The following is a 231,222-nucleotide window of genomic DNA, read 5'->3' as shown; positions in this document are numbered from 1 at the left end:
CTGGTTTCTAACACAGCTCGCTCCTGGTGAGGTCGGAGTCCGTCTGGCCTCCTTCCTCGGTGATCGAGGCCCTGTGCTCTCCTGGACGACTTTTCCTCCATCTTCATGGTGCTCTCCAGCCTCTGCCCCTCCCTGCCCCATCCTCAAGGCCCAAAGAATAAGATTTGCCTTGGCCAAGGTAGGGCTTCCCTGGGGGCTCAGCGGGTAAAGAATCCACCTGCAATGCAGGAGACCTGGCTTCAGTTCCCAGGTCGGGAAGATCCCCTGCCAAAGGGAATGGCAACCCACTCCAGTATTCTTGCCTGGAGAATCCCATGGACCGAGGAGCCTGGTGAGCTACAGTCCATGGGATCTCAGAGTCGGAGGCGACTGAGGCCAGTGTAGCCATCCTTGAATAAATCTGCATGACTGGGACAATAATTTAACCTTAATAAAAGTTTAGGGAAAAAATGAAAACCAAATCGTTAAAATTCGTATTTCCTGCCTCTTTCTTTCTCCCCTTATTACTCTGCCCCAAAGGCTTAACCTAAATAAGGAAGAACTTAGGAGTGGTGAAATGTTTGGAAGTGTGCTAGTGTGTCCATGAGTGGGGGATTGCGTTTCAGTGCGCCAGGCCTTGACTTTGTGGTGCACACATAACATGGCCATCCACAGCATGAATGCATGCCTCTGTGTGTGTGTGTGTGTGTGTGTGTGTGTGTGTGTGTACATGTGCACATGCGTATCACTGGCCCCAGAGTCAGGAGGCCTGGACTGTGTTCTCAGCTCCATCACCAGCGTGTGACAAGTGCCCTCCCTTCTCTGGACTTCAGTATCCTGACAGCAGGATGAGGTCTCCATGGTTTTGTTGCTCTGTGAACACTCTAGATGGCTCATGACTAGGCTCCTGTAGATCCTTCCAGGGCCAAGAACAGCCTTTCATTACAAAGTTGGAGTGCACAGGCCAAGAGATTGGGCAGGTCTTCAGAAGCACCCCAGCATCTTAGAGCTGGACGGGACCTTAGGAACCATATCCTGTTTCCATACGGGTCTCCGGGTTCTGTGAGGTCAACGGGAAGTCTTGTTAACAATGCAGATCTTTATCATTTTGCTGCTATCAGAATCAAATGGACCAAATCTGACTCTTGGTCAGGGCCAAGGCCTAGGAACTGCATTTTACCAAGTTTCCCAGGTGATTCTCAGGCAGCTGGTGTCAGGACAGTAGTTGAAGAGTCTCTGCTGTAGTCTGCATCCCTCATCGGACAGACGCCCTGAGCTGGGAAGGGGATGTACCCAGGCATAACAGCAGCTTCGTGTTAGTCCTGTGCCAGGGACGATGGAAACGCTTTACCAGTGTCAACTCTTTTAAACTCCATGACACCCTCAAGGAGATCCTGCGATCCTCCCCATCTACAGATGAGGAAAGGGACCCCCTTGGGAGGTCAAGGAACTTGCCCAGTTCCACTCAGCCAGGAGGTTGGGTCCCAAGGTTCTGGGTGAGTTACTGACCCCAAAACTAGGATCAGACCCAGCCCAGAATGCAGGGCTCATCTGCCAGGAGGTTGATGGGTTTCCAGAGACCAACCTGCTCCTGAAACAAAGCTCACCTCTGCAGGGGCTCATCCCACCCTCTTCTTTTTAATTTTTTCTTTTTTCTAAGTGAACGAAACAGAAACATCAAAAAATACAAGAAGTGAAAAGGAAATATATTTCCGTCACACAGAGGTGACAATGATGTTGATAATGATGACAGATGTGACTCTAGTCCTGACCACAACTGACAGCTGCTGAACACCCCAGCCTTTGCTCTGCACCTTACATGCATTTTCTCATTAAGCCCCTTCAACACCCGAGGAAGTTGAGCACTGTTTACACCTGGATTTGTTTCCTCTGCGGTCAGATACAACATAACTTCGACACATTAACGTTTTAAAGATCTGTTTGTACCATACACTCTTCTTTTTGCCTTGTCACAAAACAAATTGTCATAAGCATCAGCTCAGTTCAGTCATTCAGTTGTGTCCAACTCTTTGCAACCCTGTGGACTGCAGCACGCCTGGCTTCCCTATCCCATCACCAACTCCCGGAGCTTGCTCAAACTCATGTCCATCAAGTTGGTGATGCCATCCAACCATCTCATCCTCCGTCGTCCCCTTCTCCTGCCTTCAGTCTTTCCCAGCACCACGGTCTTTTCCAGTGAGTCATAAGCATCACTTTGTCAAAAAATGTGTTGACCCCGCCTCTCTGAGTCCCCATCTCATATCACACCCACTGCGGTTTGAGGCTGTTTGTGAAGGGTCCAGCACAGTTCTGGACAGAAGGCAGGTGCTCCACATAAAAAGCTCTCTCTTCTGGAGGAGCCTGGTGGGCTACAGTCCATGGGGTCACAAAGAGTCGGACACGACTGAGCGACTTCACTTCACTTCGATGTAGTTACAAGGAAATCTACAGGCCACCCAGGCTGTTTCATGTCAGGTTTGCTTCTGGCCACAAGATGGCGGTATAGCCCCTCAGAATAAGCTGAGGCTGCAGCTGGGAGAACCTCAAACGCTAAGGCTGCCCCCGGAGACTGCCAGGGCCACTTGCACCCACCTGAGTCCCTGCCCTTGCCGCCCACCCCACACCACATGGGAGCCTGTTGGTGACCTAACATTCTCCTTCCCCAGTTTGGAGGGATGTGTCCCAGAAAGGGGAGTCATTTGCTCATTTATTTTTCAACCTTGCTGTGTGCTGACAATGTCCCCCGAATCCAGGGTTCAGGCTTTAAGAGGAGACGTTGTGGTTCACTTGGTTCTCAGTCTCCTCTGTACAAATGGGCTCTAAAAATAGCTCAGACTCACCGGTGACCTGTGAAAACCTGATGCTGTGTAAAGGAAGCCAGACACAGAAGATCACATGTCTTGCATGGTTCCATTTATATGAAATGCCCAGAATAGGCGAATTCATAGAGAAAGAAAGCGGATGAGCGGTTGCCAGGGCTTGGGGGAGGGCGGGATGGGGAGTGACTGCTAATGAGTCTGGGGTTCCCACCTGGGATGATGAAAAGATTCTAGAACTAGATAGTGGTTATTAAGGGCCAAATTGTGTCTCCCTCCCCCCAAAATAAGACCGTAAGTCTGGGACCTGATCCCATAGAACCATGTCCTTAGAAGAAGGGACCCCAGAGGCGATCAGGAGGTGGGGACCAGGCTCCCCTGGCTCCTAAGGGGTGGCCTCAGTGAGCTCACCTGCAGGATCCCTGGACACGTGAATCGGACGCTGACACTGTCTGCCCTCCTCCTTGTGCCTTCAGGACAAAAAAAAATCCTGTGTTCTGAGCGCCAGAGCCGGCCTCACCATCTCCTGAGAACCCTCTAAGCCGCCTGGGCCTGGCCCATGATGTGCTGACAGAGAAGAGAAAGGAATTGTGAAAATCCCGTCTCTCTCACAAAACCCTGGCTTTTGAATCTATTGTCTGACTGCAGGATTCATTCTGCATGCCAGAGTCAAAACAGGACCTGGAGCCTTTTTTCTTCGCTTCCTCTGTGACATTCCTAACCCCACCCCCATCCCCATCCCCACCCAAGGCAGATGGATGTTTTTGATCATCAGGGAGGAAGTTCTCAGAGGCAAAAGAGAAACAAAATGAATAATTTTCCGAATAATATCTTTTAAACATACGTCATGCAAAAGTATAAACGTGGTTTAGTCTGGGGCCAACAGCAGTGCAAAATAATTGTTGTCTATAGACAGACCCTCTCCTGTCCAGCAGAGGCCCAGCTGGCTTCTCCCCTGATGTAAAAAGCCAGTCCTGTCTCCATTTCATTTCAATATTCCTGACCTGAAAATAGGTCTGTTCTTTGGATTCTCTGTTGAACCAGCTAGGACATCTGCCCAGCTCCCTCCCTGATTAACGTGTTAAATAAAATCTTCAGCACGTATTCATTCTCACCTCTCTGTGAGAGGTATGATTTTTCCCTTTTTTTCTCTCTTTTGGAAATTATTTCTGACAGACTTCAGAAAGTAAAGCTTGGTCCAGACATAGACAAAATTTTCTCTTGTGTATTTTGTGCCTGAATTTGGTAGATTTCCAAGCTTAGAGTGTTATTAGTTTGCCAGAGCTGCCAAAACAGTACTGCAGACTGGGCACTCAAACAGCAAAAATTGGTTTTCTCGCAGTTCTAGAGGCTGGGAGGCTGAGATCAAGGGCTTGGTGGGGTTGGTCCCTTCTGAGGCCTCTCCCCTTGGCTTGAAGATGGCCATCTTCTCCCTGGGTCCTCACAAAGTCATTCTTCTGTGCTTATCTTTGTCCTGAATGCCTATTCTTATAAGGACACCAGTCCTATTGGATCAAGGCCCACCCATATGACCTCATTTTACCTTAATCTCCTATATAAAAGCCCTGCCTCCAAATACAGTCACATTCTGAAGTCCTAGAGGTTAGAACTTCAACATGGATTTGGAGGAGAGGGGATCGTAATTCAGCCCATAACATAGAGCAAGAAATAGGACAGGCTGGAGTGCATGGCGCGGAATCGTGCTGGGTGACCCAGCGGAGGGAGCTGGGCCCTTGCCCCCAGGGGCCACAGACAGAAGAGTGCTGAGGTACCCACTCCACTCGTCTGCCTGTGATTCCCAGAGACCACAGCAGCAAGGCCAGTGGCAGACCGGTGCTACTGCTAAAGGAGGTGGGTCATTTTACTTTTGGTCCCTGAGATTCTCCAGTTCCTTGGCTGTAGACCGCTTGACCCTTCAACTGTAGGAAAAAGAGAAATGGGACTATGGGCTTTGAGCACTGATACTGCTTCCCTCCTGCTGACCTGCTGGGGCTGGTTTGGCTTCAGGGTTTCTTTCAAGCAGTCTTGGTCACGAGATCTTTAATCCATCACATGGCAGGTGGATGCCCAACCCACAGAGACGAAGAAACCAAAACGCTTTGATTCATGCAGGGTGGAGCCAGAACCCTGTGTGCTCAGCGCCTCATCCTTCTATGCCCCACCAGCCTTGACCCTGAGGGGGCTCCGTGAGATCCCCAGGGACTCCAAGAAGCACACTGTGGAAACGCCTGCCCATGGGGACACTGCTGGGCGTGCCACCACGTTTCCTGCCTCCTGACCTCTGCAAATCAGCACAGGGTGGTTCCATTACCTCATTAGTTATTAAGACTTGCCTTGCTCCAAGAAGACGATAGAAATACAAATAAATTTCTAAAATATCTAAGGAGACTGAGACAAAGAGAAAATAGAGGCACGAGATATGTGTATATATGTTCAGTTCAGTCGCTCAGTCGTGTCCAACTCTTTGCGACCCCATGAATCACAGCACGCCAGGCCTCCCTGTCCATCACCAACTCCCAGAGTTCACTCAGATTCACATCCATCGAGTCCATGATGCCATCCAGCCATCTCATCCTCTGTCATCCCTTTCTCCTTCTGCCCCCAATCCCTCCCAGCATCAAAGTCTTTTCCAATGAGTCAACTCTTCGCATGAGGTGGCCAAAGTACTGGAGTTTCAGCTTTAGCATCAGTCCTTCCAAAGAAATCCCAGGGCTGATCTCCTTCAGAATGGACTGGTTGGATCTCCTTGCAGTCCAAGGGACTCTCAAGAGTCTTCTCCAACACCACACTTCAAAAGCATCAATTCTTCGGCCCTCAGCCTTCTTCACAGTCCAACTCTCACATCCATACATGACTACTGGAAAAACCATAGCCTTGACGAGATGGACCTTAGTTGGCAAAGTAATGTCTTTGCTTTTGAATATGCTATCTAGGTTAATCATAACTTTTCTTCCAAGGAGTAAGTGTCTTTTAATTTCATGGCTGCAGTCACCATCTGCAGTATATATGTTACATACATAGAAAGTGAAAGTGAAGTCGCTCAGTCGTGTCCAACTCTTTTCGACCCCATGGACTGTAGTCTATCAGGCTCTTCCGTCCATGGGATTTTCCAGGCAAGAGCGCTGGAGTGGGTTGCCATTTCCTTCTCCAGGGGATCTTCCCAACCCAGGAATCGAACTCGGGTCTCCCACATTGTGGGCAGACACTTTACCGTCTGAGCCATCAGGGAAGCAGACATACCTAGAAGTGTATACCATATAGCATAGAATGTATAACATAACGTGTAGTGTATAATGTATATATGTAATATAACAGATAATGTATAATGTTAAGAGGTGTTATGAACTGAATGTTCATGGAAGTGAAAAGTGAAAGTCACTCAGTTGTGTCCAAGTCTTTACAACCCCAAGGACTATACAGTCCATGGAATTCTCCAGGCCAGGATACTAGAGTGGGTAGCCTTTCCTTTCTCCAGGGGATCTTCCCAACCCAGGAATCGAACCCAGGTCTCCGGCTTTGCAGGCGGATTCTTTACCAGCTGAGCCATAAAATACCCCCTCCCAATTCATATAATGAAGCCCTGACACCTAATGTGGTTGTATTTGGGGATGGGGCCTCTAGTGAGTTGATTAAGGCTAAATAAGGTCACAAGGGAGGGGCCCTCATCCAATGGGATTAGCATCCTTATGAGAGAAGAGACAGCAGAGAGCTCTCATCCATGGAAAGGCCATGTAAGGACACATCAAGAAGACAGCCACATCCCACCAAAATTCTTATGCTGAAGTCCTGACCCCCAGGACCTCATATATGACCCTCTTTGGAAATACGGTCATTCAGACATAATCAGTCAATTTAAATCAGATCATACTGGTGTCAGGTAGGCCCTAATCCAATGTGACTGGTATCCTTATAAAAGGAGAAGTTTGTAAACAGACACACAGGAAGAGTGCCATGCGAAGATTACAGTTCTTTTCTTTTTTTTTTAGTATTTATTTATTCATTTGGCTATGCCGCATCTTACTTGCAGCACGTGGGATCTTTAGTTGCAACACTCACAATCTTCACTGTGGCGTGTGGGATCTAGTCCCTGGACTAGGGAGTGAATGCAGGCCCTCTGCATTGGGAGTGCAGAGTCTTAGCCACTGGACCACCAAGGAAATCCTGAAGATTACAGTTCTGCTGCCACAGCTGGGAAGCTAGGAGAGAGATCTGGATTCTTCCTTAGCACCTTCAGAGGGGCCATAGTCCTGCCAATACCTTGCTTTTGACTGTGGTCTCCAGAACTGGGAGGCAATAAATGTCTGTTGTTTAAGCCCCTCAGAGGTACTTCTTTGTTATGACGACCCTTGCAAACTCTCAATATACACACAGTGCTGCGCTGCCAGTTTACACACGTGAGCTTCGCCTTCAGCCATGAGATTCCTGGCGGCCAAAGGAAAGAGGGAATCTGCTACTGGAATCTCAGCATTTCTTATGGGCTAAGAACTGCCGGGGCCAGGACACTCAGCACAATGCCTGGAAGCCAGGCGGTGCTCAAAAATATATGTTACCTGGCATTTTTATTTTTAATTTTTCTTATTTTTAATTTATTAGCCACCAATTTCCTTGAAATCATCACTTTGGGAAGCAATAGACTAGAATCTAAGCTTATCTCCAGCTCTTTGGCTTTAAGGTTTTACAGTCCATTTGCAGTGGTTGGTGTTGGTTTTCATGGCAGACGAAGAGCTGGTGTAGGAATCCACAGGCTGTGGGCTCAGGCCAAACCACAGGGCCGGGCCAGCCAGGTACCAGCAGGGAGGAGCCCTGTCCCCAGGCATGTGCCCAGGCCAGGCCAGAGTGTTTGCCTCTGCTTGCCCGCTCCACCTGCCTCCCCGCACCTGCACTGGTCTACGCATCCCAGCATTCTCTCACTAAGCCGATTTCAGGATCTTCTCAACACCATGTTCTAGGCAAACCAGGCCAACCAGACCAGCTGCACCAAAGAGGAAGGCTGAAATGATCCCAAAGCCCCTGGAGGAGTGAATGTTCTAGAATTCCATCATCTATGTCATGGACGTCCAGACGGTGCTTCTTTAGCCTTTATGCTTTCATTCACGGTCTGGTGGGTCTTAGGGCTGGTCTCCGAGTGTCTGTCTTGCACTAGTTCGTGCCCTCCTCAGAGTGGACATGTGAAAGCACCTCACAGTCCCTGACACCGTCCCCCACTCGCTGTGTACCCGCAGCCCCCAGGCCTCTGAGGGGCACACGCTTTCACAGTGAAACCCACTGCGGTGTTCCCTTCTCTCCTCCAGCCACCCTGCATGATCCCAAGGGGCTTGGAGCATAGTAAGTGCTCAAAAATATTAATACTTCATGATTTCGTCAAATAGAAAACAAACCTGACCTTACACCCATGAGAATAGCTACTACCAAAAAAAAAAAGGACAAACTTTGGCAAGAAGTGAAGAAATTGAAAGCTTTATTCGACGCAGGCAGGACAACCACTAGGGAAAACAGCATGGAGATCCCTCAAAACTTTTTCAATTCATTTAAAAAATTTTAATTAAAAAAAAATTTAAAATCGACCTAGCCAACTCACTTGTGGGTATATATCCAAGAGAATTCAAAGTAGACAAGATATTTTGCACATTCATGCTCATAGCAATGTTACTCACAAGAGCTAAGCAGTATAAATGACCCCAAGAGTCCAACAACAGAAGAATGAATCCATAAAGTGTGGTCTAGATCTTCCTAGGCCATGGGATATTATTCAGCCCTAAACAGGAAGAGGGTTCCGGTATATGTTACAACACGGATGGACATTGAGGACGTTATGCTAAATGAAATTAGCCAGAACGAAAGGACAAACACATTAGGCTTCCACTAGCACAGGTGCTTGGAGGAGACAAGTTCCTAGAGACAGAAGGTAGAATGGTGTCATCAGAGGCTGGGGGAGGGACGACGGGGAGTCGTTTAGTAGGGACAGAGTTTCAGTTTTGCAAGATGAAAAAGTGCCAGCGATCGATGGTGGCTGAGGTTGCACAACGACGTGAGTGTACTTAACGCAACCAAAGCAGATACTTCAAAATGGTTAAGATGGTCAATCTTATGTGTTTTTACTACAATTTTTAAAAAGAGAAGCACATATTTTTTTAAAAAAAATCTGATCTCAGGTAAAAGGAGACTTTTTCAGATAGGATCTTGGCAACAGCAGGAGGGACAATCACACGAGCCAGGCAAGTCGCCCGAGGCCAGGCTGTGTCCTCTCCAGGGAAGTGCCAGCATGCCTGGGAAGAGCCGGGTGGGTGGGCTGGGGTGGAGTGATGGGCAATAGATCAGAAGATGTCTTTCCTGCCACCAGCCCAAGGGTCCTTGGGAAGACGTTGGCAGGCATCATTGCACCCTGGCCCCAGGCCAAGGGCAGCCAGACTTCAGGAGCCCAGGGGGAAGGGAGAATCTTCACGGAGGTTCGGTCAAGTCAGAGGAATGGACATGTCCAGGGGGTCAGTGGGAACAAACCGTTCAGCTATTTTTTTTTTTTTTTGGCCTCACTATCTGGCATGGAGATGGTCAGGGATGGAACCCACGCTCCCTGCACTGGAATCATGGGGTCCTAACCACTAGACCACCAGGGAATTCCTCAGGTAATCGTTCAGGAGCAAAGGATGAGAATTTGGAAGGTCTGACCATGTCACTGGTAAACTGGGGTGGGGAGAGGATCTGTGAGTCGTACCCGAGTCACCTGGGACGACGGCAGGGGCTTTGCAGTGAGCTGCCTCTGCAGAACACAAAAGGGGGAAAGTTTCTGGATGTTCTCTGTTTTCCAGGAGCAGGTAAAATTCAACATCAATTTGCATGGGATGGAAGTGGTCAGCGCTGGGGAGGACCTGCTTTTCTGGCATAGAGCAGACCCTCAATAGACACTTCAGTGAACGAATGAGTGAGTGAGTGGATGAATGAGTTGGTAGAAGGGAGTAAGTGCTGTGGGCTGCTGGGGTCTGGGGAGGCCCCCAGAGAAGGGGAGACCTGAAGCGAGTGTGATAGATGCACAGGAAATTGGTCACCTTGAAAGTGCTAGTCGCTCAGGCGTGTCTGACTCTTTGTGACCCCGTGGACTGTAGCCCACCAGGCTCCTCTGTCCATGGGATTCTCCAGGCAAGGATACTGGAGTGGGTTGCCACACCTTCCTCCAGCAGATCTGCCCAACTCATGGATCGAACCCGGGTCCCCTGCGCTGCAGGCGGACTCTTTACCCTCTGAGCCACAAGGGCAGCCTGGTCACCTTGAGAGTCACAGCAACAAAGCAGTTTTAAGGGACAGGAAGGCAAGACCATGGTTCATTATATATTATACGTGAGGCCCTAGGCAGTTCGGTCAGGAAAACAGAAACCTCCCTGGTTATTTCAAGCAGAAAAGACAAGGAATCGACTGCTTACAGAGCCAGAGGACCAAGCTTCTAGGTCAAAAACCAAGAGCCCTTCCAGAAATGGACACATTTGGCTGAGGTCCAGCTGTCTGCCCAGCGCATTTATTGCCACTGGTACAGGTAGAGCCTCTTTGAGTACAAGACTCATATGATACAGATTAAGAGGCCCAGGCCCCTTGCTGCTGTTGTTCACTAGACCGGATTTCCCAGGCTCAGCTTGCTTGTAATAGAAGCCCAGGCCGGAAAGGAAGATTCCTCTGGATTCCTCACTCCAGTAAGGGGGTGCTGACCTACAGAGCCCTTCCAGGAAAGAGGAAGACAGTGAAACCAGTTTATTGAACAAGAGGCCCCACAAAGGGCAATGGAAGCGAGAATTTGCTTTCTCGTGTTTGCCCCTTTCAGCCTGGTCCCCGGAAGTGGTCCTAGCAGATCCCAGGCTCCCCCCTTCCCCACCCCATCACCCTCTGAGGATGCTCCGTGTGCCATTACCTGGCTGTTAAAGGGCCAGTCCCATCGGCTCTCAAGGCTCCAACCTGACATCTAATTTATAAACTCCATTGCCCCAGGTCTCAGGTGTGGAGCCGTGACCCCAACTTGCCCACTGTTCCTCTCCCCTGTTGCAGGTCTCTGCACCCCAGAAGGCGTGTGCGGCTCCCCCAGCAGGTGTGCTGGGCGTGCTGGAGAGAAGACAGGACAGTGTTCCATAGCTGGCGGAGCTGGAGTTCACTCTCAGCTGTGAAAAGCCCTGGACTGTGGCAGATACCAGGCCTGCAGTGGTTCTGTGCCCACTTGTGTGGCTTCTTCAGAACATGCTCATTCCCGCTGCCTGTCACCGGAACCAATAGCTGCTGGCAACACCTGATGCCTTCTGTGTGCGAGGCCTGGGGGTCAGCTCAGCCATGCCCCGGAAGCCTCCAGATCCTCACCCCTGGACCCTGGAAATGCCACCTTACACAGCAGAAGGGACTTTGCAGGTCTGATTAAGGAACTTTAGATGGGAGCTTAGCCTGGATTTTCTGGATCCATGTCATCAGGAGGGTCTTTATAAGGAGACAGGGAGGTTTGACACAAAAGAAGGAGGCCATGTGATGACAGAAACAGAGAGATTTGAAGCTGCCAGACACACCAGACCCAGCTTGGTGACCGGGACTCAGGTCTCCGGGAGATTACCTTATAGTGGGAGGAGACAAGCAGGAAAACGATTGTCGAGACAGTTTTCAGAGAAGGGTAAATGCTTCGAGGGTCATAGACTGGGGTGGCACGTTACCCACGCTGGAGGGGCCGATGTGGGAGGGAGGCACTTGAATGAGATATCAACATTCCCGGGTCCTGAGCCCCTGCGTGTAAGTCCTCAAGTTCGCCTTAGCTAAATTCAAATGTGAAACGCAGGCGGGGAACAAAGTGCAGGCTTGCCCCAGGGGCCTGGAACACTCATGCAAGGATCCTGAGTGGTTTCTTGCCTTTCCCAGGGTGCTGATGTTCGCTGTCCATCCATTCTTCACTCAGTCATTCAGTAAACAATGGGCTTCCCTTGTGGCTTAGCTGGGAAAGAATCTGCCTGCAGTGCAGGAGACCTGGGTTCAATCCTTTGGTTGGGAAGATCCCCTGGGGGAAGTGAAAGGCTACCCACTCCAGTATTCTGGCCTGGAGAATTCCATGGACTGTATAGTCCATGGGGTCCCAAAGAGTCAGACATGACTGAGCAACTTTCACTCTTTAAACAATTATCTCTTAAACACTCCTCACCCACTCTGATTGTATGCTAGGCATTGCGCTCTCTGTCCCCTTATTCCAGCTCTGTAGCCTCACCCCAGGCCACCTCTCCCACCAGCCACAGGACTGACAGTATCAGCAAAATGCCTGCCTCCCTTCCTAAGTCTGGCTGTACACCTCCCCACCAACACACACCCACTCCCCACAGGAGAGCCCCACCCTCTCAGGGAAGCTTAGTCGCTAGGTGCGTTCCAGGTCCCGCCCCCTGGACTCTGTCTCCCCAGGTCCAGGTTGAGCATTTAGGAACCTGCAGTCATAACCCACTGGATGCCTGCGTCCTCAGTCGCCTCAGTCACGTCTGACTCTGTGACACTATGGACTGTAGTCCGCCAGGCTCCTCTGTCCATGGGATTCTCCAGGCAAGAGTACTAGAGTGGGTTGACATGCCCTCCTCCAGGGGATCTTCCCGACCCAGGGATCAAACCCCAAACCTGCATCTATTATATCCGCCCTGGCGGGTGGGTTCTTTGCCACTAGCGCCACCTAGGAAGCCTGTTGCCAGAGTGCAAATTGGGGAAACGCCTCGTTTCAATCGAGCCTCTCATTATTTGCCTTGCCGCAGGGCTGGGAGGTGGTGGTTAAATGAGATTCTGGTTCAGCAGCAGCTGGGGGAGGGTGGGAGCCTGCCTTCCTCACCGGCCCCCCCGCTGATGCCCACACGGCTGGATCTCAGACCAGTGTTGAGGAGCTAAGGGTTACCAGACTATAGCATTTCACGCTAGAGCCCTTCCAACGTGTGAATAACAGCTCTTTTCTACAGACCCTTCCTGGGAATCTGGGAATGTGCGAAGGGCTTTGCATCAACCCTTCCTTTGATCTAGTAAAAGCCCCCTTTTACAAACATAGGAAACAGGCACAGGAGGTTAGAGACTTGCCAAGTCATGGAGCTGAGTAACGCAAAGCTGGAGCCTGAACCCAGGAGATCTGAGGCCAACTCTAAGGTGGCCAAGGAGAGAGAACATTTCTGGGCAGCTGTGTGCGTCAGGCCTACGCTGTTTGCTTGTCACCGCCTCTGATCCTTACAGAGTCGTGTGGTAGACTTGTGGATGTCCTCAACTTACGAAAAAGGAAACCGAGGCCCGGGGCGGCTTGTAACCAGCCCAGCGCCAGTCCGTGCCAAGTGGCAGGGCTGGGACTGAGCCCAGCCCCTGATGTCCACGCTGGGACCACTCAGGCTGCCCACCCAGGGTAACCTCTGAGCCGAGCACAGAGCTGGAGCTGCTCAGTGACCTGGCCCACGGCCCGCCTGTCACCCCGCCAGCTGTCCCTGCCCAGCTGTAGCCCTGTGCTCCTTTCCTGCGGCTGCTGGGACAAATTCCCACCACTGGCTGGCTTGAAACAACAGTGCTGTATTCTCTTACAGTCCTGGAGGCCAGAAGTCTGAGGTCAAGGTGTCCCAGGGGCCCCTCCGGCTTCTGGTGGCTCCTTGGCTGAGGTCCCATCACAGTCCCTGCCTCTATCGTCACGTGCCTTCTGTGTCCAGGTCTCTGTCTCTTCTCCTCTTAGAAGGGATTGGGTCAGGGCCCAGCCCAGTCAGCATCATCTCCTCCTAACTAATGACGTTGCAAAGACCCTATTACCAAACAATAGGTTCCGAGGATCCAGGTGACCCACCAGGGTTCCTGGCCTTAACTAGAGCCAGACAAGAAGTTCAGGCAAGGCTTTACTGGGGCCCCTGCTGCCATAGGGGGCAGTGAGCACAGCTAACAGGTTCCCTGGCGTGCTGGTTCCAACGCGGGGCGGGTGGCGCTGGCTCCTTATTTGGGGTGAAGGTAGGGGTGGGTCAAGGGGTCGGGCCGAAAGGGTGGCTTAGGTGGTTTGCCCCCGCCTCTGTGGTGTTGTGTGCAGAGAAGGGGATGCACAATACTGTAACTCTGAGTTGGGGGTGGGGAGCCTAATCCAATACCTGGCTCACTACTGTTTTTTCTCCTGACCCCTTGCTTTTGCTCCTGGCTCTTCAGAAGTGACAGTGGGGCTTTTTGGGGGTTTTTTGGTATCTTTTGTCCAGAATCTGCCCCAACTGCTCACGCACACAGATATTTTTAGTCCCATTTTTAGTCTTTGTGTTTAGCTGCTCGAGGAGAGGTGTGTCAGGTGCAAGCATCGTGGCGCTGCGGCAAAGGTCCCCACCTGTCTCGCGGGGAGATGGGAATCCGGGGGACTGTTACTCAATCCAGTACAAGCCCACCATCTGCCCTCAGCCCCAGGCTGCAGCACAGAACCAGGAGACCAGAGAGGCTGGGGGAGCCACTGGCGGTCCCTGCAGTGCCCAGAGCTCCGTCACGTGTGGGGCCAGCTGTGCCTTTCCCATCCTGACAAAACGAGGACTTTTGCTCTGGTTTGGTTTGTTGTCCTTTCTAGAACTTCCCCTCCAGGTCTTTTTCCCCTGCCTGTGGTTGGGAGCTGCCAGGCTGTTGCTGTGTTTGTAAGAGGTCAGAAGCAAAGGATATGGACAAGCGACATGGGGCGGGGGTTGGGGGCGATGGGAGGCAGGGGCAGGACAGGAATGTCACCCACAGGAGGAAATGTCACTAGCTAACAAGCCAGGAAATGCATTCGTCCCCTCTGGGGGTCAAACAAATGCAAACCAACACAGGATACCATTTCTTGCCCTTGAAGTTAGGGAAAGCTTCTTGGGTTTGCTTTTCAATGATAATTGTCAATGCTGGCAATGATGTGTTTGAAGCAGTCACTTTCAAGCAAGGCTTTTAGCCCCTTTTGGAAAGTCATGTGATAGTGCTCCCCAAGAACTGCCAAGAGTCATGCCATTCTATTCAGTGATTCCACTTCTAATCATCTCTCCTAAGGAAATAATCAGAGATGTGGTCAAGTTTTTTGTACCAAGTGTTATTACAATGTTTTTTAAAAATCATGGTTAAAAAAATAAATTGGAAATAGCTTAAATGTCTAACCATAGGGGATTGACTGAGTAAACAATGGCATATCAGCTTGATAGAAAAGTGTTTACAGAACTTGTACTAACTTGGAAGAATGCGATGCTAAGTGAAACAGGATACACAATTGTATATCCACAGGACCACAAATGTGTACAAAATTGTGCAGAAAGAAAGGATTTGATGTGCTTGTGATAATGAACGTCTTCAGGGAGTCTACGAAGAGAGGGAAAAAAAAAGCGAGTTGGCAAGGGGACTGCCTCTGGGACAGAGATGGGCCCTGGGGGAGAGGAGGGAGGTCACAGCCCAGAAATTATCCCCCACGACAAGCAGTGTATGAATGGACATGAGATTTTGAAGCGTTCTGAGCAGGTACCAGCCCACCTCGGCCCCATCTCCCCACTAATCTCCTGCAGCTCCACATCCTTCCATCCTGCACCCCAAAGGCAGAGTGATTTTCCAAAACACAAATCTAGTCAGCTCATTCCCATACCATGAACCCTTCAACAGCTCCCCATTGATTAAAGAATAAATCCAGACCCAAGTTGGAAGGCCAGGTGCTTGCCAATCAGCTCACCCATCTTCCCAGCCTCACCTTTCTCCCCACCAGTCATAAGCCATGCTCTTCCATCCCTCTGTGCATTTGCTCATAGTCTCCCCTCTGCTCCCAATCCACCTCTCTTTCATTTCCTCCTAGTAAACTCCTACACATCCTTCAAAACCCTAAACAGTTGCCACCTCCTCTCTGACCCTTTCTCTGGCTGTCCCCAGGTGAGCTGGAATTTCCCTCCTCTGCTCCCACAGTCTCTGAAGCTCCCAGTTCTCACTTGCTTTTACACTCTAAAGATTCATTTGGCATCCAGTCTCCTCCTCCAGGCTGTGAATTCCTTAAGGGAAAGGGCGGCACTTCTTCATCTAGAATCTTCAGAGCCCAACCGAGGAGCCAGACCACAATAAAGACCCATTGATCATTTGTTGAGTAGTGATTACATGTCATGGCTGACCAAGAAAAAAAGGTTCCAGATGAATTTACTCACTGGAACAACTGTCAGAAATAAGAATTAGGATCCTCATTTAATACCCAGGGAAACTAAGACTTACAGTGCTTAGGGAATTCAGCCAAGACAGCAAGAGGCAGAGCTATCTGAATCCAAGTATCTTGTGTTCTTTCTAAGACACCTGTATCAGTTTTCCTGGGGCTGCTGTAACAAAGTACCACAAACCAGCTGACTTAGAACAACTGAAAGTTGTCCTCCCACAGTTTCCGAGATCGGAAGTCCAAAGTCAAGGTGTCAGCAGCGCCAAGCTCCAGGCTCAGGTATTCCTGCATCGCTCTGGTCTCTGCCTCCATCTGCACGGCCTTGTCTCTGTCTCTCCTCTGGGTGTCTCTTAAAAGGACACCATCATTGGATTTAGGGCCCACCCAGGTAATTCCATCTGCAAAGGCCCTTTTCCCAAAGAAGGTCACATTCCCAGGTTCTAAGGATTAGTGGGGACATGGAAATCTTGGGGAAGAGTCAGCTTTCACTAATTCAATTCAGTTCAGTTCAGTTGCTTAGTCGTATCCGACTCTTTGCGACCCCATGAACTGCAGCATGCCAGGCCTCCCTGTCCATTACCAACTCCTGGAGTTCACCCAAACCCATGTCCATTGAGTCGGTGATGCCATCCAATCATCTCATCCTCTGTTGTCTCCTTCTCCTCCTGCCCCCAATCCCTCCCAGCATCAGAGTCTTTTCCAATGAATCAACTCTTCACATGAGGTGGCCAAAGTACTGCAGCTTCAGCTTCAGCATCATTCCTTCCAATGAATATTCAGGACTGATTTCCTTCAGGATGGATTGGTTGGATCTCCTTGCAGTCCAAGGGACTCTCAAGAGTCTTCTCCAACACCACAGTTCAAAAGCATCAATTCTTCGGCGCTCAGCCTTTTTCACAGTCCACCTCTCATATCCATACATGACTACTGAAAACCATAGCCTTGACTAGATGGACCTTTGTTGACAAAATGATGTCTCTGCTTTGTAATGGGCTTCCCTGGTGGCTCAGAGGTTAAAGCATCTGCCTGCAATGTGGGAGACCTGGGTTCGATCCCTGGGTCGGGATGATCCCCTGGAGAAGGAAATGGCAACCCACTCCAGTACTCTTGCCTGGAGAGTCCCATGGGTGGAGGAGCCAGGTGGGCTACAGTCCACGGGGTCGCAAAGAGTCGGACACAACTGAGCGACTTCACTTTCACTTTCACTTCTGCTTTTTAATATGCTATCTAAGTTGGTCATAACTTTCCTTCCAAGGAGTAAGCATCTTTTAATTTCATGGCTGCAATCACCATCTGCAGTGATTTTGGAGCCCCCCAAAAATAAAGTCTGACACTGTTTCCACTGTTTCCCCATCTATTTCCCATGAAGTGATGGGACCGGATGCCATGATCTTAGTTTTCTGAATGTTGAGCTTTAAGCCAATTTTTTCATGCTCTTCTTTCACTTTCAGCAAGAGGCTCTTTAGTTCCTCTTCACTTTCTGCCATAAGGGTGGTGTCATCTGCATATCTGAAGTTATTGATATTTCTCCCTGCAATCTTGATTCCAGTTTGTGCTTCCTCCAGCCCAGCGTTTCTCATGATGTACTCTGCATAGAAGTTAAATAAGCAGAGTGACAATATACAGCCTTGACGTACTCCTTTTCCTATCTGGAGCCAGTCTGTTGTCCCATGTCCAGTTCTAACTGTTACTTCCTGAACTGCATACAGGTTTCTCAAGAGGCAGGTCAGGTGGTCTGGTATTCCCATCTCTTTCAGAATTTTCCACAGTTTGTTGTGATTATATACACCTATAATGAGTATATTTATGTCTGGTTTTAATTAGTTTCACTTCTACACAAAGGGTTTCATCGTAATCCAGTCAGTGCTGGCTGTACAGCTGCCATGGACCAAGGTTGGTGAAATTCCATAGATGAAGGATGTGGTCCTCATAAAGGGTCCCTACTTAGCAAGGGAGCTGTAATGGGAGAGGGTACAGCTAACTCTCTCTGTAGGCCTGGGGTCGGAGTGGGAGTGCCAGAAAAAAAACTCTTAGGCCCAGTTGAGTGGTTATTTAGGAACAGCCAAGGGACCAGCTTGTCAAGAGCGAAGCATCGTAAGGGACCTGGGATGATCATCCACGAGGTGGGAGTTGGGGTGGGGGTGTCCGGTCAGCCTGTAGTGGAGGAGGCTGAGAGAGGTGCCAGGCAACCCGGCTGGAGATCTGGGCCAGCCTTGGCCATGGAGGGCCCCGGGGGCTGGGGGAGCTGGACTCTGTGAACTGGACGCAGCCTCCCCAAGGCCTCAGCTCCTCCCATACCTGCCCTTCAAGGGCTGCCTGGGTCCGACTCTCTGTGGGGCTCAGCTTTCTCTTGACCTAACTGATGCCCTCAGCTGTGCTGGCTGGTGACATCCTTGGGGCCTCCCCAGAAAAATGACGCTGGGTGCCCCGGCTCCCCTTTACAATGAAGAGAAATGAGTGCTCAGCCCTCAGCATTTTATTACCAAGATTGAAGGGGGGATGTCGCTAAAAGCCTGCCCCAGTGGCCTTGGTTCACACTTGAGCTACTGTGAAGGTCTTCTCTGTTCTTCCCCCTCCAGCCCTCCCTCCCCAGCTTTGTGAATCAGAAAAGACAATCTGTAGAGCCGAAGGGCAAACACATAAATATCCCTCCTTCCCTGCCTTTGGACGAATCCCAAAATGTTCCCTGTGTCTAAACTGAGTCCCTTCCACAAGAGCCACATTCTGTCAGGGTCTCCCTCCCATCCCACACCCCCCCAGAGCTCCTGGGGTCTGTTTGTTCCTGGAAGCCAGAAGCCCCCGGCTCCCACACTCCGTAACTTTGGACCTTGTCCCTCCCCCCATCCCCTCCCATCCCAGACCTGCACAGATCTTTCTAACCTGGACAGGTGTGCTCTGCAGGGCCCCGAGCTCTGACTCTGCCCCTTCCCTTCTGTGGGGCCCCTTGCTCATCTGTGAAATGGGGATAAGAGTCACTTTTACTCCACTGGTTTTTTTTTCATTGAGGTAGGGCTTCCCAGGTGGCTCAGTGGTAAAGAACCTGCCTGCCAGTGTGGGTTCGCTCCCTGAATGGGGAAGATCCCCTGGAGAAGAAAACAGTCAACCCACTCCAGTATTCTTGCCTGGAAAATCCTATGGACAGAGGAGCCTGGCAGAGTACAGTTCATGGGGTCACAAAAGAGTTGGACATGACTCAGCACCTGAGCAGTAACAACAACAAAGTATATTTAGCGTGGAACTGACCATTTTAACCATTTTAAAGGTGTGAGGGACATTCACACTGTTGTGTAACCATCACCACCATCCATCCCTAGAACTTCGTCATCTTCCTAAACTGAAACTCAGTCCCCATTAAACACTCAATCCCCTGCCCTCCCCTGAGCCTCTGGGCCCACCTCTCTGCCTTCTGTCTCTATGAACTTGTCTCTGCTGGACGCCTCATATAAGTGGGATCATGCAGGGTTTGTCCCTTGTGATGGGCTTATTTTATTTCACATAACATCTCTGAGGGTCATCCGTGTTGTAGCCTGTGCCCGATTTTCTCTTTTAAGGCTGAACACCAGTCCATTGCACAGATAGACCCTGGTCTGTTTGTCCATTCATCTGTCGATGTGAGCACGAATGTTTGAGTCAGATCTGTTGAGACTCATATCTGTTGGAGTCTTCACTTTCAATTCTTTTGAGTATACACTGAGAAGTAGAGTTGAAAATATATCCAGAGGTGGGACCGCTGGGTTATATGCTGACTCCGTGTAAATTGTCACGGGACCACCAGAGTGTGTTCCCAGCCATTTTTACCTTCACTGCACAGGGCTTTGTGTGCAGATTGAAAGTGAGAGCAACGCTTAGCAAGAGCCAGAGGCTGAGAAACGTTGACTGTGAGCCCTGCAACCTGCCCTGCCTGTTACCTTCCAGATGTAACAGACAGGGTGGAGCCTTTGGCTCAGCGTGGAGCTGAACTCCTTTACCTGCATCTCAGACCCCCATGGACTGGCCTTCCGCTCCCCCAGCACCACTCTCTCTGGCCCTTCCTAAACCCTGGCTCTAGCAATTGGGACTGGCTGACCAGTTGGGGTGACCTTGACTGGGGCTCCTTGGGTCTTGGAGCCTTGGGTCTTGGTTTGTGTCAGTTCCTTTGCCTGACCCTCCTGCTTTGCCAGTAGCCAATATTCAATTTGTCAATATTCAATTATGGATGTTCATATTCAATATGAATTTGAATGAAATTCATTTGAAATGGAAAATGAATTTGAAATTCATTGAAAATGATTTTGAAATGGCATATTCAAGTCAATTCATAATCAATATTCAATTATGGATATTCAATAATATATCAATTATTCAATCAAAATATTCAATTCAATTTGTCAATATGGATTATGTGCCGCCTCCTCCAGGGAGACTTCCTAGTTGTTCACTGTTATGCCCCGTGGTCTTCTAGTGAATTCCTGAAGGTCCAAGAGATGCAGGATTGATGAAGTAGGTCTCAGACCCTGGCACTAGAGACCCTGGGTATCCTGCTCATCTCTTGATGCTGCCAAAAACTGTGTGGGCACAGGGCTGCATCTGGCCCTTCTGTCTGGAAGCCCTTGATGGGCTGCCTCATGGCGTGAGTCCAGTGAATGAATGAACGGATGAATGACTGAATGAACGCATGCAGCCATGGGCACTTGCTCCAGGCAGAGGTCCCATCCCCATACATGGAGGCTGGGCAGGAAGGCAGCCTGTTGGGGAGGCTTGGAGTGAGGAGTCAGCATTCTGACCTCAGGAAGGTGACCCGCCCTCTCGGAAGCTCACACACACCTACCGAGATCTTGTGGGTATCAGAGGTCATGCATGTGACGTCCTGCCCTGGTGGTGCCCTGAGGAAAGGCCTGGGATCTTGTACCTTGCAGATCTCATAGGGGCAGACCATCCCAGGGGCCACTGCCTGTCTACTTCCAGCACACACAGAGCATGCCTCCCTTACCTAGAGAACATCACCCACGGGGGACAGACAACAAACCCAGAGGCTGTGAAAAACGGGGAAAAATGATCTGGGTCTGAGCCCCCAAACGAATGCCACAGTCTGTGGGCGCTGCTGGGGGAACACAGCTCCCTAGTTCCTCATAAGGAGGACCTTAATTCTGTAGGCCCGGGTATCATGATCTGGTCCAGCCTTCAACAGATGGGGAGTAGTGAGCACTACCATTTTCTGGAGTTTTCATTTTCCCCGAGGCAGGATTCCAAGTTCTTTCACGTTCGTTGCCCATTTAAGCCTTCTTATAACCGCAGGAAGTACATAATTTTCTTAGCATCTCTATTTGACGCACAGAGAGGTCGGTGAACTTGCTCAAGGTCACACAGCTGAGAAGAGCAGAGCTAGGATTTGAACCCAGGCAGGCTGGCTCTAAAACTTACACTTTGACCACTGTGTTCTGGTGAAATAGACGCTAAGGAAGCAGATTTGAGAGCAGCGGGATGTGACAGCTGCAGCTGGAGGACAGAAAAGGTATAAAAAGAAAGTGCAAAAACTCAGAAGGTTGGCGGTATGGGGGTCTTTGGTGGAAGGGCCTAGAAACATGAAATCAGGCAGGGTTACAGCTTCTTCCTCCCCCATCCCCATCCCCGTCCCCCTCTCCTTGCTGCTCAGAAGGCTCCCCTCGCGCTGACAAGGTGGCCTCCAGCCCTGCCCCCCAGGCCCATTCCAGCAGCCCCAGACACTGTCTCTTGCCGTCTCCGTGGCCCGAGTTGGATGCTGCCCAGGGAGCCGGGGTCCCTGCAGCTGTAGGTCAGGGGGTGGGTACGGGTGGGAGGCGGCTACTGGCATCTTGGCATCATCACCAAGCGGGGCTCAGTGGGCCTCAGTGTCCTGTGTTAGAGAGGCCAGGGGAGCTGCAGCTAGTAAGACGGCAGATCTGGGTGCTTGTCTCCTGGGTCCACACCTGCTATCTGGACTCCTCGGCACGAATATCTCAATAAGGAGGATTGCCACCTTCCCTCGGGATGCAGCCTGGAGGCTTTGCCAAGCAAGGCCCATCTTGCCGGGATGCTCTGACACAGACCACTGGTTCTTCGGCCACACTGGGTCGCTGTGAGATCTCAGTCTTCTAAACACGTGCCAAGAGCCTTACCAGCCTTACCAGGGCAACAAGGGTAGTAAACCAGGTTCTTCCTGTGTGTCCCGCATCCTCCCTGAAGTAGACCTATGCAGGGAAACTGGGGTTCAGTCTGTGTGTGCCTGTGGGTTTCGGTCACTCCCTGGGCATTGGGCCCAGAGATTCTAGGGGACACCCTGTTCCCCTGTGCTCCTCGGGGTCTGGCAGGAGCCTCCCCATCCCACAGGGGGTTCCCAGCTCCAGACTGTAGATGTGGAACCTGCCCTGTGCCCCTTCTGGTCTCAGTGCCCCCAAGACCCCAAAGGCACTGGGACTGCAGCACCACCCCACTGGGAGAGGGCACCGGGAAAGGTCGTCATTCCACCTCCTTGCCTCCTGCCATGCTGTGCCCGCCCGTGCAGAAGCCCTCCGGCCCCACTCTCAGGGGCCTGGTTAACCCCTACATCTGCAGGACCGACAGTGCACATCCTCCTCTCTGAAGCATTCCCTGACTCAGCAGTTCACGTGTCCCCAGGTAACACACCAGTGAAACAGACACTGGGGTCCTAGGACTCAGGGGGCATCTCTGCACCCCACCAGCCAGAAACACTGCCTGGAATACACAGGCACTCGATAAGCGCCAGACGAGTGGAGGGTGAAGCCACGGGGTGGGCAAACAGTGGGCTTGGGATCCCCCCTTATCTAGAGTTTGAACCCCAGCTCTGCCACTTGCCAGCCAAGTGGATGTAGATTCGTGGTGTTACCTCTGTGAGCCTCTGTTTTCCCATCTGGGAAATGGGTGCAGTGACCCTTCCTTACGGGTTGGTGGAAGGAGGCATAGAGTAACAGGCATAAAGCGTGAGGCACAGAGCAGAGCTGAGGAAGCGCTGGTCCCCATTCCATGCAGAGAATTGGGGCATTTTGTAATGTCACCTTTCTATACCTCTAAGAAAAATATCACAAAATGAGGAGGCCACTTCGCGAAAGTTCAGAGCAGGGACTCTGACACCAGACTGCCTGGGTCCCTGGGTGGCCACTTATAATCTTAGGCAGATAACTTCTGTGTGCCTACCTCAGTTTGTTTGCAGTAAAAATGGGTCGATGATGGTCCCTCCTCACAGGAGGGTCAGAGGGTCAGATGAACTCATCTTAAATTAGGGGTGGCATGAGCTAAGTTTTGTAGAGCACACAGGACAGCACCTGGTTGAAGGAAGCCCCTCAGAGTGTCAGAGAACCAAGCTTCCTTCCTGGGTCTTTGTGGTCTGGGGTTTGGACCTCACTCTGTGTTTCCCTCTGCAAGGGGAGAAAGACCTCGGTTACTCTTAACAGAGGACCTTTGTTTCGCAGATAGAGTCCGGACACTGATTTTACGTGAAGGCATCCTTTATGGTCTGTGAGGCCGTCACACCATGGGTACCACACAATGGGGAGGACAGATCTGCAGCACTTGAAGCTAGGTCGGCCAGGCCAGCCCATTATGCAGGATTCATGTGATCCTTCTCTAGGAGTGTGGATGTTGAGCAGCTTCGAAGTAAGCTCCTAAATACGGGCTGCAGCCCAGCCCACGTGCCCTGAGCAATCTGAATCTTCTAGCTCTGTACAGTTCCCACCTTCTCCATGACAGTTTTCTCAGACTTCTGTCCACTCACCTTCCGTCCCCCCAACAGAGAAAAGAATCCAGAGGATATGGGTTCGAAAACCACTTTCCCTGCTCACTGCTGTGTGACCTTGACCAAGTTACTTACCCTCTCTGAGAAACTCTCATCTTCCTTAAAGTGGGGATAATGCATCATGCTTTCCATGGAGGAGAACCGAGGGGACTCAGTGAGGTTAGGAAGGAAACGGAACTCAGGTCCTTTCTCTGCTTCATCACCTGGAACCTCTCTTTTCTGAGCCGGCCACCTCTGCCTCCGATTGTGGTTAATTTCATGGGAGCTGAGCACCTCCACTTACAAGTGAGGTCCCCGAGTCAGGATTCAGTGGCCTCCTCCTTGCATCCCTCACACCCAGCCGTGCCTGGGAAATGCTTGCCTCAAGGATGTACCCCCAAGGGACCCACAAACACCTATCAACATGGATCCTCCCATGAGTGGTTTTTAGACATCTTTGTTAAGAAGAAGTGAATGTTTATCTCTCAGCTTGTTTTATGCTGAAAATGTGAGAGGAGTCAGAAAATCCTCCTGGGACCCCATGGCGGAGCTGGGGGAGAAACATGGAGAAGAGTAGGGCCAGGCTAACGGGTGATGTGGGTCTGGGTCTAGGACCACAGCCGTGCAGTGCATGGGGCTGGGTGGGTGTTCCACGAGCACAGCTGGAGCCCGGCAGGGAGGTGGTGACAATGCGGGTTCTAAGCCAGTGCCAGTGCGATGGCTGGGAGCCTGGACACGGCATTCCACACCCGAGGACACTGCTTGTGAGCAGGCTGTGGGCTGAATGGTAGCCTCCATCAAATGTGTCCACATCCCAGTCCCTGGACCCTCTGTTGTCGCTGTTTATTTGCTCAGTCGTGTCTGACTCTTTGTAGCCCCATAGACTGTAGCCCACCAGGCTCCTCTGTCCCTGGGGTTTTCCCGGCCAGAATGCTGGAATCGGTTGCCATGCCCTCCTCCAGGGGATCTTCCCGACCCAGGGATCGAACCCCTGTCTCCTGCACTGGCAGGTGGATTCTGTACCACTGAGCCACCTGGGAAGCCCTCTGAATGCTCCCTTATTTGGCAAAGGCCTTTACAGATGTGATTAATCAAGGACCTCCAGAGGGGATAATCCCGTATTAATGAGGTGGGCCCTGAATCTGACAAGTGTCCATATAGGAGGGAGATTTGAGACTGGAGAAAAAGCCATGTGAGGGAGGGCCAGAGACTGGAGCAATCGGGCCACGAGCCAAGGAAGCCCCCAGACACTGGGAGAGAGAGAACACGCCACACCCCCACCTTGAGTTCAGACTTCTGGCCTCCGGAACTGTGAAAGAATAATAAATTCTGCTGAGTACAGCTGCTGTGTGTGTTCCTGCAGCTTCCAGAAACTAACACATGAGCTTTGTGACTTTGCGGGAATTCCTTAATCTTCTAAATTTCAGCATCTTCGCTTGTAAATAGCACCTAATTTATACAATTTGTAAAGGGTGAACTGAAGTATTGGGCTTCCCTGGTGGCTCAGATGATAAAGAATCTGCTTGCCGAGTGGGAGACCCAGGTTCCATCTCTGGGTTGGGAGGATCCCCTGGAGAAGGAAATGGCAACCCATTCAGTATTGGTGCCTAGAGAATTCCATGGACAGAGGAGCCTAGTGGGTCATGGGGCTACAGTCCATGGGGTCGTAAAGAGTTAGACATGACTGAGCCACTAACACTGATACTGACTGAACTGAAGTATTTAGGTTGAATCATGTTAAATTGCCATTTTTGCAAGTCAGAAATAATTGGATGCTGGCAGTTTTATTTGAGTCAACCCAGTAATCTATGCAAAGCTCTTAGAATAGCATGTGGCCCACAGAAAGTGTGCACAACTACGGAAACAAACTCCCAGGGCCAGGAGAGATGACTCCTCAACTGGGGCTGATAGCTTTCGGTGAAGGGGCATTCACACTGGGCTCTGAGGGATGCATAGGAGCTCATGTGACAGAAAATGGGGATGCTGAGGGTGGGGGAACACGTCAAAAGGTGGGCCAAGAGGGAAAGGGGGCTTTGGTAGGTAATGGTAGGAGACAGAGCAGCTCCCCTAGGGGGAGGGGTACAGGGATGATGTAGGCACCTACTGAATACAGAACCCCCTGTGCCTGCCCAGCCACCAAAGTGGACTCTTCTCCATCCTATCACAGCATGCTGCTGCTAAATCACTTCAGTCGTGTCCGACTCTGTGTGACCCCATAGATGGCAGCCCACTAGGCTCCCCCGTCCCTGGGATTCTCCAGGCAAGAACACTGGAGTGGGTTGCCATTTCCTTCTCCAATGCATGAAAGTGAAAAGTGAAAGTGAAGTTGCTCAGTCGTATCCGACTCTTCGCGACCCCATGGACTGTAGCCTACCAGGCTCCTCTGTCCATGGGATTTTCCAGGGAAGAGAACTGGAGTGGGGTGCCATCGTCTTCTCCATATCACAGCATAACTTTCTTAAAATACCTAAGTGAGCCACATCCCTGCTCACACTTTTCATTGAGGTATGTGACCCTGGGGAAGAAAACTTAAATCTCTTTAGCCTACATAGGAGTTTCCTGTGGTTGCTGTAACAGATAACCCAAGACTGGGAGGCTTAAAATAACAGATATTAATTTTCTTACAGTTCTGGGACTCAGAAGTCCAAAATCATTTTCACTGGGCCGAAATCAAGGTCAATAGGGCCACATCCCATCTAGAAGTTTCCTTGCATTTTCCAGCTTCCGTGGCTGGTCTTCACCGAATGTCTTGGCTGGCATCCCCTTCCTCCATCTTCAAGGCCAGCAGCTTAACATCTTACTTCCTTGTCACGTGGCCTTCTTTCATGTCAAATCTCCTTCAGTGGCTCAGTCAGTGAAGAATCTGCCTGCAATGCGGGAGACCTGGGTTCGATCCCTGGGTGGGGAAGATCCCCTGGAGAAGGGAATGGCAACTCACTCAGTATGCCATGGACAGAGGAGCCTGGCGAGCTATACAGTCCATGGGGTCCTGAAGTGTCCAATTAATTAGAGTTGTTCGGTTAGTCTGAACTACAAACACTAACACTCCCTCTTCAAGAACACCTGTGATTCCATGTACAGTCTGCCTGTATAATTGAGGATAATCTCTCCTATCCCAAGATCGTTGATGTAATCAAATTTGCAAAGTTCCTTTGCCACACAAAGTCACAAGCAGAGGTTCCGGGAACTAAGACCCACATGCCCATGGGGACTGTTATTCAGCCAGCCTGACTGGCATTAGAAGTCCCGCCTTTTGTTTGGCCTCTGATCCTCATCTTCCCGCCTGCTCCACCAAGCCCTGCTCAGACACGCCAGGACCTGCTTCCGCTGAAACAGTCTCCCTGCCCCTCCACAGGGTTCCTCTGTCTGGAGATCTCCGTAGTAACACCCCGTGGTGCTTCCGTCACTGCCCGCCCCCCGGTGCCCCTGGAGGAGTGCCTCTGCACCCATCTCTGGCAGCATCTGAGTCCCAGGCCAGTTCTGGACCAACTCAATGGACATGAGTTGGAGCAAACTCTGGGGGATAGTGAAGGACGGGGAAGCCATCACTTCACAGACCTGGAGTGCGGCAGTTCACGGGGCTGCAGGGTCAGACACGACTGAGCGACAGCGTGGGAGGGGACAGCAGAACAAGCACATCCTGGGAGGACCTGCATGCGATCTCACAGAAAGGAAGGGACAGGTCGGGTGAGAACAGGCGGGGCACTGAGAATGCCCGGAACACAGACACGCCAGGGACTCTCTGCCACCCCGTGAGCTGTAGCACGCGAGGCTCCTCTGTCCTTGGAATTCTCCAGTCAAGGATACTGGGGTGGCTTGCCATTTCCTTCTCCAGGGGATCTTCCCTACCCAGGGAATCGAACCCAGGTCTCCTACATTGTGGGCAGATTCTTTATTGTCTGAGCCACAAGGGAAGCCCCGACTGGGCTCGTACTATTAATACAGCCCAGCCATGTGACAGCCCTCACAGCATCTCCAAGAGGGAGAAACTCTCATCAGAGCTATTCCAAGGATGAGGAAGTTGAGGCACAGGGAGCTTCAATGACTTCCACAAGGTCACGCAGCTGGATCCTTGATCTTGGACTCTAGCTCCCAGAACTGTGAGAATATACATTTCTGTTGTTTAAGCCACTCAGTCTGTAGTGTTCTTGCTATGGCAGCCCAAGCTGACAAGGACACTCCGTGATTCCATTCATACAACCTTCCGGAAAAAGCAAAGCTGTAAGGACAGAGAAGAGACTGGAAGTCACCAAGGGCAGAGGCGGGAGGATTTCACTACGAAGGGATAAACAGAGGGAATTTGTGGGGGAGGGGGGATGATGGAACTATTCTCTGTGCTCTGAGAGTGATGATGATCACATCGCTCCTAGAACTCTGCTGCTGCTGCTGCTGCTAAGTCGCTTCAGTCGTGTCCGACTCTGTGCGACCCCACAGACGGCAGCCCACCAGGCTCCCCCATCCCTGGGATTCTCTACTCCCTCATAAAACAAATTTTTCTGTGTATAAATTTTTATTTTTAAAAAGTTTATGGCATGCTGGATCTTAATTCCCCGACCAGGGGTTGAACCCATGCTCCCTGCAGTGGGTGCATCGTGTCTTAACCAATGGACCACCAGTGAAGTTCTCGTGCATAAATTTTAAAAGAAATAAAAGTTATGCTTTGCTTCACAGACAGAAGGCTGAGCACCGAAGAATTGATGCTTTTGAACTGTGGTGCTGGAGAAGACTTTTGAGAATCCCCTGGACAGCAAGGAAATCCAACCAATCAATCTGAAAGGAAATCAACCCTGGATATTCACTGGAACGACTGATGCTGAAGCTGAAGCTCTAATACTTTGTCTACCTGATTCGAAGAGCTGACTCATTGGAAAAGACCCTGATGCTGGGAAAGATTGCAGGCAGGAGGAGAAGGGAGTGACAGAGGATGAGATGGTTGGGTGGCATCATAGACTCAATAGACATGAATTTGAGCAAATTTCAGGAGATAGTGAAGGACAGGGAATCCTGGTGTGTGAAGAGTTGGACATGGCTAAGCAACTGAACAACAACAATATCACAGATAAAAAGAACCTCTGGCTGCTGTTTGGAGAATGGACTAGGGAGGCAAGAGTTGGAGGAGGTTGGACATCAGACAGCAGTAGTGATGGTGAGGCTGCGGGGCAGCCAGGGAGGAGGGGAGATGCGGTCAGACTAGGGCTGTGTTTGGAGGTAGACGTGACAAGAATTGCTGATGGACTGGCTGGGGACTGGTCAGGAATGGAGCAGAATCAGTGATGACTTCTAGGTGTTGGCTGTGAGTCTGCCTTGGTGGAGAGGATTGGGGGTAGGGTTCCAATGGCAGCCCCAGTGTCATTAGATTGGGTTGGTTCCGGTAGACGCTGCTTTAGTAGTGAACACTGGATTCCAGCTGGAAGCTATGGCCTATGCTCAGAGTTAGCCATGAGTGAAATGATGCTTTATAAGCAATAAATATCCCTGAGCATGTTAAGCATTTCCAAGAGGCTGGTAGGTGTCTCCCTCCGAATCGATCTGGATAAGCCTTACAGCATTCCTCGCTTTCCCTACCTCTCAATGAGTTATTGTAAGTGTCTGTCTTCTTGACCATTTGGGAACTCACAGATTGTCATCCATGCTTCCCACTGACTCAGGATGCTTCTGGGTGAGTCCTCTTATTTAAACCTCATAGCTTGAAAGGAGACTAGAATCCAAACCTTCCTTCCCAGCCCCAAAGTTGTGGTTGAAGTTCAGGGCTTGTCCCCTCACTGGTCCTGCCAGTCCCCCCACCCTGGATCGAGCCATCATCAACTGAAAACTCCTTGGTTTGAAAACATTGTTCCTACAGTCACTGGGGGCTGGCACAGGCCTGCAGGGAACCCCTGTGGGCCTCGGTATCCTCGTCTGTAAAGTGGAGACACTCATAGTCATCCCCTCATGTCTGTGTTAGTTGCTCAGTCATGTCCAACTCTTGCGGCTTCATGGACTCTAGCCTGCCAGGCTCGTCTGTCCATGGTCTCCAGGCAAGAACACTGGTGTGGGTTGCTAGGCCCTTCTCCAGAGGATCTTCCCGATTCAGGGATAGAACCTGGGTCTCCTACACTGCAGGCAGATTCTTTACTGTCTGAGCCACCAGGGAAGCCCTGCATTACCTCGTGGGAGGTAGTGAAAATCAGGAGAATCCAAATGAGACACCAAGGACAGGGCCTGACCCATGATCTGGGCTCAAAATAGGCTAAGATATTCTATTGCTGTGCTCAGACACTCAGTCGTGTCCGACTCTTTGCAACCCCATGGACTGTAGCCCGCCAGGCTCTTCTGTCCCTGGGATTTCCCAGGGAAGAATACAGGACTGCGTTGCCATTTTCTCCTCCAGGGGATCTTCCCGACCCAGGGGATTGAACCCGCATCATCTGCATTCACAGGTGGATTGGAGAATCCCGTGGACAGAGGTGCCTGCTGGGCTATGGTCCATAGGGTTGCAAAGAGTCAGACATAACTGAAGTGACTTAGCATGCACGCACAAGTATCACCTAGGAAGCCCAAGACATGCAATTACCGTCCAGAAAAAAATCATGCTCCTTCCAGCGGACACAGTGTTTTCGAGTTTGCAAAGAGCTGAGTAGATAGCATTTCATTCCCGCTGTGTGGCAAGCCCGTGAAGGCAGATCGCACAGCAGTGTGGCCTCTGATTTGGGGAGCAGGGAGTAGAGCTCTCAGCCCCACGGCAGGGTGCAGGCGGATGGCCAGGGCTCCAGCCTGGAGGCCTGAGATCTTTTCACACTTCTCTGTGGGAGAGACTGGCCAGCTCCTTGGAGACAGAAAGTGGGTCTCTGTGACAGCACTCGGAAAGCAGCGCCTGCACGGACTCACCTCTTTGTTCTTTTTTTTTTTTTTGTATTACTTATTTATCTTTGGCTGCGCTGGGTCTTCGTGGCTGCTTGCGCTTTTCTCTAGCTGCAGCGAGTGGGGGCTGCTCTCCGGCTGTGGTGTGCGGGCTTCTCATTGCGGTCACTTCTCCTGTTGTGGAGTGCAGGCTCTAGGGAGTGTGGGCTTCAGGAGCTGTGGCACGTGGGCTCTGTACTTGTGGTTTCTGGGCGCCAAAGCACAAGCCCAGTCGCTGTGGCACACGGGCTTAGTTGCTCCGTGGCCTGTGGAAGCTTCCCAAATCAGGGATTGAACCTGTGTCCTGCACTGGCAGGTTCCATTGAGCCACGAGGGAAGTGCTCATCTCTGTGTTCTGATACCACGTGCTGGGCCTGGCTCCTAAGCGGAGACCCTCGGTTAGGTGGTTGTTGTTTGTTCTTAACTTTTTAATTCTTTTTAAAAAAATTAATTTATTTTAATTGGAGGCTAATTACTTTACAATATTGTAGTGGCTTTTGCCATACATTGACATGAATCTGCCACAGTGTACATGTGTTCCCCATCCTGAACCCCCTTCCCACCTCCCTTCCCATCCCATCCCTCAGGGTCATCCCAGTGCACCAGCCTTGAGCGCCCTGCCTCATGCATGGAACCTGGACTAGCGATCTATTTCACATATGATAATATACACGATTCAATGCTATTCTCTGTTCTTAATTTTTATTGAAATATAGTTGATTTACCATGTTGTGTTAGTTTCAGCGTACAGCAAAGTGATTCACTTACACACACACACACACACACACACACACACACACACACACACATATTCTTTTCCATTCTAGGTTATTGCAAGATACTGAGTATGCAGTTCCCTGCTCTAGACAGTAGAGTCTCGTTACCTATTTTTTATATAGTAGTTTGTCTATGTTAATCCCAAACTCTTCATTTACCTCTTCCTGCCTCTTTCCCCTTCGGTAACCATAAGTTTGTTTTCTATGTCTGTGAGTCTGTTCTGTTTTAGAAATAATTTCATTTATATCTTTTTTTCACATTCCACATATAAGTGATATCATATGATATTTGCCTTTGTCTGACTTCACTTATTATGACAATCTCTAGGTTCATCCATGCTGATGCAAATGGCATTATCTCATTCCTTATATGGCTGAGTAATATTCCATTGTGTGTACACACACACACACACACACCCATATGTGTATATATATGGGCTTTCCTGGTAGCTCAAACAGTAAAGAATCCACCTGTAATGCAGGATACCTGGGTTTGATCCCTGGGTTGGGAAGATCCCCTGGAGAAGGGCATGGCAACCCACTCCAGTATTCTTGCCTAGAGAATCCCATGGACAGAGGAGCCTGGCGGGCTACAGTCCATGGGGTCACAAAGAGTCAGACACGACTGAGCGACTAAACACACACATGTATATACACACCACATCTTCTTTATCCATTCATCTGTCAATGGACATTTAAATTGCTTCCATGTCTTGGCTACTATAAATACTGCTGCTATGAACACTGGGGTGCAGGTATCTTTTTGAATTAGAGTTTTCTCTGGATATACGCCCAGGAGTGGAATCACCATGGTGGATTTGTTAAGTGAATGAGCAAATGAATGAGGGCTCTGTATGGTGATTGAGTCAGGGGTGTGAACCATGAATACTGAGGGGCCTGCTTCATAACACTTACTCTAAGCCTGGTGAATGCTGAGCCAGCCTTCACAACAATCCACCACCATTAGTCCCATCTTACAGATGAGAAAACTAACACTCAGAGAGCTTAAGCCACCTGCCAACCATCACTAGGCCAGTGAGTGGTCCAGCCAGAGTAAAATTTAGGCCTGACCCGATGCCTGTTATCCTTCCCAAACACCTTCACCCAGGGGTAGGTGATGGGAGAGCATAGACTTTCAAATCAAGGTCCTATTTGCCATATGAATGCAATCGTCCAACTCTTACAAGCTAAAAGCTTATACTACTTATACCAAAATTGCAACCACATCGACCTTTTCAAAGCCTAGGATACTGGTTTCCCAGGGCTGCCCTCAGGAAGGACCATGGACAGAAGTGTCTTCTCGCGGTTCTAGACGGGCTCCAGGTCCGCATTACAGGACTGGCTTTGCTGATGAAATGTGACTAGAGGGATGTGTGTCCCTTCCGAGGAGGCACTTCAAGGGTCGCCATGTGATCTGGGCAGCTCTCTTTCCCCTCTGCTCCAAGATCAGCAAGTCCCTGAGATGGGGTGCTGCTGTTCTGTGGTCTGGGATGCAGGAGATGAAGGACAGGACCACAGAGGCGCGCAGTAGACATGGATGGGAGTGTTCCTGCTGATGCTGCTGGGATCTCAGCGTTCCTTGTTACAGCAGCATGACTTGACCTCAGCTGACGCTACACACTGCAGACGTCATTTTATGAATTTTAGGGTGTTCAGTGTAGCTCTTCACAGAGATGGAGGGAACCCCTCAGTCCTCAGACCCCTGCGATTAAACTCTACTCACTGCAGTGTTCAGGTTTCCCTGGCGGCTCAGATGATTAAGAGTCTACCTGTCAATGCAGGAGACCCAGCTTTGATCCTTGGGTAGGGAAGATCCCCTGGAGAAGGGCACGGCAACCCGCTCCAGTATTCTTTCCTGGAGAATCACCTGGACAGAGAAGCCTGGCGGGCTATAGTTCATGGGGTTGCAAACAATCGGACACGACTAAGCAGCTAACACTTCCGCTTTTCACTTCACTGCAGTGTTCATCTGTTTGTCTTTGACAGTATAACTTGGCAGCTGAATCTCTGAAACACCAAGTGGTGCCCAGGCCTCAGCATTCATCAGGATGCCACTTGCCCCATGGCCCGACAGCAATCAGAGGCTGGCCACTGCAGGCTGGGCTTTGGAAAGAGACCCAAATTCCCGCCTTTGTTCTTCCTACCAACCTGATGGCCAGGAGCCAGTTACCAAATTGACTGGTGGGTGAGTGTGTTAGTCTGCTTGGGCCGCTATCATAAAATTCCATAAACTGGGTGGCTTAAATAATAAAAATTTACTTCTCACAGTTCTGGAGGCCAGGTGTCCCAGATCAAGGTCCAGCAAGATCAGTTTCTGGTGAGGGCTCTGGTCCTGCCTTGCAGGCGGCCGCCTCCTCACTATGTCCTCACGTGGTAGAGAGAAAGAGAGCTCCCTAGGGTCCTTTCCTCTTCTGACAAGGTCACCAGCCCTATAGGATAAGCCCTACCCTTATGACCTCAGTTAAACTTTATCACCTCCTCAAAGGGCCACATTGGGGGTCAGAGCTTCAACATTTGGGGGAGAGAGACATAGCATTCAGTCCATAATGGTGTGGTAGGCTGAGTAAAATCCTTCCGAATCCTTCCATGACCTAATTTCTGGAATCTGTGAATGTCACCTTAAATGGGAAAAGAGACTTTGCAGGTGTGATTAAGTTAAGAGTCTTGAGGTGGGCAGTCGCCCTGAATCATCAAGACGGCCTCATGCAATCATGCTGGTCCAAGCGGGAGAAGATGGGAAGAAGAGAGGAAAAAGTGATGATGGAAGCAGAAACTTCAAGAGATGCTCTGAAGGAGGAGGAAGGGGCCATGAACACAGGAGGCCGTGAAGGTGAAAGAGGCAAGGAAACATTCTCCTCCAGAGCCTCCCAAAAGAACCAGCTCCGCCAACCCGGTGAGGCTGACTTCAGACTTCCGATTTGCAAAACCCTAAGAGGAAGTTTGTATTGTTTTAAGCCAACAAGTCCTTTGTTGGAAGGACTGATGTTGAAGCTGAAACTCCAATACTCTCGCCACCTGATGCAAAGAGCTGACTCACTTGAAAAGACCCTGATGCTGGGAAAGATTGAGGGCAGGAGGAGAAGGGGACCACAGAGGATGAGATGGTTGGATGGCGTCACTGACTCAATGGACATGGGTTTGGGTGGACTCCGGGAGTTGGTGATGGACAGGGAGGCCTGGCGTGTTGCAGTTCATGGGGTTGGACACAACTGAGCGACTGAACTGAACTGAAGCCAATGAGCGTATGATACCTTGTTACAGCAACCACAGAAAACAAATGCAGCTGCTTTGGGTTTGACTGTGACAGAAAATGCCACCTAAGAGTAGCTCAAAGAAGAGAGCTGGGCACAAAGCCTGGAGACAAGTGGGTCAGGGCTGGGGGCAGGGCTCAGCCGCGAGGTCCTTCGAGCGGGTCCCAGCTCCTTTTAGCTCCCTGCTGCACCAACCTGGCCAGGGCCCTTATCTTCGTGGTCCATGGTGACATCCACAAAGCAGGCAGTGAGGGGGGCGGGGGCGGGGGGGAAGGGGCAAAGGCGACAGAGGCAAGGAGTGGGCACCAGCTGTCCCGAGGGAAGGTTACGAGGAGCTTCCACACAACACTTCCTCCGTTTTTTCTTCCTGCCAGGACTTACCTATGGCCCACACCTCACCACGAGGGAGGTGAGACAATTGTTCTTACTCTGAGCAGACACGTGCCTGGAGGGAACTTCCACTGCAACAGAAGCAGGGGAGAATGGGTGTGGGAATGGTCCGCATCTGGCACGCTGAACCTGCCTGTGAGTCAGGAATGCGCTCACCTGAAGGAACAGAAGTCCTGCCCTAATAAGGCTTCAGCAAATTAAGCTTTGCTTTTCCTGGACAACAAGGAGCGTTTGGTTGCTCATGCAGTGCAACCATTGCAAAGATGACCACGCTTTGAGGGTTGGTTTCCATCCTCAGACTTGGAGCCTCATGGACAGAAAATGGCTGCTGTGGCTCCAAACATCATTTTTATGTTTAAGGCAGGAAGAAGGATGAAGAGTACTGCAGTCTGTGTGTCCCTCTTCAGCAGGAAAACGAAAGCTTCTTATAGGCACTCCCAGAAGACTTTGTATAACAGTCATTGGGCAGGACTGGGGTTCATGGCCTCTCTAGCTCCAAAGGGGTGTGGAAAACCAAACAGTCAGCTTTTCAGCATATTAGGCAATAGATCTGGCATGCCAATTGTTATTCCACGCAATTGTCATACCAATTGTTATTATCATTATTGTGCACAGACCTGTATATGCCCAAAGATGTTTACTACAAGTTTTACTTATCACTGTGAAAAATCATAAACATCTCACACGTTCAACGGTATAGTTTGGGTCCTAATCGATGAGTTGATCATTCAGTGTCTGGCCCCGCCACCTGTGTTACTTTATCTGGAAAACAGAAGAAAATATAACTTACTTTTTAGGATTATGGAGAAGAGCAAGGATGGGCACAGAGCTTGTCTGGCACTTAGCTGGTGCTCTGTTGTTGTTCAGTTGCTAAGTCACGTTCGACTCTTTCCTGCCCCATGACTTGCAGTATGCTAGGCTTCCCTGTCCTCCACCATCTCCCGAAGTTTGCTCAAACTCATGTCCATTGACTCAGTGATGTTATCTAATCATCTCATATTCTGCTACCTTCTTCTCCTCCTGCTCTCAATCTTTCCTAGTGTCGGGGTCTTCTCCAAAGAGCTGGTGCTTAGTCAATGGTGCGGAGAAGGCAGTGGCACCCCACTCCAGTACTCTTGCCCAGAAAATCCCATGGATGGAGGAGCCTGGTGGGCTGCAGTCCATGGGGTCGCTAAGAGTCGGACACGACTGAGTGACTTCACTTTCACTTTTCACTTTCATCCATTGGAGAAGGAAATGGCAACCCACTCCAGTGTCCTTGCCTGGAGAATCCCAGGGACGGGGAGCCTGGTGGGCTGCTGTCTATGGGGTCGCACAGAGTTGGACAGGACTGAGGCGACTTAGCAGCAGCAGCAGCAGTCAATGGTAATGTACCCTAACCTCCAGCCCTTCCACCATCTGCCCCAATGGTGAGTGCAGCCATGAAATTAAAGATGCTTGCTCCTTGGAAGAAAAGCTATGACAAACCTAGACAGTTTATTAAAAACCAGAGATATCACTTTGCTGACAAAGGTCCATCTAGTCAAAGCTATAGTTTTTCCAGGAGTCATGTATGGATGTGAGAGTTGGACCATAAATAAAACTGAGCACTGAAGAATTAATGCTTTTGAATTGTGCTGCTGGAGATGACTCTTGAGAGTCCTTTGGACTGCAAGGAGAACAAACCAGTCAATTCTAAAGGAAATTAACCCTGAATATACATTAGACAGTCTGATGCTGAAGCTAAAGCCCAATACATTGGCCACCTGATGCAAAGAACCAACTCTGGAAAAGACCCTGATGCTGGGAGAGACTGAGGGCAGGAGGAGAAGGGGACGACAGAGGATGAGATTGGTTGGATGGCATCACCAACTCAATGGACATGAGTTTGAGCAAACTCCGGGAGATAGTGAACGACAGGGAAGCCTGGCATGCTGCAGTCCATGGGGTAGCAAAGAATCGGACACGGCTGAGTGACTGAACAAAAACAACTCCCAAAATGGAGAAATAATCAGTTTCAATGTTTTAAGCATCTTGTTAGAACCATTTCTGGTGGGTTTAGCTTGTTGATCTCAAGAGAGTGAAACTCCACCCTCCGACTCTCTAAACTCTGGAGGGAGAGGTGCCTGTGTGGCATGGGGCTGCAGGGGTGGATGGCACCCGCTTGGGAGCAAGCTGTGCCTTCCTGTGAGGATGGCTTTCACTCTCCTATCAAGAGGAATAGTGCTGACCTCCCAGGCTGTTGTGAGGTTTCACAGGACAAACTACCCCTGGTTACAGTATCTACAGTCTAGCAAACCCCAAACAAGTGCTAGTCCCCTGCTCCCGACATTAGGCGTTAAAGGAAGCCTGTTGGCCCCAGGCCCTGGGGCATCCTGACGTCCCCAGGCCCTGGGGCATCCTGACATTAGCAGTGGGAACGCTGCAGCACGCTAGGGGCTTCTAATCGAGTTTAAGTATCCCCGGCCTGGCCCATCCAGGGCTCCTGGCTAAAAGGTGACCTAATTATTAACGAAAGCCCCAGAGATGAAAGCTCAGACATAATCCACCCCTGAATGGATTCAGAAGGAGCAGATAATGGGACAATAAAATTAATCTAGTAGAAAAACACAATTAGCTGTATCGTTTATAAATCTCCTCTCCTTCCTCACGGGGTGAAGTGGGGAACAGTGTAGCCTGAGCTGTTCACGGCCCAGGGTCCCGTTTCACTTGGATGGAGGCATCTTTGGCTGGGAAAATATTTCCAATTCACATTCGCAGTGCCTTGTTAGAGGTTTGAAAACAGTCTTCAGAAGCCAGGATGACCCAGAGGACAAAGTCAACGTGACGGTCTGTCATCACTCCCATCCCTTCTCTTGCCTGTTTCAAGTCATTTCAGTACAACTGAAGCTCCGTTTATGGAGAATATACCCACAAGGGGCCCATGCCAGGCATGAGGGCATTAAATGGATGAGCCCCAGCTTCCGTCTCCTCAGGGTTCACGGGAGACACAGACCCACCCCCAGCTCCCCACCCCCACCACCCAGTGTGTGACCTTGGACAGGTACTTCACCTTAGCAAGACTCCGTTTCCGTACAGGTAATGCACAGAAAATGAGGGTGCCTCCTTCCTCCCATGCTAGGAAGGATCAGGTGGACATCAGCAGAGCCCTCGCCCAGGACTGGCCCACAGCAGCCTCAGCAACCGGAAGGCGGGATGACTCCCACGGCGGGAAGTGTCAATTATTGAGCACGTGCTGTGTGCCAGGCACTGGTAGCTGCAGAGACCTAAGGACTCGGCCCTGGACTCTCACGAGGCCCCCTCGTGGTTCAGAGGAGGGAACTGGGGCTTGGAAAGGGAAAATGACCTTAGATCTACAAAGTGAGCAAATCCAGGTTTGAGCCCAGCCCATCAGGCTTGGAAGCCTAAGCTATTTTCTGAAACATTACTCTATGTGGAGGTGGGTTGTGAGTTGAAGTCTGTCCCCCACATTTCATATGTTGGAGCCCGAACCCCCAGTGCCTCAAAATGTGGCTGCATTGGGAGAAAATGCCTTGAAGGAGGTGATTAAGGTAGAATGAGGTCACTAAGGTAGGCCCTGATCCAATGTGACTGGCGTCCTTATAAGAAGGGGAGATTAGGATACAGACACACACAAAGGGAAGCCCATTGAGGATGGAGGGAGGACCACTGAGGATGGAGGGAAGACCACTGAGGATGGAGGGAGGACCATGTGAGGATGGAGGGAGGATCACTGAGGGTGGAGGGAGGATCACTGGGGAAGGAGGGAGGACCACTGAGGATGGAGGGAGACCACTGAGTATGGAGGGAGGACCACGTGAGGACATGGGGAGAAGGTGGGCACCCACAAGCCAAGGAGAGTGGCCTCAGGAGAGACCATCCGTGCCCACATCTCATCCCTGGCTGCAGCCTCCAGGACCGAGAACACAGCGTCTGTTGTTTAAGCCCCAGGCTGTGGTGCTTTGTCCAGTGGCTGAGAGGAAGGAGGGAGTGAGCCTCAACCTGGGGAGTGGGGTCGGGTGGTAGCGGAGCTGCCCCTGGGAAGGCGGTCTCGAAGTTCACTAGGAGGGGCCGGCAAAGGCAGCGCTGCTTCTGGTCCGAAGGCCCAGCATCTGTCGGTCCGTCGGGCCCTTAGGCACAGACTGACTTCCTCAGGAGATTTTCTTCTCTCAACCCAGTTCCATCTCGCCCTGGGAAAGGACCCAACCAGGAGACAGAAGGGCTCCCTCACAGGCCCTCAAGTTCCTCTCATGGGTGTGCAAGATACACACACAAAACACACTCACATGCAAACAGGCATGCACGTGTGTGCATCCCCAGGTATACATGCAAACACACGTGCATACGCACACATGGACACGTGCATGCACATACATACGCATAGATGGGCTCGTGCACAAATAATACACACCTGCACACACAGCCACAGTGTCACAAGCCAGCTGACAGAGTGGTAGAGTGGGTGACTCCTTGGGTTTGAGTCTTGGCCCTGCCTCAGTCTGACATCTGCAAATGGGCTCTAACCACGGTAGCTGCACATACTTCACTGCAAGTACAGTATTTAACTAAGTCAGTGTACAAGGCAATGTATATAAAGTCTTAATACAGTGCCTGTTGTGTAAACGCTTTGAAAGTGTCAGCAATTAACAGCATTGTGCTTGGAATCATTCTGTCCCCACCCCAACTGCTGATTCACCAACCATTTTTTGACCTGAGCATTCCCTCCCTATTTTGAAACGTAATTCACACACCATAAAGTTTGCCATTTTTTTCCTTTTCTTTTCTTCCTTTTTTTTTTTTTTTTTTTTTGCTGCGTGTTATGCAGGATCCTAGTTCCCCAGCCAGGGATCAAACCTGCATCCCCTGCAGTAGAAGCATGGAATTCCAACCACTGGACTGCCAGGGAAGTCCCAAGTTAGCCATTTAAAGTGTACAAGTCACAGGTTTTCAGAATGTCCACAAAGTAGTACAACTACTCAGCTGGTAAAGAATCTGCCTGCAGTGAAGGAGGCCCCGGTTCGATCCCTGGGTCGGGAAGATGCCCTGGAGAAGGATAGGCTGCCCGCTCCAGTGTTCCTGGGCTTTCCTGGCGGCTCAGTCTGTGAAGAATCCGCCTGCAATGCGGGAGACCTGGGTTCCATCCCTAGGTTGGGAAGACCCCCTGGAGGAGGGCATGGCAGCCCACTTCAGTATTCTTGCCTGGAGAATCCCCAGGGACAGAGAGCCTGGTGGGCTACATCCATGGGGTCACAGAGAGTTGGACCTGACTGAGCGACTAAGCACAGCACACAGCACAGAACAATGCGGCTCTCACCACTGCCTAATTTCAGAATATTCTCATCACTGCAGAAAGAAACTCCATTCTGTTAACTGCCACCTTCTATTCTCTCCCCTTCCCCATCCCCAGGCAACCACTAATCTTCCTATGTGAACACTGTCTACCAATGGGACGATACCAATTGGTAAGATACCAATGGGATCATACAATATGTGGGTCTTTGTGACCAATTTCCTTCATTCCACATCATAATATTTTCATCCATGCTGTAGCCTGCCTCAGTGCATCATTCCTTTTCGAGACTGAGTCATATTCCATTCTATGGAGAGACCACCTTTTGTTTACCTGTTCATCAGTTGATGGATGTTTGGGTGGCTTCCACTTTCAGCTTTTATGATTCGTGTTAGAATGAGCATGGGTGTACTCATTTTTGTGTGAGCCTGTGCTGGGTGCATTGCTAGGCCTGGAATTGCTGGACCCTCTGTTCATTCTACATTTAAATTCTGGAGCAACCATCAGGCTGTTTTCCATGGCGGCTGCACCATTCGACATTCCCATCGGCAGTGTAGAGGAGTTTCCATTTCTTCTCAACCTTGTCAACACTTGTTACTGTCTTTTGAAGTAGTAGTAGTTGCTGTTATAGCCAGCCCCCCACCATCTCTGCGTCTCTCTCCATGACCTCGCCCTCATCCCACCTTCACCTTCCCCGCGTGGCCCAGTGTGCCACCGAGGGTTTCTAATAGTAGGGCTGACTGCCAGGACTGTAGTTTTTCCCAGGTGCCCCTGATGAACCTCTGTGTTTGCCTAAGTACCTGCAAAGTCTCCCAAGCTGCCCAGGTCACCCAGCAAATATGTTGGAAAGTGCTCTTTCCTTTGTCTGTTCCTCAGTGTCCCCACGTGTAAAAATGAGGTCTTAGCGTCTCAAACTCTAGTGCCTCCAAGAGCCAAGTAGGCGAGGTAGTGGAGGTGTAAGGAGGAAGGGGGCATGGTGCAGGGGACAGGTGTTATTTGCACACAGCCTGTTTCTGTCCTGTAGGAATGCCTCTATTTTTAGATCCCTCAATTTTCCAAAAGAAAGCAGGAAATCTGAATGTTTTGCAAAATCTCCTGGCTTTCCAATATTTTCAACGAAAGCATTTTTTAAAAGGGCACACAATCAAAACATATCTGTGTATCTAGCCTAGCCCAGCCTGCAGAATTCCAGCTTACAAAGCTGGAAGCAATGATTCTGGAACCTGCGTGTACCTGGGAGTCACCTGGAGGGCTTGTTAAGCCAGAGTCTCTGAGCCAGCATGTCCGGGGGGTGGGGGGAACCCGAATATTTGCACGTGTAACCAGTTCCCAGGTGAGGCCCATGCTGCTGGTCCCAGGACCCCACCTTGGGAATCACAGCTTTGGACTAACGCTAAGTTCCATCCCAGGTCTGAAAGGCAGGTTCAGGATTCTACACCCCACAGTTCAGGGTCTCCCCTCGAGGGGAGGAAGTGCCACGTCGTGGATGGGACTATGGACAGGAGTTAGCAAGCTCCTGTGATGACCACCCGGCAAGGACAGCAGCACAGAGCAGGTACCTCCCTTCTGTCAAGCTTTTGTTGTTCGGTCGATCAGGCATGTCTGACTCTTTGCGACCCCATGGACTGCACCACACCAGGCTTCCCCGTCCATCACCAACTCCCATTGTGGAAGTTCTTCCCTGTGAAATGCTTTGAAAACTCTAAATCAGGGGTCCCCAACCTCCAAGCCAAGGACCAGTATCTCCTGTCAGATCAGCAGTGGTGTTATATTAGAAATGAAGTGTATAATAAATAGGAAACGCTTGAATCATCTCAAAACCACCCCCCTGCCCTGGTCCATGGAAAAAGTGTCTTCCACAAAACCAATCCCTGGTGCCAAAAAAGTTGGGGACTGTTGTTCAAAAGGGCTTTTAAAAAAACTTATATAGTGCTAGTGGTGAAGAACCTGCTTGCAAATGCAGGAGATGTATGAGACCAGGGTTCGATCCCTGGATCGGGAAGATTCCCTGGAGAAGGAAATGGCAACCCACTCCAGTCTTCTTGCCTGGAGAATCCCATGGACAGAGGAGCCGGGCAAGAGTCCACAGAGTCGGACATGAATGAGCGCACACTCCCACAGTCCTGTTTCTCTCTCTTTTTAAAAATTTGTTCTAATAAATTTGGCATTTCAGATATTTTGCTCACAGCAAGTTGGATAGAGATAACGGGGTGAATGGTAAGGAGGGCTACCAGCAGCCCCCTGATGGGGACAGAGGCCACAGAGATGTCAATAATTAGCCCTACACAAGCCCAGGAGCCTGGAGACACCCAGTGTGGGAAGGTTCCTGACTCTGTACCCCCGGTCCAGTTTGTGCAGAAAGCTGACCCCATTCTTCTAGAAGCGGTACGATTCCTTTCAGCATCCTCTGTTTTGGAACACAGGGTAACGTACTATCCACATTAGAGTCACGGTGGTCCAAAATGAGCAAATTTTCAATCTTTAGGAAAACCCACCCCCATTTCCCAGCTGGACCAGAGAAACAGGGGAGCCTGTCTGACATAGAAAGGGTTATAAATTATGGATGTAAAAAAATAAAATCACACCACAGCCAGAAGTCCTAGGTCAGCTCAGAGCCTGGGATCGGCTCTGTGCTAATTTCACTGGGCTGCTACTACCCAGCCTCAGGAAGGGAGAGATTCTGGACAGAACAGCCCCACCAGGTCATAGCTGAGCTGCCTGCAATGCAGCTGAGCCTGGCACTGCGTAATCTCCAGCACTCTGAGGATGCTGTGAATTTTAGACACTCTCCCAGGGACCTGGCTCCACAGAGCGTGGAATGCGTTGCACTCAGCCATCTGTGGGCTTTTTAAAAATTCAATAATTAATTCCAGCATATGGTGGTCTTACTGCTATTAGGATTTGGTCTTTTTGTGGTTCTTTTCTTCGGTAAAGGGCTTTTCTAATCATTTACCAGCTAAATAATTTAATATGAGTTATTGCTACAGGCTGCAAACCTGGCACTTAGCCGGTGCTGGGTGATACGAAAATGCCTCTGAACGGAGCAGGGGAAGAGCTGAATGGAATTATGTGGCCCTGGTAATTTATTCCCCAGGTCCAGCGCAGTACCTTGCTTGACCTCACCATGCCCTCAGTAATTTTGCTTCTGATTTATCCCGGGGCATTCTTGTCATGGGAAGAGTGAACCCAGTTGGGGTGGAGGTGTCTTTGAAGCAGGAAGGGAATCCCGTTCCAGTCCAGGAAGGCGAAACTGAGGCCCAGGCTGGTTGGTGGTTTGCCCAAGGCCATGTTGCTAGGATGACTGCTGGCCAATGAGGAAAGGGAGTGATGGCACGTAGCCTCTGGGCCACAGTGTAGGGTTTCAGATTTAGGGCATTTGTCCTCCCGCATTTTCGGTGCTAAGTGGAAACTGAAGGGGGTTAGGGGAGAGCAGAGATGAGCAGCTGGGCAGGGGCTGGGCCTGGAGCACGGGCGGGCTGCAGTTCCGCCGCGCTCGGTCGCTTCAGTCCTGTCCCACTCTTTGTGACCCCATGGACTGTAGCCCACCAGGCTCCTGTGTCCATGGGGTTCTCCAGGCAAGAAAATACTGGAGTGGGTTGCCATTTCCTTCCTCCTGGAGGAGGAAATGGTAGTTTTAGTGGAGGAAATGGTAGTTTTGGTGGAGAGTCTACATTTTCACTAGGTTCTTCTGAGCTTTGTCTTTTTTAATTTCTTTCAGCTTAGCTTCTCCTAATTTTATTAAATTATTATTATTATTAAAAATTTTACAGCTATACTGCGAGGCATGTGGGATCTTAGTTCCCAGGCCAGGGGTGGAACCCACACCCCATGCAGTGCAAGGGCAGAGCTTTAACCACTGGACCACCAGGGAAATTCTCTGAGCTTGTCTTAATGACCACATCTCGTCTCAGACCCAGTGGTTTTGTCTGAGAGGTGGAATAATATAATTGCACACAGTGGTTTGCAGGGATTGATAGCATTCACTGCCTGTTGGCTCTGGTTGATACAGTCTTTCTACCTATTGTCACAGTTCTTTTATCTGTAAAATGGGTATACTTCGAGACTCAACAACAATGACTGCCCCCACCACTTTGGTGTTGATGCTTTCAAATGGTAGTGCTGGAGAAGACTCTTGTGAGTCCCTTAGACAGCAAGGAGATCTAACCACTCAATTCAAAAGGAAGTCAACCCTGAATACTCCATGGAAGGACTGATGCTGAAGCTGAAGCTCCAATACTTTGGCTTCCTGATGCAAAGAGCTGACTTATTGGAAAAGACCCTGATGACTGGGAAAGACTGAAGGCAGGAAGAGAGGGGGCGACAGAGGATGAGATGGTTGGATGGTATCACTGACTCAATGGACATGAGTTTGAGCAAACTTCTGGAGATGGTGAAGGACAAGGGAGCCTGGAGTGCTGCAGTCCATGGGGGCGCAAAGAGTCAGACATGACTGAGCGATGGAACACATAACAACTTTGGAAATTTTGAGTAGTGAGAAAGAAAAGGATAATGGCACACAGTTCTTCACCCAAGAGGTGGTCAGGGCAGGACATGGGGGTATTTCTGGAGGCTCCAGGAAGGGTCTAGGCAGGAGCAAAAACTTTCTCCATTGCCAATTGTATCATGAGTCAAGACGACTAGAGGTAGCAGGTGGCCTGCTAAATGGGATTGTTTGAAGGGGATTTGTCTGCAAAGGTGTGGCCAAGGTCTGGGGCCCAGAAGGTGTGGTCCAGTAGCCTGAGCCGAGGTTGAGGAGCATGCAGGCAGGGCAGGGGGCGGGGCTCCTCCTGAGTGACCTCCTTTTAGGGACAGGGACACAGGATCCCATTGGTCAGAGTGCAGGATGATGTCTGCAGGATTAGAGAGAGGATGGGATAGTGGGAATGGGTCTGGAGGGAAAAGGGCAGGGGGAGGGGTGCCTAGCACATCCCTGGGGGTGCCCTCTGTGCAGTGGGGTTGCCTGGGAGGTGAAGGGAAGGGATGGGGGCTGGAGTCCGCCTGGCCTGTGAGTTCACTGCCAGGGCTCCCAGGGAAGATGAGCTGCGGAAAGCCCCAGGGACGGGTTCTCCTTCTCGGAGAGGCTGGTGACAGTGTGTGCGACTCCCCCTGGGCCTCGGCTTCCCTGGATGAAAAATGTAAAACCAGGGTGTGGAACTAGAGGATGATTCAACCTCTGAAAAGCCCTTGATCCTAAGTTACAGTGTCACTTGACCTGTATTTCCTCCCCCGTCAGGACTGTGGAGATGCGTGTTCTGAACTTGCTCCCCTCAAAAAGCAACCACAATGGATGTTCTTAGAATGCGCTGCTCCCCGCCCCCCAGCCCCTTATGTGTGGGGGGTAAGGATGGGCGGGGTGGGGGGACGGGGGTTACGGGGAGAGCATAGGGTGATGTGGAGGTGCTGCTGCTCCTCCTTCCCCCTCCCTCCCTGCAAACACAGAAAACCTTGGGGTGGGGGATGGAGGGGTCAGTGCATGTTGTTTTAAGTCCCCTCTGCTAGACAGTGACAGGCCTTGTCCTCAGCATCTTTCTACCTACTGTCCTTGATTTCAGGGTTGGACAGGTTTGAACATTTGAAAGCAGCCTGGGTTGTGCAGACCATAGGAATTTGGAGCTGCCAGCATTTCTTGGAGACAATTGAGTGAGTGAAAGTCACTCAGTCGTGTCTGACTCTTTGCAACCCCACAGACTATACAGTCCATGGAATTCTCCAGGCCAGAATATTGGAGTGGGTAGACTTTCCTGTCTCCAGGGGATCTTCCCATCTCAGGGATCAAACCCAGGTCTCCCACGTTGCAGGTGGATTCTTTACCAGCCTAGCCACCAGGGAAGCTCAACTGGAGGCTCAACCAGGGAAGGCTACTGGAGTGGGTAGCCCATCCCTTCTTCAGAGGATTTTCCCAACCCAAGAATCGAACCGGGGTCTCCTGCATTGTAAGCAGATTCTTTACCAACTGAGCTATCAAGGAAGCCCCAACAGGAAAAAATCAACTTCTGCTGACTTTATGCCCATCAGTCACCCAAAATTGCAATTCTCTGATGGAAAATGCAAAAATTTGCGGGACTCAAGTAGGAAGCATTTTAAAAATCGTATTTTCAGGACTTCCTTGGTGGTCCAGTGGTTAACACTCCATGCTTCCACTGCAGTGGGCATGGGTTCCCTCCTTGGTTCGGGAGTTGAGTTCCCTCATGCCACAAGGTGTGGTGAAAAAATTAAAAAAAATTTTTTAATTAAAAAAATGCAGAATAAAAAAAATTTTTCTTTTCTTATATCCCAAATCAGGATGAAAACAAGAAACCTCTGTGATCACTGCCATCATTTTAGATGAGGACACTGAGGATGGAGGGAATCACTCCCCAGATCGCTGTGTCTTTCTTGCTCACAGCCCCCCAGCCCTGCAGCCCTGCCAAGGCCAAGGACCTCAGGGCCAAAGTGAAGTGGATCTAAGAAACATGTGGGGAAGATCAGGAATTGTTGAGTGGTTCACTAAGGCTATACAGGCAACAACAAACAAACAACCCCCCAACTTTCCCTGGAGACTTCTAAAACCCCAAATACCATAGTTTTGTTTAAAATGTAACAGGTCACCTAATGACTTGGAGCCCCTTTAGTCCTGTTTAGTTTCTACAAGTACAGAGAAAGGAACAAAAGTATCGCTCATTCATTTCTTAACCATTCACAGAGTCCCTAGTGTGTGCCGAGGGCTGGGGACTACAAAGGTGAATGAAACACTGAAACCATCAAAATGACCGTATTTATGATTTTGTCTACACAGCATATATTTTTAAACAAGGTCTGGCATTTTCCAGAAATGAGCATTGGCAGCAGGGTTAAACCTAGGAGGCGGAATGTCTCAATGATGCTACAGGCCAGCCAGCTTTCAGCTTGAATTAGACTGTGACTTTTCTCACGACACACTTGAGCTTGGCTTTACAAACCTGACATTAGGATGTCTGAATCTACTGTGAATGTGAGATGAGTGGGTGCCTATTTCATTTAACATCTGGCTGCTGTGCAGTTGCAGTGTGCCAGGCCTTGTTCTAGGCACGGGGGCTGGAGAAATGAGAAACTGAGTTCTTTTGCAGGATTTGCTCCTATGCTGGGGACCAGGCTGGTATGGGAAGCCAGCCCAGTGAGCCTGGGACTTGCCCCACATTTGCCCAGAGCTCTGTGGCCTGGGACTAGGCATTTACTTCCCTGAGCTGCAAAGAGGCTCATCAGGACCCTGGAAGAGTCTTCTTAGTTATTCTGAGCCCTCATCCTACCCCCTTGACAAGCCTCTACCACCTCTGCCTGGCTCCAGCACACGCTACCAAGTACAGAGACCACCTAATGAGAGGTCAACGCTGTAATAAGAGTCGAAGAAGGCACTGTGGGTTTTTAAAATAATGGCTCATTTGATCCTCACGAGACAGTGATGGAGGGACTATTATTATCCTCCCCGTTTTATAGAGGGGAAACTGAAGCACAGAGAAGTTACACAACTAGTCCAAAGTCACACAGCTAGAAATGGGAGAGACAGGACTGGAAATCAGACTGGCTCAGCCTGCCTCCCGCTGTGGCAGTCTGGGCTCCAACAAAGTGGGACCAAAAAAGTTGCTGAGAGGCTAGAACCTGGGGACAGGGTCTCGAGTGGTGGGGAGCAGTAGCTGGCAGCCCTGTGCCTTATCGTGCCACCAGTCCTGCATTCTAAAGCCCTTTGCCAAAAGGATGCTAAGGTCAGGCCCCCACCTGTGGAAGGTGGGTGGGTTACTGCAGTCACCTGCAAAGTGAAGGGTCTGTCCCTAGAAGGGAACGCAGCCCTAGAAACGTCCCTGAAAAAGTCATCTGGAAAAACCAAATCCTTGTCAAATATCCTGCAAGGCACCAGGAATTATAGACTGTTGGTGTGAGGACGAAACTGGGGTCCCAGAACATGGTGTATTCCACACAGATTTCATTCTGTGTGGACTGTAAAAACACCTTAAATCCATTTGCCTTAAAACCACCAACACAGCGTCACTGATCCCCAGTTCTGTGACTGTGGCCTCTTCAATTGACTCTCTAGCCCAGACCCTGCCCCTCCCAGAAAGCATCTGAGACCCTGAGTTCCCCAATTCCCTGCACCCCTAAAGGCTTGAAGCTTATGGTGGGCTCCATGGTGTTCCCCCCAAACATGTCCAAATCTAACTCTTGGAACCTGCAGATGTTATGTATAGGGCAAATGATGTGATTGAGGATTTTGCAAGAACATTAATTTGGGTCATCCCAGTGGCCCTGAAATCCAGTGACAAGTGCCCTAGGAGGAGACACACACAGGAGGGGAAGGGGCGGTGCGAACGTGGAGGTGAAGACTGGAGGCATGTGGCCATAGGTCAAGAAACGGGGGCCACCAAGAGCTGGCAGGGGCAGAAGAGATTTCCCCCCACAACTTCTGCAGGGAGAGAGGCTGGCTGACACCTTGATGTCAGACCCTGGCCTCTAGAGCTGTGAGACCAAACATTTCTGCTGTTTTGAGCCCCCCAGTTTGGGGTAATTTGTTACAGCAGCCCCAGGAACTGATGCCTGCACCTCCACCCCTACTTGTGAGGCCCTCCGCCCACTCTGCCTTCCCTCCCACTCCCCTCCAGGATTTCACACGTGGTCCACAGTCTCTTGCGCCACCAGCCAACAGAGGACGTGGTCTCTTACTCCCGTGGGCGCTCTGCTCTGTCCAAAGGCCATTTCATTTTCCTCACCTGTCAGCTGCTGATGGGTGGGCTATGTCTTGTGTGCTGCCCTGCCCATGTGTGTGCCCTTCACAGGGCTAGTATGGCCTGCTAGTGCTAAGTCGCTTCAGTCGTCTCTGACTCTTTGCAACCCCATGGACTGTAGCCTGCCAGGTTTCTCCATCCATGGGATTTTTTTCAAGCAAGCACACTGGAGTGGGTTGCCATGCCCTCTTCCAGGGGGTCCTCCCCACCCAGGGATGGAACCTGCGTCTACTATGTCTGCAGCACTGGCAGGTTCTTTACCACTAGTACCACCTGGGAAGCCCTGGGCACCCAACAAAAAACCCACAGAACGAAACTACAGAGACCCAATGACCAGCGCCAGCCAAAATCCTTGACAAAATGAGAAAGCAAGCAAACGCATGGCAACTGTCCACTGCTGTCTCTGGGACAACCATGAGTTCTTGTCTTTGTCCTTCACAGGTGGCAAAGACTTGAAGGGGCTTTCGTCACACGGGGTGCAGGAGGCCCACCCGGCAGCTCCCTGTGTGAGATTCTGACTGGTGTGTGTGTGTGTATGTGTGTGTGTTGGGGTCTGTAAAATGCTGGTACCTAAGATGGGGCAAAGCTATGCCCTTGCTTAAACCCACAAAGTTTCTCATGATCTGTAAGCTTAATCTGCACCTAAACCAGGACCTGAGCAGATTCCCACCACTCTTCCTCACCTGCGGCAGGAGGAAACAAAGTGTCAGGAAGGAGGCTGCCCTGGTTCCATGGAAGACCCTGGACCACACACAGGTGCCTTATTGTGCCACCAGTCCTGCATTCTAAAGCCCTTTGCCAAAAGGATGCTAAGGTCAGGCCCCCAAGGCCAGTGGCAGGGGCCAGTACCTGGGACACCTGCCCCCACCTCCAGGGTCTGCCCAGGGGTATGTGTACGCCAAGAGCCTGGACCCTTTCAGGCTACACTGTGGTCAAAGGCCCACTTGGACCCTGGTGAGGACTTGGAGCCATGTAAGAGGTACCTCATCTGCTGGTACCCTCCAGGGGATTCTGGAACCAAGGTGCCCATGGCCAGGTTCCTAGATTGAGCCGGTGGCTCAAGGCTTGGCAGGCAGTGGCTGCTCCTATTCTAGAGGTAGACTGGGGGCCAGGAGGTTTTGCGGGGCTGGTTTGCAGGCAGCTGATGGAAAACGCTGGGCTTCAGGCCACAGTCAAGCAAAGCAGAAGCAGGCAAAGTGTGTTAAAGTAAGACTTTAGGGAACACCTACTCTGGGTCCTAGCAGGGCCCCAAGCAGGACACAGGGGCCTGGGAAAAGCCCTTTTTTCCTTGAGCCCCCTTCCTCAGCTCCGGGTCTTGCTCCCACACCCCCGCAATTTCTCTCTGGGGAAGTCCTAAAGCCAGGGTTGGTTGGACGTCTGTAAAATGGGGGCCCTAATCTGGGCAGCTGCGACAGTGGCCCCGCTGCGGAGAGGGTGGGCCAACGGATTGGGTTAGAAACCCTCTCTTTCTTTCCAGGACGACCCCTTTCTGCGCCCTGGAGGCTTGAGGCTGAGCTGCCTGGAGCGTCCCGAGCTTTCTCTTCGGATTGGGACCGGAGAAACCCTCCGACACGGCACGCAGCGCTCTCTCTGCCCTGAATTTCCTTCCCTCCAGCTACCCTGGGCGTCCCCCCAAATCCGGGCCCTCTCCCCGGCTCTGGAGAGCGCCCCCCAATTCCTGCACCCCCGAAAACTCCCCCCGCTCCGCACTCCCGCCTCGATTCCCATCCATGCCTCCTTCCACCGGGGACACGCCCTCTCCCGCACCCAGCCACGCACACTAACTGGACGCTCCGGTCTCTGCCGCCCTCTGCCGCCTCCTGGAACCCTCCCCGTCGGCCCCTTCCCCATTCTTCAGGACTCCCAGATCCTGCTCGACTGCAAGGTGGGGGTGGTCGGGGGAGCACCTTTTCCACTACTTTTGGGCACTGCTTCATCCTTAGCATCGCCCCCGGCCCCTCTCTGGCTTCCAATTGCCTCGCGCCCGGGCCGCCGCCCCGGGATTGCGCAGCCCGCACCTCTCTCGGCCGCCCGCCTCCTCCCCATCCCCGGCTTCCAGCCCTGTGGGCGCCCTCCCGCCGCTCGGAGCCTCCCATCCGGGGTGCGATCCCACCCCTCCCCGGTTCCCCCGCCCCCAGGTCCTAGCGATCGCCGGGTCCCCCGGGGAGTGCTCCCCCCTGCGCCCGGCCCGCGCTCCTTTGTGCGGCCGGTGCGCGCGCTGCGTCAAGGCTGCTGCCGCCACACGCACGCACTCACCGCGCTCAATTAACCCCCGGGAGCGGCAGGAAGGGAGGCGGCGAGCGGGAGGAGGGAGCCCAATCGCACGGTGCCCCCGCCCCGGCCCCGCGCGGCGCCGCCTCCGCCATTGCTGCGAGCCGGAGCGGGCGACGCGGAGGCTCGGAGCGCGGCCGGAGCCCAGACCTGCCGGAGCCGGGCGTGGGGTGAGTGCCGGCCGGAGGGACCGCGGGGCGCCCGGGCTGGACCCTCCCGCCCGGGAGCCGGGTCCAGGGCCGCGCATCACCCTTAGGTGGGAGGGCCGGGGGTGGGGGTCCCCGGGCAGGTCTCCGGCGCAGCGGCGCCAAGACCGGGGACGCGTCTAGACCTCGCGGGCAGGGGCGGCGCCCCCTCCCCGGCGGCTGTGCGCCCCTGCACTGGGCGCTTTTGTCCAGCGGGTGGGAGTCCGTAAATACACCGCGCCCGCCCCCCACCCCTAGAGCCGCGACCTCTGCATCCTCACGACCCCTCCCCGGAGACCAGGCGGGGGGCCGGAGAGCTCGCCGACGCCCGGGACAGCGGGTGGGTCCAGCTCGCGGTGACTCCCGCCCGGCCCTCGCTCCGCAGGCTGGCAGCCTCGGGTCTCCCGGAACCATGGTGAAGTTGGGGAACAATTTCGCGGAGAAGGGCACCAAGCAGCAGCTGCTGGAGGATGGCTTCGACACCATCCCCCTGATGACGCCCCTCGATGTCAATCAGCTGCAGTTCCCGCCCCCGGATAAGGTGAGAGGCCCCCCAACCCCGGCACCCCGCACGGCCCGGTGCGCACCCCCAAATCTCGGGTGGCGGCCGAAACAAAAGGATAGCGCCGCGCGTGTGCTGGGGACGGGCTTGGGCGGGGTGGAGGACGCGCCTCGGGGGACAACGTATCCCCGAGGGATTCTGGAGCGGTTGGTCTGCGCCCCCCATCACCCCACCCTCCGCGTCCCGCCTTAGATGACAGCTTCGTGCTGACCCAGGAACTGCGCGGTCCGGGAAAGATCCTTTGATTTTCGTGGGACCCTGATCCGAGAGAGGTCCCTGACCCCTCCGCCGCCGCCAGCCCAGCTCTGCGCCTGCCTGCCACGGGATACCAGGGGCTCTGCTTTGGGGGTGAGCCCAGGAGCGGCTCGGCGGCCCCTCGCGCCTTCCCGGGTGGTGCAGTTTCCGATTCGCCCCTTTGTGGTGGGGAGACCCCTCTCCTTGGCCAGATGGACCCTCCCTGGGGGCATCCTCCTCTCCCCCCGCACAGACACACCGGTGGTAGCTGCGGCAGGATGCGCGCTCCGTCGCCGCCACCTTCCTCTCTTTGTTCCTTTTGTGAAAATCTCCAAATAAGCTGAACACTCGCGCTCCTCAGTGTTAGTGTAACCGGGGACAGCCATTCATCATCCTCTTCTGGAAATGGGATTTGTGTGTGTGCGCTGAATTTAAAGAATCCCCTCTTTTCTTAAATACAGTCTGCAATCGAGTGCTTTCTGTCCGTTAAGAGCAGTCTTTACAAGAGTTAACGCTTAGAAAACGTTTAAAAGCCTAGACAACTCTATCGTGAAACGGAGACCTAAAATTGGGCACTCGCATCCTTTCTGCCGGCCTTGCTGCTCTTTAGAAGTCACCCCAGCCGCCAGGAAGCGCTCTCTCTTCCCTGAAGTGTGCAGGCGTTTCTTGTTTCATTGAATGCCTGGCGGTGTGGTTCTGACTCAGGACTTGTCCTTTATTCCAGCCTGTTGACGATGATGGGTGACAGGGCTCAGGTGGGGATGGGGGGAATATTCCTGCCATGGATCCATCCTCTCTGAAGGATTCCTTTATTCACATGGTGGGCCCTTTGATAGGCTTACTCAGCTCCTCGAGGTGGTTCTGATCCTCCCAACTCTTGTGTTTGGGTAGGTAGGCAGGGGGGCAGGGGCTGGAGGGAGGCTGAAACAAGTGTTTCATTTCAAGGAAAAGGATCAGCTGATCTCACCTGTGCGCTTGGGCCATGTGGGACCACTCTGGGGCATTGATGGTCCAAAAGAGGCTTTGAGGGAGGGGCAGGACTGCCTGAGGCCTTGGCTCCCACCTCCCTTTTGCTGTGCAGGTTAGCACAGCCTGGCGCCACCATCCCCACCTTCCCCTGCTGCCTCAGCCCAGGAGCCATGGCAGCCTGTGCCAGGAACACTGCGTGCCCGGGCAGCACCCCTGTCAGGCCCTTCCCTCCACTCGGCCTCCTCTTGCGTCCTAAGTCTGTTCCATTTTGGAAGCGTCTGGCACACGGTTGGCTTATAGCAGGGAGGAGGTTTCAGACAGGTATGAAGTCTTGACCAACCAATTGGGCCGTCCAGGAGTAGCTTTGTTCTTAAGTCACTCAATTGTGTTCGACTCTTTGTGACCCCTTGGACTGCAGCATGCCAGGCTTCCCTGTCCTTCACTATCTCCCGGAGTTTGCTCAAACTCATGTCCATCGAGTCAGGGATGCCATCCAACCATCTCATCCTCTGCCACCCCTTTCTCCTGCCCTCAATCTTTCCTGAAATCAGGGTCTTTTCCAATGAGTCGGCTCTTTGCATCAGGTGGTCAAAGTATTGAAGTAACCTAGGCTGCTCTGAAAGGTGATGAATCTCCCATCCCTGTGATGCTCCCAGTTGGGGATTCTAGCAGGAAGTGATGGTTGGGCCAGAAGATTTCTAAGGTCCACAGATGAAGAAACCGACTCTCCGGGAGTTTATAGGACATGCCCAAGGTCACTCAACTGATGGCCACCACCCTCCAGGATGTGAAGCTCCAGCAAGACCTCTTGCTCTGCCCTCTTGGAGCTAGACCGTGCTCACATGCGATGTCTCTTAACCCAAGCAGTGGCACCGTGTTGCTCCCAGCCCAGGTTCAGGGAGGTGATGTCACCTGTCCCAGAGGACACGTGTCTGACGGCGGATAGTGCAGATAGGGTTGTCAATGGACTGTGTGCTGCGTGCCGAGGTTCTAGAGGTGCGACAGTGCGGGTAGTCACAGAGCTGGCAGCCGCATCAGGGCCAGTCTCTGCTGACGTGTGTTGAATGTTTATTATGCACCAAGCCCTTGTCTGTGTGGTTTACAGCTTTCACTTCCTTTCGTGTTGCTGACATTAGACAGTAACCACCACTGTTGCCCCATTTTACAGGTGTGGAAATGGAGGCACAGAGAGTAAGGAACTTGCCTGAGGTCAGCCTTGTAGTGGCAGAGGCAGACTGAATCTGGGCCAGTGGGCTACTGAGCAAGTCCCCACTGGGCTGAGGGTCCCAGGGATTCCCTCCTCCTCACAGTAGCCCAACCAGATGGGCCTTGTTCCCATTTCACAGGCCAGGACACTGAGGTTCCAAGTGGTCAAGGGTGTGCTCAGGGTCACGCAGCTAGTCAGGTACAGTTGGGGTTCGAGGATGGCAGGGTTAGGCTCTAGTGCTGCCCTAGAGACGGGTGCCCCTGGACTGGGCACGCAGGCTGTCAGGCTGGGCAGAGGAGAGCTGCATGTAACTGAAGGGAGGGAAGAGGGGGCCAAGGGTGTGCTTACAAGCGATGTGGCCCTTGGATCGGTTTTTCAGTGTCACGAGGCATGAGCCAATTTCTCCCTGAGGCTGGGTCCACTGTCACAGCTCCGTGTGGGATCCCTGCAATCTCCTAAGTCCTTGTTCTGCCCTGGGTCCCAGCATCATGCAAGGCAGTATGTCCCACCCAGTGAAGGGCGCTGCCACCTGGGTGAGGAAGCAGGTTGGTGGCGGGGGGCTGGTCCTCTCCAGTCCAACAGCCACTTCCTGGCTCCTGCTTTGGGGTGGGGGTGGGCGTTTGGGGATTAGAGACTTGTAGCCCCTGGATACTTTGCCGCCTCGTCAAGTGGGGACAGAGAAGGAAACAATCCCAGAAACAGGGTTTGAGGAGGGCAGTAAATGATGCAGAAAGGCTGAGGGTGGAGGCTGCAAGGTTGGGTTAGGGTTCATCTGAAGCTGGTGGGGATGATGGGAACAGGTTTGCCCTGGGCAAAGGCAGAGCAGGTTTCCTGGTTGGAAAAACATCTCCTGCTTCACAGTGGAGAGTGGAAGGGTAACAAGCAAGGAGACCATCTAAGTGGTAAAGAACCTGCTGGTCAACGCAGGAGGGGTAGGAGACATGGGTTCGATCTCTGGGTTGGGAAGATCCCCTGGAGTAGGAAGTGGTCAACCCACTCCAGTATTCTTGCCTGGAGTATCCCATGGACAGGGAGCTACAGTCCACGGGGTTGCAAGGAGTCAAACACAGCTGAAGCAACTGAGCACGCAGAGACAGGGGAGAGAGGAGGATGGTGGGGGTTAGACAGACTCCCCAAAAGTGATTTGCTTGAAGGCTGGTTTCCTGTTCCTTCCTGATCCTGGAGGGACATAGTGCACTTGAATCTTCTCATTTTACCCCTGGCAGCAGATAAAAAATAAATGTATCCTTCCTTCCCACTACCCAGACCATGAAGCTCCGGGCAGTGATCAGTCAGTTCAGTCTCTCAGTCATGTCTGACTCTTTGCGACCCCATGAACTGCAGTGCGCCAGGCTTCCCTGTCCATCACCAACTCCTGGAGCTTGTTCAAACCCATGCCCATCGAGTCGGTGATACCATCCAACCATCTCATCTTCTGTCGTCCCCTTCTCCTCTTGCCTTCAGTCTTTCCCAGCATCAGGGTCTTTCCCAATGAGTCAGTTCTTCTCATCAGGTGGCCAAAGTATTGGAGCTTCAGCTTCAGCATCAGTCCTTCCAATGAATATTCAGGACTGATTTCCTCTAGGATAGACTGGTTGGATCTCCTTGCAGTCCAAGAGATTCTCAAGAGTCTCCTCCAGCACCACAGTGAAGGGAGTTCACTGTGAAGGGAGCACCAGGTATGGAGGCGGGAGCCCCAGATACGGAGGCGGGAGCCCCAGGTGCTGGGGGAGCACTGCATCAGGAGTCTGGGGCCCTGCTGACCCCTAATAGGCCTGCTGCCTATTAGCCTTGGCTTCGGAGCTTAACTTCTGTGACTCTCTGTTGTCATATTTCCCTTCTGGTGCTGCTCTCAGGATTATCAGTGCGTAATTTCTCACTAGTCTTGGCACAGAGGAGAGTTGTAATAAGTGGTGACTGTACTCATTCTTTTTGTGAAATACTTCCTGGCAAAATGGTGACTTTGAACACTAGAGTCCCCCCTGACAACCTGTCCTCTTTGGACAGGTGTGTCAGAATGCATGTGGCCATACTCCTAACTGTTTGCTTCTATTTCCTGAACAAGGTGGTCGTGAAAACTAAGACTGAATATGAACCTGACCGCAAGAAAGGCAAAGTGCGTCCTCCCAAGATAGCAGAGTTCACTGTCAGCATCACCGAGGGCGTCACCGAGAGGTTCAAGGTGAGTGGCCCCGGAGACAGGTGAGATGCTGCTTTTGCCCCCAGGACAGGTCCACTGAGCTCCAGAGATGACCTGTGGAATGATGGGAACAGAATGGGACACTAATATGGGCTGACTCCAGATATGCAAAATTGACCTTGTGGTTTTTAAAATTTCTTCTTTCTTTTATTTTCAGAAAATGATCAGTATTACCAAGTTTTAATAATAGGGACAACCCAGTCCTCAACTTTCTTTTAGACAGAGGTATATATGGCTTCCTGGGTAGCTCAAATAGTAAAGAATCTGCCTGCAATGCGAGACGCCTGGGTTTGATTCTTGAGTCTGGAAGATCCCCTGGAGAATGGAATGGCAACCCACTCTAGTATTCTTGCCTGGAGAATTCCATGGACAGAGAAGCCTGGTTGTCTACAGTCCATAGGGTCACAAAGAATTGGACATGACTGAGCAGCTAACACTTTATAAACAGTAAAATCTTTACCTTAAGTGCAGAAGAGGGGCAAACAATAACAAAAAGACAACCATTGTCCTTAGTTGGTGCAAGACCCAGTCTGAGCCTTTGTGTTGCAGGCTCATCTGAGCATCCCTCTCCAGGGAGTCAATACTCTCCATGTAACCTGGTTTGCAGAAGTTGAGGCACAGGGCAGTCAGGGCCAGGAGTCAGAGGTGGTCCACTCTGGAGCCCTTGTGTTCACACTTCACCTATCACCATCCTTGACAGGTGCAGAGGTGTGGGGCCTGACCAGCTCTGTACACAGTTTGCTGGAAGTGCTCACTTTGGGGAAAGAAACTGCTCCAGACCATTCTTTAGGGAGAGACAGCTACTGAAAGGGTCAGGGTTCCAGCCAAGCCTGGGGACAAAGCCTTCTCCACTGAGTCTGTGTGGCCTCTGAGGGTGGAAGCAGCTGTGATGGTTGAGGAACAAGTTAGGATATTGATATTCTGGAAACTTTGTTTCTTTGGCAAACATGAAAGATGGTAAAATGGAGGCCCTCACCTAGATTCAAAGGAATGATTTAGGAGACATAAGGCATAAGTCACCCAGGCCCTGAAGGGTGGCCTTGACTGGCCACCCTGGTTGTCACCCACGTGGATGTGTGAGCAGTGTCTTTATGCTGGGTGCATAGACACCTGCCCGCCCCCATGCTCTGCAGTTTCCAAAGCCCCTTTGCATAGTGCATCCTGTTCTCTCTCTCTGTCAACCCTGTGAACTGGTTAAGAGATGAAAGTCAACCCCAAAGGAGTGAGCGGCTTTGTGGGGTGATTGGGTATGCCAGGACATAATCTGGCTTTAAGTCCTTCTTCCCATGCCTTGGTGCTGCCGTCCTGGGCTGGAGGAAGACCATCCGGGGGCTTGCCTGAAAACCGCACAGCAGGTCCCATCAGAGTCGCCGTGTCTTTTGTGTCTGTGGGGCTGTTACTGGTGTCAGCTCATCTAACCCTCCTATCAGCCTTCCCAGAGAAGCAAGTACCATTAGTGCTACTCAATTTACAGATGGAGAAGTCGAGGCACAGACAGGCCTGCGTCTGTGGTTTCTGCTGGTGTCCAGGAGGGTGTACAGGTGGAGATGCTCTTCTGGCGGTTCCTGGCTTGGTGGTTCATCTGTGTTGCGAGGTTCATGGGGGACCAGGTCAGACTGACCTAAGGTCACCATCTATCTCCTGCTCTGGCCAGCCGCTTGGTGTGTGCCTCTTCTGGGGCCAGTCGCTCATCCTGTCCTGTCCACACCTGGGGCTCAGCCCTGGCTGAGGCAGAGGTGACCTCATTTTCAAGGTCATGATAACCATCACCATCTGGATCTCTGAGCATGGCTGGGTTTGTTATCCCTGCTTTGAACCCTGCCTCTTCTGGCCCTGCCATTGTGTGTCCCTACAAGGCAGTACGCTTTGTGGCCCTTGAACGGCCATCCCTTCATCTGTGAGTTGCCTGCCGGCTCTGACCCCACGTCTGGGGTCCTTTGCTTGTGCTTTTCCCGGAGGTCCCCAGGTCCCTTATTTAAGGTGTGGATGACGCACCAGAGCCTCCAGGGCTCTCAGCCTTGGCTGGGCCTTTGTGTGGTTACCAGGCTCCGGTTGCCAAGAACCTGGGCCCAGAAGATCGGTGCTATCCCAGGGGGTGGGCTGTGGCGGCAGAGGTCCTGCCTTCTCTGCTCCCACCTCCCAGGGATGTCTAAGAGGTGTTGTCCACAGGTGGTGCTCAGTGGATTTTTTTGCACTGCAGTGGCCTGTTTCCCCAGTTCTATGTGTAAACCAGGCATGTCTGTACACTTAGATTTGTGGTCTTCCTGTGATTCCTGGCCATCCTGAAGGGAGGATCACAGCCCCTTTTGCAGCTGAGGCCGTTGAGTCCCAGGAGGTCACCGGGTGGGGCTGGGGTCCTCCCCACGACTCTCTGCCTCCGAGTCCAATGCCCTTGCATCACCCCTCCTGCCACACACACTACTCTGTGGGCCCCGCTTCCAATTTCTAGGCCCGGTTCCCCTTCTGTCACCTTCCAGTGCCAGCTCAGATATCACCTCTGCCGTGAAGCCTCCCAGGATTAACCTCACCCTCCTTGTAGTTCCACTGCCCTTTTTAATGAGGCAATGACAGCCTCTCACAGTAATGGAGTGCCCCCAGGAGCCAGACTCTGGGTCAGGCTCGTTATGTTTATGATCTCATTTTATACTCAGAAACCTCAGGGGGCAGGCACTGTTATTATCTGCATTTTGCACTCGAGGGGGAATTGAGGTAGAAATCTTGAACCTGAGCAGCCTATTCTTGGCTGTAACACCTGAGGTCCAGGCGGCTTCTCCTGCAGGACACATTTGCAGAGGATGCTCTGAGCCCCAGGTGACCCATGTGCTGCTGGACTGACTCGCTTCTAAGAAGTCTTTTCCTTTGTTGATTCAGAACCCTTCCCAGTGCCTGCCGCCCTGTGGCCTCCGTCCGAACACCAGTCACCCTCCTTTCCAGCAGCCTTCGGATATGGGGGCGCCCGTGTACCTCGAGTCCTCCCCATGTGAGCCTCGAATTTCAGCTTTTTGTGTTGGGGTGCCTTTCCCTGGCCCATGCATCTCTTTGGGTGTGAGGCCTGTGACCTGGTGCCCCAGTGAGTGGGGTGAGTCTGTCCAGTGGGGTGACCCTGCTAATAAGCAAAGGCCCCTTGACCTGAGTTGTTGACCTGGGGGAGGCGGCCGGAGTGTAGTACCCCCGAGCCACTGTCAGGCAGAGTGAAGGTGCGGGGCTCTGGGTGCAGACAGAACTTCCCAGCCCCTCTATGTCAGGCGGGAGAGGAGCTCCCCGATGCCTTCCGTGGTGCTGGACACACAGGGTGACAGCTCCGTAAGTCGGGGTGACAGACCAGGCTGCCGGCCCCAGGTGGCGAAGTTTCCAGGGACCCTGGCTTGTTGGGTACATTTGGTGGTAGCTCCCCAGGAAGCTCCTCTCTGGGCCGGGTACGGGTCTGAGTCCTTTATAGGTGACCACGCAGTCAGCAGGTGACACGCCCAGGGTCCCGCAGTCAGTGTGAAGCGACCTGGCCAGCTTGACCCGGAGGCCTGTGATCCCAACTTGTTCAGCTCAATGACCTGTATCCTGCACACACTTCCTGCTTTTGCTCCCAAACAGGAAGCAGGTGTAGCTGGTTCCCTGCCTGCCTGCCTGCTGTGGGGGTCTGGGTGTGGAATGTAGCCTCCAGGTATGGCCTGGGGCCACCTGTGTTGGAATCACCTGAGGTTTGATTGTAGCAGTGGGACCTTGGACCCTAGGGTATTGTGACAACCTCTCCAGATGATTCTTTTGGGTTCATGACCTTTTGTGGGTGGGGCTGCGTTCTAGCACACGAGCAGGGCAGGCTTAGGAAAGCGGGTGCCTTTTGAAGATGCTGAGGGTTTTAGCCCTTCTAGAATGTTCTCTCGGCCTTTTCCTACCCACTTATGTTTCTCGCATCTCTGAATGCATGCAGACAGTGAGGCGTGCTTCTCTGGTGGGTGGTGTCAGCTGGCTGAGGGCGGGGGGCTCTCTTTTGGAAAATTGGGGTGCATGTGGGCAGCAGAGAGGAGGACCTGCATGCGCCCCCCCTCCCCAATCACCTTGAAGGTCAGTCACGGCTCTCCTGGGACAGAACGTCTTCCTCGTCCTGCTGGTGAGCGGGCAGCTTCCATGTGGCTCCCCAGCCCAGCCGTCTCTTCATTCTTTCCGGCCCCGTGTGTGAAGGGCCAGAATGAAACCATGCCTTTCAGCTGTTGAAGCAACCAGTAAATAACATGGGCCCTTTTTGTCTGTCACTTGTGTAGTTCAGGAGCGGGAGGCCGCTGCTGTAAGCCTCATCTTTATATACCTTTGGATGGCATCCTCGAGACGAGATGTCTTTTTGGATGTTGCTTTATGATTATCACCCAGGGATTAATCTCTTGGCTACGAGGTTGCTAGGCTGGTTGCTAGGTAACCGCTGGCTGGGGAGAGGGTTTTCTGAGGCTCCTCCACATGGGATTGCTGGATGAGCCACCCAGCGGTGGCCCAGAGTCTAGGCTTCCAAAGAGGTTGGTGTCAACAAGGAAAGCGGCCGCTTAATTAATTGGAGGTGTATTTATGCCGAGAATAAACATGGGCCTGAGCTGTTTCTCCAGTGAACTAAACCTAAACACTGTTCTAATTGCGTGGTCCTGCTCACCCATGCAGAGCAGCATGTCATGGTGTTGTGTGGGATTCTGGAGGGGCGGAGGGGCCATAATGAGGCAGATTAAAGGAATATTTCTGCTTGCGACTGCCATGATGGAGAGCTGTTGACACCTCTGACATCCACACGCATTCTACTTGTAAGTTCAGGGTTCGGGTGAACAGGCTGCATCCCAGCCCCTGCTGCTACGTTGCCTTCTGGCCTTTCAGAGATTCCAAGGTCAGCCTGGCCCAGATGGCGCAGGGCTGGGAGAACGTCCTGGGAGGAGAGACTGGATTTGTTTGTATGGGCCCTGGGTGCTGCACTGGAGGGTCCCTTTGCCTTCTGTCCACAAGTGAATCTGTGGGTAGGGACTTCCCTGGTGGTCCAGCAGTTAAGACTCTACACTCCCAAATGCAGGGGGCAATGAGGGGGTGTTGTGTGTGACCAGTTAGATCCTTGGTTTGGGAAATAAGATCCTGCATGCCACACAGTGTGGCCAAAACAAGAGAACAAACCAAATGAATCTGTGGGTGGTTTGTATCTTTTTCTCACATCCTTAATGACCTTGAGCTTCCTGTGCTGTTAGTCAGTCTGTTTTTCCACCCTCTCCAATAATCCCCTGGTGTGTTTCAGGATGCATTTGTTAAATATTTATGAATGGTGACACCGTTTCCTTGGCACTCACCGGTGGGGGCGGTCTACACGAGTTGGCACTGGGGATCCTAGAAATACTTCAGCAGCTTCAGCACCCTGTCACCTCCAACAGAGCGTCAGGTGGGGTTCCCCTACCATGTTTTGCAGTTTCCTGGCCCAGCTGTACAGTGGGGGCTTCACCCAGAATCGAATAATTATGTGGATTGAATCATTTGGGGGTATGTCTGTGTGTTCACTTTGTGTGGGTTACCTAAAATATTTAAGTGCTGTAAATGCTTGGAGATATCAGGATTCATCTTCTGTTTCCAAGATCTTTTCTTTTTTTTTAACTGCATTACTCAGCAGAAAAGCACATTTCTCTACCCACCCCACCCCCTCCCAGCCCCAAGGGTGGGAGGGCAGAGACAGCAGAGAAAGAATGACCCAGCTACCATCGACTCAGTGCTGCCTGCCTGCGCTCTTACTGTCTTGAAGGTTGATCTTCTGTCCTGGTTTTGAAGGTGGGGAATTAAGGTCAGAGAGGACCCCGGCCCAAGGTCAGCCAGCTAACTGGTGGGTAGCAGTAGGATTCAGACCCATGCCCACCTGACACGGAGCCTGCCAAGCTCTGTTTTCCGTTCTGGCAGCTACGTGGGGTTCATGGAATGATTCTGCCCTGCTACAGACTCCCTAGTTCCCACCCTAGTTGAGCAGTGACCTCTGGGAGGCCCCCAGCAAGAGAGGAGACCCCAACCAGAAAGAGCAGGTGGGAACACAGCATATTCAAATGCCCTTCAAGCCCCTCGTCTGTGAAATAGGGTGAACTGCCAGTTCCCAGCTCATGGTGAACATTTAGAGAACTGGTGCAGCGTCCAGGGCCTTGTAAGTTGCGTGGCTGTGTAATTAATCGCCCAGAGTGGGATACTTTCGGGAGTGGCAGTGGGCCCTGTGCATTTGGGATGCTGGGGCAGGAACCGTTGTCAGGACTGTCCCGAGCAGGTCCGGCATATGATCCTCTCCTTATAAATTCCTGATAAAGTTCACCCTGAGGCCCATAGCCTATTTGCTGTCCATTCCTGGCTGTTCTTTCCAGAACACACACCTGGGACCCCTCTGGTCTCTGGGGTAAGGCTGCTCTGGCTTGGGGTTCCCATCTGTCTCTCTAAGGCCCCTGCCATAGTCTGGCCTCCTGTCTCTGCCTCACCCCCCCTCACCTTTTATTTGGAGCAAACTGTGTTGGAAGGACTGATGCTGAAGCTGAAATTCCAATACTTTGGCCACCTGATGTGAAGGGCTGATTCATTAGAAAAGACCCTGATGCTGGGAAAGATTGAAGGCAGGAGGAGAAGGGGATGACAGAGGATGAGATGGTTGGATGGCATCACCGACTTGATGGATATGAGTTTGAGCAAGCTCCAGGAGTTGGTGATGGACAGGAAAGCTTGGCGTGCTGCAGTCCATGGGGTCGCAAAGGACAGGATTGAGCGACTGAACTGATACATAAAATACAATTTACAACTTTAAAGTGTTCAATTTAGTGATATTACATTCACAGTGTTGTCCAACCATCACCACTATCTCCTTTCAGAACATTTTCAGTTGCCTCCAGAGGAGACCCCATACGCACTGGCAGTTACTCCCTGATTCCGTCTGCCCTTAGCTCTAAGCAATCACTCATCTCTTTCCTGTCTCTGTGGATTTTCCTATTCTGGACACTTCATAGAAATGGAATCATAGACTGTGTGGTCCACATTGCGTTTATCTCCTCATCTTATCGATGGGCATCTGTGTCGTTCCCTCCTTTTGGTTAAGTGTGAATAGTACTGGAATGAACATTTGTGTACAAGTCTCTGTTTGAGCACCTGTTTTGCATTCTCTTGGGTTTGTACCCAGGAGTGGAATTGCTGGTTCATGTGTTGAATTTTTGTTTAACATGCTGAGGAGCTGCTGTTTTCCACAGTAGCTGCACCATTTTACATTTTCACCCACAGTGTGCAAGGTTTCATTTTATATCCTCACCAGCAACCATTATTTACTTTTATTGTAGCCATTCTCATAGGTGTGAGGCGGCATTTCCTTGTGGCTTTGGTTTACATTTCCTCATAATGGAGAATGATGTTGAATATCTCTTCCTGTGCCTGTTCGCTATTTGTTTATCTTCTTCGGAGCGATGTCTGTTCAAGTTCTTTTCCATTTTTAATTGGGTTGTTTGTCTTTCTGTTGTTGAGTTGTAAGAGGTTTTTATATATACTCTGGATACTAGGTCCTTACCAGATGTATCAGTTGCAGATATTTTCTACCATTTTGTGGGTCGGTCTCATCATTTTCTTGCTTGTGTTCTTCAATGCACAAAATTTTAAAATTTCAGTCAAGTACAGATTATTTTTGTTGATTGTGCTTTTGGTGTTATATCTAAGACATCATTGCCAAATGCAGGGTCATAAAGATTTACCTCATGTTTCCTTTTAAGAATTTTAAGGCTTTAGCTTTTATATTTAGGTTTTTATTCCATTTCGAATTAGTTTTTTTATATGGTGTGTGGTCAGGGTCCAGCTTGATTCTTTCATGTGCAGACAGCTAGTTGTCCTGATGCCACTTATTGAAGAGACTCTTCTTGCCCCATTAAATGGTCTTGGCACCCTTAGTGAAAAGTCAGTTGACCATGAACACATGATTATAGTTCTGGACTCCTCCATTCTATACCATTGATTTATGTAGCTATTCTTACACTAGTCCCATACTGTTTTGATTACTGTAGCTTTGTAGTATGTTTTGAAATTAGGAAGCCTGAGTCCTCCAGCTTATTCTTTATTTTAAAGATTGTTTTGGCCATTCACAAACCCTTGTAATTTCCATTTCTAAGGAGAAAGTCTGTTGGGATTTTGATAGGGATTGTATTGAGTGTAGGTCAGTCTGGGAAGGATTCTCACCTTAACACTAGTGTCTGTCCATCCGTGGTGTCATTCCATTTATTTGGGTCTTATTTTAATTTCTTTCAGCAGCGTGTTATATAGCCTGCAGTGGACCCATTCTTTCACTTTGTACAATCAGCTGCAGAAATAGAAGTCATACTTGTGATTCACCAACACGAATCACCGGTGTTCTGTGTATCACGCTGCAAGTGACATTGAGATTTCGGGAAGTGTTTAGTCTCATCATTCCTTTGAAATAGTATTGTAAGAGCTTGTTGTTTGATGTATTATATCACAAATCTACATTTTGGCAATGTTTTCATATTAGTATTTCAGTATCCTTGGTTTTCTTTCCTGTGTATCGTGTTTTATGCATTTTTAAGCATGAGTCTGAGGATTGATACGCTCCATGTGACTGCCAGGGGCACAAATGTAATGGAAACCCTGCAGCAGGCTGTTCCCCGCCCCCTGCCGTTCCCATATGCTGTCCCTTAAAGCCACAGCCCACATCAGGGGGTAAGGGCCACCATGGGGGGCATCTGGCAGAGAACACGGGGCGATGAGTGGAACCACGCACAGTAGCTCTAATTTCATCCCACTATCTCCTGCTTTCGAGCTTTCATTGACAGCTGCACAAAAGTGATGTCAATTTAAGGAACATGTAGAATCTGCTCTAACACACACACACACACCACGCACACGTGTAAACTGATGGCAAACATCTGTCCTTCAGGAAGCTGGTGACACCTCCCAGAGCTGTGAGAAACGCTAATTTGGGGTATAATAGAGGGGCAGCCACCTCCTGGAATCCTGCAATACCCAGGATGCATCTGGGCTCCCTCCTCTTGGTATGACGGGCTTCCCAGGTGATAAGGAACCTGCCCGCCAATGCAGGATGCGAGTTTCGATTCCTGGGTTGGGAAGATCCCCTGGAGGAGGGCACAGCCACGCACTCCAGTATTCTTGCCTGGAGAATCCCATGGACAGAGGAGCCTGGTGGGCTACAGTCCATGGGGTTGCAAAGAGTCGGATGCAGCTGAGCGGCTTAGTGTGCACGCACCCTTGGTATGACGCACGGGGTCCTTTGTCACCCAGCCTGTGGCCCCTCTCCTGCAGGACATGTGATGCTGCGGGCACACCAGCTGAACTCGCTGTGTCTGGGGCCTCCGGGCTTTGGCACAACCTCTCTTTCCCTCTGAGAATAACCCTCTTTGCCGAGTTGTCTTTGGTCAGCTCCTTGTCCTTCAAGCCTAGACCCCTCTCCTGGACATCTGCCCTCCTGAGCGTGTCTGCTCCTACCTTTCCCCTCCTGGTTCTCACCCTGCACTATAACGAGTTAACACCACTCTGCAGAGACCAGGGCCGACCCTGCTGGCCAAGCTCACTCCAAGGTGGCCGCTGTCAGGCCTCCCAGAAACATCCGCCAGCCACTGGGGAAGCTGATGACCAAGGAGGGCAGGGTCAGGGCGCCCAAGGTGCTTTTCTACCTTAAAAAAAAAAGTCTTATGATTGCCTTGGACCAAAGATGAATATAATCCAGGCTGGGTGCATTATTGTTTATTCATTATTTTTTATTTTCTGTTTTTTTAAAAAAACAAAAGTTAAAACCATTTTATGGGGTCACTAAAAGCATTGTGGGCCCCAGCACTGGGTTTCTGCACCCGATAAAGTCATCGGCCCTGAAAGAAAGGCCCTGTCTTTGAGGAAACACCCTTCCACCAGCCAAGGGACTCCCTGGCCTCCATCCCTGGCCTGCAGCCCACCCCAGGGAGGACTCCTTGGGTGCTGCCCATCCACCTGGGTCTCAGAGCCACCTGGGGTCCTGCCTCCTTCCCATGCACCATCATTTCTATAGTAAAACCCGGGCAGACAGTGCCTCTACAGGCTGCATTTATGTTCTGTTTGATGTGTAGTCACTCTGGCTTGGCTCCAGGTCCCCAAGGGTTGCCCTGTGACTCCTCACTGGGGGACGGGCCACCTGCACCCGCTCACTCATTGTTCACTGAGTTTGGGAGGCTCCTCTGTCTGCCTGGTGCTTGGGTTTCAGCCTTCCCTGCAGGGGCTCGGTCTGTGGAAGTGGACGGGCTTGAAAGGAGGTGAATTTGTTTCCTGGGGTGGCCATGACAAGGACCGGCAGCTGAGAGGCTGGTAGCCACGCATATCTGGAGGCTAGAAGTCCTGAGTCAGCCCTCCTGGCTGTGCTTCCTCTGGGGCGCAGTCTCCTTGCCTCCGCAGCCCCTGGAGCTGTGCTGCTCACATTCCTTGCCCTTCAGCCCCTTGTCTGTCTCCATAGCCTGCAGCACAGCCTCTCCAGTGTCCCATTGCCTTCTCGTCTGTAGCCTAATCTCTCGGTCTCCCTCTCAGAAGTTCACTTGCCTGTGACTCCACTCCTGGACAGTCCAGGAGAATCTTCTGTCTCAAGATCCTTGACTTGATCCCACCTGCAGAGTCCCTTTGTGCATGTGAAGTGGAAGTGTGAAAGTGCTAGTCACCCCCAGATGTGCCCCTAGAGGAGGGGCCTTCCTTGCCTCTTCTGGGCCTGGGGGGCGGGGACCGGGGCTTGCCAGCCGTCCTTGGCTTGTGGCTGCACCACCTCCATCCTCCGTCTTCACGTGGCCACCTCCCTGAGCGTGTGCCTCTGTGTCCAATGGTCCCCTTTTCACGACCCAGTCATCCCGGATTAGGGCTCACGCAAATGACCTCAATTAATGTAATCACACCTGCAAGGACCCCTATTCTAAATAAGGTCACATTCACAAGTACCTGGCTTAGGGGGGCACAGTTCAGCCTTGACGGGCCCAGCATGTGGGGCTGGCCACGTGCTCTCAAGCCCTTGAGCGCTTACCATCTTGGTAAACCTGTCAAAGCGTGGGGCCTTGTTCCCTGCTTCAGAGGGGAGATGCACAGGGGACCTGCTGTCACGCAGGTGGTGGGTGGCAGAGCCGGGTCCAGTTCTGAGCCAGGTGGGGATCTTCCCGGAGAGGCCCATGGTTCTCTTCTTGGTCAGTGGTGACCACGGGGTGGGCACCATGCCCGAGTAGTGAAATGTGAACTGAGTTGTGAAATGTGAACTGGAGTAGTGAAATGTGAACCTTTATTGCTGCCCCCACCCGCCCCATACAGTGCTTCCCAGGTCTGAGCAGATTCTGGGACCCAGGAGAGGTTCAGGGTTCACAGAGGTGTTGTGGGGGGCGGGGGGGGGGTGCGGAGTGAGACAGCCTATGGGTGTGGGAGGCTTTGCCATGCCCCACGCCTCCTGCTTCCCTTGTAGCTCAGTCAGTAAAGAATCTGCCTGCAGTGCGGGAGACACGGGTTCGATCCCTGGGTTGGGACGATCCCCTGGAGACAGGAATGACAACCCACTCCAGTATTCTTGCCTGGAGAATCCCATGGCCAGAGGAGCCTGGCGGGCTACAGTCCATGGGGTCACAAGAGTTGGACACGACTTAGCGACTGAACCACCACCACGCCCCCTGCTGACGCTCCGGGGATTTATCCCTTTGCCCTCTTCATTGGCTACTCCGGGGACTGTGGTGTTTTCATTTCTAAGTGCTGAGAGCACCTTGGCCATCGAGCCCAGGAATCCTGGGTGAAAGGTCCAGGCGTCCTCTTTCCTCGGAGGAGAGCCCTTAGGAGGTGCTTCCCCACGGCTCCGCGGAGAAGGGGTTATTTTTACACCTAAACAGATGGGCTGCTGTGAACCAGACTCCATGTGGCTTCCAGTCCAAGGGACAGGATTCAGAATGTGTGTCTTTCCAAGACTTATGATCATCATCTTTTTTAAAAAAAAATTGAGATGTAATTGACATAGAGCATATTAGTTTCAAGTGCGCAACAGATTGATTCAATATTTGTGTGTATTGGGAAATGATCACACTCTAAGTCTAGTTAGCATCTGTCACCACGCACAGTGATACATTTTTTCCCTTGTGATGAGAACTTTTAAGAACTCCTGTCTCAGCAACTTTCAGATATGCACCATAGTGTTTTTAACTACAGTCACTGTGCTGTATACCACATCCTCTTGACTTCATTTTGGTTCAGTTCAGTTGCTCAGTTGTGTCCGACTCTTTGTGATCCCATGGACTGCAGCATGCCAGGCTCCCTGTCCATCACCAACTCCCGTAGCTTACTCAAACTCATGTTTATCGAGTCGGTGATGCCATCCAACCATCTCATCCTCTGTCATCCCCTTCTCCTCCTGCTTTCAATCTTTCCCAGCATCAGGGTCTTTTCCAGTGAGTCAGTTCTTCACATCAGGTGGCCAAAGTATTGGAGTTTCAGTTTCAGCATCGGTCCTTCCAATGAATATTCAGGACTGATTTCCTTTAGGATTGACTAGTTTGATCTCCTTGCAGTCCAAGGGACTCTCAAGAGTCTTCTCTAACACCACTGTTCAAAAGCATCAATTCTTGGTTCTCAGCTTTCTTTATGGTCCAACTCCCACATGCATACATGACTACTGGAAAAACCATAGCTTTGACTAGACAGACCTTTCAGCCAAGTAATGTCTCTGCTTTTTAATATGCTGTCTACGTTGACTTATTTATCTTTAATTGGAAGTTTGTATCTTTTGACCTCCTTCACCCAGTTCTCCCACCCCAGCCCCCTGCCTCTGGCACCACCAGTCTGTTCTCTGTATCTTTGAGGTCAGTTTTTTTCCTGTTTGTTTTTTAAGATTCCACACTTAAGTGAGTTCAGAGCACTGTTTGTCTTTCTTGGCTTGACTTATTTCACTTAGCGTAAGGCCCTCAGGGTTTACCCGTGTTGTTGCAGATGGCGAGATTTCCTTCTTTGTGCGGCTGAATTATACTCCGTTGAATTTATATGCCACGTCTTTATCCATTCACCCATCAATGGACACTTCGGTTGCTTCTGGACCTTAGCTATTGTAGACAATGCAGCAGTAGACATGGGTGCAGATGTCTTTCCAAGCAAGTGTCTCCATTGCCCTCAGACAAATACCCAGAAGCAGGATTGCTGGACCATATGGTAGTTCTATTTTTAATTTTTTGAGGACTCTCCATACTTTTTCCATAATGGCTGCACCAGTTGACATTCCCACTAATAGTGTAGGAGAGTTCCCTTTTTCCCATGCCCTTGCCAACCATTATTTCCTGTCTTTTTGAAAATTGCCATTTTAATAGGTGGGCGGTGATATCTCATTGTGATTTTGATTTGCATTTTTCTGACTAGCGATGTTGAGCACTTTCTCATTTACCTGTTGGCCATCTGTATGTCTTCCTTGGAAAAATGCCTATTCAGTTCCTCTACCCATTTTTGTTGGATTGTTTGGCTTTTGGCTCTAGAGTCATATGAGTTTTTATATATTTTGTATATTAGCCCCTTATCAGATACATGATTTACAGATATTTCCTCCCTTTCAGTAGGTTGCTTTTTAGTTTTGTTGATGGTTTCCTTTGCTGCACAGAAGCGTTTTAGTTTGATGTTGTCCCACTTGTTTATTTTTGCCTTTGTTGCTTTTGCTTTGTGGGCCAAATGCAACAAAGCATTACCAAGACCAATGTCAAGGGCTTATCACCTATGATTTTTCCTAAGGAAACTCACGTTCAAGGTTTTAATCCGTCTTGGGTTAATGTTTGTATATAAGGGACTTATCACCTATGCTTTTTTTCCTAAGAAAACTCACGTTCAAGTTTTTAATCCATCTTGGGTTAATGTTTGTATATGGTATTAGGTAGTGGTTGAATTTTATTCTTTTGCTCAAGGCTCTCCAGTTTTTCTTCTTTATTGAAGAGACTGTCCGTCCCCATTTTATATTCCTGGCTCCATTGTCATAAATTAATTGATCATATATGTGTGGGTTTATTTCTGGCCTCTCTTTGCTGTCCATTGGTCTATTTGTTTCTGTGCCAATACCATACTGTTTTGATTACTATAACTTTGTAATATTGTTTGAAACCAGGGAGCATGATACCTCCAGCTTTGTTGTTCTTTCTCAAGATTGCTTTATTTATTTGGAGGCTTTTGTGGTTCCATACAAATTTGAGGATTGTTTGTTCCATTTCTGTGAAAAATGGAATTAGAATTGTGATAGAGATTGTATTGAATCTGTAGGTTTCTTTGGGTAGTGATAGTATGGACATATTAACAATATTAATTCTTCTGATGCATGAGAACAGAATCTTTCCATTTATTTGTATCTTCAGTTTCTTTTATCAGTGTCGTTTTTAGTGTGTAGACCTTTCACCTCCTTTGTTAACTTTATTCTTGGATATTTTATTCTTTGGGATGCAATTATAAGTGGGATTGTTTTCTTAACTCTTCTGATAGTTCATTTACTAGTGTATAGAAATGCAAAAGATTTTTGTATGTTGATTTTTTTATTCTCCAACTTTAATTTGTTGATAACTTCTAACAATTATTTGGAGTCTTTAGGGTTTTCCATAGAAAATTTGTCATCTGAAAATAGCAACAGTTTTACTTCTTCCTTTTTTAACTTGAATGCCTGTTTTTTTTCTTGCCTAATTGCTCTGGCTAGGATTTGTAATACTACGTTGAATAAAATTAGCAAGAGTGGGCATCCTTTTCTGTTACTGATCTTGGAGTTTAAGTTTTCAGTGTTTCACCATTTGAGTATGCTATTAGCTTGGGCTAATCATATTTGGCCTTTATTATGTATGTTCCCTCTATACCCACTTTATTGAGAATTTTTGTCATGAATACATGTTAAATTTTGTCAAATGCTTTTTATGCATCTATTGGGATGGTCATATAATTTTTATCCTTCACTTGGTTAATGTGATATATCACGTCTGTGGATGTCGAACCATCCTTGCAACCATGGGATAAATTCCACTTGATCGTGGTGTATGTAGTTAACGTGTAGTTGAATTCAGTGGGGTGATATGGAGAACAGTCTAACAATGCTTGTTAACCTGTTGTGTGCCATAGACCTTTCGGAATAATTTCAAGTGCTCCAAAAGAGAATATAAAGGGTTACGGAGGACAGTTACTTTAGATACAGCTCTCCCTACGGACAACCCTGCTGTTCTAGACTGTGGGAAGAGCTGCCCTCGCTGCTCCCAGGGGCCGCCAGCAGGTAGCAGAGTCCCAGGCGGGGCAGATTTGGGCGAGCAGTAGCCAGGTGGATGTGGGGAGGAGGGCTCGGGGAGGACTAGGCATCGGGCCTGGGTAGGGGCCTGTGTGTCTGGACTGAGAGCCCAGCTCCGCATCTGCTGGCCGTGGTGGCAGCTGCAGCAGCAGTAGCAAACGCCTCCTTCCAGAGTACCCACTGTGTCCGGTTCTGTCCTCTCATCACTGCACTGAGTCAGTCCTCCACCGTCCCACCAGCCCTGGGTGTGGGTCCTCTCACTGCTATTGGCTGGCAGGAGCCTGGGCCCAGAGGAGCTGGGTGACTTACCCAGGGTCTGGCCGCCCCTCCCGGGCACTGTAGGCAGGCTGGGTTGCCGCTCCTGTTGGAAAGCCCTGCACGTGCTCCACTGCTGCCTCTGCTGACACATGTCCCAGGGCCACTGCGCCCACCTCTTCCCACCTCCTTCATCACCCAGCTCCATGCTCGGCCGCCTCCGCTGTCCCCCTAGGCTGCCCTCCTGAGCCAGGTGGTCTCATCCTTGCCTGTGTGTAGCCGCCACCAGGATCCCCGATGGCACCTTCCCTGTGGCTACTTTGGGTCCTGAGGCAGCCATGGCTCCACCCTGTGTTGGAGGTGGGGACTCGTGGCTGGGGCCCGCATGGCCAGTGGCCAGGGTGGCCGTGTGGGGTGAAGGGAGGGAGCAGTGGATCTGGGCCGGGGACCTGGGCACAGCTCCCGGTCACACCTTCTGACCTGACACACAGTGCTTTTGCACGCCCTTTCTGCCCAGGATGGACGCTCGCCCTGCCCAGTGGCTCCCTGGCCTCCAGGGTGTGCCTTTGAGGCCCAGAGGCAGCATCATTTTGTCCCCCGATCCCTAGACCCTGCAGGAGGGGACGTCTCATCACCTGGCCCAGTCTGCTCAGGGACTGTCACGTGTCCACCTGCAGACATTCCTGGGCCCATCCCGTGGTCTGGCCAAGCTGTACTGGGTGCTCCACAGATGGCGGTGCAAAAAGCCAAGTCCCATGCTTATGGGGACCACCCTCCAGGGAGGGGCAGGCTCTCCCTGAACACTCTTGTCCAGGGTGGAGGTGATGGGGGCCCTGGAGGGTCTGCCCTGCTCAGCTGGTCCCAGCTCAGGGGTGGGGTTGGCATCTGGGACTCAGGGGCATCTGTGAGACAGCTGATTAGCCAGTGACTGGTGCATCACCAGGGTGACTGGCAGTGTCAGAAGGGCAGCTGCACCCACAGCTTCATGGCGTGTCCAGCGTCCCTGAGGCCCAGTCATAGGTGTACCCAGGCTGTCTATACTGGGCCCAGAATACAACAAGTGGCCAGTTTACAAAGAAGGTGATACGTGGATGTGATAAAAAATGAACATGGTACAGAAATTGTCCAGTGTGGAGAGGCTGTGCTGACCTTCATCCCCAGAGGCCTCTTGCGTCCGTGTTCTGTGCCTTCCAGACACAGCGCCTGTGTGCCCTGGCGTGGGCTCGTGTGTGTGCATCTGTGTATATGTGTCTATGTATGTGTCTGTGTGTGTGTCCATGTCTGTGTGCATGTTACTGTGTGTGTGCCCATTTCTGTGTATATGTTATTCTGTGTGTATGTCCATGTCTGTGTGTATGTTACTGTATGTGTATGTTACTCTGTGTCAATGTGTTACTGTGTGTGTCTATGTGTATGTTACTGTGTGTGTGTCTTTTTGTTACTGTGTGTGTATGTGTCTGTGGGCTTCCCTAGTAAAGAGTCCACCTGCAACGCAGGAGATCCTGGTTTGATTCCTGGGTTAGGAAGATCCCCTGGAGAAGGGATAGGCTACCCACTCCAATTTTCTTGGGCTTCCCTGGTGGCTCAGACAGTAAAGAATCCACCTGCAATGCGGGAGACCCGGGTCTGATCCCTGGGTCAGGAAGATCCTCTGGAGGAGGGCATCGCAACCCACTCGAATATTCTTGCCTGGAGGATCCCATGGACAGAGAAGCCTGTTGGGCTACAGTCCATGGGGTTGCAAAGAGCTGGACACAACCGAGTGACTAAGCATAGCACATGTGTATGTTTATTACTGTGTGTGTATATATCTGTGTGTATGTGTCTGTCTGTCTGTTTCTGTGTGTATCTGTTTGTATGTTTCTCTGTATGTATCTCTATACGTGTCCGTATATATGTTTCTCGCTGTGTATCTGTGTGTCTGTATGTATGTTTCTCTCTGTGTGTGTATCTGTGTATGTGTCTGTATGTTTCTCTGTGTCTGTATGTTACTGTGTATATGTCTGTGTTTCTGTGTGTATCTCTGTGTATGTATGTTTCTCTATGTGTCTGTATGTTTCTCTGTGTATGTGTATGTGTGTTTCTATGTGTGTCTCTGTGTACGTATGTTTCTCTGTGTCTGTATGTATGTGTCTGTATGTTTCTGTGTATCTCTGTGTCTGTATGTTTCTCTGTGTCTGTATGTATGTTACTGTGTATGTGTGTATATGTCTGTATGTTTCTGTGTGTATCTCTGTGTATGTATGTTTCTCTATGTGTCTGTATGTTTCTCTGTGTATGTACGTTTCTATGTGTATCTGTGTATCTGTATGTTTCTCTGTGTATCTCTGTGTATGTGTATGTATGTTTCTGTGTGTCTGTGTGTTTCTATGTGTGTCTTTGTGTTTCTGTGTATCTGTGTATGTGTCTGTACGTTTCTCTGTGTCTGTATGTATGTTACTGTGTATGTGTGTATGTGTCTGTAGGTTTCTCTGTGTATCTCTGTGTAGGTATGTTTCTCTATGTGTCTGTATGTTTCTCTGTGTCTGTATATATGTTACTGTGTATGTGTGCATGTGTCTGTATGTTTCTGTGTGTATCTGTGTATGTGTCTGTATGTTTCTCTGTGTATGTGTCTGTATGTTTCTCTGTGTATGTGTATGTATGTTTCTATGTGTGTCTCTGTGTATGTATGTTTCTCTATGTGTCTGTATGTTTCTCTGTGTCTGTATGTTACTGTGTATGTGTCTGTATGTTTCTGTGTGTATCTCTGTGTATGTATGTTTCTCAGTGTCTGTATGTTTCTGTGTGTCTGTATGTATGTTACCGTGTACGTATGTTTCTGTGTCTGTATGTTTCTGTGTGTCTGTATGTTTCTCTATGTGTCTGTATGTTTCTGTGTGTATCTGTGTGTCTGTCTCTCTGTGTATGTGTATGTATGTTTCTATATGTGTCTCTGTGTCTGTATGTTTCTCTGTATGTGTATGTATGTTACTGTGTATGTGTGTATGTGTCTGTTTCTGTGTGTATCTCTGTGTATGTATGTTTCTCTATGTATCTGTATGTTTCTGTGTATGTGTATGTTTCTCTGTGTGTCTCTGTGTCTATAGGTTTCTCTGTGTATGTATGTTTCTGTGTGTGTCTCTGTGTCTGTATGTTGCCATGTGCGTCTGTGTGTGTTATTGTGTGCACACACTACGTCATCAGCGGCCCTAATCCCCTGCCCCCTGCTGCCCACAGGTGTCCGTGCTGGTCCTCTTTGCCCTGGCCTTCCTCACCTGTGTCGTCTTCCTGGTCGTCTACAAGGTGTACAAGTACGACCGCGCCTGCCCTGACGGCTTCGTCCTCAAGGTAAGCCCCCAGCCCCTGGGGCCCCCAGTGTGTTTGCACCTTACCCCCCTGCTTTAGTCGCGGCTCCCAAGGGATGGGCCTAGAGTGGTGGGAGCTCCTGGTGGGGCCCCTGCGGGCAGGGCATGGGGTGCGGTGGGGATGTGGGGTGAGCCTCCTGCCCGGCAGGCCCAGTGCAGCCCCTGGGGGTGTGGTGAGGGAGGGAGGGACACCCGTGGAAGTGGAGGTCCTGGGAGAGGAAGACCTGCACTGCCATGCAGGGGTCGGGAGCCCAGCCCCCCTGAACACGCGTCCCTGCTCTGCCCACCGCAAAACACAGCTGGTCTCTCTTTGGACAGACGATGCTCGCTTTGCTGAGCTGTGTGACGCCTCTTTCTGCGGAGGCTGCATGGAGAAGCAGACGCGGGGGACTGCAGGACTAAAGGGAGAAGAACAAGGGCGGGGCTGGGATGAGGGGACACGCAGGAGGTGGTAACGCGCACTGGCCGCGGGCTTGCTCCCGAGTCCCCCACAGTCGGATCTGGGCCCTGTTTGGTTCTGAACTTCCTGGAGCCAGTATGAGGAAGACCCCGTGGGTTCCAGGACTTGGTGCTGCTGGAATGAGGCAGGACCCGGTACTGAGCAGGGGCTGACCCAGCCTGGTCGCCACCGTCACTGGGCGCCCTTGCTTTGGCCGACGCTAATGTGAGGGCCGCTGGGCTCTTGTATGTGCTCCTCCTCTCACAGCTCCAGAGCTCCTGACATTCTGTGCCCACCATGTGGGAGGTCTGTGAGGGCGCCCTGCAGGTCCCTAGGGAAGGACTCCAGGCTGGCAAAGACCCCCTGCCCCTTCCACCAGCCCCTGTGCACACTCTGGGTGGGGCCCAGGCTGGAGGAGTTGATGGTTTGTTTGTAGGCTCAGAAGATGCTGGGGTTTAAAGGAGGCGGATCCAGAGGGCTGGGGTCCAGCAGGGCAGAGCCAGGTGGGTCGGTGGGGTGGTGGGTAGCTCCCAGGTACCTGCTGGCTGGTCCATACATGGCCCACCTGGTGGGGCAGCCAGCCGTGGCTAGACTGGTGTCAGCCAGAGACCCCCGGGGGATGGGGGAAGTGATGGGACAGTCACTCGGGTGGCTGTGGAGTCTGTGGGTTGGAAGTGAGTGACAGGGGGCCAGTGAGATGGCCCAGGAGGCTAGTAGAGGGGAGCAGGGGAGAGATGGGGGACTGGACAGGTTGGGGTTCTGAGGATGGAGCAGGAGTGACTCTGGGAGGCAGGGGCAGCAGGGCAGGAGGGGAGGACCCAGGGGTCACGGAGGAGCCAGGGTGACATGGGAGCTGTGCCCTGATGGAACCTGGGTGCGCGGAGCACGGCTTCCTGGGGACCAGCGCCCTCGTCCAGGTGGACTGCTCACACATACCTGTGGCCACAGCCCCCCTTGGGGCTTCCTTCTGGCTCATTCTCTGTGACCCCGAGTGCAGAGGAGGGCGGGTCCGAGCTATTTTCTCCATCTTGCATGGCCGGGTTCTGCTAGATTCGCTGGTTCAGGTGGGGTTGGGGAGATGAGGGCCAGTCCGTGGGCTCACCGCAGCACTGGACGGGGCAAGCATGTGCCTGTTTAATAGATACTGTAGGTTGATGCTGGGGCTCAGCTAGCCTTGGGGATTTAGAGCCCCAGGGAGATTGTTCTGGATCTTCATCCGCTGGGACTTGGCAGTCTCCCCTGGCATCTGAGGGGCGGTGTTTTTCCTGGAGAAGGGGAGCCTGGAGGGCCAGGGAGCTGCTGACCTGTTTCCACTGCCCTCGGGCTACGGCTGGAGCAAGGAAGATGGGAGTGTGTCTCCTTCCTTCCTTTCTGTGTGTTCGTGCATGTGATCAAATGCAACCACCCGACAGTTTACAAGGGGCTTTTAACTCAGATCTTTGATGCTCCCAGAAACCCTGTGGGGTAGGTCTCATTAGACCCCATTATACCAACAGGAAATTGAGCTCAGACATGTCCGTGGTACCCAAGGTTACGCCCTGCCCTTCATTCACTCAGTGCATTTGAAGGGCCCCCTTCTGTGTGCGTGGTGGGGTGCTGGGCGTGCTATGGGGCAGATAGGCAGTGCTGGGTGCCTGCCCTTGAGCTCCCGTTCTAGCAGCAAGCCAGCAGACAGATGCCCAGACAATGTGCATGCTGCCAAGAGTTAGGAAACAAGGAATACAGGGTGACTGAGCATCTGTGGCCACCTCTTCCAGTAAGACCACAGAGCTTGTCTGGCAGGGATCTAAATGAGGAGGGGGCATTGGTGCGGACCAGCTGTGGGCAACGCTTGTGCTGGGGGGACAGAGTGGCCTGGGCCCCCGAGGGAAGGGCTGATGGGCACAGGTGCCCAACTTCTGGGATGCATGGAGGGGCGGGGACCAGCCCCTTGCTGAGGCTGGCCCCAAACTGAGGAGTGTCACAGGAGATTTCAAAGGGCAGATGTGCACTGCAGAGGACCCTAGGTTTCTGGCTTTTTTAAAAAAATCATGAAGTCACCGTACGAGCACTATAGAAAGAGGAAGAGATAGGGAAGCTACCTGATAAAGAATTCCGAATAATGATAGTGAAAATGATCTAAAATCTTGAAATCAAAATGGAATCACAGATAAATAACCTGGGGACAAGGGTTGAGAAGATGCAAGAAAGGTTTAACAAGGACCTAGAAGAAATAAAAAAGAGCCAATATATAATGAATAATGCAATAAATGAGATAAAAAACACTCTGGAGGCAACAAATAGTAGAATAATTGAGGCAGAAGATAGGATTAGTGAAGTAGAAGATAGAATTGTAGAAATAAATGAAGCAGAGAGGAAAAAAGAAAAACGAATTAAAAGAAATGAGGACAATCTCAGAGACCTCCAGGACAATACTAAACGCTCCAACATTCAAATCATAGGAGTCCCAGAAGAAGAAGAAAAAAAGAAAGATCATGAGAAAATACTTGAGGAGATAATAGTTGAAAACTTCCCTAAAATGGGGAAGGAAATAATCACCCAAGTCCAAGAAACCCAGAGAGTCCCAAACAGGATAAATCCAAGGAGAAACATCCCAAGACACATATTAATCAAATTAACAAAGATCAAACACAAAGAACAAATATTAAAAGCAGCAAGGGAAAAATAACATAACACACAAGGGGATTCCCATAAGGATAACAGCTGATCTTTCAATAGAAACTCTTCAGGCCAGGAGGGAATGGCAAGACATACTTAAAGTGATGAAAGAAAATAACCTATAGCCCAGATTACTGTACCCAGCAAGGATCTCATTCAAATATGAAGGAGAAATCAAAAGCTTTACAGATAAACATAATGGGAACTGCCCCAGACCCCCATGAGGTATTTACGCTTGGGCGTTCCTTGTACACTTACTCTCAGGGAGCCTCCATGTGAGGTTTAATAGCTGACCAGGGCTGTTGGGACACTTTTCTTGGGCCCTCTCACCCATCTGGTTGTCGTTTCATGTTTAGAGGCTCCGTGACCTCCCCACAGTCACCCCTGACAGACACGTGGCTCTGCTAGGGTCTCTCTGGCCCAAGAGGGCCAGGTCACAGCTTCCTGGGAGCCCTGGCCCCGGCCCCATCCCACTCCCACGTGGCTCCCACGTGCCCCCCAGGGTCTTGCCTGCCACCGGCTCGCCCCCTCCCCGCCCCTATGGCGCCTCCTGAGCATCCCTGTCTTGCCGCCTTGCTGTGTTGGCGGCAGCAGGACCGTCTCATTTTCTTTGGCCTGGGCACCTGGAGAAGCAGGAATACCTTGTCCTGTTTGGAGGCCCATCTCAGCCTGGAACAAAGTCACTCGCTGCCCACCAGGTGCTGGAGACTTCAGAAGGTCGTGCCAGACCCTGTGCTGGTGGCGTGGACAGAGTGGAGGCGAGGTGGCAGTGCAGGTGGGGGCGGAGGGTGGCTGCTGGCTCTCCGGATGGGGGCCAGTTCACCTGCAGCCTGGCCTGGGAGTGAACAAATGGTTCACCCCTGCAAAGCGTCCCTGCTCCAAGACGCCCAGGTGTAGCTGGAGGTCAGGACACCGGTGAGAGGTCAGGGCATCAGAATCTGCCTGTAGGAGACCCAGGTTCGGTCCTTGGGTTGGGAAGGTCCCCTGGAGGAAGGCATGGCAACCCACTCCAGTATGCTCTCCTGGAGAATCCCATGGACGGAGGAGCCTGTACAGTCCATGGAGTTGCAGAGTCAGACACGACTGAGCAACTAATACACACAGTGAGCACAGCTGTTCTGGTAAACTTGTAGGGCTTCCCTGATAACTCAGTTGGTCTAGAATCTGCCTGCAATGCAGGAGACCCCAGTTCGATCCCTGGGTTGGGAAGATCCCCTAGAGAAGGGATAGGCTACCCACTCCAGTATTCCTGGGCTTCCCTTGTGGCTCATCTAGCAAAGAATCTGCCTGCAATGTGGGAGATTTGGGTTCAGTCCCTGGGTTGGGAAGATCCCCTGGAGAAGGGAAAGGCTACTCACTCCACTATTCTGGCCTAGAGAATTCCATGGACCATATAGTCTGTGGGGTCGCAGAGTCAGACACGACTGAGCGATGTTCACTTCACTGCATTCCATCTTCACTAAACCAGCAACAGTGAGTTTCGCATCTCTGAGGCGAGGCAGTAGCTACAGCAGCCGCAGCAGGGAAAACACCCATGGAGCCTGGCTGGGCCTCACAGGGGCCTGGCTGGGGAAGAGGTGGCTGGATCTGCTGTCAGAGTCAACTTATTTACACAGCTCCTCCAGACCCCAGAGCTCTCTAGACCCCCTGCCCCCAACCACGTCCCATCCTTCACCCCCGGCCCTCTTCCCAGACCAGGAGTGATGAAGCTGCAGCTTGGCAGTCGGGGCTGGACCAGGTGTGGTGCCCTCCCTCTGCCGAGAGCCCGTGCCCACCCCTTCTTAGTGTAGGCGGCAGAGCGGAGGCCTTGGGGCAGGCATGGGGATGCAGGCCCGGGCTCGGCAGGTCTGTGGATCCCCAGTGCCTGGCCCAGAACTGGCATGGTGGCTCTGCACCCTATGGGCAGCCTGCACCATGGGAGAGCCCCTGACCCTTGGGCTGACACGCTGCTTTGCAGACACAAGGCTGGTGTCCTCTGTAAGAACCGTTCAACGTGGAGAGGGAGCCCTGGGTCACGCTCGTTCAGGCTTCTAAATGGGCTCAAATGGGAGCCTTTCTAAGACCCGGATGTGGTCCCTTTCCCCCCAAATCACTTGTTGAGCCCTCTATGACTGCTCCTGAGACCAGGCAGTGGTCCTGCACAGTGGGAAGGCCTCCGGGTCCTGAGGGTGGCGTGACCGCCTGGTGCCCAAAGAGGGCCTCGTGAAGGCTGTGGCATTTGCCGGATTCCCGTGGTTCTGGCTGTAGGAGCAGCTCCTCCTGCCAAGCCCTGTAGACAGAGCACCGCCATCCCCACCTCTGAGGAAGCTGCGGGCCCAGCGGGGACCAGGCCAGTGGGCTGCTGGGGCCCGATGAATGCTGGCGGAACGTGAGGCTGCCGAGGGTACAGCCCTGCCCTGGTGCCCCGGGGACCTCGCTGCCTTGTTTCTCATTGTTCTGCCTTTGGGCAGAGTGTTCACCGTCGGTGGCTTTGTGGGTGGAGTCCAGAGTGCTCTGAGCAGAGGCCCTGGGCTGGAGCTGGCTTCTCACCCAGGTGAGTCTTGCTGGCCACATCTATGAAATGGCACTAACGGATCCCAGCTCATGGGGAGATCCTGTGCCCACAGGGTGCTTGGCCGCTTGCTCAGAAGGAACCAGTTTGGTGGCCAGGCCGGGGTCTGGTGATGGGCCTTGGGTCTGTAGGATAGATCCCCCCCCAAGGAACAGCCCCTTAACAGGGAGGCAGAGCTAACCTGCCTTTAGCTTCTGGAGGCTGAGGAAGCCTGCGTTGGGCAGGGACGAGGCTCTCAGAGGAGGTTCCCCTTGTGTGTCCCAGGATGGCGCTCACGTCCACCGGGAGCAGCTGCCACCTGCCATGCAGGGGACCATCGGAGACCCATTGTGGTCTCCACGCTGGGCCCATGCAGGGAGGCACAGGAGCGCTTTGAACAGCTGGAGTCTTGCTGGGTGGGCCCTAGGGGATCCCGCTGGTGCGCTTGCCCGTGAGTTGTTTGAGGTTGAGACGCTACTTCAGGGTTATCTGAGCGCTGGATCCTGCGGGCGGGGCTGGGAATCCAGTTTAAAACTCCCTGGTGACCGTGATGTGGCCGAGTCTGGGACCCCCGTCACTTCACGCTCCCTTCACCATGTGACAAGGAGACGGTGGCGGTGCTGTGATGCTTCTGTCGTTTGGAGACACAGATGGTGTATCCCGCCAGATGGAAGGCTCCTCCCTTGTTAAAGCCGCAGCTGGCAGGCAGTGGGGCTCCAGGAAGACCTCCTGTTCTGTCTTGGGCAGCGCTGCCAGCCCCTGGGGGTGTTGCCCCTTTCCTGGCAGGGACCAGTCTAAGAGGTCAAAGCGGCTGAGAAGAGGCCGCAGGAGCAGTGGAGGGCAGGCAGCTTCCCTGTTGGCTCCCCTTCCAACCTGCCTCTGCCACACCCCTCACACCCATTGGTCAGAAGTTAGTCCCGTGGGGGGACACACCCCTCACATCCCATTGGCCAGAAATTGGTGCTGGGGGCTGGGAAATGTCCTGAGCTGGGCGCTCTGTACCTGCTGAGCTCTGGGAGCCCGCCACCCTTCCTCGAGGGCTTGTGTGTGTGTGTTTGGGGATGGGGGGGTGGGAGGTGGGGGGTGGTGGTGGTAGACTCTGGGTGAGCTGAAGAGAGCCAGGGATTCATGTCTCCACTCCCAGCCTGCCCCGGTTCCGTGGTCGGTAGGGAAGCGCCTCTTCCCTAGAGGACAGCTTCCCCGGGAGAGCCTCCCTCTCAAGTGCCCTGGTGGGATCCCCGTGGCTTCCTGCTGCTCTCTGGTTCTCAGGGTCACACCAGTCCCTCCCGACTCCCTGACCCTTGCCTTCTTCTCCAGGCGTTTGTGTCCTGAGGCTCTTCGCTCTCTGCTGTGGCCACGGGCCTCTTTCCAGCCTGTGTTCCGGGTCTTCCTGCCCCCAGGCCCAGCTCACGTGCCCTCAAGTGTGCCTCCCCCAAACCCCCTGGCCCCAACTGGTTCACAGAAGCCTTTCTTCACTGTTGGATCTGGTGGACATGTCAGAAGTTCCATTGTTTTCTAGATTTAAAATGGGCTTCCCTGATAGCTCAGGTGGTAAAGACTCCACCGGCAATGCAGGAGACCCTGGTTCGATTTAAAATAAATCGCGAGTGTAAGATCTTTAGAGCAGTAGGAAGGACCGCTAAGTCCCCATCACTGTGGCCTTACAGACAGACGCCCCACCTGTTATGATGCCATCAGCACCAGGCGGTCAGCTTAGCATTGAGTCTCCCCCAAACCTAGGGAGGTACTTGGTGACCACGTGTGTTACCTGGAGACTCACGGCCCGCCTCCTGCGTCAGTGTGTGTGTCTCAGGGGGCTGCTTGTCTTGCAGAACACCCAGTGCATCCCAGAAGGCTTGGAGAGCTACTATGCTGAGCAAGACTCCAATGCCCGGGAGAAATTTTACACCGTCATTAACCACTACAACCTGGCCAAGCAGAGTATCACCCGCTCCGTGTCGCCATGGATGTCCGTTCTGTCAGAAGAGAAGCTCTCGGAGCAGGAGACGGAGGCCGCCGAGAAATCCGCTTAGCGAGATGGACAAGTTCCTTAACGGTGTCGCTTGAAGGTAACAAGGGGACTTTGAGGGACATTTCATCAAACATAATTACCGATAATTTATAGAGGTTACTCATGTATGGTGCAACTGCTTCTGTTTGCTAATTGCTGCTTTGCAAATACAACTTGCTGCGGACCATTCACGGGCATAAAGTCAAGTGCATATCAGCATTGCTTAGGGAGCTCTGCCACCACTTTCCATGTTAGGGAATCTTAATTTAGTGACTTTCCTGGGATTTATTGGATGCTGTCAAAAAAAAAAAAATTTACACTGGATATGCAAGGGGTTTGAACTTCAGATAAATAATAATGCATTTTATGGAATTTTTTTTCATTTAAACCACCTTGCTGTTTTGCAAACCCGACTCCACAGCTGTATCTAGAGTGATCCCTGCTGTGCTAAGGGCAAGCTGTACTTCACATTTCTTCCCACCTCCCAGAAGGGTACTCCGATAGGCCAAGAAGCCCATGCCCCATAGTGAGTGGTGGAGGACGGTGGGAAGGAAGCAGAGGCCCCGGGTTGAGAGGGTGGCGGGGGCGGCTGTGCCCTCCTCCCCCGCGCTCACTGCCGAGTGCGCAGGCGCTGCAGCGAGGAGGTGGGTACCTCTCTGTACAGAGGGTGCTGGCCGGGCAGCGGAGCCAGTGTGGCCCCTCAGTACCTGTGAATTGGGTCAGAGCACGTGAGGTGGGGACTCTGGGAGGAGGGGACCCCAGGCTGCAGGCTGCAGATTCCCGTCTCCCTGTAGGTAGTCTGTTCTGTGATGGGCAGAGTAGGAATGAAACCCAACCAGCCCTTTTGTTCATGTCTATTATGAACAAGTTTGCACCAACATGCCCGTGATAGCAGGTTAGTTTTGAAACACTTAGTTGGGTGGGAAAAGTGAAAAGTGTAATTGCTGATATAAGTCAAGGCTATGTTGATTTTTATTTTGTGGGACAGATGTAACTCCTTTGATGTAAGAAATAGGCTGGAAAGGCTGGGAGGGGGTGCTGCAAGTCCAGTTATGACATTTCCATTCACAATCTTTGTAAGACAATTACATTTCAGCCTGAATCTTGACATTAAAAGTATATGTTTACAGAATTACCAGTTAGATAAACCAAGTGTGTAAGATGATTAAATAGAAAGAAAGACATTCACAGACATCTTCTTCCGTGTTATTTGAATGTGTTGTTTCTGGTGGACATGTCAGAAGTTTCACTGTTTGTTTTTTTAGATCAAAAATAAATGACAATAGTGCAAGCTGTGTTGTGAACAAGCATGGTGGTCATGGCCATCTCCGTTCCTGTTCCCTGAAATGTGCTTCCGAAACATACAGTGTATTTTAGTATCAAGGGTGCGTGCAAACAATGACCATGACCTTGGGGCATGGGTGGGCACGTACAGTTGTGGACGTGGTGAGGCTGTGGGGACGCAAAAGAGCAGTAACTGTGCCAGAACTCCTCCTGTGTAGAGAGGATCCATCAGCCAATTCCAGCCCATGTCAACGCGGTGCCAAGGCAACTTTGTTTGTGTTTTCTAGTAGACGTGTACTTTACTGACTGTAAACTCGCTCACATGTAACTTTCGACATTCTCACTCTGTGCAAATAAAGAACACAAGGATCCCTGTGGTGCCCCTGGACTGTCTTGTGCAGAGCCCTTGACCATACCTTGGGGCCCACAAGTACCCGGGACTTTCTGCACAGATGTGGTTGCAGATGCCTCACGCATCTGTACCAGTGGCTCTTCCCGACTCCTGCGGCCTGGGTGGGAGGAGAGGCCCAGGCCCTTCTCTGGACGCAGCTTCTGGGGGGCCCCAGGGGTAGGAAGTCAGGCCTCTCCTGCCTGCCCCCCCCCGCCACAGGAAAAGTGCTGCGAGGAGCCAGGCCCCTGCCCACATTTCTTCCCTGACAGGAGGCAGCTGGCCCACAGTGACATCCTAACCTTGGACCCACCAGTAAGACAGTAAGTGGCTGCGGTTTTATTACTAGTTTTCCAGGGTGAGCTTTTCCTCTGCTCGGGAGTCTGTGCATCAGTTGCTCAGGCACACAGGAAACCACAGGGAGCACAGGTCCTCTGCCCTGAGGAGCTACTGACCGGCGTTCTTCCTGCCAGGGTGGGGCATGGCTGCTGCCTCCTCTGAATCGGACACATTCGTGGAGCAGGAAGCCCACCAGGCCCCCTCCCTGGGGCAGCCCCTACCCCCCAGCAGCCCTATCAGGTGCAGGAACCACCCCCCAGCTCCTCCCCTCTGGCCTCAGGATTGCAGCGCAGACCAGTTTCAGTTCTGTGGTTTTCTTTTTCGTTACTGAATGCTTAAGCCACAGGTCTGGTGTCCCTTCTGTGAGCACACGTCTCAGCCCTGCTCCCGTCAGTGGCTCCGGTGCTGGGCGCCGTCCGCCAGGCCGCTTAGCTGTCATACCAATCGAGGAAGAGCAGGGAGAAGGAGCACATCACCAGGAAGAAGAGCACCCACACCCGGAAGCCGGCGTTGTTCTTGATGGCCTGGGGGAAGAGGGGAGGGGGGTTGGTCTGAAAGGCCCGAGTGTGTCAGCTCGCGCTCCCCCTGCAGGGCTGTGACTGTGAGGGCAGCTCCAGCCTGTGCCTACCTTGCACGGATGGCTTAGTTTTTAAGCAAAACCGCGGGGTTTAAGATCTATTAGAAGACAGACGCAGTGTCTTGCCCTTGCTGGTTAGCCACCATGTGGCGCCTCTGCATGAGTCCCCCAGGAGAAACGGCTCACATCCGCCCAGGGTTAGACCCACACGGGCAGGCTCAGCGTGCGTGTCTGCTACCCTGGCCTGTGTTTCCTGGCAGTGCGATGGCAGTGGTGGCCCAAGAGTGGTCCCACATCAACCCAAACCTGAGGACTGCACCCAGAAAATAAAGTCCACTCGACAGAGTTGACTCTGGTGGTCCCATCAAAGACCAGGGCTCTGGTCCAACAAGCTTCTCCAGTGGCACCCAGCCTGGACTTAGGGAGTGGCCCCTGCACCCTAGAACGGCTCCTCTGCAGGGCAATGAGCAGGCCCTGGGCTGGGCAGGATGAAACGATGGAACTGGTCCATCCACTGCATGGTCCCGTGACCCCGCTGTGTGTGCAGCCCTGACAAGGTGACCACCACCCTGGACTCAGTGCCTCCGAGTCAGACTTGGGGCCTAGAGTACCCACCTCTCTGATGTCTTCATTGCCCTCCTTGATATTTTCAGTTGCTCCAACTACTAACTGGTGAATACTGTCAATCTCGGCTTCCTGTGGAGGACAACAGCAGATAAATATAACTGTCCTCCTTCCCCAAGTGTCTGTCACAGTAGAAACAGCAGCTGCTGCATGCAAAGGGCAGGGGCTTTACACACATGAACCCACACGTTTTCACAGCACCCGGGAGGTAGGCAACACTCACATTTTACCAAAGGGAATCTTCCGGCTCAGAGAAGCTTAGTAACTTTCCCGGAGACACACAGCACCCAAGTGGCAGGACTGGGACTGGACAGGGGCCTGTGCTCCCTCCACCCCCACTTGCCGCCTTCCCGTCCACTCACTGGACAGGAAGGGACAAACATACGAGCTCAATCAGAGAGCGGCTGCCACATGCCAGGGCTTTCAAGGTGCACGTGGCTTTAAAACACACACAGTAGCTTCAAATGGTGCTTTGGTTTGCAAAATTTTAGTCAGAATACTTGGAAAGCTTGTATGTGGGCTCCTGGGCTTACACAGAAGCGTCTGGCTAATAACCCACCCTGCACCCCAACACTACCCTCTAAGGGGTAGGGCTGGCTGTCCTTCCCTCTTCCTCTAGGGGGTGGGTGGGAATGTAAACAAGCTCGGGTTTTAGGGAAACCAGACTGACACGGAACTGGTACTGCAGAGAGGAAAGTGACCTTCAGCCACCTGCTTCCCAACAGTGAGAGCCACACAGTGTAATACCCAAGGGCCAGGGACTACCTTGTTCTCTAACTGCATCTTGGAGACACTCCCACTGGGGGCAGGTGCTCCCATGAGTGTGTTGTGAGAGCCACTTTGCAACACAGATGAGAAACCCCTGACACACTCAACTCTGTTCGTCTTAAAAATCCTGAGAAGCCAGGTGCAGCTCAGTCTGTGCTCTGCAAGCCCCTCCCAGGTCAAGCCCCGCAGCCCTGTGTGTGACGCAGGCTGGGCTTTGCTCCCACCCCACGGGGTGCCCGTCCAGAACTCCAGGACAGCTGCTTCGTGTCCGAGAAGCAGCCCCCTAACCAGAAGCAACTGTGAATGGCAGCCAGTGCTCCTTGGGGGCTGGGCTAAGAAGCAAGACACAATGGTTGTGGAAGTAAGAGCTTCTAGTGCACTCAGCCACTCAAAACCTGAGTGTTTCTCGCTGCACGTAGGCTCCGCCCACTGGTGAAGCTCTGGCTGTGCCAGTGAAACAGGGCATCACCCATGTTGGCCGCAGCCACACCCACAAACAACAACGGTTCCCAGTTCAGTTCGGATCGAGAGCCCAGGGCGGGCCGGGCATGTCCTATTCTCTAGCCGAGAGGGACACGCGTGACCCGGCCCGTCTGCAGAGGGGGAGGGGGCTAGGGAGTACCGCAGGTCATACAGCGAGCAATGGGGAACCAGGTTGGGGCTGGCTGTCTGGCTCTGCTGGGGCTCAGAGAGGGAGACATCTGATTGAGTTGTTTTCTGTGTTGGGTGGCTGAACTGATGACCATTAGGCTTCTAAATGGAGGCTTAACATATATGGACTAGAATAGTCCCTGCAATGTGCTCGTAAAAAGAGCAACTCTTGCGAACCTGAACAACCTCGTGTGCCCAGTCTGCAATGATTTGACTCTGGCTGTGTGGTTTAGGGGACATTTTGTGAGCAGAGTCTCTTAAGTCAAGTGGCCCAGTTTAACACTGGAGAAAAATGATTTGTCTTTCAAACCCTTCCAGTCTGTGGATGCTGAATACAAACGGGAAATTTTACCAGGTGTTTTCTAAAAACTTGGTCAGTTAGTGGCTAGAAGAACTTCCAAACAGTAGGCAGGTGGAAATGTCATGAAAATCCACTTATGAGAACAGTCACACTTGCTGTGAGGATGAGACACCCGAGGTGGCAGGGACCTGGCATCTGTCTGGGAGGGCCGAGCCTGAGCCTGCAGCACTGCTGATTGTAAAGCTACCACCCATCAGGCACTGTGCTAGGCACTTTCCGTGGGTTATGTCTGTGCCTTACGACAACCATACAAAGGCTGCTCCATTTTATAGATGGAAAAATACTGTGGCTCAGAAAGGCTCCCAAGCTTTCCCAAGGGTACCCAGAATCGCAACCTAGCTGCCTCCCCTGCCCACGGGCTCTGCTGCATGGGGCTGGGGCGTATGGAAAGTTGTCCCACAGTCCATGGAATTCTCTAGGCCGGAATACTGGAGTGGTAGCTGTTCCCTTCTCCAGAGGGTCTTCCCAACCCAGGGATTCAACTCCTGCACTGAAGGCGGATTCTTTACCAGCTGAGCCATCAAAGAAGCCCAAGAATATTGGAGTGGGTAGCCTATCCCTTCTCCAGGGGATCTTCCCAACCTAGGAATCGAACTGTGGTCTCCTATCCCTTCTCCAGCAAATCTTCCCAAGCCAGGAATCAAACCCAGGTCTCCTGCACTGAAGGCATATTCTTTACCAGGTAAGCCACAAGGAAACAGTTGCGGAGGCCTGATGACTTCAGGAGAAATGTCCCAAGTTCTGAGTAGATGTCCCTTTAAGTTAAAACTGAAAACATTATTTTTTCTTACTTGCTGTAAAACCTTCTCTGTGAAGATCTCTTGGAGTCTGGAGATTTCAACCACTTTCCCTTCAATTTGCCTTCATTAAAAAAAAAAACAAAACAGATATACATTAACTGTTAGTACCTGGTGATCTTAACAGCAACGTCACACATTTCTAAAGAAGTCGTCTCTTCTAAGTGAAGGCATGGGAGGGAGGGAACACCATGGTGACTCATGGTGGCCTGCTCAGGACGCAGGCTCCGGAGGGCAGAGGCTCACGCTCCTTACTGGTTCCCCTTTAACACCCTTCAGCTTTCTGGGTGTACTGGACGGTTTGGAAGCCCACCCCTACCACTTCATAAGCTGACCCCCGGGAACCCTGACTCCCAAGTCAGTGTGGGGCCAGGAGCACGTGGCTGTACCGAGTAGTTACAAAAGGCAGAGTCTCCTTTAATGCTGAGCCCTGTCCTGGCAACACAGTCACACGTGGTGAGGATTCAGAAGAAAACGCCAGAATACGCTGTCACCCAAAACTCTGTTACCACTCAGCAGGTTAAGAGGAAAGGGTACATTCACCATTCAAACCAACTCTGTGGAAGGGAAACCTCCTTTGATTCCGGCTGAAAATATCCCATCTGGGTTCAGCACCAGAGCATGTGGGCCTCTCCTGGTTGCCTGGGCAGCACGGGTGACCCTGGGGTGGTCTAGCGGGTGTGCGTCTAGAGGTTGAGTTCCCAGCCCAGGAGGAAGCGATGTTCGGTGGGGAGATGACTCCCCCAGACCAGGTGAGGGGAGCAGAGGAGAGGAGAGAAGAGTGAGGAGGGGCCGGGGCGGGAAGAGCACCGTCTTGAAGGACTGGGAGGCCTGCCTATGAGGGCAGAGGCCGCGGAAGAGCCCAGGGCGGCGGTCAGGGGAAACCCTGTACTCAGTCTCCAGGGCTGCGAGGCTGACCCGTCAGGACGCCTCCTTTTGGGAAGTGGCCACGATGCAACATGAGTTTCAGCATGTCTTTCCAGAACACGCCTGGCACTCCCAGGGCAGCAGGCCCGAGCGCTTTCACTGGAGGGCTGGGTGGTGGCCCTATTCGTGTGGGCCATGGCCACGGGCCTTCTGCGTGGCTGATAGCCTGGTCAGGGAGCAGCCAGACCCCAGTGGAGCCCTCTGCAGGGCTTCCCTCTGCCAGCCGTCCCTGTTGCTGCTAAGTCACTTCAGTCGTGTCTGACTCTGTGTGACCCCATTGACGGCAGCCCACCAGGCTCCCCCGTCCCTGGGATTCTCCAGGCAAGAACACTGGAGTGGGTTGCCATTTCCTTCTCCAATGCATGAAAGTGAAAAGTGAAAGTGAAGTCGCTCAGACGTGTCCGACTCTTAGTGACCTCATGGACTGCAGCCTACCAGGCTCCTCCGTCCATGGGATTTTCCAGGCAAGAGTGCTGGAGTGGGGTGCCATTGCCTTCTCTGGGCAGCCGTCCCTATCTACACTTTATTAACCCCTTTCATCTTAGGGTAGCTAGATGCAGACAGTCCCCTCCTGGCAGCCGTCGTGACACGTGCCATCATGACCTCTCAGATGGGGCTGCAGCACCTGGGAGCCTGGTAGTGGCCCACAGAGGGTACCTCACAGCCCCACAAGTTGAGGGGCAGTGAATTCGGGCAGCCTCCTTACAGAGGGCGGGGGCCTGGGGGCAGGGGTAGCTACATTTGGCCCAAGGGCCACATGTGGATGCCTGAGCACCAAACTAAATGAATAAAGTTTCTACTTTCTGGGAAAGTTGTAAACTAGGCCATTTGCTCACCCGGGAACCCCCCACACATACCTCACTTCATCAAACAGGCTGTTCATTTCACCAATCAGGCGCTGATTTTCTTGTTCAAACTGTAAGGAAACACACACATTAAAGATAATGTCACACTGAACTCGAGTCTCAGAGCAACCCAGCCAAAGGCAAGTGTCTAGCACAGCGAGTCTGTGCAGAACTCTCTGATCCGCCCACTGAGAATCACGCTGGAGCCCCTTTCCAGCACGGAGTGAGTCAGCGTTGCTGGAAGACCTTGAGCATTCACGTGAGGATAGCCAGGCTGCAGGAAGAAAATGAAACCCTGCAGTACAGCGGGGCTGCCTGAGGCCAGACTTCTCATCTCACTCGTTTGAACCGCAAGCATACAAGCTGACTTTAATGACTGATGGCGAGCGTGGAGAAGTGTGGGTCATCCCTGTGATGCGTGTACCACGTTGTGTGTGTCTCCACCCTTCTGTGTGACTGTGAGCTGCCTGAGGGTGGGAACCGTACTGGACCCACACACCTGTTCCAGCTGCAGTCACACCTGCAAATGTTCTCTGAGGCACCCCTGTGCCGGGCACTGTGCAGGGAAGAGAAGGGAGCTCTTGGCCTGCAGAGGCTGGAAATGCAGCTGAGGACCAGGCCACCCTGCCCTAGTACAGTAAAAGGGATGAGGACGATGAGGGGCGGGGGCTCGGCTCACCTGGGCGCGCTGTGCTCTGCCTCTGCCGGGGAGCAGCCGTGCTATCCTGGCTGGCGCCTCCCCGCGCTGCTCTGCCAGGTTTCCTCGGCACCCTTGCTGGGTTCATGCCTTCCCTGCTGTCTAAGGTCCGCCCTCACATCTCTCTCCCTGGGTCTGCCCTCCCTCCCTTTTGGTCTAGGTGATCTGGTCCGTTCCACCCCTGTACCATGAGCATGGAGCCACTCCACACACAGGCCTCCACTCCAACCCAGACCCACCGGGTCAGAAGATGGAGCGGGGGGTGGGTGGCAAGGGGTTGGGGGAGTTCTGGGGAAGCCCCCCTGAAGGGCCACCCCAACCACAGCAGGCTGCCTTGCCGGCTGCTGACATGGTACTGAGATGGCCCTCCTAACTGTGCATCAAAAAGGCGATTTAAGAGACTATAACCTCACTCCTGAGTTTGAAAGAATCAGCTCCATTAATTGTCAGCAGTCTAGTATTTAAGAAAAAAAATATAATTACTTCAGCATGTGGGTGCTAATTTAACTAATTCTCTCAGGTACTTTACTCAGGTTTTGGATTTTTCCTTTTGGCAGGGGGCATTTTCTTTGAATTTTTCTAATGACAAAATATGGGCCTAACCTTTTAAATCTACAGTCCTTTCATGCTTTTGAACTATTCCTAAACAAAATTAACTAGTGGTTTGAGGTGGTTTAACACTGGAATGTTCCTTGGGAACAAAGCTTGCTTCTTTTCCCTCCCCAGCTGAAGGGCATGTGGCTTCCATTCAGGCCTTTGTGTTACTGTTTCCTCTGCAGGGCTCCCGGTTAGCTGTGTCAGGAGTGGATCACATTCTGGCTCTGACTTCCTGCCAGATGGGTTCTTAAAGTTACCTGAGAAATGCCCCGTCCCTGGAGGAAGTGAGAGAAACAAAGGCCTGAAGGGAGCAAGGAGTAAGGTGGGATGAGGGGAGAGGTGTGCCTATGGCCAGCTTTAAGGAGAGCAGGCTCCATTCACGGGCGGAAGTTACAATGAAACTGCATTTACGAAAAAACAACACAACAGAACCTGCTTCCCACAGCCCAGTGCCCGGGAGCCTTTTATCGCGATCTGGCCGGTCGATGAGGCAGTGGCCAGGCTGCTGCCCACAGTCCCCTGCACAGGCAGGGTGGTTTCCAAGGCTGTCAGGGCACCAAACCTGTACACCTCCTCTCTCACATGCTGAGTGAGGCAGGGAGCCACCAACACCAGGGGAGGTGGGGGATATGCCAGGGGCTCCAGTGACCCATTTCCTGTGTCCTCAGGGGGACTCCCTCGCTGACCCTGGACCAGCCACTGGCCTTCTGTGTGGCGGTCAGTTTCTCTTTGTGAACAGACATGGTGGGTAATTCGTATCCTTTCTGCCTGATCCTGAGGGTGGGGAGGGAAGACTCCTCTATCTTCTAAGCTGTTTGCCCTTGGGCGGGTAACACCCTCTCAGTGCCTCTGTCTTCATCACTAGACTAGGGGTAACTGGAGTACTTAATAGAGTTGGTAACAACTTTACCTCTATGAGTGTTAATTCTTGTTACGTCATCTCTCCAGGACTCAGATTCTGGATATGCAAAATGAGTCATTAAACGCTTTGGAGGCCCCGCCCTGGGCTTCCCTGGTGGCTCAGTCGGTAAAGAATCCACCTGCAACGTGGGAGACGTGGGTTCAATCCCTGGGTTGGGAAGATTCCTTGGAGGAGGGCATGGCAACCCAGTCCAGTCTTCTTCCCTGGAGAATCCCCATGGACAGAGGAGCCTGGCGGGCTACGATCTACGATCCATGGGGTCGCACAGAGTTGGACACGACTGAGTGACTAAGCATGCAGCACAGCAGCCCGGTCTCAAGTTCGAGAGGACCACATGGCTCCGGGTCCCTCCAGTCTCTCAGGCGTGAGGAGTCCACGCACAGCACTCACAGCGGGGCTCCCGGGCACCACACAGGCACCGTGCAGCCGCAGCCCCACAATCAGCACCAAGGACAGGCAGACCTCCAAGCCCTGGGAAGGCACACCTGCCGGCGTCTTCCTCCATCTCTGTGTCCCTGAAAAGGGGGCTGAGAGGCCTAGATGACGGGGAGGGTGGGCAGGCCCAGCCCGGGGAGAAATGACAGCAGCCAGCCTGCCTCTCTGGGCCTTTCCACTCTATACTGTTTAGACCGCACCCCAGAATACAGTGCTTTCCCTCAGTGCAGACCCCCAGCAACTCCCAAGAACAGTGGCGGGTATCGCGGTTACAAGTCCCTACCACATGGGGCGCCTAAACTAATAAATGCTCAAGTGCTCAGACACTGCTGGGCATAGCAGGTGATACGATTTAACTGCTTTATGCCATTTAGAAGTCGGTCAGACTTTCCAACAGGACCTCCCAAAAGGGTTTATAGTCTGGTTTAAAGGCTGCAGATCCACACTGTGCATGCGTTGTTACAGAAACCCTTTTCTAATCCAGAAAAAGAAAATCACTCCTCCCAAGGCCTCTGAGTGTCAAATGAGGAGAAATATCTGCGCTGCAAAGACCTAAGAAGAGTTCACTAGAGCAACACGGTGGACCCATGGGGGGCTTGGCCCAGAGGGCAGCCTGCTCCCTCAGCTTGGAGCCCACTCCCCAGACCTGCTCGGGGCTCTTCCAGTTACGTTTTGTCTGTGCCAGACACCTTCACACCTGTGGCTCCGTGCCCCTCACCCTGACCTCCACCTGTGCCCCAGCAAACCTTCCCAGGGTCTACACCCCAGCTTTCACCCGTGTGGTGCTCAGATTCTATCAACAATGCTCATGTTCCCAGTGTGTAAGCCGAGCGTAGCCACAGGCCACAGGCCCTGCAGCCACCCACTTGGGGCTTCCAGGCGCCTGCCTCACGGCACAGGGGCAAGGGGCACTTTTCAGGCAAATTGAAGAGCAGAAGTCACTCATGTCTTTAAAACTTACCCCAAAGAAATATATTACTAAGTGCAGTGGTTTCACTGGAGGTAAGTGAAATGAAGGTGAGCTCAAAAAGGAGGTATTTTTCTCTGTGCAACAACAGAAAACAATTTGGTTCCACTCAGCCTGACCACAAAACATCTGCTTATAGTAACCCAGGGGTATTAATATACCTGTACCACGAGTGATGAATGGAAATGTGTGAAGAATTACATAATGCTCCGCAGCCATTCTGGAACGAGTATCAACAGCTCATGTGGGTGAAATAATGGATTAAATTGCTATTATAGAGCTTAATTCATTATTTTACCCTGAGGAAAAATTCCAAAACAGTGACTATGAATTATGACCACAATTTGCTATAACACTTTCCAATTTAAAACCAATAGTGTGGCATTTCTTTTCCTTCATTTTTCAGGGTTGAGCCTTTTAAATAAGATTCAGGTCAGTCGGACTGTAAGGTATGGTACTTGGCTATGAGCCTCCATTAAGAAAGGAGTGAAGTGAACATCAAACAGCCTGTCATAACAGTGCTGAATGGAACAGCCTTCTGCCCCATCCTCTTGCAATAACGCAATAAAAATTAGAGAGGGAGGCCCCGCTGGCTCTGATCGCTAGGGTCACTGATCTCGTGACGCCGAGGTAGCTAGCATTATTGGGAATGGTCGCTGGCACGTTTTTGGACGATACTTCCGTCAAGACAGCACAAGGAAGGCACACATGGTGCTCCAGCCGTCATTATGGAAAGACGAGCCTCACAATATGAACGTGTTTCTCATACGCATCAGTTACATCACCCTCTGAACATGCAGGGAACGCAGAACCTCATGGGCCCAGCAATAATCTCTCACTGTTGGCGAGGAAACATCCGCTGAAGCAGCTGCTCTGTGCCCTGCACTCCGCTGGGCGCTCATATATACATGACCCCATTCCTGACAACCCTGTCACCCTCCCAAGCTCAGGTGCAGTGAGGCTCAGCCTCTTGCCCCAAAATTACAGAGGCAGTAAGTGATACAGAGGATTCAACACTTGCTCTGTCTCACAGCTCACATTGCTGCCTCATCTCTCCCTGGGGCCGAGCATCTGCTGATCACAGATATCCTAGCTGCCAGCCCTCCTCTGGTCCAGCCCCCGTGCAGCCAACAACTTCTGAGCCCACACCTGGGGATGTTAACAAGCCGCTGCTGCTCACCACTGCCCGGTGGGGGTGGGGGGAAGGCAACAACTGGCAAACAACTGCCTGCCATTCCTCTAGCTACTTCCTTTATGAAGTGGGGCAGCATGTTTAAAAAAATAAACCCTGAAATAGAAGCTAAGTTCTGCCTAAACACATATGTATTCTTTCTTAATGAAGGGACAGTGCTGTACTTATTTTTATCTCTAGCAAAGATAGGGTGGTCATGTTACATGATCTGGGGGAACACACGACATCATTTTCAGTTATAAACTTATTTTGTATAAACTGAAGAACTATGAGGTTTCAGACAATTTGGCCATCATCTAGCTATAGGGGAGCATGATCCAACTGCCCTTTAGTCTGCTGGCTTCTCCGCCTTGACCTGCTCCGGCCCTGTGTCCCAGGTGGCGTGTGTCTCTCTCCACTGTGGATGTGCTTTCAAACACCTGCTCTCAGGGGTCTCCCACGGTCCCGTCTCCAGCCGGAGCCCCAGGCCCGGGATCCCAGCGCCCACCAGACACCTCCCAGGACCCAAACCTGCCCCCGACAGAGGGCATCACCCCCTGACTGCCGGCATCCTGCGTCCCCAGGCTAGAAACCTCCCGGCTCTCTCCTCCCTCTCTCTCTCACGCCCAGCTGCCCTCCTCGGATCACCAAGTCTTGCCCACTTCCCGTTTCTCATCTCTGCCCTCACTGCCTGCCCTGGCCGTCATCCTCAACCTCTCCCAACTGGACTGGCTAGCGAGGACTGCTGCTTGGAGTCGTGTGCAGGCCTCTGGGTGGTATGCTTGCTGTACTGGGGAGCAACGAGCACATACCCCAAACTGGAGGTGCATCTGGACCATGACAGAAGCAGGGGCCTGGCAGGCCGCTTTAAGGTATCTAAGTTACTTCCTGAGCTCAGAATTATTTTTGTCTATCAAGGACACAAGGAGCTCTGCCTCTTGTTCCAAAGAAAGTCCCACAGCCTCCGAGGGAGTGCCCCCAGAGCAAGTCCCAGAAAAGTCGAGGCTAATGGTATCACTGGAATCAGTGTCACACTTCTGAGATGATTTAAAGGGAAACTGCTCATCCAAGAGAACAAATGTTTGTCAAACAGCCCCAAGTACAAAGCATGTATGAGGCTCCAGTGAGCAGCAGCTACCACCCAATGTGGCCCTCTGATCCTGCCATGAGTACAGCACGCACACCACAGCCCTTCTTCTGCATGCACGCGCGTGTGCGTGTACATGCATGTGCACACACACACACGCACACACACACACACACGAGGGCACGGCCCAGCTCCTCCTCCCCTGCCCCGGGCCCTGCTGTAAACGGACTAGACTGGGGCTCTGACCACGTCTATCACTTTTCTTCTGAAATTCAACCAGAGATAATAAGCTGCAGTTGGTAACTAGGGGATGGGTAACTAAAAGGTGAAATTAGCAGCTAAAGTGGTACTTGTCATTTGCAGTCATTACTTATGCTTTCTTTACATTATCATATACCAGCAATTCAAACAATTAAAAAGCACCACAGCAATGATTATAAAAGATTCATTTAGAAGACTATTTTACTGCTGCCAAAAAGACATCTAATATTAGTAATGTTATTCTAAGGCAATTTCTTCCTTAATTATGCTATTGCAAATTTAAAGCATATGAAAAGTGTACTAAGAATTAGGAAATCAAGTGGAAAATTGTATCTGAACTATAATTTTTAAAACTCAGCATAAAAGTAAGGGTAAGAGCATTTAGGATGACCTTCTATTCAATGAAATATTCTTCCTAAAACTAGTTAAAAACACACGATTAGGAAGAGAATAGCATTACCATTTGTATTTCCTCTGGGGATAATTCATCTTCACCTTTGCCATCTCCCCAGCTTCCCAATTCAGGTTGTGCTTCGACTGGAACCTTTTCTGTTTAAAAAATAAATAAATAGATAGAAAGGAAAATAGTCACTTTAGAACAGGTTGGCTTAGGAGGCAAGCATATTAAAAAACCTGAGTTGAAGCAAAATTGTAGAGCTTTGTCCATCCATATTCGATTATCTCTCGGTTAATATTCAAGTACTGTGGCGTGATCCTTTACAATGTTTGGGCCTGTGCTGTGTGTGTGTGTGTGTATACGTGTGTCAAAAGGGGACCCACATACAGTTTCAGTATTGCCGTGATCTCAGCAATGGTCACAAACCATATGGATGTTTTTCAGGACCAGTTTTCAAGTGGACTTTACCTCAAAACACATACTCACACACTTACATCCTTCCCTCTGCTTTTTAAAGACTGTCAAATGTATGGGCAATTTCATTAAAATGTTTCCTGTATTTCATTAAAATACAGGAAATGACATACCATCCCTCATGCTCTTCCCTCCCAGAAGTAATCACTCATTGGTGCTGTGATGCGGCCTCGCAGGCTGTCTCTGGCATGTTCACATACCAATAGATAAGCAATTCCCTGCCTCCCCTGCCCCCACGCCAGCCCAGAAATAATTTACAGTTCTGCGAGTGTGGTATTAATAATTTGCTTTTCACAGGTATATCAATGGTAACATACTGTTCTAAAACTTGCTTTTTATAACTTCACAGTGCATCTTGGTGATTTTCCTATGTCACTCCACATAGATCTCCCTTGTTCTTTAACTTTTAAATATTTATTTATTTAGCTGCACCAGGTCGTAGCTGCAGCCTGTGGGATCTTTAGCTGTAGCATGCAAAGTCTTGGTTCTGACACCTGGGGGGTCTAGTTCGCTGACCAGGGATGGAACCTGAACGCCCTGCACTGGGAACATGCAGTCTTAGCCACTGAACCACCAGGGAAGTTTCTACTTCATTCTGTTAAATTGCTGCATAATATCCCACTGTAAGGAATTCTCTGTGTAACTAACTCCACTGGTAAACCTTGTACTTCTGCTAGTACGTGTGCCAGTCCATGCTTTGGTGCACTCTGATGTATTCCAGGACAGGAACCTGGTAACAGACTGCTGACTGGTGGTGTAGGAACATTTTAACCTAGAGAATGTTTTCATCATGATCACATAGACATGGACCAGACCTCTGAGGCAGCAGACCAATAGCACAGCTCCCCGAAGGAGTTGTCTGCTGTCTCAGCAGTGCTTCTGGGCTTATGAGCGGGTTGCCAAGTACTTAAAAGGCAAATACTGCTTCTTTCCCTCCTCGATCTCAGTAAAATTCCCATGGCTGCTCTCAGTCCCATGAGACAGGCAGAAGTCCAGAGTTTTTGTCTGGAGACTGATAAAGGAAAAGAATATAATGATGGCGTCAGTTTACAGAAAGCAGATTAGGCAGATCTGTGTACAAAGTACAGTTATTATTCTGGATATGTCATCACAAAAAAAGAAAATTAAATGTGCACTAACTTTTTTTAACACTATCCTTATAGAGAAGGGGGAAAAAAAGAAGCAAATGAGAAAAATATGGGAAACCTACTGAAAATATGTCCATGACTTTGTGCATGTTTTTAGAAAATGGCTTTTTTCTTTTTAGCCAGAACTATCATCGTATTTATAAATGACACATGTACACCCCACCCCCGCCAGAGCCCAGGCTTCTCTGTCCATGGAATTCTCCAGGCAAGAACACTGGAGCAGACTGCCATTCCCTTCTCCAGCCTCTACCTTGTACTTGACCTCATTATGGTATCCATCTTGAGCTTTTACTTCTATGTGTTTTAAGGATAAGAACACCAAAATTAGAAACAGAAACATCACTCACATCAGAATCAGGTATAAACCATTCTGAGCTAGAATGGGAAGTCTGTTAACAGAACTCACGCTCTCCTTTGCAGCCACCTGGAGCCATCCTGACCTGTAGCAGTTAAGAATCAACTTGAAGCATGGCACCCCAAACACCAGTGCTTTGGCCAGACCTCCCGCCTGTCCTGATGCCGAGAGACTCAAGTCCCGGTTCCGTGGTCCAGCACTCAAGGCCCCCTGCATTCTGGCCCCCCTGACCTCAAGGCCCACTTCTCCTCCCCTTTCTGTGAGTTTTACTGACCCAGAAGTGCTTTCCTCCACTGACTGCATTCCACACCTCCCCTGAGCTTTGTGGCCTCTGAGTATTTACTCATGCTGTTCCCTCGGCCTGGAACATTCTAAGCTTCCCCCTTTTCAGGTCCAGACTCATTTCTCAGGACCACCACCACCTCCTGAAGTCCACTTTGCCCATTTAAAAACTGGGTTGTCGTTTTCTTACTGACTTGTAAAAGTCCTTTCCATGTTCTAGATACAGATCCCTTATTAGGTCTGTGATTTTCAAATATTTTCTCCCATTCCACGGGCTTTTTTCACTTTCTTTCCTTGTTAATTCTTCGTCAAATCTGAGATCAGGACGATTTAGCCCTGGGTTTTTGTTGTTGTTGTTTTGTTTTTTTTAACAAGTTTTAGGGTTTTAGCTCTGTAAAGGCCTTTGGTCTATTCTGAGTTAGCTTTAATGAATGGTGTGACTCAAGTGTCAATCTTTGTTCTTCTGCATGTAGATATCCAATTTTCCCAGCACCAATTGTTAAAGAGACTGTTTTTGCCCACTTGAAGGAAATCAACTGGCCAGAGCCACATGGCGTTATTTCTGGATTCTCAGTTCTGTCCCCATTCATTCATGCTCATCTCTGTGCAGGCATCCCTGTCCTGATTACTGTTGCCCTGTTGTCTGTTTTGAAATTGGGAAGTGTGAGACCTCCTATTTTGTTCCTTTTCATGACAGTTTGGTTTTCTTGAGTTCCTTACTCTTCCTCATGATTTTAGAATCAACTTGTCAATTTTCACAAAGAAATCAGCTGGGATTCTGATAAGGAATGCACTGAAACTGCGGATCATTTTGGGGTGTACTACCATCTGAACAACATTAATTCTTCTGATTCATTAACTTGAGATGCTTTTCTGTTTGCATGTGAGTCGCTCAGTCATATTCGACTCTTTGCGACCCCATGGACTGCAATCCTCCAGGCTTCTCTGTCCAAGGGACACTCCAAGCAAGAACACTGGAGTAGGCTGCCATTTCCTTCTCCAGGGGATCTTCCCAACCCAGGGATTGAACCCGTGTCTCCTGCGTTGAAGGCAGATTCGTTACCATCTGAGCCACCAGGGAAGCCCCTTTCTATTTGTTTTGGTTTAGTTCAGTCGCTCATTCTTGTCCAGACTCTTTGTGACCCCATGGATGCCAGGTTTCCCTGTCTATCACCCACTCCCAGAGTTTACTCAAACTAATTTCCACTGAGTCAGTGATGCTATCTAACCATCTGATCCTGTTGTCCCCTTCTCCTCCCACCTTCAATCTTTCCCAGCATCAGGGTCTTTTCCAATGAGTCAGTTCCTTGCATCAGGTGGCCGAACTACTGGAGTTTCAGCTTCAGCATCAGTCCTTCCAATGAATACTCAGGACTGATTTCCTTTAGGATTGACTGGTTGGATCTCCTTGCAGTCCAAGGGACTCTCAAGAGTCTTTTCTACCACCACACAGTTCAAAAGCATCAATTCTTTAGCATCACTTTCTTACAGTCCAACTCTCACATCCATACATGACTACTGGAAAACCCATAGCTTTGACTAGACAGACCTTTGTTAGCAAAGTAATGTCTCTGCTTTTTAATATGCTGTCTAGGTTGGTCATAGCTTTTCTTCCAAGGAGCAAGCGTCTTTTAATTTCATGGCTGCAGTTACCATCTGCAGTGATTTTGGAGCCCAAGAAAATAAAGTCTCTCACTGTTTCTACTGTTTCCCCATCTATTTGCCATGAAGTGATAGGATTCAATGCTGCGATCTTATTTTCTGAATGTTGAGTTTTAAGCCAACTTTTTCACTCTCCTCTTTCACTATCATCAAGAGGCTTTTTAGTTCCTCTTCACTTTCTGCCATAAGGGTGGTGTCATCTGCATATCTGAGGTTATTGATATTTCTCCCGGCAATCTTGATTCCAGCTTGTGCTACATCCAGCCCAACATTTCTCATGATGACCTCTCCATGTAAGTTAAATAAGCAGGGTGACAGTATACAGCCTTGAGGTACTCCTTTTCCTATTTGGAACCAGTCTGTTGTTCCATGTCCAGTTCTAACTGTTGCTTCCTGACCTGCATACAGATTTCTCAGGAGGCAGGTCAGGTGGTCTGGTATTTCCATCTCTTGAAGAATTTTCCACAGTTTGTTGTGATCCACACAGTCAAAGGCTTTGGCGTAGTCAATAAAGCAGAAGTAGATGTTTTGCTGGAACTCTCTTTCTTTTCTCTTTGATCCAACGGATGTTGGCCATTTGATCTCCAGTTCCTCTGCTTTTTCTAAATCCAGCTTGAACATCTGAAAGTTCACAGTTTACGTACTGATGAAGCCTGGCTTCAAGAATTTTGAGCATTACTTTGGTAGCGCGTGAGATGAGTGCAATTGTGTGGCAGTTTGAGCATTCTTTGGCATTGCCTTTCTTTGGGATTAGAATGAAATCTGACTTTTTCCAGTCCTGTGGCCACTGCTGAGGTTTCCAAATTTGCTGGCGTATTAAGTGCAGCACTTTCACTACATCATCTTTTAGGATTTGAAATAGCTCAACTGGAATTTCATCACCTCCACTAGCTTTGTTTATAGTGATGCTTTCTAAGGCCCACTTGACTTTGCATTCCACGATGTCTGGCTCTAGGCTGGTGATCACACCATCGTGGTTAAATGGGTCATGAAGATCTTTTTTGTATAGTTCTTCTGTATATTCTTGCCACCTCTTCTTAATATCTTCTGCTTCTGTTAGGTGTATTTAGATCATGTTAAATTTCTTTCAACAATGATTTGTAGCTTTCAAAGTATAAGCCTTACACTTCTGTTTAGTTTATCCTTTTTGATATTATCATAAGGGAATTCCTGCTTTTTACATTTCATTTCTGGATTGTTCACTGCGTATAAAGAAATGAAATTTTTGTTTAATGGTTTTGTATCCCACAACCTTGCTGAAACTCATTTACTACTTGTCTTTATTGGTGGAGCTCTTTAAATTTTCTGTATACAATACCAGGCTGTTTATTAATAGAAAAAACTTCCTTCCTAATTGCCTCTGCTACCTTGGTCAGCCTATTAATCCACTTTCAATGTTCATCCGATAAAGAATCCTGCCAAACCTCAGTGTCAAGCAATGGATTGCTTCATAGCTGGCTCCACAAACCAATGTGCCAGACACTGCTTAGCCCTTTATACTAGGCTCCTGAAGTGCTCACAACCGTGGCTATGTGATACTGTATGTGGTGGCTCAGAGCTCAAGTAACTTGTCCACGTGCAGGACAGCGGCCAGACTGAAACCAAGGTTCACAGTCCTTCCATGACATCATGCTGCAACCAAATGCTTCCCCTTCTCTCACTCAAAAGGAAGGATGGCACATCTCCACGCACAGGAAATAGATAAAGGTGGGGTGCAGCAATGGTAAAGTTTTCTTTCAGGAAAAACATACAAAATGAAGCAGAGAAAGCTTGTTATACATGCAGCAACTTGTACATAAAGTTTGCACATTTTTAATGAGCACCAACTCAGATTTTATGACCCTCTGGGACTCTAAGGGTCATAAAATCTGAATCTACAGAGAAGGTAATGGCAACCCACTCTAGGACTCTTGCCTGGAAAATCTTATGGATGGAGAAGCCTGGTAGGCTGCAGTCCATGGGGTCGCGAAGAGTCCAACACGTCTGAGAGACTTCACTTTCACTTTTCACTTTCACGCACTGGAGAAGGAAATAGCAACCCAGTGTTCTTGCCTGGAGAATCCCAGGGACGGGGGTGCCTGGTGGGCCGCCGTCTATGGGTTGCACAGAGTCGGACACGACTGAAGCAACTTAGCAGCAGTAGCAGGGACTCTATGTAACCAGGAAAGTGATGACTGTGAAATAAGCATCAGCTAACGACCATGGATGAAAGGGTGGCTGGGTGGAGCTGTGGGGACAGTGAGGCCAGCAGAAGCAGGGGCCGGGATGCCTGGGGGGAGAGAGAGGCCTGACCAAGTGGTGGTGGAGGTGGAGAGGGGAGACGCAGGGGTCTTCATTTAGCAAATGGGGGAACTGGTGCTTGGCAGTGCCACTAACTGCTGCAGCTGGGATGCTGACGACCTCCAGGGAGACATTCTTCACACCACTCGGCTCCTACATGTGCTGGTCAAAAGCCAAATGGGAGCGCGCGCTCTGAATATTTTGTGGGGATGGCTTAGTCAGGAGATAACTGCATGATTATAAAGTATCCAAATAGCGACTTTAGGATAAAAACATAAACTGTGAGGAATGACGCTCTTTCACTCTGACCATTTGTTTTCTACCACCCAGAGGCATTAAGTTCCTTTTGCTTCAGGAAATAGTTCCGCAGCAACTAAAAGCAGTCAGTATTCCAGACAGAGGCTTCATTCATTCTTTCAGTTGCTCATTCGTTCATTCATTCTTTTCAACAAAGATTTAACGAGCACCTCCTATGTGCTAGGTATTGTTCTGGGTACCAGTGTTACAGCAGTGAGCAAAGCACATACAGAAATTTCTGTCCTCGTGGGACTCAGGTTTAGCTCGGAAGACAGACCATAAAGAGTATAAATGAGAAAAACATGTAGAAGGGTAGAGACAAGTGCCGGGGAGAAACAGCAGGGAGGATCACAAGTGGCAGGAGGCATAGCCCTTCATCCTCCTTCTACCAACCCTCATTCCTTGGGGCATCCCAGCCTGTCTCATGTGATCTACAGACCTGTCCCCTGGCCTCCAGCTGCACAGACCCACCTCCCTGTTCAACCTATGGGCCGGGCAACCCTACCCTGTCCCTCCTCAGCCTCTCACATCTCAGTGAAGGGCAGCCACCTTCTTCCCGCTGCAAACAACCACGGCACCCTTCCTTGACCCGTCTCCTCCTCATGCCCCACATCCAGGAAGCAGATTCTGTGCTCGACTTTCAAAATATATCCAGAACTCTACCCCTTCTCCCTCAGGCCCTGGCTACCCATGCTTGGTGTGATCCACCATCATCTTGTTTCTGGGAGACTTTAGCAGCCTCTTGCTGCTGCTGCTGCTGCTGCTGCTAAGTCGCTTCAGTCATGTCTGACTTTGTGCGACCTCATAGACGGCAGCCCACCAGGCTCCCCCGTCCCTGGGATTTGAGTACTGGAGGTGCCATTGCCTTCTCCATTAGCAGCCTCTTAACTATCCCTATTTTGCTTCCTGAGCCCCTGAACAATCTGTTTCAACAGAGCACCTGGAGGGACCCTGTCCAAACGTAGCCCTCTGTGCAATGGTCCTCTCAGGGCCTTTTGGAAGGCTCATCTTAAGAAAAAACAAGTTCATGAAATCCATCTGAGAGGGCTGCTGTAAGGATGGTGGTGACGTCTATGAAGGTTCAGGACAGCACCTAGGTAGCACCTGGGAGGTGTGCAGTAACCGAGTGCCACTGTGCGAGTACAGGAGGGAAGGCGAGGAGGGGAGGTGGGGAGACTCGTGGGCCTCAGCATCCTGGGATCCACGCACAGCAAGCGCTCACCCTGCTGTCCAGTGCCGAGGTATGGAGCACACTAAGCACGCATCCCCTACACACACTGCCACCCCGGCCAGACACAGGGACTTAAGACGTCCCCAACGGCGCTCTGTACACTTGCCTGTGTTACAGGCTGTACAGACAGACTGTGTTTATCCAGCATCCCGTGTGGGTCAGGAGGTGCTCTAAGACAGGCTGGCCAGCAAACATGAAGACACGAAGCATATAAACCCAGACGTGCGTTACACTGGCTCAGTTGGCTGACGGAGCCTGCTGACATCACACACCCCACCCGAGGCAGGATGGTCAGGTCCACATAAGGTCAGCGCTGACACGGGCGCAGGGGAGGCAGCGCCCTACCATTCCTGAGACTGACAAGCAGAGATCTCTGATGTTCCTCTGGGTTCTAAGGCTCCAGTCCCCACCCCACCAGTGCATGGAGACTCAGGCCCTTTCTTTAGACCCTGCTGGCGCCCAGGTGTCCGGGGGGCCCCTCCCGTCCCACCCTTGAAGTGGTCATTAAGATCCAGCTGTGACCAGAAAAAGGCTGCCGCTGCCACGTTTCCTTGCCTTCATGCAAACGCAAGCACCACAAGAGGTTCGGGGCTGTGGTCCTTATTGTTCTGCTTTGTATTTTTGCCCATACGTCATAAGGAAGAGACGCAAGGCGTGATTTTGATTTTAATTCATACCTGGATATTCTTCAGGGATAGGTTTTTCTTCAGAGTCTTTTGATGGACTCTGTGAAACTTTCTCAGAAGACATGGATTCTCTTGTCTTTGCGTTTGGTTCTGGTTCCAGCTTAGACCTAAAGATGAAAAATCAGCAGTTATATCATTTACTTACACAGCAGGATTCCGCCTGAAAACAGAGAGGAGTCACAGAGGAGCCCTGCACCCTTGCCTTGCGCCCTCAGCTGGAGAGCAGAACCATGGCCTTGGGCCCAGCAACCATCCTGACACAGTCCAACGGGGGTGCTTATTAAAGGGCAGTCGGCACACCCCCGCGACAGCCCGCACCCGGAGGAGTGCCGTCAGCAGGCGTCGAAGGAAAGGATGCAGGAACCCACCCTACCTCCTGACCCCACACTCGAGACGTGGCAGCAAGGGCCAGCCCACTGCTCCAAGTTCAACAAACCCAAGAGCTGGTCGTGCACCAATGCAGAAGTGGGGCTGAATAAATAACACGCACATGTTACATAACACACGATACACAAGTATCACCTTAAAACTGAACTGTAGAAGCACGAGTCTTCACACACCCACAGGGAGCAAGGCCTTGTCTCAGGTCTCTTAGCCTCATCGCCAGCCCTGGCCTGGGGCTTGCTCCCACAGTGTATTCTCTTCCATCTCCAGGGCCAGGAGACATCCCGCCCACCTTGTCTCACTCTCCTGCCTGCAGAAGGCCTCCTCTGGCCACTCCGTGCCCCAGCGCCTGTCTGTCTTTTTCCCAGCAGTCATTGTGGGCTGCGGTGACCTTGCCCTTTCATTTGGTTACTGTCTGTCTCGTTCCACTGGAGTATATGCTCTGGGAGCAGGGCCCCTGACTGTGTTAAGTCGTGGCTGTTGTGCGGCCCTGGGTTCGAGATGAGTGTGTGGCGTTCAGGGTTTAATAAACATAGGGTGAATGAATGGATGCTTTATAATTCTCAGTGCATTGTTAACAAGAGGAAAAAAAATGGGTTATGAGATAAGGGGCCTTGTATTGGAACTCATAAAACACTATGAAAATTGTAGGCAGATTGCTAAAAACGACCTATGATAACTTCCATGTTATGAGGCAGAAAGACTCAAAAAGAACAATGCAAATGCATATCAGGATGATATTATTAATGCCAATTAACATTTATTGAGGGCTTCTCAGGTACTCGGCACTCTTCTAAGCACCTTTATATGCATAAACTTAAGTTAATGCCATACATCCCTATGAAAGTGAAAGTGAAAGTGAAGTCACTCAGTCGTGTCCGACTCTTTGCAACACGTGGACTGTAGCTCACCAAGCTCCTCCATCCATGGGATTCTCCAGGCAAGAATACTGGAGTGCGTTGCCATTTCCTTCTCCAGGGGATCTTCCCAACCCAGGGATTGAACCTAGGTCTCCCACACTGCAGGCAGATGCTTTAACCTCTGCACCACCAGAGAAGCGGCAGTTACTAATATTAATGGTCTTTTCACAGAGGAGGAAAGTGAGGTGCGGGGAAGTCAGGAAACTTGCCCGGGCCAAACAGTGAGTACATGGTGGGGCTGGGATGTGGCCTCAGGGAACCCATCTTGGAGGCCACACTCTGAACAACTAACTGCCCTGTGAAGAGGAGATTCTATCCACCAGGTTCTGTAAGAAGGGACTGCAGTGACCAAGAGAGGCTGAGAGAGTGGACTCAAAGCCGGATGGGTACTTAACTCTGCAACTTTCCAGAGCTGTATATATTAAAATACACACTGAATTTCCAAAAAGGATGTCTCTTCCAAATAACCTGACCACAGAGGCCATTTTCATGGTTTTTTTTTTTTCTCCAAAAGACTAGTGTTCTAAGAAAGGCTGTCTATAGGAACTGCTCCTCTACAACAGTAACAAAAGAATTGTCGAGTAATTATATGATCAGTCACGCTAAGGGCTCCAGTTACTGAGGCTGAGTAACAGCTACTCTAAAATGTATGCACCTTGAAACAGTAACAACCATTTGAGGTGGCTCAGTGGTATAGAATTTGCCTGCAGTGCAGGAGACCTGGGTTCAGTCCCTGGGTCAGGAAGATCCCCTGGAGAAGGAAACGGCCACACACTCCAGTATTCTTACCAGGATAATCCCATGGACAGAGGAGCCTGGTGGGTCACAGTCCACGGGACTGCCAAGAGTCAGACATGACTCAGAGACTAACATTTTCACTTTCACCATCTAGTGGTGCTTCTGGGGCCAGGAATTTGGGAGCAGCTTGGCCGGGCGGTTCTGACTCATGAGGGCACTGCTATAGGGTAGAGGGCCCCACCACCTGAAGGCTTGCCTGGGGTTAGAGGAGTCCCTTCCAAGGAGGCTCATTCTCACGGCTGTGAGACAGTGCTGGCAGGAGCCTGGTCCCTTCCTCGTGGGCACGTCAGTGTGTCACTGGGCATGGTAGCTGGCTTCCCCCAGAGCAAGCAGTCTCAGAGACCACGGCAGAAGCTTCAGTGCTTCTTTATAACAGTCTCAGCCTCCGTTTACAACAAACTGTCATTTCTGTCACATCCCACTGTCCAGGCAGTTGTGACGGTCCACTCAGGTTCAAGGAGAGGGAACACAGACCACACATCTCCCTCTCAGTGAAGCAAGAACAAAATCACATTTTAAATAAGACCATATGGGATGGGATGTTTGGGTTCAACCGTCTTAGAAAAATACATTTGACATTCTAAGTATCACAGATATGTACAAAGATGAACAGAATTTCACAGAAGACATACAAATGGTCAATAAAGCAGAGGAAAAGGTGTCCAACAACATGGAGTAACAAAACGATAGTCAGATACTGTGACATTGCCACTAGAATGGCTCAAAAAAGTTACCATCTCCAAACCCTGGTAAATACAGGGAGCAACACTAACTCTCACACATTGCTGGGAGGAGGGTAAAATAATAAGCCCACTTTGGAAAACCTAAAACAGCTTAAGAAACATCTCCACGTTGACAGAGCAGCTCCACTTTTAGGTATTTACACAAGAAAAGTGAAAAGATACATCCACACACAGATCTATCCAAGAATGTTCATGGCATCCTTATCCATAACAGCCAAAACAGTAGAAACAACTCGAATGTCCACCAACAGGTGAATGGATAAACCAACTGTGTGGATAGAACGGAGAGACCAACAATTCATGCAGTACAATGCTATTCATTAATAAAGAAGAAAAAACTTTGGATAAACACAACATGGATAAAAAATTGGTTAAGCAAAAAAGCCAGTTGAAACCATAACTGAAAAGAAAAACCCAAAACAAGGGCCTATCTTGTTTAACATTAAATGTATAAATATGATTATTTATTACTTACTTCCTAACATTTTATCTCAAAGATGAGTTTTGGGATTTAGTATGTGGCAACCTGACACCCTGGGCTGCCCAGGCGATGAGACTGGAAACACGCCTGCAAATGCAGGAGACATATGAGACGTGGGTTCAATCCTTGGGTCAGGAAGATCTCCTGGAGTAGGGAACAGCAATGCTCTCCAGTATTCTTGCCTGGGAAGTTCCAAGGACAGAGGAGCCTGGCAGGCTAGAGTCCATGGGGTCGCAAAGAGTGGGACACGACTGAGCTACTGGGCACGCATGCACCCAGCCTGACACCTTAGCCATGTTCAAACTAGTATAGCATGAATAAGACATCCATTTGTCAGAATTTTCAGGTTTTTTTTTCAGTAACTAAATAACAAGTGACAGCATTTCTTAGCCTGTTTTCTCCTCTGTAAAATGGGACTGTAAAAGCATCTTTCTACTGGTTTACATGTAAATCTTTAGCACAGTCTAGGGCAAGGGATGAAAAAATTAGCTATTACTACCACTCTTGCTACTGCTACTTGAATCACTGTGTTAATAAGAAAAGGCAGAGGGGTTAGATAATCTTGAGAAACGCTAAAGAAATAAACACTTTTTAAAAAAGATTCTGTCAAGATACAAATCAATGGAGGAAAAGAAGGAAGCAGCTGGCACAAACACTGCTGCTATCAGTGTAAGGGACTCAGTAGGGTCTGCAGTCATGGGCCAACTAGTCCTCATCTTCCAGGCTGGTGCTGTGGAGAGGGAAGGATCTGAGGAGTCTTGGTAGGTCAGCAGAGAGGAGGTCTCGGGGTGGTGGCCATGCCTCAGTGGCAAGGCAGCCTTGTCCTCTGCCACGTTCCTTGGTAGGACTGGCCTGATGTCCTCCTGGACGGTCTCGGTTGACAGGCTACTCCAGTAATTCCACAAATCTACGGCGGATGGGGACACAGTCCTTATACTATTGGCTGACTGCCCTTCTGTCTGAGAAAGATATGCTCAGAAATCTGTTTGGAGACAAAAAGTGGGTTTGGATTCTGGTCTGCCACTTGTCTGCAATGTGACACTTTCCTGTTGTTGCTTTCTTCAATCCCCTGAGATTTCTTCATCTGCAAAGCACTTTTCTGCAAAGAAGAATCTTGCAAACACTGCATGAGGTCCCCCGTGACAATGCACTTAGACAGAGGTTGCCGTGAAGCACGTGCTGCTCCGGCTGCTCCGGCTCACCTTCTAAGGACTGGGCCTCAGTTTCTGCATTTGTACAGTCGCTTCCGGTATCTTCTGTTCTAACCAATAAAACAAGGTTCATTCTGCCTTTCTCCTTTCACTTCTTTGAGAATGAGAAACCTGGCTTTTGGTACCTTTCCAATATTAATACTCAAAATCACTGCAAAGACCAAATGACGCACTAGACCAAAAGAAAAACAAACAAACAGTATTACATCAAAGGTAAGTACTTTAAAAATATAATTGCTGTTAATTCAAAGAGTAGAAATACCCAGGGGCTTCTCAGGGGAGGTATCACTTAGGCAAGCTCTTAAAAGAGGAGTAAAGTTTTGCCAGGCACAGAAGAGCAGAAAAAATATTCTAGGCATAAAGAACAAAGGTGTGGAATTGCTGGGTCATCAGATGGTCATTTAACTTTGGAGAACTATTTGGGTGTTTAGATGGTCAACACCAAGATCAGATTGATTATATTCTATGCAGCCAAAGATGGAGAAGCTCTATACAGTCAACAAAAACAAGACCAGGAGCTGACTGTGGCTCAGATCATGAACCCCTTATCACCAAATTCAGACTTAAACTGAAGAAAGTAGGGAAAACCACTAGACCATTCAGGTATGACCTAAATCAAATCCCTTATGATTATACAGTGGAAGTGAGAAATAGATTTAAGGGCCTAGATCTGATAGATAGAGTGCCTGATGAACTATGGAATGAGGTTCATGACACTGTACAGGAGACAGGGATCAAGACCATCCCCATGGAAAAGAAACGCAAAAAAGCAAAATGGCTGTCTGGGGAGGCCTTACTAATAGCTGTGAAGAGAAGAGAGGAGAAAAGCAAAGGAGGAAAGGAAAGATATAAGCATCTGAATGCAGAGTTCCAAAGAATAGCAAGAAGAGATAGGAAAGCCTTCTTCAGCCATCAATGCAAAGAAATAGAGGAAAAGAACAGAATGGGAAAGACTAGAGATCTCTTTAAGAAAATTAGAGATACCAAGGGAACATTTCATGCAAGGATGGGCTCGATAAAGGACAGAAATGGTATGGACCTAACAGAAGCAGAAGATATTAAGAAGAGGTGGCAAGAATACACAGAAGAACTCTACAAAAAAGATCTTCATGACCCAGATAATCATGATGATGTGATCACTCATCTAGAGCCAGACATCTTGGAAAGTGAAATCAAGTGGGCCTTAGAAAGCATCACTACGAACAAAGCTAGTGGAGGTGATGGAATTCCAGTTGAGCTGTTTCAAATCCTGAAAGATGATGCTGTGAAAGTGCTGCATTCAATATGTCAGCAAATTTGGAAAATTCAGCAGTGGCCACAGGACTGGAAAAGGTCAGTTTTCATTCCAATTCCAAAGAAAGGCAATGCAAAAGAATGCTCAAACTACCGCACAGTTGCACTCATCTCACATGCTAGTAAAGTAATGCTCAAAACTCTCAAGCCAGGCTTCAGCAATACGTGAACCATGAACTCTCTGATGTTCAAGCTGGTTTTAGAAAAGGCAGAGGAACCAGACATCAAATTGCCAACATCTGCTTGATCATCAAAAAAGCAAGAGAGTTCCAGAAAAACTTCTATTTCTGCTTTATTGACTATGCCAAAGCCTTTGACTGTGTGGATCACAATAAACTGTGGAAAATTCTGAAAGAGATGGGAATACTAGACCACCTGACCTGCCTCTTGAGAAATCTGTATGCAGGTCAGGAAGCAACAGTTAGAACTGGACATGGAACAACAGACTGGTTCCAAATACAAAAAGGAGTACGTCAAGGCTGTATATTGTCACCTTGCTTATTTAACTTCTATGCAGAGTACATCATGAGAAATGCTGGACTGGAAGAAGCTCAAGCTGGAATCAAGGAGAAATATCAATAACCTCAGATATGCAGATGACACCACCCTTATGGCAGAAAGTGAAGAAGAACTAAAAAGCCTCTTGATGATAGTGAACAAGGAGAGTGAAAAAGTTGGCTTACAGCTCAACATTCAGAAAACGAAGGTCATGGCACCTGGTCCCATCACTTCATGGGAAATAGATGGGGAAACAGTGGAAACAGTGTCAGACTTTTATTTTTTTGGGCTCCAAAATCACTGCAGATGGTGACTGCAGCCATGAAATTAAAAGACGCTTACTCCTTGGAAGAAAAGTTATGACCAACCTAGACAGTATATTCAAAAGCAGAGACATTACTTTGCCGACTAAGGCCTGGCTAGTCAAGGCTATGGTTTTTCCTGTGGTCATGTATGGATGTGAGAGTTGGACTGTGAAGAAGACTGAGCGCCGACAAATTGATGCTTTTGAAGTGTGGTGTTGGAGAAGACTCTTGAGAGTCCCTTGGACTGCAAGGAGATCCAACCAGTCCATTCTGAAGATCAGCCCTGGGATTTCTTTGGAAGGAATGATGCTAAAGCTGAAACTCCAGTACTTTGGCCACCTCATGCGAAGGGTTGACTCATTGGAAAAGACTGATGCTGGGAGGGATTGGGGGCAGGAGGAGAAGGGGACGGCAGAGGATGAGATGGCTGGATGGCATCACGGACTCGATGGACGTGAGTCTGAGTGAACTTCGGGAGTTGGTGGTGAACAGGGAGGCCTGGCATGCTGCGATTCATGGGGTCGCGAAGAGTCGGACACGACTGAGCGACTGAACTGAACTGAACTGAACTGAACTGAATACAAGGCTTCCCTGGGGGCTCAGATGGTCACGGATCTGCTTTCAATGCAGGAGACCCAGGATCGATCCCTGGTCAGGACGATCCCTTGGAGAAGGGAATGACTATCCACTCCAGCATTCTTGCTTGGAGAATCCCATGAACGGAGGGGCCTGGCGGGCTACAGTCTGTGGGGCTGCAAAGAGTCAGACACGACTGGTGACTAACCATGCACGCAATACACAGTTACTTTATACTCCACCAGTCATAAACGAGAGTTCCAGCTGCTGCACACCCTCCCTGAAGTGTCACTTTTCTTTTAGCCTTTCTAACATGTGTGAGACGTGATCTTTTAGCATTTTATTTTCTTGTGAAATAAATATAGTCACAGGCATAGTAATCTGAAGGACAGTATCGAGAATGCTTTTTACTGTACCACTGGAGAGTAATATGCCAACGTGATGCCCCTTCACCTCTGAATATTTTAGTATTTCCTAAAGATGATAGTTGAATATTCATTGGAAGGACTGATGCTGAAACTCCAATACTTTGACCACCTAATGCAAACAGTCGACTCACTGGTAAAGAACTGATGCTGGGAAAGACTGAAGGCAGGAGGAGAAGGGGTGGCGGAGGATGAGATGGTCAGATGGCATCACTAACTTAATGGACATGAGTTTGAACAAACTCCAGGAGATGGTGAAGGACAGGGAAGCCTGTCCTTTGTCTTTAATTTGGTCACCAGCAGCTTTCAGACTGGTGTATGTCCTTTTTGCAGTCCCCATCACTCTCTGAGCCTTCCCTTGCTTTCTGGTACAACAATATGCTCCAAGTTCATTTTATACTTTCCCTGACCCAGCCCCAGACTCAGTCATTTCTGCAAGGAGCCCCGGTTCCTGGAAGCTGAAATTGCTATTTAGAAGCCAAGATCTGAGTGCTAAACATGCTTATTACCTCTGGGGTGTCAGTGTGTCCAGGCTCTGTCAGCGAACAGAGCCAGAAAAATTGGTCTGCTTTTGCAGAACTAGATATGCACACACGTTTATGACCACATTTCATTTCTATGTCCACCTATGTAAACTGGAAACCATGAGTTCACACCAGTCCTTTTCATTCTAATCCAACTTCCCTTTCACTCCCGAGAGTCTGAACCTGGCTTCCATTATCCTTCTGTGTTTATTATTTGATCGATCCCCCTGCATACAACCAATCTGCCTCTTCCACCGCCTCTCCTCCCGTCGCGGCGCAGGCTCTTGCTGCCTATGCTGAGCCAGACCTCCTCAGCTCGCTCAGGCTCTGAGCTGCCCCGGGAAACGTCCCCATAGCTGTGGACACCCCCCCTTACTCTGACCCACTCCATGGCTGCAGGACTTAATTGTTCAGGAAGGAGAGGGCTTTAACTGACATTTAAATAAAGGGTTCCATTAGTACCTGTCACCCTTTGTGTCCAGAGTATGCTAATGTGCCAGTTTTTAATTTAAAATGAACAAAGGACTGCAATGCAGCAGACTTAGATGAAGCTGAGCACTGTTTTCGCCTTTTTTAAAGTGATAAAAACAGATCTAATTATACACAGAATGTCTATGGAAATCCTCAGGGAAATTACAAATTAACTAGTTGAAGGCAATTTGAAAAAAGCAATTTTTTTAAAAAGTCATCAGAAAGATCAGTTTATGCTCCGTGATTTACTTTAATTGATTTCTCTAACTGAAAGCTGAGCATTTCATAACTGCAATCAAAACAGTTTCCACCTGGCCAACATCTGTTTCCAGGTCCCTTATTTGAAAAACTCTGGGATTTTATATAAAATTTGGGAAGAACAGAAGGATAGAGAGGAGAGGGAGAGAAACACTTTTTCCAGGTCTGAAACAAGAAATTACATGGAAGAAGTTCTTTGAAAACATTAGATAAAGCCCTACACAAATATTAGAGAAAAGTGATAACTATTTCCGAGTGCAAGGAGATCAAAAGAGTCAATCTTATCAGTTCTGAATATTCATTCGAAGGACTGATGCTGAAGCTGAAGCTCCAGTACTTTGGCCACCTGATGTGAAGAACTGACTCATTGGAAAAGACTCTGATGCTGGGAAAGATTGAAGGAGGAGAAGGGGACGACAGAGGATGAGATGGTTGGATGGCATCACTGACTCGATGGACATGAATTGGAGCAAGCTCTGGGAGTTGGTGATGGACAGGGAAGCCTGGCGTGCTGCAGTCCATGGGGTCGCAAAGAGTTGGACATGACTGAGTGTTGTTGTGAACAACAACAACAATCTCTCAACAAAGGCTCTAGGTAGAAAGGAGAAAACCCACACTGATGCTTAGTACTGTAGTACTCTCGATTCAAGGATGGCTGTCGGACTAAGGTGTCCACTAGGGCACAGGTCTCCTGGACTCCCCTTGACTCCCCCAGAGCAGGAAATGCATCACATCATCTAAGCCATCTTCACACTTACAGATATTTACTGGGCATGTACTTCATACTGAGTGATTTTCAGGCCAGTGCTACTCAAGTGTGATCCACAGACCAGTATGAGACTATGAACTGTTTGTTACTGGCCTGCTATGAGTAAGTACAAAAATGAAGAATAACTATTTAGAAACATCTATGGCAATTTGATACTGCTGTTTGATCAGGGGACTCCTGTCTACAAACAGGGTCTAGACCAGTTCAGGTGTTATCAAACTACAGTGGTGGGTCACCTGAGTGGGGGAAGAGGGACAGAGAACATAAGTGTGTATGTATGAAGGGCATTCTAGGCAAAGAAATCAGAAAGGATGAAGGCACAAGAATGTCAAAGGACACAAGTAGTCAGCTTTGGTCAGAGCATAAATCCATGGGGACCAACTGAAAAAACAAAGTATTACGGGCCTGGAATGTCACGCTGTGACGGTTAGCTCTGTGAGACACTGGAGAAAGGGAGTGCTACCAGTATACATATGTTTTAGGCAGGTGCCTTCTGGGGTAAGGAGAGGAAAGAACCAGAAGGGAGGGCTGCACCATGCTGAGGCGGCTCACACAGTTATCTCCCTCAAGGTCCTCTGCTCAAAGTAATTGGCACAGGGCAGCTATCTGACAGGAGATGAGGCTGAACTTCACAGCCTAAATGAGAACAATTCCCATCTGACTGATCTTAATTTGTCCAAACCTCTGCTGAGAACCAGGAGCTGAGGAGGCAGCAGCAAGAGCCCCCTTCTTACCTTACTCAAGGGACCTGCTAAGTCTCGAGGGTCAGGGACCGCCTGGGATCAGGAAGCAGAAGTTAGCACCTCTTTCTGGTGGGCGTGAGACCCAGTGACCACACCCCGTCTCGACAGCACACAGAACACTGTCAGAGCCCTTGTCTCTTCTCCCAGGACCTGCTTTGCGCAAACACTCTGCCTGCCCTCCTGCCTGAGCCATTCTTCCTTTCTGATCCTTTTTTTAAAAAATATAAATTTATTTATTTTAATTGGAGGCTAATTACTTTACAATATTGTATTGGTTTTGCCATATATCAACATGAATCCACCACAGGTGTACACCTTTTCTGATCCTTTACCCAGATTATTTTCATTCAACCTCCAACACAATGCCCATTGTTTGAGATAACCCTGGTTAATCTGACGTTCAAATCTGAGTTCAGCTGTGTGACACTGGGCAAGTAACCCAAATTTCTTGAGTCTCAATTTCCTCTATAAAATGAGATACTAGTAGTTACTAACAAAGTGGCTGTGAGGATTAAATGAAATAAACAATACTGCCTGATACATGGCAAATGCTTAACAGCAGATAACAGTACAAGTTAACATGTGTTAACCACTCACTACTCCTTGGAAGAAAAGCCATGACAAACCTAGACAGCATATTAAAAAAAAAGAGACGTGACTTTGCCAACAAAGGTCCATACAGTCAAAGCGACGGTTTTTCTGGTAGTCATGGACAGATGTGACAGTTGGAGCATAAAGAAGGCTAAGCACCAAAGAATTGAGGCTTTCCAACTGCAGTGTTGGAGAAGACTTCTGAGAGTCCCTTGGACTGCAAGAAGATCAAACTAGTCAATCCTAAAGGAAATCAACCCTGAATATTCATTGGAAGGACTGATGTTAAAACTGAAGCTCCAATACTTCGGCCACACTGACTCACTGCAAAAAACCCTGACGCTGGGATTCAGAAAACGAAGATCATGGCATCTAGTCCCATCACTTCATGGGAAATAGAGGGGGAAACAGTAGAAACAGTGTCAGACTTTATTTTTTTGGGCTCCAAAATCACTGCAGATGGTGACTGCAGCCATGAAATTAAAAGATGCTTACTCCTTGGAAGAAAAGTTATGACCAACCTAGATAGTATATTCAAAAGCAGAGACATTACTTTGCCAACTAAGGTCCGCCTAGTCAAGGCTATGGTTTTTCCAGCGGTCATGTATGGATGTGAGAGTTGGACTGTGAAGAAGGCTGAGCACTGAAGAATTGATGCGTTTGAACTGTGGTGTTGAAGACTCTTGAGAGTCCCTTGGACTGCAAGGAGATCCAACCAGTCCATTCTGAAGGAGATCAGCCCTGGGGTTTCTTTGGAAGGAATGATGCTAAAGCTGAAACTCCAGTACTTTGGCCACCTCATGCGAAGAGCTGACTCATTGGAAAAGACTCTGATGCTGGGAGAGATTGGGGGCAGGAGGAGAAGGGGACGACCCAGGATGAGATGGCTGGATGGCATCACGGACTCAATGGACGTGAGTCTGAGTGAACTCCGGGAGATGGTGATGGACAGGGAGGCCTGGCGTGCCGCGATTCATGGGGTCGCAAAGAGTCGGACATGACTGAGCTAATGAACTGAACTGGAAAAGATTGAGGGTAGGAGGAGAAAGGGGTGACAGAGGATGAGATGGTTGGATGGCATCACCGACTCAATGGACATGAGTTTGAACAAATTCTGGGAGATGGTGAAGGACAGGGAAGCCTGGCGTGCTGCAGTCCATGGGGTCGCAGAGTCGGACATGACTTAGGGACTACACAAAAACAACAAAGGATATCCAATGGTTCTAGCACTCACGTTAAAGACGACCATCCTTGTTCCACTAAAATCGCTTTGTACCTTGGTGGAAAATCAACTGACCAATATATGTATGTCTCTCTATATGGACTCAAATTCCAGTTCTGCCACCTCCTGGCTAAGAGACATGGGTGAGTCACCCCACTTCCCAAGCCTCAGCCTCCCCATAAAGTACCTGCCTCCTGGGGCTGCTGTGAGCTAGAAAAGTGTCCAGCACAGAACGTGCCCAGGGAATCCTGGTCACAGCAGTTCGTGAGGAAATTGAAGCTTTACAAGAATCAAGCTCTACAAACTTTGGGCTTCCCTCGTAGCTCAGTTGGTAAAGAAGCTGCCTGCAGTGCAGGAGACCCAGGTTCGATCCCTGGGTCGGGAAGATCCCCTTGAGAAGGAAATGGCAACCCACACCATTCTCTTGCCTGGAGAATTCCATGGACAGAGGACCCCGGTGGGCTACAGTCCATGGAGTCACCAAGAGTCGGATACAACTTAGCAACTAAATCATCATCATCTACAAACTTTAGCTGCTGTTATTATCATTACTTTTGTTAATTAAAGAACACCAATGAAGACAATACTCACAATCTTTTCTTGTCCACCACTCGCTTGACTCGGATGGCTCTTTGTTCTGAGTAAAGTTTACACACTCCTGTCCAGGGGAAAATACCAGAGACCATTTAAAACTGCTTCTCAGGCATATCATCATATACAGTGAGACATTACAGTCTTCAGCTAACAAAGCTAAAGGTTGCATCCCACCTATTGTGAAATGTCACATGTGACCTTTAAGATAAAATGAAATACTTTTTAAGTAATCTTCAATGAAATCCAAAACGGCAGTCCTGTGCTCCTTCACTTGCTGAGAGTGTATCTCCTTGTGGGCTGAAAGAGAAAAGGACAATATTCAGGGCTCTGTATTCAATTACACTGAAGAACAATTCATCAGCTTCCTTACAACAGCTTCTTTATTAGATGTATTCTTAAAAACACAGCTATAAAACAAGTCCTGTGTCAGGTGACATTTCATTTTTAAAAGAGTGAGATTTATGAGGTTTTGCGAGAGTAAAAGATTAAACCTGCAGAAAAACTACAGTCAAATAATTTACGGTTTATTACGAAGGGATCGTGTTTGACGTGGGCCATTTCTTGAGAGCTGACCCTGTGCGTGTTAACAGGATCCAATGCTCAAGCTGACCTTCAAGGACCATTTTAAATCAAACTCAGAGCACACACTCCCCTCTGCCTGCCCGGCTGCCTGTCAGCTTGGGCTGCTCCGTCCTCTTCCCTCAGCCACTCACATTCACCTCCGACACTGAGTGAAACGTTCCTTCTCTGGGAAACCTTGACTCTCTGAGCCATGAGGACGTCTTTCTCCTGTGAATCATCGCTTCTTCTTAGAGTATGTGCCAGTTATATTTTGGTAGAGGCTGGGTACCTACAGTGTGAGGCACCCTGCCAGTACTTTACACAAATTACTGCTAATGGCCCAAACAATGCAGAAGGCGATTATGATCATGCCTGTTTTACACATGAGGAATTCGGAAGGAGCCCTGGGTCACATGGTTTGGTACTTCTTTCTCATTGTATTAATGTGCATGTATTTTCAAGGTATCTCAATGAATGTCCCTAAGGGTAGGGGACGTGATCTGTTTCACCACAGGGCTGCTGCTGAACCTGAGGTTCACACGGGGAATTCAACGGATCCATAAAATTATACACAAAACTTGATGCATCTGCATATTTTTTTGAGGCAGGAAAGTTTACAGTTTTTATCACTCTCCAGGTGGTCCATCAGGGTTCAAATGGAAGCTACCCAAACAAAAGTCTGGGTCGAGCACAGCAGCATCTGACCACTTGAATTCCACACTATGTAATGTAATCTGCATCTGCTTAAGGAAATTAAAAGAGAATCAAGGTAGACACCTAACTTGGGAAGCCGTCTCAGTGCCCCAGTAAAAATTCAACATCAATGAAAGTGAGATGATGGTAGTAACCCTAAGGCTAGCTATTGTTCTGAGGGTGCTAGGAGAATTTAATTCTCATGGTGACCCCAAGAATGGGCTTCCCCGGTGGCTCAGATGGTAAAGAGCCTGCCTGCAATGCAGGAGGCTTGGGGTCAATCCCTGGGTTGACCCCAAGAAATATGCCATATAATTGTCTCCATTTTATAGATGAAGAAACTGAGACCCAGGGCGACTAAGTGACTTGCCCAAGGCCACATGGCCTGAACACGTGGAGCCGGCCTGGGTGCATAAGCAGCCAAGGCTCCAGAGCTGTCCTCTTTACCAAGAGAGTCTGTCACTACAGTAGATGCTCCAAGTGGAGAGCTGAGCACCTTCGTGCGTCCTCGTTCACATGCCATCAACTGCTGCCCTACTCAACGCCACCCAGAGAACAGGCACGCCCGCACACACCTCCACGCTCGAGCCATCTTCTCTGACCCTGGCCCAAGGCAAACTCTTGCTTCTGTCTGGAGAGGTCCTTTCCACCTCCCTCTTCCCATCCGTTTAACTTGAATCATGGCCTTTGCATGATTTTTAACAGCTTAGGTCAAAACACTACTGAGGAAAAAGAAGACTTTGAAAGTTCTGAGACCGAAACCTAAATAAGAGCACAAGAGAGAGCTTTAACTGGCTGTGCCACACACATTCTGTGAGTACTTAATCGTGAAGAGGCTGCCGGCTGCCTCTTTCAGGGCACGCACCTTGTGTTCTCAGCTGCTGGATCGCTTCTGAGCAGGTCCTCATGAATGTCTGAGCGTCTTGGTCTATCTGGTCTCGTTCTGTGTCCGTCATTCTCCCGTATTCAGACATGACATGACTGACGGAGAGAGAGAGGACAGAATGAAGGGGCAGCAGCAAATGCCCACACCTGGAGTCTGGATGGGGTGTGAAGGGGAGCACAAAGCTCCCTGCTGAAATGACTGCTAAGCTGAGACTTAAAGGATGAGGAGGAGCTGGCCAGGCTAAGAGGTGGGAGACTGTTCTAGACAGTGGAACCAATGCATCTGAAGCTTACAGCCCCAACTCCATTTTCCTGACCAAACAGCCTTTTGCCCTGATCCCCCAACTGTGGTCTTTACTCTCCAAGGTCACCACTGGGGTCATCCTTCCCCCCAAGGTACTTTCCACCCACTGGACAGTGCTGATGGCTCCCCTTCCCTGATCTGCTCTCTCCTGTCTCCTGACTACATTCTCTCCTGGTTCCCTCCCACCTCCTTGGCTGCTGGTTTTCAGGTTTTTTGTTGACACCTTTTACCCATGGGTTTCCCTGGTGGCTCCAACAGTAAATAATTCACCTGCAATGCAGAAGACCTGGTTTCCATCCTTGGGTTGGGAAGATCCCCTGGAGGAGGGCGTGGCAATCCATGAGAAATCCCATGGACAGAGGAGCCTGGTGGGCTATAGTCCATGGGGTTTCAAAGAGTCGGACACGACTGAGTGGCTAAGCATAGCACACACTTAGTCCCTGAATATCTCTGTTGTCTACACTGCTCTCTTGGTGAGTACGGCTAGGCTAGTGGGTTTTTTTTTTTTGTTAGTTTAACACTTGTAAGTCCAAAATTTATATCTTTAGCCTGAACCTCTCCTTGAACTTGAGAAGGATATATCTAACTGCTGGTTCAGTATCTCTATTCAGATGTTTAATCTGTATTGCAAATACGCCCCACACTGAGCCTGCAGCCACTCCCAAGCCCACTTCCCACTTGTGTCGCAGGCAATTCCATTCCTTCTAGCTGCTCAGCCTCAAACCTGGGGTCATCCTGGCACCTCTTTTTCTCTCAGTTCACAACTAAATCTATTAACAAATTTCATTGGCTTCACCTTCAAAACACTTCCAGAATCTGATCTCTTGTTATCCCACCCACTGCTAACCCCTCTGGGCCATGTCACTGGGATCCCAAGGCTAGACCGTTAACTGCCGCCGCCCAGCTGGTCTGTTGTGTCTGGCGAGCTCCTCCTCCAATGATTCAAATGCACCAGCCTTACCGTTCCTGTTACACAGTCAGTCAGATCCTATCAAACCTCCATACAGATGTCCAGTGCTTCCCACCTAAAAGCAGAAGCCAAGGCCCTTACAAGAGCTGCACGAGCCTTAAGGTGACTCACAAGCTCTGGCTCCTGCCCTCTCTGGGCTTATCTTCAGTTGCCCACCTTCCCCTGCTCCGGCCGCCTTGGCCTCTGAGCACTTCCTGGAACACTACAGCTGTACCCCTGCACCAGGACGTACACTAGCTGGCTGTCTTCTTCTTCGAGGATGTCCTTTCCCTGGATGAGATCTCCATGAACTGAATGCTTACTTCTTGCAGGTGTTTACTCGAAGTCCCTGCATCTTAATAAGTACTTCCCTAAGCTACCTTTATTGGAGAAGGCAGTGGCATCCCACTCCAGTCCTTTAGCCTGGAAAATCCCATGGGCGGAGGAGCCTGGTAGGCTGCAATCCATGGGGTCGCTAGAGTCAGACACGACTGAGCGACTTCACTTTCACTTTTCACTTTCATGCATTGGAGAAGGAAATGGCAACCCACTCCATTGTTCTTGCCTGGAGAATCCCAGGGACGGGGAAGCCTGGTGGGCTGCCGTCTATGAGGTCGCACAGAGTCGTACACGACTGAAGCGACTTAGCAGCGGCAGCAAGCTACCTTTAAACACTTGTATCCACCCTGACAGTTTCTATTTTCCCTTCTTCACTTCCTCTAAAAACATTTACTGAACTCCAACATTCTATGTTTTACTCATTTTGTTTCTTTTCTATCTTCTCCTCCAAAATACACATTCCATAAAGGTGGGGGCATTTGTCTGCCTGTTCACTGCTGTATCCCCATCATCACCAGCAATCGTAGGATTTAGTAGGCTGATAAATCAAATGGAGCAATAACCAACTGCTTTCAGAATGACCTCGCTTAGTGCGTGAGGCCCATGTGAGAAGCTTGACACACAGCTACAGCTGTGCTCCTTAACAGGTCCCTCCTGGTCTGATTGCACCCCTTCCCCTGAGACCTGCAGACATCCCACTTCCAGAGCCTCCCCTGGAAATATGGAGGTACAGAGGCCCCAGGAATGTGTCCCTCCTAGGACAGGACCCCAAGAGAAGAGAGAGGAGTAAGCCTGGGGCTCTCCTCAGGGCCAAGCAGGAGGCCAGTCTCCTCTCCTCTCCTCCTTCGGTACCGGCAACCCCCCAAACCCTCCCCAAGCCCAGCGTCCACACTTTCTGGGCGAGCACTGGAAGGAGGAAGGCAGCCCGTAGGTTCCAGGGGAAGGGATGGTCTCCAGCCCTTCGCAGGGTCTTGTTTCCTTAACTAATTTGGCTTGACACGGTAATCCTGACAGAAATGTGCTCTGAGGAGGAAGACCCCAGGGAGGGGAAAGGGGGCAAGGGCCGGGCAAGCAGGCTCATCAACCCTCCCAACAACTCCCCAGTCTGGCGCAGGAGGACGGAGGGCTGGGAGGACGAAGAGCTGCGAGCACACGGGCGAAGTCTGTACCGCCCCTCAAGAAACTGGCTCACGGGAAGCCGGAAAGGGAAATGGAGGCTAACGGGGTTGGGGCGGATAAATGAGACCGGTGCTCACTTCCGAGGGACAAGGCACCCCATGGACGGAGTCGATCTATAAAATGACCAGTTTCAGGAACGTGAGATTAACGTCCTCCTTCTCTATTTTGACTTAATGGAAACTCAGTTCAGTGAAACTGAAAAAGTCTAAAGGTTAATTTGATAAAACTGATTATACTCAATTAAAAGGTGCTGTTCATTTACGATACATTATATATTAACCTTTTAAATTGGAAATTGCCAGTATGGTCATTCTAGTAGTAGTAACGACAGAAACCAAGAAAGTTTCTCCCCCCAGGTGGTACTGTTGTGTCGTCAGGATATTAAGGGAAAGGTCTATCTACCAGAGGTGGAGAAATTATTAATTAAAATCATTCAAGAGATCTAGCCAGAGGCTACTTAGGTTGCTTGCTGTTCTGCTTTAGTAAAATGTCATTATTATTTTTTAATTAAATGGGTCAATAAAGTCTGAGTTCTACATTATGGGAAAAATTATAGCTTCCTAATTATGTCAAACCAACACAACCTTGTGGGTCTGAAGGCAATATTTCTCTCAATTCCATGATCGCACTCTATCCAAAATGTTCCCAGCGAGGCAGGAGATAGATGGGCCCACCAGGGTGAATAGCTGGAGTCCTTTCCTGACACTTCAAGATGAAAATAGCAGGACAATAGGGAGAGGAGGCTGGGCACTGCCCAGATGAAAGACAAGAGACCACAGATTTCTCATTCTCAAAGTCAAGGAGACCTTCCCGACTAGAAAGCTCCTTAGTGGTCAAAAGGGGAGGCCTATGGGTCAAGGTTACCCACAGGCCTCTTTGCTGGAATCCACCTTGGCTGTGAGATGCACGTGCATACATGGGAGGATGTGGAGATGCACCAAAGGTAGACTCAGAACCAAAGGAAAATTACTGGCCAAAGGAAATCTGGAAGAAGTGCTCCATATAAGTGATTTAAACCACCACAAGCGTGGGACACTCTCTGAGTCCACCCATGTGTCTACTATCCACAGGTACTGTACTCTTCTCCCTCCTAATAAACACTTTCCTTGTTTCCCTACTTCCGCCTTTGTGGGAATTCTTTCCTGCAAAGCCAAAGGGCCAGGGCTTTGTCACTGGCCACTGGTCTAGTGGCTAGGATTTGGCGTTCTCAATGCTACGGCCTGACCTCAGTCTCTGGCTGGAAACCCAAACTTTGCTTCAAGCCAATGAAGAATAGGAGGAGAAGGGGACGACAGAGGATGAGATGGTTGGATGGCATCACCGACTCAATGGACATGGGTTTGAGTAAACTCCGGGAATTGGTGATGGACAGGGAGGCCTGGTGTGCTGCAGTTCATGGGGTCGCTAAAAGTTGGACACGACTGAGTGACTGGACGGAACTGAACTGAAGAGCAAGGCCACCAGAGATCACTAGGAACAGGCCAAGGCCAGCACCCTGCACTGGGAGGCACAGCAGTAAAACCAAGAAAAGACTTTAAATAGTCTACCACCTTTGGGAGGGAGAGTGTGATGGGAGAAGGTAAGGGTGGCCCTTCTCCCTCTGGAGAGAATGTAGGGTGTGTGTGTGTGTGGGAAATGCTTATTCCCTGGTCCTCCTGTTTCTACCAGAGAATCCACACCTCTCATGACACCCTCCCTCCCTCCTCAGTCTCCTCCCTCCTGCCCCTCCCTTGGGGCAGGGACTTCTCTGACTGGCAGCCTGGCAGAAGGACCTGAGCAGGGAGTGAACAGGCCTCCAGCCACGGCTCCGCTCTCTCCTCTCCTCTGGGATCTCCCTGTTTAGTGGCAGCGGAGGTTCTGCTCTGCTCCTTCTCTCATGCACTCTCCAGGGGCCTCTGTGCTGTCTGTGCTCCGGGGCTGTGACCGCTCCATGGCACTAACGGCTGAGTGCACCTGTCTAATTCAGGAGCCTTCAGCAAGGCCACTCGCCCGCAGATCTCACCTACGCTGCTACCCCAGATTTCACTGGTGAGCGAGCTTTGACTATGTCTATCTGTGTCACGTCGACTTGACTTTGGCATCCTCTCTTTCCCTCCCTCCTCTCTCTGGCAGGAAACAGAGGTGCTTTCTTTCTTTTTTTAAAAAATAAGTTTACTTCTTTAAGGCTGTGCTGGGTCTTCACTGTTGCTCAAGCTTTTCTCTGGGTGAGGCGCTCAGGCCTCTCATTGTAGTGGCTTCAGCTGTTGCAGAGCACAGGCTCCAGGGTTCGCAGGCTTCAGCAGCTGCAGCACATGCGCTCAGCAGTTATGGCTCCCGGGCGCTACAGCACAGGCTTAGTAGTTGTGGCACATGGGCTTAGTTGCTCCGCATCACATGGAATCTTTTCGGATCGGGGATCGAATCCGTGCCTCCTGCATTGGCAGGTGGATTCTTTACCACTGAGCCCCCAGAAGCCCTGAGAGGTGCTTTCTTTATCAAATGGCCACTGACTCACCTGCACCACAGGTTAAATGGGGTTCCAATTCAATAACCATTCACCAAGGGACTTACGTGCGACAGGAACTCTCACACACATCTCATTCAGTCCTCATAAGAACACTGCGTGTGAGTGTGCTCAGTCATGTCCGACTCTTTTCGATCTATTGACTGTAGCCCGCCAGGCTCCTCTGTCCATGGGATTCTCCAGGCAAGAATACTGAAATGGAAATGGGTTGCCATTTCCTCTTCCAGGAGATCTTCCTGACCCAGGGATCAAACCTGCATCTCCTGTGCCTCCTGCACTGGCAGGAGGATTCTTTACCCACTGAGCCATCTGGGAAGCCCCTGATCCACATTATCCATACTTTATTTAAAAACAAATGAAAACTAAAGCACAAATATCTGAAGTGAGTTGTGTATACTCACATGACTAATACTTGGTGGAGCTGGGACTAGAACTCAGGTGTGACTGACCCCCAAAGCCCTGCTCTTTCAGAGGAGCCAAAACAGGGGCAGGAGCGGAACTCGGAGTCCTCTGGCTACTGCTGAAGTGCAACTGGGAGGAGGACTCAGTGGGGTGATGACCCGTCAAGACTCAGGAAGCCTCAGGAGCACTAGTTGTGCTGACGCTGTAGCCACCCAACCACTGCGAAGACAAGAGTGGAATGGGCTTTGGGGACCTCATGCTCCCTCCCAGCGTGTGCTGCCACAGTGGCTGGGAAACGGGGAAGCCGAGGCCAGCTACCCGCTGTCCTGAGAAACATGAGGACTTGGAGTAAGTCCACACCGTGCTGCTCTGGGAACACTGACAGGCAGTGTTGTGGAGCTGATCTGTGCTGTTCGAGGAGAAGTGTCTTAATCCTACCCCTATAGTCAAAAGTTTAAAACTACTGCAAAGTTACAGAATAGCTGCCTTATACAATAATCTTTCTATAAATCCACTGCTTTTTTTCTTTTCTGCACAGCATTTCAGCTGCACCATCTTGTCTGAATCTAACAGGCAAGTGAGCATCACTCTCGTTATTTAGAGCAGGACTCCTCAAAGGTTTTCTGAAAAGGGCCAGAGTGTAAATATTAGACTCTGAGAGCCATACAGCCTGGGCACAGCCGCTCAGCTCTGCTGCTGAGGTGTAAAAGCAGCCATCCATACATAACATGCAAATGAATGGGCATGCTGGTGTTCCAATAAACTTTATTTATGACACCAAAAATTTAACTTCATTTAATTTTCTTATGAGGTAAAATATTATGATTATTGGCTCAGATGGTAAAGTGTCTGCCTGCAATGTGGGAGACCCAGGTTCCATTCCTGGGTCAGGAAGATACCTTGGAGAAGGAAATGGCAATCCACTCCAGCACTCTTGCCTGGAAAATCCCATGGACAGAGGAGCCTGATAGGCTACCGTCCATGGGAATGCAAAGAGTCGGACACGACTGAGCGACTTCACTTCACTTCACTTCATTATGATTATTATTACGCTCCCCATAGCCATTATAAAATGTAAGAACTATTCTCAGCTCACAGGCTGTACAAAAATAGGCAGTGAGATGGACTTGGCTTATAGGCTATGGCTTGCTGACCCCTGGTTTAGAGGAAGACATTGCCTTCTACAAGGTAAGTGAATTTCTCAGGTTTGCATGGCTAATAAGGAGATAGAGTAGCTTGAACTAAACCAACATTTAAAGCATTCACTTTAGCTGGATGCCTTTTGAAGGCAAAGGGAAGTGAATAATGGATTTCCATGAGAGATCTCCACGACCACTTATGTAACCTAAGATGTCAAGTACTAAACAAAGGAGCTGGAAAATGATAGGCTTACACCAGTTTTGTTAAGTTTTCCAAAACAACAGTCACTTCCACCTGTACAGACTATAAAATTAGCATCTGATGTACATTAGCATCTGTATACCTTTAGAAATAAAATTTATACTGCCATCTAGTGTTGACCAACTATTTTAACTGAGAATTTTAAAATAACGTTTACTTGGTATGAAGCACTAGAATAATAATTTTACTACATTCCAAAATTATGTAAATGAAATACACTTAAAAGCATAAAGTAGACAAAGTGGTAGAGATTATTTAAAACCCACCTGGGGCATAATTTTTTTCTCTGTTAAAAAACTGATATGAAATATTTCCATTTTTGCATATATTGATTAAAGTCCTTTTATAAATTCAGAAGATTTATTCTATATTTTCTAACTGTGTGATAGGAAGGCTTCCAAAGGGCAAAACCCCTTATTCTATAATGATGAAATCCTAAACAGATGCTTCTAATGATGTCGCTTCCTATGTCTAGTCCAACTTTTCCACTGCTTAGGCACTACAGTTGAAGCTGAATCCTATGAGAGATAATGCCAACTAAAGCCGGGTGCAAACAGAGGTCAAGGAAGAGCAGGAGGCATGACAGTTGCACTGCAGTACAGTCCTGAGTTTATTGAGAGCTGGAGTCCATTCTAGAAGTGCTTTTGGAGGTCGTAATCAAAATGCTTTTCTTTTTAAAAATCAACCTAACAAAAACCCTCAGGGAGGCAAGAGTTCTCCTCTCTCCAAATGGCATTTTTATGTGACTGGCACGATCTCTTCATTTGCTCAGCAGTAATGCATTCAGTGAGACACTGCCCCATCCTCTCTGCGTGCTTCACAACATATATGGCACGTACAGAGCTGCAAACACGTGTGCGCCTCAGGGCACTGCTGTGGGGCTGTGGTGACTTTAAGGATGTGGGATATGGCTGCACTTACCCTGGCTGGAGGAGCCCCATTCTGCTCTGCAGGTTTTCTTTCACTGTCACACTGATCTTCCCCATTAAAACCCGGAGTTAGTATAAAGTGAGGACGAAAACATCACAAGGAATATAAGGCAAAGAACAGTCACCAAAATCATGATTTAAAAAATAGACACTTACCTATAAGCATTAATATAATCTTTTCTATGTTCCAGAAGAAAATCTCTCAGCTTGCCAATGTGTGAAATCTGTCATAGAAAGAAAGCAAAAGGTTTATATGGATAAATATGTTACACTCATATGCAACAAATTTTAAATTAGTAGAGAGAGAGAGAGTGGAATGCTCTCTCTTCAAGTCTTCAAAGGATTCTGAAGCTCCAAACTGGACACTTTTGATTTTAGACTCCTGTATAATCACTGACTTGTCAAAGTCACCCACATTCCTGGGCCTAGGTCTCCTACTTAAATCACAGATCGCTACAATTAAAGGAAGAAGGAGAGAACCAACAGCAATGAAGAGGTGACTTGAAGGAACTTCGAGATTCTATGAGATAATGCATATGTCTAGTAACTGCACAGCATGTGCTTAATAAAGGCCAGTTCCCTTCCTTAAGCATTTTCTACCTAAAATTTTATAGACAAACATTCCTTCTTCCAAGTGTTCTAGGGGATGGATTCTAAGGCTGGAGCCATTAAGTTTATAAACAGGGTCCATGCAGAGCAGCAGAATTAAACAGAAGATTCGGGAGCAGTGATATATCCCTACACAGCACATCTCCATCTTCTCCACTTCTGTGGATAAACAAGAGAGGACACAAAAGAACAGGGGACTGAACTCCTGATGGCTCATTTCTTGTGCGAAAGCCCCTACCATGTGTCAGGTGCTGTGTGTGGAAGGAGGGATTAAGAAAGAAAACAACAAGAGGTAGGAAGAAGACTGGGAACATGGTCGACATGGACAACAGCGCTTCCAGAAGGAGAGAATGATTAGCTAAGCTGGGGGCCTGCGCGGTCCTGTGACCACAGCTCACGCTTGCTTCCTCCTAATGCCCTTTGTATTTATTCCAAACACACGCAGCCCCAGTCTCAAAGGATCTGCTGAACTTTCATCTTTTGCATGAAAGTTTTTCTGTCAAGGCCAACTCAGGCCAATTTTCGCTCCGCTCTGAACTTAAAAGCATGTCTGCATCCCACCCACTGGGCACTCAGCTACACACGGCCACGTCCACTGGCTTCACTTTTGCGCACATGCCTCTCTCAGGGGTTAGGAACCATGTGAGGAGGGGGCTGCCCAGCTTCTCCCACAGCCCTACGCACAACATGGAGCCCGGCATAGAGTCAGTCAGTACTTGCAGACTGAGTAAACGTCTAAATACAAAAACAGTATTTACCACTAAAGAAACATTCAGCAATTGTCTGGGGATAGGTCAGTCGGGGTTCAGTTACATTTCCCAGGGTCTAGACTGAGAAAAAATACGGTTCAGAAAAGCACCCTCAGGCATCTTAAGAGCATGAATTAAAGAAAAAAATGAACTGTGGCCACATATTCATTTATTTACCAGATTACAAAGATTACTGAGACTGTTCGGCAACCCCGGCTCCATAAGGAACCTCCACACACACACACACATGACCTCCTTCTTCCCCAGTGGCCCGCTGAGGGCACTGACGTCACTGTGCTTACAACCAGGCTGGGAAATGTGAAGCTTGCAGAGGCTACGTGACTCGCCCACAGTTACACGGTTAGTGTCTGGTGGGGGTTGGAGGCAAGCTCAGGACTCTCGAGTTCATTTGGCCTGTCTTCCACTAAACCACAGCTGCCTGCTTCATCCTCTTATTCCAATTTTCCACTTACGCTGCATTTTAAAATCTGACTTTTAAGACTGTTGGGAAAAAAAAATTTAGATCTGCAAACGAGGTGCTTACTATACCACATATGAGATATAATCAAATTAACTCTCCTGTTTAATATGCTTCAGTGGTTCCCAGCATCAGGGACAGTCCCTGATGCTAGGAAGATTTAAGGGCAGGAGGAGAAGGGGGCGACAGAGGATGAGATGGTTGGATGGCATCACTGACTCAATGGACAGGAGTTTGAGCAAACTCCGGGAGACACTGAAGGACAGGGAAGCCTGGCGTGCTGCAGTCCACAGGGTCACAAAGACTTGGACACGACTGAGCAACTGAACGACAACAACAAAGAACAGTGGTTCCCATTCCCTTCCCCAACCCCTGCTTACAAGGGGCCAGGCAAGCAGTGAGAGGAAGGCAACGCGAGCGGAGAGGACAGGGCGCTCCGGAGGCGTGAATTCTGGTTATGGAACACCCTGCAGTCGAAGGAAGCATCTCTCCCAGACGACTCGCCAGAGGGCAGCTAATTGTCATCTCTGCGCCTAATCAGTGGGGTCAAGCCCAAGCCCCAAACGCAGCACTCACGGCCCTTCACAGTGCAGCTCCAGAAGTCCCGAGGGGCCTCAGTCCTGCCACGCTCCCCACCGACCACAAAGACCACAATGACTCCTTACCGATTAGCCTCCCTTCACCAGAGCGCCACAAGCTCCTAGAGGGTGAAGGGTCCTCCCCTTTCCCCAGAGCCTGTCAGGCACAAAAACTTTCACTGCCTGTTGAATAGATAGTGGGCACTGAATAATGCGGGCTTCCCATGAGGCTCAGTGGTAAAGAACCCACCTGCCAATGCAGGAGACGCAAGAGATACAGCTTGGATTCCTGGGTCTGGAAGATCCCCTGGAGGAAGAAACGGCAACCCACTGCGGTATTCTTGCCTGAAAAAGCCTATGGACAGAGGACCGGCCCCAGTCTCATGGGATCACAAAGAGCTGGGCATGACTAAGTGATTAAGCACACATGCACTGAATAATACCCTAAGGATTATACCTACTGTGGTAGGCAAGGGAATACTATATACCCTTCTCCCAAAGATGTCCAAGTCTTATCCCCGGAACCTGTGAATTTATTATGTTACATGGCAAAGGGGAATCACTGTGGCAGAAGGTAATAAGATGCTCATCAGCTGAGCTTAAAATAGGGAGATTACCCTGGATTTACACTGGCGTATCCGGGGAGGTCCATGAATGGAGAACAAGGAGGCAGAAGAGAGAGTCAGAACGACGCAACGCGAGGACTCGGTCCAACACTGCTGGCTTTCAAAACAGAGGAAGGGAGCCCAGGGATGAACGCCATGTCTGCATGCTGGAAAAGGCAACTTAGTGGATCCTCCCCTAGTGGCTCCAGAAGAAAACAGAACCCTGCCCACACCTTGATCTCAACCTAGGGAGTCCCATTGTGGACTTTAGACCCACAGAACAAGAATACAATACATTTTTGTCATCTTAAGCCGCTAAATTGATGGTAACTTGTTACAGCAGCAACAAGAAACTAACAGACTGCGTCTCAGTTTGGGCTGCTATAACAAAACACCACAGGTTGGGTAGCTTACACAGCCAACGCTTACTTCTCTCGGTTCTGGAGGCGGGCAGGTCCTGGCCAACGTGGCAGCATATCTGGGGCCTGGGGAGGGCTCTCACCCTAATTTTAGACAGCTGCCTTCTTGACGAGTCCTCACGTGGTGGTCTCGAATCTCTTCCTCTAAGGACACCGATCCCATTCAAGGGGGCCCCGCCCTCATGATCTAATTAGGCACCAAAGGCCTCACCTCCAAATACCATCCCGTTGGCTATCAGGGCTTCAATTCTGGGATGACACAGTCAGTCAGTCATAGTGCATCTGACATAGCAGAAAGCCTTATATGAAACAGCCTTTTTTTTTTTTTAAAGGAGTCATAATGTTTTCAATAAAGGTTTAAATGTCCAAGGGAATCCACTGCACAGTCTAGACACAGAAGCTCCCCTCTTTAAGTTCCCCCTCCCACATCTTTAGCTAGGTTCAGTCTGCCAGGGTGGAATGGTGTGTGGGGGTGAGTGCCAAGAACAAGAAGCCCCTCAGAAAACTTGATTACAAGAAGTTTCACTTAAAGTATAACAAATGTGATCCCTATTTCTTATGATACCTGGGATTTGCTTGAATATAACATGGATGGGCAGTAACACCTGAAAGAGGATCAGTCATGAGTTGACAGCTGAGTGTGGGTAGGGGCGGACTCCTTATAAATACTGTCTACTTCAATACACACTTGATAGCTTTCTTAACGAAACATTATTTTTTAAAATCTCCCATTTTTCGCTCTCTTTTAACATGTTTGGTGATTCTGAAGTACAGATTTTCTGCTGCCAAGCTAGTAATAACCCATACTTGAACAAGCAACCCAACCCCACCTCAAATCTCTAGCTAGTTTATTTCTAAATAGACTTTAGCAAGTTTTTGCTCAAAATTCCACTTAAGACGATCAATACCACTTAAAAAAACAAACAAACACCCTACCAACCCCAAAACCTTCACCAAGAGTTTACTATGTGCCAGGCTCTATTCCAAGATCTCTGCATGCGTTAGCTCATGGAACTCTCCCAGCAATCCTGAGATGAGTAACATCATCATACCTGTTTTAACAGATAAGGAAACTGAGTCAGAGAGCTGGTAAGTAATTTGCTCAGGGACACATGGGGTGAAGCCTGGATGGAACCCAGTATTCTAAGTTATCAGACTGGAGTTCTTAACCCCCAAACGTATGCACAGATTCTTGGCAGGTGGCAAGTTCAGTTTTTCAGCATAGTAGTCACCAAGGGGGATGCCTGGGAATTCAGAAAAACACCCAGCGAGCAACGTCAGGCTGTTTCTTCGTGCATCTGTATTCAACAGTGCGCTGCACATCTGACGTCACCCCACAGTGATGGGCACTTACAGAGCACCCGCTGTGTGTGCCAGGCAGCGAGTGAAATGCTTGCTTCGTGCTGGCATTGGCTCCCCTATAACCAATCGGATGAATTAGACGTTGCCCCCATTTCTATTTTATAAACATGGAAACTGAGGCCCACGTGAGCTCACAGGCTAATAAGGGGCAGGACTGACATGGATCACAGGTCTATATGACTCAAAGGCTAAGTTATTTATATCATCAAAAGGTCAATAAACTGTTACTTCCTATCTTATTTAATTTTGGCTTTTTTTTTTCACAAATATAAACTGGGTTTCATGTGAGAGTTATTTATAGACACTGATTTTTAAAATGTTTTCAACTACAGTGGATACAGAAAGCTCTACAAGAGAGATTTTTTTGAATGTTTCCACACAGAGCACTCATTTTAAAAGTCACTCAAAGTGGGAACATGCATATATCCAAAGCAACTGTTTTCCCCACTGAAGTCTCCTCCTCCAAGCCCATCTGTTATTCCCAGTGTTGTCAACACAGGAGGCTTGGAATTGCTAAGTACTGTCAGGATGCTGGGAGGAAGGCCCACAGATGTGTGCCAGGAACCAGGACGGTCATAGAGACTGGTGGTGCCACGGTAACTGTTCACCCTGAGTACCAACCATCAAACTGCCATCAAAACAAGGTTTAAACAAGGAATGAAGGCAACTTCCAGGGCTGGGTCTCTTCCCCCTGTCTGAGTTCATCTACCTCCACCCATAGTGCAGGGCAGGATATCAGCAGAAGAGCAGACTCCTGGCAAAAGACTGCGGAGTTTGGGTGGGGCAGGGCAGACAGCAGAGAAATGGGTAAGAAATCCAGGGAGTTGGCTGAACTTCTTGGGTCTCATCTCTGCTCAGTCTCTGCTACTTCCTCTGAAAAGGACACTGATGCCCGCCTCGTTAGGCTTCGAGGGACCCCAGCTGGATGAACTTCCTCTTCTGTTTCTCAACCCCTCCCTCCCATGTCTGAGGGAAGAGGACTGGCTGGGGTAGGGTCTGGAGAGGGCAGGGAGCAGGCTCCGCTCACTGGCAGCCAGGCAGCAGAGAGGGTCTGCTCCAGCTCCACCCACATCTGGCCACAAAGCTACAGCCCGGTTCTCCGTTTGGCTTTTTCACGTTCTGACTGCTTATTTCTTTCAGGTAGCTCCAAAACTTGCTGGGGGAAAACGGGTGTTTTTAATAAAATCCCTAAACTCTTAACCTTTGCCAACTGAGATTTTGAGCAAGTTGCTTGATCTCCCTGAGCTTTATTACAAAGGGAGGGCAATAAACATGCTTCTTTAAAAGCAGCAGCAGCAGCACGAGTTGACAGAGAACTCTCATTACGCGCATGCTGTGCGGCAGGCACCAGCAGAACGCTGTCCGCTGTCCGCCCACCAGCGCATTTGTTCGCTCCTCCTGATAACCTCCTGGGACAGGTTTCGCTATAATCCCACTTCACAGATGAGAAGACACTGAAGTAACGCATTTCATATAAATGGTTCAAAATAAACGGGGGACTATGATGCCCAACCCAAGGACCTGTGTGCTTTCAGCCTCTACAAGTCCACCCATGAAGACAGCCCTACCGTCCCATCCAAGCGCAGGGCATCTCTGAGGGCCGCTTTCATCACAGGGCACACAGAACGTTTTGAGATCAAAAGTACTCAACGCTGAGATGCCCTGTTCAGGTCAAACACAATGTCAACAGCTATGGGTCAGTGCAGAGCCAACAGCCGCCCTCCAAGGCCTGCTGGGATCTGGCTTCTCCACAAAGCTGATACTCAACCAAGCAATTGTTTAAACTCCATTCTAAAATGACAGGCATTCATCTGGTCCAGCCTTTTCTTTCTCTGAAGATAAACCAAGTTCATTTTTAAGTGACTGAATTTTAATAAGGCTCATTTCAAAAGTCATCAAGACATTGGACTTCCCCACACAGCACATCTACCATATATACAGAGTGATTATAAAACAGTACCCAGTGGTCCCAATGCATCTGACAGGGAAAAACATTCTCACATTACCTGATATCACACATAAAGCTTTTACCAGGAGAGACCAAGCAACAGTTAGAACTGGACATGGAACAACAGACTGGTTCCAAATACAAAAAGGAGTACGTCAAGGCTGTATATTGTCACTCTGCTTATTTAACTTCTATGCAGAGATCATCCTGAGAAGCGCTGGGCTGGAAGAAGCACAAGCTGGAATCAAGATTGCCGGGAGAAATATCAATAACCTCAGATATGCAGGTGACACCACCCCTATGGCAGAAAGTGAAGAGGAGCTAAAAAGCCTCTTGATGAAAGTGAAAGAGGAGAGTGAAAAAGTTCGCTTATAGCTCAACATTCAGAAAACGAAGATCATGGCATCTGGTCCCATCACTTCATGGGAAATAGATGGGGAAACAGTGGAAACAGTGTCAGACTTTGTTTTTGTGGGGCTCCAAGATCACTGAAGATGGTGACTGCAGCCATGAAATTAAAAGACGCTTACTCCTTGGAAGAAAAGTAATGACCAATCTAGATAGGATATTCAAAAGCAGAGACATTACTTTGCCAACAAAGGTCCGTCTAGTCAAGGCTATGGTTTTTCCAGTGGTCAGGTATGGATGTGAGAGTTGGACTGTGAAGAAAGCTGTTCAGTTCAGTTCAGTTGCTCAGTCATGTTTGACTCTTTGCAACCCCATGAATCACAGCAAGCCAGGCCTCCCTGTCCATCACCAACTCCCAGAGTTTACTCAGACTCAATGTCCATCGAGTCAGTGATGCCATCCAGCCATCTCATCTTCTGTCGTCCCCTTCTCCTGCCCCAATCCCTCCCAGCATCAGAGTCTTTTCCAATGAGTCAACTCTTCGCATGAGGTGGCCAAAGTACTGGAGTTTCAGCTTTAGCATCATTCCTTCCAATGAACACCCAGGACTGATTTCCTTTAGGATGAACTGGTTGGATCTCCTTGCAGTCCAAGGGACTCTCAAGAGTCTTCACCAACACCACAGTTCAAAAGCATCAATTCTTCAGTGCTCAGCTTTCTTCACAGTCCAACTCTCACATCCATACATGACCACTGGAAAAACCATAGCCTTGACTAGACGGACCTTTGTTGGCAAAGTAATGTCTCTGCTTTTGAATATCCTATCTAGGTTGGTCATTACTTTTCTTCCAAGGAGTAAGCGTCTTTTAATTTCATGGCTGCAGTCACCATCTGCAGTGATTTTGGAGCCCCACAAAAACAAAGTCTGACACTGTTTCCACTGTTTCCCCATCTATTTCCCATGAAGTGATGGGGCCAGATGCCATGATCTTCATTTTCTGAATGTTGAACTGTAAGCCAACTTTTTCACTCTCCTCTTTCACTTTCATCAAGAGGCTTTTTTAGTTCCTCTTCACTTTCTGCCATAAGGGTGGTGTCACCTGCATATCTGAGGTTATTGATATTTCTCCCGGCAATCTTGATTCCAGCTTGTGCTTCTTCCAGCCCAGCGTTTCTCACGATGTACTCTGCATTGAAGTTAAATAAGTAGGGTGACAATATACAGCCTTGACATACTCCTTTTCCTATTTGGAACCAGTCTGTTGTTCATGTCCAGTTAACTGTTGCTTCCTGACCTGCATATAGGTTTCTCAAGAGGCAGGTCAGGTAGTCTGGTATTCCCATCTCTTTCAGAATTTTCCACAGTTTATTGTGATCCACACAGTCAAAGGCTTTGGCATAGTCAATAAAGCAGAAATAGAAGTTTTTCTGGAACTCTCTTGCTTTTTCGATGATCCAGTGGATGTTGGCAATTTGATCTCCGGTTCCTCTGCCTTTTTTAAAACCAGCTTGAACATCTAGAAGCTCACGGTTCACGTATTGCTGAAGCCTGGCTTGGAGAATTTTGAGCATTACTTTTGTAGCGAGTGAGATGAATGCAATTGTGCGGCAGTTTGAGCATTCTTTGGCATTGCCTTTCTTTGGGATTGGAATGAAAACTGACTTTTTTCAGTCCTGTGGCCACTGCTGAATTTTCTAAATTTGCTTGCATATTGAGTGCAGCACTTTCACAACATCATCTTTCAGGATTTGAAATAGTTCAACTGGAATTCCATCACCTCCACTAGCTTTGTTCGTAGTGATGCTTTCTAAGGCCCACTTGACTTCACATTCCAGGATGTCTGGCTCTAGGTGAGTGATCACACCATCATGATTATCTTGGTCGTGAAGATCTTTTTTGTAGAGTTCTTCTGTGTATTCTTGCCACCTCTTCTTAATATCTTCTGCTTCTGTTAGGTCCATAGCGTTTCTGGAAGAAAGCTGAGCAGCGAAGAATTGATGCTTTTGAACTGCGGTGTTGGAGAAGACTGTTGAGAGTCCCTTGGACTGCAAGGAGATCCAACCAGTCCATTCTGAAGGAGATCAGCCCTGGGATTTCTTTGGAAGGAATGATGCTAAAGCTGAAACTCCAGTACTTTGGCCACCTCACGAGATGAGTTGACTCATTGGAAAAGACTGATGCTGGGAGGGATTGGGGGCAGGAGGAGAAGGGGACGGCCGAGGATGAGATGGCTGGATGGCATCACGGACTCGATGGACGCTGAGTTTGAGAGAACTCTGGGAGTTGGTGATGGACAGGGAGGCCTGGCATGCTGCGATTCATAGGGTTGCAAAGAGTCGGACACGAGTGAGCAACTGAACTGAACCAAACAAAGACACCCCAATATGTGCAGCCGTGAGACCAGCTCCCGCGGGTGAATGTGTTCTATTGACATGGACTCGGCTCCGGGGACTCAACCCCATGGCTGGTTGCCCACAAGCATGCTGGTGAATGGGGTTGGAAAACCAAGGTTGCCCTCAGCATGTACTTATGTAAAATATGTAAAATGCAGACCTAAAGCTGTATCCATACAGAGAGAGGCATCTAAAAGACTGCTCATCAAAATATTGATGGTTGGGTGGTAAGATTTAGAGACTGTGCTTTTTCCTATTTATAAGACCGTTTCATACCTTAACATCTTTCTACAATTTGTATGTATAATCCTTGTATCCGACAGAAAAGTATCTTTAAACAAAAATGTAAATCTTCCTACATCCTTCCCTGACTAAGAGTGTATACGGACCCCTGAGACCCCTACAGGACCAAGTCCAGTTCTGTGAGCCCAGGGCATCACCGACTCGATGAACATGAGTTTGAGCAAGCTCCGGGAGTTGGTGATGGACAGGGAAGCCTGGCGTATTGCAGTCCATGGGGTCGCAAAGAGTCAGATACAACTGAGTGACTGAACTGAACTGATGAAGGGCCCACCAGTGTCCCTGTCCCTCCTGACTTCTCAGGGTTCTGAGCCCTCTCCGATCTCCCAATCCCGGTTTCCTGACTCACTCCTACTCTGCTCACGGGGTACACCTCCCAGAAGTCTTCTCTGCCATTTCAGGCCAGGCTAACAACCCCTTGCAAGAACCCCTCTTTCAGTGATGTCAGCCTCTTGTTTTGAAATGTTTTCATGTCTCTCTGTCGCAAGCTGCTCAGGCATAAGCTTAGCCCAAAGCAGCTCTTAAAAGATGACTTAGTGCTCCTAATGCAGGAACTGGGCCACATTTTGCATTACCCACTAGATGGCAACACAAGTCTTGCAGGAGTAGAAATATTAGGAACCCTCAGAAATAGCAGTCTGGTCTTTTTGTCCCCAAGGGCTTTACAATTTTCTCTGGTTCTGTACTTCTGATCTGGAATTAAAGGATTATTAAAGGTTAATTGTGTTGCTCAGGCTGAAGCTGAAATGACATTGTTTTGAAATAGACATGTGCACTTGGACAAGACTAAGGTTTTATTTTATTTTTTCTTTTCTTTTTCTTTTTTTAATTTTTATTTTTACTTTATTTTACTTTACAATACTGTATTGGTTTTGCCAAGACTAAGGTTTTAAAACACTGCGTTCCCGGCAGGTTGGACACACAGGCAGCTCCCAGGCATGGCTGCCATCTGCCACCCCCAGCAGTGAGGGCCCAGCTTTGCTTACGTGTGTCACCCAGAGCACAGACCTGGGTGCTTTGTGAATCACCCAGAGCAAGGTAAGACTGTAAAACAAAAAACTCTGGTATAAAATGGAAGACGACTGCATGTTCACAGCAGGGGCAGTTCGGAGCAGTCACCGGTGTCTTTAGCAGATCACAGCAGCGGTTGGACTTGCACACGCCTCCCTGCCCCCGCAACCCCCGTGATAGGAATTCTCTTCTGGCACTCACAACACGTCCAACAAAGACCTGATTGAGTAGGAAACACTGAGTACCCATTTGCATAATGTGCCTCTGCAAGAAACAGCCATTGTTCAAGATTAAAGAGACTCCAGTACGGCCTCTGGCATATTGTAAAAAGGTCCATGTAACACAGAATCATTATTTTTTTTTAGTTCAATCAGTGGACACAGCTTACTGTTCAGTTTAAGTAGGCAGCCAAAGGCACAGTCGGAACAACCGCCGCTGTATAAATGTTTGCCAACCACTGATAAGCTGACATGACTTTTCACAGGGGTCATGTTCCCAAGTCTGATTTGGAGGCCCGCTAAACTAAATTCCGAATCCACTCTCTCAGTCATGATTGCAAAGGGCCTCAATACCAATTACGGCGGAAGGTTCAGAACGGCTCGCAGCTCTGGAGCGCGATGACCCCGCTGAAGTCACAGTGGGGGCTGTCTGAGTCCTTGTGCTAGGGAAGCTCTCCGTGACCAGTCACCCACAAAAGAGCCTGGCACAGCCACAGGCATTCCTTTGGCTTTGGGGTCACAGCAGGGAGGGTGTTAAGGGATTACACGTATGAACTGTGCCTTCTCGCGTTGTCTCCTTTCAGCAATTGTTTAGTCATAAGCTGAGCCTCCTCCCATCGCTCCCTGCCTAATTCCTACTGCTGGAGGCCGCCCTTCAGCGGGCACAGGGCCTGCCGTGGGCAGCCGCTCTCCAGTCCTTGCACGAGCCCCTCCTGAAAGCACGGTCCTGCCAGGATCTCTTCCTAAACCTCTGACAACTCTGCGTCACCTTCTTTCCTTGCCTCCTCCCACCTCTGCAAACCTCTGAAACTTCAGGAATCTCAGCCCTGACCCACTCCTCCTACCCATAACTTAATGTACCATCTACAGAAAACTTGTCCACTGGCCCGCTGCTTCACTCCTGTGTCCTGAGGGTGAATTCAACTGTCCACTGTGTGTCCCACAGGTGTCTTAAAAGCCACATGTCCCAAAGCCTGAGTCATCTAACCACTTCCGCTCAATCCCCCTCTCCCTGCCATGCTGACTTACTAGGTGTGACTTATAGGGAGAATTTCCAGGGGTCCCTGTCCCCGCAAAGAAAAAGAGCCTCTCTCTTCTGATTCCCAAGTTAGAGAACCCCAGAGCATGTTGACTCTCTTTTTCACTCCACAAATGAAACTGGTCAGCCAGGCCTGTCCACTCCACTGGTTGAACAGCTGCCAGAGGAATGGGCACCCACAGACCAGCTTCTCCTCCTGTTTACCCATGTCCACCCAGGAGTCCAGATCCTCAAGAAAGAGCAAAAACCTATCCTGTCCTCAACCTTTTCCTCGTCAATCCTTCTGCCACAGCTTTCTCTTTCCATCTCATGGTCTTCATGCTCAGACTTTAACCTCAGGGCTTCCCTTGTAGCTCAGTTGGTAAAAAATCTGCCTACAATGCAGGAGAATGGGTTAGATTCCTGGATTGGGAAGATCCCCTGGAGAAGGAAATGGCAACCCACGCCAGTACTCTTGCTTGGAGAATCCCATGGACTGTAGCCTGCCAGGCTCCTCTGTCCATGGGATCGCAAGAGTTGGACATGACTTAAGTGACTAAGCCACCAACCACCACCACCACCAAACACATTCTCTGGCTCCCCCAAATGGCACTGGGGTTGCTTCGCTGGAGCACAACCTCTGTTCCCAAAGCTGGGTCCACTCCCGGCCTATCTGACCCTCCTGTTTGCTCACTGACGCTCAGAGTATAACCCTGCTCCACGTGCATGGAGGGAGCCCCTGCGTCTTGCAGACCCTGGACTCCACTTCACAGGACACAGTTCTTTTTCACTCTGCTCGAGAGCAGCTGTTGTGTGGCCCCTGTGAGGAGGGTCTTCTCACTTCTGTAAGCTACATGTCTTCAATCCCTTCCGGAATTCTTTACATGAAATGCACTTGTGGCTGCTGGTCATACTTATTAGTTTCTGAATGCAGGAATTTATTGGCCTCAAAAAATCAAATGTGGTTCCGAGAATGGACTCAATGCTCCTTTCAACAGGAGGTGGAGAGCAGGCAGAACTTTCACCTACACTCTTTCAGCCTCTGGGCTTCTAGTAATGCCACCTAAGAGGGTGTTAATGCTTCCCAGGGGGGCTCAGTGGTAAAGAACCCGCCTGCCAATGCAGGAGACATAAGAGACACGGGTTCGATCCCTGGATTGGGAAGACCCCTTGGAGGAGGGTATGACAACCCACTCCAGCATTCTTGCCTAGAGAATCCCATGGACAGAGGAGCCTGGCGGGCTACAGTCCATGGCATCACAAAGAGTCGGACATGACTGAGTGACTGAGGAAGGCACAGCAGCAAGATGGTGTTCACTTTCAAGTCACTGAGTCAAACTGACTTACCATCGACTACAATTATTTTTTTCATGAAGACCTATGTCTTTACTATATTCATATTCCCCCCTTAGCCTCTTGCCATTTGCCATTCTGATCATTCTGCCACTAAAGACACCTGTTAACTAAAAATTATCAGTTTAAAAAATAGAATGAATATTGGGCTGAAAAAGAAGCATAGAGTTACAGACCCCTCCCAGTGGACAGCTAGCTTAATGAGCCACAGACATCCCTGCAATCCAAATAATCAGTCCATTAAAAACAATGTTTCCTTGGGACTTCCCTGGTGGCTCAGCAGTTAAGACTGAGCGTCCACTGCAGGTGACGCAGGTCTGATCCCTGCTCAGGGAACTAAGATCCCACATGCTGTGTGGCACAGCCAAAAGTAAATAAATAAATAACAACACAACATTGTGAATCAACTATACTCCCAATAAAATTTTTAAAAAATTAAAAAAAAGTTCATCCACAAAAGCAACACAGTGAGATCTGCTAACTACCCTGTGAAATCAGGTCTCCTCGCCTGCACTGATTCAACAGTGCACAAGACTGGGGGGCTGGGGGGTAGGGGTCGTGCTTCGGGAATGTACTGGTTCACTATCACTCCTTTCTTTCCTGTGGGCTTGAAAACCTCCCTTTATTTGTTTTCAGTGAACAGATTAAGAGCAGGTATGGGGCAAGCACATCAAGGAGGGAGGTGATGAGGGAGAAGGGAGGGGAGGTGGGTGGACAGACGGGGAGTTCTGACCCGGGGCCGGCGTGGCTTCGCACTGCTTTTCAGACCCCAACCCAAGCCCAGCTGGTCTGAAGGCTGTGTGCAGAGTATGTGTGTGGAGAGGGCACGTATCTTGTCTCTCTCCACTCTCTCTCCGCAGGGTAGTGCAAAGCATGAACTCCAGAGTCACACAGACCTGTGTTCAGATCCTGGCGCCATCCCTGACTACTGCAACTCATTTAACTTCTCTGAGCTTTAACCTCTGATTTGTAAACTTGAGACGGTAACTCTGAAGGTGACTACAAGCCTTCAGTGAAACGTCGACAATCTGACACTGTATCTGGCACAGAGCAGGTGCTCAGGGAGTCGAGTGCCCCACTTCCCTTCATCACTGTCTGGGTCTTACCCATAAGGCCAGGTCTGCCTGGTTGGGGGGTGCTGTCCTGCGGCAGCAGATGGAAAGGTAGACGGAGGGACCTAGGCCGTGCTAAAGGGCTGTGACCTTTAAGGTCATTCACAAGATCATAGTGCTGAGGAAAGCAGAGAGCTATGGAGTCAAAGCAAAGAAACTGGATTTGGTACAAATCCAGCACACGTGGAGGACAGGTGGTGGCAACACTAGGTAATATTTATTGACTGCTTACTTACCACATGCCAGGCACTGTTCTAGGAGCTTTATGTATATCTAACAATGAAGGCGGGAGGAGAAGGGGACGACAGAAGATGAGGTGGTTGGATGGCATCACCAACTCAATGGACATGAGTTTGCACAAGCTCCGGGAGCTGGTGATGGACAGGGAGGCCTGGCGTGCTGCAGTCCATGGGGTTGCAAAGAGTCAGACACAACTGACCGACTGAACTGAACTTATTTAACTCTCCTGATGACCATATGAGACCATATGAGGTACTGTTACTACCCTCTATGAAAAGAAGCTGAGGCCCAGAGGGGTTATTTCACTGCCAAAGGCCCCACAGTGAGCCTATGACTTATCACTATCTGGACCCAGAGGGTCTGGCTGCGGAGCCCAACTTAAACTGCCATGGTGGCAATGGGAGGCCCCCACGGGTACCGAGGTCAGAAGCAGAGAGTGGAGAGAGGAGTGGCAGGGTCCCCTTGATGCAGGTTCAACCCCAGGGCGGTGGGGCACCTGGAAGGTCTTTCTCGAAAGCAGCTTGGAAACAAGTCCCGCCCTTCCTCAGGCACAACCAGCTCCTATAAAGGGCTGGCCGTGGACAAGCGCTTTTTGCTTGTCCTTGGTACTTGTGCCTCCAACGTGGAGTGCACCTCATGGCGGCCTAACTTCTGAGCACGGGGTGAACCTCATACACACCCACCCACACCCACAATCTACACAGCATTTACAAAGCCCACCCTGAATCCCAACGTAGGCTCTTACACTAAGTTCAAGACTGCTCGTTCCACCAGAGCTGGAACAGATGCTGTCTCTTCAGCTGTGCATCAGAGGATGTGGCTGGTGTGAGTTTTTAAGAGCCACAGTGAGAGCAAAAATGCTTCTTCTTAGATGCTAGACTCACAGGCAGGACTCTTGTTGCAAAAGGCCCCAGGAAACCACAGAGGAGAGAGCAGCAATGCCCTCCCACCCTCACTGGGGCTTGCATGTGCAGAATGGACAACAGGCACTGGTGAAATCATCGTCTCTTCCCTGCCAAGCACATGGAGCTAACTCCTGCCAGTTCGGTATCTGTGATATGCGCCTTGAGGTTGTGGGCAGCTCCATCATCCCACCCATTCTCCTCTGCATCTTCTCTCTGCTCTGTGATCAAAGAAATTAACTGCGGCCCCAGAGCTCACCTCCATGGCTGAAGAGGGAGCCTCCAACTGCACATCGCTGGACCAGGTCTTGACACACTGGCCTTGAGTGTGAGGGAGGGTCCCCCTCCTCCCTTCCATCCACCTATCAAACACTAACTGGGAAGTCAGTACTCTACTTAAAATTTACCTACCACCTCTCTGACCTTGACAAGTAATAAACAATGAGTGGGTGCTCAGTTGCTAAGTAGTCTCCAACTCTTTGCAACACCATGGACTATAGCCCACCAGGGTCCTCTGTCCATGGGGTGGGTTGCCATGCCCTCCTCCAGGGGATCTTCCCAACCAAGGGATTGAACCCAGTCTCCCACATTGCAGGTGGATTCTTTACTGTCTGAGCTGCCAGGGAAGCCCAGGAATACTGGAGAGGGTTCAGTTCAATTCAGTCACTCAGTCAAGTCCTACTCTTTGCGACCCCATGGACTGCAGCATGCCAGGCTTCCCCGCCCATCACCAACTCTCGGAGTTGCTCAAACTCATGTCTATCGAGTCGGTGATGCCATCCAACCATCTCATCCTCTGTTATCCCCTTCTCCTCCTGCCTTCAATGCTTCCCAGCATCAGGGTCTTTTCCAATGAGTCAGTTCTTCGCACCAGGTGGCCAAAGTATTGAAGCTTTAGCATCAGTTCTTCCAATGAGTATTCAGGGTTGATCTCCTTTAAAATTGGCTGGTTTGATCTCCTTGCTATCCAAGGGACTCTCAAGAGTCTTCTCTAACACCACAGTTCAAAAGCATAAATTCTTCGGCACTCAGCTTTCTTTATGGTCCAACTCTCACATCCATACAGGACTACTGGAAAAACCATAGCTTTGACCAGACAGGCCTTTGTCGGCAAAGTAATGTCTCTGAGTTTTAACATGCTGTCTAGGTTGGTCATAGCTTTTCTTCCAAGAAGCAAGTGTCTTTTAATTTCATGGCTGCAGTCATCACCTGCAGTGATTTTGGAGCCCAAGAAAATAAAGTCTGTCATTGTTTCCATTGTTTATCTATCTATTTGCCATGAAGTGATGAGACTGGACGCTATGATCTTAGTTTTATGAATGTTGAGCTTCAAGCCAGCTTTTTCACTCCCCTCTTTCACTTTCATCAAGAGGCTCTTTAGTTCCTCTTTTTTTTAGCCACAAGGTTGGTGCAATCTCTGTTTGTTTCCAACTGGAGTGGGTAGCCTAATCCCTTCTCCAGGGGAATCTTCCCGACCCAGGTATTGAACTGGGGTCTCCTGCATCGCAGGCGGATTCTTTACCTGCTAAGCTACCAGGGAAGCCCGGGAGGCCCTTACATAGTACTTAGTACATGCCAAGAAGAGCCCCAGGGCTTTGTCCAGATGACTCCATTCATCCCCGGTACAGCCCTCCAGGGGAGGCACCATCATTAGTTCCCTTTATGGGAGGGAGGCTCACCGACTGGCTCAAGGTTTCTTTAGCAGGCGACAGTGCAGGATCTGAAGCCAGGGGCTCTACGCCAGAGCCCGAACTCCTAATGTTTCCTTGCTCTTATTGTTCTTCAGAACTTTGACAAGATGAGTGAAGGGGAAAATGGTCCATCTATATTTGAGTTCCTCAAATTAAAATCTCAACTCTATCTTTAACATTCCAATTTGAGTTTCATTTTATAGGAGGGAGTTATAGTATCTTTCATTTCATAAGTGGGCTTCCAGAAAGAATTGTGAATTTCAAAGGTACAGGTCTCGCTTTCAGGGGGCACAGATGCCTTTGAGACACTAACCAAAGCTACGTATCTGATCTGTTCCCTTAAGAAAATGAATTTTCCCACAGACGCAAAAGAAAACTTCCTGCCCACTGTTCTGAGCTTCAGAGGCTCTTGGCTCACTGGAGCTCAGGTTAAAATGTAATTCAACAAACAAATAGACAAACACAGGAGGGCACAACTTTTCTGTAAACCTCCTGTGCGTAAGAAAGCGCTTCTAGCTGGACACCTGGGGGCAGCTGCCGCCGTCCGTCAGCAGACTCTGTCTGCATGGTGGTAACAGTAACCCGGGAGGGGTGGGGGCGGCAGGGGCGTGAGGCCTGCAGGCATCAGGGAAAGACCGAGTGTACTGTCATAACCACGCACACGCTGTCTGCCTTACAGCATGGAGCAAAGGCGAGATGGAAGAGAAGAACCGACTGAGCACAGCCACCGTCGGATGAATCGCCATCATCATCAGTGTTTACCGTTGACTATGCTGTTGCACGGATGATCTCATCTAATTCTCCTAACACATGAGAAAACAGAAACTGAAGCACAGAGCGGTTAAGTAACTTGCTCAAGGTCACACAGCGAGCACGCTGAAAAGCCAAGGTCCGTTACTTCAAAACAGGTTCCACAACCTGTGATCTATGTCTCCAAGCTTAGGCTTTTTGAGCAAAAAAAAAATGTGAGCTGAACATCCAAACCAAGGAAGAGTTACCAGCATCTTTCGACAAGATGAAAATATCTGCATCTTTCAATATCTGCATCTTTCCACACACTGAGCTCATTAAAAGAAAAGCCATCGGTTTTATTTATCAGCTCCTCCAAAAGTCCTTGTTACATATCTTTTAAATTCTTCTTCCAGTCACAGCAGAAAATACCAAGCAAATAAACACATTTATACCCCATCGTAGTACATGCCACATCTCAGGAATATGTTCCCTCTCTTCTGTTGTAAAGAATTAAAAGAATTATGTTGTATTTGTTTCAGATTCCCAAAGTCTGGCAAGGATTCTAACTCAACAAGTGTCTGTAGAACAAGTGAGGCATTTTATTATGAATTTGTCATTCTGAAATAAACATTAAGGAAGGAACAGCTGCATCTCAAACAGGTGGTTATGATGGATTAAAAAGTGTTTTTTTTTTTCAACACAGATTTTTCTCACACTGATTTTACAGATGTGTTAGTACACCCTGAAGGCACACACTCTCTGTAACAGACAGGCCATTGATAATCAGCAGCAACTCCTCTCCTCCTGCTGCTGCTGCTAAGTCGCTTCAGTCGTGTCCGACTCTGTGCAACCCCATAGAAGGCAGCCCACCAGGCTCCCCCGTCCCTGGGATTCTCCAGGCAAGAACACTGGAGTGGATTGCCATTTCCTTCTCCAATGCATGAAAGTGAAAAGTGAAAGTGAAGTCACTCAGTCGTGTCCGACCCTCAGCAACCCCATGAACTGTAGCCCCCAGGCTCCTCCGTCCATGGGAGTTTCCAGGCAAGAGCACTGGAGTGGGGTGCCATTGCCTTCTCCCCTCTCCTCCTAAGGTGAACCAATTCTATCCAACCAGTTCCAGCCAAAGGGAGACTCCTATCACTAAGGTTAAACACATACACTCCAAAACACAAACTCTCCGAAGACTGACTGCTGCCCTAGCGACATTTTTAAAAAAATGATCTTTATTTCATAAAAATATCAACTATGAGGAGGGACTATGTTTGTGACGATGGCAAAGATTAGCACGTACACCTACACGTGTGGGGAACCACAAATAAAACCGACATGTCACAGCTTCTCCCAATGTCATTCTCCTGGGATCCTTGCCCTGGGTAGAAATTATGAGCTGGGAACAACATAAAACCTCACTTATTTGCAAACCAAGGTCAAGAGTCACGTCAACACAGACTCGCTCTCTAAACTCTGTACCCAAAGCAGCAAGCGCACGTCCCGTCCACTAGGTGGTGCTCTCTACCACACTGTGCCTCACAAACAATACCGTATATCAAAATGACAACAGCCTGGTTTTAAGATGATTTGTCTCTTGAGGATATACATTTGGTTTAAGCTTCCACTGCAACGTTAAAGTTCTTAAGATAGGTCATGCAGATCAATTGCTCCTGTAATCTGAAACTCAAAAGAGCAAGTAATATCTAAACAAGGGGAGGGGGCAGCCCTGAGCTTATAAGGTTCTCTAAAAGCCAGGAGACAGTCAGCCTGGCTACCTCTAATCTCATCATCAAAACAGTTACCTTGTCCAGTTTCTGCTTCACATCAGCAGAGAGAAGAGTGAAATCAACTGTGGGCGGTACAAAGGGAAAACATACATTCAACTTCCATACTGCTTGATAGATGCCAATAATTTACACTCAACAGAAAACACTGCTTGATAACATTTGAACCCGCAAAGTGTAAGTGCTTTGCTCTATTAAAACACATTCCTCTCCCCCCACCCCCCACTTTATTAGTGAAAACAAAAGCAAAGGAATCGATGTGCGTTTTATCACGAAGCTCTGGGAAAGACGGCTTGGTAACAAGATACACAACGTTGCCTCCAATGTCATCTTTCAACTGAGTGATGGGAATAAAATGCAGAGCATGCCGGCCTCGAGCAATAACACAAGTGTTCAAATTCCAAGCAAAACCCAGGGCCTGTTTCATCATTCCCAGTCCTGCCCAAAATATAGATTCTTTCCCCTCATTATGGTCCTCTTTGGAGTCAATAAGGCATAAAACTGAAAGTGAAAAAAAGGCAAAAATATTATTTCAAGGAATAAGATACAAAACATTCTAACAATCTCTTTGCTTGAAAAAAAAGAAAGTAAAATTGAGTTGTTTTCAGGATTTAAAAGAACTGTAGCAAATTAGCTAACTGCTAAGTTTTATAAAATGGGGACGAGCCTGATAAAAATTGATTAAACTTACATGTTCAAAATAGCAGAAAATATGTAAGTTTCTAACATTGGGCTGGCCAAAAAGTTCATTAAGGTTTTTCCATAACATGTTATGGAAAAATTTGAATGAATTTTTTGGCCAACTCAATACAACATTTGCTAGAGAAAAATCTGTGTGTAATAATAACTAGAAAAATAATGGTTAGATCTTGAGCTGTATATATAGATCTTGATTTTGAGAATCAAATTATACCTTTTCAGTCTACTTTTAAGATTTATTTACTGTTTTATACTCAGACACCTAAATATTTAAAAGCTATACTTGAATTTTACATTGAGAACTCAGTTGAAAGCTTTAAAAGTAAAACAAGTATACATAATTTAAATTCCTTTTAAACAGTTTTTCAGATCATTAGGTAAAGCATTTGAAACACTATGCAGAAAGAATTTTCCATTCTTATCCTAGCAACAAGTTTCAGTTAAAATCACATATCAATTTGTAAGCAATAAAATTGTCATCAAAATGTAATACTAACCATTCCCCACCCAAACACATATACTTTTAAGGGATATATATAGTAGTGCATCAAAGAAAGGAAAGCAAAAATGTCTATATGTAATAGGTGCTAAAGTCATATCTTTTTACACTTATTGTACCATTACATTAAAAAACGGACAAATTTCCCCAAGAATTCGTATGAACAACTAAAAAATATTATAAAATGCCAATATGCAATTGTGAAGTTAATGTAATGACAATGAAATTGAAATCAAATCTTAGACTAAAGTTTTAAAATTTTATTTGTATTTATACTGCATATTGTGATATATCTCAATAATTAAAAGAACTAAAACATTTTTCCGCCTTTCAAAATTAGGAATCGTAGTATACACTAAAATTTAATGCTTCTTTTGTAAAAATTAGTTTAAATTTTCCTGGCAACTACATATGCACTTTGTGTTTTAAACAAAAATACATATGTAGTTTTGGTGTCCATAATTGGAGGGGGACATTTTGGGGACTCCCAAACAATCAGTATGGCTCTTAAAAAAGAAAAAAACCCAAGATTTCATACATATTGAAGAATTCATATTTAGGCCTTATTTTCAATTATAGCCAAAGTCTTTATTCTAGAGCACATAATAACCACCCTTCTCCCTGAAAATGAGTTTTCAGAGACAACATTATTAAATGTTACATCTGACTTTAATAGAGTTTCCCAATTTGCTTTTGCATGTTTATTATCAAACTCCAATCATGACTTTCCCAAACTTATTTATACTTTCACACAAACTTCCAAAGTTTTCCCAACTTAAATAAAAGCCCACAAAAACTGTGGGAAATGTTTTGCTTGAAAGATAAAAGGAAATTGGTTCAAATGTACATTTGCAATAATCAGTGTTTACTCTCATTGCTCAAACATTCAGCTTACGGCCCTTTCAATATCTGCATTCAACTTAATTTTTTTGTCTCGTTAAAAAAAGTGGGGGAGGGAAAGTAGTTTTCTTTCCTCTTATTTTGCTCTCAAAATATAAACTCATTTAATGCAAAGCATTCCTGAATCAGGCACGTTTTATACTAAAAGCATATCTAGTCCCAACAGCATTCATATTACATATGAAACACTATTTCTCTCAAAACTTGTCTGAATATTTTATAAGCCTAATTTCACCTTTCTTAATAAAGTGAAGACATTTTACTATGTAAGACCTTCTTAAAATTTTTAGTAAATGAAAATACCAAAAGAGCGGATACTACAATACTAAAGTAGAAGGAAGATAAGTATTAATTCATTTACTTGGAAAGGTGAAGGGTTTTTCTTTAAGTGTTCCTACTATCGATTTTGCACTATATTTATTAAAATAGGACAAATCTTTAACCTGGGAACAATTTACCAGTTAACATTATCTACTGAAAGAGGAAGTATACTTTGGATAAGTAAAACACTGGAAACTATTTGTGCTGCCCTGTTTAAAGTTGCTTAGAAAACTGGGCTATATACTTTTAAAAATAATCATTAAAAAGAGCTTAAAGAGTAACTGTGATACAGTTAATCCACAAGCCAACTGAAGCCACCTAATTCTAGAGACAGAAGTCTGTCTTTCAAGGGGGATCTAAGACATCCATCCATACAGTAATACACGTTAAAGGTAATGAAACTATAAAGACATACTTCCTAATAGAATGAACATATTTTAAAGTCTGTATGACCGGCAATAGAAAAGGTTTGGGTTTTTTTTTAACCATTAAAAAAAAAAAAATCCAGACAAGAGAATCTGGTTTTGAAGTATGTCACACCTCAGTTCCCCAACCACGAATCCAAGTTCATTTTTTAAAATGAGGTCTATTTCCTGTAATTTTAGATATTTTAGAGTACAATTATTTTACATTTTTATGATGCCTTTGGGGTATCATTACAAATATTTTTATATGTTTAAACTTAGGAAAGTAAAATTAAGTAATAGCTTCTCTTAAAGGGAGCTGTCAACTCTCTCCTAAACAAAAATCTTTGTTTTAAAGCAATCTAGAGATTTATATCCCCAGTAACCATAGAAATTAATCTTAAGCTTTAGAAAAAAAAACTCCATAAAATGCTCTTTAATTAAAATCAGAGCTCTGCTCTTAGAAATAAGGACCCTCTTTTAAAAGGAAAGAACTTTCCACAGAGTAGAATTGTTTTTACTCAAGGTGGCACTCTTTGTGATAAATTAATCAAACATGTTTAACTGACTCATGAATCTGTGTGCACAGAAAGTTAAACATTTTGTTGGAAAGAAAAGGATTTGCTGAAAACTTTTAGCTAAGAAGAGAAAATGAAACACACAGGATCCAAACAGTATTTGTAGATTATCTAAGTGTGAGCAGGAAAAGAGACAGCAGAGCAAAAGAATTTAACAATAACAATTAGGAGAATCACTCAGAACGGAACTCAACTTTGTTTTCATAAGGAAACTGAAAGTATCATTTATGGTGCCTTAATATGAAGATCCATCAACACATCATAACTCAAATTTCACTCTTGTGAGCACGATCACTTTCTATCTCACATGTGCTAAAATAGAGACGCGTTCTGAATTCTGCTTATCACACAAGACTGAGACGTTTCTTTCAGTTTTAGAAACCAGTCAGGGCTGCCTCGGGGAGTCGGCAACGCTCTTCGGTGCACTTTCTTCCTGAGTGGTCTGAAAGAATGCGTGCGTTTGGGGATGGGAAAGGCAAACTCCTCAAACATTTTTAAAACATCAGAGTTTTCAAGGCTTATGAAATTCAGGTTTTGATGAAGGCTGTGCACAACCAAATCTGATTAACTTTCATGAGATTTACATTTTATAGCTTCGGGTTTTTCTCTGTATAATGAATCATTTTAAAAGCTAAGCCACATTGTTTCCATTACATTTTTAAAAATCCACCCATTTGGACTTTTCTAAAAAAGAAGACAAAGACAAAAAAGGATCAGAGCTTCATATAGAATCAGGAAACAAAGATAACAATTATCATGTCAAAAAACAAACATTAAGTATTTGTAAAGTGCTCATACAGTAGTATATTGTAAATCCTAAGTAAAGTCCAAACTACAAATGTTTCTGCTTTTAGACAACCGAAGTCTTTGAAGGGGCCTGAAATAGGTGTTTTTCTGCATGAGTTTTGGCACTGCTAAGAATGCTAAACATTTATCACCATCTTCTCTAAGCAAACCCACTTTTTGGAAAAGTCACAGGCATTTCCTCCCCCCACTGTCCACGGCTAATTTCAGGGTCCTACAAAGAAAAACTTTCCCAAGCATTTAAGGGAATCAAGACCTCTTGGCGTATGTAGTAAGCTGCAAAACAGGGCAGAAAATGATGAGGAAATGTAAATGATTTGACACCACAGTGTGCTCACCTTGGTTGTTCCAAAAACTATCCCAACAACAACAACAAATGTGTTTTTGCAGGAGGTGGAGGGGGAGATGACAGGAGTCAAGAATTTGAGTTCAGATACTAGAAAATGACACATCTCATTATCTTCCTGTCTTCACTACAGGCTGGATACTTCCCTAGCAATTACATCCCAACTTAAACAAGACATATTATATGTCAGCGAGCTGAAGGACTTTTAATTCAATCTGTAATAATCAACATTAATAGAAATCTAAAACATCTATTCTAAGGCATCAATAGGAGATGATATTTATAATGGTTTAAACATTATATCAAAGCATGATGCCATTTTTTTTTTCATGATGCCATTTTGAAGCTTTTACAACCTGATGCTGAGTAAAAACAAAATACCAACATTCTACCAAGCATAGTTGGAATAACTTCATTCCCCTCCAATATCAACCTTATACATGCAAGAACTGATGAAAGATAAAAGAGCCCCATTTTCCTGGAAAACAGAGGAAGTGGAAAGAGGTTCATGGGCTTTCAGCCATTCGCTATTTGTATATTTTTAACTCTTCTCCTTCTTGTTCAAAAACATCAAGGTAAATACATACTCTTTCCTTGTACCCCCTTAACCCCGTACATGGTGGCTTGTTTAGGACTTTATCCAACAGGCAAAGCCTTCCGCTGGAGTCAGGCGCTGGAGGCCCAGGGAGTTGCTTTGAGGGGTCCGTAACATACACAAGAGTGCACTGAGGTGACCGTGCAAACACTAGGAAGCAGAGGCGATGCCAGTCACAGCGGTAAGACAGCGTCTGGATCGCATCTGGGCTCACAGTGTGCCCCTGGCCCAGTCCTTTCTTTACGCTCCCATTTCCTCACTTGTATTTCAAATTAAGGGGCTGCATTCCCTGATCCCGAAGGTCTATTTAAGCTCCAAAAACTTCATGACTTCTTGCATCTGACTGAAAGCTGAACAGCACATTTTCAAGTGATTTTTCCTATTCAAACTGTGCTTACTTTACAAAGAAATAATTCAGCATTTATTTCTGATTTCCTACTACAGGGCTTCCCTAGTGGCTCAGATGGTAAAGAATCTGCCTGCAATGCGGGAGACCTGGGTTCGATCCCTGGGTTGGGAAGATCCCCTGGAGGAGCGCATGGCAACCCACTCCAGTCTTCTTGCCTGGAGAATCCCATGGACACAGGAGTCTGGTGGGCTACAGTCCATGGGGTCACCAAGAGTCGGACACAGCTGAGCGACTAAGCGCAGCATAGCACTACAGGACAGAGCAATTCCATATTTTCACATATCTCATTTCATCTTTACAGAAGTCTTCTGACAGTATCACTTTTACAATTTTAGAGGTAAGAAAACTGAGGCTCTGATATACTAGAGCTGGCCAAATTAGATCTGCCCAGTTAACTATCCACACTCTTTCCATACATCCCGGGATCTCCCCTGATGTGATAACAGTGATAAATAAAGTGATGTGATGAGGTGATAACAGTACGTTGAAGCATCCCCTGAGGGATTAACACTCAAGTCCTGTGTATGTCTATACCGCTGTGCTGGGCACCGGGCCAGATATACACAGGGAGAAAGGATGTCCCTGTCCCCTTGGGCCCTACCTTACAGAGTCAAACCACAGAGCTCTATGCCCTTCATTGTAAAAGGCCATTAAAAACCCTACAAAGTGTTAGTCATGTCCGACTCTTTGTGACCCCATGGATTGTGGCCCTGCCAGGCTCCTCTGTCCATGGGATTCTCCAGGCAAGAATACTGGAGTGGGTAGCCATTCTCTTCTCCAGGGGATCTACCTGACCCAGGGATCAAACCCAGGTCTCCCACATTGCAGGCAGATTCTTTACCATCTATATGTCATGAAATGGGGAAAAGGAAAGAGTCTAGTGGATTAGAAAAACAGGGAGAGAGTGATCTTTTTTTCTAAAAAAGGGAGAAGATGGAAGATTTGATTGGGTCTCAGGTAGGGCCAGGTAAAATGTCTCTCTCTGCCCCCGGCCCTCTTGGCAAGCTCTCCAGATGAGTCTAATGGACAAGCAGGCTAAGAACAAGCAATGAGGAGGGGGCACTGGGGAGCAGAGTCTGCACTCAGACTGCCTGGATCCAATACCAGCTCTGACAATCACCAGGTGAGAGGCTCTGCCCAGATTACTTAACCTATCTTTGCCTCAGTTTCTCCTTTTGTAAAAATGGGAAAAATAATATTATTAGTACACACCACACATATATGAGAGTGAAATGCATTATTTTCTGCTCAGAAAAGAATGTGGCATATGAGAAGTCCTATGCAAAGATTTGAAGGCCTTTAACGCCCAGTGAAGGAACTTCTGGAACCCAACAGGGTTAAGATTCTCTCATACTGCCAAGGCAAATTAGCCTGTATCTGAGAGGACCTCATAGCCCCTAGAAGAACCAAGACACAGAAATGAATTCCATAAAACCAGCAATTGTGCCACCGCAGGGCTGTGTCAGTTTCTGAGGACTGAGGTCGGGCCTGCCATCCCAGATACAGGACTGAGGAGGTTGGCAAGGGGAGTGGATGATCACAGACGTGCAAGTGGACCACTCACTGCCCTGGCACCCCCGCAGGCTCCCCAGAGCCAGGGGAGCCACAAGGTCGACAAGACCCCTCCAACCCCCGCCCCCAGTACCTGTACCAGGCGGCCAGCTCGGAGAGGCTTTCAGAGGGCGTGACCTCTGATTAGCTCCCGGGGGCTCAGGCCGAATTCCCGGGATTACTGCACAATATGCCAATAAAGAGCACAGACTTCCAGTTTCTAAGATGTTTATAATGAACCATCAGTGCAGAAAAACTGGGGCGCTGCAGGGGATGGGAGTAGGACGAAGGAAAACCAGAAAAAGCTACATCGCCATTCAACTCACGCAGCGTCAGCCAACCAGACCCCGGAACTATAAAGGGCATCTTATAATTCAGAAACATCAACCAGTATCAAGACACCTATCACACACTCACTACTGCCCATACAGCGCTCCGCACCAGGCATGGTTTTATTCTACAGATATTAACTCACTTAATTCTCCTTAATCTATGAGGTGAAAAGGAGTATTATCCCTATTTTACACATGAGGAAAAGAAGGCGCAGCAAGGTTGAACACCGTGCCCACGGTCACTTGGCTAATAAAGCATAACAAGATTAAAACCTGGGTAACGTGGCTCCAGAACCTTTGCTCTTAACTAACATCTATACTCCCTACTGTGTTAGAATTTGTAAGATCTGTCAATGAGAAATGAGTTCACCGGCCCTCAGAATCACCCTGTCATAGCTTCCTGAGATACCTAGAACAAAATGTGTATTGTGCCTGCTGAGTTAAACGAAGACTAATTTTGGGAGACAATATGCTGTGGTCTGAACTGAACTGATGCTATGGTCAGGAAAAAATGTACTCCTAGGTGTTCGCATCTGAGGGTCTATGGGATGTGTCAAAGAGAGGTGTGATCACTGGTTGCTGTAAATGAACAGATGTCTTCTATGAATTAAAATAAGTCACATAAAACTTCAGTAACAATATGAACTGGGAAAATCAAACTTAATCACTCTTTTCTATAAAAGGAGAAATCTTGTTCCATAGAACCTCATATTGTTTTCACCACATAAATTTACAACTCATTTATATACATCTTCCCTAAATTTGCAAGCTTTTTTTAGAATGATTTTTCTCTGGAGGGAAACACTTCTGGGTTTGGGGGGGGGGTGGGGCAAAAAGCAAATAGATCTGAAGCCACTTTTCAACTTCTCTGCAAAATAATACTGGAAAATAAACCCATTAACAACAATAAACCCCAAATAATGAATGATACTATCACTGCCAATATATCGGAAAGGTCTCCCTACTAGACTCGCTGTATTCTGAAGCACTTAATCTCATCCTTTTTTGGGGGGGAGAGGTGGGGAGTGGACAGTATCTTCAGCCCCCAGTACAATGACTGACACACAGTCCCGGTATCACACAAACATCTAGTAAATTGCTAAGTAAATGTAAGTTCATGGGTCTGGACTATTTAAATCATTGGCCCAATCCATTATCAAAGACTTCCTAACCTTTCCAAGAAAAACAGTTGTGTGATAGCAGTTCTCTGGTACATAATGCTGTTGCTAGGACAAAACAATCAGGTAATATACAGTCAGTCAGAACATTCAGGGAGGATAATAAGAACAATTTGTTTATATCCATACAGGCACAGATTAGTACTCCAAAATATGGGGCAAATAGCAAAAGAGCTTAAGTTTAAAGAAAAAGATCTATGTTTCACACCAGATGGAAAAAAAGGAGAGAGAAAAAGATAATGGTCAATCAGAAACACAAAGCACTGGAAAGACTGTGAGACATCCTTCTCTGAAGGCCTTTAAGAGAGGACACTCATCAAAGGGCTTCAGGTTATTTTTGCAAAAGACAGAAAGCTCACCGAGGCAGCTTATTCCAGCTCTAGAATTCCTTGGCTATTGCAAATGTGGCAAAGTAGACAACTAGGCCGAACAGGCAAATGAGGGAAAAAAAGGTGCCACTTCTTGGCAGGAGAATAACAATTTGAGGCTATCATGAACTTAACATACAACAAACATCTAAAAAATTAATCCCAGGGCCTAACAAACTTTCTTTAAGAGATCTTTTCTTTTAAATTAAAAACAGTAGCTTTATTAATGCTCAACCCATTGCGAACTTGAAACACAACTCTAAGCCATACCTTGTGGACTGGAAAGCCATAATTGTAATGTGGAATGAGACCAACTGAAATCAATATAAGAAATTTGAAGTAAGTAAATACTTTCCCCTCCCCCCCAGGGGGGTTAGTATGAAACGTATGAAATTACAGTAGTAAGAAGTTATTAATTTTAAATTATAAAGTGGAATCAAAGACTTCAAAATATTCATAGATTTTTTCAAAGAATTTTGAAAGCAAAGAAAGCCATACCATGCCTTAGGAAAGCTTACCTTTCAGAAAAACAGCATTTAATTTGCCCTGCTGCTCGACTATGTTGCATGCAAAGCCACTGTAACATGGATCCCACCAAGACATGCACTGATTATAAAGTGGTGTTTTCAAGTTCACAGGCATTAAACTGACTGGCTTCTCCACAAACATGCATTATTTAATAGCTAACCCCATTTAATTATTAAACCTGAACCAGGTAAGAACAGGAACTGTGTCAAGTTACCTGTATACCACAAGACTCTGGCAGAGAGAATTAGCAACATTTCAACAATCACTGGGCAAAGAATCACTAGCAGCAGAATGTTACCTTCAAGTCAGAAGAACTAACTAGTGGGCACTCAAAAATGTTTGCCAATGAAAGAATAAAGGAATGTTCGTTCGACAGGGGAAATGGCTTTTCAAATTTTTTTCGAAATAAAATGACCGCTGATTAAAACAGCAGTTACTTGTGGATTCCACCCCATTGCCCGCATTCCAGATGGGTCACTACCCCTGCCATTAGGATTCCAGCCATGGGGATGGGGATGAGGGTGGGGCAGCTGTACGTGACTTAACACAGCCCAAGCACCAGAGACTCTCAATGAGCCTGTCCTCAGTGGGATTTTAAAGTGGGGTTTTCCAACACTTGGCATTTGAAAAAAAAATTGCCTCTTTAACTACATTTTAAACTCCTTTTTTTATAATCTGATTCTCTGCTAATCATGGAGTTGGTGAAATAAGCAAAATAAAAAGAAAATAAAATCAACTCATCATCACCTAGAAATACAAACTCCTTTGTCACTTTGATGTATGATCCATTTTATAAATAAATTTCCTTTACGTAAGGAATCATATTATATATACAATCTTATATTCTACTGATTTTCAATGACACTACAAATAAGCACCTTACCACATAGTTAAAAAATCTTCTAAAAATTACTTCGATGGCTATATAATATTTCATTGTTTAAATATACCATAATCTCACTATTTCTCTACCACTGGATAACTGAACTGCTCCTTCTGATTTTCCACAGGATAAATTATGCTGTAAAGAACATCTTTCTGCTAAACCATACCAGGCTATTTTTGTACACTGAATCTTTATCTGATTTTGTAATTTCTTAAGACAAAGTCTTAAAAGAGGAACCGAGAGCTTGACAGTTACAAAATCTTTTAAAATCTTGACGCATCTCGCCAAATGGTTTCCCAGGCAGGGAAAGGAATTATTGGCCTCACGTGGCACCCCAGTCCTAGGCTCGGCACACAGCAGTCCACCAGCAGGCCTGCCGAGAGCCCCCTCCTTTGGTTCCCTTGTTCAGAATGACTGCCTTTTAAAACACTAAACAACACGATTATCTTAATACCATTAAACCTGATTTCTTCTGCCTCAGGTCAGTGATCATTTTCTATATACAAGGCAAAATAGGACCTCGGTGTCCTCATCTAGAAACTACAGAGTCAAAACTAACCCATCTGTAAGGTGCTTGCTGAGCACCAACAGTTCTTATTTTGCAGTTCTTATCTGTCCTTGGGCAGACACCACGTGTGTAGGTTCACGGGACACCGAGAGAAGAATAAAACGTAACCTACTCACTTAAAGCTGTTCAGCTGTTGTTCAGTCTTGTTTCTCCTGGAGCAAATCACGAACAATAACGCTGCAAATTGGAAATACTTAAATACAATTGCCATACTGTTTTAGAAAAAGAAAGATAACATTCACTTCTGGTATTTAAATACATAACCTAGTTTTTGATTTTCAATTCAGGCTCCATAAAACAAGATGCCAACAGCTGGAAATTCTGATTCAAAATTATGACTTCACAGAAAACCAGATGCTATAGCAAAGATAAGGTTTCCTGGAGAAGTGTAGCATTTTAAGAGGCAATCGAAAATCTGTATTAGATTTTCTGCAGAAAAGCAGAAACCTCCAGGATACTAAGCATTAAGAATCTGCACATTAACAGAAAGGTGAAGCTGCCAATCTGCGGTTCATATTTCTTAGCAGCAATACAGCCTATTTGCATGAGGCAGGCACACAGACCTCTACTGCCCTATAGGTGTAATATGCCTAAAAGTATCTCCCAGATACCTCAAAATCACTGCAGGTAAAAAGGAAACAAATGACAATTATTTTTTCCTAAGGTTTGAAAATTACATTAGGATAAAAAGCACCCCAAAAAATTATTTCCATGGAGAATTCAAGCAGAACCTTATTACCTGAAGAACAGTAAAAGTACCTTTTAACAACAGTGTAATTGGGAAAACAGAGAAAAAGGATTTAGGGTAAATAGTATAATCATCGCTAGCAGGACAGCTACTGAGTCAAAAGCTTTACTTGTAAAAGAACATTTTATTCTTGAAAATTAAAAATGAGCTCCAAAGCATACAATACTACTCAGGAATAAAAACATTTTTCCCTTTGTATCTTTTCAAAGAAAGTATAAACGATGAACAAGTTCAGATTTTATACAAAAATTTTACATCAAAATTTTACATGAAAAAAAATTTTTTTTTCCTGGATCAGTGAGAAAATATATATTCAGTTCTTCTTGATAGGAGTTCTGAGTTGAGGAGATGGAGGTTGGTTCTTGGCCTGACGAATCCTGAAGCAATAGTCCACGTGGCAGACGGATGCATACTAGGAAACACAGGATGGACTGCTAAGGTGCGTCAGGCACACATGATTTTAAGGAAGGCGATTTCTGGAGCTTCGACATCTATGTATACTCTTCTCTGAAGCGACTCTTCCTGCGAATCTGTTGCTGATCCACATCCTGCTGATCTACTTTCCCACAAGCCCTTCACAAGTACATTTTCTGCTTCTTAAAGTCAGAGCTCTACCATACCTGAAGCTTACTATGGTGCCCAGTCTTAGACATAAAAACCTCTAACAAGGGACACTTAGAAATCCTGGGAATGACACTTATGACTGAACAACAAACCCTTTCACAAGCTTGGGGGTGGCAGGATAGGGGGGTTCCAACATTTCCCACTCAACAAAATTAACGGAGGATCCAACTCAGTTTTCATCTGGCAGATCATTTTTAAAAGTTTTTTTTTTTTTTTAGTATTAAGTTTTTTATTTTTTTAATTTTAAAATCTTTAATTCTTACATGTGTTCCCAAACATGAACCCCCCTCCCACCTCCCTCCCCATAACATCTCTGTGGGTCATCCCCATGCACCAGCCCCAAGCATGCTGTATCCTGTGTCAGACATAGACTAGCGATTCAATTCTTACATGATAGTATACATGATAGAATGCCATTCTCCCATATCATCCCACCCTCTCCCTCTCCCTCTGAGTCCAAAAGTCCGTTATACACAGCTGCGTCTTTTTTCCTGTCTTGCATACAGGGTCGTCATTGCCATCTTTCTAAATTCCATATATATGTGTTAGTATACTGTATTGGTGTTTTTCTTTCTGGCTTACTTCACTCTGTATAATCGGCTCAGTTTGGGCTTGTAAGGCAGAGGAAGTTCAAACAACAGAGAGGAGTGGCGGTGCTAACACAAAACTCCTTCCATTCATGTCTGTTACGTGTGCAAACAAGGTTTCCAAGGGTTCTCAGCTCTTATGTCACAAGAAAGGAAAACCAAGAACGCAGTTGATATGGAATAACTGTTATGATCTAGAAAAAAGTAACATTCATCTACTTGCACATAATCCAGTTTAAAAAAAATCTGTTTCCTTAAGAGTCTTTTCATGTCAAATAACATATTTTTTTGTTTTAATATATGTACACTGATAATAACTACCAAAGTAACTAAACACAGAATAAAATTCAATACAATAATTCAACAGAGAACAATTACAGCCTTTTGGTTATCACTAGAAATACTTTTAAAATTAAATTTCTACTTGCATACCTATTTCTGTTGCAAAGAAGTAGAAGAGAATGAACAATAAAAGATTTCAGCAATAACCAAGGAAAATGAGATGGAGTTTATGAAGAAAAAGAAAGATTGTAAAATTTATGACTAAAAAAAGGAATTTTTAGGGATTTTTTTTTTTTCCCAATAAATGATGGTGAGCATCATATACAGTATTTAGATTCCATGGGATACATTTAAAAGAGTGACCAAAAGTTTAACTTTAAAATGTCAAGTTTTATAGCATGCTGGAAATTATATCCTTTGCAACTATTTAAATTTATAAAGAAAAAAAGTGTACATGTCAGCTTGAAATATATGTACAAGGTTACTTGGCTTTGTCCAAAATTCTTTTAAGAGACAAATAAACAAAAATATTTAAAGGTCATTGGTTTACGGGTCGGTACGGTGAACATACTTAATTATAAATAATTCAAGTTTTGTTAAGTAAAAACACTAGGCACCCAACCTAGACTGGGGCAAGGGGGAGAGGGTTTTTCTCACGAAAGGTAAGCCTCAAGAGGATAAGGGATTGTGTTTGTCTTATTTATTCTCATATTCCCCGAGTCTAGAATGAATGAGCAAAGGCAATGCTTGAACTAGGAAATAAATAAATTAGCCTGGCAAAGAGAGTGGGAGGAAAAGTGCTTGAGACAGAAGGAACAGCACCTGTAAAGGTTATAAGGCTGAGGAGAACAGGAAATGTTCAAGGAATCAAGCTGTATCATGACTGGCTTTACCATCTACATTAGAGATTTTTTTTTTAAGAGTATGTATAGGAAGGAAATATTTTAATCAGGTTTACTTTTAATATATTATTTTCTTTCAGGAAAAAAAAAAAAACCTGTTGCTAATCAGTAAGAACAGGGAACTCATTCATTCATCCATCAAATATTAACTGCATATCTGCTTTATGCCAGATTTTAAGCACTGAGGGTACAGGAGTAATCAGACAATGAAACCCTGAGAACTTGGAATTCATCAAGAAGTACTGAAGAGAGTAAAAAGACGAGCTAATCAGGAAAGGAAGAGAAAATACTTGCAAACCACATATCTGACAAAGGACTTGTATTCAGAACATATCAAGAACTCTCGATCTTCACACTAAGAAAACAAACAACTCAATCATAAAATGAGCTCAAGACATGTACAGATTCCTCACTAAAGAAAGCAGATAGGCATATGAAAACTATTCCATATCATTAACTAGGGAAATGCAAATGAGTAGTGAAATATCACTACACACCTATTAAAAGTAGCTAAAATAAAAAATACTGACAATACCAAGTGCTGGTGAGGTTTATGTGAACACCTAGACCCTCCCACGCTTTGCTGGTGAGAATACAAAAATGTAGAGCCACTGTGGAAAAGAATTTAGCAGTTTATTATTTTTTTAAACAGCTTGTGCGCTCAGTTGCTAAGTCATGTCTGATTCTTTGCGACCCCACAGACTACAGCCCCCCAGGCTCAGACTCTGTCCATGGGATTTCCTATGCAAGAATACTGGAGTGGGTTGCCATTAAACAGCCTTACCAAGATATAATTCATATAGTATACAATTCACTCATTTAAACTGTGCTATTCAATGGTTTCTAGTATATCTACAAGTGAGGCAGCCATCACTTAAATCAATTTTAGAATGTTTTCATCACTCTGAAGATGCAATATCCATCAGCAGTCACTTCCCGTATCTACCCAATCTCCCAGCCCCAGGCAACCATACTACGTTCTGTCTCTACAGATGCCTCTCTTCTGGACATTTCACAGAAATGGAATCATACAACAAGTGGTCCTTTGTGACGGGTTTCTTCCATTTAGCATATTCTCAAGGTGTATCCTTGTTGCAATAAATATCAGTACATTTCTTTTTACTGCCAAATAATACTGACTGTATAGATATATCAGATTTTATTTACCCATTCCTCAAGTTGATGGACATTTGGGCTATTTTCACTTTTTCCTCATTATAAATAATGCTGCTAAGAACATTTGTACACAGGCAGTTTTTTATAACATATAGTTATCATATGACCTATCAGTCCCACTTCTGGCCATCTGCCCTAAAGAAACAAAAATTTATTCTCACTCAAAAACCTGTACACAAATACGCAGCAGCTCTACTCATAATCGCCAAAAACAGGAAACAACCTCAATGTCCTCAAGAAGTGATGATCATGGTGCCTCCAGATACTACTGCTCAGCAATAAAGAAAGAGCTATGAATAAACACAGCTTAAAGGAATCTCAAAGGCTTTATATTAAGATTGAAGGCTTTGTACCTGAGAAAAGAAGTCAGTATCAAAGGATTACATACTACATGATTCCATTTACATAAAATTCTCAAAAAACCAAAACTATAGAAGAAAGAACCGGTTATGGCTGGAGGGGGCTGGCTACAAAGGGATAACATGAGGGAGATTTTAGAGGTAATTGTTCTGTATTCTGATTAAAATGGTTATACCAAAAGAGAACACATATGTATGTATATATACATTTATGTTGGTAAAACATATATGCATGTGTATTAAAATTAGAACTGAACAGTATAAAAGTCAAATTATTGTATGTTAATATTAAACTAAAATTAAGAAAAAAAGAAGGCAACTAGAAAGATACACAGACTCTCCTAGCACGTTATGCTCCAGTCCCCAAAGTAAGCATTGGTGGCTCAGACGGTAAAGCGTCTGCCTGCAGTGTGGGAGACCGGGGTTCCATCCCTGGGTTGGGAAGATCCCCTGGAGAAGGAAATGGCAAACCACTCCAGTACTCTTGCCTGGAAAATTCCGTGGACTGAGGAGCCTGGTAGGCTACAGTCCACGGGGTCGCAAAGAGTCGGACACGACTGATCGACTTCACTTCACTTCACTTCCCGTCTATCAGCCCATGCCAGAGAGCCGATCACAGAACAAAAACTTTGGCCATCCGAACACAGATGTAGAAGTGCAAATGGGGGGTGTGTTTTAAATACTAGCTGGCCTCCCATGACTGCTTAGGAGAATTATGAATTATCATCAAATAAATGTGTCACAGCTGACATGCCTTCTAGACTATAAGATGTAGAAATGCTCAAGTGAAAAGCACCTGCTTCTAGGACTTTCAACTTGGGGCTCAAATCCCAAACCACCGTTGTCTTTGTTTTTGTTTTCTGTATGTTCATGGTGTCTTAAGAGTCTGTCATTTGGGTCTCTCCATTCCCCACTGAAGCAGCTCTGGAAGAAAACTGCCTCTTCTGACTGCACGTTCTCATCTCTCATATATGCTACGTAGCCTGTACTTCCCTTTAGATCATCCCAAACAAAGCCTCCAAATTCGGTGAAAATCCAAGAGGTTTTGGTGTTGCAGTCAGAAACAAATGTCACTTTAATTACGTAGGCTATACAGGCTTCCCTGGTGGCTCAAATGGTAAAGAATCTGCCAGCAATGTGGGAGACCTGGGTTTGATCCCTGGGTTGGGAAGATACCTGGAGAAGAGCATGGTAACCCACTCCATTATTCTTGCCTGGAGAATCCCCATGGACAGAGGAGCCTGGCGGGCCACAGTCCATGGGGTCACAAAGAGTCGGACACGACTGAGCGACTAAGCACAGCACAGCACATATACAAAATTAATTATTTTGAAACAAAGACTTAAGCCCAACACTTCAGGAGACCAGAAATATCAAGGCCATTCTGAAGTCAAAACAAAGAAGCTGGTTTGTAACAAAAACTGAATTAAACTTGGGAGTCAAAAGATCCCAGTTTGAATGATCTTGGCTCTGCTTACAATTGAGCCAGAGTCTAAACAGGTAATAAACAATAAATATAATAAATATATTGAAATTAACATTTAAAAATAAGTTTGTCAATAAAGTATATTAGTTGTTTAGTCACTGAGTAGTGCCCAACTCATTTGTGACCCCATGGACTGCAGCATGCCAGGCTCCTCTGTCCATGGGATTTTCCAGGCAAGAATACCGGAGTGGGGTGCCATTTCCTTGTCCAGGGGGATCTTCCCGATCCAGGGATCAAACCCTTGTTTCCTGTACTTGCAGGCAAATGTTTTATCCCTGAGCCACCTGGGAAGCCCCAGTAAAGTATATCAGATGGTGATGAGTGTTATGGGGAAAAACAAGAAAAAGTAGAGTAAAGGAAGAGAAATCTAGGTAGAGTGTGGGGGAAGAGGCGAATTATAATTTTTAAATAGAGGGGTTAGGATGGCCCCATTGACAAGATAACATATAAGGACATGCTTAAAGGAGGGGAGCTAAGAGTTCTCCTGACAGATATTCTGGGGGAAAGCATTACAAGTAGAGTGCACAAATACAAAGCCCCTAAGACAGGAGTAAGACAGGGGTAGACCTAGCATTTGCGATGAAGAGCAAGGACACCAAGGGTCTACTGGACCTCCGAGCAAACATGTCAAATAGGCAGCAGAATGTAGTGTCTGAAGAGAAGTCTGAGCTGGAAATAAAAATTTAGAAGTTAGCAGAATTCAAAAACAGATATGCATTGTTCTTCGAGCAAACATTTAATGAGTCAACTATGTGCCAGGAAGAGTGGGAAAGGGAGAGAGACAGAGAAACTCGCCTCACAAAATGCTCTGCAGTTCAACCCCAGCTTAACCAGAGCGATGAGGGAGGCCGAGAAAGAAACTGAGGGCAAATTTCCAGTCTCGGTTTTTAGAAGACATTAGTCAAAGAAAGATTTAGTGAAAAATGTAAGAAATATTAAGTCTGATTCCTAATCTACAAGATGAACTGGAGGACTGTGAATTCTCGCTGCGAAGTCATTACTAACATTCTTTTCATCGAGTTGTCATTAAGAAACTCCTGTATATGAGTCTGAAGATGAATTGGAGGTACCTTACTTTGCAATAGTTTCAAAGAGGGAATTTCGCTTGCCCAGCCCATGTTAATACGGATGCTGTAGCTCCCTGTATTCAACAAGCATGATCAAGGCCCTTGTAAGACAGTGTTTTGTTCCACATAGTTACTCCTAAGAATGGATATCTCATCCCTTACATGGGCTGAATATAAATCTCAAAAGGAATCTTAGGGAGGACAGCATAATTTTCATGCAATCCTAGCAGCAATTTATATGAATAGGTTATGCATCAAAAGTTTTCAAGTTTAGAATATATGTTGCTTGGGTATACAAGAGAGGCTATAAGTGTCCATCTGAACCCCTGTGGTAGGTGAATCAACAGTCCCCCTAAGTCTGAGTGATAGGGTTCATCAGGTTACCTGTGTACCGAAAAATCTTAAATATGGGACTAAAATGTGTACTGATAACAAACAACACTCACAATTAGTTCACATATACCCCTAGATTAGCTAAGGGTCTCTTCAACAGAAACTAGTTCTAGCTAGCGTTCCAAAAAAGGGGAGTGGGGACTGAATGGATACCAATGTTATCCAACATGTTTGAAAGAAGGATTAAAATTCAGGGTTTATCACCCTAAGCTCTACTGACATTTTGAGCCAGGTAACTCTTTGTTGTAGGGAAATTATTTGGGGAGTAGGAGCCATCCTGTACAATGTAGGACAGTTTAGCAGCATCCCCCAAGCAACGTCTCTAGACACTGCCAAATATCTCCAGGAGGCTGAATTGCCACCAGTTAAGGACAACCGTTTAATGTCAAGGCACGGGAAGGGCAAAGCCACAGCTGGCCCTGAGACAACTGGAAGCAGGTATTTAAAAACTTTTCTGTGAGTCTGCCTGAAGGTTTATCTTAAAAAAACAAACAAACAAAAAACACCAAAACAAAAGGAAAAAAAAAAAACAACTCATAGTTTAACCAATCTTTTCTATTGTTTGTTTTGGTGCCTATTTCATTTATTTCTGCTCTGATCTGTATTATTTCTTTCCTTCTACTGACTCGAGGTTTACTTTGTTCTTTTTCTAGTCCCTCTAGGTGTAAAGTTGGGTTGTTCATTTGAGACTTTTCTTGTTTCTTGAAATAAGGGCTGTACTGCTATAAACTTCCCTCTTAGAACAGCTTTTGCTGCACCCCACCGATTTTGGAAAGCTGTGTTTCTACTTTCATTTGCCTCCAGCTACTCTGTGACCTCCTCTTTGATTTCTTTGTTGACTCACTGGTGCTTTTGGTAGCATGCTGCTTAGCCTCCATGTCTCTGTGTTTACTCCAGCTGTCTTCCTATAACTGATTTCTAGTCTCATGCTGTTGTGGTCAGAAAAATGCTTGAAACGGACTCTTTCTTCTTAAATTTATTGAGACTTCTGTGGCCCAACACGTGGTCTATCCTGGGGAAGGTTCCATGTGCACTTGAAAGGAATGTGTATTCTTCTGTTTGGGGATGGAATGATGCTCATTATCAGGGAAATGACAAGCAAACCCCAGTAAGATGTCACTTCACACCAGTCAAAATGACTGTCATCAAAAAGACAAGAAATGACAAGTGGCCCTAAGGATGTGGAGAAAAGGGAACCCTCAGGCACGTCTGATGGGGATGTAAATTGGTTGCAGTCACTGTGAAAAATAGTATGGAGGTTCCTCAAAAAATTAAAAATAAAACTACCATATACTCCAACAATTCACTTCTGGGTATTTATCCAAAGAAAACAAAAACAGTAATTCAAAAAGACATATGCGCCCCGATGTTCGCTGCAGCATAATTTATAAAAGCCAAGACATGGAAGCAACCTAAGTGTACCCATCAACAGATGAATAAATAAAGATGTGATACACACCTACACACAATGGAATAATACTCAGTTATAAAGAAGAATGAAATCTTGCCATCTGTGACAACACGGATGGACCTAAAGGGTATCGCACGCTAAGTGAAATAAGTCTGACAGAGAAAAACAAATACTGCATGTTTTCACTTATAGGTGGAATCTAAAAAACAAAACAAACAAATACAATAAAAAAGAAACAGACTCACAGATGCAGACAACAAGGTAGTGGTGGCCAGAGGGAAGGAGGCGGGTAGGGGTGAAATAGGTGAGGGAGATTGAGAGGTACAAACTACCCACTAATTATAAAGTAAAGAAGCCAGGGGATGTACAGGACAGGGGAATACAGTCAATAATACTATAGAAACTTTGCATGATGTGAAATCTACAAAGATATCAAATCACTGCGTTGTATATCTAAAATTAATATTATAAGTCAACTATACTTCAATTAAAAATAAATTAGTTTAATTAAAAAAAAAAATCCCTCGAGAGCTCCCTTGATTTCTAACCCCTTTTCCCCTCTGTATTTCAGCTTCAATTCTCTCACTGCAATTCAGCAATGGGAACATGGTCAACAGCTCCTTTTATTTGTTAAAATTCAGGCCTCTGGACAAAGAATGACTCTTTTCTCAAAATCCAATTTTTAAGAAATGTTTGTTGTTGTTTGTTTTAATCGCTCAGTCATGTCTGAGTCTTTGTGACCCCAGGGACTGTAGCTCACCAGACTCCTCTGTCCGTGGGATTTCCCAGGCAAGAATACTGGAGTGGGTTGCCATGTCCTTCTCCAGGGGATCTTCCTGACCCAAGGATTGAACCTGCATCTCCTGCGCTGCAGGCGCATTCTTTACCACTGAGCCACCAGGGAAGCCCAGGAAATCTTAGGGAATGAGTCTTATTGTCCTGACTGGAGCCTGACCCCTGCCTATGGTGTGACCTGAAGGATGGAGGACGTTACATGGAAGTACAGCAGCTTCTGCTGAAACTACGTTTGAAGTCAGAGGCAGTATCAGCTTCCAAAAGGAGGAAGGTGCTATTGTTGATAGAAGAGTGGTTTGGGAACAAAAAACAAAGAAACAAACCAGGCATCCACCACAACCACTGACTAATGAATAATAAGCGTATCATAGGGCAAACAGTCAGCAAATTAATATTTCCTCATTATATTGAACTAGGTTTCCTTTACTACATTTGGGCACGTTTGTGAGCTGAGTATTCTGGGAAGCACCTGAATCCACCAGGAGATGAGTAGGATTTTTAGGTAGGTGGGGAGACACAACATCTACGCCTGGCTATTTTGTCACTAATGTATTTTAAAGTGAGTTTCTAGATGACACATTTAAGTAATCCACAGATGAAATTCTGGAATATTACTACTGCTGTAAGATTACTGCCCACAGGCAGACATGACAAAGGACTGACAGTTGGTGTGCTTTGTGGGTTACTAGCAAAATATACTTTTAACATGTGACTGCCTATGTCAACGGCAGACCATAATTGAACAACCATTGCCCAATTTGTGGGCTAACAGAAAACCAAATGTTTGCCTTGAAACTTTCCAACTCGGTTCAAGAATAAAATCCAAGAATATGATAATATACACATCAAATGGACATGAATGCATTCAACTCAAAATTTAAGGAAGGATGCAGTGTAAGTTTAAAATTTTTCAGAAGTTTCCCAAAGACTAAGAGGAGATAGGAGACAGGAAACCTTTCCCTAGTTCTCCCATTAGCAAATCCCAGAAATTACATTCCATGTTAATTCAGAAGCACTGCACCTTGAGAGTAAGATCAGAAAGAACCTAGATGCCAAATCCCAGCTGTAGGCACGCCAGACCTCTCAGGGCCTCCCATTCAGCTGTGATCTCACAGAAAGTAGGCTCAAAGACCTGACCGCAACATTACCCTAGAAAAAGCAACCCTGCATAGAGCCACAGGCCAATCCTAGTCAAAGGAAGGACAGAGAAAAAGGTTGAAGCGATGGAGGAGCGTGGGGGACTTCAACCTGCAGAGTCGTCTCAGTCGGCTTTCTGGGAGATGGGACCTCTCTCTTCAGTTCCTGAATCTTACTGTGTTAGCACTGACTTTAGGGGCTACATTTGCCAGCAGAACACAGGAATGCTGATATTAATATTTTCAAAGTCCATCAGTAGATTACTTAAACATGGCACCTTGAAAATCTCTAAAAATTCCAAGGTCAATAAAAAATCACATTTCTACATTTTATAACAGGCACCCAACAGAAAGGAATAACTGATGAGATTCTTAATCCTCTGATGAGTAAAAAGTACCCCAGCACTCACAACAAAGCCAGAGGTCTGCGGTGTCTCCTTGCTAACACAGTAATAACATGCTGGTTGGCTACGATGAGACAGCCATAAACTTCTATCTTTTCTTAGAAAAGACGGGTGTTCAATCAATGCTTTTATAGATGACATAAATTTTTTTTATTTTTAATGTCAATCTGAGGGCAGGGCTATGATGAAAACATTGAGGACCTGGAAGAAAACCATCCAGATATGTAAGAGTTCACTACTGGAGGGAGAACTGTGAGATTCCAGCTCCCACTGAGGGAGAGAAGGGGCCTGAAGGAGACATGGTGATCAAAGGAGCCGTGGTCAGCCCTCAGCTTTCACGGCCCATGAGGCCAGGAGCTGTCCATTATGACGTCTCTGCTTCGAGCAGCACCTTGAAAGTGCTCAGGAACTCTTTACTGAGTGGTCAAGGAAAGGCTTCAAGGCTTCTCTACAAATCAGGAGGACTTGTATCATACACAAATCAAAGAAACGTTTCTCAGTCTTTTCACGGCAGATGAGGAAAGCAGTTGCATAAACATTATCATAAGTTAAGCAATCAGTTTGTCGAACACAGCAACAGACAGTGCAGTCTGAATGCAAAGCAAATTTTGTGAATGAAATTCATCCTATCATTGTTCCCATTTTTAAAATATTAGAGTAAAAACAAAGTTCTTTCAGCTATTTGGTTATGGCAGAAAGAGAGAGTTTCAGAGTTAGATATGATTTCTATGAGCTTTTAAAGCTCTTTCACTCCTTTCTTTCAATACTAAGAACCCTGAATGGATGATTCACTTTGCCCTGATTTTTCAAGACACTGGTTTATTTATTCTTAAGCTCTCTGACCTGTCTTCTTTCAACGAAGTCTTCAACGAAACTATTCTCTACATGATAACCAATTAATACAGACAACCCTCCTGGTCTTCCCTCTGTTGCATGGTACTTAACCAATTATTTAATCAAAATTCTCTCCTCCTCGGGAACCAGGATATTCTGATCCATATCCTTTACTCTCTGAGGGCATGGCCCAGGCACCGTCCTTCGCTCCTGTCTAAAGGAGCACCTAGCACCCTTCTCCTCTGAACTTGACATGCAGAATATGCAAACATCATACACATCCACGTGGCAGAGTGCACAGACAACGCTGGGCATGTTTTGCTGCGTGAACATTCTCCTGCACACCAATGCTCGGCTCCTCCCCTCAGCGTTCTCAAGCTGCCTTCATGCAATGTGAGCTGCTCAAATTACGCAGCATCTCCTTAAGAGTTTTCCACTATTTTTACTGATATGAGAAGGAAATGGCAACCCACTCCAGTATTCTTGCCTGGAGAATCCCATAGACAGAGGAGCGTGGTGGGGACTACGGTCCATGGGGTCGCAAAGAGTCAGACAGGACTGAGTGACTAACACACACACAACAATCTCAATTATATTTATATTTGTATTGTATTTATATCTGTATTATATTTATATCTGTGTTATATTTATATTTGTATTGTATTTATATTTGTATTATATTTATATCTATGAATGCCTATCACCAGTGGTCCTATGTAGTCTGTTTAAACTAAAGCTAATATTTATTGAGCATTACTATGAGTCAGATACTATTCCGAATGTGTGTGTGTGTGTGTGTGTGTGTGTGTATAAACATCCCTACAAGGCAGGTAGGATTATAATCCCCTATAATTATAATCATATAATTTCAGATGAGAAAATTGATGCGCACAGAGGCCAAGTAATTTGCCTGGGTCACATAGCGAGAAAGTGCCACAGCCAGGGCTTGAAATCTGGGCAGACTGGATTCTAGCCTCTCTGGTGTTCACCACCACGCCATACTGCCTTTGTAGCAGAATGTTTTAGATATTATCTACCTCAGTTAAGGATTTATTTTTGATTGCATTTCTCTCACTTGATACACTATGCACACTGCATCACTTCAGTCGTGTCCAACTCCTTGCAACCCTATGGACTGCAGCCCACCAGGCTCCTCTGTCCATGGGATTCTCTAGGCAAGAATACCGGAGTGGGTTGCCATGCCCTCCTCTAGAGGATCTTCCTGACCCAGGGATCGAACTGCATTTCCTGCAACTCCTGCACTGCACGTGGATCCTTTACCTCCGAGCTACCAGGGAAGCCCTGATACTCTATATTCGCTCAACAAATGTTCTTTGCATTTCTACTATGACTGCACATTGTGGACTGAAAACAGAATAAGATGAGGCCAGTGCCCTTAAAAAGCAAAAGTCAGGGAGACAGTCACCCAGCTGCAGTGAGCTCAATAAGTAATACAACAGACACAACTATGGGCTGCATCAATTCCGTCAATGGACAAACCAACAGTTTCCTATGTGTAAAGAATGTCTGCAAAGATAGAACATATTTTCAAGTAATCTTGATGTTCTAGACAGAGTTTATAGAGTGACAAAACCCTGATCTGAATCCTTGTCCTGCAGCTTTGGGGTTTATGAGTCAACCTGGGTTCTCTGACTCGTATCTCTGAAAGAGGGAGGACTTCCTGAAAGGATTGTGAGAATTGAGTGAAAACAACCAGTAAACTGGAATGCTGTAAAGAAATACTAGGTATTATTCACACTTAGACCTCATGTGGGCCCCATAACAACACAGCCCAACACAGACTAACTGCTCTGTATCAACAGATCATAAAGAAATGTCCTCAACCATAAAAATAACTTTTCCAAGGCTATGTTCAATCAAGTGTAAATACCAGGCAAGTACAAGTATATAAGAGGAGGTGTAACTTGGAGCAACAGTGTTTCTGAGGAGTGGATCACCTTGTAAAAAGGAGAGTAATTGGTTGGCTGAAAGGAAAATGGTGAGGAGTTTTTCAGGGCAGGGCACCAGTGTGGCCAGAGTTATTTGCTAAGAGAAATAAGATCTATATGTGGAAATGACACAAAAAGAAAAGGAGAGAAGACTAACACTGGGTTAAGAGAGGCTTGGGTGATCTGAAAAAGAGTGTGGATATGGTGACTAAGTCAGGGAGAACGGGATGAAAGTGAGGCAGACGGTGCATGCACCCATCATTCGGCCAACAAGAAGCGAATGTCTGCCACAAGCAACACTGTGCTTGGTGCTGGGAGACAACAGAACATAGCACACGTCCAGCCTTCGATCTGAAAGAGCTTACAGTCCAGTGGGAGCGGCATGAAAGCAGGTTAGTAAACAAACACAAAAATCCAAGTCAGGCTAAATGCCACTTTGAAGGAGGGCACGTCAGTGGCCCAAAAAGCACATAAGGAAGCAGCAACTAGGAGGGAGTGCTGGTCTAGGAAAATCTGGGTGGAGATAGGAACATTTCAAGTAGGATCAGATCAGGGAGGGAATGAGACAGGATCCAAAGGGTATCTCTGTTAAGTTCCTACTTAGAAAGACTAATCTTTAACCTTCTCTGTGAGGACCCTAAGAAGCACGGGGACTGGAAGAAGGTAAAAGATATCACACTGTTCTAGAGTAACTGAGCAAATATCTTACGGAATTATTAAGCATACGGTATTCGAAATTCTCTTCAAGTTTCATTTTCCCATATAATTCTCAGAAAGTTCATTCATGCAACCAAATAAAACTATTTCCCTCCCCTACGACAGAATCTTTAAAAACGTCCCAAGAATGGTAAGACCTAAATGAACTTAAAAAAAAAACAAAACCCACACTAAGAACGGTCATAAAGTTTCTAGAAAAATTCACGATACAATATGCAATGATGACTCCAATAAATACCTCAGAACATTGGTTTCCAATGCTAACTGGAATGTGAATGACTTGAATACTAAATAATGGCGGGGGGTGGGGGGGTTGGAAAGAGCTAGGACTATTGCATAAGCATTCTAAAATCTGTGGTGATCTTTTGTTTGTCTTGTGTTTTATGAAAAACTTTAAGTGCCAAAATTCCTCGATAAAATTTGAATATTTTGAACTAGCTGTGGCAGCTCATGGTTAATTCTCACACGAAGATTCATCAAATGATAAACTGACTTGAAAAGAAACGGTCTGAATGGATTTTGAAATCTATACAATGTCTTATAATAGATACCTGCCTGATGGGCAAAGGCAATAAAAATGTATAAAGAGAAAAACAATTGAAAAATACCTTTGATAAAAGAAAGACAGATTTTAGCAGTTTACATGTATTTTTAAAAACATCTTACTGATTGTATATAGCAATTTAAAATGATCTCAACTATAGTTTTCTAAGTTTAAGAGGAAAATAAATTATCTTTTCCTAGCACATAAAAAAAAGTTATAGAGTCAGCAGCAACATTTTAACGGCTACTTTTAAAAAATACTGCTCACGAATATAACTCTCTCCCTCAACCCCATGCAGTCTTTTCTCCAGTGCAAATTATTAATTTCCAGACAAAAGTATTCAGAAAACACATATCTGACTATAGCATAAGCTAGCGATGGTACACAAGCTTTTGTGATGAGAAAAGGCAATATCTCAAATCTAAGACGGTAGAACACCAAGTAGCAAAAACGAATCCTTTAAGAACTATCAAACCAAACAAAAAATAAAATTAGATATAAATCCAAGTTTTAGACTGTGGTCAATTGAGGTCTAGACAAAACCCTATGTTTGTTCACTGCCTAGTCTCCAGTCTGCTCCAAGTTTGAAAAGGTAATTGAACACAGTCTATAATTACTGGATTAGACACAGATGGGCTCTGTACATTTCAGGGGGAAAAAAGCACTGTTTCGATTGATTTTATGATTGCCTGTAAGGTCAGACTTTTCAAAATGTACTTTCATCTGTTAAATGGTTTCTCAAATTCCCTAGGGTAGATCTTCAATAACTGTGATGTTTTAAGCAATTTGGGCCTATCAGACCCTGTCTTTGAATGTAACTAGCTGCCCATTCTCTAGTATTATAAACGTGCATGGAGGTTAATTGCTACATCTCTTTCATATTTTCTGAAGTTGCAGTTTTGGGGAAAAAAATGAAAACATTGTGCCCCTTCTCTGACAGGAACTGGTCATGTTGATGAGGATTTGCACGTAAGAAAAAAAGAAAAATTAGCTATTTAATAACAAATCGTTTACTGTCATCTAAAGTCCATGAAAAATATTTTCTGATTCAAGTGAAAAACAGAAACAAGGACTTCTACATTTTGGACGAAAGTTGTAAGCAAAGTTTAAGTTTAGATTCCTTCCAACTGAGTAATTTGTAAAACAAGATAACACACAGTTGCCTCTCCTTATGCATTTTTATTTTAATAACCGTAAATGACTAGGAAGTATGTTGTCTGTGCAAACACACACACAGACAAGGAAAATCAATTTCCTAATCTAAAAAAAGAAAACCCCTAAAGATAGCAAATCTATATCACTTACGATAATAATGATGCCATGATACAGCAACGTATCATCAATTCACAGAGGAAAATAATATCTAACTTGGAGAAGCCAGTATTTGGTCCTTTCAGCGTCCTGCCTATCCTATTCCCAACCATCTCATGTTAAAACAATTTAGTCAATAGAGCTAGACACAAAGTTTTTAATTATAAAATTTGTGGCATAACCAATAGCTTCAGTTAAAATGCCACAAAAAGTCCTCCTTGCTTAGTGCACTGAACCACAGAAGATAGATTCTCAGGCTAAAGACTTGGTCACAGGGGCTCCCAAGTCCACCACAGGAGCCCCAGTCCCGACAAGAGCTGGAAGGCCGAGGGCAGTCCTGTGGCAGCGGCAGCGAGGCTACAGGCCTGTCAGGACAGCCTTCATCTAGTTCCCACCTTGCACGGTATCACATTAGACTCTCCTGTTTCTTATTAAAATCTCCTTCATTTTCTATTTCCCAAACTCATCTTAGTTGGCTACTCTGCAGCCTAGATAGTACAGAAACACCTCAATAATAGAAAAAAAAATTTTTTTAAAAGAAAGAGGGTAGAGTAAGAAATAATTCCAATTAGTTTTGACATGTTTTAGGAAGTTGGTTTTGTGTATGTTTTCACATACATGAAAAAGAAGAATTTACAGTCACCTAATAAAACCTAAGTTGATATTCTTCATGAAATTATACATGCAAATAGCAAGTATTTATACTTACAGAAAGATTTACAGCCATGTTCAAGAGAATTTAGCAATTTTCTGATGCTCTCTTCAAGATGCATAAATATAATCCACTTATAACCTCCTCTTGTCACAAAACCAAGGAGTTTCTAAACCACCCAGATAATCTTGGGTTTTTTTAAAACACACTAATATAAACAGAAAATTTTGCAGAAGCAAATGTTTATGTGACTATTTACATGAACACAGTAATCATCATTTCATTTATAAGTGTTCCCATAAATGTTGTTGCAACTATAACAACCTCACATGTACTAAGGAAGTGGTTTTTAAAATTAAATCTATTCTGTATTTGTTCTATCTTCATGCAAAATGAACAGCTGCCTCTATTTTATATTTCACATATGTATGGATTTTCTTACCAAAATTTCCTAAACATAAGATATATCTGTATTAAGTGACTAGAAGCTCAGAGTACCATGTAAATGCTGTAGAAAATTATTAACAATTTCCGTCCTTGCTCTCCATCGAGCTCATACACAAAACCAAGATAGTATCGGCATAAGGCATTTGTACAGAAAACCATGACAGAACTTTGGCCCTGTTACCGTGCTGTTCTATGCTTTCTTCACAAGGGTGTATATAAATTGAGTGCAACAAGCCAACCGAAATGGTGAAACTGCCAAGGAGGGAAGTTTCTCTAGGTAAATCTGTTTGTGAAATTAAATATGCGTTTCACAAGACTGGTTACCAAAAACTGTGCCTTAATGTCGACCACAGACACACAGCTACTTAAGAGAACACAAGGGTTTTTTAAAAAAAGATGTACATGCGGTGAGTTAATTCCGTCCTTCCTCCCCTCCCTGCTTCCTTCCTCCCTCTCTCTTTTCCTTTCTTCCTTAATTTCATTTCCAAAGTCACATGAAACACATTTTAAATATTACAGTGTATTTGGTACATCTTACTCTGCATCAACACCCGGTTTTAGCCCAGCCCTAGCTCACAACCATCTTTACTCACACACTCGTGCATTTTATTTTTTAACATTAATGCTTTAAATAAACTGAGCTTAAAATCATGAAGCTAACTATAAGAAACAAAGCCTGGAAAGACTTCTTCTTAGCCTTTCTCAAAAAAGGAAGGCCTTTCCCTTTTTAAACAATTTACATGATGTTTTATGGTCCTTTTAGAAGAGATTATAGTGAATGGCACTCCAAGTGGGTTGTGTGAACCCACAAACCACTCCTCATAAAAACTGCTATAATTTTCCAGGACAGGGACAATAAAATATCATACATAAGCCAAAGCTAAATCACGGTGTGACCACAGTAACAAACACATTATTTTCATGAAAATTAAGCATGATAAAGCTAACAAAGAAATGACAAAGAGAAAGCTTCTGACAGATCCTTCTCAATCTAGCACTTATACAAGCGTTTACAGAGTTTTCCTCCATTTCCTAAGTGGCTTGAAATGCAGGTGCTAATTCAGTTCCCAAGTTTTTGTATGTAGTTCATCTATTTTCAATGAGATTAAGAAAATAAGTAACTACAACTAAAGCTCAAAGAACACTATAAATAAGTCAATCAACCTACCTAAAATTATTAACATTTTTGTTTCTGATGAAATGTTAAGCTTTGTGGAAAGTTCAAATGAAATTTTCCAGGGATGCATTTCTCATTTCAGACCACTAGGGACCAATGAGGGTCTTCCATTTCCCAATCAGTAACTTCACAGTTAAGAGAATGAAGGCTGCAAACACTAGCAATGTACTCTGTCTCCCGAACAGAACCAAATTCATTATCTGTGAAACGGCTGAGAAGATCCAATCACTATACAGAGAAAAAGGGGTGATCGAATAAAATGTACAAAAGATGGAAGGAATTCAAACAGTATAATTCTTTCATCATCACCTATCTTGAAAAGCTTCCCACTTTCCTTTTTCCTAAGACAGAGTTATTAACATTAAAACTGAAAAACAATATGAAGATCATGCTTTTCTACCTCAGAGGTGCAATACCACACTGCCACAGAAAATAAAGCCTGCCTAATACAATTCACTGTAGCTGATCATAGCAGCTTATTGCTAAGTCAGGCATAATACTGAAATTAGGATCGGCGAGCCAGGCCAAAATATCTATAAAAGAATATAATTTACAGAGAGTTAGCTTATGATGCAGTAAGAATGGTAAAACGAAACAGCATTTTCTACGTATATCTGGTGGTATTAATTCTGGTTAGACAGAACTATTTAAAATATTTACAACTCCCCTTCACAGAAAAATATTGGGAGAGAATTGGAATGAAATAATACAAAGCTCTGAAACAAGCTAACTGACAGAAACCTTAACAGATACGTTTTACTGCTTTTCAGAGTCTTACGATAAAAAGGATGGCTCTAGAATAACAAATTATGCTAAATTTATATAGTACTTGTGCATACAGCTCAAAGTTCCCAACTCTTTCCAAAAGGGTACTGTTAATTAGCATCACAAATTTCTAGGAGAATACGGCAATGATTCAATTAAATCTGCTAAGACATCAAACACAGAAATTTGCTCTCCTTTCTTCTACACACAAAACAGAAAATACTACTTCCAAAACAGCAATCCAAAAAACAAAAGGCGAACACCTGAAACACATACTTGTCAAGTCCTTTCATATAAAAAATGCACTTTTTTATAAGAAGAAAATTATTGCTTCTAAATCAAACTTTAACAAATAGAACATTTAAAAATGATTTACAGTTAGATATTGAGAACAAACAGTCATGTTTAAATAGTTTGCTATTAAAGCTAAATTCACTATTTTTGAGGTTAAAGTTTTGTATGCTAAAATATGTCATTATATTTGTTCAGACAGTCTAGTGAGCCTTTGTGTTTATTGGAAATGCCTTCCAAATACTAGGCCCCAAAGCAAAGCTTCCCAAATGGAATCTGCAAAGAAAAAACACTGATTCCAAAAAGAAGACTGTGTAAACAATACATAGTTCCAAGATAAATAATTCTACCCAAGCCAACTAGACTGTTCTCCAGGTTAATCGGAGACTCCTGCCCTGTGACATGTATCCTTCAGAAAACTTAAGCTGTCCACATGTCAGACTTAACAATTAAAATGATCTTCAGAACTAAAAAATTTCATCGGCCCAAACAAAATGAACGATTTATCTAATCTTGCAAATAGATATGAAGAAGCTTTGAAGATACAAAACATCTTCACCTCATCCTGCAAAATCTGACCTGACTCCTCCTCCATTTACCAAAGTCCACTCACCTACCCAATCCACCCTTTCACCTCACCCCACCCCATCCACTGCCCCTACTACATTCTAGGTTATACGGTGAAATCCTTGTAAGCAGAAAGAGGAGTGTACTGTATCTCATTTCGCTCCACGGCCTTGTTGCCTTTAGGTCCCCTCACTGACATGTCTTTGGCCCCACAGCACGGGGGTACGGCCGGATCTGCGTGGCTGGCTCTACAGACGTATCATGCATGAAGCCTTCACGACTGACCACACAAACACAACACCACGATGTAGGTCAACCTGTGCGTGCAAATGCCAACATGACATTTACACAGAAGTAAACTACAGACATAAATCTCAAAGGGTAGAATTCCACTCAGTGATCCTAAAATTATTTCAAGGAATCAATCTCCAAGAATGCATGATCAAATCAGAAGAGCCCAGTTAAGCTTTAAGACGAGGAGCTGGGGATGACGAAGAAAGAAAGAAAAGGAAAGACTTCAGAAGAGGCAGCAAAGGTTTCACCAATCATTATATCACTGAGAGGGCTCAAACTACAGATGAAGTTAGAATACAGAAGATTGTAGAAAGGGCATTTAAAATTATTAACTGATCAAAAATTTGTAGTTGTCATTTAAAAAAAAATACAACTTAGCAATTCAGTTCAGAAAGAAGAATATCCCCAGAAACATACACATCTGTTTAATATTACAAGCCAACTGTCAACATCCTAAGTGAAGTTTTAATTTAATATTTTTTCTTTCTTGATGTTTTACCTTTAATCAATGCCTCATGAGAGTATCAGTTTTCTATAAGAAACTGTTAAATATAAAGAAATGTTATTGTAGCATGTTTATAAAATCATAGTTCGAGAACTTTTTATTTTTCCAAAGCCTGACCACAACTTAATTATCTGCAGGACATTCCAGGCTCACAATTGCAAGCTCCAGTTCCCAAGCAATTTTAAACAATATCTACTGTACAGGACAGAGGGTACACAACAGACCGCAACATGGTTATATTTCCAAAAGTCAGCATTAGGCCCTTTAGACATGGTTTTTATTTTCATTAAACAATATTTGTTTCCTCACTAATCATTAAATGGTTTTCATCACTATCGCCTGTTTTCCTTTCACATGTCAGTTGTTAGCATCAATGTTTGTGTTCATAATAAATAAAAAAGTGATCCACCCAGTTATTTAAAAATGAACACACACGACGTCTGGTTCAACAAGTGTTAGAGATTTCATGACAAACTCACGCTCTTAATACTGTTCTATTTTAATCTAGACTCTGAAGGACTTTAATGGAGTAACAGACTGTACAATACTGCTTTAAATCAGATTTAAGCTTCATGCCTGCTCATGTTATTGTGGGCACATAGATCTAATCAGTGGTTCAAGACATTTACTTGGGAAAATGCAAAAGGAAGAAGAAAAAGACAGCGAGGTCGTATTCCTGACCATAATGGAGAGGAGTTGAAAATATTGCCAATTTCTACAGATGGATGAAAAAAGTAGCCTGATTAAAAGTAACATGCCAGAAACTGACCAAAATGCGGGGGTGCAACTAAAAGGGCATTCCAGAACTTTATAAGAATGATTCTAGGGAAGAAAATCTGAAGAAAACAAGAGAGAGGGAGAAAGAAGAGAAAGCTACATGCAGTGAGGTTATTAGGAACAATTTTAAAACACATCAAGTGTGGAAAAAACAAAGTACATCACAGTCAGAGGTACATCAAATTAATAGCCAGTATAATAATAATAATCCAATAAATAATCTGGAAAACCTTTAAGAAGTCAGATACTTGCACTGTTTACACTGGAACCACCAGAGTTTTCAGAAGAATAAATTATTTAGGTCCAAACAAACTAATTTTGGATTTCAGATTAACTGGCCAGTAGATAAGTAAATTCAGAGGCAGACAGACCACAAATGCAGGGCACGTGCACTGACTGATTTCTATGTCTATTTATCACTTTATAACATTTCTCATGTGCCAAGCACTTTCAAAGCGATTTACTCATTTAATCCTCTAAAATTTTTTCTTCAGGGGCTTCCTTGGTGAATCAGACAGTAACAAATGTGCCTGCAGTACAGGAGACCCGGGTTCGATCCCTGGGTCAGTAAGATCCCACGGAGAAGGGAATGGCAACCAACTCCAGTATTCTTGCCTGGAGAATTCCATGGACAGAAGATACAGTCCAAGGGGTTCTCAAAGAGTCGGAGACGACGGAGCGACGGACGCTTTCACCTTCACTTATTCCCACCATATAGATCCAGAAACGAAGTAATCTGCCCACAAGTCACACACCAGTAGGTAGTAGAGCCCAGGGTCCATGTGCCTAACCAACCACCATGGCATCAATCTCCCAGGAGACACTGCCTTTATCAATGCAAGAGGAGGTCTATTATTTGGAGAGACCCAGATGCCTAACTTCTCCATGGCCTCCTTCTCTGATTCCTTATCCTCTCCTAGACTCTCAAATGTTGCTCTTCCCCATTCCCCAGCCCTCTTTCCCTCTCATTTGAAATTCCCCTTGGGTAACCTCACTCCTTCAAGGAAGAAGTGATATCTATACTCCACCTGTACTCGGCTATCTCCCATCTATGTCTCTGGCTCAGAGACTTTTCCCTGAGGTTCCCTTCTGTATTTACCATTGCCTGACAGACATGCGTCCCTTGGGTGGGTGTTCAGCAGGCACCTCAAAGAACCACAAAGATGAACTCATCTTGAACTGAACTAAACTCATCTAGCAGTCACCCACAGCTGAAACCCTGAATTCATCTAGACTTCATTGGTTTTCATCTCCTACACTTAATAAGTCCCAAATCCTGTCAGTGTATCTTAAACCTGTCCTCTGTCCCTATAGTCCCTGACTCAGTTCAGGCCTCCACTGGGTCTGGCTCAGACTTGATTATTCCAACAGTCAATGGATCTTTCTCCTCCCTGCCAGTTCTTCTTGCCTCCACTGAATCAACCAACGGCCAGCAGAACCATCTTTCTAAAACCCATACCTGATCCTGCCAGTTCCCTGCTGGAAACTTTTTAAGGTTCTCCATGGCCTTGAGGATAATGCCTTTCTTTCTCCTTTCTAGGGAAATCCTTTCTACCCTTCAAGGCTTAGCTCAAAAGTCACCTCTCCTGTGAAACGCTCCCCTTTCAAGCCCCTCCCACTGAGTCTCTCACTTCCATTGTCAGTGAAGGTGAGTGAAGTTGCTCAGTCGTGTCTGACTCTTTGCGACCCCATGGACTGTAGCCTACCAGGTTCCACCATCCACGGGATTTTCCATACAAGAATACTGGAGTGGGTTGCCATTTCCTTCTCCAGGAGATCTTCCCGACCCAGGGATTGAACCCAAGTCTCCTGCAGACACTTTACCGTCTGAGCCACCAGGAAGTCAGTATCCACATACATTCTGATAACAGCACTTATTACAACAGGCTTTAACTATTTGCCTATTCATCTGTCTTTTCCATAGATTAAAAGTTTCTCCTGGTCAGAGATTGTCTCCCTCGTGGTTGTACACACAATACCTAGCTGCATGCCTGGCATACTCTATCCAGCGTGTTCAATAAAGAGTGAGTGAAGGGTTCATGCCAGAAACATCTCCAGTTCAAAGCAGTATTAATAATCTGTCTAAGGCAGAGTGAAGAAGCACAATTTCAGAGCGATATACATCGATGGCCGGCCACCCACACCCACTGCCCTCCTCCTGGGAACAGCTCCCCAAGTTTCCTTGGAACATTCTTCCCCTGTTTGCAGCCATGTGTGACACTGCTCTGGCTGCAGAGCTGGGTCCTAAGCAGGCCTCTGGGGACAGGTTTAAGGCGCATCCACCTCAGCGCCAGGATTCCAGTGGGTCTCCCAGGAAAAGCGCTTCTCTCTTCCTCTGGGTGGGGTAGTCTGGCGAGTAAGCTCCGCCTGTGCAGCACATCTACAGCCACCACGAAGCCGGAGCCTGGAGGGGCCAGAAGGGAGGTGCTAATACCAACAGAGAGAGCGAGAAAACAGCGCTTCTGGTGACACTGTCTTGTCCCCGGGGCGCAGCCACGCTGGAGGTTAAGTCGTATTACCAGACTTTTCAGTGATATAAGCCAATAAATTCCCTTCCATCACTTAAGCTAATTTGTACTGGGTTCTCTATAACTTGTAAGACTACTGATACAGCAAGTTAGCATTTGGGGGAAGAAAATCAAGCTACACATTTGAAGAAATGCACTGAAAAAGGAAACAAAACAAGGAGGGGGCGAGAGCAGACGCTGAGTTACATCTCACCGGCAACGGGGAGAGAGGTTAACAGGGTACTCCAAAGCGCAAATGAGAGGAGATCCAAGATGCCTTCCTTTCCAGACAGCATTAATCAGTTACTCGCAGGGGCATTCTATACGGTACATTTATGAAAAGAATAAAGTTTTATAAAGAGGTAGAAAAAGAAATAAAAAATAACAAATGCTTCTTTCTGAAAAGGCCTTTATGAGAAAAAGAAAAGGCTTTGGGATAATTTAATCTAGAGAAAGCAAGTCCTAAAGGCAATTTAACTTGTTGAAGGGTTATTTATAAGGAGGTGACTAAACAGCTGTTCTCCAATTTCACAGGGGAAAGAATGAGAGGAAATTGATTTGCATTTCAGTATGAAGCAAAAGGCAGGCAAAAGGAAGAAGTGCTGGAGGGAGAACTGTTAATGGTGAAAAAAACTAAATGAGAAACTGGATTTTTATGGCTTTTCGAAGATGGAAAATCACCCATGTTGATTCATTTAGCTCTGGGTCAAACTAGTAAACAAATATTTGAGAATGTTTTCGATTCATTTAGTCACATACCATGTTCTGACTGCCCACTATGGGCCAGGCGCTGGGCTGGGCCCTGGGAAAGCAAGCATGAGTAAGTTGGGTGATTATCCTGCCTAATAGCTGCAGCCCTAGCTACACCAAAGCCACTGAAGGAAATATTTAAAAGAATTTAGAAAGATGGTAACGATAACCCTGTATGCGAGACAGCAAAAGAGACACAGATGTATAGAACAGTCTTTTGGACTCTGTGGGAGAGGGAGACGGCGGGATGATTTGGGAGAATGGCATTGAAACACGTATAATATCATCTAAGAAACGAATCACCAGTCTAGGTTCGATGCAGGATACAGGATGCTTGGGGCTGGTGCACTGGGATGACCCAGAGAGATGGTATGGGGAGGGAGGTGGGAGGGGGGTTCAGGATTGGGAACACATGTACACCTGTGGCAGATTCATGTTGCTGTATGGCAAAACCAATACAGTATTGTAAAGTAAAATAAAGTAAAATTAAAAAAAAAAAAAAAAGACATCCAGTCACTCATACCCTTTCCTTTTCCATCTCCCGTGCTCAAAAGTAAATAACATAGTTTGGAAGACAATACAACGGCACTTGGAAGGCTAAGCAACGATGCAATTATTAAATAATAATATGTGAGTGCCTGTCTCTCAGCTAGACAGGTTACTGCCCGATTCATGTTCACAAAGTAATGACAACAACAAAGAAACAATAACGCAAAGGCTATCATAAGCTGCCCAGAGATGCTGGGCTAACGAGCAATACAGGCAGCAATGCTCTGCATTGAGAAGAGATTCCTCTTCTGCCCTTTTAAGATGGCTAGCATATGAGTTAAGTGAAGAGGGGTGAGCCGTCGAGGCAAGAGAAAGACCAGGAGTTTCAGACAAGGAGACGAGAGCAGAAGAGCATGTGGAGAGAGCCCCTTGATCAAAGCTGGTGGAAGGTAGGGTGAGGTATGGGATGTAAACTGGAGAAGTGGGCTGGGCTAGCTTCATGAAGCCTTTGAACACCTGCCAGATAACAGAATCCACCGTGTGAGGAAGGAGCAGTGCTGAACACTTCCGAGCTCAGGGACATAAGCTCGTGGCACTTTCTGCACAGCGGCGTGGCTTTGAGAGAGGGTGGCGGTGTGGGAGCCCTCGGACCTGCTGTTGCCTCAGCTCAGGCTCAAGATGGTGAGGGTGCGAGCCCACGTGGTGGTAGTTGGATAGATGAGAAAGAGAGGAAATGCAAGGCCCTAGTTAATGTCACAAACAGTGCTGAGCTCCACCGTGTTTGCAGGGACCCAGTCTGTCCTCTTGGGCCTGAGATTTCACCAGGCAGGGGAGGCCAGCAAAAGAGAAACTGAGATGACTGCAGAAATGGCAGTCAGCGTGGCTGAGAGCCCAGGAGGCTCTGATTCCTACAATTTTAGTCACATGAGCTGAACAATAACACAAAGTCAAAATATAAACAGAAAAACCAATCCTCGCAAAATATTACCTCCTCTGTGTATCTGGGAGATGCTGATTTTTTTTTTTTTCTGCCAGTTGAGTTATGGAAAAGTATAGAAGCAATGTGCGTGTATTGACTGAACTGTACCAAGTAATGAATACCAAAAAGACTTCAGAAAAGAGAGAGAGTTCTTTTTTAGGACTGAAATGTTTCCAGATTTCATCCTTTGACACAACTGAGAGACAGTCACAGATCTCCTACTTAGCCACAGATAAGTATTTAGAAGCCTTCAGAAAATTCACCACCTCTCCTGGTATCTCTTTTTTTTTTTCTTCATTCCCTTAATTTAATTTTGATTTAACTTCCTCTTGTCACTGCTTGCTTACAAATCATGGCCCTCTATGTCTGGAGTCAATTAGGGCTATAAAAGACCCCACCACGCCTTCATCTGGGGACTCATTTATATATATTTTCTTATTTCAAGAGGTAGAGCTAAAAGCCTGTAACTCCCAAAGTTTCCAATCGACCATCACATTCTATTCTTGGGAAAAGTATGTTTCTCTCCACAGTTAGGATGATGACTATCAAACTATACTTTGTAAGAATATTTCCTCTCCACCTGTATAAAGATGAATTGTGCTTTGGGAATTCATTTGCAAAAAATGGGTTGAGTGTGTATAATACATGCTTAATAGCAATAACACTAAAAAATCCTTCTATCATTTAAAATTAAATGTAATTTCCTTATTACTTTAATGGAATCCTTTGGAGTTGAAGTATTTAACTAGTCCCTCTCACATCAAGTATTCATTATATAATTCCCTCTTAATATTAGGTATATTAGGTATGTAAACTGTCCATTGACAGAATAAAAACACACATTTCACTGAAACAAAAACAGGAGAAAGGCAGGCAGATTGATTCAGAATCTGATAATGGGTTACAGATTCCATTCCAGCGCAGATTCATAGTCAGAATGCCATGAGAGCCGTTTGCCACCTCTAGTCTTTCAGGTCATTTCTGGAAGAAAAGTACGAACAGCAACATCACTAGGAGAAAATCTGTTTGAGCCTAAAATCTGTGACATTTCCCTGTTGTAATGTTGAGGGAGAGAGAGAAAGAGAAGTATATCACCTTTAAAAGCTACCTTAAATAAAAAGGCAAAGATGAACCGTCCAACATTCTATCCAAGGGGATGAATTCCCTTTGTCACACTCGTTCAGGGTCACCCCTGAGTGGAGCTGCACTGCAATCCTGTCTATTGCTGGCTGGTACCAGACTATTTGCTAAACCCATCCTAACCTATGGGATGCTCGGCATACATAGGTAAAAAGTGCTGGGGCTGGTGGGCAGACACCTGGCCCTTGTGGACACAAAGCCCGGCTATCCAGTTCCCACACCAACTCCTGCCTCTTCCAGCCCTCCAGTCTCCTGCTGGAGCCTCGCACCGACTGCACCGTCAGAAGCCAGAGAACAAGGACACCGGCCACGCACTCCATACAGATGGGCCTCCTGAGGCACGCAGAGAGGAAAGGATAGACAAGAGCCAATGGGGTGATATTCTGGGCTTCCCTGGTGGCTCAGAGGTTAAAGCATCTGCCTGCAATGCAGGAGACCCGGGTTCGATCCCTGGATCAGGAAGACCCCCTGGAGAAGGAAATGCCAACCCACTCCAGTATTCTTGCCTGGGAAATCCCATGGACGCAGGAGCCTGGTGGCCTACAGACCACGGGGTCGCAAAGAGTCAGACACGACTGAGCGACTTCAATTCACTTTTAATGGGGTAATATAGGGCACACCCCACTGCCTACTTCTCACACTCTTTCCAGGGAAATGAGCTTCCCTCAGACTTTAGCAATCCAGTGCTTTCCCCCTCCGAGAGCTTCTATCATGCGTTCCATTCTGCATCTCCTCTCTCCGTTTCTACATGTGGAAAATCTGGGAGGCCCACCTGAATGTCATCTCTTCCATAATACCTTCCCTCCAACCTTACCCAAAAGTAATCTCTCTGTTCTCTGAATTATCAAAGTTTCTCTTCTGAAGATTTCTGTAATTACCTATGAGTACGTCTGATGAGTTTATTTATGACTACCTGACACTCTTGAGAGTCCCTTGGACTGCAAGGAGATCCAACCAGTCCATTCTGAAGATCAGCCCTGGGATTTCTTTCGAAGGAATGATGCTGAAGCTGAAACTCCAGTACTTTGGCCACCTCATGCGAAGAGTTGACTCATTGGAAAAGACTCTGATGCTGGGAGGGACTGGGGACAGAAGGAGAAGGGGACGACAGAGGATGAGATGACTGGATGGCATCACTGACTGGATGGACATGAGTCTGAGTGAACTCTGGGAGTTGGTGATGGACAGGGAGGCCTGGCGTGCTGCGATTCATGGGGTCGCAAAGAGTCGGACATGACTGAGCGACTGAACTGAACTGAACTGACATCAGTATTTTTTTCATCTGTTTACTTGTTTACTCTAAGTTTTCCACTAGACGATAAGCTCCACAAAACTAGGGATTTTTGTCTGTCTTATCTTTGCTTGGGTGGCTCAGTGGTAAAGAATCTACCTGCAGTGCAGGAGATGCAAGAGACACAGATTCGATCCCTGGGTTGGGAAGATCCCCTGGAGTAGGAAATGGCAACCCACACCAGTATTCTTGCCTGGAGTATCCCATGGACAGAGGAGCCTGGCGGGCTACATTCCATGGGGTTGCAGAGAGTCAGCCATGACTAAGCACACACAGATCCCCAGGATCAAGGACAGTGCACATCCTTACAGCAGATGCTTGATAAATATTTGTTGATTAAATGAATGCCTTCTTCTAGACTGTTAGCTTATCAATGAGCAAAATAAAAGTCTCATTCATCTTCAGAGTCCAAAGAGCAATCTAAGTGCCTTCCTTGTTTATGGGCAGATACTCAATAGGTATGGCAATCCACTCCAGTATTCTTGCCTGGAGAATCCCATGGACAGAGGAGCTTGGTGGGCTACAGTCCACGGGTCGTAAAGAGTTGGACATGACTGAGCGACTTCACTTTCACTTTCACTCAATAGATATAAGCTGATAATAAAGCAGTTGCCATTTAATGAGTATCTCTAATGTATCACATACAATGCTGGCAGTTTTACATGAAATATCTCATTCAGTCCTCACAACAACTCTAAAATAGGTAGTGTGGCAGATCTGTGCCTTCAGGATGAAGGCCCTCATTCCCCCAACCTCCAGAAAAACTGCTTGTTGATGCCTCACAGCTGAGTCTCTCTCAAGGCACTGTTTTCAGCAGAATGAAGCTGCCCCACCCAACTCAAAGCCCTCTCCCTGGGGGAAGCCTTCATCCAATAACTGACCAGTGGTTCCAAAGGCCTGGGCCTTTGCCTCACCTCAACGTTTCTGGAAAGTCATCTCAGCTTGAGTCCTCCATGGGACTCACTGTTAAATAAACAAATAAATAACAAAAGACTGTCCCAACAACAGAAAGGGGAATTATACTTTCTCAGACTCTTGCCTGGAAAATCCCATGGACGGAGAAGCCTGGTAGGCTGCAGTCCATAGGGTCGCTAAGAGTCAGACACGACTGAGCGACTTCACTTTCACTTTTCACTTTCATGCATCAGAGACGGAAATGGCAACCCGCTCCAGTATTCTTGCCTGGAGAATCCCAGGGACAGAGGAGCCTAATGGGCTGCCGTCGCACAGAGTTGGACACGACTGAAGCGACTTAGCAGCAGCAGCAGATGTATATAATGTATAAATTGTATATATAATGTATAAAAATCCTTCCTTCTCAATGATTTCACTAACTAAAACCACATCCCTTTTCCCCTTTGCCCCAAAACAGACCTCAACACTGCCTCTAAGAAATACAACTGTTGACTAAAAATAGAGTTTGCTCTGGAGGTAGCTGTATTTCCCCAAATGCTAGTCAGGCACTTTCAAATACTTGAGATTTATAGAGCAAAACATGCTCCCAAAGACAGCAGATGATATGACAACATGCTAGGAGAAAATCACCAGAGATCCTGCCTGCGCAATGCCAAGTGGAGCCCAGCTCCAAAGTCCCAGCACAGCACTCACATGCACACACAGTCCTGTACTAAGAGGTGTGTGCATGGAGAGGTGGCAGATGTCAGGAACGGGGCGCAAGCCCATCAAGGTGACACCACCCTGGGCAGGGACTCAACCTCCTGAACCTTGGTTTCTTTATGAGTAAAGGAACCTAACTTGCAAGGATAGCCAACCAAATGATAAAGCTCTTAGCAGAGTGCCAGCTAGAATAGGTGCTCAACAAGTGGTAGCTATTATTATCAGTTTATTATTTTTTAGAATGGCAACCGGAAAGCTAAGACATCAATGGAACATTTGTGGATGATTTTCCTGTACAGGTTAAGAAAGTCCCAACTGAAAATCCAGCTAAGTTACAGGAAAATTACTCCCTTTACAAAAGATTTACCACAGACTTCCTTCAAACAGGGGCCCTCTCTATTGTGCATTTAATATATAATTAGATACTGCTTATTCATGACGTTTTTCCAATCAAAAGATATTAATTCTTTTCTATTTCCTTTTACAGCAAATAAAAACTCATCGGCCTGGAAGTTTACTTGTTCTGTTTCGTTTCTCATTTCAGTAGTAATATGTGCTCATTAAAGAAATTCAGGAAGATAGAAACAGAAAAATAAATCACTCATTATCTCATTAGCCAGCAACAGCCATTGTTAACATTTTAATGTATTCTCTTCTAATCAATATTTGCATGCCTAGAGCTTTTTGATTTGGTATATAAAGTTTTAATTGTGTGTGGTTTGGGTAGTAACTTTTTAGTATGAGCATTTCTTCTCAGGCCATGACAAACTCTTCAGTATGCATATTTACCCAATAGTTTCTTATACTTGGGAATAATGCTATGATGTCTCAGTGTAAAGGTCTCGTGAGAGCTGCCATCATCAAAATCAATGCCATTATTAAGTCCAGTGCTATGAATTTTTAAACTCAGAAAGACCTCCCGCTTTTAGAAGATAGGTTAATTTTTGTTTTCTTCAGTTTGGCTTTTACAAGTAAATCTTTAGTCCATCTAGAAATTTAATGTGTGCACGGTAAAAGATAAGGACCTTAAAAAAAAGCCTTTTTTGCAGAGTGCTAACTAATTATCCCCAAATCACTGAATGAACCTTTTTATTATAAATCTTACTGATTTACAATACAAGATAAAAATTACACACACACAAATAAATCATATATGATCCATACATGTATACATTCAGCTTTGGCTTTAAAATGTTTTAATATTTGGTAAGGCTAGCACACCGACCCCAACATGTATACTCTTCCTCAAAAAATTAATTAGCTATTTACACACATCTTCTTTTCTAGATGAATTTCAAAGCAACTTTCTAGACAAATTTCAGAACGACTTTCTGTTGGAATTTAGGTTAAAGCTGCACTAAACCTGCAAATTAATTTAGGAATAACTGATGTCTTTATAGTACTTCCTCCCTTCCACATATACAATGTGTTTCTATTTAGTCAAGTTTTCTCTCTCTACAAAACTGTGAAGTTTTCTTCAAATGAGGTATTTACATTGCTTATTAAGGTTATTTCTAGACATGCTTTTTGTTACTACCTTAAATAATCCCAGGGACGGGGGAGCCTGGTGGGCTGCCGTCTATGGGGTCGAACAGAGTCAGACACGACTGAAGTGACTTAGTAGTAGTAGTAGTAAATGATTTTACTGGATTGTAAGTGGTCATTAGATTTGGATGGCCACTGATTTTTGTACATTTATTCTGTATAAAAGCTCAGGAGGCCTTCTATAGTCTGTAGGCCATAAAGCACCTCCCCAAGTTTGTTTCACGCCACCGACCAAGCAGCAGCTACCTGGCCCAGCTATCCAGTGTCCTTACTGTCACTGAAACGCACCACACTCATGCTCACCATCTACCAGTTTTACTTGCCCTTCAAGGCTCCGGTCTCACGCCAAAGTTTTCCTGATTACCCTGCCCCTCATTACCACCTACCTACCCCTACCCCTTTTCTATTCCCCCGACCCCCAGCACCAAAATAAGTTCTAATACATGTAACATTTCCCCCCAAATTAGGGATAATTTTCTTCTTATCATATTAGGGCATCTGATTCTTTATATTTGAGAAAAGATTAAATAGAAAACAAGTGAAATGATATACATTTTTGCCTTTCATCTTGAGAGTTTATAAATTTGAAACAAATTTGGTAAAAATGTACTATTTGTTTAAAATAGTGATAAACTAAAAGCAGCCTAAATATCTTTCAACAGCGATTCAGGTAAATAAGTTACAGAATATAATTATTTTTTTAGGTAAGATATTTTTACTCTGTAGTGTTATTTTTAATGGCTATGCAGCCAAATAAATTGGCAGCAAGAACAATATGTATTGACATAGAAAAAATTTCACAATATGTTATTAGGTAAGGGTGGCAAAAAAGTACAAAAAAGATCTTCACGACCAAGATAATCACGATGGTGTGATCACTCACACTCACCTAGAGCCAGACATCCTGGAATGTGAAGTGGGTCTGAGAAAGCATCACTACAAACAAAGCTAGTGGAGGTGATGGAATTCCAGTTGAGCTATTTCAAATCCTGAAAGATGATGTTGTGAAAGTGCTGCACTCAATATGCCAGCACATTTGGAAAACTCCAGCAGTGGCCACAGGACTGGAAAAGGTCAGCTTTCATTCCAATCCCAAAGAAACACAATGCCAAAGAATGCTCAAACTACTGCACAATTATACTCACCTCACACGCTAGTAAAGTAATGCTCAAAATTCTCCAAGCCAGACCTCAGCAATATGTGAACCGTGAACTTCCAGATGTTCAAGCTGGTTTTAAAAAAGGCAGAGGAACCAGAGATCAAATTGCCAACATCTGCTGAATCATGGAAAAAGCAAGAGAGTTCCAGAAAAACATCTATTTCTCCTTTATTGACTATGCCAAAGCCTTTGACTGTGTAGATCACAATAAACTGTGGAAAATTCTGAAAGAGATGGGAATACCAGACCGCCTGACTGGCCTCTTGAGAAACCTATATGCAGGTCAGGAAGCAACAGTTAGAACTGGACATGGAACAACAGACTGGTTCCAGATAGGAAAAGGAGTACGTCAAGGCTGTATACTGTCACTCTGCTTATTTAACTTATATGCAGAGTCCATCATGAGAAACACTCGGCTGGAAGAAGCACAAGCTGGAATCAAGATTGCCGGGAGAAATATCAATTACCTCAGATATGCAGATGACACCACCCTTACGGCAGAAAGTGAAGAGGAACTAAAAAGCCTCTTGATGAAAGTCAAAGAGGAGAGTGAAAAAGTTGGCTGACAGCTCAACATTCAGAAAACGAAGATCATGGCATCTGGTCCCATCACTTCATGGGAAATAGGTGAGAAAACAGTGGAAACAGTGTCAGACTTGTTTTGAGGGGCTCCAAAATCACTGCAGATGGTGACTGCAGCCATGAAATTAAAAGACACTTACTCCTTGGAAGGAAAGTTATGACCAACCTAGACAGTATATTAAATAGCACAGACATTACTTTGCCAACAAAGGTCCATCTAGTCAAGGCTATGGTTTTTCCTGTGGTCATGTATGGATGTGAGAGTTGGACTGTGAAGAAGGCTGAGCACCGAAGAATTGATGCTTTTGAACTGTGGTGTTGGAGAAGACTCTTGAGAGTCCCTTGGACTGCAAGAAGATCCAACCAGTCCATTCTGAAGGAGATCAACCCTGGGTGTTCACTGGAAGGACTGATGCTAAAGCTGAAACTCCAATACTTTGGCCACCTCATGCGAAGAGCTGACTCATTGGAAAAGACTCTGATGCTGGTAGGGATTGGGGGCAGGAGGAGAAGGGGACGACAGAGGATGAGATGACTGGATGGCATCATGGACTCGATGGACGTGAGTCTGAGTGAACTCCGGGAGATGGTGATGAACAGGGAGGCCTGGCGTGCTGAGATTCATGGGGCCGCAAAGAGTCGGACATGACTCAGCGACTGAACTGAACTGAACTGAAAGAAGGCAAGATAAGACAAAAAAAAGTCGGGGCGGGGGACAGAAAACACTATTGTAGAAAAATTCTGTTTTTTTTTTTTAAATAAGAAAAATGTCTGAAAAAAATATATACCAAAATTAAAACAGTGGTTATTTCTGGCCATAAGTAGTATATGTGAACTTCACTTTCTTTTCTATTCTGTTGAATGAGCATTTACTATTTTTATAGTCAGATTTCAAAATCAGTCAATTTCAGAAATATACCCCACTGATAAAACCCATTACAAGAATACATAATCACTACTAAATCAAATACACTCGTGGAAACATACCAAATGAGAACTCTGAAAAAAATTTTTCTTTTAATCTAGGTGAAAAATTCTAAGTACACAGAAAGTCAGGGAGGAATATCACCAGGTGCTGTAAAAAGCATTTAAAAATATATTCTGGGACTTTCAGAAAGAAGAGTACTGATCATGGAAAGATTCTTAACGATGATCTAGTGAAAGTTCCTCGCTAAACAAACAAGTAAAGTGGGGGAAAAAAAAGCAAACAAAAAAACCAAAAATAGAGGTTAGGTGAGTTCTCCAAGATCAGATAATTAATTACTGGCAAAGTCCGAAAGTATTTATAACTCAAAACTTATGCTTTTTAATTCCTTTCTCAATTTCTCCCAGCCAAGATATGCAGCAACCTGTCATTTCTACTTAGGCTATAAAAAAACAAACGTTGATTTTAACCAGGATTTTCTTATCGTGTGTCCAAAAAAGTGAACAGGAATGTGTACAATATTATGAAATGAAAAGACTCACTTCTCTTGGTTAAATATAGCTTACGAGCTCTGTAAGAAAGTTCTGACAAATAGGCGTATGTTAGACTGTGGCAAGTAGAGGGCAGATTCTAGTATTTATAGACTCTGAGAACCTGAAAGTCAGGAAGAAAAAAGTACTGCTGAGTTTAAAATTACAAGTGTGCGGCAAGCTTTTCATAGTCGAGTTATATGAGTTCATTCAACACATTATACTTTCACTTCTCTGGTTTATTCACCTTCTTTTAGACGGTTCAGACGGGGCCTCTTCTTACACCAATTTTAAAGTTAATATGTTTAAAACACAGTAAGTTTTTCATAACACAAGCCATAATTAACCATTGTAAACGTCATTGTTTCTTTGCCCACCAGAGGGAGCCCATAAAGATTTCCACGTAACAAGAAACCTCAAACATCAAGTTCGTATGAATACTAGAATTATATTATTCATAATACAATCAACATTGTAAAATAACTTAATAATATTATACTTCTATCCCTCTAAACAGAGAAAAATTAATTGAGATCAGGTATGTAAAGCCCTCAGCAGAGTTCCGGACCTATAGAAGCTCAAAAATAACTGACTTTCTAAAATTTGGATCCTTCTGAGTATTAGTTATAGCATTCAAAGTAAATGAACAATCTAGTATTCTGTCTTGTACACAAGCTAGTGTGAGCTCCGTTGATACCTGCCCTGAAAATGGTTCTTTCCTTGGTACGTTGACAAATCTCAAGTCTCAAGTTCTGGTTCTCAAGTCTGCAAGACAGAATCAGACCCTGGACAGGAAGAATTCATTCCAAAGGTCACCCTGAGAGGACCTGCTTGGGCAGCCCTATCCTAGGAGGTGATACACTGAACTGTTTACCTGCCAATGACAAACTGAGAAAAGAGGGAGCTCTTTGACCCTTTCCAGATTTTTCTTGGAATAAAGAAGAAAGTTAACTGACGGACTATCCCTGAGAATCAAACTTCTACAATATGTATGTCGAATATATAAGTGATACTATCATTACCACAAAGATGAATTTCTTTCAAGAATAAAGAAAGCACAACTGAGAACAAGTCTGTATAAGATCCTGGAGTCTAAATGTGAAAGTTGCTCAGTCGTGTCCGACTCTTTGCCACCCCATGAACTATACAGTCCATGGAATTCTCCAGGCCAGAATACTGGAGTGGGTAGCCTTTCCCTTCTCCAGGGGATCTTCCCAACCCAGGGATGGAACCCAGCATTGCAGGTGGATTCTTTACCAGCTGAGCCACAAGGGGAGCCCCTACTGGGCCCTGCTGAATAGCCCATCTGCAGTCTGGCGCTGAGAACTTGCCTTGGGTCTGCCGCCATAATGAGGCATAGCCCAGCGTTCGCTGGGCTTGTGAGGTAATGGCTGGGCACGTGTACTAGGTGTCTATTTTAAAGATTCAATCATCTCCAAGTTCTAAGTATGACAAAACTAGAGGACCCCACTTCGTTCCAGCTATGCTTTCCAATCCAGCTTTTCCAAGAAGCAATGCCACTGCGGAGTCACCCACCACCTGTTGTCTCAATGGGCTTCCCTGGTGGCTCAGCGGTAAAGAATCCACCTGCAATGCAGGGGACCTGGGTTCGATCCCGAGGTCAGGAAGATCCCCTGAAGAAGGGAATGGCAGCCCACTCCAGTATTCTTGCCTGGAGAATTCCATGGACAGAGGAGCCTGGTGGGCTACAGTCCATGGGGTCACAAAAAGTCGGACACTAGAAAGCTGGGAATTGTTCTACCTCTTCTTTCTAACCCCACCAACTGCTACATTTTTAAAAGATCCACTTTCTAGATATCTCCTTCATCCAGTCATTACTCCATCCACTAGCTCATCAGCTCTCACCTGGATCACTGCAATAGCCTCCTAATGAGCTTTTCTACGTCAGTCATGTTAACACTCCAAACCCATCTGCAATATTGCTGATCATCTTAAAATACAAATATGAACTCTCCTGCCTCTGCTCACACTGCTTAGAACATAAAGTCCAAAGTCCTCAGCATAGGTCTGGCCAACGTTCTATCTGTCACTATAGCACAAAACTATCCACAGCCTAAAATGAATATGATCGCATTCCATTGAAACCTCATTTATAAAAACTGGCTGTGGCTGGATATGGCCTGTGGCCCAAAGCTGGTCGACCTCTGCTCTAACCTCATCCAGCACAGCCTCTTCTCCTGCCTGCCCGCCCCTCTCCCAGGCCCCCCAGGAAAGGGCTCCAGCCGCACCAGCATTCCCCCTGCTCCCCTAGTCACCCTGCCCTTGAACACCAGCGCCCTTGCTCACAGTCCCCCTCTGCCAGGAAGGCGATTCAATCCGCTTCCTTTGTCTGGTAGAATGGCTCTTGTCTTCAAAGTCTGGTTTGTTTTTCCACTGATTCTCCCTCAAGGAGCTTTAGTTGCCCTTCATCTGTATTTCCTAAAAGCCAGGACATAGATGTCATAACTTTTTAATGTCCTCACAATGACTGACACGTATCAGGAGTCTAATGATTACAGGAGATGGAATAAACCAATTAGTATTGAATAAATGTAATTTCAAAAGCTATAGTCTTCATAAGCCCTGGAAAAATTCGTAAGTGCAGTCCCTACAAAGGATTCACTATTTATGTCATGAAAAGTCTCTGGCACTGAGTCCCGCTTACAGTTTACACTTGGTTATTAAGATCCATAAAAACACAGCATCATGAAGTTAAAAGAGGCCCTGAAGAACATTAACACAGTGAGACTGTGTCTCTCTGAGCCCTACAGGTGGTTCCAAAGAGGATCCTCAAGGAGAAGGGGGGGATGGTGGAGAGGCAGCTGACTAATTAACTTCTCTTTTCCCAGCCCTCTCATCCCAGCCTTAGAGAAAACAGCTCTTTATATCAGTTGCAAAAGGAATTCTACATTAATTTTTAAAAAGTCGATATGATTTAACAGACTCTGTTTGGAGCCTGCCTCCTAAATCCACACTGCCTCCTGATCTATTCCTGTCCTGTGAGGCCCTATCTCAAGCTTCTCACTGCAGCACCTGTTGCCTGATACTGCTTCTTTGAAAATGCTCTCCTCCACTGGCACTCTATTTAAGTAGAACTACACTCAATCCTTGAATAAAGTCTATTTCCAGCTACTCTGGATAACAATAATAATACTCTGGATAATAATTCTGTTCCCAGCTTCACTTATGGCTCCAAAGACTGGCACACAAGGTCAACACTACATCTCAGAAGAAAACTGAGAAGGACCGGGGTATCAATGTTTAGTGTTGCAGTTTTCACTTCCACTTGAGTTGTGGTATTTATGTGTCTGCTTCTCCATTTGACTATAAACTCCCTAAGGCAGGAACGAAATCTTAATAATAAAAGCTACTATTTATTCAATGTTTACTCCAGACACTGGATTAAGTTTATGTGCGTGCATGTCAGTCACTCAGTAATATCTGACTCTTTGAAACCCTGTGGACTGTGACCCACCAGGCTGCTCTGTCCACAGTATTTCCCAGGTAAGAATACTGGGGTGGGTTGCCATTTCCTCCTTCAGGGGATCTTCCCAACCCAGAGATGGAACCCGAGTCTCCTGCATTGCAGGCAGATTCCTTACCATCTGAGCCACAAGGGAAGCCCCTACGTGTGTACACACATGCTATATAATATTAAGGAATCATGTTAGGCTCACACATTTTCTGGAATTGGAAGGAGCCTTAGACAGAGATCAACCAGCTCCAAAATTCAAAGCAAAGTAACACAGTAAATAACATTCATTCATTAATTCAAGAAACATTTACTGAGAGCCTATCCTGTACTGCTCTAAAACCTAAGGAGTCTTTGTTTTCATGAAGTATATGTTCCAGTGGATAAACAGGTCGATGGATACATAGTATGTTAAATAATAGGAATAAAGCAGAGTAAAGAAGAGAAAAAGGATGCTCTTTCACACAGGGCAGTGGAGGAAGGGATCACTGAGGAAACACATAAGCAGAGGCCTAAAGACCAAATTACGTGGCATCTGGGAGAGAAGCGCTCCAGGTCGAGGGAACACGCACAAAGGTCCTGAGGTGGGGATGTGCCTGGAGGGTGTGAGGAAAGCAAGGAGGTCAGGGCAGCTGGAGCAGGGTAAGAGGAGAGGCGCTCGGGACAGTAGCAGGGAGCAGACCATTTGCCTTTGGGCTGCTGTAAGAAGTCCAATTTGAAGTCAGGAACTCAAGATAATGCGCTCCTACAAAAAGAAAAAATAAGTGACACTTGGCTTTCACAAAAGCAATGTATAACGAACACAGAAAAACTCATCTGCATGCTTAATCTGAAAACAGAACTCCCAACAAATACTCAGAGCCGATGTTTATCTTAGGTCATCTCTGCTTTATAAGAAATTGTTACAGTCATGGCCAAGCTGTCAGTTTTACCAAGGTGGACACTGAGGCGCAGAAGGCCTAGGCTGTCTGCCCCTCGTGGCTGAACGTGGGCCAGGACACAGGTCTCTTGAGGTCGTGTAGGCGGGCTCCCGCTGTTCATGCACACTCCGTTCGGCTGCTTAGAGGTGTCTTGGTTTACTGCATGTTGCTTCCCCTGGCTTCTGTAACTTTTATAAATTAATAAGAGAATGAAAGACCTGCCCCCTAGGAGACACCTCCGGACACATTCCTGCATGAAGCCTGTCATTACAAACTCCCACAATTCTAGTTTTTTTCTTCCCCACGGAGCGGAAGACCAGGCACGTAACGTGAAAGCAGGTCAGGCACTGTGCTAGGGACTAGAAGGAACATCTGCGTTGGTTTTGCCTGCCCAGTATCCCTTATTCCCTGATTTTTAGACACAGTACTCCCTTTGCCAAGGTTCTGGTGGGACAGCCATCACAGCATTCAAGCCATAAGGAGGGCTTCCCTGATGGCTCGGACGCTGAAGAATCTGCCTGCGATGCAGGAGACCTGGGTTCATTCCCTGGGTCGGCAAGATCCCCCTGGAGAAGGGAATGGCAACCCACTCCAGTATCCTTGCTTGAAGAATCCATGGACAGAGAAGCCTGGTGGCCTACAGTCCATGGGGGTCACAAAGAGTCAGACACGAGTGAATGACTTTCTAATGAGGGCTCGGGACCCAAGTAGAACCAACTAGAGCCCTTTTCTGGAGTTTTATGGATAAGAGCTAAAGAAAGAAGCTCCTCCCTATGTTTCCCAGGTATATAAGCCAAAATATTCCTGTTTTCCTCAGGTTGGTTTACACAGCGCTGGGTGTTCAGTTGCTCAGTCACGTCTGACTCTTGGTGCAACCCCATGGACTGTAGCCCACCAGGCTCCTCTGTCCCTGGGATTTTCCAGGCAAGAATACTGGCGTGGGTTGCCATTTCCTCCTCCAGGTAGTTTACAAGAAGCTACCCTTACTTGCAACCAGAACATGTCACACTCATGCAAGCACCTGCACACCTTCTCTCATTTCATCTGCATAACCACCTTATCAACTTGCTATGATTCACTCTATTTTAGAAGTGAGGAAATTGAGGTTAAATAACTTTCCCAAGGTCTTGCAATAAATAAGAAGCATTCAAATTCAGGACTTTCTGCTCCAAATCTTATTCAGTATCCAGTCATGAATTCAGTATTAATTCAGGAAGAAGAAACTCAGCTAAGGAATTTTTGCTTTAAAATTAGAGTGGAAATGCATGTATGGGATGGGAAATAAACAACATTCAACTGGGGTCAAAGGACCTGGCTTCTTCCACTGGCTCTGCCCTTTGACCTCATTAATTATTACTCTGGGCAAGGCATTTTACTTACCTGAGTATTAGTTTGCCCATCTACAAAATGAGAAGCCTGAACACAAACTTCAGGTCCTTTTAAGTACTAAAAAGAAAAAAAGTCCATGGTTCTGCCTTAGGCATACAGATTCTATTTTTACTATTAATATATATTAGATAGGATGTCGGTAAATTTCAACTTGAATGTCAGATCCAACAACTGGTAATAGCTGCCTGGGGCAGTGTTGCATGGGATTCTGAGCAATAGGGATCTGCTGGGAAATTAACACCAGCTTCCACGGTCCCAGGGAGGTGGGGAGAGAGGAAGAGCTGCCCGCTTGCCACACATTTGCTATCGCCAATAGCTTCACCTTGACAGAGGAAAGCTGCTGTCTCCTCTAGTGCTGCTATCAGCACATGCACAGGGTTTTCAGACTCCTTCATGAACTGACTTGGTTTCCCTTTGCAAGAAAGAATGAAAGTGCAAGACAGGTAAGTGGTGTAAGGGACAAAGTTTCACAACACTGATGAAAATACGTCTAAATGGCCTACCTGGAATCAGGGTAGGGGGTGAAGAGCAACAATAATAATAATTATAGCTCTTTACAATATGTACAATGTCTCATAAGATCCTAATAATTAGCTTGCCAGTTAAGTAGGGTATAATCATGCCCATTTTATAGAAAGGGGATGTGAGACACAGGTAACAGGACTTGCCCCAGTCACCCACTTCTAAGTAGCAGACTAGAACACAGTTCTTCTAAATTCAAGACCCAGTTTCTACTCCCAAGATCCCCATTAACCCCACAGTCCAAATGAGTCAAGCTCCCGTTGCCAAGAAGCCATAATTATCACTGTTTGGAATTGTTCAGCTATGAAAAATTCCTCCTCCCAGAATCTGAAATGCCATTACTAATCTGTAATTTTTGAGTATAAATAAGTTGAGCATAACGTTACCTAGCTTCACATCTTTGTGCACATGCTTCTCTTAGCCTCAGAGGCCCTTCTCCACCCTGTCTGCACTGGAACCAATTACTCTTCCTACAAGATTTGTTTCAGGCATCATCTCCTCTGTAAAGCCTCTCTTGGCCCTGAGGTTTAACTGAACACACTCTCCTTTGTGTCCCACATGACATCTACAAGGCTTTGTGACATTACTTTTGGTAATATGTCTGCCCACCATTCCTTTTAAATCACATTATTCTAACACAATGGTGGTCAGAAAGTAGGCACTTAATAGATGCTTTCTGATGGACTAAATATATACATCTGGACCAACTTTCCTTCCAAGGCTTGAATATCCTTTGCAAACTGCCACTCCCTAATTCATGCATACATATATTCATTGAAAACTGTGACTGTCTGCAAAGTACCAGACACTGCATGCACTGTGTATCAAACAGAAGTGGATTTACCAAGAAGTTTAAGCCTCAGGGCCCCTCCCTTGCACCTCCCAAAGCTCTGAACCTTTTATTGTGATTTTGGATTTTTATTTCTTAAAGAGAACAGACAGAACTGTATAAGCTTCAAGCTCCACAAAAACTAGATCCATCCTTGGTGGCAAGGATACAAAAGTGAACTTGGCAAACTTTCTCTCTCCCCTTACAGAGTTTCCAGTGTAGCGGGGAAGACAGACAACCATTTGTTCATTCATTCCTTCAACAAACACTTACTAAGCAATGTTAGGAGTCAGGCTTTGGGGATTCTGCGGTGAAGTCAACACTGTTCCTGCCCTTAAGGAGTAGGTCACAGCTCTTCTGAACGTAAGTTGGCTGTGTTCAGGAACCGGAAAGGAGTTTAGATGACTGGAATAGAGCATGCTTGTGAACGATCACCCTAAACTAGCCGGTTCCTAGCCCGAGTCGTGATCTATTGCGAGAAGCTAGGGGAAGTGAGAGATCAGCTGAACGCGACCTGCGATCTCAAGGCGGGGGAGGGAAGGTGAAGGCGATGAGACGAGCAAACCAAAGTAATACACCGTGGTCAGTGCTGCAACAGGAAAGCAGAGGACTATGGGGGAAGCCTCGCCGGCGCTCAGGTCTGCAGAGTGACAGCGAAATCACTACCTCACGAAGTAGCCCATGAACTTGACAGAGTTCCGAGTTCCCAACATGCGTCCCCATTCTTCCACCCAAAGTGAAGTTCGCTCTTTGCGAGCCCATGGACTGTAGCCTATCAGGCTCGCTCCTCCGTCCATGGCATTTTCCAGGCAAGAATACTGGAGTGGGTTGCCATTTTCCCTTCTCCAGGGGATCTTCCCGACCCTGGGATCGAACCTGGGTCCTCCCGCATTGCAGGCAGACACTTTACCGTCTGAGCACCAGGGAAGACCCAAGATTGTTCGTTTCCCAAGACAGCCGTCAGCTCTCCGGGACCAACTCTCCCGCCCCACTCTTCATACCACCTTCCCCAGGCTCTTTGACACACTGTTCTACCAGACGCAGACAGCCCGGATTGGGGGTCCGCGACCCCCGCTCTCCAGCCCGCCGTTTCCATAGCAACCAGCTCACCACTTCGCGCGCTCGGCTGGAGAAGTCGCCCTTGGGCCTGGGGCTCCGGCGAAACAGCTCGTCGCGGCTGCCCTCCACCCCGCCGCCCACTGCCACTCCCAGTGCTTTGTTGCGCGTCTTCACGGTCTTGACGCTGGCCCTGAATAGCAGTGTGATGTCCACCGCCATGGCGACCCGCACCCACTCTTGCCCCACCAAGCCGGCCCACGTCAGCAGCCGGCGACCGCGGCGCGACGACCCGGCGGCTGGGAGACCGTTCCGTTGCCCGCACCCCTCCGCCCGACAACAGCGACGCGAGAAAAATAGTTCCGATTCGAGCCGGGCTGCCGCGGAGAGAGGAGAAAGGTTCCGGCCTCCGGCCGCGGGCGTGGACCGATTTCTTCGCCGAAGCTCACACCAGCGCCAGTTTCCCCTCCCGGCAAACCTCGGCGGGCTTGGCTGCGCCAGGAAAGGTTCCGGAGTCCCGAGTTCCCCGAGCCCGCTTGCGGCGTGCAGGCCCCGGGAGCTAGGGGATCGGGAAGCTGGATCCCTTCTCGTGGCCCCGGGCGTTGCCTGAGCCCGGCCGCGCAGGTTGCCGGGGTACGGGAGGCGACCCAGCCTGACTCAGACCTCATCGACCCACCTTGTGCGGGACGGAAGCTCATAGATGGTGACCACCTGGGTGCAGTAAGTGGTAGGGCAGATCAGGTGTGCAGGGCACAGCGCTAGAGGTCTTTCTTTTCTAGTCTTCACCCACCTGATCTGTAAAGTGAAGCCAGCACCTTCCTCAGTGTTAGTGTGAAAGTTAAGCGAGATAACACGTGCACTGTTTTGGCATTGCTTGAAATAAAAAGGCGCTTACTCCTTGGAAGAAAAGTTATGACCAACCTAGACAGCATAATAAAAAGCAGAGACATTACTTTGCCAACAAAGGTCTGTCCTGTCAAGTCTATGGTTTTTCCAGTAGTCATGTATGGCTGTGAGAGCTGGACAATAAAGAAAGCTGGGCGCTGAAGAATTGATGCTTTTGAAATGTGGTGTTGGAGAAGACTCTTGAGAGTCCCTTGGACAGCAAGGAGATCCAACCGGTCCATCCTAAAGGAAATCAGTCCTGAATGTTCATTGGAAGGACTAATTCTGAAGCTGAAACTCCAATGCTTTGTCCAGCTGATGCGAAGAGCTGACTCATTTGAAAAGACCCTGATGCTTGGAAGGATTGAAGGCGAGAAGAGAAGGGGACGACAGAGGATGAGATGGTTGGATGGCATCACCAACTCAATGGACATGAGTTTGAGTAAACTCCGGGAGTTGGTGATGGACAGGGAGGCCTAGCGTACTGCAGTCCATGGGGTCACAAAGAGTCGGACACGACTGAGCGACTGAACTGAACTGAACTGACTCCTTGAGACCAATGACAGTTAGTTACCTTTATTAATAATAACATTTCTATCATTCTTGTTATTAATTACAGTAGGGAAAGCTCTGTAGAGAAGGCATCACTCTATAGAGAAAGCAGATTTGAAGAATGAGTAGGAATTTATGAGTTGGAGACAAAGATGGAAGAATTTGGCTGGTTTCTGTTCATCCTCATGTATGCTTTTTAAATATACCATCTTAAGTCTTAGATATTTAAGTTGACTGCACGTTAGCCAATGAGTTCTTTCTACAGTTTGGTTCAAGGTTCAGATTTAATTCAAGGTCTCTTTGGTTTCATCATTTGTTTTCTTTTTGAGAGGATGCACAACTAGAATATGTATTAAAATGTGGTTGTCATAGTGGTAGGCAAAATAAAAATTATTTTCATCACTTCAGTTCAGTCACTCAGTTGTATCCGACTCTTTTCAACCCCATGAATTGCAGCACGCCAGGCCTCCCAGGAGCATCACCAACTCCCGGAGTTCACTCAAACTCAGGTCCATCGAGTCAGTGATGCCATCCAACCATCTCATCCTCTGTCGTCCCCTTCTCCTCCTGCCCCCAATCCCTCCCAGCATCAAAGTCTTTTCCAATGAGTCAACTCTTCGCATGAGGTGGCCAAAGTATTGGAGTTTCAGCTTTAGCATCATTCCTTCCAAAGAACACCCAGGGCTGATCTCCTTTAGAATGGACTGGTCGGATCTCCTTGCAGTCCAGGGACTCTCAAGAGTCTTCTCCAACACCACAGTTCAAAAGCACCAATTCTTCGGCGCTCAGCTTTCTTCACAGTCCAACTCTCACATCCATACATTTGTCTTTTAGTTCTTTGTCTTGCATGAACTGTGCACAATTGGGTTTCCTAGAGGCTGGGTGGCTTGTGATGTTGCAAAACACTGTGCAGAACAGCTGTCTTCTATTAAGTCAAACTTTAAAAGAGATTTGCAAAAATATAAAACAATTCCCATTAAGTTGTTTTGGTAATATATTTGTTTCACCAAAAAAAAAAAAAAAAGCCACTGTGTTAAGATATATCCATTCTTTGTTTTTAACTGAATGAATATTTGAAAGTTTTGTTTTCATTTCTAATACGGTAGGTATCTATAGCTAAAACCCACATCGACACAAATAGTTTTAGAGCCCTTAGTAATTTTTTAAGAGTGTGAAGCATTGCTGAGAGCAAAAGTTTAAGGCCCTCTGTGTTAAATAAGTTTATCACAAATAGATGTCAAGAAAGTACATAAGTACCTGAAAGGAAGAGGGAAAATAATATTTGAAACCCAAACTGTAGCCACTTCAGCCCTCCTGTATGACGAAAATAAATTTTCATATGGCTTTCTTCTACCAACGGAGTAAGGGAGAGAAATTGAGAAAGAAATGACAAAATCTCTACCAGTGATTCCGTCGCCCAGAAATAGCCCCTTGTTTTATTGAGACATTGAGTCTCTGGCTTCTGTGAAGTTAAGCCTGGGGCAGAGTAGAAGGAAAGAAGAGTTAAAGCACCCTGCATAATAAAATGAACAGGATTGAATTGAGAGTAAGAGGGAGGAACCAGAACCCAGGGAAGGGGCCAGGAGAGGAAAGAGTAGCCCATTGTGTAGACTTTTCGAGTGGAAGGGGGCCAAACTACAGCAAGCCTTCAGTGAGTAGTGTGCTGGGGTTGGGTTTTTTGGTTAAAAGTTCCGGAGAAAAGTCTAAGTTTTTTTTGTCTGCATCTGCAAAGAGCAAAGGGGATTATGGAGATGAGACCCAAGTGAGCTCAAGACATCAGGCTCTAAAGCTACAAGTGACCACAAGCACATCAAATTCCTAGAAAAGTTACAAAGATCTTTTGTATCCCACAAACCGTAAGATGAAAGATGTTGCATTTTTATTATCTTATTTTACTCTAACCTCAAAGAGCAAGGTCACTTCAGTTGACCACGGACTTAATAACTATTCGAAACCTCGTAAAGCCAAGAGATGTAAATAAAAAGGAAGAACAGAAGCATAATGGAAGTGCATTACAAACTGCTGAGTGTGAAATGGTACCTAAATTATGTTTCATTTGTAACAATGCTTCATTCATTAGACTAGGCTCTCTTCTCTTGAAAAACAGTGAGGCATATTGAAATTCTTGAAGATAATCAATAGTTCCCTGTAACAGCACCCTCCATACAATTAGGATAGATGAAGGCAGCTTAGAATCATTTGGGGACTCATAAAAGCCATTAAATGCAGCCTCTGCCAAAAGGAGGGTATTCTGGCCCATCCAGATACCCAAGTCATGACAGAACTGTGCTGTGAGTGAGAAATAAACTTGCTGTCAGCCGCTGAGGCTTTGTCATTGCTGCGTCCTTTATAGAGATGTTGGTTTTATTGCCCTACCACCCTAGTAAGCAGGCATTACTGCTGTATGGAGGGTGCTCAATGCCTGGAAGTATAAACCCCTACAAGGCAGTACAGAGAGACCAGTTTTCTGTGTATATGAAATCATAGACTTGCCACAGTTGCTATTAATATATAAACAGTAACTGGAAACCGTGTATTTTATTGTTCAGTCATATTCTTGGCCCCTCCAAGGGGAGGATTATAGCTCCTTGGCCTATTGATGACTAACATGATCGGGTAATTCCTTTCAGCTTAGAAAAGTGACATGTGTTGGTTCTGGGCAGCACATTTAAGAGTTCATGTGTGATACACTGTTCTCTCTTTTTCCTCTGCCATGGCAATCTGTGACTTACTGCTGGGTCATGAGTCTGGGTCCCTGAATATAGAGGACGCAGAGCACAGCCAACCAAGGACATGTGCTGGAAGTGAGAAGTAAACCTTTGCTCTTGTTGTCCACGGAGATGTGTGGTTGCTTGTTACTGTAGCATAATTACCTTATCCTAACTGATACAGCCTATATCAAGATATCTTGTAAAATAGTCTATAGGGTGCATTCGTCACTTACCATCATTACAGTGTTATCTTTCAGTAGGTAAAGGACAGAGAGGGAGGACCTGTTAGGTTATACCTAGATCTAACCAACAGGACATGAGTTTGAGTAGGCTCCAGGAGTTGGCGATGGACAGGGAAGCCTGGCGTGCTGTAGTACATGGGGCTGCAAAGAGTCGGACATGACTGAGCACTGAACTGAACCAATAGGAAAGACCTGATTAGGAGGATTAGAGTGACAAACCCTGGAAGGCTGGCCATGCCATGGTGGAACTCACAATGCCAAGAGGAGAGAATGTGGAGAATGTGTGTTTTCACTTTAGGATGTGGACCTAAAGAAATTCATCAAAAAATATTTTTTCTCAGGGGCTCTAAAAAAGGACCATGACTCTAGGTATGAGAAACTCAAAGAATAAACTTTTGTTCCTAAAAAGGAACCTAGCTAAAGAAGTCAGGATGATGGAGAAATTGGAACCCTTGTACACTGTTGATTGGTGTGCAGAATGGTGTAGTCACTATGGAAAACAATACGGAGTTTCCTCACAACATTAGAGACAGAACCACCATATAATCCAACAATTCTAATTATGGATATTTAGCTAAAAGAATTGAAATTGGGATATCAAAGAGATAGTTATACTTCCATGCTCATAGCACTGTTTGCAAGCACTCAGACATGGAAGCTATCTAAATATCCATTAATAGATGAGTGGGTTCGAAAAAGGAGCATGATATATACATACAGTGGAATATTATTCGGTCGTTAAAAAAGAAGGAAATCCTGCAATAAACAACAACACAGATTAAACTTGAAGACATTATGCGAAGTGAAAGAGGCCACTCACAGAAGAATAAATACTTCATGATTGCACTTATATGAAGTATCTAAAATAATCAAGGGCTTCCCTGGTGGCTCAGATGGTAAAGAATCTGCCTGCCAATTCAGGGGATGTGGGCTCGATCTCTGGGTCGAAAAGATCCTCTGGAAGATGAAATGGCTACCCACTCCACTATTCTTGCCTGGAAAATCCATGGACAGAGGAGCCTGGTGTGCTTGCAGTCCATGGGGTCACAAAGAGTGGGACATGACTTACTGACTAAGCAAGAATAACAACAACATAGTCAAACCCATAGAAGGAGAGAAAAGAATAGTGGTTGCCAGGGGCTGGGGGAGGGGTTTGCTAATTAACAGGTATAAAATTTTAGATACACAAGATAAATAGGTTTCTGACAACTGCATCACTTTTCTTACAACCTATCATTTGACAACACCAGCTCTGCTCCTCTCTCTATGTTTAAGAACTCTGGTGATTATATTGGGCTCACCTGGTAGTCTGAGATAATCTCTGTATCTGGAGGCCAGGTGATTAACAACCTCAATTCCATCTGCAACCTCGGTTTCCCCTTGCCAAGTACTCACACGTTCCAGGGATTGAGACTTGGACATCCTTGGCGGGCTACCATTCTGCCTACCACAGGGCTTCCTGGTAGCTCAGTTGGTAAAGAATCTGCCTGCAATGCAAGAGACCTGGGTTCAATCCCTGGGTAGGAAAGATCCCCTAGAGAAGGAAATGGCAGCCCACTCCAGTATTCTTGCCATGGGAAATCCCATGAACAGGGGAGCCTGGCGGGCTACAGACCATGGGCTCACAAAGAGTCGGACACGACTGAGTGACTAAGCACAGCACAGAGCAGGGGGTTCACTCCAACAGAAAAGAGAGCTGATTATGAGCTGAGGGGACGCCTCTTTCTGTCTTCCTGGATGAACAGAGAGATCCACCTCTTCTTTTTCCATTTCTGGAGCAATGTTTCTAGCCCTGCTCCTAACACTCCAAGGGACTACAGAAATAAGGAAAACAGAATCTCTACCGTTAAAAGCTCTAATCTAACAGGAGGCTTTCGGGTATCTCAAGTACCAAGATTTCCTCTGAAATCTTCTAGCCCCTTTTACCTCTTTTAAGGAGTGTCCCGCTTTGCTTAACCCGTTTCAGAGAACACAGCTTGCAGCAATGTAATCAGCAGCTACCAAAGTTCAAGCCCTCTCTCTCCCCTCTCCCCCACAGGCTTGTATGGTGGTGCCACTTCCTCCCAGTTCTCCCCCCCCTCCACCCCAGGAGTTTCATAAATCACTTCATAAAAACTCATTTACTGGTTTTCCCCACGTAATGGCAGACATAAACTGCTCAATACACACTTGGAAGCTCCTTCCAGAAAAGTCGCGCATCATGTTGTTGGCGTGGCATCTTGGTTTCCAACCTGAATTTCCACCGCCTTTGCTTTCCTGACAGTATCTTCTGTAATTAACATGGCTGAATCCTCCCCTTTTTATTGAGTTGGACGGCAAATCACAGAGTAAATGCTTTCCCTTGCACTTTAAACGGATTTAATAGGAAAATATTTTTCTTACATCCTGTTTCAAGGGGAAAATGTGATTTTAGGGGACATTTTATAGTTCACAACAGGATATTGAAGGGCATTTGGTTTTGCTTAGTCTATTATGACTGTGTTTCTCCAGCATGAAGTGGTGTTTTTTGTGATTATTTAGATAAGTCTGATTAAGGGAGGTAGATAGCCATAGAATTATGGGAATTTAGGATGGAAAAGGGGCTCAAATACCATCCAGGCCATTCCCCTCATAATTCAGATGAGAAAACAAGTGACTTGTCCAAGGTCGCACACTGAGTTACAGGGGAAAATGAGATTCAGTTCTTTATCTCTCAACTGTTCGATGCTCCCAAACCAGCTTTGTAGAGGGGTTGGAGGTGGAGGTGGAAATAGAAGAGAGGAATTTATACAAGGGACCCATGTGTTTCTATATGTATCATATAAGTACTTTCATGTATCATGTAAGTACTTTTGATTTGAGAATTGGGGTGATTAGTAAGTATGGATTTGTGTGTGTTATATCCACCCATCCATTCAGGCAGATTCTGAACACATTTTTAGTGTCTACTCAATATATGGCACCATGCTACGTACTGAAAAGATAAAAACAAAGCTGAAGTCTCCACCTTCTGTTGTTTAGTCACTAAGTCTTTGCAACCCATGGACTGCAGCACCCCAGGCTTCCCTGTCCTTCACCATCTCTCAGAGTTTGTCCAGACTCATGTCTATTGAGTTGGTGATGCCATCCAACCATCTCACCCTTTGTTGCCCCTTCTCCTCCTGCCCTCAGTCTTTCCCAGCATCAGGGTCTTTTCCAAAGAATTGACTCAGCATCAGGTGGCCAAAGTATTGGAGCTTCAGCATCAGTCCTTCCAACGAATATTCAGGGTTAATTTCATTTAGGATCAATTGGTTGGATTTCCTTGCTGTCCAAGGGACTCTCAAGAGTTTTCTCCAGCACCACAATTCAAAAGTATCAATTCTTCAGCCCTCAGCCAAAGTCCAAGCCTCCCATATATATATATATGACTGCTGGAAAAACTGTGGCTTTGACTATACAGATCTTTATAATTAAATGTAGTAAGTGCAATAACAGAGTTCTTTGTTTTAAACAAAATGTCTGAAGAATGAAATTCTCCAGGGCTAGGAGAAGATCAGCATGAGTGAGAAAGGGGACTCAGCTCCAGGAATAGGGCAGTAGAGAAGATATTCTTATGGTCCTCCTTTCTGGCCATTTCAGTCATCCCAGTCTTGATGAGACTCTTTGGAGCAGAAAACAGATCTTAGCCTGGCACTGTGGCAAGAGTCCAGGCTCTGAGTCTTACACTCTAGTGTTCAAATCCCAGCCACTTATTAGTAGTGAGATCTTTAGAAGTTATTTCTTCATCTGTGAAGTAAAGATAAAAATATCCAATAGAATTGTTGCATGAGAGTCGTGTCCAACTCTTCGTGACCCCAGGGACTGTAGCCTGCTAGGCTTCTCTGTCCATGGGATTCTCCAGGCAGGAATACTGGAGTGGGTTGCCATGCCCTTCTCCAGGGGATCTTCCTGACCCAGGGATCAAACCCAGGTCTCCTGCATTGCAGGCGGATTCTTTACCATCTGAGCCACCAGGGAAGCCCAACTGATCTATATGAAATGTATAAGGCAACATCTGGCACAAAGCTAGGAATAAAAGTACAGCCATTATGTCAATAAGGTTGTTGAGGATTAGATTTCATGGCTCATGGGGTTGGGGAAACTGGAAGTTGTGGCAAGTCTTCTTCTAGTATTGGAAGGAGCCTTGGTTTACTTTCCAGTCTCTGCATCACACAGCTAATGGGCACTATTCAAGGTTGAATAAAGGCCAAGACGGTACCTTGGGTCAGTGTTGGAATTAAAGGAAGCACTCAGAAAGTAATTGGACACTGTGGTTTGGGTCAGTCTCAGAGAATGTTTCTGGGAGTTTGACTATTTATTCTGGAGAAGAGAAGACTTAGGGGATGGATGAAGTAAAGGTCTTCAGGAGCATGAACAAATGGATGGAGAGCAGCTGTTCCCTATTTCTGTTTTGGACAGAGTGAGAGGAAATGAGCTTACACTGAAGCATGAGGGACTTAGGCTAAACATCAAGAAGTATTTCCTGGCTGTGGGTGTTGTTGGACTTGGGAACGAGTTACCAAGGTGTTTAATATCAGGACAGTGTCTCTTCCGGCCACAGATTTTTACACGTGGGAAGATTGGCTCCATGTAGGAATGGCTACACTCTCAAGCTCTTTCCAAACTGAGGAGTCCATGTCACTCACAGAATCCTTTAATACAAGAACAGGAGTCTCAGCCAACCTGAAACCACTGTCCTACACCCCCGCCTATCCTAAGAAACAGTTGTGATAGAGGCTGAGTGATCACCTCCAGCAATCTGCCTTTTTGACATTCCAGAAATACCACAATTGCTTATGTAGGCTACTCCAGCGACCAAACACCTCCCCTCTCTGAAATTTATTAAGAAATTCTCTGTAGGGCTTCTTTTACCAAAAGTGCATTTAATAAAGCTTGGAATTTCCTCACAACACATTTATTCCTGATGATGTATTTTTAGGTCTCCATTATTACTTGTCTTCACCTTTCTTTGCTTTGTAGGCATAAGGCAGGCCAACCCAGCAGGATTCCAAAAGGTATCAATAACCAGGAATGGGCCACACTGCTGGAACTCTCCCCAAACCCAACTAGGAAAGCCAAGTTTCTCAGTGTTAATTTAGGAAGCCTTTAAGCCAGCCACTGGTTTTAATAATAGCTCATTAAAAGGGCAGGCAAATTACAACTCCAAGTTAAAATTTGAACATGAAAGTCTCACTGTGAGCATCAGTGTTGAAGTAGTTTTGAGTTATTTCCCCACAAAACCTGTGATGGGTTAAGTTTGTGTTTTAAGGGATTTAAAGTCGAGTGGCTATAATCAGGAAGAGGTTTTCAAGAAAGAACCTGTATCAGCCAATCACTGAGCAGTTATCACATACATCCTTATACACTCCAGAGTGTTCTGTTGAAAATGTCAAATTCATTATAATAATCCACTGATTCAACTTATGAAGTCCCTAATTACAACCAAAGAACTTTCACATGTTAGATGCATCCTGACATACCTCCAGGACTCGGCAGGTTATGAAGAAGCCAGGGCTGGCCTTCCATCCCCCACCTGTAGAAAGAAGAGTCATGGTTTCCATCACTGAACAGATGATGCTCACATCATCTTCCACACCAGATTCTCACCCCCCCAGGACTGGCTGAAGGCGGAGAGGCAGTGGCCGCTGTTTTTCCCAGTGTGAATCCCGCCCACCATAGCCAGCGGGACTTCCGCTTTGATGGCTGCCCTCCCAGGTCTGCAGAGAGACCTCCTCCCCTCAGACCTTTCTGTTCTTCCCTCTCCGACTCCTTGGTCTATTGAGGCCCTGGAGCTCCCCCGGGGTCCGTCCTCTTCCAGGGCTGTCATTCATCTTTGCTTCTGGGGCCCATGCAAGGACTTAAGGGATATCTCCTCTGCCCCACTGCGGGGGAGCCGTGTAAACGACAGTCAAACCTTTCGTTTGTGCCTCTGGCATGAGCTCTGCCACTTCCTTCTCTATCTCAAGTCTCCCTCCTCTTCCCCTTTGAGTGGTAATGCCTTCATTTGTCTTGGCCTTGGAGAGTGTAGGTTCCAGGAAATGCGGATGAGAGTGGAATTGGACATCACCCGTTCCCCACAAGTAGATAAACTGACCTTCCTCATTGCCCTGAACAGAGATTTGTTGTTGTTTCACTTACTAAGTTATGCCTGACTCTTTTGTGACCCCTTGGACTATAGCCCACCAGGCTCCTCTGTCCATGGGATTTCCCAGGCAAGAATATTGGAATAGGTTTCCTTCTTCAGAGGATCTTTCAGATCCAGGGAATTAACAGAGACAGAGAATGATCACGATGCCGGTAATGAGAGCAAATCCTTAACGTACCACTTACTAGCTTACTTAGTCTTATCATTCCCATTTTATAGATAGGAAAAATCAAGGTACAGAATGGTTAAGACACTTGCTAAAAGTCACACAGCTAATAAGTAAAGAGCAGAAGTGAAACCCAAGCAGCCCAGATCCACAGTCTGAAATGCCACCCACGGAGAGAGCAGTTATGCCGGAAATGCCTGTAGGGGCCGGACAGGCAGAAGTACAGAGCAGCTGCAGGAACTCTGGCTTTGAGACCAGAAGCGGATTCAAAACAATTTAGGGGCTATCTCTCTCCCTGGGCTCCTGGCCTCCAGACTTTCCCACGAGGCCGCCCTTCTAGCTCTGCCTGTTGGCTGGACCAACATCCTCTCTTTTCTCCACTTCACTCACTCTCCCCCGCGCATCCTCCTTAAGTCACCCAATCTCATCCCAGGCAGCTCAAGGCTTACTTTATACGATACTTTCTGCCCTTGGAGTTATTCCAGGTGCCAAGCGTTCTGTCTCAGCACCATTCTGTTGCCTGCCCATCAGATTTCTGGCTCCCCCTGCACATGGGCATCCCCAAAGTCCACCTTTACATACAGCTTCCCTAAGAGGAGTTTGATTTAGAGTTGAAAAGCAGATGCAGTGACCATAACCGTCTCCGTGGGCAGCAGTATTTTTCCCAGGCGGTTGTTTTCCTCTGTCCTGCTCTGCCCCGTCTCTGCTCTAGCTCGTGGAACTGGAAAATGTGAGGGCTCCACTCAAAGAATATAATTTCCATAAAATACTTTCCAAATTTATTAAGGGAGCAGACAGCAAAAGGAAACCCACAATTAAGGAGTTTTTGCATGCACTCAGTATCTTTCCACTGGCTGGAGTATCATCTTCCTGAATTGATGAGGTCTGGCAAAAACTGTAGTGAAGTGTGCTCCACTTTCAAGACTTCACAGGGTTTGCAACCCCGGGTGGGGCATAGGACTGGCAGGGAAGAGTTAGAGGCCAATTATTTGGTTAGGATGTGTTGCCAGACTAAAATTGCCAGGCTGATACTATAGGTACAGACAGAGAGGGAGCCTTTGTGTGCAGTTGCCTATTCACCCATCAATTTCACTGTCCATCTTCCATCTGTCATTTAGCTCACTCTCTGTCCACCCACAGGCTTAATACTTATATCCTATCTTGTCTTCAAAAACATTAAAAAAGGTAGCCAGAGATCTGGATCCAAGAATAACTAGGGGAAGAACGAATTGGGCAGGTGGCCGGTAACACCCAGGCATGACGTGTTCTGAATCCTAATAATCAGTTACCACTGACTAGTTCCTTCATCTTATTTCTTTGTGTTTAACATCAGAATCACACTTAACCATTCTGGTGTTGGTAGATGAACTAGTACTATTAATAATGTGCTCCTTGTGTGATATTTATCACTGAAGCAGACAGTAATGATTCTATCCATTCTCTGAGTATTGACTGAGCCCCTACTGTGGGTCAGACACTGCTTTAGCGGCAGGAACTGTGATAGGCAATAGAGAGCTCCCCGCCCCCCACCACCACTGAAATTTCTTCAAGCACTTTTTCCCCTCCTGCTCATTACAAACTCTTACACAAGGACCTCCCTGGTGGTCCAGTGGTTAAGACTTCACCTTCCAATACAGGGGGTGCGGGCTCTATTCCTGGTCAGGGAGCTAAGATTCCACATGCTTCAAGGATGAAAAACCAAAACATAAACCAGAAGCAATATTGTAACAAGTTCAATAAAGACTTAAAAAACAAAACAGAAAACCCTTGCACAGGGAATTCCAGTAGTTAGTGAGTGAAAGTGAAGTTGTTTAGTCACGTCCGACTCTTTGTGACTCCATGGACTGTAGCCTACCACGCTCCTCCATCCGTGGGATTTTCCAGGCAAGAATACTGGAGTGGGTTGCCATTTCCTTCTCCAGAGAATCTTCCCCACCCAGGGATCGAACCCAGGTGTCCCGCATTGTAGACAGACACTTTACCGTCTGACCCACCAGGGAAGTCACCAGTAGTTAGGACTCTGCCCTTTTCTTTCTCAAGGGTTCAATCCCTGATTGGGGAACTAGGATCTTGCAGGCTGCAGGGCGGGACCATCACCACAACAGCAACAACAATGAAAGCCTTTACACACAGCACAAGATCAATACACAATTTTTCTAAACCCTGCAGACCAAAGCAAGTAAAATAAAGGCTATCAAGACCCAGAATCTCAGAGGTACATGCTCACATGATTTCTTTACAAATAAGTAACAAGATGTTTTGGCTGTTTGGTTTTTGTTTTTTAGGAAATGTATAGCTGCTTACAAAACAGCCAGAGTAAATGCGACCTGATGTTTCAGCTTCAGGCATCACATCCCAGACATTTCTGAAACCCACAGAGGGTCGTTTTTACTTCTTCAGAGTGTCACCCCACCTCCCACCCCCATCTGCCTTCCTTTTTCCTCCAGCGGAAGAGTATACACAAACTCTACCTAAGAATATTGTATAAATGATATGCCACTGTAGAAAACGCATTCCTGACAAAGTCTAAAGAGTGCAGGATTCATCCATCCATTCATTCAATGCATGTTTACTAACAGGTACTGTTCAAGCAGTACCGTGTGAATGTTGATGGCAAAATGGTACCAAGCAAATGCAGCCAGACCTCCGGGAAGAGAGGTTGTTACACGTGAACCAGGCAGAGGCAGGAAAAACACAGCACAATGACCACTGTTAGTGAAGGGGTGCACTGGGGGTGCGGCCAGGGAGGGGTGCCTTCCTTTTGAGAGTGGGGAGAGAGGGGAGTAGTTTCAGGCAGCTGACAGCCCTCACACTGGTTTGTTCTTCATCCCTCCCTTCGCTTTGGGAACCGCTGATGAAAGAGAGTCTTAGAGGCAGACTTTAATATCTTTGTTGTTGTTTAGTCACTCAGTTGTATCTGACTCTTTGTGGTGCCGTGGACTATAGCCCTCCAGGCTCCTCCATTCATGGGATTTCCCAGGCAAGAATGCCAGAGTAGGTTGCCATTTCCTTCTCCAAGGGATCTTCCCAACCCAAGGATTGAACCCAGGTCTCCTGCATTGGCAGGTGGGTTCTTTATCACTGAGCCTCCTGGGAAGCCCTTTAATATCTAGACTTATGGAATAAGATGCTCAGGACATAGATCTTTAGCATCTATTTCAAGCCCTTATCGGATGCTTGGATCTCTCCTAGGAAAACTCCAGCAAGGGGCCATCTATTTTGTACAGATACACTCTCACAGATGGGGAACTCTCCTGCATGGGAAAGCTCTTTCGTTTTGGGATGCTCCAGTTTGTCCATTCAGGAACTGTTAAACAGAGCCATGAACGTGTCTCTGGCTGTGCATCAGGCACTGGGAATACCAAGCTGAGTCAGACATAGCCCTTGCTCTCCAGCTGCCCCCCACAGCCTTCCAGCTTCTCTGAGGCCACATCTTCTGCCCTGCTTGCCACCCCAGTTCCCTTTCCTGTCACGTGGCTTTTCCTTTGGTCCCCATTTGCCCGTGTTTCTTCCCAGAACTGAGCCCTAGACTTCAGGTGTGGTCTGACTCTCATGCCTCTGGGGTCTCCCGTTCTGAAAACTGTGCTTGTGTTACAGTGGCTCAGAAACTCATTAATATTTTGGCAGCCAGGTCCTACTCCAGAGTCACAGGAGCTGGAGACCACCAGCGTCCCCTCTCCCTTTCTTTCCCCCACGCCACCCTCATCCCCGTCTTTGTCATCCTTGCTGCTATTAAGCCTTGCCTTTCCCATCTCCCCCTGTGTGAGGCAATTGTGGACAAATGTTTAGCATCCGACATCAGCCTTTGGTAAACTTAGTCTTGTTACATTAGCACCCTTGTTTTCACCTCTCGAACTTCTGAAGTTTGTTTCTGCTACCTAAGACCTCAAAAGCTTTGCATCTCCTGTTAGAGAGTTTGTGTGTGTGTATGTGTGTGTGTGTGTGTGTGTGTGTGTGTGTGTGTGTACACACCTGGGTTAAGCTTCTCAGCCCACCAGTAAGTTTCTGAGCACCCCTTTATGAATGCAGCTCATTCATACACAAGCATATTCATGCAACAACATTTATTCAACATCCCCTAATAAAACTTCTTTTCTTTGAGAACTTTTTGCCTACATCTTACAAAATGGAAGCAAATAATCCATACTGAGGAGTGAAGGATTGATAGTATTCACCTTCTTCTTCACCTCCCAGAATGTTTGCTTGTTAACCCAAATGACAACCTTAATGGTGAAATAGCAGACCGTAGTATCAGAAGCAAGTGGAGGTTTGTATCATTTGACTGACTCTAATGGGGAGCTTTGAAAGCACCACCCACCCTGTCCTCCTTTGGAGCTTCTAGAGAAGGAGACTGGCTCCGCTGGGGTCCCAGAAATGTTCAGAGAATCCTCAGCGTGCCTTCTGTTCATCCCCAGTATCCACCAGTAAACTGCATCACGTTCAGAATGGCTGTGGCAATCCCAGAACCCTAAGATTCCCAGATCTTTTCCCAGCCTCAACTCACCAGTTCCTCCCTTGTTATTGGATGGAGGTGGTGGATTCTGGCTCACATCTGTTTCTCAAAGCAATTTCTTGCTTAGACCACATCTGGGTATAAAACTCCAACTTACTGTGTTGGGGTGAGTGCAAATGGACTACAGTCTGCTTTTCAAGAGTCAGGGTAGAACTGCAAAAGCAGAGCCTTAGCAGATAGAGCTTGTGAAAAAAATTCTTACAAGGCAATAAAACCACTTTCTCATAGAATTAATACAAAGATTAGATGGCATGATGGCTATAAAAGGCTTGGTCAACACAAAACCCTCCTAACAGCAGCTTAAACAGAGAGGGGGGTTATTTCCCTCAGGTAGTAAGATGTCTATAGATAGGTCATAACAGGCATTGGTTCAGCAGCTCATGATGATAGGGTCACTGTCGGTGAAATTTGGGGCCATTCCCTCATAAATGCAAGGGAGCTGCTGTAACTCCAACAATCACATCTTGCTCAAGCCAGGAGAAACAGGAAAGACTGGATTAACCACATCTGATCTCTTTTCAGCAAAGGAAAAGCTTTCTCAGACGTTCCTGAGATTTCTGTTTAGAGTCTGAAATGGACAAGAAGCGTTCCATTATTGGCCGGCTTGGGGGGAAGATGTCCCCCCACCTCTCACCAAAGGAGCTGACGTTCACCCTGAGCCCCGACTCCCGCGCCCCCTCGGTGTCCCGGGCGCGGCAGGGCAGGAACAGCCACCGCGCCCTCTGGGACCGCGGGGCTCGCCTTCGGAGCTGGACGGTCGCGCACACTTTGAAGTGCGGCCGGGCCTAATGAAGGGCTTGCTGGGCGGCTGGATCAAGTGGCAGGGCCGCCCCCAGACGCCGCTGGGCGGACAAAGGGCGCTCGGCCGCCTCGGGGCGCTGGGAGGAGCGCGCGGCCGGCCTCGCGGAGCGGGACAAAGGCGGAGACGCGAACGCTGCGAGGACCAGCGGGTGGCCGCGCCGGCCCCGCGCGCCCCCCGCCCGGCTCCCCGGCTCCCCGGCGCCCGGTCCGGTAACCCCGAGCCCCTCAAGCGCCTCCTGGGGCCGGGAGCTGCGGCGTGGGCCGCTGCCAACTGCAGCAAGGTCGCGCCTCCGCCCAGCCCTGGCCCAAACCAAATTTTGGAGACAATGTGACCTTGGCTTTCTCCTATGACGTGTGAAGTTCCCACCGAACGCAATGCTTTCTTTTCACGGTAATAGTAAAGATTTAAAGCGCCTACCTGCCACGCACTGTTCTAAATCCTTTGCTGCTGCTGCTGCTGCTGCTGCTGCTGCTAAGTCACTTCAGTCGGGTCCGACTCTGTGCGATCCCATAGACGGCAGCCCACCAGGCTCCCCTGCTCATGGGATTCTCCAGGCAAAAAAATACTGGACTGGGTTGCCATGTTCTCCTCCAGGGATTTTCCCGATCCAGGAATGGAACCGGAGTCTACCGCATTGTGGGGAGCCACCCTATTTCTGCTCCTCCAAACTCCTCCAGTTGGGAAGATGATTAGCCTTGTCCCTCAGATAAAGGAACCGAGGCATGAAGGAACTGTGCCACCAGTTACCAAAACTAGAATGGTCCCTCAAGAATGGCCGGCCCTAGTATCCGTGAAAGATCGTACTTTCATATTTAGTATTTTGCTCATCTGCCTTCTTTGGTATGTGCATTAATTTTGCTTTTAAAAAGTCAGTTCAGTTCAGCTGCTCAGTTGTGTCTGACTCTGAGACTCCATGGACTGCAGCACGCCAGACCTCCCTGTCCATCACCAACTCCCAAAGTCTACTCAAACTCATATCCATTGATTCAGTGATGCTATCCAACCATTTCATCCTCTGTCGTCCCCTTCTCCTCCTGCTTTCAATCTTTCCCAGCCTCAGGGTCTTTTCCAATGAGTCAGTTCTTCCCATCAGGTGGCCAAAGTATTAGAGTTTCAACTTCAGTATCCGTCCTTCCAGTGAATATTCAGGACTGATTTCCTTTAGGATGGACTGGTTGGATTTCCTTGCTGTCCAAGGGACTCTCAAGAGTCTTCTCCAACATCACAGTTAAAAAGTATATTGCACTAACTTATTATCTTGGATACTGAGCTATTTTGCCACCCATTTAAATTTTGCTTCCCAGCTAGTATCCATATTTCTCTGCCTGACATGAATTCTCACAACAGGCTCCCAAAGTTGGGGTTTCTGACTCCCCTGGATGTTTCAGAATCTCAGAGTTGCCAAGTGACTTGCCCAAGGATTTGTGGCCCGCTAGTCTGCCACCAGCCCTGAGCTGGTTAACATTCCAAAGTATGCAGGCCCTTAAGTACCCCTGTTTTGGAGGTCTCAACCCTCATCATAGCAAACTCTTTAAAAAAGCAACATCCCACACATTATGCAGAGCTTTTTTATGATAAAATCTTTGAAAGAATTTTTTAATAATTTTAATTTTGCTTTACTTGGTTACAAGGCCCTAATTTATAATGGCTGCCACTTCTTAGGACTGATTGGGTGAACTGGGACATTCTTGCAAAGTGAGAAAATTGAAATCGTTTTCACATGTAGTGAAATTTTTAGGAATAATTAATTTAGCAACTTAATGATGTTGACACCGTGCTACCTTCTGTAGACCTTTAATTAAATCTTTATTAGTTTTGACTTTGCCGCTTGCTTTTCTCAAGGTGGAGCCAAAAATTACTTTTCCAGGTCTCCAACATTTTTGTTGGAAAGCTGTCCTCCAACCTTGAGAGCAGACTGCTCTTCCCTAGGGTACCCAACCCCTAGAATGGTCCCACCCGCTGGACGCCCTGCTCATTCCAGTCCCACCCCACACATTGCAGGGGGTGGGGGGAGCTGCCTCCCATCCTTCCACTGTTGCAACTTTTTTTTTTCTTTTTCTTTTTTAATTGAAGGATAATTGCTTTACAGAATTTTGTTGTTTTCTGCGAAACCTCAACATGATTCAGCCATAGGTATACATATATCCTCTCCCCACTGAATCTCCCTCCCATCTCCCACCCCATCCCACCCCTCTAGGTTGATGCAGAGCCCCTGTTTGAGTTTCCTGAGCCATACAGCAAATTCCCTTTGGCTATCTATTTTACATATGGTAATGTAAGTTTCCATGTTACTCTTTGCATACATCTCACACTCTCCTCCCCTCTCCCCATGTCCATAAATCTGTTCTGTATGTCTGTTTCTCTATCGCTGCCCTGTAAATAAATTCTTCAGTGCCATTTTTCTGGATTCCATATATATGTGTTAGAATATGATATTTATCTTTCTCTTTCTGACTCACTTCACTCTGTATAATAGGTTCTAGGTTCATCCACCTCATCAGAACTGACTCAAATGTGTTCCTTTTTATGTCAGAGTAATGTTCCATTGTGTATATGTACCCCCAACTTCTTTATCCATTCAACTGTCTATGGGCATCTAGGTTGCTTCCATGTTCTAGCTATTGTAAATAGTGCTGCAATGAACAATGGGATACATGTGTCTTTCTCAACTTTGGTTTCCTCAGGGTATATGCCTAAGAGTGGGCTTGCTGGGTCATATGGTAGTTTTATTCCTAGTTTTTTAAGAAATCTCCATACCGTCTTCCGTAGTGGCTGTATCAATTTACATTCCCACCAACAGTGCAAGAGCATTCCCTTTACTCCACACCCTCTCCAGCATTTATTGTTTGTAGACTTTTTGATGGTGGCCATTCTGACTGGTGTGAGGTGATATCTCATTGTAGTTTTGATTCGCATTTCTCTAACAATGAGCGATGTTGAGCATCTTTTCATGTGTTTGTTAGCCATCTGTATGTCTTCTTTGGAGAAATGTCTGTTTAGGTCTTTTTCCCACTTTTTGATTGGGTTGTTTTTCTGGCATTGAGTTGTATGAGTTGCTTGTATATTTTGGAAATTAATCCTTTGTCAGTTGTTTCATTTGCTATTATTTTCTCCCATTCTGGGGGTTGTCTTTTTGCCTTCCTTATAGTTTCCTTTGCTATGCAAAAGCTTTTAAGTTTAATCAGGTCCCACTTGTTTACTTTTGTTTTTATTTCCGTTGCTCTAGGAGGTGTGTCATAGACCTTGCTTTGATTTATGTCACTGAGTCTTCTGCCTGTGTTTTCCTCTAAGAGTTTTATAGTTTCTGATCAGATCTTTAACCCATTTTATCTCTGTGTATGGTGTTAGGAAGTGTTCTAATTTCATTCTTTTACATTTAACTAGCCAGTTTTCCCAGCACCATTTATTGAAGAGGCTGTCTTTGCCCCATTGTATATTCTTGCCTCCTTTGTCAAAAATAAGGTAACCATAGGTGCATGGGCTTATTTCTGGGCTTTTTATTTTATTCTATTAGTCTATATTTCTGTTTTTTGTGCCAGTACCATACTTTCTTGATGGCTGTAGCTTGGTAGTATAATCTGAAGTCAGGAAGGTTGATTTCTCCAGCTCCATTCTTCTTTATCAATAATACTTTGGCTATTTGGGGTCTTTTGTGTTTCCATATGAATTGTGAAATTTTTTGTTCTAGTTCTGTGAAAAATGCCATTGGTAATTTGATAGGGGTTGCATTGAATCTATAGATTGCATTTGGTAGTATAGTCATTTTCACAATATTGATTCTTCCTACACAGGAACATGGAGCATTTCTCCATCTGTTTATGTCACCTTTGATTTCTTTCATTAGTTTCTTATAATTTTCTGTGTACAGTTCTTTTGTCTCCTTAGGTAAGTTTATTCCTAGATATTTAATTCTTTTTGTTGCAATGGTGAATGGGATTGAGTCCTTAATTTCTCTTTCTGATTTTTCATTGTTAGTATATAGAAATGCAAGTGATTTCTGTGTATTGATTTTGTATCCTGCAACTTTGCTAAATCCTCCAACATCTTTGTTGGAAAGCTGTCCTTCAACCCTGACAGCTGACTGCTCTTCCTTAGAGTACCCACCCCCTAGAATGGCCCCACCCCCTTTATACCCTGCTCACTCCAGTCCCACCCCACACATCATGGGGATGGGGGTGGGGGGAACCACCTCCCATCCTTCCACTGTTGTGACTTTTTAAAAATATATGTACTTATTTCTTTAATTTTGCCTGTGTTGGCTCACGATTGCTGTGCAGGTTTTTCTCTAGTTGTGGCAAGCAGGGGCTACTTTGGTCAGGGTGCTCAGTGTTCTCATTCTAGTGGCTCCTCTTTTTGTGGAACCCAGGATCTAGAGCACCCAGGCTTTAGCAGTTGTAGCATGTAGGCTCAGTAGTGGCTGCTCTGGGCTCTAGAGCACAGCTCAAAAGTTGTGGTGGCAGAGACTTGGTTGCTTTGTGGCATGTGAGATCTTCCTGAATCAGGGATGGAATCTGTATCTCCTACATTGGCAGGTGGATGCTTTACCATTGAGACACCAGGAAAGCCCATGGTTGTGACTTTTAAGTAAGCAGAGTCTCCTCTGGCTAAGCCCCTGCTAAGCAATGAGCTTCCTCACATCTGGAACTAACCATAACCAAGTCTCAACCACCCTCCTACCTCCGATAGAGGGAGAAACGTGCCAGTCAATATTGATTGTGACTTTAGTCTTAGAAGAGGGGTGAGAAGGATATGATATAGGAAGGGTTGCAGACAAAGGGGCGGAGAGTCAGGATGTTACTGCTAATGCTGTGTGTCCCCTGGGAGGCCTCTGCCCCTCTCTGGGTCTCAGGTTCCTCTTCTGGGAAGTGAAGATGGAATGGTAGATTTCTAACTTGATGCCTTTTTCAGTGTTGTCATTCTTCAGCTGATACGGTTCATGGGAGAAGAAGTTGGTGCCACCCAAATGAACACCAGGGAAAGGGAAATCTCCAAAGCTTGGCTTTGGCAAGTGGGGCCCAAGAAATATTTCCAACAGTGGTGGCTTGTGATTCTCTGTTTTTTCTGGGTGCAGTCTCCCCACTGCCTCCCACTTTTCTTTGTATTCTTAGCAGACACTGAATGACCTTCCTGTGTCTTGTGACCCCCAGGCTTGGAAGCACATGTGACTCTTTACAGAGGACCCAGTACCAGGCAGTTCAGGTGCCTCATCACTATTGTCAGAGGAGAGCTCTGATTCCAAATGAGGAGACCGAGGCTCAAAGAGAGGAAGTGGTCCATCCCGGAAACAGCCCAGCTCCTGTGATGTTTCTGTACCAGCTTCTTGGGAAGAGGATGATTTTTTTATGTTTGCAAGCTGGATAGACTTTTCTATCTGTACCCAAGGCCCAAGCTCAGTGAGGTCACCGAGGGACCTTGTTTTCCTACTAGGACAGCTTTCAGGAGAGAAGACAGAGAACTTTTCTCTTAACTTGGGAGGCTCAGCCCCATTCCACTTCCACCCATCTTAACCAGAGGCTTCTAGCTAAAGGCAGCTGTGTGGGAGCCCTCAAACCTGGGTTCCGGTCCTGACTCTGACTCTGGTGCAAACATGTTGGGATTTGGGGCAGTCTCTCACCTTCTCTGTGCCTTTGTTTCCTCGGCAATAAACCATCAGTCTGGAGTAGAGAAGTGGTGCTCAGGCACATCATCAGGTTGCTGTTAAAACTCAGTCTGATGCTGTTCAAAGCACTCTCAGGTGGGCATTTATAACAAACTCCTGGGTGATGCCATTGTTCCTGCTAGTATTTGGACCAACTTTGAGTGGCAAGGACCTAGAGGGCTTTGGTGGTCACTTCTGGTTTTGAAAGACCAGATCTTAATCCCCACCGGCATTAGGCACCTGGAGACTGACAACAAGTTGCCTGGATTTGGGCCAGCGAGGGCAATGCAAAATGCAAAATGATGCCAAGAGTTCTTTCAACCAACAGTTACAAAAATCGTCATGTCACCATCATCATCATCAACAACAACAACAAATATTTGTGCAGTGCGTTTTGCTGTCCAGAGCAGCTGTCACATCCTTGAACCCAGCTGACCTCTGCTTGCACCCTGATGGGAGAGGAGGACACAGCTGGGGAACTCCATTCAGACCTATCCAGAGGATCTGGGCCAGAACACAATAGCCCCCAAACTATTGTTGCCCAGCGGCCCTTTGATTTTCTCAGCTTTTTTTTTTTTTTTTTGGTGTCTGCTCTCTGACCCCTTCCTCTTTTGTCTCCAAATGCACCTCTTCAAGGTTCCTAATTCTCCCTTCTCCCAACACACTCAAGCACAATGTCAGGCAGAGAAACGTGTGTCCACCCCCAGATTTCCCACTTTTGATCCTCTCTCCCCTCTGACCGAACAGAACCCAGCTTCAGGGACTGGAATCTTGGCTCCTTTCAGGCCAACCTAGGACAAATCAGTTCATCTCCTTAACATCCCCTCTTCTTATTTGTAACAATTGTAATTTTCCTTAAAGTGACATTTGTTGAAAATTTATGTATCTCGAGACACTAGGCTCAGTGACTCCATCCTTACTCTAACCATCAGTTCAGTTCAGTCGCTCAGTTGTGTCCAACTCTTTGCAACCCCATGAATCGCAGCACGCCAGGCCTCCCTGTCCATCACCAACTCCCGGAGTTCATTCAGACTCACGTCCATCGAGTCAGTGATGCCATCCAGCCATCTCATTCTCTGTTGTCCCCTTCTCCTCCTGCCCCTAATCCCTCCCAGCATCAGAGTCTTTTCCAATGAGTCAACTCTTCACATGAGGTGGCCAAAGTACTGGAGTTTCAGCTTTAGCATCATTTCTTCCAAAGAACACCCAGGACTGATCTCCTTCAGAATGGACTGGTTGGATCTCCTTGCAGTCCAAGGGACTCTCAAGAGTCTTCTCCAACACCACAGCTCAAAAGCATCAATTCTTCGGCACTCAGCCTTCTTCACAGTCCAACTCTCACATCCATACATGACCACTGGAAAAACCATAGCCTTGACGAGACGGATCTTAGTCGGCAAAGTAATGTCTTTGCTTTTGAATATGCTGTCTATGTTGGTCATAACTTTTCTTCCAAGGAGTAAGCATCTTTTAATTTCATGGCTGCAATCACCTTAGGAACTATGAATATCTCCACTTGGTGGATGGGGAAGTTGAGGATTGAGGGAGTTTACCAGCTGGCTTAAAGCTCAACATTCAAAGAACTAAGATCATCCAGTCTCATCACTTCATGGCTAGTAGAAGGGGAAAAAGTGGAAACGGTAACAGAATTTCTTTTCTTGGTCTCCAAAATCACTGTGGACAGTGACTGCAGCCATGAAATTAACAAACATTTGCTCCTTGGAAGGAAAGCTATGACAAACCTAGACAGCATATTAAAAAGCAGAAACATCACTTGGCTGACAAAGGTCTATATAGCCAAAACCATGGTTTTTCTGGTAGTCATGAATGGATATGAGAGTTGGACCATAAAGAAGGCTGAGCCTTGAAGAACTGATGCTTCTGAATTGTGGTGCTGGAGAAAACTCTTGAGAATACCTTGGACAGCAAGGAGATCAAACTAGTCAATTCTAAATGAAATCAATTCTGATTATTCATTGGAAGAACTGATGCTGAAGCTGAAGCTCCAATGCTTTGGTCACCTGATGTGAAGAACTGACTCATTAGAAATGACCCTGATGCCAGGGAAGATTGAAGGCAAAAGGAGAAAGAGGTAGCAGAAGATGAGATGGTTGGATAGCATCACCGACTCAATGGACATGAATTTGAGCAAACTCTGGGAGATAGTGAAGGACAGGGAAGCTTGGTGTCCTGTAGTCCATGGGGTTGCAAAGAGTTGGATACAACTTAGTGACTAAACAGCAACAATCTGCCAAAAGTTACCAGAACATCAAACCTTGGCTGACTGCCATCAAAGATCTTCATAGATTCACATGCAGTTCCAAGAAATCCTACTGAGAGAGCTAGTGCAACCGCTTTCCAGTCTTCCCCAGTGATTTTGTTGTTCAGTTGCCTAGCCATGTTAACCCCATGGACTACAGCACACTAGGTTTTTCTGTCCTTCACAACTCCCAGGGTTTACTCAAACTCATGTCCGTTGGGTCAGTGATGCCATCCAACTATCTCATCCTCTGTCATCCCCTTCTCTTCCTGCCTTCAGTCTTTCCCAGCATCAGGGTCTTTTCAAATGAGTCGGCTCTTTGCAGCATGTGGCCAAAGTATTGGAGCTTCAGCTTCAGCATCAGTCCTTCCAATCAATATTCAGGACTGATTTCCTTTAGGATGGACTGGTTGGATCCTTGCAGTCCAAGGGACTCTCAAGAGTCTTCTTCAACACCACAGTTCAAAAGCATCAATCTTCAGTGCTTAGCCTTCTTTGTGGTTCAACTATTATATCCATACATGATTACTGGGAACTATGACTATCTCCATTTGGAGATAATGTCTTGCACAACTATCCTACAATATCAATCGAAATATTGACATTGATGCAATCTACCAAGCTTATTTAGATTTCACCTCAGTTTTACGTGTACTTAAGTGTGTATACAGATACACACACACGTGCACACACACACACATATTTAATTCTGTGAAACTTTAGTGCATTTGTAGGTTCATGCATTTAACATTGCAGTCAAGATACAGAACAGCTCCATCATCACAAGGCCCCTTCACCATATACAGCCATACTTACTTCTCTTCCCTTATTCCAGATACCCCACCCCTGCAACCACAAATTTGTTCTTCAGCTCTGTAATTTTGTGATTTCAAGAATGTTTTATAAATGGAAGCATACATTTGTAAGATTTTAGGATTGGCTTTTTTCACCCAGCATTACTCCCTTGAGACTCACCCAAGCTGTTTCATGGAGCAATGGTTCGTTCCTCGTCCCTGCTGAGTGGTGTTCCAAGGTGTGGAAACATTCACCTGCTGAAGGATGTTTGTGAACAGATGTTGGTGTGAACACAGTTTTCATTTTTCCAGGACAAATGCCTGAGACTGTAAGGTCTTTGCTTTTTGGCTCCAGCTTTGTGTGGTCCTCAGGTTGGATGCAAAGATAATAACACCAATGGGAAAAAAAAAAAAGCAGTAAAATCTTATTAAGATTTTACTATATATTTGGCACTATTGTAAAAACTTTGCCTGGATCAACTCATGAGTCTTCAAAACAACCTTAAACTTGGGTACTGTTACTAGTATTATCCCTTTTGGGGGATTCCCTGATGGTGCAGTCGTAAAGAATCTGTCTGCCAGTGCAGGGGATGCAACAGACGTGGGTTCAATCCCTGGGTTGGGAAGATCCCCTGGAGAAGGAAAGGGTAACCCTCTCCAGTATTCTTGCCTGGGAAATACCATGGACAGAGGTGCCTGACAGGCTACAGTCCATGGGGTGGCAAAGAGTCAAATGTGACTGAGCGCGCACACACACACACACATTATCTCTATTTTACAGATGAGGAAATTGAGGTACAGAGAGGCTTATCTCAGAAAACACAGGTTATAAGCGGTTGAGCCAAGATATGAACTTGGGGCCGTCAGACTTCAGCTCTGTCTCTTTAACCTCTACCCTGCGCTGTGCTGTGCTTAGTTGCTCAGTCGTGTCCGACTCTTCGTGAACCCCCTGGGCTGTAGCCTGCCAGGCTCCTCTGTCCATGGGGATTCTCCAGGCGAGACTACTGGCATGGGATGTGGGATGCCATGCCCTCCTCCAATTAGCCACTATCCTACCGGCCCAGAAATTAAAGGTTCTACTTTTTGGGAATGGGGGGCAAACTTTTTATGGAGTTAAAACATATATCCAGCCAGTTTTGCAAACCTTAAGTGCAAACCTTAAGCTCTAAAGTTTTTTGCAAAATGTTGGATACTCCCTGAAAACCACCACTCAGATCAAGATACAGAGCACAACTGATTCCTGGAAGTGTCCCTCATGCCTGCTTCCAGTCTTTATCCCCCACTAAGTGGAGCTGCTATTTAGACAGCTGCTTCTGTCAGCATAGATTATTTTTACTCGCTTTGGCATTTTATGAAAATGAAAACACAAGTGTGTTGTTTATGGTATCTAGCTTTCTTCACTCATCCTTGTGTCTGTGAGACATCCATGTATAGCTGTGTTCTTTTTTCTTGCTGTGTTGAATTCTGCCGCACAGATATAATGCAGTTGGCCACCTGATGTGAAGAGCCGACTCATTGGAAAAGACCCTGATGCTGGGAAAGATTGAGAGTGAGAGAAGGGGGCAACAGAGGATGAGATCGTTGGATGGCATCACAGACTCAACGGACATGAGTCTGAGCCAGCTCCGGAAGATAGTGAAGGACAGGGAAGCCTTGTGTGCTGCAGTTTGTGGGGTTGCAAAAAGTCAGACATGACTTAGCAACTGAACAACAGCAACACAGTTGATGTCTTTTCCATTTGAAGGATGTATGGTTTGTTTCCAGTCTTTGGCTATTGTGATTAGCATTGCTATAAATATTCCTGGCAGTCTCTACTGGTGTGCTTACGTAACACATTCTTGTTGGATTGATACCTGGGGGTGGGGTTTCTGTATCTTAGGGTACGTCTTTGTAAGGGTACGTTTCTGCCAGTTTTGCAAAGTTTTGGTACCACTTTATACTGTCCCTGGCTGTATGAGAGAATTTCAGTTGTTCCACTTCTCATCAACACTTGGTATTACCACGTTTTACATTTTAGCAAATCTGGTGGATGTAATTGTGGTAACTCATGGTTTTAATTGCATTTCTTGGTGGCTTATAACATTTAGTAGCTATTCATACATACACTAGCCATTTGAGTTTTTTTTAATTATATGCATGATTTTTGCTTTCAGTTTTAAAATACTTTTCTGTAGTTTTAAAATATTTTCACTAAATACGTACAGCCATTTTAAGCAGAAAAACAAAGTAAAATGATTTTCTATTTACTTCTTTGAGAATTTTTATTTTAATTTTCAGCTCTGTGTAGGATTTTAAATTTTTTAAACTTTACATTGGAGTTTTTAAAAACTGTGTATTCTGTCCTCACACTATATCTCATATCTTTAAAAAATTTTTATGTAGTTAACTTACAGTGTACTGATATTCTGGCAATAAGCTTCCTAAATTTTTATTTGTATAAGTGAAAGTCACTCAGTTGTGTCCCACTCTTTGTGACCTCATGGACTGTAGCCCACCAGGCTCCTCTGTCCATGGGATTCTCCAGGCAAGAATATGGAGTGGGTTGCCATTTCCTTCTTCATATTTGTATAAAATGTCTTTATTTCCCTTTTCTTTAAAAAGTGATATTTTCCCTGGATATGGAATTCTAGTTAGGTGCCCAAAAGATGTCATTATATTGTCTGTCTTCCATCATTTCTATTGAGAGGTCTTATCACTGCTCTTTTTAAGATAAAGCATCTTTTAAAGGTTATACTCTTTGCTGCTACTTTTCAGTAGTTTGACCACAATTTGCTGTCGTAGAGTCTGTTTTGATGTTTGATGAGCCTTCAAGCCACCTCTCCCTCTTCCCACTTTGCCTCACACCTGGGCAAGCTCAGAAAACCTGGGTGCATCTTCTCTCTGTGCCAGTGGGAAATCTGAACCACACAAATCGGAACCCTGAGTGGGAAGCCTCATTCCAGCTCCCTCCTCTAATAACCATAACAACTGGAGCCAGTGTTTCCCCGCCACCCCCCACCCCCCCACCCCCCACTCCCCCCACTCCCCCCCCCCAACCGACTTTCTCGGTTGTTTTTCTTTGTATTTATCCTGCTTGGCATTTGTAAAATTTCTTGAATCTGTGTGTTGATATCCCTGTAAAACTTGGGAAAATGCTGAGTCATTTTCTCTTCAATGATTGATCTTGTCTGCAGAGAACTCTAATATATATACATAACATATATATTCTCTATCTATATATCTATAGATATTTATAGATACAGATTTATTGAGAGGGAATTTCTAAGGAATTAAATCACATGATTGTCAGCACCAGTATGTCTATT

The 231,222-nt window shown here is 47.1% G+C and overlaps 2 protein-coding genes across 2 annotated transcripts; one reads left to right on the top strand and one right to left on the bottom strand.

Moving 5' to 3' along the window:
- Window positions 1-51,797: 51,797 nt before the first annotated feature.
- Window positions 51,798-83,060, top strand: NSG1 (neuronal vesicle trafficking associated 1). The gene is made up of 4 exons (XM_052642172.1): window positions 51,798-51,926; window positions 56,423-56,539; window positions 75,273-75,383; window positions 82,860-83,060. Exons 1-4 carry the CDS (start codon window positions 51,798-51,800, stop codon window positions 83,058-83,060), a joined length of 558 nt encoding a protein of 185 aa, XP_052498132.1.
- A 935-nt stretch (window positions 83,061-83,995) lies between these two features.
- Window positions 83,996-203,468, bottom strand: STX18 (syntaxin 18). The gene is made up of 11 exons (XM_052641841.1): window positions 203,264-203,468; window positions 128,656-128,723; window positions 120,474-120,589; window positions 118,574-118,651; window positions 118,352-118,418; window positions 105,540-105,655; window positions 97,197-97,285; window positions 90,612-90,670; window positions 88,822-88,891; window positions 86,242-86,322; window positions 83,996-85,573 (listed from the first exon to the last, which is right to left on the bottom strand). Exons 1-11 carry the CDS (start codon window positions 203,429-203,431, stop codon window positions 85,478-85,480), a joined length of 1,008 nt encoding a protein of 335 aa, XP_052497801.1. The 5' UTR covers window positions 203,432-203,468; the 3' UTR covers window positions 83,996-85,477.
- Window positions 203,469-231,222: the final 27,754 nt, after the last annotated feature.

The sequence above is a fragment of the Budorcas taxicolor genome, chromosome 6 (genome assembly GCF_023091745.1).
Source record: "Budorcas taxicolor isolate Tak-1 chromosome 6, Takin1.1, whole genome shotgun sequence".
Lineage (NCBI taxonomy): Eukaryota > Metazoa > Chordata > Mammalia > Artiodactyla > Bovidae > Budorcas > Budorcas taxicolor.
Note: the sequence above shows the minus strand (reverse complement) of the source record. Positions and strands in the feature narration are given on the sequence as shown.

What these genes read in the sequence shown, in the direction of transcription:
- STX18 (XM_052641841.1), bottom strand. Translation starts at nt 203,431, where the DNA reads ATGGCGGTGGACATCACACTGCTATTCAGGGCCAGCGTCAAGACCGTG. An exon ending in CCAGCCGAGCGCGCGAAGTG is followed by an intron (nt 128,724 to 203,263) that starts GTGAGCTGGTTG and finishes TTTCTATGACAG; the next exon opens with ATTTCACACATTGGCAAGCT. An exon ending in CCAGCAGCTGAGAACACAAG is followed by an intron (nt 118,652 to 120,473) that starts GTGCGTGCCCTG and finishes TTTCTCTTTCAG; the next exon opens with CCCACAAGGAGATACACTCT.
- NSG1 (XM_052642172.1), top strand. Translation starts at nt 51,798, where the DNA reads ATGGTGAAGTTGGGGAACAATTTCGCGGAGAAGGGCACCAAGCAGCAG. An exon ending in GCGTCACCGAGAGGTTCAAG is followed by an intron (nt 56,540 to 75,272) that starts GTGAGTGGCCCC and finishes TGCTGCCCACAG; the next exon opens with GTGTCCGTGCTGGTCCTCTT. An exon ending in CTGACGGCTTCGTCCTCAAG is followed by an intron (nt 75,384 to 82,859) that starts GTAAGCCCCCAG and finishes CTTGTCTTGCAG; the next exon opens with AACACCCAGTGCATCCCAGA.